Source organism: Geotrypetes seraphini, chromosome 3, assembly GCF_902459505.1.
Source record: "Geotrypetes seraphini chromosome 3, aGeoSer1.1, whole genome shotgun sequence".
NCBI lineage: Eukaryota > Metazoa > Chordata > Amphibia > Gymnophiona > Dermophiidae > Geotrypetes > Geotrypetes seraphini.
In genome coordinates, this window is record NC_047086.1 from 92,734,716 (window position 1) to 93,023,073 (window position 288,358).

The 288,358-nt window shown below is 43.3% G+C and overlaps 1 protein-coding gene across 2 annotated transcripts; it reads left to right on the forward strand.

Annotated features, from left to right (window-relative positions):
* The first annotated feature begins 2,876 nt into the window (after window positions 1-2,876).
* Window positions 2,877-228,538, forward strand: LPIN1 (lipin 1). 2 transcript variants are annotated; one of them, XM_033937853.1, is made up of 21 exons: window positions 2,877-3,089; window positions 99,561-99,761; window positions 104,486-104,581; window positions 108,758-109,086; window positions 116,798-116,917; window positions 124,461-124,568; window positions 132,067-132,196; window positions 137,556-137,871; window positions 161,624-161,717; window positions 166,709-166,896; window positions 169,843-169,936; window positions 171,573-171,642; window positions 178,568-178,660; window positions 179,329-179,408; window positions 184,644-184,788; window positions 192,777-192,925; window positions 209,655-209,741; window positions 211,521-211,673; window positions 213,706-213,820; window positions 216,808-216,911; window positions 227,179-228,538. In XM_033937853.1, exons 1-21 carry the CDS (start codon window positions 3,000-3,002, stop codon window positions 227,336-227,338), a joined length of 2,922 nt encoding a protein of 973 aa, XP_033793744.1. In that variant the 5' UTR covers window positions 2,877-2,999; the 3' UTR covers window positions 227,339-228,538. The 2 variants fall into 2 exon arrangements, with proteins under 2 accessions (XP_033793744.1, XP_033793745.1); XM_033937854.1 differs by lacking the exon at window positions 124,461-124,568.
* Window positions 228,539-288,358: the final 59,820 nt, after the last annotated feature.

A 288,358-nucleotide genomic window follows, 5' to 3' on the forward strand; every position in this document is an offset into this window, starting at 1 on the left:
CCACTTCTCTCAGGATTGAGTCTCCCACTACAATAGCAGATTTCCCCTTCCTCAACTGTCTCTCTGCTCTCAGGTCTGTGTCAGTGGCGCAGTCTGCTAGTCCTTCCTCTTGGCTCTTTTGGGTCTCCGTCTCATCTGCCTGTCCAGATTCTCTGCAAGGTCCTCCTCCTATGGCGTCTGGTTCTCTCCTGATGTGCTAGTGGTCCTGTGCCTCCACCATCCTGCAGGCCTCCTCGATGAATTTCTCCAGCTCTCTAACTTGTTCTGTGATGTGGTTTTCTCTGGTGGTGTCTTCAATTGACCAGCACTGTCCCTCTATGGTGCAGAGTCCCTCCAGCTCCTGGACTCTAACCTGCAGTCTCCCGACCTCCTTCTTCAGGCTCTCCAGTTCCGGGCATCGACTGCATATGTATGCCTGTCTCCCAGAGGGGAGGTAGTCATACATGTGACACTCGATGCAGTATACTGGGTAGCACTGCTGGGTTCCTACCGCCTCCATTGCTGTTCTCTTGTTCCTATGTCCCACGGTGTGTATGGGTGTTTCCTGGCGCGCAGCTAGCTGAAAGAGTGGAGAGAGAAAAGAGAATGAGTAGAGAGAAGTGCCTGTGGCTTTTTTTTTTTTAAGAAGTTAGAATTTGCTGCTGGGCTGCCTGGGCACCTGGTTCCTTCTCAAGGCTCCTTCGCAAAGGCGTTCTCGCTAAGGCGAGCGCCTTTGCCGCGCGCCGAACGGCTGCGCGCCATTGGCTCGCCCCCTTTTATGGGCGAGATCGGCTGTGATGTCGGGAGGTGGGCGGAGTTACAACCCGCCTCTTCCCCTCTCCGTGTCCTGAATCTGCTGTGGTTCCTCTGCTCCCCTTAATGCAGTCCTCTGCCTTTAAAGCAGTTCTCTGCCCTTTATGCAGTCCTCTGCCTCTCTGTCCCGTTCACCTCCGCTCCTCTGCCTCTCTGTCCTGTTCACCTCCGCTCCTCTGCCTCTCTGTCCCGGTCACCTCCGCTCCTTTGTCTCACTGTCCGGGTCCCCTCCGCTCCTCTGTCTCACTGTCCGGGTCCCCTCCGCTCCTCTGTCTCACTGTCCGGGTCCCCTCCGCTCCTCTGTCTCACTGTCCGGGTCCCTCCGCTCCTCTGACCCGGTCACCTCCGCTCCTCTGCCTTACTGACTACGATCCTCTCTCCCACTGCTTCCACCTCTCTGTGCCCTTGCTTCTACTCCAGCCCGCTTCTCTCCTCTATCCTGCAAGCAGTCACGCTCCACTCGCCACGTGCTTGCCTGCAATCTCCCTCGGCTGGCCTAGAGCTTCTCTCCCTCGGCTGGCCTAGAGCTTGTATATGTTTCCTGAATACTTGAAATATTGTTCTGATTAATATGTTGTGTTATTTGGGTGCACTATATTAATTTTTGGCACATAATTCCTGGAGTGTATTCAGTGTGCATATTACAGAGGCCGTGGCGTAGCAAGGGTGAGAGTGCCCCTCCCCCACCCTCTTCTCTACCCCTACCCCATCCACTCCTTCCTCACCCCCTCCTGCTGTGTGCACACCCCCCTCCCCCTTTACCTCTTTAACGTTCCCTGCGGGAGCAGCAATGCCGACCTGCTGCTCACGCTAGCATTTGCTCTTCCTCTGATTTCACTTTCTAGGCACAGGCCCAGGAAGTGATGGAGGAGGAAGAGCCGATGCCAGTGCGAGCAGCAGGTTGGGGTTGCTGCTTGTGTCAGGAACATTAAAGAGATACGGGGAAGGGAGGGGGGCACGCGCGTGTGGTAGTGGGGGGGGGGTGGAAAGGAGCAGGGGGAGGAGAGGAGGACGGGTGCCAGAGCCCCCTCCAACTCTTTTTTTCCACTGTTCAAAAGTGTTCTACTATCCTTTTACTGCTAACGTAGGTGTTACCCCCCCCCAGCTCCAAGGATTTTTCTGTTCCACTCTGCCCCACATCCTGACCATAGCCCCACCCTATAATCTCACTTAGCCCCATCCACTTTAGCCTCTCCAAACATAGGGTTACCAGATGTCCAGGAACTGTCCAGGTGCCCAGAGGGGCCATGTTGGATGTTCTCTGTGCATGCACGGATGTTGACGTGATGATATCACATGTATGCGCACACGCAGGTGACATCTTTGTGTAGATGTCTACGCATGCACAGAGGATATCCAGACACAGCTCTGAGCTCGGGGAAGGAGACATGCAGTTTGTGTGGAGCTGGGGCTGAAGGTGGGGCGGGGCTGGGGGCAGAATGGGGTGGGGCCAGGTGTCCTCTTGTTTTTAAAGAGGAAATCTGGCAACCCTACCTAAACCGCTGAGTCATCCACCAGCTATGCCTTCCTCTGAAGGGACAAATGACAAATATTTTTGGCTTCACATGGCCACATTAGATATCAGTGTAAATTCAGCATACTGTATATGTAGAACTAATGTTTTTGTTGACAGTTCCATGTATACCTAGCATTCTAACCAACACTAACATGTATAGATAAAAGTTGGTGCTGTTTTTGCTATGCATATTTTCAGGGCAGAGAAAAATGTATTTTATAAAAAGCTTTGCATGTGTTTCGCCATCTAGATTACCTATACAAAAGTATCCTCCCCACATAATGAGACATCTTGTTGCACCAATTACACTTTGCATGTGTATCCCATTATTGTTGAAATTATTTGGTAAGTCAGGCCCTTTAAGCTATGGGGAAACAAGTTTCTGTTCCCGTGACATGAGTATTTTGGGCACAGATTCCGAAGACATGCTGCTGGATGGCACATTGTCACCGAGGAGTCAGTTGTAAGGAAAGAGTGATCTGGCTTATATAGCTCATGTTTCTGCTTGGCTGCCATTCCAAGAAATGACGCAGGTAAAATTAGCAACCATACATGATCACTGCAAGTACATTTTCCCAGGATCTTCATTGTACAAGGGAAATCTATTCCCTGCAAGTGGAATATTGGATTATGATTAAAAAAAATCTAGTCAGATTTTAGCACATTGGGACTACGGGTTTCTGCCTGAGGGATGGATGAAATCCACGAAGTGAAGTTAGCTGAAGACAAGCCACAAGATAGCAGACTTATTGAGGACCCCACGGAGTCTCCTTGGTCATGGGTAATGTTCCCAGGTTTATGCTAAACTATAATCTGCAAAGCTGTGTGCTTGATATATACAAATGTTAATCAGACTGTTAAAAAGAAGCCTATACTTTGCATACCAAAGAGCAGGTGTCTTCAGGGCTTCTTCCCATTTTATGTCTAAGGGGATAATGTTCAGACTGTTTGGTTTTAAGGATTTTCACTTTTGTTCAATGTACTTGACATAACCTGTGAAAAAGGCAGCTTTGGTCTTACCTTTCAGAATTTATAGTTATGCATATGAATAATTTGCTTTTAACGGAGCACTTATACTTTTCTTTGATGATTTCCCCAGAAGTGTGCTTGGTATTTTCTTTAAAGTAACGGGATTATCGGCTACAATTAAGTACTCTGAATTGTCAGCCTTTCCTATCACTGTGAAGCAGAATTCACAGAGCACTGGATTGTTCACCCACTAATCAAGACAGATCTCTAACTTCAGTATAAGGATTGGCTCTAAGGGCCGGGTCAGCTGGGTGCTTGCTTCAGTTAGCAAGATGCAGATCCTGGGGCAGTGTTGACTGGGCATGAGCTAGGTCCTTCTCGTGGATTAGCCCAGCTACAGCAGGTATCCCCCCCTCCCCCCTGGTGGGTGGGAGGGCTGGCTTTGAGTCTCAGCAGGTACCTAACAGCTGACCTAGAGCTGATGCAGACCTGGTGAATCCATCTGTTTAATTAAAACAAAGCATTTCAAAGTGGGAGTAAAGGCAATGTAATTTTGCCTGGTATTCTGAATGTTGATGTGAAAAAAATTCAATGAAGTGTGGGATCCAAATATCTTGTCATCAAATTAGTGAAAGAAAGAGAAACCCCTGCTAGTTAGATTGAGAACTACTGCACAAATAAGTCTGTAGCTTATTTTATACTAAACTATTAGGCTGAGGGCTTTCTCCTTGAATGTGTGATTTTAATTTAGAATGCCATCCCCTTCAGTCAAACCTAAAATAATAAATAATAGTAAAATAAAGGACAGAAAAAATTCTGAGTACCTGTATAGCTTTACTCTGAAAAGCATTTACAGCAAAACCTTGGATTGCAAGTGACTTTGAATGCAAGTGTTTAAACATTTTATTACATTTTAACTTGATATACAAGCAAGGTCTTGCAATACAAGTACATACAGTACAGTGTACACACATCACATCATCACAATTGCGCCAATGGTTTTCTCTCTCTCTCTCTCTGACACTGCAGGAGTGTAGTGACTGTTCTAAACAAGCAAGATCTTGCGATACGAGTACATACAGTATTTTGTATTAAAGTTTTTGGGGTTGTGGAGTTTCCATTATTTCTTATGGGGAAATCTGCTTTGATATACGAGTGTTTTGGATTACAAGCACGTTTTCGGAACAAATTATGCTCGCAAAGGTTTTACTGTACTTAATGATATGATAGAGACCTTCAAGATCATGAGAGGCATAGAGAGGGTGGATAGGGACAGATTCTTCAGACTGAAGGGGACAGCAAATACGAGGGGGCATTCTGAGAAACTGAAGGGAGACAGGTTCAAAACAAATGCAAGGAAGTTTTTTTTCACCCAAAGGGTCGTGGACACTTGGAATGCGCTACCGGAGGAAGTGATCAGGCAGAGTACAGTACAAGGATTTAAACAGGGATTGGATGGATTCCTGAGGGATAAAGGGATGTGGGATACTGAGGGAGGAGCTGGGATGTAACACAAGTATAGGAAGTTAACCAGGTAATGAGTATAAACCAACCTGGTCGTGCATGTGCAAGACCGGAGGGCTAGGACTTCGATAGGAAGGCAGGACTTAAATGAGAAACCAAGGTGGCAAGGGAGCCCCTTCTGATGATTCAGACAAGTCTTGACCTGTTTTTGGGCCACCGCGGGAGCGGACTGCTGGGCAGGATGGACCTGTGGTCTGACCCGGCAGAGGCACTGCTTATGTTCTTATGTTCTTAACTCGTAGAAAATTTAGCTAATAGACAGCAACAACACAGTGGCGTACCTAGGGTATGTGGCACCCGGGGCCCATCATTTTTTGACACCCCCCCCATGTAAAAAAATATTTTTTGTAATGACCATGAAACGGAATAAATGGTCAGAATAGAAACAGGCAGTGAAAATTTTCTTATATTCCAAACATAACATAACCTAAATTATGTCTGAATTGTCATGACATCAGAAGTACATATGGAGTAGTTGCAGGTGATGCTTGGGACAGTTCTGATTGTGTTAGTTCGGTTTTATGTGTTTTTTGAATAGAAGGGTTTTTATTTCTTTTTGAAGGTTTTGTAGTTTGTGGTCGAGGTCAATAGGTTGTAGAGTTGGGGGTCGAGTGTTGCAGCTCGAATGGCTAGGAGGTTGTCGAACAGTTTTTTTCTTTTGACGTTTTTGGTTGGAGGGTGTGTGAAAGGTGCGTGAGTTCTCCTATGTCTGTTTGAAGTGGATTGAATTATTTAGCTGAAGAAATTAGTTACCCCCTCATCCCACACACATTAATTCTCTTCCATTTTTGTTCCCATTATAAAAAACACTGATAAGTTCCCAGAAAAAAAATACATTAAAATAAGAAGTGAAAACAAAGGCCCCTACAGATGAGAACATAACATAAGAATAGCCTAACTGGGTCAGACCAATGGTCCATCATGCCCAGTAGCCCATTCTCATGGTAGCCAATCCAGGACACTAATACCTGGTCAAAACCCAAAGAGTAGCAACATTCCATGCTAACGATCCAGGGCAAGCAGACACTTCCCCCATGTCTTAATAACAGATTATGGACTTTTCCTCCAGGAATTTGTCCAAATCTTTCTTAAAACCAGCTACACTATCTGCTTTTACCATAACTTCTGGCCACTTCATTTTTAAGTTTAGATCTTTCCTTTCAAACAGAGACCTTGCTAGATGTCAAATACAGCACAAGGTAACTTCACATGGACTTAGCTGTGCAGGAAATGTGAATCTCCTCATACACCCACCATATAGTGCAAAAATGTGCAAAGGTCTGTTTTTTTCTTTCGATCACTACATAGCCTAATGTCACACAAGCAGCGCTGTTACAAACATATTCTGTAGGTCAATGCTAAGGATAACAAAGTTTCCTTCCTTGGACCAGAAGGAGATACTGATAAACCACTGGAAGAGATCCCAACACAACACCCAATGACCCACTCAGTGTGTGAACCAGTTGAGTGGAGTGGACTAACTGGGGGGTGGAAATGGGCCCGGAGTTTGCTCAGCAGAATTTCCCAGACCACCTCTTCCTCTCAACACATTGACACGCTGCCACCACCACCACTAGAAACACCTCACTGGGTAGGCCAGCTATGATATAAACTTTATAAAACACATTATTATATTTTCTTATAAAGCACATATTTTAACTGAACTCTCTGACATCCTCAGCCTTTCCATTCACAAAAATAGAAGGAAGAAAAGTTCCCATTTCCTGCTGTTTCATGTCCCCGGCCTATACAATATTTTTTTTCTGCAGACCCTTCAAAGGTCTGACCAAATCCTCGTTTCACTTGCATTATAAAGTACTGAGGATGCCATCTCTCCCCAATCCCAGGTCCTAAAGTCTAAGACAGTAGCGCAAACTAATGCTGCCAGATTCAGGAAAAAAAATTTCGATTCGATTCAGCCTATTGAATTGGTTTTTCAATTCGATTTTCCTGCCCAGTTGGGTGATTTTTTTCAAAACTCCTGGTGGGTTTTATAGCTTTTTCACCCCCTTTGGCTTCTCCTAACCACACTGGCGCTGTGGTGTAAATAAAATAAAGAAACAAAAAGGACTTTTCCTCTCTCTGTTAAATCCTAGCTCACGTTTGCAGTCCAACACCAGCTCTGTCAGGATATACATTTCAAATCTGACATATTATAATCACAAAACAGAAAATAAAATTAATTTTTCTACCTTTTGTTGTCTGGTTATATTTCAAATCTTGTTGGTCCAAGGCTCTGGTTTTCTTCTGATAACTTGCTTGCCAGGGTCTCCTTCTTTCTTCTTTCTGCGTGCTAACCATTCATCTGCCAACTCTGTCCTCCCTTTCCATTTCCCTTCCCTCCTCAGGAAGTCTGGTATCTTTCCTTTTTTTCATCTCCCTCCACAGATCCACCTTTTCTTAACTACCCTTTCATCCGGCATCTCTCCCTCCTTCCCCACCACCCCAGAGTCCACCATCTCTCCCTTTCTTTTCCCAATTACCCTCCTATCCAGTATCTCTATCCCTCCTCCACACCATCCCTTATGTCCAATTTCTCTCCCTTTCAGTTTCTTCCCTCCCTAAATCCCATGGTCCATCATTTCTCTCCCTCTCCTCTATTTTCAGACCCATTATTTCTTCATCCCCCCCCCAAAGTTTGGCATATGCACGTCTCTTTGAACACCCCCTTCCCTCTGTGTACGTCTAAACCAGGGTCCCCCCCAAAGGCCTGTCCCCCCTTAAAGGTCTGCCTGTCCCCCCTTGAAGGCCTGCACCCCCCTTGAAGGCATGTCCCACCCCCTTGTAGGCCTGTCCCCCCCCTTGAAGGCCTGTCCCTCCCCCTTGTAGGCCTGTCCCCCCACCTTGAAGACCTGCCTGCCTGTCCCCCCCTTGAAGGCCTGTCCCCCCCTTGAAGGTCTGCACCCCCCTGAAGGCCTGTCCCCCCCTTGAAGGCCTGTCCCACCCCCTTGTAGGCCTGTCTCCCCCCTTGTAGGCCTGTCCCCCCCTTGAAGGCCTGTCCCCCCCGAAGTCCTGCACCACCCCTGAAGGCCTGCAACCCCCTGAAGGCCTGTCCCACCCCCTTGTAGGCCTGCCCACCCCCTTGAAGACCTGTCCCTCCCCCTTGTAGGCCTGTCCCCCCACCTTGAAGACCTGCCTGCCTGTCCCCCCCTTGAAGGCCTGTCCCCCCCCTTGAAGGTCTGCACCCCCCGAAGGCCTGTCCCCCCCTGAAGGCCTGTCCCCCCTTGAAGGCCTGTCCCCCCCCTTGAAGGTCTGCACCCCCCGAAGGCCTGCACCCCCCTGAAGGCCTGTCCCCCCTTGAAGGCCTGTCCCACCCCCTTGAAGGCCTGTCCACCCCCTTGAAGGCCTGTCCCCCCCCTTGAAGGCCTGCCTGCCTGTCCCCCCTTGAAGGCCTGTCCCCCCCCTTGAAGGCCTGCACCCCCCCGAAGTCCTGCACCCCCCTGAAGGCCTGCACCCCCCCTGAAGGCCTGTCCCACCCCCTTGGAGGCCTGCCCACCCCCTTGTAGGCCTGTCCCCCCTTGTAGGCCTGTCCCCCCCTTGAAGGCCTGTCCCCCCCGAAGTCCTGCACCCCCCCTGAAGGCCTGCACCCCCCCTGAAGGCCTGTCCCACCCCCTTGTAGGCCTGCCCACCCCCTTGAAGGCCTGTCCCCCCCCTTGTAGGCCTGTCCCCCCCCTTGAAGGCCTGCCTGCCTGTCCCCCCCTTGAAGGCCTGTCTCCCCTTGAAGGCCTGTCCTCCCCTTGAAGGCCTGCACCCCCCCCCCCGAAGTCCTGCACCCCCCCTGAAGGCCTGCACCCCCCCTGAAGGCCTGTCCTACTTCCTTGTAGGCCTGCCCACCCCCTTGTAGGCCTGTCCCCCCTTGTAGACCTGTCCCCCCTTGAAGGCCTGCCTGCCCCCCCTTGAAGGCCTGTCCCTCCCCCTTGAAGGTCTGCACCCCCCCCCCGAAGGCCTGTCTCCCCCCTTGAAGGCCTGCCTGCCTGTCACCCCCCTCCCCCTTGAATGCCTGCCTGCCTGCCCACCCGCACCACCCCGAAGGACCGCTCGCCCCCCTGGCCTCCCCGCACCACCTATGAAGCAGCACTACCTATGCTCCCGGCCTTGCCGTTCAGTCCCCACCACCACCACCCCCCCCGAAGGACCGCTCGCCCCACTGACCTTCCTGCACCACCTATGAAGCAGCCGCTGCAGGATCGCGACGTCAGCTATCCCTGCGCTGCTTCCTGCGCCGCGTTCCCGCCCCTCCTCTGACATCAGAGGAGGGGCGGGACTGCGGCGCAGGAAGCAGCGCCCAAGCAGCTTAGGGATAGCTAACCTCGCGATCCTGCTGCTTGCTGCTTCACAGGTGGTGCAGGAAGGTCAGGGGGGCGAGCGGTCCTTCGGGGGTGTGGGGGGACTGAACGGCAAGGCCGGGAGCACCCCTTCAGGGCTGGCACCCGGGGCGGACCGCCCCTCCCGCCCCCCCCTTGGTACGCCACTGCAACAACATAAACCTAGTAAACATAAACTGAAGAACTAAACTAAACTAAAGCTTAACTTTGTATACCGAGTCATCATTCTGAGAAAGCTCGACTCAGTTTACAGCAATTAAATACACAGGGAATGATAATAAACAGGGAAGATAATAGCAAAATTTCAAAAGAATTAATTTTCAAAATGTTTGGCAAATAGAATAGTTTTTAAAGATTTACAGAAAAATTGAAATGAACTGGAACTCCTTAAAAAAAGGGGAGATCATTCCAGAGTTGAGAGAGTTTAAAGGCCAAAGATTGACTGAAGATCTTGACTCCTTTAATCCCTTTTTTAGAAGGAAGGGAGAATTTAGATTGTTGGACACCTCCAAAATAAAGATTAAAGATACCATGTAGAATTTTAAAAGAAATACAAGCGCATTTAAATTGAATTCTAAAAAGAGAAACCAGAAGGACGTGTATGGATTGAGAGAGTCTATATTTCAAATGTTGTATTTTCGGACTCTCCTATTCTAAACTAACTCTTCCTTTGTGAGAGCTCATCACATTCCTGCTCACTTTTATTAAAAACTAGTCTACAATGTTGCATTTGCTCTACATTACTGCAGTGCAAAATTGAGAGCCAGTAACACTTTTTCACAAGCAGAGGTTTCTGCAGAACAAACCAAACCAAATGTATATATTTTTATTTTGCAGTATGATAAAATAATGCATCATGTTGAATAACTTCAGATATTCAGCCATGCATAAAAATACTAGTTTTGTCTGTATCTCCTGCCTGCAACTGGTACCGTGTTCAGGCAGGCACTTTAGGAGACAGACGGTGACATCATCGGGGTCCGTCTCCTCCAGCTGAAAAGAGATGCTGCGTGCAGCCACAGGGTGCGGCCAAGGGGCGTGCTCTAAGGGGCATGCTTAGCCCCTTGGAGCCATGAGGAGTCATGAGGACTGTGGGAAATTTTTTGAGCTCGGGTAAGAACTATGATCCTATGGACCACCATCTGATTTCATTACCACCAGTTTCTGTGACTCAGGACTCAGTATCTACATCAGAGGCATTGTTGAGTCCCCTCGACAGAACTCCACCAATTTCCAGTGCTATGGGACCTAATTTGGAACCTATAGCTGCTTCAGATGGATCTCCAAAATTGCCCAGGGCCTCATAATTACAATTTACATTATTGCCTAAAGTTATTTCTGTATTGGATGGTAGTAGTGGTGATCAGAGTCCAACTGAAGAACCTAAGGACATTACTCTGAAGGATTTATGGCGAGTATATATGAGGATGGAGGGATTATTAAGATCAAATATGAGGATGGAGGGATTATTAAGATCAGCAATTAAACAATCCTCAGATTTCTTATCAGAAGCTGTTAAAAAATTTGAGAATGTTGATTCTTTTTTTTTTTTTGAATATATGTTTATTAAAGGAACAAAGCATAAGAGAAATATACAGCAATCAAGCCAGGAGCACTACAAAAAGGAAAAAACAACAGTACAAATGAACAATGTCATCAGGCAAAAAGACAATCTGCTTGGTGTCACAGGACCCCTAGTTGAGGCTGGCATTGCCGAGCCCTCGCGACGCTTTGTCCTGATCGCTCTGGTGCTTACCAAAAAGCTTATATGGCAAACATAAGTGGGTGAGGTGCGACCTACGATCCAGCAGTGGCAGGCTTCTATGTCCCAGATGGCCAATTGGGAGCGCCAGCGCAAGAGGGGTGCCACTAGATGGCAGACGGTGGCTTATCTGGACTGTTGGAGTTCTTTCTGATGTGGGTCATTTCCTAGGATGCAGGGGGAGGGGCTGAGGGATGGGGGAGGTGGGCATTGGGGAGGTGGGGTATGGGAGGGGGGCTTTCTGTACCTCTGTGTTTTTGTAAAAATTGATTCTAATTTAATGTTATTGGATAACAGAATAATGACAATGGAGTCACAGGTTTCTACACTGCAATAAGTTTCTGTGTCTGCATTAAAGATTCATGTGTTATCTATTCAAAATTTGAACAAATGGAAAATATAGCTCGATCAAAAATCTCCGCTTTGTTAATTTTCCTAAGACCCATTTAATGTCAGCTGAAATTTTGCTTAGAAAATATCTTAAAGAAATATTAGGATTAACAAATGCAGAGTCTTTACAAATTTTGAATTGTTATTATATACCTCAGAAAAAGAAGGTAACAACTGATCAGGGGTCTGACCTATTAGTATCTACAGAGTTTGATTTAACAAATTTTTGGGAGGATTCCCAAGATACTATATTAACTAGGTCTACTCTCTTGATCACTTGTTTAACTGAATTGGATAAAAACTTGATAATGAGATTATGTTTTAAGAATAGAACTATGAAATTTTGTGTTGATCTCGTATCAATATTTCCTGATGTTGCTAGAATAACACAATATCGAAGAAAATAATTTCTTAAGTTAAAATCTCAGGTATTAGTTTTGAAGGCTGTATTTTTCTTAAAGTATCCCTGCAAGTGCATTATTAAATTGCAAGAACAAGAATTTATATTTTGGGACCCTTTGCACTTGCAACAATTTTTAAGTAAACAGGAACAAAGTAAGGATAAGGAGGTTGAAAAATGAATGCTGATCTTTATTAGGAGTTAAAGTAAATGCAGCACTAAAAATGCTTTAGTTCAGGTTTATTCTGATAAATATTTCCTTTGTAATAATATGTAAAATGTTTAGTAACTCCTCCATTATAGTGGGCTAGAAAGATTATGTTTATGTTTATTTATGTTTATTTATTCATTTGATGAATCGCTTATCTATAATTTACTAAGCGATTTACAATAAGATACATAAGCATTATAAAACAAGATACTAATATTATATACAAACTAAAATCAAAACTCATAAGCAGACAAACACTTGAACATTTTAAAACAAACTTAATCCTTTTAAAAGACATATTAATAGTATCCAGTACTCCTTTTACGAAGGTGCGCTAGGGCGGTGTTCTTCAGCCACCGATCCATGGACCAGTGCCGGTCCATAGAAATTTCCTGCTGGTCCACAGGGCCAGTAGGTGCATCAGGCCTAAAACAGTGTTCTTCAACCACCTGGCCACAGTGTGATTGATGCGGCGTTATCTTCGAGCCAGCTCCCTCTTCCTTACTAATTCAGTGCACAAAGCCATGGGCAGTGGCTCCTACGGGCATCCTGCACCTGAACCAGAAGCCTTCTCTCCGACGTTGCAACATCAGAGGGAAGGCTTCCAGATGAGGCACGGGACGCGCAAGGTGTAATTGGTACTATTATGGGGGTGGGGTCTGGGGTGGAGATTGGGTAGAGATGGGCAGGGGTGGTCCACGACTTAGCCCAGTGTTCTTCAACCACCAGTCCATGGATCGATGCCGGTCCACAGAATAATTTAATTTAATTCTTACATACCGCTAATAACCGTGAGGTTTCTAAGCGGTTTACAAAACTGAATGCATTAAAAGATACAATAAATAAGATAGGTACTTGGAAATTCTCTAACTGTCCCAAAGGCTCACAATCTAACTAAAGTACCTGAAGAGACAATTTATGAAAAATAAAGATAAAATATAAAGACAGAGATAGAGATAGAGATAGAAATGAATAGTCCACCAAGTAATGAATAAATAAATTTAAAGATAGAATTAAAAATAAATAAGTAAAATAAATAAAAAATAGAGATAAAAAATAAGTATCAAGAGAAATAAAAAATATATATTTAAAGTATTCTCCCCTGCTGGATCGGGGGAGGGGTGTAACTGTGACCAGATGCCCTGCTGGAGAGGGGCTCCCGATACTGCTGCTGGTCTCGGTGAGCCGTTGGCACCGCTTCTTTAAAATGAAATAATTTTGCTATGATTTGCCAGTGCAAGCAACATCTCCAGCCTGTTGCTCACGTCGGCCTGGCTCTCCTCTGAAATCACTTCCTGGTCATGGGGCCAGGAAGTAACGTCAGAGGGAAAGCTAACGCTGTGCGAGCAGCAAGTCGGAGAAGTTGCTCTTGCTGGTGAATATTTAAAGAGGTACTGGGGGGAAGGGAGGGCGCATGTGTGGTGTGGGGGGTGGGAAAGGGGAAAGGAGGGCACGGGAGATGCCACAGCCCCAGATGCCTCCTACCCTCACTATACCAATGGACTCCCAAATACAGTAACTCCCAGATATTTGGACCACATTATAAGAAAATTCATATTATATCAGTCTATAATATGTAATAGCAAAAAACAAACAAACCAACACCAGGATCCAGCCCTTCACCATATTATAAGCAATCCCATATTATATCGTCACATTTCCTGATTTACATCCATGGTTAATTTCTTCCATCATTGCTATGTCGATTTGCTCAGACTGTCCCAGGGGTCGATAATAGAGGCCAATTTTTGTGACAAAAAGAAGCAGACACAAAAATTGGCCTGTATTATCGACCCCCGGAACAGTCTGAGCAAATCGACATAGCAATGATGGAAGAAATTAACCATGGATGTAAATCAGGAAATGTGACGATCATGGGGGACTTCAACTTTCCGGGGATAAACTGGAAACTGGGAATGTCAACCTGCGTCAGAGAGACAAAATTCCTCGAACTGATAGGAGATTGCTTCCTTGAGCAAATGGTAGGAGAACCGACTAGAGGTAGCGCAATCCTGGACTTGGTTATAAATGGCATTACTAGAAGGACAGCAGATGTAGAGGTAACAGCCCCGTTGGGGACAAGCGATCACAATATGATCAATTTTACCATTTGCATCGGTAAGGGGAAACCAATCAGGACTAAAGCCACAACCTTTAATTTCAAAAAAGGAAATTACGACAGTATGAGAACCATGGTTAGAAAACGGCTGAAGAAGGGAAAAACAGAAATCCAGACAGTAGATCAAGCATGGTCTCTGCTGAAAAAAACCATTACAGAAGCACAGAATCTTTACATACCAAGGATAACCAAAGGAAGGCGAAAAAAGAAAAAAGATGAATCTGCTTGGTTATCCAAAGAGGTGAAGGATGCAGTGAGGGAAAAGAGGAACTCGTTTAAAAAATGGAAACGGGAAAAAATGACGGAGGCCTGGAACTGTCACAAAACCGACCAGAAAAAATGTCATAAAGTGGTAAGAGAAGCAAAAAAAGTCTATGAAGAAAAGATAGCCCAGGAAGCAAAAAACTTCAAACCCTTCTTTAGATATGTGAAGGGAAAGAAACCAGCAAGAGAAGCAGTGAGCCCTCTCAACAACCAAGGAAGAAAAGGGACAATTAAAGAAGACAAACAGGTAGCCGATAGGCTAAATTCATTCTTTGCTTCTGTCTTCACGAACGAGGACACAACAACAATGCCAGACACAGGGATTATATTCACCGGCGACATTGAGGAAAGCCTAACAACAGTAAATGTGGAGTTGGACATGGTATACGTCCCCTGGACCGGATGGAATTCACCCGAGAGGAACTTAAGGTAGAAATTGGGGAACTATTACAATCCTTGGCTAACATGTCAATAAAAACCGGGCAAATACCAGATGACTGGAAGATAGCAAATGTCATCCCAATTTTCAAAAAAGGAACAAGAGGGGAACCAGGAAATTACAGACCTGTGAGTCTCACCTCAGTTCCTGGAAAGATAATTGAAGCACTAATTAAAGATACCATCGTACAACACTTGGAGGATCACAACCTGATAAGAGATAGTCAACACGGCTTCAGGAAAGGGAAGTCATGTTTGACAAATTTACTACAATTCTTTGACAAGGTGAGCAAACCAATGGATAGGGGGGATCCAGTGGACATAATTTACTTGGCTTTCCAGAAGGCATTTGACAAGGTCTCACATGCAAGGCTCATGACTAAATTACAAAGCCATGGAATAGGAGGAGAAGTGCACAGATGGATCAGCACATGGTTAGAAAACAGAATACAGAGGGTGTGCATAAATGGGAAATTTTCGGACTGGGAGAAAGTGACTAGCGGCGTGCCTCAGGGCTCGGTTCTTGGGCCTATCTTGTTCAATATTTTTATAAATGACCTGGAAGAGGAAACAACATGCAATATAATCAAGTTTGCAGATGATACAAAATTATGTCGGGCGGTTGGCACTCTAAGAGACTGCGAGAAACTGCAGAAGGATCTCAACCAGCTGGAGACGTGGGCGAAAAAGTGGCAGATGAATTTTAACTTAGACAAATGCAAGGTGATGCATTTGGGAAAGAAAAACAAAGAACATGAATATAGAATGTTGGGGGTGAGTTTAACCAAATGCGAACAAGAAAAGGATCTGGGGGTAATGATTGATAGAACCCTTAAACCTTCGGCTCAATGTGCGGTGGCGGCGAAAAAAGCAAACAGGATGTTGGGTATGATTAAGAAGGGGATCACGAGTAGATCAGAAGAAGTTATAATGCCACTTTATAGAGCTATGGTTAGACCACACTTAGAAAACTGTGTCCAACACTGGTCTCCATACCTTAAGAAGGATATAACTCTACTGGAGAGGGTGCAGAGGCGAGCCACGAAACTAGTCAAAGGTATGGAGAATTTGAGCTACAGAGAACGCCTCAAGAAACTGGGACTGTTCACCCTCGAGAAGAGAAGACTGCGAGGAGATATGATAGAGACTTTTAAAATATTAAAAGGATTTGACAAAATAGATCAGGAACCAGCATTACTAACATTTTCAGATGTGACACGGACAAGAGGTCAGAGCCTGAAACTGAGCGGCAGCAGATTCAGGACTAATGTCGGAAAGTTCTGTTTCGTACAACGAGTGGTGGGCACTTGGAATGCTCTCCCGGAAGAGGTTGTGATGGAGACTACTGTTCTGGGTTTCAAACGCAAGTTGGATGCATACCTTCTTGCTAATCATATTGAGGATACGGGAAAACCGGGTCTCCATAAAGGAGTACCTAAATGGGCCTCCGCGTGTGCGGATCGCCGGACTAGATGGACCTAGGTCTGATCCGGAGAAGGCATTTCTTATGTTCTTATGTTCTTATATTGCATCATGTCCACAATGGATATGAAATAATTCACTATTTTGTTTGATTATTTTCTTTCTTTTTTTTCCTTTATTCTCTCCTTTCAAAGATTAACTCCCCCTTTTACAAAACTGTAGTGCGTTTTTTAGCGCTGGCTGCGGCGGTAACAGCTTCAACATTCATAGAATTCCTATGAGTGTCGGAGCTGTTACCGCTGCAGCCGGTGCTAAAAAGTGCACTACAGTTTTGTAAAAGGGGGGGGGGGGGGTTAAATCAGAAAAATGCTCTAAATTAAAACACTGATTAGCACTTAGACCCTCACTAATCTTTAATTGTTGGCCGGCCGGACAGGTCTTGCTACCATCCGTCCAGCAGGCCCATCTCGTCGAAATGAGGCGGGCCCGCCCCTTTCCGGCCCATCCCTGATAAGCCTAAAGCCTGATTGGCCAATCGGGATACACGTTTTTTTAGGAGCCTAGGCCAATCAGGCCTTAGGCTTAGTGGGTATGGGTGGGGTTGGGCAGACCTGATTGGCCCAGGCTCCTTAAAAACATATGTCCCGATTGGCTGATTAGACAGCTGTAGGACACCTACAGCTGCCTAAAATCGGAACGCACTTTGCATAATCTGCGCCTTACTATGTGTCAATCAAACTAAGGTGCCTTTTATAGAATCATACTCAACAGGTGTAATAATGTTAGGTGCTAATATATTATGGAAAACCAGGAAAAAAACTGCAGGATACAAAGATGCAGGGTATGTTTCTCGTGCTAGTATATTATGCCATTGTGCATAGGCATGGTTTAGTGTGGTGGGGCGGAGAAGTGCTGGCATCCCCACTGACAAGGCACCCGGGGCAGTCCACTCCCTCTGCCCCTCCCTTACTATTCCACTGGCTCCTAGCCCCCACCTCAAGTAGTTCTCCCAATCTAGCAATCCATTCAACTCTCTCCAGTAAGCCTGTCAGTTGCCAGTCCATATCCCTGCCCTAGTCAGCCAGCTTCGCCTTTCTCCACCAGCACCCTCCACCGATCCTATCCCTGTTCTTTGCAGAGTAAGAACTTCCTCCTCTGCCATGGCCACCTTAACATAAGATCTTTCATAAGCACTTTAACTAGGAATTACAATCACAGAAACATGACGGCAGATAAAGGCCAAATGGACCATCCAGTCTGCCCCTCCACAGAATCCGCTAACTCAGATCCTATGTGTCTGTTCCACACTTTCTTAAATTCAGACACACTCTTTGTCTCCGCCCCCTCTACTGAGACTATTGCACGCATCTACCACCCTTTCTGTAAAAAGGTATTTCCTTATAGAACCCCAATATAAAATGATCTCCTAAATGTATGGTTTATTTTGTTAAGTATTTTGGAAGGGGTAGATATGCTCCAGGAAGTTTTAGGATTTCAAAATACTATGGTTTAAATGACTGAATTTGCCGACCCGATGTACAATACGGCTTTCTGTGTGTTTGTACATTCTCCGACTCTAGCATGCAAATGACCTCATTACTATTAAAATGAGGTCATTAATATTAAAATGAGCCATACAATCGATTGCCTAACATTGCAAAGCCATAAGTGATCGCTAATACCGAACTGAAAAAACCAAAATATCCCTGCCGGTAATTGTTGTATGAAAAAAAAAGGGATTTTTCTTGGATAATAAAAATGTTTCTTGAAATATTTTAATATAAACCAATGTAACCGATTCATATACACATCATCACTCATATAAATGACATCCTGCTCAAGCTGTTAGCACAGCCACCCAATTCATGAGAACTTTCCCAAGTAATGCATAAACTAGGAGGTAGAAGTATCAAACAAAGGCAAAAGCTTCGGTGCATAGAACCTCTTATGACGTATATGTCATTTCAAGTCCTTATTCTGCATTGATTAGTGCCATATAATTAATCAGTCTTGATGGTATTCAGCTAAGTACTTCTCCTTAATGGTTATAGTTTTTCAATGACATTTTAACATCAGCACATTACACTTTAATGTTTCTCATAAAGACTTTTGATGAATTTTTCATAAATTTTTGATACTGGGAGGTTAAAACGTTATGAATTCTTTTTTTCAACTGGTTTGATTTTATGCCAGTGGTTTATGGATTTTTGCATTAATAAATTTAAAATATTGGACATAATGATGTATGGGGCAGGTCTTATTTAGACCTTGAGTCTGGTACTTGTCACCTATGAGATCTTGCCGGGACTAAATCTTGCTCTTAGTAGTGAGCTTTGCCCGTTCTGATGTCCCATTATTATTGTCTAAGATACTTTTTCTAGTATTTATTTGAGTCTTACATTCTGGCATATTCTCACCAAGTGAAAAAAAGTTTGTTACCAATTGTGAGTCTTAAGTCTGTCCCTGGAAAGATGGTTGAGGCACTGATTAAGGATAGTCCGGCACTTGGATACACATGACCTGATGAGAGACAGTCAACATGGCTTCAGGAAAGGGAAATCATGTTTGAAGAATTTACTTTAATTTTTTGTGACCCTGAACAAAGAAATTGATAGTGGAGAACCGATGGACATAATATACTTGGACTTCCAGAAAGCGTTCGACAAGGTTCCACATGAGAGACTTCTCAGAAAACTACAAAGCCATGGAATAGAGGGAGATATACTAAGATGGATAGGGAAATGGCTGGAGAACAGAAAGCAGAGAGTGGGCATAAATGGGAAGTTCTCAGACTGGGAGACAGTGACTAATGGTGTACCCCAGGACTCGGCACTTGGGCCCAATATTATTTAATATTTTCATCAATAACCTAGAAGAAGCAACATCCAGTGAGATCATCAAGTTTGCAGACGACACAAAGCTATGCCAGGCAATCAGATTGCAGAAGGATAGCGAGGGCGAGGAACTCCAGAGTAACAGAGTCAGAGAAATGGGCGGAGAAATGGCAGATGAGGTTTAATGTGGAAAAGTGCAAGGTAATGCATTTAGGCAGAAAGAACAAGGAACACGAGTATAGAATGTCAGGTGCAACTTTGGGTAAGTGCGAACAAGAAAAGCACCTGGGTGTACTGATAGATAGGGCTCTGAAGCCGTCGGCATAATGCGCGACAGCGGCAAAGAAAGCAAATAGAATGTTAGGCATGATCAGAGAAAGTTATAATGCCGCTTTATAGGGCAATGGTCAGACCACACTTGGAATACTGTGTCCAACATTGGATATAAAACTGCTGGAGAAGGATATAAAACTGCTGGAGAGGGTGCAGAGACGAGCAACGAAGCTAATAAAGGGAATGGAGAACTTGGAATACGAGGAATGACTTAAGAGACTGGGATTGTTCTCCCTTGAGAAAAGGAGACTGCGAGGGGATATGATTGAGACTTTCAAAATACTGAAAGGAATCGACAAAATAGAGCAGAAAAAAAATTATTTACAATGTCCAATGTGACACGGACAAGGGGATATGGACTGAAGCTAAGGGGGAACAAGTCCAGGACAAATATCAGGAAGTTCTGCTTCATGCAACAAGTGGTGGATACCTGGAATGCCTCCATGAGGAGGTTGTTGCGGAATCAACCGTTCTAGGATTTAAAAGCAAACTAGATGCACATCTCCTTATGAGAGGCATAAAGGGATATGGGTGACTAAAAATACGCCAGATGTACACCTGGTGGCTGGGCCACCGCTTGTGCGGATCGCTGGACTTGATGGACCAAAGGTCTGATCCGGAGATGGCAGTTCTTATGTTGTGTTTTGGATATTATGACAGGTCTGCCATGTTTTTTCATTTTTTTTTCTATGGGCACAGATGTTGTGAGTATGTGTAACACATTCACAATATCTTCCCCATAAAAAAAAAGTTGAGCTGCCCCCCCAACGACCCCCTTAATAAAACTAGAGGCAGGATGGATGCCCACTCCCTCCTGCCACCGCAATCCCCCAATGCCATGAATCACCTCCCCTTCTACAGCCCCGTTGAAAAAAAATTGGCAGCCCTCGTAGAACCAACCACCCCATGCCATGATCCCCCTTCACCATTCCCTGTACTTTGCAAAAAATTGGCAAGATGGATGGCCACTCTCTTCTGCCAAAAGATGCCCCCTAACACCTTGTTTCTTTATGTGAAGAAGCTAAGGCCCCTCCCAGGGGCTCAGATACCCCCTGGGAGGGGCCTTAAGTGTCTGAGCCAATCTGGGCCTTAGGCCCTCTGCCTGGCACATCCTGGGATACACAGGGAGGAGTCAAAGGCTCTGATTGGCTCAGACACCCAAGGCCCCCCCTCCTGGGAGTGAATATGATTTCTACTTGTGAATCATAATTGTGAACAACAACTGAGATATAAATTTGATACTTCATAATAACAAGACTCCTGATGCAGGCCATTATGCTGAAACATGTTTTTGTTGAGTCTTTTATTTGAAGAATTAAAGTACTTTAGCATCATTGGTCGCCTTCACGTTGTTGTATTTTTTCCGATTCTCCCCTTGAGGAAGAGATTTTTCCTATTTTGTTATATTTTATCTCTCCCCCATTGTCAATGCTTGTTCATACTGTCTCTTCTTTTGTGGAGTTTTAAAGTTGAAATTATAGTTTATGCCTTAACACAATTCTGCATGTATAGAGGAAGGCTAAGGTTACTGCCTGGACATGCACTCTCAGCCTTGCAATATATAGAATTTAGTCCTATATGACAAGGAATCTGCAAAGATGACTGTTCATAATTTGAATTTTAGGCTAATGATGGCTAGGAGGGGCATTTTCGATAGGACATTTAAGTCTAATTTGGATGTTTTGAAAAAAATGTCCAGAAATCCAGTAGAGAAAATATCCATTTTCAAAACAGCTAGACATTTATCTTATTTTTGAAAATGACCTACGTAGACATTTTGGTTCTTAGTATGTCTATCTTTTTTGGCCATTTTCAAAAACAAAAACGTCCACATGAAAAATGCACAAAAACAAGTTTTGCAGATGAACCTAACTACCTTGTCTGATCGCAGCAGGGAATCCCCATCACCTAATCTGGTTTTGGGAATTCCTGCTGGCTCAGCTGATGGGGATTCCCCCTGCCAGGAGATTCCTCTCTCCTTCCCTCCCTCACAGACACTTATCCTCTCCAGTACACATCCAAACTAACCAAATAAAAAATGAGCTGCTGAACCCTCCCCCCAACATTCCCCCAACATCCCTGGACCCCTGACATCAACCAACATCCTTGGCCACCCACTGACATCCCCAGATCCCCCCAAATCCCCTCCACATCCCCCAACCTCCCAATATCCCCCCACATCCCCCAATGTTCCTGGACCTCCCCGACATCCCCTGACACCCCCATGTCGGATGACAAATCATCAGGAGTGAATCCCACTCCCTCCTGCCTATATGGCCAGCGGCATGTCAAAAGCGCGTTGGTTATTCATGAGCCGACACCTGTACACAGGACAAAAGCACGCTGCCAGTTCTGTCGTTTTTACACCTTACCTTTAGCGTTCTGAGGGGTGTGTGTGTTCCCATTGGGTGTGTGTGTGTGTGGGAACTCCCCCATTACACTTAAAACTTCCGAACAGCGAGAGAACAGAAGTTTTCAGTGTACTGGGGGATTCCCCCTCCCAACCCCCCATGGGAGCTAGAGCAGTTATAAGTGTACTGGGAGGGGGGTCTTCCCCCACCTCCCCTTAGAATGCTAACAGTAAGGCGTAAAAGCAGCGGAACCAGTGGCATGCTTTAGTCCTGTGCGCAGGAGTCGGCGCGCAATTGTCGGCACGCCAATATCCTGTGCGCTTTCATCGGTGTCCCATAGGGCTGCGTGCTCAGAATGAAGGGTCTTTCCCCCTCCTAATGCATCTTGGGATGTAGCGAGAGGTAACTAAGGCCCTGATTGGCTCAAAATCGTCCAGTGTGGCAAATGCCACAAAGCCCATAGAAATTGAATGGGCTTAATTGCATTTGCTGCACCAATACTTGCTACTGCGGCTTTGTAAAAGGGTCATTAACAAGGAACCACTGACTTATCGGGGGGGGGAGGGGAGTCCATCCCGAGTACAGATCATAAGGGGGTGCTCCTGTGGTCGGTGTTGGCGTCATGGTCCGGGAACTTCACTGAGGCATGAGGAAGTAGTGCTGCCCAATTCAATGATTCACTTTGGTAAACTGATTCAAATCAATTCACTTAAAAAAAAATTTAGTGAGTCCTTCAGTCTCCTGGCATGTCCGGATCTTGTCCAGGTCCCCTAAAACAGCTGCAGCGGTGGTGGAGGCTAGCAGGCAGAAACAGGTGGTGAACAGGCTGCTCCTGGCCTGCCCTGCAAGGGGCTTTCTTCTGCCGCATCACTGATGACATCACTGATGATGCAGCAGAAGGAAGCCCTGGTGGGCAGGCCATGAACAGCCTGTTCACTGCCTGTCTCTGCCCAACCACCAGTCTCTGCTACCACTGCTTTAGTAGGATCGAAAGTTGAAGTCTCACAGGGGGGGAGGCTAGTTAGATCAGGAAGTGCTATTCATGACGGATGGGAGAGAGGGATGGAATGGAAATCTGCTGCATTGAGGGACGGATGGATGGAAAGCGGATATACAAGGGGATGGGAGGAAAGGAGGGATTGAAAGCTTCTGTACAGGGGTATAGGAGGAAGGGATGGAAACTGCTGCACAAGGGGGGAGAGAGGAGAAAGGAAGAATTGTTGGGCATGGGGTGAAGGAGATGAAGGGAGATATGCAACAAAGAGGTAGAAATAGGTGAGAGGGAAAAAAATTCTGCATACGGGGGGAGGGGAGGGAGACATGAATGGAGAGGAGAGAAGAAGAAATGCTGGACATAGAATGGAGGGCAGGGAGAGTGATGCATGGGGAGAGAGAAAGAAATGTTGCACATGATAATGGAGGTGAGGAAGGGAGAGATGCTGCATGGAGGGGAATAGAGAGGTCTGACCCAGGGCACAAGGCAGAGAGAAAGATGGTAGACAGTGAGAAAGAAATGTTGGATATGGCAGTGGAAGGAAAGGTACAGAGATGCAAGATAGATGGTGAGCACAGAGAAAAAACAACAAATGGGCAGGAGACCCTGGTGAGCGAGTTAACAGAAGACAAACAGAAACCAGAGCCTGGGACCAACATGATAATAAAATGACCAGACAATAAGAGGTAGAAAAAATAATTTTATTTTGTGATCTCAGTATGTCAGATTTGAAATGTGCATCCTGCCAGAGCAGGTGTTAGTCAGCAAGCATGAGCTAGTATTTTTTGTTTATTTTGTTTACACCACAGTGCTGTTGTGGGGCTGGAGAGGTTGTAACCCTATGTAATGTTATATTGTAAAACGGTAAATGTTAAATTGTAACCTGTTCTGAGCTCTCTGGGGAGGACAGGATATAAAAAAATAAATAAATATTTTTATAGGGGGGAAGGGAAATTAAAAATGTATTGGCCCCGGGTGTCACATACTCTAGGTCCGACACTGCTAGGAACAGTAAAAGTGTGTCTGGTGAAGGATTCAACTCCTGAACACTTATATGATCTCAGGAAGATATGGAGATTACCATGGAGTTGAAAAGAATCTAAAGAGCCTGGAAACCAGAGGTAGCCAAGAGAGAACGTGGACGGATGCAGGGCCATCTGCAGAGAGACAGACGGACTGTGGGGCCTCATTTCTATAAGTCAGTAAGGGCTGAAAAATAGGACAACGTGCAAAAAAAGCAGAGCTGCTCAACGCATGCATGATTTTCTTATACTTCTTAACTGTGCTACATGCTCTGATAACACAATCTCAGAACTTTGAGGAAAAGAATGTGAATGTGCTTCATGCAATATCTAAGCAAGTGTGACACCTAGTGGTATAGTACGTGCTGGAAGCCAAGAGCTAACAGTTTAAACTGCTAATTTTTTTTTTTTTGTAAACATGAAATATAAAGCAGACCAAGTTTGGGTAGTAAGGGGCAGAAGGCAGTAAGAGATGGTCCAGGAGAAGAAAAAGTGCTACAACATGATTCCTTATTTTCTTTTTTCATATCATATAATTTTCTGTCTTACTCCTCATTGATATGGACTCAAAGTTTCTTACTTGTTTTTTTCATTTTTAAATTCAAAATAAAAACTTTTATAAAAAAAAAAAAAAAAGAATGAGAGAAGATAATAAATATAAAGGAGATTTTTTTTTTTTTTTTTGCTAAAGTGTATTAAATTTACAGTTAAAGCTTAATGTGTGATTTCCTGTGTGTTAACTGCAAATCTATATGACACTTTTTAACATTTTACCTTCCCCCTTTTACAAAGCCACTTTAGGCTTTTTTATCGTCGGCTGCAGCAGTATTAGCTCCGACGCTCATAGAGTTCCTGTGACCATCAGAGCTAATACTGACGTGGCCGGCGATAAGCCTAACACGGCTGTGGCTTCGTAAAAAGGGAGGGGGAGGGGCTCTATTAAGCTTCTCCAATACAAAATCATGCAGAATAATAATTTTTTTTAAAAAAAGGAAAAGGGTTTGCAGGCCTGTTTCCTCAGAAAAACTTACTACCACTTAAGACATGTGATTTATTTTCTCAAGTGCTACCAGGGAAAAATTCCCTTAACACACTGGTAACCTGCAAAAATTAAAGGGCTCAAAAATATTTCTTGCTTTGGCAGCCCATGGAAATTTTGATGCAAAATTTAGCTGTTTGTATCTCCTAGATACATTTCAATTACACAAAAGAGCTAGATACACTAAGGGCTCCTTTTACTAAGCTGCGATAGCATTTCTAGCGCATGCAGCATTTTAGTGAGCGCTAAACCCACGCTACGTGGCTAGAACTAACACCAGCTCAATGCTGGTGTTAGTATCTAGCATGCATGGCAAGTCGGCACACGCTAAGCGCGCGCTAAAGCCACTATCGCAGCTTTGTAAAAGGAGCCCTAAATTATTCACTATATCATAAATATGATCATACCAATTAAATATTTTATTTAACAATTCATATATAATTCTTACACATCTCACACAATAATTTCTCATATACACCCAGAGCCACCCAAGTTCATATAAATGTTAAAATAATTAATCCAAAATTTTTAGCTGCTCTTGTTATGTTCTTGTTTTTGCGCCTTTTGCGCATATGTTTCTTCTGTATCCAGTGTGTTCCCTTGGGTGACTTTAATAAAAATGATTTGCAAAAAAAAAAAAAAAATTGTTTTCACCATCTAGATACTATAAATAGCAAAAAACACCATAAAATATGCTTGGACTTAGAGTTATCATACACAAAAAAGTTCATAAATCACTCCATTTGCATACATGCAGTTGTTCTCTTAATGGTAAATAGTATCCACTTCATACACACATAGAAATCTTCTCATCCAGATCGACTCGAGTCCGTGTTTTGCCACCAGGCGTCTTCAGGAGCTTATACTGGTCACTGGTCACATTTCAGAGAAGCAGGTATTAACTTGTGAACATTTTTGTAGGCATTAAAGGAAGTAATTTTATTTTGCAAATCATGTGATAATAGTGTCATTAGCACATGGTACCTTGATAGAGTTAATGCAGGAGAACAATGTGCTAGCTAGCTACTGTGTCCACATCCATTCTACAGCCACCCCCTCCCATAAAATATTTGAAAATTCACTAACACTTTAGTATGTTTGTGTGGTAGTGTTTCTTCACTACCACACAAAAATCATGTTAAAGACTTAATGCTCTTTAGAAGGGCCCCAAAGGGGCACTTTGCAAAAGTGAAATTCATGAAAAAAAAAAAAAAATTAGTGCAAAAGACCTGGAAACGTGCAAAAATGGCATAGTGCAGTTATTTTCTTTAACTATTTTTGGGGTGAAGTGTTACTTTGCAAAGTCACTTCACATAATACTGCACATTTTGATGTAGTACACTTGTGCAAACCACACTTCACATGAATGTTTATTTAAATTTTGCATTAATAAGTGCCCTTATACGGGTTTTTCTCAAGCACTAAGGCCGTTTTTACTGCAGCAACCATTAGCACACAGCCATTAAAAGAAAAATACTAACACCTATTTTGTAGGCAGTAAGGACTTTTTGCATAGTAATCCTGTGCTAATCAGTTAGCACATGGTAATGTAGCTGCACCAATTGATCAGTGCAGAATTGTCAACTAGAGAGTTGTGCGGGGACAGAAATCCCCACCAAAATCACACCCTTCTCCACCCGTCCCCGCGAGGAATCCCTCCATCCCCATGAGGAATCCCTCCGTCCCCACCTGTCCCCACGAGAAATCCCCTCCGTCCCCACCTGTCCCTATAAACTTCAGAAATAGTTATTTTATTTAATTATGCTACTGAATTAAAGGCTCTGGTAGAGACCCATTTACAAATAAGCGAAGACACTTTATCAATTTGGAAATATTAACTGGGAAGAATATATACTTTGTAAACAGGTTTCTACCAGAGCCTCTAATGTAAAGCAGTCAGCTGAGGACTTCCTTTGCAGTTGGCCGGGGGTCCCATTTGCCAAGCTTGGCAGGCAGCAGTAGCGTCCCTGAGTCACAGATGCTGGCACCTCAGTGGCTCATTGATGCTGCCAGCGACTGCTGCGCTTGGTGGAGGGGAGTTCTGGCCGTCTCTAGAGGAGGTCCTCTGCTGGCGGTGCTTGGGGGATCCCCACCAGTCACAACAAGAGTCAGCAAGTGCTTCAACACTGTAGAAATAAAACCAGAAATGCATTTCCTTTTCTTTTGAACAACAATACAAAGACATCTGCTATATACATTTCCCAAAGCTAACATATTTTAGTCAATAAATTCTGTTTTTTACCTTTGTTGTCTGGACACTTATTTTTCCATCAAGTTGGTCCCAGTTTTTTTTTTCCGCTTTTTTGGAAATCTAGATATATGATGTCTATGGGGTCTCCTCTGTTCATCTGACGTCCTGCATTTCACATCCATAGCTGCCTCAGTGGTGTCTTGCTGCTTCACAAAACATAGAGTTTGCCTATGCTCACTTTTTCTAGTACAGAGCAGACAGGGAGGGTAGTGGGGAGAGATGGCGGAGGATTTTGCTGTTCTGGAAGCTGGTTGCTCTTCTGACTCTGTCTTCAGCTAGCAGGATCTGGGGATCTCGCCCCAGATCTCGCTTGGTTCAGTGGTTCCTCCTTCAGTTTTTGTAGTGTAGCATTTTGCTACCCCATCCTCCTCAATTTCTTATATTTCGTGACCTCCTGGTTATATAATGGCATATAATGGCAGAGCTGTCCCTGTGATCAATTCACACAACGAGGAAGTCATGAGGACAGGATGTCAATAGATCAGTCAAGGGCGTATTGTTCAAAAAATCATTGGCAGTGTTTCGGCGCTTGAGCCTTTATCAAGAGTCTGGCTTGAATGTAGCACTACCAGTGATCTTGAGTTTCGCTCCTGACACTAGTTTTCATTTTTGCTCTTACCGACATCTCTACAGCACATCTACCCATGTGCATGTATGCACTGTGCTACATTCAAGCCAGACTCTTGATAAAGGCACAGACTCCGAAACATTGCCAGTGTCGAGTCTATTGAGCTATTGCGGCTTATTCATCAATAAAGTGATTTTTTTAACAAAGAGAAATGTATGCTGTAGAAATTCCACTTTGTGTAAAACTGACATCCTACTAATTAAGCAGCATCTGTGAAACACAAAGTTGAAAGAGTCTCTGGGCACAGATGAAAAGTAATATGCTGCAGTTAAGCTCTATCTCTAAATGCATGTTTTCACCATAGCTCTTGGATTTCCTCTATAAAATTAACAACTTCTAACATACTGAAAAGAATACATACTTTATATAAAAGGTAGTGTTACACACTCCATTTCTTACCAGGCAAAATCAAGTCCAGTGTAATTGTTAGGCAAACTAAGCAGTGACCTAGGGAGGCAGCCTCTGGGGGGCAGTAAAGAACACTTCTATTCAAAGTACAGGCAGCCACACAATCTCAAAGAACTATCAGTGTGCAGTTTTACTCATGGGGGTGTTGGGAAATTTTTATAGTGCTTATTCATCTGCATAAATCACTGTTATATTTGCATTTATTATGTATATGTGTATATCTAGATAGATATAGATCTACATTATAGTTGTTGTTCAATAAAAAATGTTAATCACTATTGCTTAGTATCTTTGTATAGAATACTAATTATTTCTATGTTATGTATTAAAATTTTCAATAAAAACCATTTGAACTTAAAAAAAAAAATGTTAATCACTCAAATATTTTGATTGCTGTTAATAACTTTTTAAATCATGGTCCCGGACAGTACAATAATACAGTTAATCAGATAGTGGAGATGTTAGCTAACAGAGTAGCAGGCTGAATTTTTTAGAGGTGGGCTGGGGGTTAGTTAAGCCCTAGACCCTTTTTCCAACAACCCTCCAAGGATACCCACCCCTTCGCAAAGTCCCCCCAGAGCATCTACCTTCTCCCACAGAACCCCTCAAGAGCATCTTCCCTACAGAAGTACTCCCTCAAAAGCATCCATTCTTTCCACACGACACTCTCCCTCCAGAGGCCTATGCTATGGATGCCCTGATATATATAACAGGTTTATTACACTTAATATACCGCCTTGTTACCAAATTGCAAATTCAGCAGTGTACAATCAAAACCAAGTACAAAGAGGCAGAAGAGAACTCCATTATCATAGGACAATATCCCAACCAAATGCTATCCCCCAGAAACATTTTAGTAAGGCACCCCATAGGGCATCTATGTATATCATATACAATTTTTGTTGTCATTGCATTTTGCAACTTCTAATGCTGTTACAAGCAGACAGAACAGGCTTTGATTATATATTAGTAAAGGCTGTTACTTAAGGCAGATTAGAGTTTACTAGGGACCATTACAGAAGGACTTCTGGGGCAGCTAGACTGCAAGCTTGGGAGAAGCCTAAGGCCTAGTGCTGAGACTTTAAGACTTGGCCCAGAAGTGGACTGATCCACATGAAAAAGATACTATTGCAAGTAGTTTCTGAATTGATCCTAAAGCAATATTTATATCCTGGCTTGAAGGAATTAAAAGAATAGCTTATAAAGAAAGGGTCTATTACATTAGGTGAGGTATATGAGTCTCTGAGTATTTTGAAGCAATAGCAGGAAAGCCTTCTCCTTTTGAGGAAGTTGACCAGATCCCTAGAGAATCCCAAGCCTTTGAAAAGAATCAGGAGCAAACACATGATTAAGGATCACAGGCATTTAAAGATATAGAATTTCTTTATCAAGACTCTACAACCCAAATAATTAGACTACTGTATCACCAAAATGTTCAGACACATTTACTCATAGAAACTTGAATTCAGATACAGTTTTCATTCCTACCACCTCCATCAGGATGCCATTCCACAAATTTACTACACTTTACATAAATAAATATTTCCTCAGGTTACTTGTAAGTCTATCCCTTGCACATTTATTCTGTGCTTACTCATTCTAGAGTTTCCTTCCAAATGAGACTCGCCTCCTGAAAGCTACATAGGTATTTAAATGTCTCTATCATATTTTCCCTCTTCTGTCTTTGTTCCAAAGTATACATATTGAGATCTTTAAGTCTGTCCCACTATGCTTTATGAGAAAGACCACTAAACATTATAGTAGACTGATTCCACCCTATTTATATCTTTTTGAAGATGTGATACCCAGAATTGTACTTAGACAAACCAGGAGAAAGATCTCCACAATCCAAGTAGAAATGAACAAACCAGAGTGGAGATGCGTAGTAATATTGGTGTGCAGTTGCAGTTTATTCCTCCGCTCTTGTTCTTACATTGTTAACATGAATGGCACCTCATCCTCCCCATGGAAACCGAATTTCAGAGTCCCACAAGGCTCTCCATTATCTCCTATCCTTTTCAATATCTATATGTCCTCCCTAAAACTCCTCCACCTATCCCCCCTTGAAACAATTTACACTTATGCAGATGACATCCTCGTCCTCCTCGAGACCGACTCGAACCTCACCAACCTGTCTAAGAACATATCCTCTTGTATAATGAATCTACAATCCTGGGCCCACACTGTGCAAATGAAATTGAATGAGTCCAAAACAAGACTCCTTTGGATTGGCCCAAAACTAGACCACCTACCCACCTCCATCCCACTACCCTCTGGCTCCTCTCTGCTGCTTGAGTTCTCGAGCAAGATCTTGGGCGTCATCATTGATTCCACATTGTCCTTTAATGACCAAATCCAATCCTTGGTAAAAAAAATGCTTTTTCAACCTTCACATGCTGAGGAAAGTTAGATCCTGCTTCCATCAAAAACATTTTACCCTCCTTGTCCAATCCATCATCCTTTCCAGATTGGACTATTGCAACTCTATCTTCTTAAGCCTAACTAAGAAAAACCTCCACAGACTCCAATGGATTCAGAATGCCGCAGCCAAGCTCATCTTCGCTAAAAGTAAATTTGACCATGTCTCCCCGCTCCTGGCCAAGCTCCACTGGCTTCCGATAATCGCCAGGGTCCACTATAAATGTGCCTGTTTAGCTTTCAAAATCCTACACGGTATCCTCCCTCCCTTTATCCCTCTTTCTTGGAATTCCTCAAACCCTAATACCACCAGATCCTCCCACAAATTAAAACTATCCTTCCCCTCACTAAAAGGCATTTCCCACAAAGGAAAGCTAGGGACCTCCCTCCACTTCAAAATCACTGAGCTTTGGAACAACCTTACCTCCCCTCTTCGGAACTTGAGCTCTCTCCAAGTTTTCCGCAAGCATCTGAAAACCTGGCTTTTCTCAAAAATGTAAGTCTCCCTCCAAATTAGGAATCAAGGAAACTCTTTTATCTTGGCATCCCAAGTCCTCTAAATTTTCTTCATACTTCTACCTCTAACCCTCTGTTGTAGTTCCTTCCTATTTCTTCTACTGTAAACTGTGCCGAGCTCTACAAACGTGGAGATGATGCAGTATACAAACCTAATGATTAGATTAGATAAAAGTATGCACGGTGCCTCGACACGCATTTGTTTCAGTCAATGTGGCTTGCCTCAGGAACCTTTCTGAGAATGATCAATTACTTGGGTAAATCACCTCATCCAAGTAGTCTAAGTTCGATTGAAGACACCGTACTGGTCTCTGTGCACAGAAAGGCTCCTGAGGCAGGCTACTTTGGCTGAAACACGTGCGTATTGAGCCACCGTACAGACTTTTATGATTTATGAATAAACTGCAACTGCACACCAACATTACTACGCATCTCCACTGTGGTTTGTTCATTCCCCAGAATCTACTATAATAAAATGCTAAGCGCGCATGCGCACTCTTACTGCCGTGTTCCCTGATCCCTGATCTGTAGTTCTGTGATCGGCAGAGTGCGCATGCGCGCTTACCACACATCTCTCTCTCTCTCGCAGCGGGCTTGCCGGCTCCGGAACACTTGCAATTACCTGACAAAGTTCATTTTTTAGCTCAAAGTCGCAGCGGCGGCTCCTCTCTCGAACCACACCAGCATCGGAGAAGACTTCCGACTCAGGTGGGGATCGAGAGAGGAGCTGCGGCGTCGGCTTTGAACTACAAAATACAATTCACAAAACAACTAAGTTCGTCTTCGTCGGCATTGTCTTCGCCCCCTCCTACCTTCACCGGCACACCTGAACCCCCGTTCAGCCTCCCATTCGACCCTCCCACCGCTGTCTGACCCTCCCATCCGACCCTCCCTTCTTGCGGTTTGACCGGCTCCCTTATTCCCTTGCCGCCGTCCCCTTCCCTTCCTGCGGTCCCGACAAACCTCCCAACTCCAGCAGCGGCTGCAGTACTGTAAACACGCTGCTTTGCGGCCTTCTACTGCCCTGATTTGCTCTGCCCGTCTCTGATGATGTCATCAGGGACACGGCAGAGCAAATCAGGGCAGTAGAAGGCCGCAAAGCAGCGTATTTACAGTGCTGCGGCCGCTACTGGAGTCGGGAGGTTTATTGGGACCGTGGGAAGGGAAGGGCAGCAAGAGACTAAGGGAGCCGGCCAGACCATGGCGGGGATGGCAAGTGGCAGCTTCAACAGCTGTTTGAACAGGAGTTTGAACAGGTAGTGGCAATTTTGCTGGAGTTTGAGCGGTGGTGGCAGTTTCGCTCAGAGGAACGGCTGGAGGGTATCGTGCCAGTGCTGCAGGTGTCCCATGCAGGTAAAAATTTCCAAAGGAGGGGGAGAGGGAAAGGGGGCTGCTTTGGGGGAGGGGGAGAGGGAAAGGGGGCTACTTTGGGGGAGGGGTGTGCTGGGAGGCAGACAGCTTTGCTTGGGGGGAAAGACAGAAGGGGGCCACGGAGAGACAGTCAGGGAGGAACTGGAGGGGGAGAGGGAAAGGAGGCTGCTTTGTGGGGAGGGATGTGCTGGGAGGCAGACAGCTTTGCTTGGGGGAGGGGAGACAGAAGGGGGCCATGGAGAGACAGGGAGGAAGTGGAGGGAGAGGGGGAAAGGGGACTGCTTTGGGGGAGGGCTTTGCTGGTAGGGTAGACAGAAGGGGGCCACGGAGAGACAATCAGGTAGGAACTGGAGGGGAAGAGGGACCCGTTAATGTAACGGGCTTAAACACTAGTTGTACATAATATTCTAAATGAAGTCTCACCAGTCTTACACAGGAGCATCATCACCTCCTTTTTCCTACTGGTCATTCAATTCCTCTCCCTATGCATCGAAGCTTTCATAGTCAACTTTTCTACACACCCAAGTCCTACTCCTCTTTTGTGCACAAAAGTTCTTTACCCCCCCCCAAAAAAAAAAAAAAACGGTACCATTTCCTCAGGTTTTTGCAGCCTAAATGCATGACCCCGCAATTTTGCATTGAATCTCAACTGCAAAATTCATCCTTTAAGCTTTGCTAGGTCTTTCCACATGTTATCTACACCAGAACAGAACACAAATATTTTTTAAGCAATTCTGCCTTATCTTTATCAGCTTCTACATTTTCCTACCCTTCACATTTGAATCTCACAATGCCATTTCCTCCTACCACTAACATATCTAAAAAAAAAAAAAAAAGGCTTGTACCACCATTTTACCATATTGGCTATTTTTTTTCTTACATTTGCATCTTTGCTTTCCTGATTACTCTACCATTTTCTCTTAGCTTTTCCAGATATTGTTGTCCATCTTCCTCTTTCTGAAATCATTTGTAGCTTATGAAGGCTAATTTCTTTTTCCTTACCTTTGCAGCTACTACTTTTGAGAACCAAAGTGGCTTTCTTTTCTTTTTATTACTTTCCTTACAAAAAGATTTGTTGTCCTTCCAATACCTCCTTTAGTTTTGCCCACTATAACTTATATCCCAGTCATCTTTCTCTGACTGCCACTAAATCAAAATCAGTCTCTAGATCCAGAACCGTATTTCCCATACTACAGGCATTAGTCTAAACTGCTTTCCAAATGTTGTCCTTTTTCCCCCATTTGTGTATTTAATGCTTCACTTACCCATGAGCTTATACTCATCTCAGGGCTTTGTTCACCCTGCCACAGTGATTCTAGTTTAAAGCCTTTTGAATATTCAAAGTAGGGAAGTATGATAGTTGTGGGCAGTCTAGGAACAACGATGTGACAATGATGGTTCTGTGGCATTTTAGTTATTGGTCAGAGCACATCATATTATATTTTAAAATGTTTGGGTTTTTTTGAAAGAATAATTTTGTTTTGGGCTTGTGAATATTGAATTCATAATTATTTATACTCCTAGTTTTGGTGGTATGTATATTCATTAGGGATATCCTGAAAAACATGAATGGCTGGGGATCCCTCAGGACAGAGTTGACAGGCCAAAGTGAGGTAAGTGTGACGAATACGGCCTTACAGTGTGCAAAATAAGTGGGGACACCAAAAGTGGACACTGTCCATTACCTCTCCTGTTTTGTTGTGACATTACGGGAGTGCTTGGAAGTGTGTCACACAGATCATGTTTCCAGCTCCTGCAAGGGAATGATGTCTCCCGTTGTTTGTTAAGATCTGAGCAATGGTTTATTTTTACCTGGTATACTCTAGTCCCGGAGGTTTTGAATGTGGAGTAGGGGAAGTATGGCCCTGGGTTTGGTCAGTCTTGATCTCTGTGAGGAGCAAGGAACAATGGAGGCAATGCTTGCATATTCATTTTGGATATCCTGAAAACCCGATTTGTTAGGTGTGCCACAAGGAATGATTTTAATATGCACACCAAGTACTAAATTCCCATATTAGTAATTCCACAATTTAAACCAGCCTGTTTCTATTCCAGATCAATATGAAGCCTGAACCAGTTAAGCTCTGATTATCTGAACTTTTGGGGGGTTTGTATGGAATTTAAATGATTGTATTCCTCATTTTAATAGTGTATGGCTAATGCATTAGTAGAAGGAATACAGACAGGCAGGCATTCATTTCATCTTGCCTACTGATGGTGCATAGCATATTGGCACAGCCTATACATTTCTCACCATTGCAAAATTCCTAATAAGGAAATTTCTCTGTATCCCCTCTGGATATGAATGTCTATAACTGCACATTTCATGTATTATAGAAAAAACTTTTTTTTTTTTGTAGCTTTCCCTGCTTGCATCCATCTTTGTTTTCACATGTGTCTTTTTCTCATCTCTTTCTCTTGTGTCAATCTCACCTGTTATTCTTTGTCTTCTTGCTCTCTCTCTCTCTCTAGTTTCAGAAATGGGCTGCTTTCTCTCATACTCACTGTCACATGCATATCTGTCACGTACATGAAAACCACAAACACTGTATCTCACACCTACAGGTCTATCATTCTGCTTACCCACTCCCTCCCCATTCTCTTGCTATCTCTTATTTTTATCTCTTTTGCTTTGAGTCTTGCTTTTTGTGTCGGCCATTATTTTACATGATTAATTACTGTGTCTCTAGTTTTATGTCTTGTACTCTTTCTGGCTTCTTCTCCTCCAGGTTTCCCCCCTCTCTGTCGCTCTCTCGCACTTTACTTTCTGCTTACTTTTTTTTTTTTTTCATTTATTTATATTTTTTTACAAATTGTTAAACAACAATTTAGTGGAAATAAACAATTGAAATAAGAAACAAAAGAACAAATTATAAAATAATTCCACATTAATGACTAATTCAAAGTCCACAAACTGAAGAGAGGGAATCCATCACCTCCAAGGGAAGTTGGTTTTCAGGAATGGTTCATAACTAAATCACATTACAGAGTGCAGATGGATTTAAACTGCCTGGTTGAGAGACTCCATGGCGGCCTCTGAAGTTCTTCCAGCTGCCTTACCCTCAAGAAAAAAGTTCAACTGATCGGGGTCATAAAATATATATCCAATACTCTGATAGGTAACGCAGCATTTACAAGGAAAACGTAACTGAAAAGTTGCTCCCATACTCAGAGTTAACTGACATTAAGCCAGGGATTTCTTCCATCTTGCTTGCGTCCATTTCGAAGCCATGAAAAATATTGAAATTTTGAAGCCATGAAATTCCACATTATCAGTCTTATAGAATAGTCTTATCCTGGAGAAAAACGAAAGTTACCAATAAGGTTGCTCTAGTGACTATTTCTTCTTGTTGAAATGTTTCCAACATACCAGTGAGATCCAAATCTCCTGGTACAATTCCTTTGCCTTTATCTTCTTTAGGAATATTCAAATAATATAGCTTTTGTAACGGTGGCATATTATTTTCAGGAAATTTCAATACCAATTTTAAGAAGGAGTGAAATAAGTCTCTCGATGTTTGAAATTTGGATACCGGAAAATTTAAAAATCTAAGATTCAAACTTCTATTGGCATTTTCCAAATTTTCCATTTTCCTAATAAACGGGCACTTTTCTTTCAATTGTGAATTAATGGAGACCTTCACTTCTGCCATTGATTTTACTAAACTGTTCATTCTGTCACACTGTTTTTGAAATTTCTCTTCAAAGGTTTTTAATTGAATGTTAGTATTCTGTACTGAGGAAATAAATTGAGAGCATACCTTATGTAGAGATTCCAGTCCACTCCAAATCGCTTCCATGTCGATCACCTCAGGTCTTATTAAAAGAGCAGGTATTGATATTCCAGGAACTGCCCCAATGGTTTCCACCTCCTCCTTTCCTTCTTCAATGCAAGCCTCAGTTCCTCCGTCCTCTGGTGTCGGCTGCAAGGGAGTCGACAAGCTGTGAACTGCTTCCGGGGTCAGGGGTCAAATCTTCAGCGCCAAAGGAGACATCAACTCCGGTGCCTCCTGCGCTGCTGAAGGCATCCCCGACATCCTCCTGGGGCACGGAGGAACTCCAGGCCCCAATGAGCTGAGCGACACCTTGCCCTCCAAGATCGAGGTCTGCTTACTTTTATCTAATTTATAGTTGGTTTAAAAAAAAAAAAAATCTCATTTAGGACCCTATTTATTAAACACTTTTTCCGTAAACACAAAGGGCACCAATATAAAAATAAAATCATCTAAATGCCTTTATAAGTGATAAATGTCCAAGATACACAGCCAAAACTGCCACTTTAACACATGTGTAGGGGCTGGACGTCCAAAGTCGACAGCAAGAAAATGCCCATTTTTGAAAGGCAAATCACCATATGTCTAGAATTATTATTATTTTTTAATCCTGTATGTTGGCGTCCAGGCCTTTGGGATGGCCAGACCTTCAGGACATCTATCTTTATACCACATTTTTGAACAAAATTTCATCCAAGTCTCAAATAGCCAGAACAAGACCATTTGGATGTGGGAGGGGCCAGTCCTGTAATGGACTGGTCACCCAGACATGGCAACAGAGCAGTGGGGCACCTCAGTGGGTACCTCTGTAACTTCACAAAAAAGATGCCAGATAAACATCTCACCAGAACTCCCTTATAGTTTATGGTGAGCCCCCCAAAACCTACTATACCAACCTATCTACAACCCCAGTAGCCTTTATGGCTGCAGGTGGCACCTATATGGCAGTAGAGTAGGGTTTTGGTGGGTGCACATTTTCTACCATAAATGTAGTGGTTAGAGTGGCTTAAAGGCCTGAGTCCTCATTTCTTTGGTTCACTAGCCCACCCACCAGGCTACTTAAGATACCTGTGTACAGCTCTACTAAGATGCTCCATGTTTTAGAGATGCTGCTGTTTTAGAGACAGGTATGTACCTTTTTGTTCTCATTTTTGTGTGGTGGAAGGGGGGTCAGTGAGCTCTGGGGAAGAGTGGGGGTGTCTTTACCTTTATGCATGCAGTGGCCATCTGGTCAGTTTAGGCACATTTGTGGCACTTAGATGCTTCTAAAACAAATCTAGTTCCAAACATATAAGTTCTGCTTAGGATGTGTTGCAAAATGTTTATCACTGCAAGATGTCCATGTATAACCCACCCTTGACACTGCCCAAAGCACACCCATAACATGCCTCCTCCATGCCCATCTTCTGCTCTGAACATACAGAGGTTGGAATACCTTGCTAGATGTACAAAAAGACAATTTCGATTATCAACACTCGGACGTCCTAGCAATTAGGACATCTAAGTGCTGATTTAGGATGCTTTTTGGACGTTTTGTGTCTTTTGATTACGCCCCCTCCCCCCCATAATCTAGAAATATGAAAGAGACTTTTGGCTTGGCATAAAACAATATTTGAATGCTATACTGCACAGTAGGTTCCTGCTGAGAGACAATATTCAATTATTTTCTATTCTTATTGTACTGAACCTACGCAAAAGTGCTAATGCCTTACTTAAAAGGGCATTTGTATAAGCTCATAAGTGCATCTAATTACATTGGAGGAGTCTGGGGGTACCTACAGTGATAGAGTGGAAGAAGTTGTTACAACTTGAATGATTGTAGGTGCATCATGGTATATTATCAAAAGTGGCCCCCTGTGTAGGAGGGACTTCCTCACAGAGCTTAAAGCTTGTTGCTAAACTTATGAACACTAGGAGGTGAGGGTAGTAGGAGTCAACAGAAATATTATATTTTCTGTTCTCTCTCTCCAGGACAGCTAAGAAGGAACAATACAAGCAGAACCAGAGAGGGAATAAGTTTATGGGACTGGGTTTTTGAGGTTAGGAAGGGAATGGGAGTACTCTTTACTTTATGACCACATAATGGAAGAATTCTGTTGGAAGTTATTGTTTGAATATTATACCATATCATACCAACTAGAGGTAAGCCAAGAGGATGTCCTCAGGCAGATAGACAGGCTAAAGAGTGACAAATCACCAGGTCCAGACGGCTTTCACCCAAGGGTACTCAAGGAACTGAGGAACGAAATAGCAGAGCCACTTCGACAAATATGCAACCTATCCTTAAAAACTGGAGAGATCCCAGAAGACTGGAAAATAGCAAATGTCACGCCAATCTTCAAGAAAGGTTCGAGGGGCGACCCGGGAAACTACAGGCTGGTGAGCTTGACCTCGGTCCCGGGAAAGATGATGGAAGCGCTGATCAAGGACAGCATCTGTGAACACATCGAAGCCAATGGACAACTTAAATCAAGTCAGCATGGCTTCTGCAAGGGTAGGTCATGCCTCACTAACCTATTACACTTCTTTGAAGGGGTGAACAGACAGGCGGATAAAGGGGAATCCATAGATATCATTTACCTTGACTTCCAAAAGGCCTTCGACAAGGTACCACACGAAAGACTGCTTAAGAAACTATGGAACCACGGGGTACAAGGGGAGGTCCACCGATGGATCAAAAACTGGCTGGCAGGCAGAAAACAGAGGGTTGGAGTGAAGGGTCACTATTCAGATTGGAAATGGGTCATGAGCGGGGTGCCGCAGGGGTCGGTGTTGGGACCGCTCCTTTTCAATATATTTATAAATGACCTGGAGGCGGGAACAAAATGCGAGGTCATTAAATTTACAGACGACACCAAACTATACAGCAGGGCTGAAACAACGGAAGACTGTGAAAATCTCCAAAAGGATCTGACGACACTGGAAGAGTGGGCCAATAAGTGGCAAATGAGTTTTAACATAGGGAAGTGTAAGGTCATGCATGTAGGAAAAAAGAACCCGATGTTCAGCTACAAAATGGGGGGATCACTGCTGGGGGTAAGTAACCTTGAAAGAGACCTGGGAGTAATGGTGGATACAACACTGAAGGCATCGGCACAAGGAAAGCCTCAAGGAAAGCAAACAAAATGCTCGGAATCATTAAGAAGGGCATCACAGCCAATACAAAGGAAGTCATCCTGCCACTTTATCGCGCAATGGTGCGCCCACATCTGGAGTACTATGTCCAGTATTGGTCATCGCACCTCAAGAAAGACATGGCAGTACTCGAGGGAGTCCAGAGAAGAGCAACTAAACTGATAAAACTGAGGAAAATTGGAAAAAGCACAGGAAGCACCAAAAAGAATGCCACCGCGTAGTCAGAACAGCAAAGAGAGAATATGAAGAGAAACTTGCAAAGGAGGCACGGAACTTTAAACCTTTCTTTCGATATGTGAAAGGGAAACAGCCGGCGAGGGAGGAAGTGGGACCCCTGGATGAGGGGGATAGGAAAGGAGTGGTAAAGGAGGAAAAGGAAGTGGCGGACAGACTAAACACGTTCTTCTCGTCGGTCTTCACAAAAGAGGACACATCCAATGTTCCGGAACCGGAAAAATTCTTCAAGGGGGACCAAGAGGAAAAATTATCATGCATGGAGGTAAGCCTCGAAGACGTACTCAAACAGATAGATAGGCTAAAAACTGACAAATCGCCAGGCCCGGACGGAATTCACCCAAGAATACTAAGAGAGCTTAGAAACGAAATAGCGGAGTTACTGCAGCAGATTTGTAACCTATCCCTGAAAACAGGGGTAATACCGGAAGACTGGAGGATAGCAAATGTTACACCTATCTTCAAGAAAGGAACCAGAGGCGACCCGGGGAATTATAGACCGGTCAGCTTGACCTCAGTTCCGGGGAAGATGGCCGAATCATTGATCAAGAACAGTATCAGTGAGCACATAGAAAAAAATAAGCTGATGAGAACAAGCCAGCATGGTTTCTGTACTGGAAGATCCTGCCAAACAAACCTACTGCACTTCTTCGAGGGGATAAGCGGACATTTGGACAAAGGTGACCCCATAGATATAGTATACCTAGACTTCCAGAAAGCCTTCGACAAGGTACCTCATGAGCGCCTTCTAAGGAAACTGTGGAACCACGGGGTGGAAGGGGACATACACAGATGGATCAAAAACTGGTTGGCAAACAGGAAACAGAGGGTAGGAGTAAAGGGACACTATTCTGACTGGAAAGGGGTCACAAGTGGCGTACCACAAGGGTCAGTGCTGGGACCGCTGCTATTCAATATATTTATTAATGACTTGGAAACAGGGACAAAGTGTGAAGTTATAAAATTTGCGGATGACACAAAACTCTCCGGTAAGGTTAGATCTGTAGAGGAATGTAAAAAACTCCAAAGGGATCTGGACAAACTGAGTGAGTGGGCAGATAAATGGCAGATGAGTTTTAATGTGGAGAAATGTAAAGTTATGCACATAGGGAAAGGGAACCTGATGTACAACTACATGATGGGGGGGATGACATTGGGAAAAGGCAACCTAGAAAAGGACTTGGGGGTTTTGGTGGATAAAACAATGAAACCGGCAGCACAATGCGCAGCGGCCTCAAAAAAGGCGAACAGAATGTTGGGCATTATCAAAAAAGGTATCACTACCAGAACCAAGGAAGTTATCCTCCCGCTGTACAGGGCAATGGTGCGACCGCATCTGGAGTACTGCGTCCAGTACTGGTCGCCGTACCTAAAGAAAGATATGGCGATACTCGAGAGGGTCCAGAGAAGAGCGACAAAAATGATAAAGGGCATGGAAAACCTCTCGTATGCTGAGAGGCTGGAGAAGTTGGGGCTCTTTTCCCTAGAAAAGAGGAGACTTAGAGGGGATATGATAGAAACTTATAAGATCATGAAGGGTATAGTGAAGGTAGAGAGAGACAGATTTTTCAGACTGGCGGGGGCAACAAGAACTAGAGGACACTCAAAAAAATTGAAGGGAGATAGTTTTAGAACAAATGCTAGGAAGTTCTTCTTTACCCAGAGGGTGGTGGACACCTGGAATGCGCTTCCAGAGGGGGTGGTTGAGCAGAGTATGGTTTTGGGTTTCAAAAAGGGATTGGACGAATTCCTGAGGAGTAAGGGAATCCAGGGGTACAATTAGAGGGTTACTATACAAGACAAAATGCTCTTGAGTAATAGATCACTACAGGTCATTGATCTGGGGGGCCGCCGCGGGAGCGGACTGCTGGGCATGATGGACCTATGGTCTGACTCGGCAGAGGCCATGCTTATGTGCTTATGTGCTTATGATAAAGGGTATGGAAAACCTCTCATATACTGACAGGCTAAAAAAGCTGGGGCTATTCTCCCTTGAGAAGCGGAGACTTAGAGGAGACATGATAGAAACCTTCAAGATCCTGAAGGGCATAGAAAAAGTGGACAGGGACAGATTTTTCAGATTATGGGGAAGCACAAGTACAAGGGGGCACTCAGAGAAATTGAAAGGGGACAGGTTTAGAACAAACGCTAGGAAGTACTTTTTCACCCAGAGGGTGGTGGATATGTGGAACGCACTTCCAGAAGCTGTGATAGGCCAGAACAAGTTACATGGCTTCAAAGAAGGTTTGGATAGGTTCCTAGAGAATAAGGGAATTGAAGGGTACAGATAAGAATTAAGGATAGGGATAGGAGTAGAGATAGATTAGAAAAATAGTCTAGGACCACTGCTCAGGCAATGGGCCTGATGGGCCGCCGCGGGAGTGGACCGCTGGGCGCGATAGACCTCTGGTCTGACTCAGCGGAGGCAACTTCTTATGTTCTTATGTTCATATAGATGACTTGTGTTTTGACTATTGTTGTTTAATAAAATGTATTCGTATTACAAAAAAAAAAGGATGCTGTAATGCCCCCTAGCAGCACAAATCGTTTTGCATAAATTGACACTTGATAATAATAACTTTATTCTTCTATACCGCCACAATCTTGCGACTTCTAGGCGGTTTGCAGTAAGGAGAGCTGGATACACAGCGACATACAGGAGAGCTGGATATATAGTGAAATACAATATGCAGATATACAGAGGAAATACAGAGAGTAGAGACCTTAAGAGGCAATAGTACAGAAATGCAATTTGCTGAGCAAAATATAAGATATATATTTTGATCTAAGGCAGATGTAAATATCTGTATACGTGTTCTTTGCATCTACATGTACATTTTATAAAATATTGCAGACATCATAACTCAAGCCTGAGCTCCAACCAATTTACACTTCTGGGAATGCCCACACAGTTTCTGAACAGTATGTAAGATCTGGTAGCATGCCTACTTTTTACATGGTTCAGGAACCAACAAAAGGGAAACAATTCTAGAGGTGGAGGGCCATTTTCGATAGAACGTCTAAGTCCAACTTTGGACATATCATGCAAGACATTCAAAAATCGGGACGGGAATAAGTCCATATTCAAAACCACTAGACATTTTTTTTTTGGGGGGGGAATGACATATTTAGACATCTTGGCACTTAGGATATATAACTTTTTGGCCATTTTCAAATACAAAAATATCCAAGTTCAAAACATCCAAATCAAGCCCATTTAGACATAGCAGAGACCAGCATCTTAATGAACTGGCCACACAGGGCAGTGAGGCACCTTAGGAGGCATTGCTGTGAGCTTCACATAAAGGTGCCAGGTATATATATATTTTTTTACCAGAACCACCTTTTAGTATATGGTGAGCCCTCTTAAACTCCTCCAAACCTACTATACTCACCTGTCTATCATTCCAGTAGCCCTTATGGATGCAGGTGTCACCTATAACTTATATGGCAGTATAGTAGGTTTTGGGTGCATTTTGCTGGCCTCACACTTTCTACCACAAATGTAGTGGGTAAGATGGGATATGAGCCTGGATCTCCCTCTCTGTGGTTCACTACACCACCCACCAGGCTACTTCAGACACCTGGTTGCTGCTCTACTAGGACTGGTCATATCACCTAAAGCTGTCATACAAGCACGTATGTACTGTTTCATTCACATCTTTGGGGGATGGGAGGGGTCAGTGACCACGGAGGGTGGGAAGGCCATGTTTTCATCCCTCCAGTGGTCATCTGGTCAGTTTGGGTAGCTTTGTGGCACTTAGAGGCTTTTAAAACAGGTCTAGCTCAGGACATCTAAATGGCATACTGGACTTCTTGGAAAACAGTTTGATTTTCCCTACAAGATGTCCAAGTGTTAAGCCCACCCAAATCCTGCCCAAAACACGCCTTTTTCATGTCCCTACATTTAGTCGCCCTGGAGGATAATTGTCCTGCAAGACATCTATGAACTTGTTTCACAAATCGGTACTTGGATGTGTTAGCAATTAAAACGTCCACGTGCAGATTTATACTGTTTTTTGGAAGGCTTCATTTTTTTTTTAATACTTTATTGATTTTTAATCAAAAACAGTGTCATACAAATGAAAGAACAAAAGATATTCCACATATTCCACTATTATCTATCCAGGTAACATAAATATAATTCAATAATTTCATTTGTTGAAAATGAACCCTTTAGTCATTAGTGGAGTTCATGATTTGGTACAGGAGATAATAGTGCTGGGGCTGCTTGATAACACTGGTCATAACTTGATCAGATTTGATTTAATAACTGGGTTAAGTACACACAGGAAATCCAATGTGTTGGCATTTAACATTCAAAGGAGACTACGGGTATAATAAAATGAGGAGAATGATAAAAAAGAAAAAGAACAAATACCATATTTTCACTCCATAAGATGCACCTGACCATACGACGCACCCTAGATTTGGAGGAGGAAAACAAGAAAAAATACATTCTGAACCAAATTCTCCCTGCCAGGCTCTGCACCCAACCCCCCTCTAGTGTCAGGCTTTGCACCCTGTCCCCCCATCCTGCAAGGCTCTGTACCCTGTCCCCCATCTGGTGGTCTAGTGTTAGGCCTGGACAGGGCACAGGGCAGGCGGGCCTAGTGGCTGACAGGCAGGCCTAGTGGCAGGCAGGCAGGCCCCCTACCCCCCAGGTACCCCCGTACCTTAAATCATCCCCCCCATGTACCCCCAGTACCTTATCCCCCATCCCCCCCGTACACCCCAGTACCTTTTTTAACCATACCCCCCATACCTTTAAAAATCCCTCCCTCCCTCGCTAGATGGCTGTCTTGGTAGTTTAAACATCCCCCCACCCCCAGTACCTTTGTAAATCCCTCCCTCCCTAGACAGCTGTATTGGTATTTTAAACATTCACACCTCCCGGTACCTTTTAAAATCCCTCCCTAGACGGTTGTTTTGGTATTTTAAACATCCTCCCACCCCCCGGTACCTTTAAAAATCCCTCCCTCCCTCGCTAGATGGCTGTCTTGGTAGTTTAAACATCCCCCCACCCCCAGTACCTTTGAAAATCCCTCCCTCCCTAGACAGCTGTATTGGTATTTTAAACATTCACACCTCCCGGTACCTTTTAAAATCCCTCCCTAGACGGTTGTTTTGGTATTTTAAACATCCTCCCACCCCCCGGTACCTTTGAAAATCCCTTCCTCTCTCGCTAGCTGTCTCTTATTTCCCAACCAGTTGCGCACAGGTCAGAAGAGTGCAGAGGTCAGGAGCAAAGCTTTCCTTGCTCCTGCTTGGGCCTGTGCTGCTTTCTGAATGGCTGTGGTCAGTTCTCATAAGTCCTGTGAGAACTGACCACAGCCATTCAGAAAGCAGTGCGGGCCCAAGCAGGAGCGTGGAAAGCTTTGCTCCTGACCTCCGCACTCTTTTGACCTGTGCGCTGCTGGCTGGGAAATAGGAGGAGACAGCTAACGAGGAAAGGATCACGCTGGACCATCAGGTTATTTGTAACAAGGTACCACGGCGGACAGTGGGGGGATTTTAGGTTTTAAAAAGGTAAGGCAGCAGTGGGCGTGCAGGGGTTGAGGGATTTTACAAAGGTGCAGTGGGCGTGTGGCGGACGGGGAGTTTTAAACGGTACGGGGGAGGGGGGGGTAAATTTTTTGTTCCTTCGCTATATAAGATGCACCGAGATTTCCACCCACTTTTAGGTGGGAAAAAAGTGTGTCTTATGGAGTGAAAAATACGGTACTTAGAGAAACAGCTGCAAAGGTCATGTATTTGAAAAGAAATCAGGCATGGTTAACAAGTGAAGTGAAGGAAGCTATTTGAGTTAAAACAAAATGGAAGACAAATCTGACTGGAAAAAAAATAGGAAACAGCATAAGAAATAGCAAGTCAAATGCAAAATGCTGATAAGGAAGACTAAGAGAGACTTTGAAAAGAATGCCTTTCATGTAAGCAGGTACAAAGTAATGCATATGGGAAAGAGGAAGCCAAACTATAGCTTTGCGATGCTAGGTTCCAAATTAAGAGTCACTGCCCAGGAAAAGGATCTAGGTGCTATCGTTGATGAGTGTGTAGCTGTAGCTAAAAAGGCAAATAGAATGTTAGGAATTATAGGAAAGGAATGAAAAACCCCAAAATAAGAATGTCATAATGCCTTCGCAGTGCTCCATGATGCAACCACACCTCAGATACTGTATGCAGTTCTGGTCACCGCATCTCAAAAGGATGTGGAGAAGCTTTTTTTTTTTTTTTCCAATTCTTTATTCATTTTCAAATTACAATAAGTGCAACAATATATTCAAACAAATTAACAATAATTATGTCACTTAACAATCTTCAATGTTAAACCAATTAAAGCAATTAACTTAGGCAGCAGTAGGACAACTACCACTACCTAACTTATGGCGCCATTTTTAGAACCTGGGCCATAATGCCTATTGTGCTGATCCTGCTAGGAATGGTTGAGACTACCTTCGAATACCAATCTCCCCACATCTGGAACCAACTACCAATACAACCTATCACATTCCCTGACTTCATGAAAAAACTAAAGACATCTCCTATAACCTCTTTCTTATCCTCACCCTTTCCTCCCGACAACTACCCCCACTCTAATAATGTAACTTCCATTGGGTTATGAGTCCATATATGTGAACCGAACCAAGAAGAATTAGGGAGTATATGGGTAGACAGCAATATGGAAGATCTCAATATGCATGGTTTACTGTCCAATTTTTAGATTATTTATTATTTATCATGTATATGTTGTTTCTGTCCATTTTTTAGTTTGCTTGGTATGTGTACAGGCCTAAAATGTTAGGATTCTGCAGCTAAATCATAATTGTGAACTGATTTGATTGGTTTGTACTAAAAAGGCAGTATATCAAACAACACAAATAAATAAAACCTGTCCGGGTTCACGTGGTCAGTGGCAAAACAACTAACTAAAGACCTATCATGTTCATAACAACTAAACTTCTGTCATTAGCTTTATCCATAAAAGAGCTATGTCTATGTTTAGTCCTCCCCCAACCGGTTATTGCAATGTTCTGGCTGAGTATTGCATTTCATTAAATACGATTAAACCCCCCCCAAAAAAACAAACAAACAAACAAACAATGAACTATAAAAGGACTTCAGTTTGTTTCCAGTGCTGAAAGAGCATATGACCTTCAACTCTCTATTGGGGCATCAGCTAATGTGAAAACAATTTGTCCTTAAGCTGTTGGCTAGGATCCCAGATTACCATGTGAGTGTGAAGTCAATAGAAGCATTTTGTATGCTCGCAGTTGGCTTTTGTTTTAAAGTTTGCCGTCAGCGGTTGTTCCATTATTTGAATCAGATCTGAGAACTACCTTTGAAATATCAGCTGACTTTACGTCAACATCCTCTTGGTTCTCACTACAGTTGTAAACAGTTTGTACTTTATGCAGCAAGGGATTCCTGCTCTTCCCGGACTGTATTTAGCACGCTTATAGTTTTTTTCAGAGTGACAGTGATAGCTAGCTCTGTTCACCATGCAATTATTAAAAAGAATGCATTAAATGTTTAATTATGGTTATTTTAACCGGTGTTCAAAGGGCTCAGTGAATTTTGTAAGACCCGGAACTCACTGTCCACAGAATCATACTGTCTTATTCTCTGTCATACTTATTGTAGAAAATTTTCACATAGTTAATGTACTTGTGTGGTATAGTAGTTAGGGCTGGACTCTCAATACAGGAGATGCGGGTTTGATTCCCACTGTAGGTTATTTTGGTTATTGTTCTGGAATGTGAGCATAATGCTGGGTAGATGTTTACAGTCCATGTCTGCAAATAACAAGATGGTTCAGGGGTCTGTGTGCTGCAAATGACAAGATGGTTTGGATAGGTAGAGCAGTGTATCGCAAACTGTGTGCTACGACACACTGGCGAGGAGGAGAGTCGTCCACGCCGGCTGATTGCCTACAGGACGCCGGAAGTTAGCCGGCGCAGATGTCTCTCCTCCTTTCCCCACACCTCCTGGATCCAGGATTCAGGTCACGACCAGATGGGCCTCTGTGCATGAGCGGACGTCGACGCAATGATGTTTGCACATTTCCAGGTGCCTTCTCGCTGGGGCACTAGATTTAGTGTTCCACCGGCAAGAAAGTTTGTGAGACACTGGGCTAGAGTGAGCTTTGATTGCAATGCCAGTAGTTGGAATCTAAGGAAATGTCAGGCAGACCTCTATGGACTATGTTCCAGGAATGCCACAGAAAGACAATGGTCAAGTATTTTATGTCACATTCATTGTTGGTTCAATCATTAATTGATAATTGTGCCTGTTGGGCAGACTGGATGGCCCATTCAGGTCTTTTGTCTGCTGTAATTTACTATGTTACTATGAAGAAAACCTGGGAAACTGGATTCGATTACCACTGCAGCTCCTCGTGGCCCTGGGCAAGTCACTTAACCCTCCCTTGCCGCAGGTACAGAGCTTAGATTGTAAACTCACTCAGGACAGAATAAAGTACCTGCATATAGAATATACAGTATGTAAACCACTTTGATTATCTCCACTGAAAGGTGGTACATCAACTCCACTACCTTTACCCCCTTAAAAAATATATATATATTTTTCATTCCTCAGGGCTAGGGGGAATGGTGCCTCTCTCTGATGGAGGTAAGCTTGACATCTAACGTACACCAGTTCTGACAGGCTGGGTCAGTCCTGAGCACTCATCATTGCATGTATGGACTTGCTCTAACACAGTTGTTCTCGGCCTAGTCCTCTGGACATACTCAGATGGTCAAGTTTTCAGCATCCCCAGAATGAATATGGATAAATAGATCTGCATACAGTGGGAGGTAGTATGTACACATTTATCTCATGCCTATTCATCGTGGATATCTTAAAAACCAGATTGGTTTGCTGTGACCCAAGAACTGACTTCAGAACCCCTGGGCTAATACAAGCAAGACTTCAAGTTTATGGATACAAGAATGCAAAACCAGAATAGCAAAGCCCGTCAGTCTGGTACCAACAGATGGCTTCTTGCTTCCTTTGTGCTGAAATTTCTAATATAAATGATTACGCAAAAGGATGTGAGTGTGCAGCCTTGGCATCATCATAGACTCCTCTCTCTCCTTCAATGACCACCTCAACTTCTTGGTAAAAAAATGCTTCTTTAGTCTTCATATGCTGAGGAAAGTGAGATCGTACTTTCATCATTCTCACTTCGTCGTCCTTGTTCAATCCACCATCCTCTCTAGACTGGATTATTGCAACTCCATCTATTTAAGCCTAACTAAAAAAAACTCCATAGACTTCAGCTAATCCAGAACGCCGCGGCCAAGCTTATTTTCGCTAAAGGCAAGTTCGACCACGTCTCCCCACTCCTGTCCAAACTTCACTGGCTCCCAGTTCACTCCAGAGTCCTCTTTAAATGTGCCTATTTCTCATTCTTCTTCCCCCCCCCCCCCTGTTTCGTTTTCAAGATCCAAATGGCATCCTCCCTCCCGTTATTCCACTCTTCTGGAACTCCTCTAACCCTAATTCCACTAGATCCTCCCAAAAACTGAAACTATCATTCCCCTCTGCAAAAGGTATATCCCGCGTAGGAAAACTAGGAACATCCCTCCCCTTTAGAACCACAGAACTTTGGAACAACCTCACATCCCCGCTCAGAATTTCAAGCTCCCTCCAATCCTTCCGCAAACACCTGAAAACTTGGCTCTTTTCAAAAATCTAACACCTCCCGCACTTTGGTACCCTGTCCCTCTTTACTTCCTAGCTCCTTTCCTATAACCCTTCATTGTAGCTCCTTTTCAACCTAACCCTGTAAACCGTGCCGAGGTCTACGCTTGTGGAGATGGTGCGGTATACAAACCTAAGGTATTCCTAGCTATATTCTGCAACATATCAATTTCTTCCTTGGCACTGCTGCTTCTTTTAGCTGTATTCTTAGGTCTCTTTTTTTTCTTGGCAGTGCGCTATTCTAGGTCACATTGTGATGTGTGGAAGAGCAGGCAGGGGAATAACTTTTCTTTGAAAATGAATAATGATAACAAGGATGGAAAAAATAGTGCTTATCAGCATCTCCTGGATGAAATATATTTATACTATTACACAGCAGCTCTAACAAGAATTCTGGTGATAGGACTACACTGGACAACAACTTTTTCCAAAAATTTTGCTTCCTTAAAACAAACTGGTGATTATGATAGACCCCCTTCAAAATAAACACAAATATAATTTTCCACTGACTGTATCACGTAGGAATTTTGAGAAACATGATGGTATCTTTAATTGATTATTAACATGTTGTTTTAATGCACAAAGTTTCTGATATGCTGTGATAGTTCACTGTGGCTAAAGTGTTTTCCTGCTGATTTTCGTTTGTACTGTGTCCAGTGCATCTTGTTGCAGTGTCCAACAATAGTCAGCCAGCATTGATAGAGTCCAGTTGCCCTGATATCTTTTTTCCATAGTGGCAATGTCCTGGTGAAACCTTTTGCCATGTTCATCACCAAGATTTGAGGGGAACAAGTCCAAGTATGAATGTAGAAAGTGCAGCTTCAGTGACATGTTGCACTTCATGGTTTTGTATGTTCTAAGAAATTTGTTAACCAGTTGAATATATTTTGGTGCTCTGTAACTGCCAAGAAAATTCTCAATGGCATCCTTGAATGCTTTCCAGGCGATTTTCTCTGGCCCGACTAACAGATCTTCAAATCTCTTATCATTGATGATGTGTCTGATCTGTGGACAGACAAAAATGCCTTCCTTAATCTTGGCGTCAGTTATTTATTATTAATTGCATTAGCCTGAAAGTATAACAAGAAATTGTAAAAATTTACTTTTTTGTTAAAATGGAATTTGAGATCTATAAACCGAGAAGAGAGCTTAGAGATGTAAACGGCATGAAATTAGGTTTGGAGGGTAGAATGTTGACTATGCATGCTAGGTTCGGAGCATCAGTGATATCTGTGGTTGGCGTAGAACTATGGAATGCTTTGCCTGGTATCCTGCGGTTTTGTATGGGGGGGGGGATGAATTTTAAGAAAATTCTTAAAACTCAATTATTTGCTAATGCCTTTTTATAATCGCCTTTTAGAATTTCTTTTGACAGCAATGTATGATTTAAAGCTTGCCTGTACTTTTGAATTGATTGAATTTGCGCTCTATTTGCACTCTAGCATTTGCTAAAACAGCTACCGCAGCTTAGTAAAAGGACCCCAATATTAGGTACATGTGCTGGAATTATTATTTGTATGGTCGTTGGTAATATTGAGAGGTTGATGATATAAGGAGCAGACTTATGGTAACCTATATAAGACACCGCTGGGTGAATCTGACAGAAGTTACGGGTCCCCCCAATACTGAATATCCTCTCAAAAAGAAAAAAAAAATGCAGTAAAGATATATGAAATTGCTTTATAACAGGGACGATTAATGATGTTGTTTAGACATGTCTATGTCATATGTGATAATCGTAGGGAAACAAGATTTTATGTATGTGATATGGAAACCGCATAGTTGTATGCGGTATATACATTTTTAATAAATAAATAAATAAATTTTCATGATCAGCAGCCAAAAATCTGTAAGACACACCTGAAAGTGTTGAAGAAGCAAAATCTTTGTTGTCCAGTAACCCTAGAAAGTCTATACGATCCTAGATTGAAAACAGATCATAGAACTTTCTTCCATGCAGAGCATAATTAAGTTGTAGTAGTCAAGGTGGCTAGCACAACTGGATTTAAAAAGATGACTGAACAAGTTCCTGAATTAATAATGTCCATAGAATATGAATTAGCTGGGTACAATTGGGAGGTCTAACTGGAAATGAGTGATGAGAATTAGAGGGACCTGTTGGGTTCTGCTTGGTACTTTGATCTGGACTGGCCACTGTTGGACACAGGATGCTGGCTTGATTAATTTTGACGTCACTTCGAAAACTTGTAGAACATACTACTCACTTCCAAAAAATAGGCTGATTCTGAAAAAAGCCGAGTTTGTTTCACAGAGGCTGGCATTTTGGACAGGGTTAATAAGTATTAACCTCTCTGGTCCTGATGAAGCTCTCCTGCTATTGTTGAGAGCTAAACGGAGATCTTCCGTCGCTGCGTTCAGAGGGCTGGGTGCAAAAATACATACCCGAGCTAAGTATCATTAAGGCTATATTATAAAATTGAAATAAGGACCAAGAATGAAGTTAAGAAGTTGAATTATAAATAATGATTTGATAAATAAATGGTGCAAAAAAAAGAAAAAATATTTCCATATATATTAAATTGAATAACAAAAAGACGTATTGACCAATGATAGCTCACAAAATAGTTATGAGCCAAGACAAGTTCTATTAGCTCTTAACTGCGTACACTTGAGATCCTAAAGCGTTAATTCAATTTAATTTGATATAAATATATGAACTTTTGATTAACTTTGACTCAATATAGCTTTTCTTATATTTTTATAGTGGTAGGAAGCTGCTGTGCAGATGTACACCCCCTACTGATGAGGATTAGGCATATGGGAGAATGTAGCATGCTAGAGCAGCAACTTGGGAGCTGAAATGCCTTGGAAGGCTGTGGGAATGCGAAAAGCTGTGATGTGAATGTGTATGTATGTGTAGGGGGGGGAGAAGAATGAGAAATAGAAAGAGAGATAGCGAGCCATGAGGAAGGAAATGGAGATAGAGAAAAAATGCCTTCTGCTTGTGAAAGTCAATATGCTCTGTCAGATAGTACTGTGGATGTTCACGCCTCAAGCATTAAGATAAGTGAAAGGCTTATGTGGGATGTAAAAATATCTTGGAATTATGCACAGTCATTTTTGAAAAAAAGAAGTTTCTGGAACTCTGTAATGATAAAGTCTTTTTGACTGACTCTTCTGTTAATGTAGTCCTTTTACTAAGTTGTGGTAGCCGTTTCAGCGCATGCTAAATATTAGCGTGCGCTAAATGCTAATGCGTGCCAATGCATCCATAGGATATAATGGACGTGTTAGCATACGTTAGCGTTTAGCGCGCGCTAATTTTTAGCATTTGCTAAAACAGCTACCGCAGCTTAGTAAAAGGACCCCAATATTAGGTACATGTGCTGGAATTATTATTTGTATGGTCGTTGGTAATATTGAGAGGTTGATGATATAAGGAGCAGACTTATGGTAACCTATATAAGACACCGCTGGGTGAATCTGACAGAAGTTATGGGTCCCCCCAATACTGAATATCCTCTCAAAAAGAAAAAAAAATGCATTAAAGATATATGAAATTGCTTTTCTTGATTTTTAGAAGTTGCAAATAAAGGGTGGTTTTTTTTTATTATTATTAACATACATTAAGTCATAGTTTAACATGTGTTAAACTGATTTAGTGTATCCTAAATTTTTAGACATTCTAATGCATACTAACAAATGTATATCCTTAGTACAGTAGATATGCATGAGAATTAAATGATTGGAAAACACTATTATGATATATTGTATTTACAATACATTTTGTATTTTTGGCACAGCAGTCTCCACCTTCGGCTTTGAGATTCCAACTCAGTTGGTCCTGACTGCTACCAGACATCAGAGGCCAAAAACATTCATTTTCAACTATCAGGGATTTCCCCCTATTTTTATAACCTTCTTTAGTCTGACAATTTCAACAATGCTCCTTGATTGAGAGCCCTGTAAGCTGTAATTCTCTCTAGAAGTTAATATGTCTGCACTTTAATTACAATATTACAATAACCCCACAATCAGAACGCTGATATTTGAAAGCTACAGAATGTATATACTGTACTGGGGAACTACAGAACAGGGGCTAGACCCAGAACCCAAACACAATCCTTTAGTAATTTATGATTTATAATTTACAAGGGAACCCTCAGTGTGGGACTGTGAGCTCAAAAGAACCGATTACAAAAAAAGCAGCTCTAATGCTCAGACATTTTCCAAGGCAGAGCCTCCAATAGATTCAAACCACACGCCTTTATCGGGTACGCCCTTGTGTGAAATATAATCGTGCAAGCAGTGAATAACGGTGATTTGCAAATAATAATAACAAGCAAAAAAAATATATATCAGTTCAAGGAAGAAGCCCCCAATCTGTAGCCAAAATGGAATGACAGTAAAGCACAGTTACTTACCATAACAGTTGTTATTCAGGGACAGCAGGCAGATATTCCCACACTTGGGTGACGTCACCAACGGAGCCACGCAGCGGACAGCCTCAAAAGCAAACTTGCTTGAAGATCTCGAGCTTTTGAGTGCTGCATCGCGCATTTGTGCGTGCCTTCCCGCCCGAACTAGGGGGCGCATCTCCTGTGAGGATCCTCAGTTCAGATACCAAGCTAAGAAGCCAACCAGGGGAGGTGGGCGGGTTGTGGGAATATCTGCCTGCTGTCCCTGGATAACAACTGTTACGGTAAGTAACTGTGCTTTATCCCAGGACAAGCAGGCAGCATATTCCCACACATGGGTGACCTCCAAGCTAAATAAAAAGGGAGGAGGGAAGTTGGCAATTTACGAAAAAAGATTTTGCAAAACAGATTGGCCAAAATGGCCATCCCTCCTGGATAAAGTATCCAGACAGTAATGAGAGGTGAAAGTATGAACCGAGGACCAAGTGGCAGCCTTGCAAATTTCCTCAATAGGTGTTGATCTGAGGAAAGCGACAGATGCCGCCATAGCTCTAACTTTGTGGCCCGTCACTCGACCCTGCAGAGGAAGACCAGCCTGAGCATAGCAGAAAGAAATGCAAGCAGCCATCCAGTTGGAGATGGTACGCTTAGAGACAGGACGCCCCAACCTATTCGGATCAAAAGAGATGAAAAGTTGAGGAGATGATCTGTGAGGTTGAATACGTTGAAGGTAAAACACTAATGCACATTTACAGTCCAAAGTATGCAGTGACGCCTCACCGGGATGAGAATGCGGCTTAGGAAAAACACTGGTAGTACAATAGATCGATTGATATGAAAATCTGATACTACTTTAGGTAAGAATTTTGGATGTGTACGGAGAACAACCTTATCATGGTGAAAAACTGTAAAAGGAGGATCCGCGACCAACGCTTGCAACTCACTGACTCGACGGGCAGAAGTGAGGGCAATCAAGAATACAGTTTTCCAAGTTAAATATTTAAAATGAGCCAAGTCAATAGGTTCAAATGGAGGTTTCATCAGTTGAGCCAGAACAAAATTAAGATCCCATACAACAGGAGGCGGTTTGATAGGTGGATGGAGATTAAAAAGGCCTTTCATAAAACGAGCAACCAAGGGATGTGCCGAGAGCGATTTTCCATCCAGAGGTTGATGAAAAGCAGCAATCGCACTAAGATGAACTCTAATAGATGTGGATTGAAGGCCTGACTGAGATAAATGAAGCAAATAATCCAGAACTGAAGTCAAAGAGGATGATTTCGGCTGAAGACGATGACCGGAACACCAAGTCGAGAATCTGGTCCACTTCTGACCATAACATTGACGAGTGGACGGCTTCCTGGAAGCCAGCAAAACATCTTGAACAGATTGAGAAAAAAGCGAAGAATCTGTTATGCAGAAAGGAACCATGCTGTCAAGTGAAGAGACTGCAGGTTGGGATGAAGTAAAGACCCCTGACTCTGAGTGAGCAGAGAAGGAAAAGCCAGGTAATAGAAGAGGTTCCCTGATGCTGAGTTGAAGAAGAAGAGAGAACCAAGGTTGTCGGGGCCACCAAGGCGCTATGAGAATCATTGTGGCATGGTCTGACTTTAGTTTGACAAGAGTTTTGAGAATCAGAGGGAACGGAGGGAAGGCGTAAAGAAATTGACCCTTCCAGTCCAGAAGAAAAGCATCCGCCTCGAGACGAAGAGGCAAGAAAATGCGGGAGCAAAACAGAGGTAGTTTGAAGTTGTTGGGTGACGCAAAGAGGTCCACCCGAGGAGTTCCCCAGCGAAGAAATACTTGACGAAGTGTAGGGGAGTTGAGCGTCTATTCGTGAGGTTGAAGCAGATGACTCAATTTGTCTGCAAGACAATTCTGTTGACCCTGAATATAGACAGCACGAAGGAGGATGTTGTGAGAAATCGCCCAATGCCACAACCTCAGAGCTTCCTGACAAAGGGAATGGGATCCCGTTCCGCCCTGTTTGTTGACATAATACATGGCTACTTGATTGTCCGTCCAGACCAGGACTACTTGGTCGTGAAGGAGGTGAAGAAACGCTTTGAGAGCAAGAAAAATCGCTCTGAGTTCCAACAGATTGATGTGACATCGACGATCTGCGGCTGTCCACAACCCTTGTGTACGGAGACCGTCTACATGGGCTCCCCAGGCGTATTCGGACAAATCTGTTGTGAGCACTTTCCGATGAGGGAGATGGTGAAACTGCAAACCTCTGGAAAGATTGGAAGAGAGCATCCACCAGCGGAGAGACTTCTTCAATAAAGGAGTCACTGTTATATGACGAGAAGGCGGATCTAGGGCCTGTTGCCACTGAGACGCCAGGGTCCATTGAGGAATGCGAAGATGGAGTCTTGCAAAGGGAGTTACATGAACCGTAGATGCCATATGCCCGAGGAGGACCATCATTCGGCGAGCCATGAGAGTCGACAGGGAAGCTACGTGATGACAAAGGCGTAAGAGAGTTTCTTGACGATTGAGAGGAAGGAAAGCTCTCATGTGAACAGAGTCCAGCATGGCGCCAATAAATTGGATCGATTGAGTAGGAACCAACTGAGATTTTGGAAAGTTGATGTGGAACCCCAGACTTTGAAGAAAAGAAATAGTCTGAAGGGTTGCTTGAGTAACCCCTGGAAGAGAAGGGGCTTTGATAAGCCAATCGTCGAGGTAAGGAAAAACCTGAAGACCCCGAGCACGGAGGGCTGCCGCCACCACGACTAGACACTTGGTGAAGACCCTTGGAGAGGTCGCCAAGCCAAATGGAAGAACCCTGTATTGAAGATGAAGGTTCCCCACCTTGAACCGGAGGAATTTGCGAAAATTCGGATGGACAGGAATGTGAGTATAAGCCTCCTTGAGGTCCAGTGAGCACATCCAATCTCCTTGATCCATGAGGGAGTACAAGATAGGAAGAGAGAGCATGCAAAATTTCTCTTTGACTAGAAATTTGTTGAGAGCTCGGAGATCCAGAATAGGTCGCAATCCCCCGTCTTCTTTGGAACCAGGAAGTATCTGGAGTAAAACCCCAGATTGTGTTCGGAAGGAGGAATCTCCTCCACTGCTCGAATGCGAAGAAGTGCTTGAGCCTCCTGAAGAAGAAGGGGGAGTTGCGAGAAACTGGAAAGACACTCTCTTGGAGGATGATCTGGAGGCATCTGAAGTAGACGCAGAGAGTATCCCTCGCGGATAACTGTGAGAACCTAGAGGTCCGATGTAATGGTTTCCCATACAGATGTAAAAAGGGAAAGGCGACCTCCGATAGGTAGGGAGGAGTTCGGATGCATGGAGGTTGGAATGCTCACCACTGGACCGTCAAAAAGACGGAGCGGGCTTGGTTGGAGCAGGCGTCTGGGATTTCTGAGGACGTTGCTGCTGAGGCCGTCTAGGCGGAGGCCTAGAGAAAGCTGGCGTGGACTTCATAGGGTAGCGACGAGCAGGAGGCTTGTAAGCTCTAGTCGCAGAAGGTTTTGGTTTAGGACGAAGAAGAGAGGCAAAGGAGCGTTCATGCTCGAAGAGCTGTTTTGTAGCCGCCTCGATCGAGTCATCAAAGAGCTCAGAACCCTGGCACGGCAGGTTCGCCAAACGATCCTGTAAGTTGGGATCCATGTCCACTATTCTGAGCCATGCGAGACGGCGCATGGCCACTGCAAATGCCGAGACCCTAGAAGAAAGCTCAAATGCATCATAAGATGCCTGCAACATGAATAGACGCAATTGAGAGAGAGATTGAAGAATTTGTTTGTATTCAGAAAGTCGTTCTCTGGGCCAGTCTGGGCAAAAGGATGACAATTGCTTCAAAAAGTAATTAAAATAAGAAGTAAAGACATAGTTGTAATTCAAAATTCTATTAGTCATCATTGAATTTTGATATAGTCTGCGCCCAAACTTGTCCATAGTGCGACCTTCGCGCCCCGGGGGGACTGTTGCAGACACCTTAGAAGGATGAGCCTTCTTCAGGGACGATTCCACCACTAAAGACTGGTGAGAAAGTTGTGATTTCTCAAAACCTTTGCAAGGAACGGTGCGATACCGAGACTCCAACTTAGACAGGATTGCCGTCACAGAATAAGGAGTTTCCATATTCCGCAGGAAAGTCTGCTTCAGCACCGGTGTCATGGGCAGACGCAAAGTTTCCTTTGGAGGATGGGAAAGCTCCATATCCGCCAAATATTCAGGTGTGTACTTTGAATCAGAATGCTAGTCGATGTTAAGAGCTTGGCCCATATCGAAAACAAACTTCGCAAAGGAAGAAGACTTCGACGTGGAGGCTTCCTGAGGGGAGGCAGAACGAGAACGAGGCGCCACTGAAAATGATGGGGAAGCCTCACGTGAATACTGTGAAACTGACTCCGAATCGAGGCGCAAGGTGATGGAGGATGCTGCACTACCAGTCAGAGGAGGAGTGGTGGAATGTTTCCGCTTAAGACTCCGAGACGGAGAATTGTGCGGAGTGCGAGGTTTTGCAATAGGAGACAGATCCCGAGGCAAAAGTCTCGAAGGTGGAGTCCTCGACCTGGAATGCCTCGAGGAAACAGAGGAGGCAACAGTACTCTGAGAGCGAGGCACATGTTTCGAAGGGAGATCCGAAGGCCTCAAGCTCCTCGAGGAAGGGATCTTCGAAGACTTGGATCGGTGCTTCGATCGAGGTAAAGACCTCTTAGAAGCTCGGTCAGGTGAAGAGTCCGATGAAGAGACCCGAGACCGAGACCTGTGATGAGGAGACCCCCGACGAGGCAGAGACTGCTGCTCAGGCTGGACTTGTGAAGACAGGGTCGAGGTCGGGACCAACTGAGCCACAATTGAGGAAATCTGCGTCGTCAAAATTGACTTAAGCATGTCCTCAAACATGGGGACAGAGACCAAAGGACTCGGAGTCACAGGAGGTCTAGTGCGTTCCAATGAGGGTGACCTCGGAGGAGAGTATTCCCTTGATTTGGAAGCACGCTTGGAAGACGGTCTAGAAGACGGAGTCGAACCTGGAGCCCCAGGTTGCGAGGTACTAGACTCCGTTGGCTTCTTAGGAATGGCACCTGAAAAGGAAGCAGGAGCCTTACCCCCCAATCCAGGCTTCGAGGACACCGAGGACCCAGAGGTCTTCGAGGCCGAGGCCTGCAGAGGAGGCGAAGTTGAGGTCTTCGTACTCGAAGCTTGCCCCGAAGCGGAGGGTTTCGCAGATGCCTCGGCTGAGGCCACCGCTTTATCAGGCTCCATTCGAGGGAAAAGCTCGAAGAACCTGTCGCAGCGGCGCTTAAAGGCATGAGGTTGAAGAGTGAAGCAGCGAAGACAATCTTCCGGACGATGGGTCGTCCCCAAGCAGAGCATACACCGGCTATGGGGGTCGGTTATGGAGATAGTCCTGCCGCACTGATAACACCGTTTAAACCCGGTAACAGGCCGGGACATAGAAAGAACAAAGTCCGTGTCGAGAACGAGGAAGAGAGAGCTAGGCCTCAATCTCCCAACCCGACGAAAGAAATACAAAAAAAAAAACCCGTAAACTTTTTTTTTTTTTTTCCAGAAACAAACAAACAAACACAGCGACCGAAAAGAAATAAAAACTAGTCAGCCGCGGTGAAGAGAAGGCACAACGCTACGGGAACTAAGTCGACAAGTCTTCTCAGCTCTGCGGAAAACGTTGAACTGAGGATCCTCACAGGAGATGCGCCCCCTAGTTCGGGCGGCAAGGCACGCGTGCATGCGCGATGCAGCACTCGAAAGCTCGAGATCTTCAAGCAAGTTTGCTTTCGAGGCTGTCCGCTGCGGGGCTCCGTTGGTGACGTCACCCATGTGTGGGAATATGCTGCCTGCTTGTCCTGGGATAATAGCTAATTTTAAAGCCACAATAAAGAAAATGGATGAAAATCAGACAGGGTAAAACTAAAAAATGTCATTGTGATTCGAAAGATTATTCCACGGGCACTGTATTTGCATGGATGCAGAAACGAGACCCCAATCAACAGACCGCTATTTTGGGTGCCACATTTACGGACGGGACCACATCAGAGAGTGATTCTGGGAGCCTCTCAAATCGGTCTAGATCCCCACATTTTTTAGCCTGAGGAGCTCGGGGAGGGCAACAACGGTGTGGCAGGGGCAACAGATGCTCCAATCAGTTACCAACAGGGGCCATACCGTCCCAACACTCAAGCATGGAACCAGGGGACTCATTTCCCCAAGACATCTCAATAATGGAATAATGGCCTATAGACTTCCCTTTTAGGAATTTATCCAAACCTTATTTAAACCTCGCTAAGCTAACTGATTTCACCACATTCTCTGGCAATTAATTCCAGAGTTTAATTATATGTTATGTGAAGAAATATTTTGTCTGGTTTGTTTTACATCCACTACTTAGTAGCTTCATCGCATGCCCCCTAGTCCTAGTATTTTGGGAAAGAGTAAACAAGCAATTCACATCTACCCTTTCCACTCCACTCAGTATTTTATCATTCATGAGCCATCTCTTCTCCAAGCTGAAGAGCCCTAGCCACTTTAGCCTTTCTTCATAGGGAAGTCATCCCATTCCTTTTATCATTTTCGTTGCCCTTCTCTGTACCTTTTCTAATTATGCTATATCTTTCTTGAGATGCAGTGACCAGAACAGTTTGGGTACCTTTTTGGCCCTTATTCACTTTTAAAACAGGTCTAACTCCGGACATTTAAATGACACCCTGGATGTCTTAAAAAAGCTTTGATTATCCCTCCAAGATGTCCAAATGCTAAGCCCACCCAAATCCCACCCAAACTACACCTGTTACATGCCCCCTAACATTTAGATGTCCTGGAGGGTGAATGCCTTGCAATACATCTAAAAAATTAGTTTTAGCAATTAAAACATCCAAATGCCAGTTTGGGGATGTTTTTCTTTTGTGAAAATGAGCCCTATGGGCTGCAAAAACTCACGGGAACAGTAGTTTAGGGGGTGAAGAACTTTTGTGCACAAAAGAGGAGTGGGACTTGGGTGTGATAACAGATGAAGTTTAATGTGGAAAAATGCAAAGTGATGCATTTAGGCAGAAAGAACACAAGTATAGTATGTCAGGTGTAACTCTGGGAAAGACCGAACAGGAAAAGGAACTGGGTGTACTGATAGATAGGACCCTGAAACCGTCAGCGCAATGTGCGGCGGGGCGGCGAAGAAAGCAAATAGAATGCTAGGCATGATAAAGAAGGGAATTACTAGTAGATCAGAGAAAGTTATAATACCGCTCTACAGAGCCATGGTCAGACCGCACCTGGAATACTGCGTCCAGCATTGGTCTTCCTACCTGAAGAAGGATATAAAACTGCTAGAGAGGGTGCAGAGATGAGCAACGAAGCTAGTGAAAAGTATGGAGAACCTGGACTATGAGGAACGACTTAGGAGACTGGGGTTGTTCTCCCTTGAGAAGAGGAGACTGCGAGGAGATCTGATCGAGACTTTCAAAATACTGAAAGGATTCGACAAAATAGAGCAGGGGAAGCAGTTATTTACAATGTCTGATGTGACAAGGACAAGAGGACATAAACTGAAGCTGAGGGGGGACAGGTCCAGGACGAATATCAGGAAGTTCTGTTTCACGCAGCGAGTGGGGGACACCTGGAATGCTCTCCCAGAGGAAGTAATTGCAGAATCCACCGTTCTAGGATGTAAGGGTAAACTAGATGCACATCTCCTAAGAGTGACATAGAGTGATACGGGTAAGGGTAAATTAGATGCACATCTCCCTTGAGAAGCATACGGTGATATGGGGGACTAACACTAGGCCAAGGTACCTGGTGGGGCCTCCGCGTGTGCGGATCACCGGACTTGATGGACCCAGGGTCTTATCCGGAGATGGCAATTCTTATGTTCTTATGTGATCTTAAGGTTGCCAAACAGGTTGAAAAGGCGGCGGGGAAAGCTAGAATGATTCTAGGGTGCATATGGAGAGGTATGGCCAGTAGTAAAAGGGAGGTATTGATATCCCGATATAAGACTCTGATGAGACCTCATTTAGAATATTGTGTACAATTCTGGAGACTTTCAAAAAGATAGACAGGAAGGAGTCAGTCCAGAGGAAGGCTACTAAAGAAGAAGGTATATGATAGAGAAGTTTAAATACCTACATGGCATCATAAATGCACATAAGGTGAGTCTCTTTCATTTGAAAGGAAACTCTGGAATGAGAGGACATAGGATCAAGTGACTGGCTCAGGAGTAATGTAAGGAAATACTTTTTACAGAAAGGGCGGTAGTTTCCTGGTAGAGGTGGTGGAGACAAAGACTGTCTGAATTCAAGAAAGCATGGGAGGAGGAGACAGTGGATGCTGTGGATGGGCAGACTGGATGGGCCATTTATCCTTTATCTGCCATCATGTTTCTAATTACAATGCCCTGTGCTCTGAACTGTGACAAGAACTTTCCATGCTTCAGATAAGCTTTTGATTTATACTATTTGGATTCTTGTTTCTGACAACACTATTGTTTTTGTGGACTTTGATATATTTGTTTGATATATTTTTTTTGATTTTTGACTAGTTTTTCACTTGGGGATGGGTTTTTGAACCGTCTTCTTTTTCCCTTTCAGTATTGATTGAAGTTTTTCACTGGCTGTTTGTATGCATTTCGCACAGAACTAGATGATTACGGGGCAGGACTTATTTAGGTTTATTAACCTGGTGCTGGTCACCTATGAGTTTCCTGCCTGGGGCTAAAAAAGTTCTATGTATTTATTTATTATTCAACTTTTTTTGGCCCGTACTAATTTGTCCTTTTATTAAGCATTAAATTATGATTTTCTAATTCATTGCCTTGTTGGTTTTGAAAGGGGATTTGAGGTTTTTTTGTACTGCAAATTTGTACTGCAAATTTTTGTTTTGCAGTACATACTGTATAATACAGGATAAGTTAACATTACTTCCCCAAGTTTCTCTTAAATGTTTAGTAGCCTAAGTCAGCTGAAGTAGTCTTAGAACAGAACTGTCTTCAGTTTTTTTCTTGAATTTGCCAATGTCCGTTTCTGTTCTTAGTTCTTTTGGTAGGGCATTCCACCACTCTGGGGCCATCACTGAGAGCTTTCTCACCCTGATGCGCTCATTTTTGAAGTCCCTGAAGAGAGGGTACTTCCAATGCTCTTATTGACTGCAGCGCAGGGACCGTGGTGGTGCATGTTTGTGTAATCTGTTTTAACAGGTATTGTGGTTCAGATATGTGCAGGATCTTGAATTTTACTCTGCTCTCGATTGGTAGCCAGTGTAGCTCCTTCAATAATGAGGTGGCACTAGTCTGCTGGGCTTTACTAGCAGAAATCTGGCCACAACATTTTGCACTGTTTGTATTTGTCTGATCATGTATTTTGGTAGTCCTAGCAAGACAGCATTGCTGTAGTCAAAAATAGAGAGCACAAGTGAAACGACTACATTGATCATTTTCTGCGAGGTAAAGTACAATTTCCATGAGGGAAATTTTTAGGCCAGTCCTGGATTTCTCCCAACCATATCCTGAAGCATTATGGGATCTGTAACATTAATTTCAATGGGTAAAACCAGGGACTACAACTATCACACTGCTCTGAAATGTTAAAACCAAAACTAGCCATAAAGTCTCCCTCCTGGAACTGAGTGAATTGACAGCTCTAAGAATACAGAAATCAGAGCTTGGGTCTACATAATTAGAAAATAAAATAACTAGGAAAATAGAGGTAGAAAAAGTAATTGTATTTTCTATTTTGTGATTAAGAATATAATGTCCATTTCAAAATCTTTGCTGATTGGAACTGAAGGTACTCGGCTGAAATTTACTTCACAGGAGACACCTAATTTGAAGAAGCTGAAAAATACTGCTCTAGCAATCAAAATCTGCCTCTGAGGCGGCTGCCAGCAGTCAACCAGAGAGAGGCTTGGAACACACTGACAAAGGCTACTGGAGCACCAACATGAGGCTTGAGTAATATTAAGGGACGCTATTGGAGCACCAGCGTGAGGCTGGGCTGCACAGAGACACGACGGGGATTGGAACAATCGCTGAATAACACCTCAAAACTGCACACACAGCAAGAAAGTAGCCCAAAAAATCCGCAATCGCAAAAAAAAAAAATCGCCACCAGTCGGAATTCAAAAGTAGCCCAAGTAAGCAAGACAGGGAAAGCATTACTATCGCATCCCCCTCCCCCCCAGCCCACCGTCACCCATATTTCCTACTGGAAAACCGCATGGAACCGAGCTGAGCAGAGGCGGCCTCCTGATTGGCTAGTGGGGTCGCCTCAGTTCTCCACCTCCTCGGTGTAAGGTCATGAGGGGGCAAAATCCATCCCTTCCATCAGCAGACACAACATTCTGTGTGACGTCAAGGGGCTTCTCTAAGGGAGGGAGGGGACGGAACCCTGAAGAACAGTAATAGACGTGTTAGGTCGCCCGAGCCGTCTCGCTCTGTGGAGCGTTCCTGCCAGCTCCAAGTCCGGTTCCAGTCGGTCGACAAGAGTGACGCGAAAGGTGTGTAATTTAAATGTAGGGTCTGACCTTGCAAAATAATAATAATGATTATAATAGTAAAAGGAAATGACTAAGAAGGGGAGTAACTTGAGTAGACAGATGACTGTTCCCTCAGGTGATCATAACTAGTGTGCAAAGCAGCCCTTTGGGAAGCACATAGAGGCGAATGGTGACTGTTTGTGATCCATCAGTGGCTTGGCTTTCAGAACCTCCCTAAATTGCGACAGTCTGGTCCGGTGCTAGTTTTAGGCTGACCTCCCGTAGAGGTAAGAAAGGAGTTGGGCCTGTGGGGAGAAATTGGGGAGGGGGGTGTAATAGTCCCAGGGTGATATGCTGAGCTGTGGCGATGCAGCAGCTCTTGCAAGGACGAATCCAGGTGCTCCAACTCAGCTGGTCACAGCCATTTCGGCTCCTCTTTTTAAAAATTGCCCCGGATAAGTCAGTGAGGCTCTTGTCTGTACCTGCGCACCTGTCTTATGTTTTTCGGATTGTAGGTGAGTCTAATTTTTTTTTTTCCCTGGGCAGGCTGCGGGTGTGGCAAGTTATTATTATTGTGTTGTTTATGGTTTTGGAGCTTTGTGGGCTGTGCGCATTTAAGGTTGCCAGATACTTCTCAGATTGTATGCCACATATGTTATCTATGTAATACTATGCTCCTGTAGCATGCTTTGTGTAGGTAAATTTAAGAGAACGGTGATAGAACACAAGAGTTGTATAGATAGAGCCATATTGACCACACCATTAGTCAAACACTGTCTTTCAGAATAAAACTGGAGAGATGGTGATACTCACAAATGATTGTTAAGAGAGGAACAGTGCTACATTTGTGAATTAAATATGAGTCCAGTAGGTTTAAATTTGGACTTAAGATTTTAGACCTTTCTTATAGGCAGCTCATTGGTTTCCTCTTAGTTTGAAGATCAGATATGTGGCGGTTTTCTTCTCTCGCTTTTTCTGCCTTATTTTTTCTTCTGTATTCTTTTAGCTCCCCATTCCCCTCTTCGTTTCCTCCTCCCTTTCCACATTCCCTTCTTCGCACCTCTTCTCCGTTTTACTCTACATATATACTTTCCTTTTTAATAGGTACTGTGTCTACTGCTGCTCACATACCCCTTAGAATACCCCTACTCTAATATATCTTCATAGTGCAAGAATGCCTATTGGTTGTTTTTAATACATGGGATTTCAATAGAAGTATATAATTCTAGTACACAAAAAACTTTGCCCAAGCTGCTAAAAAAGAAACACACTCAGTCTAACAGTTAAGCATAGCAGAAGGTATGCTTGTAGCTTAACTGTTAGACTGAGCATGTTTCTTTTTCACATGTTTGGGCAAATATTTTTCATTTTGTTTTCAGTATTTTGATCTTTTATTCTGATTTAGAGACTTTCTGACCCCTAACACAGGCAGAGACATGTTGGGTCCATCATTGAAGTACAATGATCCAGAACTTGAAAGCCCTTTGTGCTTCTTTGTGATTTGTACTCTTCTCTTCTATCTATAATAATAAAACCCTAAGCGCGCATGTGCACTCCTACTTGCGGGTTCGTTTTCCGTGACAGTAGGTCCCTGGCAGGTAGTAGTGCGCATGCGCGCTTAGGGTTCTGTTTCCGTGTAAGCACACTCGCGGACCTCAAGGTGATGTTGTTCGGTCTGGCTTGCTCCCTTTGTGCCTTGCTGTAGTGTATTTTTAAGTTCAAAGATGCGGCAGCGGCTCCTCTCACGATCCCCACCTGCGTCGGAAGTCCAACTCAGGCGGGGATCGTGAGAGGAGCCGCCGCGGCAACTTTAAACTTACAAATAATTCTGCCAGAGTCGGCCAGACAGCAGGAGATGAAGGGCGAGGGTGTAGGGGATTCTTAGAGGGCTGGAGACATGTAATGGGGGAAGTTAAAATGAGAGGGAGGGCCATGACAAAAACAGAGAGGGGTGGGAATTTGAATTAACATCGGGGAGGCGGCAAAGGGGGTCCAGGAAATCAGAAAGTTCAGGGTAGGAGGGAAAGAAGGAAGGAGAGGGTCCGGTTAGTTCCTCGGCCTGGAGGAGGGAAGTAGATGATAAGTGGCGTTGTATCAGGATTGGAAAGGGAAGGAGGAAGGCCTGGTTTGAGAATTGTGGAGGTGCAAAGACCAAGCTTATTCTTTCTCTAGGAAGGGATGCTGCTGCTAGAAAGGGGGGAGATAAAAGTAAGGGAGAAGAGCTGCTAGCATCCGTTAATGTAACGGGCTAAAAAAACTAGTGTTTTATAATTCTAGTGCACCATCAATATGTAGCAGCACTGTTTGCTTTCAATACTTGATTTTTAATGCTACTAATATTTATTATTTCTAAAGCGCTGAAAGGCGTACACAGCGCTGTACATTTTAACATACAGTAGACGGTATATAACCCTATTACATAAGCATACTGTCCTGTTGTTGCTTACAATACCCCCTAAAACATCCACTAGAATATTCTTACTATGCAGCAGTGCTGTTGGCTTCCAATACAAGTATAATCCTTTTACACAGACATATTGTTTATGTGGCTGCTCACAATACCTCCTCACAGATTTTTGAATGGAAAGCTTTTTAACATCTTATTTTAGCTTTTCCTCAGTTATCACTCTCACCTCCCTAATGTTCTTTCCATTCATGTTCTCCTATATTTTAAAAAATTGAATTGTAGTTCTGCCCTTTCTTACCTTATGTATCTATTAGTCTGTAAGTCCGTCAGTCTAACCTATTATATTTAATAATTACATGGTATATGCTTATACTTTTTATTAAAGTTGTAATTCGCTTAGTAAATGAAATAAGCGATTCATTAAACCAAAATAAAACTTGAAACTTGATATCAGTGTTTTTATCAATGCAAGGCCTGGGGGCACATGGCAGCCTTTGGAGACCTCTAAGGTGATCCTCATTATTATTCTGGCTTTTTTTCTACTTCTCTGCCTCTCTATCCAAGTTCATGACAGAAAGGGAGAAGTGGATGAGAGGAAGAGCCACATGCTTGAAAGACAAGGCATTTCTCAACAGGTGAAGAGAATGTATTTAGAAATGTTAACCTACTTGAAGATATGCCCAATAAACAGTTTGAAGGTGGGCTGGGAGGGTAGATATCATTGAAACACACTATAAATAAATAAAGTCTAGATATCAAGGTTCAATTTATCTTTTGGCCTCAGACCCACCACTCCACCGCCTAATAAAAATATTTTAGTGGGGAGAATTACATGGCTCTTCATCAATGGCCCATCAAATCATTTTTGATCCCTTAACTTTTACTTCATCTTAATTAATTAATTTATTTATAGTCAATAATTTAGCTAATAATTTAATTGGTAATACTGTATAATGCTTCTAAAAACTTAGCTCAATATGCGTGACCCAGGAGGGAATGACCCGACATGTTTCGCACTATTGTGCTTCATCAAGGTTCCCCCTCGGCCACTGTTGTCATCCAACTCATACATAAATGAGGAATTAAACCCTATTGAGATATGCTGCTCAGAGGGTGGTCTGATATCCCACTGGCACTTAGACAAAATTGTTTTGTCTATACTGGACTGTGTATTGTGGAGTGTGTCTACTGAATAAGATAACAAAGATAGTATAGAGAATGGCTCCAATAATGAAGACCAAAGTCTCTTATAATAAGAAATCAAAAAGGTAGGAAAAAACTTATCTTCAACAATGTTCTGTCCTCTAGGCGTGATCCAAATCTGAGTAGTCCACACTCTTCTCCAAGTGCCGTTATCACTTTGAATGCACAGGAAGAAACATTCGTAGGACTCTCGACAGGCCCTGTTTCACACTTATACGCTGCATCAGGGGAGGTTATTGTAACTTCGAGCTACCGCTTCCACGATTCTCTTGTAAGGAATGGTTCGACTGGACCTGGGGGGCAGAGGGAGAGGGAGAAGTGCTGCTGAACCTGGGGGACAGAGGAGGGAGAGGGAGAGGGGAAGGTGTATAGGAGAGGGCATAAGAGGGAGAAAGAGAAGTGCTGTTGGACCTGAGTGGTGGTAGGAGGTGATAGGGGGAGGTTCTGCTGGAGTGGGGGCAGAGGAGCTGCTAAACTTGGGGGGAGGGCAAAAGGAAAGGAGAGAGATTGGATCGGGGAAAGGGGGAACACTGGACTCGGGGAGGTAGAGACGCAGACCTCAAAGGAGGAAAACATGAAATAGGGAGGAAGACATGCAAGCCACAGGGTGGGGTGTGTGGTCAGAAAAGAATAGAGGTAATGCACAAAGAGATTCTAGGCATGGAGGGAGGATACTGACAGAGACAGGAAGAATGCTTAATGGAGAGAGATGGGGATACAAAAGGGCAATATTGATCACAGGGGAACAAAAGGATGACAGAGAGTAGATGCTGGTCAGGATAGATAGAGATGGAGAGGGAAGATTGAAGGGAGATATGTCGCATGGACAGACACCCTGCAAAACTAGAAGGAAAACCAAAGACAACCAAAGTAAATGGAAAAATTAAGTACTCGGACAATGGCAGAAAAAAAGTATTTCATTCTGAATTAATTGGAATGTTTCTGTGTAGAAATTGTGCAGTAGTCCTATTGTTCTGTTTTCTCATTAGATGTTGCTTTAGTGTTTTAGTACCTTGTGGAATAGTTACAGTTATTTTTTCACACATAAGAGTGTTGCTCTTTGAGTCCTGGAATTTAGTGCTGTTATGATATGGTAAAGTTTCAACTCCTCTTTTTGCAAAAGTTTGTGCATACTGTTTTGCAGATCACTTTGGCCACGCCCATGGGACTGCCCGAGAATGTCTGGGGGAGTGGGTTCTAGTAGGAGGGACTGGGCATCCGGGGGGGGGGAGGGGGAATTGGGCACTCCTGCTGCGGACATTTTGTGTGTGTGTGTGTGGGGGGGCTTCTGGCAGGAGGAATTGGGCATCCGTCCTGCTGGTCGTCTTTGCGGGGGTGGGGGGGAACGGGTTCCCTGCCGCTGCTGCTAAACTGATTGCGGCAGGAAGATTCCCTTGCTGCAATCAGCTCAGCGACCGTGTCTATTTGAAATGTAGACCAGCATTTTGCTGACCTACATTTCAGGTGCCTATCGCAGCTCTACAGAGATTCCTAAGCTCGCCTAAGGACACTTCCCTGCGAAACCACCCCTAGCCTTGGGTGAGCTTAGGCGGTCCTATGTGGCTCCCTAGGTTCGCAAAAATGCCTACAATGTAGGCGACCCTTCTTGGAGTGTTTAAAAACAAACAAACAAACAAAAAAAGTGTGTCGCTGATTGGCTGGTTAGACAGCGGTAGGACGCCTACCATTCCCTATAATCGGGACACCATTTCTAAAATTTGCTGCATATGGAATAGGGCATAGGACAGACCTGCGCTTTTTTCTAATTACTGCCAATTAAGTGCTGGTTAAAACTAATAATTATCATCTACAGTAATTAGCTAATTGGTTTTCATGCGGGTCTGTGCTCTTCATTCAAAATTGTATGCCCAGCTTTGGGCTACCTATACAGAATCTGGCAGAATATTTCCATGGTTTTTCTCTCTGCTCACAATAGCCTCTAGTATACCTTTTGGCTGCAATACATAGGAGTATACCCACACCCTTGCTGTTCTTCAGTGTGAAAGTAAAGAAGAGCTCTTAATAAGTATAGGTGCAGTCAGGTATTTTTTCACTTTTTTTTAGTGTATACTGCAAAAAATGTGACTGTAAGAGCTCAGCAAGTCCCCTTTCCCTGTTGCCTGTTTGTTTCTTAATTCTTTTTTACTGATGACATTCTTAATATCAGAGCTCTGGTGGTTGCTCACAGAACCCCTTTAATTAACCCTTTCTGGAAGCCAGGACTGTCAAGGCATGCCTTGATGTCCTAAACTGCAAAGCAAAACAAAACTACCACTAATGGGTGAGCTTGGTGAGACTCTTAGCTATATTAATATATTTCTTTGTTTTTTAAGGGGGAGGTTTTCAAAGGTTAAAAAATAGAGGTCTGTTTCTTTTTGAATACAATCTTTGATTTTTTTTTTAGTTTGCTATTATGAATGAGGTAAGAAAGATTATGTACCTTTCTTTTTAAAAATACTTACTGCAGTATAGGGAACATTACATTTTACATAAAACATTATTTGAACTATTTTTCTGCAGTAGTTTTGGCAGTTCTGGTCACAACTATTACAACTCCAGTTTGAAAATTTCACTTGTATCTGTACCCTCTGCTTGCCCATGTTTTCCTTACTGTAGCTGAGCCTAACCCTTTTTAAAAAAAAATTCTGGACAGGCTCTGGATGTGGCAGTTTATATGTTTTTGGTTTGGGGGCTGTTGGTATTTTTAAAGTTACCTGATTTTTGCCAGATAAGTCTGGGCATTTGTTAATCCAAAGGGGATGGGATTGGGGGAACCCATTTCCTACACTGTGGCAGCAAAATTGTAGTAACATAGTAGGCTATCCAGTTTTGCCAGTAAGGCAGTCAGTGTTGTGCCTGCTGATCCCCTCTATGCCCAGTTTAACATGTGAAGATCATTTAATTTTGCTTTGATTTCATGCTCTTTCTATTTAGAGATTCACTGCTTTCATCCCATGCGTGTCTAAATTTAGTCACTGTGTTTGTCCCCTCTGCCTTCCTTATTTCCAAATGTGCATACTGGGTGGAAGCATTCTGCAGGCAGGGCTGGAGTTACATGGGTGCAACCAGGGTACTTGCCTGGGTTCCCAAACCTGTCCAAAGCTAAAAGTTTGCAGAGTCTGCTACCAGATTTGAATTTCTTTCCTGAGTCACAAAATATTTAACACTGGTCCTGTCTGTAGGCCATTCTGTGACCACAAGTTAATAAAAAGATATCAATACAAAAATTACACCAGTCGCTTTGAACAGCAAAACACCTCCAGTTGAGAAAATAGAATAAGCAAGGTAGCTACAAATCTCTACACAGAAATTATACATGAATATCTTACATCTGTTGCAAGCAGACTATGGACAGACTCATCAAATTCAGAATAAGAGATTTCACCATTACCCACAATTCCATCCCTATTATCACCAACAAGTGGTCTACAAACAAAATGAAAACCAGACCAGACATTTTCATACTAGAATCTGCTCTAACCTAAGATATGTTCAAATTACTTACCATCAAGAAAAAGAAAGTAATACCATGTTTGTGCCTTGAGATCAGTAGCCAACAAACTATTCCTATTAAGTGACCTGATTACCACCATTGATTAGGCCTTGCCTTCTATGAAACCTGGCTTAAAGATTCGATTTGTCTGGAATTTTCCCACCTCTGCCCACCAGTATATAGTATCATACATAAGAATATAAGAATAGCCTTACTGGGTTAGACCAATGGTCCATCAAGCCCAGTAGCCCATTCTCTTGGTGACCAATCCAGGTCAATAGTACCTGGCCAAAACCCAAGGAGTTGCAATATTCTATGCTACTAATCCAGGACAAGCAATGGCTTCCCCCATGTCTTTCTCAATAACAGACTTTATGGACTTTTACTTAGCAACAGCAGCAGATGAATCCAGAGACCAATGGGATAGCACACATCTACCAGCAGGCGGAGATAGAGAAACTGATTAACAGGTGGTCCTATTGGCTGGCACTCCTCCTGTATCTCCAGTATGCTCTATCTCCCAGCAGGTGATGGTCGCTATTCAACTAGCTCCTGAATTCTGGCTGTGAATGGAAAATTATTTTCTCCTGTTGAGGTTTCTCTTCAGTGAGATGGCAATTTTATTTCTCCTGTTGAGGTTTCTCTTCAGTGAGACAGGGGTGTCCGGTTGAATGGTGCCGGCTTTAGGGGTTACACTGGGCCCCCCCAGGTCCCTGCCTCACCCTCCCTCCAATGATAGAGGGTCTGACTGGGTCTCCATTTTTTCTTCTTTCCCTTCTCTGTTTTAAAAAAAAACCAAAAACCCAGGGAGACCACAGTTGCTACATTCTGCCCTGTTAGTGCTGCACAGCCAGCTCTTACTGGCTTCAACCAGCCCTAACAACAAGCTTGTGAGTATGTATGTGTTTTTTTACTGTTGTTTGAACTTCCGGTTCTGTTTGGGAGTCTTAGAACTGTGGGTTCGGTCAACGTACGTTTAAGGAATGGATATTTTATTAAGGCTAAGTTTTATGACTAGAAATCAGTTGAGGGAGCCGGGACTTTCCCGACCTTTGCATGCACGCACTTGGTTTCCTTGTTGGTTACAGCGCAGCAGTAGCGGTGCGATTTCATGCTCACACTTGTTCTCCTCGTTGGGTTTCAGTGCAGCATTAGTAGCCCTGTTTATTCCGAGGCTCTCTTTCGTCGGTGTTTGTCGCGGCCATGTGCAGCTGATTGTGCAGGTACCAGTTTATAGCAGCATGCATGAGATGGGACATGTTTTTTCCGGCGCTGTGGGAAGCACTGCACCGTTCTTCTAGTTATTCTCTGAGTCTGATTTTCTTTCTATGCAGGCTGCGGCAGGGTAAATTTTGCGGGGCTTGAATCCGACTATGTTTCTAGGAGCGTTGATGCAGCGGCCACGTGTCGGTGAGAATCAGGCGCGCACGTGGGTCTCCGGCGATGGCGGGAGAGCTGCAGCGTTCCGGTAGTTTATTTTCAGCTGCCTTTGGTCAGGGTATGCTGCGGCTTCTCTCCTTTCCAGTTCAGACAAGTTGTACATGTTTCACCAGCTTTGGGACAAGCTTGGGCAGATTTATATGTCTATGTCTGTGTTCCTGCTGTATTCACTTGAAGGAAGCTGCTAATTTAATCGGACTCTGGGGTTAGCATTCAAGGGGATTACCAGAGAGATTCTAACCTGTGCTAGGTCACCCAGTCTCGGTTTGTCTCCGGACTGGGTCGGCATACGGCAAATCACGGCACAGTGAGATCAGCAGTAAGATAGTGCCCTGTATTTCACACGGGTATCTCATTGTCTCTCTTGGGGTCCCTGCAGATTAAGCCTTTGTCTGTTGGTAACTGTCCTTCTTATTTGGGCCTCTGTGCTGCGCTGCATGTGTCTAGTAGTGGCATAGGATATAAATGCCTAAAGGTAGTACAAACAGTTTCCAAGTTCGGGCTGTCTCTATGGGCATAATGACACTTCGCATCTTCCTGCGGCTAGGACTTTCTTTCTCTATTTCTGAGGGGGCCTGGACTTCAGATTTCCATGCTTATCACGTTGGTTTCTCCTGTCGCCATTTTCTCATGGCACATGCTAGACGGACCCCCGACCAGACAGGAAGGGCTGTACAGCTCCTTCTAACCAGGAACCAGTAGGTATTCTATCAAACCCGCAGAGGAGCACGCGCTATGTGGCTGTTGGCCTCATCCCTGAAGCTCTCATTAGCGATGTGAGCTTTGTCTGATACCTGTTAGGATGCTGTTGTTTTCCACGGGGCGGTAGATGCAGCATCTTGATTGCATCTAGTACGTATTCACTTTAATGGACATATGTATTTCGCTGTCGTTGGATGGAGTTAGTACTGTTTTCATGGTTCCAGTATACTCCTCTTTACATTGCGAAACTTGATTTTTCCTAGGAGAATTTCTTTCTTCTTTCAGATCCTACAGTTCTCATCCTGCCATTCCCTGACCTTCTGCACTTCATTCCGAGGGGATCTTGACTTCTTCCAATGACTCTTCAGGCTTTCTCATGAGGGGGAAGACGCTATAATGTCAGGTCAGGGGGCTGTGAACATTTTTCAGGATGCTTGCAACTTTGCATCCTCCTCAGGTTTCCGGTTCGTTCTTGGAGTCTCTATGTTTTGTGTTTCCCTTTTAAATGTTACTGGTCCTCAGGGCAGTTCTTGTAGTTCTTCAGGAACTAAGGGATGTTGTTCCACTTACTGCATGGTGCCCAAGACGGGGGCATTGGGCAAGCTGGATCCCATTCTGCTGAATTAGTTTCTCAGGGTTCCACATTTCTGCAGAAAAACTGGGAGAATATTTACATTTTCACTATGGACTCCGAATTGGCACTAGGTTTGCTTGCCTCTCTTGGAGCAGCGCTTTTGGTTTTGGTGCATGCCATTTTGTCTACCCAAGGCTTCACGAACATTTTAGAAAATATGGGCAGTGGTACCGTTTTGTCACTACCAGGTGATTCACTTACTTTCTTCTTGACTGACTGCTTGATTCGGATGTCTTCCAGTCGGGCCATTTGACTGACACGAAAAGGGTGGGTTTTTTTTCCTCAGTTCTTTGGACGTGAGTCTTTTTTCCTGTACTATTTATAGGTATATCGGGGAGATGTTTTTATTCATATAGGAGAGAAATGTGTTTCTTCCCAGAGACTAGGGCGATGGGTCGCAGTCTCAGGTTTGCATTCTTCTTCGGTCACCATGACCAAGAGTATGGGATTCTGTACAGGTTCTAGGATCCATGTTGCTGACTCCACTGGGAACTTCGACTTGCTTTCCCATTATAATGCTACAGCAGTCGCTTTTGTTCCGGTGGTTCCCAGTATCTCAGGGCTCCAATTATTTGGTAAGCTCCTCAAGCATCGCTCTGTATGAATTGGTGGCTCAGCGAGATTTCTCTTTTCAAAGGCATGCCTTGGTCTTTGCTAGACTAGCTCATGGTCACCAAACATCCCAGGCTATCGGGTTGGGGGGCTTGGTGCCTTCCATCCTCAGCTCCAGGAGTCTGGTCTTAAGAGGCAACTCAGTACTTGTTCATTCTTCTACTCTGGAGCATGGTCAGGCTACCTTTCTGGAGCTTCAGACCATTCTTCCGGAATGAAGCTGAAGGTCTTTGCAGTCAGTATTATGATGGGGGTATTTCTCTACAGCCTGGGCGGTAGGTAATGTACTCAGTTGGCGGATAAAGTTGTGGTTCTACTTCAATGGGTGGACCCTCATCTTCCTCTTCTGTTGGCAGATCATTTTATGAGTCAGGAAAAGAGTTTGGATAGACTTTCTCTCTGCGAAATCTGAGCATGGCCCATTTATTGTATGTAACAGTGTACAGCGCTGTGTACGCTCTAGAAAGTGTAAATGTTAGTAATAGTGAAATCTTCTACATCCTGGATATCAAGAATTTTGGCTCAGGCGTTCCAGCTCTTTTTATGGAAGTGAGATCTCCTGGAACTAGACCTCATGGCCTCATCTTGAAATTCTAAGCTTCCTAGCTTCTTCGGCGGGCACAGGGAGTGGGAGTCAGAGGGGTAGCAGCGTGGCTTCTTTCTCGCCTCTGGTTTTCTCTTCAGTGTTTTCCCCTGGCTGATGATGGCTTGGATTTGCCATCTCAAGCTCGCTTTCAGGGCACAGTATTTGTAGAATCTCTGAATTGGCTGCGCCATCCTTGCTATGTGGATCTGATGAATCTTTCAACAACCAGACTGTTGAGTTTCCTGGTATCTCCGTATTTACTCACCTAGGGTCCAATCAACATGGATATTCGTACTACTTTGGTATTACGACCTAGCTTTTGAAAAGTCATGGCTGATATGTAAGGGTTATGCGAAGCAGGTTGTTTCTTCTCTTATCCAGGCAATACAGACGTCTTCACCTGTAGTTTCTGCTTCCTTTTGGAGGTTTTTCCTTTCTTGGGTACTTCTCAACATTTGCACCCTTCCAGAGTTCTTTTTTGGCACAAGTGTATTGCCAAGGGCTTAACGTTCAATTCCCTTCAACTTCAAGTGCCATTCTTAGCTTGTTACAAGGGCTAGGTATATCGCTCTTCGCTTACTTCTCAGCTTCATGTAGTTCAGTTTCTAAACAGAGTACGGTATATTCGTACACCTCTTAGAAAGCCCTATGTGGAGTACAGTCTTAAGGTACTTCTTCGCAGTTTACCGAAGGCTTAAGAACATAAGAAATGCCTCCGCTGGGTCAAACCGGAGATCCATCGCGTCCAGCAATCCGCTCACGCGGTGGCCCAACAGGTCCAGGAGCTGTGCAGTAAATTTCTATCTATACCCCTCTATCCCCTTTCATCCTTGTCTTTTGAGACTCTAAAGGGCTGTGCTATTGAATACGAGGTTTCTTGTGGACATGGCTTCAGCTCGGCGGTTTTCTGAGTTGTAGGCCTTGTTCGGGGGTGTCAGTTCGGACGGTACCACAATTTCTTTCTAAGAAGGTGTCATCCTTTCTTTTATGACATTCTCACTTTTCCTTCCTTCTTCCTAGGAGGAGAAATGGGGAGCCGTGCTTTTATTCACTGCATTTTTTGAAAGTGCGTAGCGTTCGCCGCGAGCTAGGCCTCAGTTGAGCTGCGGGATGGGGGCTGTACAGTGCCATTTTGGGGGGAAACACCTGGCTCTCAGGTCCTTTCCCCCCTCCCCCCTTGAAGAACCTGGCTACCTAAGTTCCATAAGCTACTTGTTCTGTGGGCGCGGGGCTATAGAAGTCACCATTCTCTTTGGAGAGGTGCCGGTGGGATGAGTTTGTTACTACTTTGTCGCATAGGACAGCCGAGGCTGCTTCAGCTGTAGTCGCGCACGGGCAGCAACAGGCCCTGAGGGCGGTCGGCCAAGGCCCTTCCCTCCCACCACGAAAGAGGGGGGTGTCACTGCAGTTGCCGGTGCCACCGCTGTCAGTCTTTCTCCTCTTGGAGAAGGGATACCGCCTCCGGCAGTGATTCCTTTGCCCTCACTATTCAGCAGGCCCTAGTTGAGGTTGGCCTTGGCTGGGGCACCATTTCACTGGCAGCCTAGTGTACCTTGCTTAATCCCGGCCGGCTGACAGCTGGGGCTAAGCTAGTTGTGGGCTAGCTGCGGTCCTTCGGGTGGGGGTACGAGCGGTCCTTCGGGGTGGGGGTGCGAGGGTCCTTCGGGTGGGGGTGCGAGCGGTCCTTCGGAAAGGAGAGTCGGGGCGGGTGAAAGGAGAGTCGGGGGGCGAACGGAGTCGGGGCGGCATGCGCGGTATATGCGTGTGCACGCTATATTAAAATTTTTTTACATAAATTTCTGTTCCCCGCGCGCTATACCCGTGTGCGCGTTTTACACGGGTGTGCAGTATATGGGTGAAAATACGGTAAATATTTCTATAGCGTTCTCAGATGTACGCAGCGCTGCAGAGTCACAAAGAGGGAAAAGCACAGCCAAGTCTGGCCCTGGACTCTTTTTTTCCCCCTTTCTGGAGGACCTACTGCTATTAAATATTTCTATAGGTCTACTAGACAACGCAGGCTGCACAGAGTTAAAAGTAATAAAATAGTCTCTGCTCCAAAGAGCTTACAACTATTTTTCTCTCCAAAAATACCCTGTTGAAAGCACAGAGGGAAGTTAGAACCATCAACCTAACCCACCCAAAACTTTCTGCCTGGTCACTCAGCACCAGCGGGAAACAAAAGTTCGGTCGTTGAAGGGGCGGACCTTTGGAGCATGGGCGAAAATGTTTTAATAGGTCGATGTTAAAACACTACGCAAATTACCCTTCCCTGCTCACGGTGAAGGAGTAGGGGCAGGGAAGGGGTAATTTGCATAGCGTGCTAAGGCGATGGGACCAATCGAAATACAACCCCTTGGCGCGCTATGCAAATTACCCCTTCCCCGCCCATACTCCACCGTGATTCGTGGAAAATCCTTTGGTCGCTAATGCTGGTTCTTCTGCTCATGCTCAGTTAGACCTGATCTGAGCTTGGAAGAACAGGCATTATCCGAAGTTTGCGTGCTGAATTAAATGCTGCTGAAGTTGTGGTTCAGGCAGGAAAGGTATGTTCACCTTCAAGTACGGGGTGCAGGCAAACCGGAAGAAGCAGGCGCTTGACAGTTCATGCGCGAACCATCGCCGAGTCGCGAGTCCGATGTCAGATCCCGGAACCGGTCCTGCGCGGTCTCTGCAGCTGCAAAATGGCAGCCGGGCGCTCACTTAAAGTAGCTGGGCGATGCGCCCGGCTGGAACACGCTAGGGAGAACACTGGACTTCTACTGCCAACTTTTTGGGGTGCCATGGCACCTGGTTCTCCCTCCCCCCCCCCTCCCATTTTGACGCCTATGCTCTCCAGTATAAGTAAGCAGACGGTGATTGAACTGATGGTTAAGCCTGTTAGATTGGTCCTTAACTATGTTACACATTAGGTTATGATTATATCTGGGGTTGGAACCAATTTAACTTCTTCTGCTTGAATTGTCACCACAAGGAATAAAAAAACAAACAAAACAAAAAACCTTAACCTACGAGATGAATCAGGAAATGGCTTGATCTCAAGTGAAGAAATTGATGTGTTAGCACTCCTTGTTGTCACACAGTTTGTCAAGGGTCAAATTTGATTGAAATTACCAATGTTATGAAATAGCTGTATGTGAAGGACCCCCCCCCCCCCACACACACACACCTTTCAGTGATTATCTATCACTAGATTTTAACCAGTACCTCCATATGATTTTCAAATGTTCAGTTTTCTATATGATTTGCTTTGGTTGTCTTTAATGATACAAGGGGTAAGGATAGGCAAGATGATCTTGGAAACATTCCAGATGGTGTTTCAGATTCTGAGTCACATGCATTGGGCATTTTGCCAACAGGTGTGGTGAGCACTTAGCCTCTGATATCACATTTGTTGCCCAGGTGTATGGTTATGTTTCATTTCCTTTGTTATCAAATAAGTATTTATCTCTTTCCTGTTTCAAATTGACTCTTTCTGAATGAGCTGTGGTTACATTAGCCTTCGGTATGAGCAATGTTAAGTTCATAGTACTTAAAAGATGACAAAACCGAAACATGCAGGATTTTATTTTTGCTGTTTATGATCTCATTTGTACACAAATGGTATAATTTGATGTCTCCTAATCTTAGCATGCACTCCTAGTGAAATCAAATCTTATTAAAAAACAGCATGGAGTTTTCCATTTTCATTTTACTTTCACAGTGCATGTTATGATTCATTTTCATTTGACCACAGATAGATAGTTTGGTAGAAGGAACTAAAAGCAGTTTGCCCTTCAAATTCAATATGTTAAATCATGTGGCTCAGAAAGCTCCAAAATTATGGCCCCCTTGAAGAAGAGTGGTAAAAGCCAGGACAGGGCGGACAGACTGTTTATTGAATTTTCTGTCTCTTTGCAGTGGTATACTAAATCCTTAGAATGCTTCATGCACCTCTGGGTTACACCAACAGATCATTGGTGGGGTTAAAAATATTGGGAGATGACACACCTCTTTTCGCTGGCTCTCTAGAGAGGAGGTATGTGGGGAAGTATAATCAAGTTGTTGGGTTTGCACAGGGTAGGAGGAAGGGCAGATTAAACAGCTTTTAAAATTTGGGTTGGATAATGTGGTAGAATGGGAATTTAAGGAAAACACTGGAATTTGACCCATGGTTTTTGACAGGCTATCCATGATAATCTTTAAAAATAGCAGACTCGGTAAATAGACCTCTTAATCTCCTATGCTCTGAGCTGATCTCTTTTTTTCATATTATAAGTGGGGAGGGCACTCTGAAAAGGGATTACGTCTGCTGGACCGTACTCCTGTGAGAGAAGGTGTGCTGCCTGAAAGTTTGCTCTCTTTCCATTCTAAACTGCCTGACTTGTCCAACTGCTCCCTCCCCACCAAGTTAACGCTTGCCATGCCCACCGGTGATGTCACCGGTGGCGTGAAGGACAAAAGTGGGGAAGGCATGCTGGAGGCACTTTGCGCTGGAGGGGCTGCGTCGACACAGTTGCGTTGACGAAGGAGCGCGACAAAGGAGCTCCGTTGTTCACTCCTTCATTCGGGCCTGGGTAAGAGCTATATTGTGGCCTGTTTTTTTAGCCTTTGTCATTGGCCTAATTCCTGTTGTCATTGGCCAGGGTCGGTATGGTGACTTGGGAAGGGAAAAAAGTGAGGTCAGGCAAAGATTTGATAGATTTTTGGTCAAAGTCCCATGTGTTGAAATTGGGGAAGTTATTATGTGGCGGATGGGATTGATCAATGTGCGGTCCTTAGGCTCAAAAACGGCAGTTGTGTATGACTTAATTGAGCAGGGTGGAATGGATGTGTTATGTGTGACTGTATCGTGGTTTGAGGAGTCCGATGTGATTGTGGTGAATGCGTGTTGCCCTGATTTGTATGCCTGGAATTGGGTGTGTCAGGGGTATCGTAAGGGAGGAGTAGTTTTGTTTTATAAAAGTTCCCTTGCATTAACCGTTGTTTATCAGGGTTCAGTAGATGAGATGGATGTGTTGATATGAAGAATGAATCTTTTGCAATATGTATGGTCTACTCTCCTCTGGGAGTGTTGGCTCAGTACAGCTCTGGATTTCTGAGCCTATTGCTGGGGCTTGGATTGAACATAAGAACATAAATGCCTTCACCGAATCAGACCTTTGGTCCATCTAGTCCGACGACCCGCACACGCGGAGGCCAATCTAGGTGTTCCCTGATGAAGACCTTATTTACCCATATCCCTCAATGTGATTTGCAAGGAGGTGTGCATCCAACTTGCACTTGAATCCCATAATGGAGGTTTCCGTCATAACCTCCTCCGGGAGAGCATTCCAAGTGTGAAACAGAACTTCCTGACATTTGTCCTGGGCCTGTCGCCCCTCAATTTCAGTCCATGACCTCTTGTCCGAGTCACATTTGACAACGTGAATAACGATGCTTCTTGCTCTATTTTGTCGAAACCTTTTAGTATTTTAAAAGTCTCTTATCATATCCCCTCGCAGTCTTCTCTTCTCAAGGGTGAACAAGCTCAGTTTTCCGAGGCGTTCTTTGTAGCTCAAATTTCCCATACCTTTTACTAGTTTCGTGGCTCGCCTCTGCACCCTCTCCAGCAGGGTTATATCCTTCTTTAGGTAAGGAGACCAGTGTTGGATACAGTACTCCAGGTGTGGTCTGACCAGAAATTGGCAGGGTTAAAATAGGGTATGTTTGAGGCATTAGATGCATTAGGTTTGAAGCAGTGGGTCAATAGGTCGACCCATTTGGCTGGAAATATCTTAGACCTGAGGTTTTTTTTCTCCACTTTGAAAATTTTTGTTTGAGCTTTGGCTTTCTGTTCCTGTTGGATAGGATTGGGAGAGGGGTTCCAGTGAATATATAGAGGATGTGTGGTTAATTATTCAGTTCCTCAAGGTTCCCCATTATCTCCTATGTTGTTCAATTTATATCTCATCTCCTTTGGTAATATTTTAGATAAGCAGGGGGTATCTTTTTAGAGTTATGCAGATGATAACACCCTCCTTCTGATAGCCTTTTCAATCGATGATAATGTTGGGATTTTTGACTTAATAGAGATTTGGATGTCTCAACATAAGTTACAACTTAATACTGATAAAACGAGGTTGCTATTGATGGAGAGGAATATGTTGCCAACAGCACTGCGTATGTCTGGTAGTGTTTTAGAAATAACAGTAGTAGTAGTAGTAGTAGTAACTACAACTGGTGCAAACGTTAAGAATGTGGTATATCCTTTAATGTCCACCCTCTTTTTATTAGATACGATTGTAGATAGGCGCTGTACTGTTCAAGTCAGGTTAACAAGGTGGTTCACAAATCTTTTTTGCTTTTGTGCAGTTTACGCTGTGTCCGTAAATATTTTAGAGAGGCATAATTTTTGCCTTTTGGTATAAGCCTCAATTCTGGGGATATTAGTAATATCTTATATTTGTTTATTCCAGTAAATGTGATAAAACAACTACAGACAGTTCAAAATACCACTTTGCGGTTAATTTTTTTCATTGAAATAATACGATCATATTTCTATTTATTATGTTAGGGTGCATTGGCTTCCCGTTCAAGCACAAATTTTATTTACATTGTATTATATACTTTATAAAAAGTGCTATTTGGTTTAGCCCCTTCTTACCTGGTTGCTCAGATTTTATGGAACCTACCAGGTACCAGAAGGTTTGGAGGCTTTTGGCCTACCCCCGTATTAGTGGTATTAGAAGACTGCAACTCTTGGGAGGGCTTGCTGGCCTTTCAGGCAGCAAGGGTTGATAGAGTTTCTTCAGTTACTACTTAGGGTACTAAGTTATAGAGCTTTTCAGAGGAATCTTAAAATGCTATTGTTTAATAAATATTTAGGTCAATCGGTTTAACCAATATGTTGTATTGCTGTGTTTTTACTGTAATTCCTGGAGTTGTCCGGTCTCTCTTTCTATAGTGCTGTGATTCACCTAGAACTGTGAGATTAAGGAGGACTATAAGTTAATAAATGTAACGTAACTGGTTCACGACTGGTATAAAGACAGAAAATTAGAGAATAGAGAAATAACAGATGGAAAAGAAAAAGAAGTGTATAAATCTGAAATGCAAAACAAAATAAATTTTACTCCAAGGGGCCCTTTCACCAAATTGCTGTAAAAAGTGACATTTGTATGTCCTTATGCGGGTCATTCCCACATGCTAAGGCCATTTTTACAAGGGTAAAATAGTTGATTTTCCTGTATTCCTTACTAATGGTCATGCACTAGTATTCCCATTAGTATGTGGCCATAAGCATGTGAACCCCTAACGCCGTTGTTTTGTAGGTGGTAAGTACTAAAGTGCTAAGTACTAATCGGCATCCAACAATGTAGCTGAACTAACCGAATAGTATAGAATATGCCCACTCTCTGCTCCCAGACCTGCCCCGATCCCAAAATTGCCAAGAGATACCTGAGCATGCCCCAAGGTAAAGTATTTTTTTGCTGTGGTAAGTGTGCATTAGTGCTTACACTGTTTGGTAAAAAGGCTTCTAAATGTTTTGAAGAGAAGATATTTAGATTTCAGAAACAAAAATAAGTTTTATATACAAACACCAGATGGGTGTCAAGAATGATAAACATATGAAAAAGCCAGCATCATCTAAATAAAGCTTAGCCGTTATTTGAAAAGGCATGATTTTTGTTTTGTTCTTATTTCATTTATAACCTGCGGTTCACAACAAAACATACACAATATTTAAAACATATATATATATATATATCCACAAACAATACATATTTAAAACAAAAACAAATCAACGGCCAGCGCTTACACCATTATCATAACTCAATTCCCATATTCATATTGCAGAACAAGTGTCTCTTCAAAAACCTAGAAACATGACGGCAGATAAAGGCCAAATGGTCCATCTAGTCTTAAAGGTTACCAAATTTTCCTGCTGTCATGTATACATGGGTACTCGGTTCCACTCCTGGGGGCCTATGCAAGAAAATATACTTGTTCTCGACATCTTCAATCTCAAGAATTTAACAGAAATAATATAGTAAATGATGGCAGATAAAGATCCGAATGGTCCATCCAGTCTGCCCAACCTAATTTTTTTCTTCTTCTTAGCTATTTCTAGGCAAGAATCCAAAGCTCTGTCCGGTACTGTGCTTAGGTTCCAACTACTGAAGTCTCCGTCAAAGCTCCAGCCCATCTACTCTATCCCAGCCATTGAAGCCCTCCCCAGCCCATCCTCAACCAAGCAGCCATATACAGCAGGAACAAACAAATCTGCTTGATGGACAGAACACATCTTCGATAATGGGACATAAGGAAGAATAGTACCCATCAAGCCTTCTGGTGCTAGGCCATGCACACACAAATAGACCATCACCAACAATCTATATCATATGTGATCCTCCAATTTTAACCAGTATAACTTTACTTAATACTCTGTCATATGTTCAGTCCTCCCAAACCAAAATAACGTCCTGACAACCAAATTTTGCACAACCTGCAAAGTACTCAATGTGGTTGCTGGCAAGCTCAAGAGAACAAGATTGCAGTAGTCAAGGCATGCTGACACCATAGACTGTAGAATGATCTTAAATATACCATCCTGCAAATATGATCTAAGTTTACCAAAGAGGCGCAACCTGAAAAAAGCTTTGTGTATCAGCTCCTGAACATGGCCTTTAAATATCAATCACAAATCCACCAGCACACCCAAATACTTAACTTCCTCAGAAAGCCTTATGGGGGTATCCAGAAGTTGAAATGAGTCAGATTAAGTTGGGGGTGTCATTCACCTGCGTCTTCAAAAACACTTTATTTTTGTTTTTTGGACATTCAACTTCAGCCGGCTACCCTCCATCCAGTCTTTCACCCCCACCATCACCACCTGCAACCATTCTACCGCCTCCCCCAAACTTCCTTCAGCAAGGAGCAAAAGCTGGATATCGTCTGCATAAAGGCAATAGGAAACCTTAAAACCTACACAACTTTACACAAAGGGAGAAGGTACAGATCGTCTGCATAAAGGTACAGATCGTCTGCATAAAGGCAATAGGAAACCTTAAAACCCACACAACTTTACACAAAGGGAGAAAGTACAGATTGTCTGCATAAAGGTACAGATCGTCTGCATAAAGGCAATAGGAAACCTTAAAACCCACACAACTTTACACAAAGGGAGAAGGTACAGATTGAATAGCGTGGCTGAAAATGCAGAACCCTGCGGAACACTAGCCATTAATTTACTACAGTGAGAAACCTCACCATTCATGGCCACCTCCTGTCGTCAATTCAACAGGAATGACTCAAACCATGCCAGAACTATCCCAGCGATGCCTCAGGCTTCCAAACGATGTAACAGTATCCTGTGATCTAATGTATCAAATGTGGCCGAGATGTCAAGAAAGATGGCCTGATACTGGCCACCGCTGTCTAATCCATTCTGCAGTTCATCCAGCACCAACACTAATTAAGTCTCAGTGCTGTGATGCTGATGGAAGGCATGCTGCTTATCATGCTGCTTATCATCAAGTATACAATGATCCTGAAGAAACTGATCAAGCTGTCTATAGACTAATTTTTCAAGGATTTTTGCCAATAACATTAGCGAATCTATTGGTAGGAAATTACCCATTTCACTGACACCCAACTTCTTATCTTTAATGGCTGGTCTAACTGTCGCGCTCTTTAACATATCCGGAACAAACCCCCATTCCAATGAAAGATTCATCAATACTCTAATTTTTGGAACTATTTACTTGCCTAGGGACTTCAAAACTTCCAAGGGGCATATGTCCGCTGTTGATGCAGTTGGTCTACAAGAATTCAAAGCAATAGCTACATCAGATTCCTCAACTTGTTCAAATGAGTCCCACTTTGCACCAACCTCAAAAGTAACATTAGGGCCAATGGCCCCACCCGGAATACTCTGAATAATGAGAGCAACTTTTGAAATAAAAAAAAGGTTAAACTCATTAGCAGAGAAAGGACAAAGCCTCATTACTGCTCCACCTTCTCACAAGCTGAAATAACTCACGCGGTCGGCCCACCATCCCAAGAATCTTACTTCGATAATAATCCGTTCTTGTTTCCTGGACCTTTGCATTTTTATATATATATTCCTTTGCGTTTTTATATATATATTCCAAAGCTCTAAATAATTCACTTTAGAGCTCCATACTTTTCTTTCGCCAATCATGTTCCGCCTTTCTCAGTTGCTTACAATACCCCAACAGCTCCTCAGTCATCCACAACTTCATTTCATTCTCTCTTCGAACTGCCTTCTCCTGTCTAGGAGCTACCTCATTGAGGGCCCTCTGCAGTGAGGACTGCCATCCACAGAAGGCAGCATCAGGGTCCACCATCTCAATAGACTCAAGCATTGGTCCCCATCCCTTCTATAAAGTGGCCTCATCGATCCTGGATCATACTTTTTTGATGTTACATCTCATCTTCCTGAACCTACCTGTGGCTCCCTTAATCGTCATTACTCCCCAAACAAGGGCGTGGTCGGTCCATGGTTTAAACTCGACTGCCAGTTCATAAACCTCCACACACTCATTTGGGGTAAAAATCAATCAGTCTCATGGGTTAAAAAAAACCCGCCACTTTGTCACATATTAAATAGTCAAAAAGAAACTACAATGTTCTGTTTATAAGTCCCAAGATATTACCCCTCAAGAAGAGAATCGGTTCCACTCTGATATTCATACACAGTTCTATTCAACACATAATGTTCAGTTCCCAATTCATAATCACTAGCAAGGATCAAAGTAGAAAAACAGGGGACACTTAGCTGCAAACTTTAAAGCTCATGCTCATACAGTGAGAGATTAGACAAACTGGGCCTCTTCTCCCTTGAAAAGAGGAGACTGAGAGGGGACATGATTGAAACATTCAAAATACTGAAGATAAAGACAGGTTGTTCACCCTCTCCAAGGTAGGGAGAACGAGAGGGCACTCTCTAAAGTTAAAAGGGGATAGATTCCGTACAAACGTAAGGAAGTTCTTCTTCACCTAGAGAGTGGTGGAAAACTGGAATGCTCTTCCAGAGTCTGTTGTAGGGGAAAACACCCTCCAGGGATTCAAGACAAAATTAGACAAGTTCCTGCTGAACCAGAATGTACGCAGGTAAGGCTAGACTCGAATAGGTGATTAAATTTGCAGAGGACCCTAAACTGTTCAAAGTTGTTAAAACGCATGTAGATTGTGAAAAATTGCAGGCAGACCTTAGGAAATTGGAAGACTGGATGTCCAAGTGGCAGATGAAATGTAATTTAATGGACTCATTAAGAGCACTGGTCTTTGACCTAGGGGCCGCCGCGTGAGCGGACTGCTGGGCACGATGGACCACTGGTCTGACCCAGCTGCAGCAATTCTTATGTTGTTATCTTCTCTGGTGTGCTGCCGTGTCCCACCACCCAACAGATAATCCCCATTTCACCAAAAAGCTGCGTCAGGGATTCGTCCTCTTCCTTGCAGTTTGGAATATCTCTGTGCAAACATGGCAGTGGTGGTATCTTGAGGAACCCCTCAAGGGTTAGCCCAGCTTGAAGAAACCTTCCCTGCAGCCTTAACCCTATATTGTCCCGTACTTCCCTCTGCCCCTGCCAGTAGATTACCGGTAACCATTTTCCTTAACTTAAACCACCTAGTGGTAGGCCGGACAGGAGGGATCCCTCCCATCTCCTGCCCCAGCCGACACTAACAATTACCACCCTCCCTCCTTCGCGTATCTGTTTGTTCCCTGGTGGTCCAGCATGTATCCCACACTGAAATCCTTCAGAAGATTGTAAAGGTAAGTAGCCAGTGGCGCACCCAGGCCGGCATGCAGCAGCGAGATTTTCGTGTTGCTGGCCATCACTGCACCGCTCCTTGATAGGCTGCCATAAGTTCTTGCGGGATTCACAGTTTTCGCGGCAGCCTATCAAGGAGCGGTGCAGGGCCGGCCGGCAGCACGAAAAGCTCGCTGCTGCGTGCCAACCTGGGTGTGCTGCTGGCTACTTACCTTTACAATCTTCTGGGAGCAGGAGAATCTTATCTGGGGGAAAAGAGAGTGTGCTGTAGTGGCTACCCCCGTGCCTCCCGCAACAGCGGCGTTTCTTTTGTTGGTGGTGAGCTGCAGGCATCGACCGAGACGGACCCTTGACATCACCGGGTCCGTCTCGAATTGGATTTAAAGCGTGCTGCTGCCGCTGCGGACAGACCGGGAGCAGGAGAATCTTATCTGGGGGAAAAGAGAGTGTGCTGTAGTGGCTACCCCCGTGCCTCCCGCAACAGCAGCGTTTCTTTTGTTGGTGGCGAGCTGTAGGCATCGACTGAGATGGACCCTTGACATCACCGGATCTGTCTCAAATTGGATTTAAAGCGTGCCCCTTGGGAGCCCCTTGGAGCCACGAGGTGCCAGGGAGCCGGATCAGAACGTTTATGGTAACTTTATATATGTTAAGGTTGTGTCAGCATGGGGAAAAGGAAAATTAAACCAAAGAGTTCAACTCCAGCTATTTCTGGCCCCATGGATCGGCATTTAACATTAGCGACTGGAAACTCTGCTATAGTACCAATTAACATGAACTCTTCTTTGTCTGGTGCTTCTATGAGCCGTCTTGAACGATCTCTTCCCCTTCATCCAGTATCCGGTGATAGCAGGAATTTATTCCCTGCTATATCCTCCGAACAGGTGGTAACCTCCACTCAGACTAATAAGTTGGTTTTTTCAGATATACCTAAAGTTCTGGATTGTTCTGGTCTAGTGGAGGAACAATCGCCTATGGCGGAAGCACAAGATATTACACTTAAAGATTTGTGGTTAGGCATTACTAGGGTTAAAGGGTTTCTTAGGTCAACGATGAAACAAATGGGGGATTTTTCACAATCTGTATCTTGTAAATTTGAAAATGTGGATTCCAATTTAAGTTGCTTGGACAAATGTTTAAATGCTACGGAAGCTCAATGTAGTACATTACAAGCTGTCTCAGTCTCCGCTGTTAAAGATTCTACTGTGTTACATGCTAAAATAGAATCTATGGAAAATATGAATAGAGCGAGAAATCTCTGCTTGGTCAATTTCCCTGTAACTCATTTATTATCACCTGAAATCTTGTTAAAAATTTTTTTTAAAGAAATACTGGGGTTGCCCAATGTGGAGAATTTCCCAATAAATAATTATTATTATGTACCTCAAAAAAAAAAAAAAAAGAATCTGCCCAAGAGGTGGATCATCTGGTCACTACAGAAATTAATTTAACTGAATTTTTGGAAGATACTCAAGATGTGATTCAGAGTTGATCCACCCTGGTCATAACATGCATGAGTGAGATAGATAAAATGTTAATCATGAAACTTTACTTTAAAAATAGGTTAACTAAATTTTGTGGTGACTTAGTCAGGATTTTTCTTGATGTTTCTAGAGCTACTCAATTTAGAAGGAAAGAGTTTTTGAAGTTAAAGCTTAGAGTTTTGGCCCTAGAGGCATCTTTTTATTTAAAATTTCCTTGTAAATATTTAGTTAAGTTACATGACGTTGAATATGTTTTTTGGGATCCCATTCATTTGCAACAATTTTTAGTTGCACTTGAGCAGAAATAGTATTATTTTCTTTTTTCTGTATTGTTCCATCCCGAAGATTTTGAGGAGGCATGTATCCCTATAACAGTAAGGATTGATACAAGGTTCGCGAAGGTCGAGTTGAGAATCCTTCCTTTATCTTTTCTTTTACTTTTCTTTTACTTTTCTTTTACTTTTCTTTTACTTTTCTTGTTTTAGGTGAACTGAGAATCTTTCCTTTATCTTTTCTTTTACTTTGTCTTGTTGTATTAGTACCCCGCCCCCCTGTTTTGTGGGCTTAAAAAGGATTTATGTATGATGAAATCATGTACTATGATTGTAGATTTCTCTTTTTTTCCTGTTATTAATGGATAATGTATTATTCAAATTATAATAAAAAAAACTTATTGAACTAAAAAAAAAAAAGAACAATCTTCTGGAGGATTTCAGCAGGGGATACACGCTGGACCACCAGGGAACAAACAGATACGCGAGGAAGGGAAGGAGGGAGGGTGGTAATTGTTAGTGTCGGCCGGGGCAGGAGACGGGAGGGATCCCTCCTGTCCTGGCCTAAGGCAGGCCTGCAGGAAGTCCGGGAGGATTTCGGGTGGTCACTGGGGGACAACCCGAATATAAACTGGGACCCCTATTTTGGGGCCAATTTTTGGAGAGAGAAAGAAAGAAGGGAGCAGGGTGAAAGAAAGAAAGAAATGGGGCACGGAGAGAGAGAAAAACAGACATACAGAAAGAAAGGGGGTATGGAGAGAGAGAAAAAGAAAGAAGGGGGCAGGGTGAAACAAAGAAAAAGTTTGGGGAGGGAATGAGGTCTGGAGGAGAGAAAGCATACAGGAGGCTGAAAGAAGGGAAGAAATATTGGATGCACAGTCAGAAGAATAAAGTGCAACCAAAGACTGATGAAATTACCAAAGGTAGGAAAAATGATTTTATTTTCAATTTAGTGATCAAAATGTGTCCGTTTTGAGAATTTATATATGCTGTCTATATTTTGCACTATGGCCCCCTTTTTACTAAACCGCAATAGCGTTTTTTAGCGCAGGGAGCCTATGAGTGTTGAGAGCAGCATGGGGCATTCAGCGCAGCTCCCTGCGCTAAAAACCGCTATCGCGGTTTAATAAAAAGGGAGGGGGAATATTTGTCTATTTTTGTATAGTTGTTACTGAGGTGACATTGCATAAAGTCATCTGCCTTGACCTCTTTGAAAACCCGCGGAATATAAATGATAATTAACATTTTCTCTGCGTACAGCGTGCTTTGTGTTTTAAAAATTTTATTGTTGGTAGATCATTTTGACTTGGCCACAAAGGTAAGGGGGAGGGAGGGAGGGGAGCTGCTGAAAGACATCTAGTAATCCTTGCAGGCTTGACTGCAGGGAATTATTTTTGTAAAATCATATTTTGTTATGTGACTGGCATTATTTAGACTTTAATTTCTATGAATGAATAGAATGAAAATGATATAAAATTACTTGCTTGTTTTTATGTGCGTGCACTGAAGGAAAGTGGAGAGAGAGTGGACTGAGGATGCTGAAGGGAAACGGGGAAAAGAGAGTGGGGAGAAGACGCTGATTTATAAATTGACAATTGTACAGAATATTGTTTCTTTTTATACTTTAATATAAACAATTCAAGGCTTGTGTGGATGGATGGAATCAGGTGGTTTGCGGGAATGGGGACCGAGCTTACGGGGATTAGTCCAATAAAATGGTATTTTTTAATTTCTCATTATTTGTTTTATTTTTATTTGTTAATTTGTAAAGTGTTGATTGTTATGTATCATTATTTTCAAATTTACATCTATCTTTATATTTTGCACTGTATTAGAGGACATGTGTTACTGTTTTTGTGGTGTTTCATTGTATCCAGGGTCTGGTTTCTTGGCGGTTCAGTTTAACTTTTGTCTACATATTTCTATTTTTAGTTTGTGATTATTCCATATTGGGCGAGGGTGTATCTCTGTTCTGTGTGTATGAAAAGAACATAGTTTTCAGTTGGCATTGACTGTGCGGGATCTGGCTTGTTTAGTTTTACAATGTATGTGTTGGTGTTCTAGTGCTCAATGCAGTGTTTAAGATGCTGCCTTTTCCTAGGTACACTCTTGTTATGCGATATGTGGATTGTTACTAAAAATCATATTTTTCATATAGATGGGGGGGGGTGTGTGTGTCAAAAAATGATGGGCCCCGGGTGCCACATACCCTAGGTACGACACTGGACAAATCTTCCATCCTGAAATATAACTTCAGGGACGATTCCAACAGCCATATATCCAATGCCACCCTGTGGGATTGGAGGAATATGAAACTTATCCGTGGGGAGAAGCAATTGTATATCCTTTCTTACCAGTTTGGGGGTGCCTATCGCATGCCATGAGAAGATGGCAACCTGAGAATCCTATTCAATAGGCTCAGAAACCTGTAGACCCTGCTACCCTAAAAATAGAGAAAGACAGGTTTGCTCACAGGAGAAAAGATGACTAGGCATTATATCCATAGAGACTGCTCCGTTCTTTCAGGAATTATTTCTATAGCGCTACCAGCCACACGCAGCACTTCACAGAGAGACCAATAAGTAGAAACAACCAAATATACTTAGCCTCACTCTTTAGGGACCTTGAGAGAGATGAGGAGATACTCGTATGATGGAGAAGAGAATCATTTATGTAGAAATTGTCCAACTTTGATCTCAAAAAAATGATCAGGCTTGTTCAGATATTGCTTTTACCTATCGACACAGTGATTTTAAGAGTTCAGCTGCAAAGGAGTAGTGACAGGGATCTAGATTATTGCAACTCTACTTGGAGGCTTTTAGGGCTAAAAAAAACCCCAACAGTTATTCTGTGCACTTTTGCACAGGTCCGAGATTAAGGCATCCTTGAAAGTTTTATCAGAATTGCAAATGTGCTCAACCTTTGCTTGTGCTGTCTGTGCCATCAGAGAGACTCTGGTTTGATTTGTAGCACTGACTTTCACCTTACTGCATCTGTGCAGCTGCTTGTTGCCTTTCCAGTGCAAATAGACTAGTGCTTCACACCAACATATATCTTAGTTTTGCTATCAACAAGTTCAACTCTTTATACAAAATAGCTCTGACTTTGTGGGCTTATACTCTAGTATCCTTTACTTATTTAAGGAGTGCCTTTACGAGGGGGTGTTGAAAAGTTCTCAGCTCAACCAAGAAAGGAATGACATGGAGCCATGAAACTTACTTACAAGTTATTCCACATATTCACCCCTAAGTTCAACACGCTTGGCACAATATGTCTGAAGTTTCAGTAATCCTTCCAAAAAATACTCTGATGTCTGGTCACTGCTGCTGCAGTCACCTCCAAATCACTTGAAAATTGGCACCCTTTCAATCTCTTTTTAAGGTTTGGAAACAAGAACTAGTCAGAAGGAGCAAGATCTGGTGAGTATAGTGGACGGTCTATGCACTGAAACTTCACCTGCGTCAAAACATCCATCTTTTTGCCAACCTTGTGAGCAGATGCATTGTCTTACGAAAAGAGAACTCCTTTTTTTCAGCTTCCTCTCCTTTTTTTCTTTGTGCCTCCTGTAGTCGACACAGCAAGTTACAGTAGTATTCTGCACTAGCTGTTTGGCCTCTTGGAAGATGGTTGGTCATAATTGCTATCTGAGCTCTCAGGGTTGAATGTTGGCAATTTCCTAACTCCCCGGTAAGCCTTTCCTCGAGTGACCAGGACATAGTTGAGGATCAGTCTACTCAAAGGGACCAGAGATTTCCATAGTGACCCAAAGTTACAGAAGTGACCTGAGGGATTCAAGTGTCTGGAGGACAACCCATTGACAACATGTTAGAAAATAATTGTATTTACATGCCCAACTGTTGCGTTTAGGTGCCACCATTTAGACCAGCCATAGAATGGCATAATTGGTTGTGTCTAAAATTTGGCGTGTAATCCAGATTTATACTGGTATTCTATAACAGGCTGGAACTGAATTTTGCTTCTTCCTTCCCCCCAAAGACACCCCACCATTCCATGAGCCCTCTAGAGCCTACTTCTTGCAATCGCTGGTAGGTTGAGGTTTGAGAAAGGAGCTATCCCAAATTGCTCCTGCTGGGTTTGGTTTAAAAATGATGTTGGTGACCCTTAGAGGCAGCCTTGCAGGTCCTCCACTATGGGTTAAGCTGCCATATAAAGACAAGTGGTATCTCTCTTAGGGAAAGGAGGAGATATCACTTGTCTATGCTATGGATAGGCCTTTATCTGCCGTCATATTTCTATTTGTCTATGTGACTTTTCTGTTAAGAAATTACCCAGACCTTTTTTAAACCCTGCTAAGCTAACTACTTTCACCACATTCTCTGGCAATAAATTTCAGAGTTTAATTACATGTTGTCATTTCATTGGCTTCCCATCTGTTTCTGAATACAATTCGAATTCTTCTTACTGACCACTTACTCATCTGCTCCTCCCTATCTCTCTTCACTTATTTCTTCCTATGACACCCTCTCCCCCTGTGAGCTCCACTCAGCTGGTAAGTCCCTCCTATCTGTGCCCTTCTCTTCAACTACCAACTGCAGACTCCGTCCCTTCTGCCTTGCTGCGCCGTATGCTTAGAACAAGCTGCCCGAATCCCTACAGTGGGCAGTGTTCAAGGCCCAGTTAAAAGCCCACCTTTTTGAGAGTGCATTTGACTCCTAACTCCTCTCATATTGGGTTCTTCATCCCGAATCCTATGTGTCATGTCTGTTTGTCCAAGTTAGATTATAAGCTCTTCCAAGCAGGGACCATCTATAAATGTGAAAATGTACAGCGCTAAGTACGCCTTAAGTGATAAGTAGTAGTAGTAGTGAGTGAAAAAAATATTTTCTGGTTTGTTTTAAATTTACTATTTAGTAGTTTCATTGCATTCCCCATGGTCATAATATTTTTGGAAAGAGCAAACATTCCATTTCACTCAGTGTTTTATAGACCTCTATCATATCTCCCCTGAGCCATCTTCTCTTGAAGTAGAAGAGCTCTAGCCACTTTAGCCTTACCTCATAGAAAAGTTGTCCCAACCCCTTTTATCTTTTTTTTTTTTTTTGCTCAAGTAGAATCAGTTATCTCAAATCTATGTAAATCTTGGGTTGCTTTAAATCTGTCAGTCCTAATGTGTTCCATATCAATAATCACTTTAAAAAAAGATTTTGTTTGTTCTACAAGGGTGAACAGACACCAAAAGCAATCATTAACTCAAGAGAACCAACTTTTCTGGCTGATTGATCATGTTTGTCGATGGAGAAAACAGGCTAACGGAAGTGCCTCTACAGGGGTGCATTGCACAGAAATAAATCCTGCACAGACATGCTCAAATTTTTTTTTGCTATTTATTGGCTTTGAGAGGGCTAGCTATCCAGCACCATCAGGTTAACAATACCCACTTGCATGGTTGATTTTATCCTGCTGTTTATGAAAAACCCTGTTTCAGCTAAGCAGCTTTGTTTTTCATGCGTGGAGATGGTCTCTCCAGAATAGAAATTTGACACATTGGCAGAGCGCTGCGAGGGAGTTGCATTGTTACTGCTTCTGATACGTGAACTGAGACTTAGCTGCCATACTGCCAGTAATAAAATCTATCTTGAGAAACAAAGTTCAGTGTTTCACACCCTCCTCTAAACATCACATAAAAATAAAGCACATTTGGCTTCCATAAGATTACTAAAGCCCTTTAGCATTGTTGTTAGCAGTAGGAGTTCACTTAACCTTCAGCTTTCTGTGAATTTCCTTTCTGTGTGGACTCTGCTGTGACAATATGTAAAGTTTAGACTTCTTCTCTGTGAGAAGTTCTTTGAAGTGTGAAATTTTTCTCATGTTGTTGTTTCAGAGGCTGGTAATGCTGTTTGTAAAATGGTTTATTTGAATAAACAAAACATGAATAGTTGACAAGTTTACCCACCATACTTAACTAGCCAAGGCAAAACTGTGGTTTTCAAATAGACACACTCCTTGCTATTAGTCTAGAAGAAAATGAATGTAAACAGACATTTTATGCAGATGCAATCTACTTTATTCCTTTATTCCCAAATTTTATACATGGCGCCTTACATTGTGCATGAAAATTGGTGCACACAGCTAGTTTGCATGCACAACTTACCGTATCTTTTGCTCCATAGGACGCACTACCCCCCAAAATGGGTGGAAATAAGGGTGCGTCTTATGGAGCGAACCCTCCAACCCCCCCCCCTCTCCCCCCCAGCGTCAGAGTGGTGCAAAAAGTACAGCTCCAGTTGTCAAAAAGGGGAGGAAGGAGCCTCTCGGATTCCCTGAGGAACAGCACTGACCAGCAGCCAGCGGAGTCCATTGCGAGGCTCACCCAGCCCGATTCTCATCGCTTGTGACCCACGACCCCTCCCCCCACCTCCATCTACCTCCACTTGGCATGCGTACCGGCTCGCGGGCGGCCACTGGGAGAGGCTTCTGCAGCCAACGCTGGCCCCGCGCTAGCCTTCGCGACTTTCTTGCTCGGCCCATGAGGAGGAAGACGAGGTGGTGGTAGTGGGGGGTATGGCGCCTCTATAATGAAGTTTAAGTTTAACCAGCCTCGGACTTACAACCGGGAAGGCTTCAAGAAACAGGCGGTTTGCCTGTGTTTCAGGAATGAGCTAGAGGATGAGATGAGCGCAGTTTAAAAAGGGGGCTGGGGCACAGCCGTCGTCCGGGAGTAGGGGTAGCGAATCTTGCCAGAGACACCGGCTGAACTAGGCTGTTGACTCCCCATGGGGGCTTTTATCTCCATGTTTCCAAGATTATTTATAAGTAATGAATATGACTTTCCAGAGATGTCTTACTGATTTAGGATTAACTGCTCTGCTCTCAACCAAAGGAGTGTGTTTACCCTATTTTGAGGCATGCAGGAGAAATCGATTTAGCATAATCCCATGTTAGTCTTTGATTTTTTACAAACCATAAAAGGGCGGGACCGCTGGAGGAACTAAAATAAGATTGGGGTGGGGCTGCCTGCTTGCCTCGGGGTGTGGCGCCCTGCTGGGGGGTGAGGGACCCTGCCTGCCTGCCTTGGGGTGGGGGGGCCCTGCCTGCCATTAGGCTTGTCTGCCCTGCCTGCCCTGTGCAGTGTCCCAGCCTAGAAACATAGAAATAGACGGCAGATAAGGGCCACGGCCCATCTAGTCTGCCCACCCTAATGTCCCTCCCCTACCTTTGCCCTGTGAATAGATCCCACTAGACCACCAGAGGGGGGACAGGGTACAGAGCCTGGCAGGAAGGGGGACTGGCTGCAGAGCCTGGCAAGGAGTGTGGGGTGGGGTGCAGAGCCTGGCAGGGAGAATTTGGTTCAGAATTTTTTTTTTTTCTTGTCTTCCTCCTCTTATGGTCAGGTGTGTCTTATGGAGCGAAAAATATGGTAATTGTTTAACAAGCTTAATTGGCGCTGCTAATTGGCAATTAACACTTCATAATTGACACTAATTTGCATTAATTAAGAGTTGCTTGTACAACTTGGTTGGTGTATTCTGTAAAAGTTAGGCACACTGTGTTAGGTGCAGGTATTTAGGCTGATTTTCCTTAGCCTAAAAGTTATGTGACACACTGGTAGTTAGTGCGATTCTATTAGCTGCTGCACCATTTATAGGATCATACACTGTTCTAGCTGGCGCCAATTTTTATTTTCACCGTATGTAGAATTTGCCTCTCTATATCATGCATAAACATTTGTAATTCAAATCTCTATTAGCGATTCACTCACTTTAGCAACGATGAGTCAAATCTTGTGGTTCTTTTTCCCTCTGTGTTGCTAAACCACAGAGGAAGACAAAAGAAGAAAAACAAACTTGCAAATCTAATGCTCAAACATTGTAAAGAAATATCAGCTCATACAATGAATGTGTTCAGCTACTAACTATGTAGAAATCAGTGAATGGAAACGAATGAGCATACGGCACAACGATATTAAAAACATTAACACATGGGCATTGTGCCCTCCCTCATCGGTTACTTTTCTATTAAGCCAAGATGCTGTTTATAAAATACTAGTATAAACTTACATTTATACTAGTATAAACTTACAATGTTTAAATATAGCCACAAAGAATAGATGGACTGTGCTTGAGTTACAGTTGAACAACCACTCTGGTGAATCCTCTGTTGTTGGAGAAGGGATACCTCAAGTGCCTGCGGCTATTTATGACGTTAGAACTAAGTCTGGTCAATATAACCTTAATGCAAGCTATCATTGGTCCCTTTAAACAGTGCATTTCAAAAACTCACTTTCTGAACCCTATCGTACTAATAATAATAATAATAATAACTTTATTCTTGTATACCGCATTACCATGGAAGTTCTATGCGGTTAACAGATGAAGAGACTGTACATTTACAGCGAAGTTACATTTTTGGCGACGCTGCATTTACAGTGAAGTTAATTTTTACGGCTAGGTTACATTTGCAATGAAGTTACATTTGCTGTAAGTTACATACATCGATATTACATACAGCAGTGATACATACTACAGTGTTCGATAAGGCAAAGCAGAGGTATTTAGAATGGGGAGTAATGAAGAAGGGATAATTAGTTAGATTGAGTGATCCGTTTTGTTAGGTCATTTGGTGTCTGACAGGATTGGAGGAGTTGGAGAGTCTGGAAGTAAGTAGGAATTCTGGTATTCCGCAATGTTCTATATTATCTCCTCTACTGTTTAATATTTACCTGGCTCCTCTCCTAACTCTTTGTCAATCTATCGGGTTTACAGTATATGCTTACGAAGATGACCTTCAACTTCTGCACACTATTGATCCTATAAGTCCACATGACATTTCTAACATCAACCAAAAACTAGCCAAAATTCACAATTGGCTAAGTATCAACATGCTTTCTTTAAGCATCTCTAAAACTAACACTGTGCTTTTCCCAGGGAAAGAAGGGGTACAGCTAATTGCCCCAGTCTCAATTGGTAATATGCCTCTTAAATTAACTAATACCATCAAAATTCTAGGTGTGCTTATAGACAACAAACTTACGTTTTGTTCACACATCAGTGCGTTGGTTAAAAACTGTTTCAATAAGTTGAGGATGATTTGATCACTGGTTCCCCTTCTCGACGATAATTCCCTTAACGTATTAGTCCATTCTCTAGTAATATCTAAATTGGATTATTGCAATTCTTTATTAAAGGGGGCATACCTAAAAGACATAAAACGTCTCCAACTTATTCAAAACACAGCAATTAAGATAATTTCAGGCTCTAAAAAATTTGACCACATCACCCCATTGCTACAAAAAGCTCATTGGTTGCCTGTTATACATAGGATAACATATAAAATTGCTCTTCTTGTTTTCAAGACTATACAAACCAACGCCCCAGCATTCATAGATAGACCTTTGATTCCGTATGACCCCCCCGAGAGCTCTTAGATCTACTTCACAGTTCACCCTTAACGTCCCTTCCCTGAAAATAATCGGAACTCGTCGTGCTCTTATTTTCTCTGTAACAGCTCCAATGACTTGGAATTCTCTTCCCCTATATTTAAGAACTGAACGAAATCTGCAGAAGTTTAAAAAGTTTAAAGTGCTTTCTTTTTAAAAGATGCCTTTAACTGATAATACAATGCCTTTAACTGAAAATACAATACATATCATTTTTAGCAGTTTCTAAAATTGATAATTTTAGCAGTCTCCAAAATTGACATATCTTTGCCAGCAATCCTTCTCTTCCCACCCCCTTATGTATTTACCTTCTATGTACTTTTTCTCAAAAATTGTAGTTCTCCCTCTTTTTCCTACTGTTTCTTGTGGCTGTCCCATAATGAATCATGTACATTTAATCTCTTAAAATGTTAATGTCCTTATTATTTTTTTAATCTTTGTACAACGCTTAGTACCTTCAGATAAGCGTTTAATCAAAAAACATGAATAAACTTGAAACTTTATTTCCTATTGTTTATATAGGAAATAAAACTTTATTTCCTATTGTTTATATAGGAAATAAAATTGTTTAAATAGGAAATAAAGAAGAAAGGAGAGTTTAAAGGGACCAATGATAGCTTGCATCAAGGCGTGGTTGTTGAACAGTAACTTTTAGAAAGAGGATTACTCTCAAGAACAGTCCATCTATTCTTTTGGGTAATTAGTCGAAGACATTTTTTGGGCAGAGTGTAAAATAGCCACAGCCATTTATACCAGCTCAATGGTAAATGTAAATGGATACATCTCATGGAGCATTTAACTTACAGTATTCCATAAGCTTCATATGTAAGTTGGAGACATCTTTAGCCTGCCCAACTTGCAGTTATGCCCTTAGGCACCATCTTATGGAATAACACCTAGTATGCTTACTGCACACGCATAACTGCCAATGTTGGTGCCTCTGATGCACATAAGTGAAGACACAAGGTTAAAGAATTGCCTTTCACGTTTGTATCTGAGGCAATAGCAGGCAAGTGACTTGCCTAAGAGCATAAGGAGCCACAGTGAGAATTGAACCAGTGTTCCTTGGTTCCCAGTCTAGTCCTCTAACCCAGTGGTTCCCAACCCTGTCCTGGAGGACCACCAGGCCAATCGGGTTTTCAGGCTAGCCCTAATGAATATGCATGAGAGAGATTTGCATATAACGGAAGTTGCATATTCATTAGGGCTAGCCTGAAAACCCGATTGGTCTGGTGGTCTTCCAGGACAGGGTTAGGAACCACTGCTCTAACCAGTAAGAGCAGTGTTCCACTCTCAGGTTTCATGAGATCTGCTAGGAAAAACAAAATCTTTTAAATTTTTTACCTTTATGTATTTAGAAAAAAAAAACCCCCACCTAACTTTTGGGTCTTTTTACTAAGATACGCTATACGTCACACCTATGGGCTGCATGATACGTAATGCACACTAATTTGTTAGCTTGCACTCCATTAGCGCAACTTAAGAAAGGGACCCCCTTTGTGTTCTTTTCATATTACTGCTTTGCTTGATCACCCTCAAAATGTTTGCATTGATTTTTCCATCCGATATAAATACTGGCACATATCTTTTTTTCAGACTCAAACCATGAATTACGTGGGGCAGCTAGCAGGCCAAATGTTTGTTACAGTGAAGGAACTCTACAGAGGACTGAATCCTGCCACCCTGTCTGGCTGCATTGATGTTATTGTTGTTCGTCAGCCAAATGGCAATCTCCAGTGTTCACCTTTTCATGTTCGCTTTGGAAAAATGGGAGTGCTTCGCTCCAGGGAGAAAGTGGTAAGGATATATTATATGGACTTTGGTCTTTTTGGGCATATTTTATTTCATACACTGTTAAAAATGAATATGCATATATTCAAATAATCACCCACGGAAGCTTTTGATTGCTTGATGCATTGCAGAATGCAGCCTCAAATGCAAATCATATTATATATATATTTTTTTAGGTGTGTTCTATTGATTAGCATTATCTGTTCTACTGTATATACTCGAATATAAGTCGGTCTGAGTATAATATGAGGTACCCTTTTCCCTCAAAAAAGGAGGAAAAAAGGTTGACTAAATCCAGTTTCAGGACAGTAGCACAATCTGTTCTTCTACTACTACTACTACTACTACTTCTACTAAATATTTCTATAGCACTACCAGGTGCACGCAGGCTGCACAGAGTCACAAAGAATAAGAAAACAGTCCCTGCTTGAAAGAGCTTACAATCTAAACAGGCAAGTCAGACAAATACCATACCTAGATTATTGCAGCTCATTATATTTATGTATTTCGATTTCTATCCCGTCCTCCCAGTAGCTCAGAATGGGTTACAAGCCAACATTAACAATGGAAAACATTTTGGACAGTACAAGACTATACAGCAACTTAAGAACATTTAAGTATATTGTGCCATTACTAATGCCAGAGACTGCAACTGCTACAAAACACAGCTGCAAGACTAATTCTAGAAAGGAGCCAATACGAGGGGGCAAGTCCACTATTAGAGCAGCTACATTGGCTACCGATGATAAAAAAGGATCCATTTCAAGATAGCCTGCATGGTCCATAAAGCGATCTATAACGAGAACTCAAGAGGCACTAGCTAGCTGCTAGAATTAAAGTTCCACATTCCTCCTTCAACTCATGTACTACACAACACTACAAGCTGTACTCCCCATCTCTTCAACAAGTACGTCTTTTGAACGCTGATTGCAAAGTTAATACGTATTTTAAAATGAAATGAAGCTTCACCAGCACGTTATGAAGTCTGGTAGCAGTATTATAATCCTGCTGCAGCACCTTAGAGGCTGATAATTACTAACCAGATCTACTGATTAACAGGTTTATTCAAAAAATGTAACCATTAACTTGGCTATACCTGATTAACTTTAAGAGAGGTATTTTTCAAGGCCAAACTCAACAGGTTAACTTTAATCAGACGGTGCTGAGTTTTACTGCACTCCAGGCATGACACTTCCCATATGTTGTTGAATTTTTTTTTTTTTTTTTGTTCCAATCATTTTCATTAAATTTTCAAACATACAAACAAGGCCAGAACAATGCACCGATATAATAAGAGGAATACAATGATAGTATTGTGACAGGAAAAGCAACAGAAGTTCCAGCTAAATATCCCTAAGGTTACAGGCTGCATCATAAGAGCATAACAAAAAGGCAGATCAAAAGACCAGATTAGAAAGAAAAAACAAGGAAGACCATTCCACATTGAACCATATCCAGAAAGAATCACCAGGACCCAGACACCAGCCAAACATACAAAGTGTGCAGCAGCACTAGGCATAACAATGCTGGAGAAAGGGATCCCAGATCCGTTGGTGTTTAGATAGCCTGGAATGGACTTCAGCCAGACGACGTTCCATCCGGGCAGTGCTGGACCATATGTTGTTGATTAACTTTTACTAGGTTCCCACTAATATATTTTTAGATGGTTTTATGGGGGCTGACATTTCAAATTATTTAGGCTGCTAAACACAATAGAAATTATAAGTAATAGTAATAATACAAATGACCCTTCCCAGATACAGTGTAAGAGCTTGTTCAGCATCCACTGGCACCCACAGAGCTGGCACCTATAGACTTATTTAAACCTACAAGAAAATACCTTATTTACTGCATAGTATGCTATTTTTAGCGTGTGCAAAATATTAATGTGTTAAGATTTTTGCATAGACCCTAATGTCTGAATGGTTTTTTCTTTTGCATAGAGTTTTTTGGACCCCTGTTCGTTTACAAAAATTAGATAGCTCTAAGTCTAATAAATGTTGGCACTGTCATCTTGAGGCTGGGACATTAGATCATCTTTTATTCTATTGTCCATATATATTATTATTTTGGAAATCAATTTGGCCTCAAATAAATAGGATGATGGACAATCCAGTAGCCTTGACTTATGATACTATTTTATTTGGTACAACAATGAGAGCAAAAAGTCAAATTTCATCACATAATAATAAATTTTTATTCATATTAACTGGAGTAGCAATTCAACAAATAACATGTAACTGGAAAAATTATGACAGATTAAGTTATAACTTTTGGTGGAATTCGGTATGCCATATATATAAAATGGAGCGCACAATAGCAACACAAAGGTTATTTTGGTAAATTTCTGAAGATTTGGAGACCATTAGCAGATTTTTGTAATGATTAATAACATTTTCCCATAATAAGAGATTTGTTAAGTGGGGATGTGGGTGGGTATTATTTTATTTACCTTACAATATGTATGAATTAATTAATGCATTTTGAAGTATTAGGTTACAGTTTCTGAAATAGGAAGGGAGGGCTTGGGGGGGCTTTTTTTATTTTATTTATATTTGTCATACATATTAAATGATTTACATATTATCTAAAACATTATAAAAATATGAATATAAATATGATATATTGTACTTAAGGTATTCATGAAGGAAAATCAAGTGTGTGTTTATAAGATTATATGTATTTTTCTGATACACTTGTTGTAATATGAAAAAATGAATAAAGAAATTAAACTAGGAGTAGTGGCAGTAGGGAAGCCAAGGTTCAAATTCTGTTTTTCTGACCGACAACGCTTGAGACCTTGGGCAAGTTACTTCCCCCCCTCCCCCCAACTGCCTGGGTACAAACTAATGGCTCTGTTTTCTAGAGTATTTGATTGGATAGCAGCAATGGGTCTTTTTTTTTGTTTGTTTCAATATACAGATGGGGGAGGAAATTCTATAAACGGCACGAAAGCATGGGTCCTGAAAATTTCAGCACTAGGCACAAGCGGAATAGAAATCACTAATGTAATGTAATGTAATTTTATAAAGGGCATGTATCTTATATAGGATAGCATTTTAGCGCAGAGCCCATGCCTAAATTTTGGGTGCTGGATTTGCGTCTGCTGGAACCTGGTATAAATGCCAACACCCAAGTTAACGCGGTTAGGCAGTATTCTGTAATTCTGTGTGCAACTTTTCAGAATGTCCCTGACATACCTGCTGTGCCTAATGGAATAGCATGTGCATATTTTAATGAGTGCCAATTAACATCAATAATTGGTTCTTAGCATCCAATTATTGATGGTTTGGAACTCACCCAATTTGTTTGTGTGCGCATCTCAGAAGTATACAACTTTGGGTGCCAAATAGAGAACCTGGGGGATAGTACCACTGAATATCATTAGTGATGTGGACACAGATAATACTTCCAGTCCCCATTCTATCCAGATATTCATTGCTGTCTACTTTCTACTGTATATCCTGATGCTGAATAACATAATTTTTTTTAACCACAACTGCTGACTTTTTTTTTTTTTTTAAAGCTTACTGTGGCAACTCAATATTGGCTGTAAACATTTTTCCCATAAATAAAATGGGAGAAAATCTTCAGTAAATAGGCCTCTGAAGAAGTAATTTTTTAACAGGTCACCTCTATGTGAAGGCCACCTAGGCAGGCGCTTCTAGTCTATTTTTATAAAGACACATAGATACCTATGGGTCATGTTAAAATACCAGAGGTAAACCAGCAGTAAATTCAGATTGAAGCTGCGGGCATTATTCCTGTTCAAGAGGAGGTGTAAATGTTGGTATGTGAAGTACATGTGCATATTGTAAATTATGCATAGAAACATGATGGCAGACAAAGATCAAATGGCCTATCCAGTCTGCTCATCCACAGCATCCACTCTTTCCTCCTCTCCCTAAGAGTTCCCACGTGCCTATCCCACGCTTTCTTGAATTCAGACACAGTATTTGTCCCCATCACCTCTACCTGGAGACTATTCCATGCATCTACCACCCTTTCTGTAAAAAAGTATTTTCTTAGATTACTCCTGAGCCTATCACCTCAACTTCATCCTATGTCCTCTCATTCTGGAACTTCCTTTCAAATGAAACAGACTTTATGCCACTTGGGTACTTAAATGTCTCTATCATATCTCCCCTCTCCCACCTTTCCTCCAAAGTATAGAACACATTGAGATCTTTAAGTCTGTCCCCATACGCCTTATTATGCTCCACCCAGATTCTTTCTCAGAGCACATTTACACAAGTCATTTAGCAGTTTGAGCCTTCTTGGAACTGTACATAACCTGCGGGGTAACTATTTTTTATAGAAGTCCTTATATATTGTGGGAACAGTTTATAAAATTACCCCCCTTTGATTATAAGCCTGCTGGGACAGGGGGGAACTATCTGTTTTATTTGAAAATTAATTCTCCTTGTGCTGCAAGTAATCAATTTTATATCAATCAATGAGCTGGCTTCCTAAGTTGTTTGATGGCACAGTATGTTGTACTACACACATTATTATAGTATAGTATGCGTTGCTTAGATGTATGATTATAGTATCTATCGGTGGCTGTTTGATTTTTATGAAAACTCTTTAAACCTTTTCTAGACCAGTTATATAGTCTTACTGTCATGTTCCTAATGAGATTGCTGGCTATGTTGTGGAATGACTGACTGACTGCTTTTTGTCTTGCTTAATGACATTTTAATGTAAATATTTCAAACTTATTTTTCTAGGTGGACATTGAGATAAATGGAGAAAGTGTAGACTTGCACATGAAACTCGGAGATAACGGAGAAGCATTTTTTGTTCAAGAAGCAGAGAAAGATCAGGTGGGATTTCTAATATATGTCATGCTGCTGCTGCTGACATGACATAATAGTAGGCTATGTCTTGACTTACAGTTTGGTAAGTGCAGCTGTTTACTACTATAGGCCCTGTGATGAATTTCATAGGTAATAACATGTGGCACATCTGTTTGATGCTCTAGAACAGTGGTTCCCAACCCTGTCCTGGAGGACCACCAGGCCAGTAGGGTTTTCAGGATAGCCCTAATGAATATGCATGAGAGAGATCTGCATGCAAAACTGCTCCATTCATATTCATTAGGGCTATCCTGAAAACCCGACCAGTCTGGGGGGGTCCTCCAGGACAGGGTTGGGAACCACTGCTCTAGAGCACACAGGTCATGAGGGAACAGCAAAAGCATATTCTTAAGGATTTTTAAACTTATGGAACTTTCTGCTCCCAAGTTGTATATTTTATTAATGCCACCTTTTTAATTATTATTTTTAAAACTTGTAGACTGCTCAAGGGCTCCTTTTACGAAGCCGTGGTAGCGGCTTTAACGTGCGCGACTTTTAATCGCACGCTAACCCCCGCACTAGCTGAAAAACTACCGCCTGCTCAAGAGGAGGCAGTAGCGGCTAGCGCGAACGGCGGTTTAGCGTGTGCTATTGCGTGTGTTAAACCGCTACCGTGCCTTCGTAAAAGGAGTCCTAAGTCTAAGCGGGGTGCAGTCATACACAAATGATAAAACTCAAACAAGCTAGCTATGTTGTCATCGGCCATGTACTGCTGAGCGTTTCAGAAGGGTGCATTTGAGAAATGCACATGACATACAAAATCTTTCCACAGTCAGTTTAAGATGTTATTGCCAGTTTTGATTTGATTTGCTTTATTAACCTGTCCCATCACTCTTTAATTTTATAGACCTGAATTCCCTTTCTGTGTGTGTTATAATTTGGTTTCTAATGGCCCATAATTGACAAAGAGAGTATATGTATGTGTGAAGAAATTGAAGGAAGAGAAAGAGAGCGAGAGGCAAGGGGTTGAAGCCTGTCTTTTATAGTATTTTCCAGTATCTTTTCTTTGTCACAATTTGGTATTGGTTTGATCTAATGGCCCTCAATTGACAAGGAGGTGTGACCCTTTTGAAGACCTGGTACATGGAGCCAGGCTGTCTGGGTTCCTTTGTTATACCCAAGCACCTGCATTTACCATATTTTTTGAAAGTCCAGGGCTTGAAGGAGCATTGGGTTTAAAATATGTAGATTGTGGCTAAATGGGCAAGAGCCATTCAGTCTATCTGCAGACATTTTCAAGAAAGTACTTCAAAAAATGCAATAGTCTTTAACAAGGGTTTTATAGAAACTAATGGAAAATGAGGACTTAAAACCTCATCTACTTCATTCACTGCCTACCAAGTTTCAACCTTTACATTGAGTTCCTCACATCCTTCAGGGACAAATTCAAAACGAATGCTGGGAAGTTCTTCTTTACCCAACGTGTGGTGGACACCTGGAATGCGCTTCCAGAAAGCGTAATAGGGCATAGTACGGTACTGGGGTTCAAGAAAGGATTGGACAATTTCCTGCTGGAAAAGGGAATAGAGGGGTATAGATAGAAGATTACTGCACAGGTCCTGGACCTGTTGGGCCGCCGCGTGAGCGGGCTTCTGGGCACGATGGACCCCAGGTCTGACCCAGCGGAGGCATTGCTTATGTTCTTATGTTCAGATTCTCATGTTTCTTGAGTTCTGTTTCTGTTTTTATCGTACAACTCGTGTTGGGAGACAATTCCGTGTATCTGCCTTCCCCTATTAATGAATAGTTTAAGTTCCTTATCCTTCCTTCTTTGAACCTCCATATCAAGACCTCTTGTACTAGAATTTCTTCCCCTGGAAATGCTTGATGCATATTCATTTCTTTCTTCTTATTAAGGACAAATGGAAACAAACCATCCTCCCCTTTTACAAAAGCTTAGAAGAGGTTTTTAGTACTGGCCAGTGCGTTGAATGCTCTGCTGCTCAGACGCTCATAGGAACTCTGACCGTCGGAGCAACACAGAACGTTCAGTGTACTGGACGGTGCTAAAAAAACCTCTTTTTGCGCTTTTGTAAAAGGGGGGGTATATGACAAAATCTATTCAAAATTAAATTTGTTTATGACTTATTTCCAAGTGAGAATTATGTGTGTTATTTTCTAAATTAATATCTATGGGTATTTCAGGTTCATTTCTAACAACGGTTCATTTCATTCCTTACCAAAACAAAATACCACATTTTCTTCTTTGGTTGATTTTGTGTTGCAAGGGTTAGTTCTGTCCTCGCTTCGTTTTAACCTCTTTCTAAGCCAGGGGTGTCCAATGTCGGTCCTCGAGGGCCGCAATCCAGTCGGGTTTTCAAGATTTCCCCAATGAATATGCATGAGATCTATGTGCATGCACTTCTTTCAATGCATATTCATTAGGGAAATCCTGAAAACCCGACTGGATTGCGGCCCTCGAGGACCGACATTGGACATCCCTGTTCTAAGCCCATTTGCTACTCTAATTCAAGATCACAACATCAAGGCTTTCATTTATTTTCGATCCCGTTCTCCCCAATGAGCTCAGAACAAATTGCAGGTTATTTAGATGATATCTTACTAGCTTTTCCAGTATCCCCATTTAATATAGATTTAATTCCTCTTCAACAATGCATTGCGAATCAGTTTCAAATTAGCTTAAAAATCATGGAATGGTTTTTAATCTATCAAAGATGACTGTGTGCTGGATCACAGGTATACTTTCCCCTCCAATATACACTGTAATATAAGATTATTTGACACTAATTTAACACTGTAAAGTCTTTTCATTACCTGGGAGTTGTGTTTGATCCAACACTATCTTCACAGTCATTTAAAGGATTTTTTTTGATTGCGGTGTTTTAGATCAATCAGTTCTATCTTAGATTTCTAATCCTTTTCTTCATGCATTTGTCCTTTAAAGAACTGACTATTGCAATTCAGTGTATTGTGGAATTTCATCTGGCAACTTACATCATCTCTAAACACTTCAGAATTCTGCAGCACAATTTTTGTATAAAGCTAAACTTCTCGATCATGTAACTCCATTATTGATACATTTACGCTGGTTAGCAGTTTAGATGCCAATTTAAAATCCTTTGTCTAACGTTTAAAACACAAAGCAAAACCAAGAAGAACAAAAATCTTTGCGAACAAAACTGAGAAACAAACGGCAGAAATGACTGTCCGCTGATGGCAGAAAGGATATTTGAGGAAACCAAATGTTCAATGTAAAAGTCTTTATTTGATAAATGACTTTCTGCTATCAGTAGATAGTTGTCTCTACTGTTTGTTTTTGATGTTTAAAGTAGAGAATGACACGGTGGCAAAATTCATCACCGTTCCCGTCCCCGTGGGAAATAATCCCATGTCATTTTCTAGTGTCTATTTCAATCTCAATCCTTCTACACTAGCATTCTTCAAAGCAAAGCTTGTGGGTCAGTGGTTGTGGCCATTCATACTCTGATTCTTATCTCTCTCCTTAAAGAATGACATGAAGATGGTTTCCCGCGGTTATCCGCAGGGACGGGGACGGTGATGAATTTTGTCACCGTGTCATTCTCTAGTTTAAAGTACTCCAAGATAGTCAACCCCCTTATCTAGTTTCTGTAACTATTCCATACACGCCATCTCGTTCATTATGATCCCTCGACGCCAGTAGGGTAGTTCTTCAACCTGCTAAGTTAACTCATTATGACTCTCCCTGATCAGCAGCATATTTTTTTCATTTCACCGTTTTTATGGAATAATCTTTTTCCTCCTATCAGCTGAACAATCATTTGCAAGGTTTAAAATACTTCTGAAGACTATTTTTTTTCTATGAAAGCTTTCAGTAATTCCCTGGGATAGTAGTACTTTAGAGTCAGATTTGGGTTTCTGCTATGAGAGTTGCATTCAAAGTTTTTAAGTTTTTTGGGTAGTTTTTATTTGTTTTATTGTTGATAACTTTTTATAACTTTTATAGAATATTTTAATTTGTGACTTGTATGAATAATGTCTTTGTTTGATTGTATTATCTTTACTTTTACTGTTGATGTTCCTTTCCTTATTTGTTAATTATTTTGTAAGCTGCTTTGACCTATTACATTAGCAGAATATCAAGAATACAACAAATATAAACATAATATGAAGACTCTGAATTTTTCTGTTTTGTTTCCTTAGGAATTCATTCCTTCACATCTGGCCACTTCTCCCATTCTTTTAGAGGGAGCTACTCTAATGGAGTTGCACCAGAAAAAGAATGGTGTAGACCGTTTGAGAAATGGGGACCCTGATAGGTCCTCACAGATACCAATTACAATTCATGGGTCTCCAAATGTACTGGAAATTCCAACAGTCTGCGTTTCTGGAAAGAAACGAAGGAAAAGACGTAGGAAAACAAAACTGGACAGCTTAAAAAGAGAGGACAATGGAGATACCTCGGAAGATGAAGACATGTTTCCTATAGAGATGAGCTCAGAAGAAGAAAATGAATCATTGGACAACTCAAGGTACTTATTTATTATACAATACAGATATCACATTGCAAACCATTTTAATCCTATAATAATGTCACTTACATTATAAGTGAAAGCATAGCTTGTCTTACACAGTGTACTCCTATGCCAGTGTATAGCATTAACACTTTTCATTGTTCTAGAATTTCTTTGAACACAAAAGATTTACCATAGTCACATGCATGAATCACAGTGATCAGTGTTAGATATTTACAGAGCTTTGTGGGAGTAATATAAAAATTTTCTTTATGTATGGTAGAGGCCATGTTGCCATGGCTTCATAGTTTCCCTTGGTTCAATTTTGTCTCTTGCAAAAGACGGATATGTCTTTTTACTTAAGAACATAAGAATATCCTTACTGGGTCAGACCAATGGTCCATCAAATTCAGTAGCCCATTGTCACGGTGGCCAATCCAGGTCACTAGTACCTGGCCAAAACCCAAGGAGTAGCAACATTCCATGCTACCAATCCAGGGCAAGCAGTGGCTGCCCCATGTCTTTTTCAATAACAGACTATGGACTTTTCCATAAGGCTATTCCAGTAAGGCTATTCTTATGTTCTCTTACCACAACCTGATGGCATCAGCTGAGAAGGCAAAGGTAAAACATTTTTACAATCAAAGAGGCGAACTGGAAAGCACAAGGATGCATTGATTCAACCCTGGCCGGAAGAGAGGCTTCTATTTGTGTTTCCCCTGTGGCCCATGGTGTGCCAGGTTATCCGCAGAATCATGACTCATCCGGGACTTGTGATCTTGGTAGCCACAGACTGGCTTCACCGACCTTAGGTTGGTGCATCTCCAACGAGACATGCCTCAAACTACCAATTCATGCAGGGTTCCCATGGAGAACCCAGATCACTTTGATCTTACAAAATGGATAATGAGCTCACAGCCTTGACCCACAACGGTTATTCAGAAGTAATCATTGCTTCTCTTCGAGCTAAGAAACCATCAACATTTGCAGTCTATGCTAAGACCTGGAAGGCTTTCCAGCTATGGTGTGCCAAAGATCAGGTTGAGCCTCTCACAACACCAATTCATGTGATCCTGGCATTCCTTCAAGCCGGATTAGAAAAGGGGCCTAGCAGCGGAGTCTCTCTAGGTCCAGGTGACAGGCCTCTCATGCTTACAACTCGAGGGAGAAACAATTCCTGGCATCTCACTCTGATGTGACCTGGTTCTCGAAGGGAGTGCTCGGGTTGAGGCCTCCTGTATGCCAGCCTTTTCCATTCAGGAATCTTAACATTCTGAAGGACCTATTCAAGCCTCCATATGAGCATCTCCAAGATGTGTCTCTTCTAGACCTCATGGTGATGATGATGTACCTGATAGCAATAGTCTCCGCGAGCTTAGTGTGTTCACTTTCAGATTGAAAAAAGTTGCAGATAATATTGGTGGAAAAGTTCTAATATTTTACTCTCTTCACATATTACATGGATTAACTAGAGGTAGGTCTTGCCCGACAAATCTGATCAACTTCTTTGACTCAGTGACCAGAGAAATTGGATAGAGGATGTGCGCTAGATGTGATGTATTTAGATTTTAGCAAAGACTTTGACAGTGTTCCACAAAGACGTCTGATAAATAAACTGAGTGCCCTTGGGATGGGTCCCAAAGTGACGGACTGGGTCAGGAACTGGTTGAGTGGAAGGCGACAGAGGGTAGTGATAAATGGAGATCGCTCTGAGGAAAGGGGTGTCACTAGTGGTGTGCCTCAAGGTTCTGTTCTTGGGCCTGTTCTTTTTAACATTTTTATAAATTATATTCCTGAAGGGTTGTTGGGTAAGATTTGCCTCTTTCTGGATGATGCCAAAATCTGCAATAGAGTAGACACACTGAATGGTGTGAATAACATGAAGGAAGATCTGGTGAAGCTTGAAGAATGGTCTGAAATTTGGCAGCTAAAATTTAATAAGAAATGCAAGGTCATGCATTTGGGCTGCAAAAACCAGAGAGAACGGTACAGTTTAGCGGGTGAAGAACTTCTGTGCATGACGGAAGAGCGGAACTTGGGTGTGATTATATATGATGATCTTAAGGTGGCCAAACAGGTTGAAAATAGAAGGATGCTAGGTTGCATAGGAAGAGATATGGCCAGTAGGAAAAAGGAGGTATTAATGCTTCTGTATAAGACTCTGGTGAGACCTCATTTAGAATATTGTGTACAATTCTGGAGGCTGCATCTTCAAAAAGATATAAAAACAATGGAGTTGGTCCAGAGGAAGGCTACTAAAATGGTGTATGGTCCTCATGATAAGGCACATGGGGACAGACTTAAAGATCTCAATCTGTATACTTTGGAGGAAAGGCGGGAGAGGGGAGATATGATAGTCTTTTAAATACCTACATAATATAAATGTGCATGAGTCGAATCTCTTTCATTTGAAAGGAAACTCTGCAATGAGAGGGCATATGATGAGGTGATAGGCTCCAGAGTAATCTGAGGAAATACTTTTTTACGGAAAGGGTGGTAGATGCGTGGAACAGTCTCCCGAAAGAGGTGGTGGAAACAGAGACTCTGAATTCAAGAGGGCCTGGGATAGGCGCTTGGGATTTCTCGGAGAGAGAAAGAGATAATGGTTACTGTGGATGGGCAGACAAGATGGGCCATTTGGCTTTATCTGCCAACATGTTTCTATGTTTCTATTACCTCCTGTGAATTTTTCAGTAATTGAATATTTATATACCTGGGTTTGATCCATGTATGGTTCCTGGAATAACATTTTGTATTTTCTGCTGTATTTCTGTATTCTTTAAAAAGGCTTTTCTCTTGCTTTACATATGCAATTCGTTCCATTCCTGTGTGTATAAGTGGATTCTTACTCATTCGTTCTGTTTGCGGGAATGCCTATCCAAGTTTAATGAGAGAAATGGATTCTGGATGCTTACTTCCATACTTCAACACAGCCTTTGGTATACACTGATTCTCACAGACTACCTTTTAAGCATGGAGGAGTCTTGTACATATATCCAAGTTTTCAAGGTATGTAGAAGACTAGTGAACAATTTGACAGCTAGATGAGAATACAGAAATCGTAAGCTGATTGATGGCTTGTGAATTATATTGGAATGCTTTTCAGTAATAGTTTTAATCTCCTGAAATACTCTTTTCTCACAGTACTTTACATTGGGTTTTTACTCCTTATTTGACTTCTAGATATTTATATACGCCTTCCTGTTTGCTTTATGGTGTTTGATGTTGTGCCTGTGCAAATTGATTCTTTTCTTTAGCATCTGGATGTCTCCCCAATATAGCATCCTTCACATTTCATGTATTGACTGATTTATGGTATATATTTGAGGAAGAGCATGAGTAGGATCTCTTGATGTTTAATGTTTTTCCATGTAGGTAACTGGGGTCCTTTTGCTATGTGATGGCATAATTTGCAGCTTGGCATATGCATTGCAGGGATTCATGACAGGCTGTCTATCTCCACATTTAGAAGCATTTAGGTTCTGAAATTTAGCAACAACCTTCAGGGATTTCAGAATTAATAAGCAGACAGATTGAGTCAGTATTTAGAGCCTCACAAATGTCACTAAAGAAATTGAAGTACAATGACTATTTTGAAATGGGAACATTATACGTAGGCCTATTTACTTCCAGCCAAAACAGCAAGATTCCAGATTTTGTTTCTTGCTGAGAATAGCCAGAAGCAGAATAGCATCTACAGCTATAGCTATAGTGCAAGTGAGGGTTGGGGTCAGTCTATGAAACAGCCAGACACAGTCATGGAAAGTGCGCAGACAAAAGAACTCTTTATTAATTCAAAGCCCTGCGTCACAGGACTAGGCACAACAGGAAAACATCTTTTACTTTAAAAGCAAAAAGTCTTGATGGGCCTGGAAGTAACCATGCCACCTACTATCCCCTCCTCTCTTTTGGCAATGAGTCAGACATCCATGGCCTGTGACTGCCACTTCCCAAACATAGTCTGCAAAAGTGTTTCTCAAGTTAAGTGGCATGGTTTGGTCTCAGCCAGACTTCAGAACAGGCTTATATGTATTCAGCAAAAAGAAGTTTTAGCTTACCTCAGCCAAACAGAATATCTAGATGCCATAGTCAAGGCATATAGTATACTCGGGTTACTTCTCCTCCTCCTCACGTGGGTCTCCTTAACCCAGCTCTGGTCCGGTCTGCCAGCTTTCCTGGCTCCACTCTTCTCTTGTCACTTTCCCCTAGGGAAGAGACCTAGGTTCAGGTGGCTTTGACACTGTGAGGGAATATCCAGTAGGGGGAGTGGTAACGTCGTATATACCGCATTTCTCTGCATATAGGCTGCACCCATGTATAGGCCGCAGAAATTGGCGGCCTATGTTTACAAACTGGAAGAAAAGCTGCACAATGGTATTAGCCGAGGCTTATCTTCCGGTACCTCCCCTGCCTTTTACATTCATCCCCCCCACCCCCCCGGTACCTTTTTAGGAAGCCCCCTCGCTGGCACACGGTTCGGATCTCCAGCGGTGCAGGGCAGCCGCGATCTCTTCGGCATCCGGCCTGCCCCTGCACCGCCCGCTGAATCGCCAACGTCAGTTCTTGCGGGACTCGCAAGAACTGACCTCAGCCACTCAGTAGGCGGTGTGGGGGCAGGCCGGATGCCGAAGAGATCGCGGCTGCCCTGCACTGCTGGAGACCTTGAGCTGCGCGCCAGCGAGGGGGCTTCCTAATAAGGTACCGGGGTGGGGGGGATGATTTAAAAGTTTTATATAAGCCACCCCATATAATTAGGCCGCACCCCATACACAGGTTTGTAAAACCCATGTATAAGCTGCAACCTATATATGGGGAAATACGGTACTCCCTCACAGAGGATTAAACATTCTATGAAACTGGGAGCTCATGTATGCCTGTCTTCCTGTTTTACTCATTTCCAAGAAATTGTATAAGTTCAGAAGGGGAGTGAGTCTCTAGGATCCTTATAGCCCTCTACTGGACCAGACAAATCTGGTTATCACTACTGTTAGAATTCTCCATTTGAGATCCAGTCAGACTGAATTTTTACAGATCTTATAATTCAACCAAAGTGTTTATTTCACATGATCTGAACAGTATCCAGAAGAGTGCTTTCTAACGGGATAGTTGACACTACTTTTGTGCTGTAAGCAACCAGGACTTAACCTGCAAGATAAACCAAGACTCATCAATGTTATGTTAGTGATTTGTATCCCGCTATATCCCTACAACACAGATTCCAAGCAGATCTCATTTATTTATTTATTCAATTTTCTATACTGTTCTCTCAGTGGAGCTCAGAACGGTTTACATGAATTTATTCAGGTACTCAAGCATTTTTCTCTATTTGTCCTGGCAGGCTCACAATCTATCTAATGTACCTGGGGCAATGGGGGGATTAAGTGACTTGCCCAGGGTCACAAGGAGCAGCGTGGGTTTGCACCCACAACCTCGGGGTGCTGAGGCTGTAGCTTTAACCACTGTGCCACATAAGTTAAAAATTATTAAATTCCAATCAAATCAAGGCAGTGCCAAATCTCAATCCCTGATAAGAATTCATGAAAAAGTCAAATTTTATTTTTATGGAAAATGCCATAAGAAATAGATGAATATCTGAAGGTAGTGAATTCCACACCTCCACTATATAATAGTAACTAGTCTTTAAGCCCTTTACATTAACGGGTGCTAGAATAGATGTGTCTGTCTGTCTGTGTTTCTTTCTCTCTCTCTCCTTGGCCACTGTCTGTGTCCTATCTTCCCCCCTCCCGAGCAAAGCTGTCTGCCCCCAGCACACCCCTCCCCCCAAAGTAACCCCCTTTCCCTCTCCCTGACTGTCTCTCCGTGGCCCCCTTCTGTATTCACCCTAGAGCAAAGCTGTTTGCCCCAGCACACACCTCCCCCCAAAGCAGCCCCCTTTCCCTCTCCCTAACTGTCTCTCCATGGCCCCTTCTGTCTTCCCCCCACAGCAAAGCTGTCTGTCCCCATCACACTTCCCCCCCCCCCGGCCAAAGCAGCCCCCTTTCCCTCTCCCTGTCTCTCCATGGCCCCTTCTGTCTGTCCCAAGCACACTTCCCCCCCAAAGCAGCCCCCTTTCCCTCTCCCTATCTCGCCATGGCCCCTTCTGTCTTCCCCCCCACAGCAAAGCTGTGTGTCCCCAGCACACTTCCCCCCCAAAAGCAGCCCCCTTTCCCTCTCCCTATCTCGCCATGGCCCCTTCTGTCTTCCCCCCCACAGCAAAGCTGTGTGTCCCCAGCACACTTCCCCCCCAAAAGCAGCCCCCTTTCCCTCTCCGTCTCTCCATGGCCCCTTCTGTCTTCCTCCCCCCCCCCCGAGCACAGCTGTTTGTCGCAAGCACACCCCTCCCCCCAAAGCAGCCTCCTTTCCCTTTCCCCCTGCCCCCCCCCTGTATTGGCCCCATTCTTACCCTCCCTCCATCCCGGTGTCTTCTGGCCTGCTCCTCTTCAAAGCAGCCTGCGATCGTGGTGGCTGGCTTTAGCGAACCTCGCAGGCCGCTCTCCAACTCGGTAGCATGTTCCCTCTGACGCGATCCCGTGCGTCAGAGGGAACTGCTACTGAGTTTGGAGAGCGGCCTGCGCGGTTCGCTAAAGCCGGCCATGATCTTAGGCTGCTTTGGAAGAGGAGGAGAAATGGCGGTGGCGGTTGGTGAGTTGAAGCTCCAGTGTGTTCCCTGCCGCAGACGCGGGCAGGGAGAGAGCTTGCCTGCGCTTCGGATTGGTGAGTGAGGGCGGGAGGAGGGGGAGTCGCCAGAGTGATCCCTGCAGCCGGGTTCTAAAATGGAATACGGCCACGGATCACACACCACAGCGGCAGGGATCACGCTTTTTTAAAAGCGCATGCGCCGCTAAGGTTTTATTATATAGGCTAAGATTTTTGATGTACCTGTTTGCTTTTTACACCCTTAGCTGATGGAACAGCCATCAGCATCTGTAGTTATTTATTTATTTCTTTAAAATGATTTATAACCCACCTATCCACAAATCTAAGCAGGGAACAATAATCATATACAAAATCACACTAAGAGAGACAAACAAATGCAACACAACAAAAAACACAGCATAAAAAAATAACTGCATATTCAAACTGTCGCATGCCTTGCACCAAAAAAGTGCAAGTTTTAACCCCTATTCTAAAATGCCAGAGTATATTCAATTGGTGCAATGACAGAGGTAAGGCATTCCACAGTGCAGAATTAGCCTTTAAAGAGGAAATCTGCAAGGAGGCTCCATGCCCCTCTATACATTCTTTCATTTGTTTAGAGAATGCATCCAGAAAGCATAGGATTCTAGTCAGTCTTATGAGTCAGAAGTGTGGGAATGCATTAATTGGATTAATGAGATTACATTTCACAGGTTTTTGTTTATTTGAAGACAGTGGAGGCATATAAGGACACACAGCTGTAGACTGGTACAGTATAATGGAATAACTGAAGCTTTAAAATGCATATTCTGGTGCCACCTAGTGATGATGCCAGAGAACTGTAACCATTTTTTATATACCCTGGAAATTATGTACTATTTTTATAAACAACTTATGAATGTAGATGTGTCGGACTTGAGCTGCAAGCACAGTTGTAACAATACAACATCACGAGAAGGCTTGTAGAAGTAGCATGTTTGGTGTACAGTAATATTAAATAATTTGGATATATAAAATTGTATGAAATAGTTATGACACTTTTGACAAAGTGCTTATGTGTGTTAATATTGTTTTGTGCCGTTTCTAATTTTAGGCCCTCATTTCGAAATACTTACATTGATGAAGTGCCAGAAAGAAATACTTCAGCGGCCATCTCATTCCCTCAGTCTGCATCCTATCCTTTTTCCGATGGAGAGTGGTCACCCATTCAAAGGTGTGTCATGTGTTTATGTAACAAGATATATAATTTTCCTATGTTGACAATGGCCAAAAGACTTTTGCTTCCAGACTATAGCATCACATCTTATTCAGAAGGACAAGAAGTCAGCTTATGACTTGGACATTATATTTGGTTTTAGCCATAAGGTTGACTTTGCCAGCTACTAAAGATTCTACTATTTCTGTGGGTTAATGTGGCTTTTCATTTTTTAGTCCATTTTCGTGGTTTTTCATTTTTTAGATAATTTTTAGGTTACAGTAACCTTGTTTTTTCTCAGATTCCTTTGTTATCTTCATAGACATATTGACAAAATATTAGGGCTGTATATCAATTAAAAGCTTTAATTATACAATTATGATTAAAATTTTTAATCAACAATTAATCACATGTAAAAGAGATGTAATTTATTTAGCATGTATAGCTATTTACATTTTTTTTTTTTGTTCCTAAATATTCAACAAATAGCATGCACTCTTCTTAAAGGTTGTACAGAGAAATACCAGAAGAGGAAGAATCCAGGCATTAGTCTGTCCTAAGGCTGAGAAGTTGCCAGATGGGAAGTCACTGAGCACAGATGCACTTAGAAATGAAAGCAACTCTCCCATCTGTGCCTGTCACCGTAGGCGCCAACTCTGTGGGTGCCTGAGCATCCCCAGTAATTTTGGGACCTCACGTTACCAGGGCCTGTGTGCAGCTGGGCATCTCTTCCCCTTCTGTCCATCTCCCTCCCTCCCTTCCCGGTCTCCTTTCAAAATCAAAAGGGGCTCCGGCGTGGCAGCCATTCTCACAGGCTACCAGTGCTGCCTTGAAGCTTTCTCAGTGCACCAATCCAGCAATCCAGAATATGCAACCCAGCCCCCCTATTCCCTCTCTCCCCATATGAAGCAGCCAATTAAACATTTATATAGAGCTTAGGGTCCATAGTTGAAATGCTTTTCATCTCCGATCAAGTAGTGGAATCTTATTATACATAAATGCAGTCATGCAATACATCTCATACCAATTAATCAGTTTTTCCACTATCTGTTCTACTGGGGGGAGGGGAGAGAGGGTGCGCTCAATGACTGCCTCCAAAAAGCTGCCAAAGTCAGCCATGCAGCTGCCATTGTCAAACGCAGCAAGAAGTCCTCACTTTAATTCATTCCAGGTACAGAAATATTCAAAAGCTCCACCTTCGGCAAAAGAACAACTTGCTGCTATAATATCTGAGAGACAAAGCAAAAAGTCCCCTCCCAAAAGGGACATGCCAAGGGACATCCCTACCACTTAGAAACATAGAAACATAGAGTATGACGGCAGAAGAGGGCCGGTGGCCCAACAAGTCTGCCCACTCAAGAACCCTCCCTCCCTGGATTACCCATCTTTTATGCATAACTCTGTAGCGCCCCCCACCTGTTTATCCCATTGACTTTTGAAGTCGAGCACACTACTAGCCTCGACTACTTGGTGTGGAAATTTATTCCATCGATCAATCACCCGTTCGGTGAAGAAATATTTCCTGGTGTCACCATGAAATCTTCCCCCCTTAAATTTTAGCAGATACCCTCTTGTTGCTGTGGGACCCGTAATAAAAAAATATTTCTTCTTCCACTTCAATGGGACCGTGATGTATTTAAATGTTTCTATCATGTCCCCTTTTTCTCTGCACTCCTCGAGAGAATATAAGCGCAGTCTGGTCAGACGTTCTTCATAAGGGATATCTTTAAGGCCCGAGACCATCCTAGTGGCCATTCTCTGGATCGACTCCATTCTCTTCACATCCTTTTGATAATGTGGCCTCCAAAACTGGACACAGTACTCCAGGTGAGGTCTCACCATGGATCTATATAACGGCAGTATGATCTCAGGCTTTCGGCTGATAAAGCTCCTTCTGATGCAACCCAGCATCTGTCTTGCCTTTGCTGAAGCTTTCTCCACCTGATTGGCAGCTTTCATATCTTCCCGGATGAGAACTCCCAAGTCCCTTTCTGCAGTGGTTCTTGCTAAGTTTTCACCGTTTAAGGTGTATGTTCTGCATGGGTTGCCGCTCCCAAGGTGCATTACTTTACATTTTTTGGCATTAAAGTTTAGTTGCCATGTACTGGACCATTGCTCCAATAAAAGTAGGTCCTTCTCCATAGTGCTGGGCCCGGTTACGGCATCAGGTTCTGTTGCTTTGCCCACAGTGTTGCATAGTTTAGCATCATCAGCAAATAATGTAATTTTGCCTCGAAGTCCCTGAGTTAGATCACTAATAAAGATATTAAATAGCATCGGGCCCAAGACCGAACCCTGCAGCACTCCGCTGGTCAGTTTTTACGTTTTTGAGGGGATACCATTTACTCTTTGAAGTCTGCCGCTAAGCCAGTCTTGTACCCATGCTGTCAGTGTTTTTCCTAGTCCTAACGAGTTCATCTTGTTCAATAACCTACTTTATGGAACACTATCAAAAGCCTTGCTAAAGTCTAAGTACACGATATCCAGGGACTCACCCTCATCCAGTTTTTTTTGTTACCCAGTCAAAGAAGCTTATCAGGTTGGATTGACAAGCCATGCTGGTTGGGATCCCTTAATCTTTCCTCATACAGAAATATGTCCAATCTGTTATTGATCAACTTCTCCATGAGTTTGCTCACTATTGATGTGAGACTCACCGGTCTATAATTTTCAGCCTCTGACTTGCATCCCTTTTTGTGGAGCGGAATAACATTCGCAGTTTTCCAGTCCAGGGGAACTTTTCCCTCGCTTAGGGAAAGATTGAAGAGCACAGCTAAAGGCTCTGCCAGGACATCCCTCAGTTCTCAAAGTACTCTAGGGTGTAGATCGTCCGGGCCCATAGCTTTGTTTACTTTTAGTTTTGATAATTCTTGGTAGACTTCGCTCACAGTAAATTCCATGTCCCGGAATGGGTCCTCCAAATTCCCCTTTGTCTGCAACTGAGGATTGGATCTTGGTGCTTCACAGGTGAAGACTGAACAGAAGTAGTTGTTGAGTATTTCAGCTTTGTCTGTGTCCGAGTCTGTAAAGTTGCCGTCGGATTTCTTTAGGCGCCCAATACCACTTGTGTTCTTCTTCCTATTGCTAACATTTAAAAAATGAATTCTCCCCTTTCTTTACCTGCCTAGCTATGTTTGCTTCCATCCAGAGTTTGGCCTCTCTGACTGTCTTTTTAACTTTTCTGGATTTGGCCAGATAGGTTTCTTTAGCTTCTGGTCATTGTGATTGCTTATAGTTTACGAAAGATTTTTTCTTTTGCCTTATTAGTTCTGAGATCTCCGCGGAGAACCACTGTGGTCTATTTTTTCTGCATCGTTTGCTCTCGGTTTTGATGTATATGTTGGTTACTCCTTGCAGGGTAGATTTTAGAGTTGACCATAGTTCCTCTACCTTGTCTGTTGTGCTTTGGTTTTGTAGCACTTTGTAGACGTAGTCCCTCATGCCCTGGAAGTTAGTTCCTTTAAAATTTAGGACCTTAGTCGATGTGTTTGGCCTAGTGGATCCTTTCTTGAGGTGGAACCAGACCATGTTGTGGTCGCTGGATGTCAAGGTGTCCCCCACCGATACCTCTGCAACACTGTCTCAGTTGGTGAGCAACAGGTCCAGGATTGCCTGGTCCCTGTTGGGTTCCAATACCATGTTCTTCAGGTGTGCTCCTTGCATGGAGGCAAGTAGCCTCTTGCTGCCGCTGGTTGTAGTGCAAGGTTTGTTCCAGTCCACATCGGGCATATTGAAGTCACCCACCAGCACTGTATCTCCACGTAGTGTGATGGTCTCTATGTCATCCATTAGTTCATCGTCTGCATCCTCCTTATGTCTTGGTGGTCTGTATACAACACCAAGATATAGGCATTTGTGATTGCCCCTGGCAAGGTTCACCCAGAGGGATTCTCCCGTATACTTGATGTCTGTGATTTTAGTTATTTTGATGTCATCTCTAATGTATAGAGCTACCCCTCCGCCTGATTTGCCCTCTCTGTCTCGACGGAGTAAGTTATATCCTGGTATGACCATATCCCATCAGTGGGAGTCCGAGAACCATGTTTCTGATATCGCCACTACATTAAGGTCGGCGTTTCTTATTTCCATTTCTAGTTTCAGTATTTTGTTGCCCAAGTTACGGGCATTAGCATACATGGCTGACCATTCTATCTTTTTGCATGGAGTGTTTTCTGACTGAGATAGTTGGTTCCCTTCATTCTCGCCTTTGTCCCCCTCAATCTTGCCTTTGTCATCCGTACTATTGCCTCTGTCTCCATCAGTGTCCATGTGATTTCTCCCCTCTGACCCCCTGTTCATGCAATTTTTTTTTTTTTTTTCCTCCCTGGCCTCAAGATAGAGTCTCCATTTCTCCCTCTGTTTCCCACTCTACCGACATGATTGCTTACCTCTAAGTCTGTGTCTTCCACTCTATCTCCCTCCCTCCCTCTGTCCCCTTCAGTATTTGCGCGATTACTTACCCAACTTGAGTGAGAGTGGATCCCATCCCCCGGCTCACCTAGTTTAAAGCCTTCCGTAGCAAGTGAGCGAGGCGTCGTCCCAGGACGTTCTTCCCTCTTCCCTCTTTTGCATTTGAGAATTGCTATACTGGGCCAGACCAAAGGTCTATCATGCCCAGTATCCTATTTTCATTGGTGGCCAACCCAGGTTCCAAGCACCTAGCTAGATCCCAAGTAGCAAAACAGATTCTATGCTGCTTATCCTAAGAATAAGCAGTGGATTTCCCCAAGCCATCTCATTAGTGGCCTATGGACTTCCCTTTTAGGAATTTATCCAAAGCTTTTTTAAACCCTGCTAAGCTAACTTATTTTTTACCACATTCTCCGGAAACAAATTCCAGTTTAATTAACACATTGTGTGAAGAAATATTTTCTCTGGTTTGTTTTAAATCTACTACTTAGTAGCTTCATCGCATGCCCCCCTAGTCCTAGTATTTTTGGAAAGAGTAAACAAGTGATCCACTTCTACCCTTTCTACTCCACTCAGTATTTTATAAACCTCTATTATATCACTCCCAAGCCATCTCTTTTCCAAGCTGAAGAGCCCTAGTCAAACGTTCCACACCCCCTGCAGCACAGCCCATTCCCTCTCCCTCGTACCTTATATAAAACTTTATGAGTGTCATATACCATCTCAGCAGGACTTTATACCCATTTTCCATTTTAACTGTAGCCATCCTCAGTGATTTTAAACACCCTTAAATCTTTTCTCGCATCTCCCTAGTGAAAGTTTTTCCCAAGTCTGATTCCCAGCCCTGCATGTACTTGAGAGAAGATCCTCTCATCATATTAAGATGGCATGTTATCTTTGCTGTCACCCCTCTTTATAAGGTTGGGCCCATTAGCTATTCAAAGGCAGATTTCCCCCTAGAGAGATCTCGCAGAATCCTCTTGCTTTGCAAATAATGTTTAAGTTACAGGTACATAAATCTATCCCTGGAGGGTGGCCCAAATTTCAGTCGCAGCTCTGGAAAAGCCAGCATCTGTTTACATACGGGTCCCACACAAACTAGCACTTGCTGTTCCCACTGTCGAAAACCATCCTGCTCTCTTCTTGGATGAAGCTCAGCATTAAACTGAAGCAGTGTGTACCAAGAGTACTGCTTCCCCTCTTAACAACCAACATTTTAGAGCAGTTCAAATGGACATCGTAAAATTTCTAATGGACTCTCTTATGGTCTAAATGGCCTCTTATTAAATACAAACTGGCATAAAAGCACGCTCTTGGAAATGATGGTCTGTGGTTTGCTAGTGGGCTGGCCCAAGGGTGGAATTTGGGCAGTGTGTAGGCAGAACACTCAACCAAAAAGGAGATGATCACTGCACAACTAGCCACAAGGGCCAATAGAAAAGAGCAGAGTGCACCTGGTCTTCAAAACCCACTTTAATAGCAATCAAACATGCTACATGTTTTTATGATCGACAAGACTATTATATGATTTGTCTTTATGTTTGATTGCTAATAAAGTGGGTTTTGAAGACCAGGCACATTCTGCTCTTTTCTGTTGGACCTGAGAGAACTCAAGTACACATGTAGATTACAAATCCTATAATTTGCATGTGTGCCTACTGACAAATAATGGCTGCAAATACAAATCCTTTCTGGACAGGACTTTCAAGTTCCAAGCAGGCAGACAGCAGTCCTGGCTGGACAACTACATAAACAGAGCCAGTTTGACGTACGGCGCATTTGAAAATCAATCAAAACCATTCTGTTTGACAAATTCATCTCCTAAACAGAAGCCTCCAAATGATATATTCTCCCTCTCTCTACCTCGATGTAATTTCGCTGTTTTTTGCTTTTCCTTTACCTAATTCTTATGTAACCCTCTCTTCTTACATCCTGTATTTCGCTGATTGTCCAGCGTTCTTCGAATGTGAACCGCCTAGAAGTCTTTCGACTATGGCAGTATAGAAGAATAAAGTTATTATTATTATTATTATGTGTCTTATAAAATTATCTTCACATAGATGACCTTAAATGGACATTTAACCAGGTGTCCTTTTATAACATTACCCTCATAAAGGCCTTTTTACTAAGCCGTGATAGCAAAATTGACGTCGGGGGTAAGGCTTCTGAGCCGGCGGCGTGCAATCGCTGCACCTGCCTGGCCCTTCCCAGCAATTCATTCCATGCCGAATCCACGCTCGTCCCTCAACCTACTGCTGAGCCAGTTTCATTGACGTATCCTCACAGTGGCAGCAGTGGGAGGTAATTAAATTCAGCAGGCGGGCAAGCTTGGGAGGTAGTGGAAGAGGACAAAGGCTGGAAGGCAGTGAGGGAAACATAGGAGGGATAGAAGAAAGGACAATTGTTGGACCTGAGTGGAGGGGGGGGGGAGGAAGAGGACAAAGGCTGGAAGGCAGTGAGGGAAGGAAGGAGGAAGGGACAATTGTTGGACCTGAGGAAGGAGAGAAAGAAATTACCAGACAACCGGGGGGGGGGGGGAAAGAAGAGGACGAAGGCTAGAAGGCATTGAGGGGGAGGAGTCATAGGAAGGAAGGAGGGAGGGAGGAAGGGACAATTGTTGGGCCTGAGGAATGAAAGAAAGAAATTACCAGAAAATCAAAGGTAGGAAAAATGATTTTATTTTCAATTTAGTGATCAAAATGTGTCAGTTTTGAGAATTTATATCTGCTGTCTATATTTTGCACTATATTTGTCTATTTTTCTATAGTTGTTACTGAGGTGACATTACATATTTTAAAAAATCATATGCCTTGACATCTGTGCCCTGTCCCTGCCTACCACTAGACCACCAGACGGGACAGAGTACAAAGCCTGGCAGGGAGGGGGAACAGGGTACAGAGCCTGGCAAGGAGTGTGGGGTTGGGTGCAGAGCCTGGCAGGGAGAATTTGGTTTAGAATGTTTTTTTTCTTGTTTTCCTCCTCTAAATTTAGAGTGCGTCTTATGGAGCGAAAAATACAGTATTTTTTTCTGTTTTGTTATATTGAATCATTAATGTTTTTAATGCTGATTAATGCCCAAATGATTCTAATTCATTCAAAATATTGGATTCATAACCATCTTTTTTTCTTTTTCTAATATACTCGTATTTAGTAAGGCTATAGAATGCAAAAGGTCCTCTTCCCATCTTACTGTTCCAGCTGATGGAGGTCTATCTAATTCTTGTCCTCAGCAATCTTCTTTTCTCCCCACTTCAGACAGGTATAGGAGATTCTTTTTCCTCCTTGAATATACAGTTCCTTTATATATGAACATGTTCACCTCTGAAGCTACTTACTAACCTATATCTTTAAATAGGTTTGTACTAAATTTTCATTTGCTACTATTGAGATGCTTAACATTGTTTTCATTAATTCTAGAATTCTGTGGAGATGGTTGTTGGAGGCGTATAAATACACTACTTTATTAATTTCCTTGCCACATTTCACCCAAGTTGCCATTCTTGGTACTCTCCCGTATTTTTGGATAGGATAGAATAGAAATAATCATAGCACAATGTTATGCAGCAACGTAATTGCAAAATTTGCAAATATGCATACAATGGCATGGGTTTGAAGCTATTTCTCAAATTTTCATCTACCTTTGGAAGATAAATTGAGGAGAGCACTAGATAATGGCATGCTAAGAAAACCACAGCAATAATAAAGGCATAAACTCTAGTGCTTTATGTATGTATTAGCAGCACTATTGCTTTATGTTTTGTTTCTTTTTCAGAAAAACAATTTAAACTCATTTAACTAGCATATTTATATTTCAGACAAAGATTTAGAACAGGGGTGTCAAAGTCCCTCCTCAAGGGCCGCAATCCAGTCAGGTTTTCAGGATTTCCCCAATGAATTTGCATGAGATCTATTAGCATACAATGAAAGTAGTGCATGCAAATAGTTCTCATGCATATTCATTGCAGAAATCCTGAAAACCTGACTGGATTGCGGACCTCGAGGAGGGACTTTGACACCCCTGATTTAGAACAACTGCAAGAAAGATGGGCATGGTCATGGTTTGTAAGAGTGCCAAACTTTATACTGCTCCTGGAGTGAGAGGAATAGAGATGAGAGGGAACTGTCAGAATTCTCCCACCCATTTGCCCAAATGCTGTAGGAGAAAGAAGAGTTTGGGGTGGTGTGGTGGTATTGAGAAAGAGAAGAGGTTGATAAGAGCTTTCAGAACATCTAGCAACATATTTTTAATGCAGCAGGATGGAAGGAAAAGGTATGGCCAGATTTAGGCTTCCTTTAGCAATGTCTAGATTTCTTTGCCCATAGATGGCACAAAGGGATGGACCACAGAAACCTTGACTCCACCAGTATTTTGCATACACAGAATTAGTAACTCCTAGTCCCCAGCCTAGCCCCCTGCTCTAGGCTGTGGCTTTATAATGACATTGAGCCTAGCAGCTGTTCCTAGGTGATCTGGCCCCTGGACTGGACCTAGTTGAGCACTCAGCTTGACTCCACTGCCCCCAGTCGTGGCTTTTAGTATTCACTGGGTGAGGCATTGACTCAGCCCTGTGGGCCCCTGCTTGAGGAGATGCAAGTCCCTATCCCTTATAACCCATACATTCTGTTTGAGTGTTTTTTCCTGGGTTCCCCCTGCATCTCCCATGTACAAAAAAAAAAAATCTACTTTGGTCTGCCCTGTTTAGATTTGTTTCTTTGTTTGGGGAATAAAGTTAAGCGAGTAAAAAAAAACAACCAAGACCTATTGTGCAGCCTTTAAAAAAAATAACCCAAAACAAAGAAGAGCACACCTGGAGTTAACAGGGGCATGAGAGAGACACCAGAGTGTTGAACTGAAGTTGGCTCCAGCACTCAAGCAGGCCTATATGCACTGGCCATGTGGCTAGGCATACCTGCTGGCAGAGATGCTGTTTTACTTCAAGAGCCAGCAGCTTGTTACAGCTGTCACTTCTGTCTTCCCCGTCCTGTGACTTCAAAAATGGGCTTGGGAGGTAGTGGGGAGAGGGGGGAGCAACAGAGCCTTGTCTCAGTTTTCCTGCACGAAGGCATCAGAACCTGTGGACATTTTTCTTTTTCTTTTTCTCCTGCTGCAGTTGCTGTGCAGCAAAAGAGCTCACAGCATCCATTGAAACTTGGAGGTGTTTTTTTTTTTTTATTTTCCTCGTTTACCCACCTTAGGTCTGCCTGCAGTTGGATGGGAGTCCTGGGAGATTTTTAGCTGTAGAGCTTAACTCACGTGATTAAACAAGCTTGCAGGTTGAAGCTGGTTCCTTGACCATTAGTGGGTCCCAGCCAGGACTCCAGTCCAGGTGCTAAATGCCACAGATGGGACCAGGAGGCTCCTGAAGCCTCAGTTGGTTCTGGGTGGTCGTTGGAGGCTCCAAAGTAACTCTTGAACCCTCCATCCACTTTGAATTTGGAAGAGGAGTTGTCCTATGTGATCTAGCTCTCATCTGAGGCCTTTAGGCTTCTGCTGACCTTTCAGAGGGGGGGGAAACCTCTGCTAGAGGGCTTGGTGAGGTCCCCAAAGCATTTTTCACCTGATAAAGCCCTCATCTGCATGGTAGTGGTGGAGTGAGAGTCCTCAGATGAAGCTCTTTACAGAGTTAAGGCCTTGGACCTTCTATAAACCTTTGTCCCTAAAGTGGTATCCCCCCCCCAGGTGGATGCTCTGGTCTCTGCAGTCACTAACTATTACTACTATTAATTATTTCTAGAGTGCTACCAGAAATATGCAGCACTGTACAGAGTCACTAAGGAGACAGTCCCTGCTCAAATTAGCTTACAATCTAAACAATCAAGACAGAGAAACAAGACACCAGGGTAGAGGTTACAGTTAGAGGGGATGGTTAAACTGCTGGCTAAGATGGTGAACAGAGGGTAGAGGGGAGTAGGGTTATGAGTTGAAGGCTGTCTCAAAAAGGTGGGTTTACAGCCTACTTTTAATCAGGGGGCAGGGGCATGGCGGACGGACTTAGGTAGTTTATTCCAAGCATAAGGGGCGGCAAGATGAAGGAACAAATTGGAAGTGGAGAAGAAGGGTACAGATAAGAGCAATCTGTCTGAGGAATGGAGTTCTTGGGGAGGTGTATAAGGAGAGATGAGAAAAGAGATACTGAGGAGTTACAGAATGAACACATGTGTAGGTTAGTAATAGAAGTTTGAATTGTAAGTAAAGGCGGATGGGGTGCCAGTGTAGTGATTTGAGGAGAGAGGTGAGGTGAGTGTAGCGAGGCTGGCAGAAGATAAGCCATGCAAGAGTTTTGTACTGATTGTAGGGGGGAGAGGTGGTTTAGCAGGAGACCTGTTAGAAGTAGATTGCAGTAGTCTAAGCATGAGGTTATAAGAGTGCGGACAAATGTCCGGGTAGTGGGCTCAGAGAGGAAGGAGCAAATGCTGGTGATGTAGAGATAGAAGCAACAGACTTTATCAGCAAAGTAGACAGGAACAATAACAGAAACGGAGAATGGAGGGAGAGGAGCAGAGGGTTTAAGAGGAAAGAGAAGCAGTTCACTCTAAGATGACTGCCTTTCCCTTTGGATCATCTGGGGTTCAGAGCACCATCTGTGGCATGTGCTATGTTGCACTGGCTGCCAGACTGTCCAGAGGTCTCTTGTCTGGAGTCTGAGGCAGCTTTCCTGGTGGATGTTCTTTATGATTTTGGTGTGGTTCTTCTCCCAGTTGGTAACCTTTCTGGTTAGTCACCACTGGCTGTGGTTGTGCCATTGTGCTGTGGATGCGGCTTCTAAGAGTCTCCTCAGTCAGTTGCTCCTTTGGTGGCACTTAATCTTTGGGGAAGACCTGGAAAGGTTATTGAAATTTATTTATTTATTTTTTGGGAGGGGGGCCTTTGGGCCTCTTCAGCTACCCGAAACAACAGGTTCCCAGTGTTTCTCCATGTCTTGAGGGTGGTCCAAGGCCATTTTTGGTCAGCCTGGCATTTGCCATCCCAGGCTTTAGGCACATGTAGGCCCCCTTAGGCAGGTTCCCTTTCTTGATTGCTTCCCCCCCCAAAAAAAAAAAAAAATAGATAGATCCAGTGACTCAGGCTTCTCCAATGGGGCTGGAGCTGTCAGGCCTGCACAGTGAGGATGTGCTAGTCCCTTCAGACTTTGTCTCTGTTCTATCATGAGTGGGCCTGCATCACCTCAGATCAGTGTGTTCTGAAGGTAGTAGAGAAAGGGTATCCCCTAGAACTTGCCCACCCAGTTCTCAACACCTTTTCAGTGTCTAAAACTGCAGCATCTTCTCAAGCTGAGGATGTTAGAACCAGCCATGAAAATGGAAAAGTGGCTAGGGCAATATTCCATTTATTTTATGCTCCCAAGGAAGGAAAGCAACAAGTTCAGCACTTTTGCCAGGAAACTTTGTGCCATCATTTTCAGTTTCAGGCCCTTCTTTCAGTTGGCCACGGTGTCGAATACCTTTTCCAAGGTGTTGACGGTGGTGGCAGGACATTGAGTGCACCCATACATGAATGGCCAATTCAAGTCAACTTGGAGGTAGAGGCCAGGGGGGGTCACTTCTCTGGTTGATTCACTCATGGAGGGCATGGGCTGCATGGTGAATTGTTTGAAGAAGAACCTTCTTCCTACCTGAGTCCTAGAACAATATGGGAGTCCATTTTAACATGGCTCAGGGGATGGTTTTCCTCTCAGAGGACTGGGAGATGAAGCTGTAAGCTCAGAAATGCAGGCTGTGTGAGCTGCTGATATCCAGGTTTTGGGAATGTCTGCAGCTCTTGGGCTTCATGGCAAAGCAACTCTTGATGTAGGGTCTTGGGCACGAGCACACATGTGGTTTCTGCAGTCAGCTCTCTTGACCAGGAGGATCCTGGTTTCTCAGGATTTCCAATGCCTTCTACCTCTCTCTACCAAAGCGAGAACCAGTCTGGACTGGTAGGACAGTCCTGTTGACCTCTTCTGGGGCAGAGAGGCATCTTCAGGTTCTGTCAGCGGATCATATTATGGGCAAGGAAAATGTTCAGATGGGTTTTCTCATCCACTTTCCAGTTGGATCCTGGGGAGTGGGAGCTGGAGCTAGCAGCCTTTCAGCTCATTCAGCACCAGTGGGGGACCACTTTTGTTTGACCTGATGGTTGTGATATCCAGTTCTGGTCATCCACCAGATGGGAGGCAGCCTTGTAGGGTATAGATTCCTTGGCCCAAGGAGCCCCTGTATGTCTTCTCTCTGTGGCCTCTGATAGGCTGGCTCTTGTGCACAGCATCCTCATCTCATCCTTCTGGTGGTATTTAGCGAGGTGTGTTTTCTTTGTTCATGATTGTCTCTATCCTGCTGAAGTCTTTCACAATGATGGCTTAAGTGCGGGTCTGGAAGGTTTTCAAGACTTGGTATGCCGAGTGGGTATTGTTTCCCTGGAAGGCACAGATTCTCAATGTTTTGGCTTCTTTACAGCATGGTCTAGAATCAAGGCTAGTGTTGAGTTCCTTAAAGTTGCAGGTGGCTGCCTTTTCCAGTTTTGGGCAGTGTATGGGAAGGTGGCTCGATTTTTCAAAGGGGATTGTTCATTTATGACCTCCGATGCACTCCTCCTTTCCTTCCTGGGACCTGAATTTGGTCTTCTGTGTGTTTTCCAGGGCTCCTTTTCAGTCCTTACTGTGTGCCTTGATCAAGACATTTCCTTGCAGGAATCACTATAGCTTGGAGTTTGAATTGCAAGCATTATTTCTTTGGGACCCATACCTATTTGAATACGCGTTTAATCAAAAACTGGAAACTTGAAACCTATACTTATAGGAAGACTTATATCATTGGCACTGCTCTTCCGTTCTACCCAAGATGGTTTCTCCATTTTATGTGAACCAGGAGGTTTGCTTCCCTTCCTTTCCGGAGGGTTCCGATCCTTTGGTCCTGAGACTACATAAGCTAGACATCTGTAGGACATTGCTGCACGATTTGGAGCAGACAAATGAATTTCTCTCTACCTCCATCTGCTTGTAGGAGGGGATACAACCACTTGTTCAGAATGGTGCAACTGACTAAAGTAAAGAAAATTTATCAGGTAAGGTGTAATTACACTTTCCATTGTCCCAGTCCACATTAAGGAGCTGATATTGCTAACTACATTTCTTCCCCAACCTGACTCTGCTTTGATACCCAACTCCAAATCTGATGGCTTAATGAAATCTAGGTATCAAGTTATAGCCAGTTCGTGTGGTCACTTTTTGGAGACTTATTTAGCCAGTTAGATCCCTTTGCATATTGTTGTCTTGTAGGGGAAGTCTGTTAGTTTTGTAAACAAAGATTTTGGAATGTTTCTCCAAGCCAGTGATTTAATTTGCTGATAATTGATACTAGCAGCTAGGCTTAATTAGATGGGGAGCTTTTTCTTCAACTTTGTGGTAGAATCGCTGATATGGTGCAAGTTGTTTGAAAGTCTAGACCCTCAATTATAGAACTTGACAGCAAAAATGTAGAGAGCTACAGAAAAAAAAAAATCCTCTCAATCTGAAAAATGATGCTTTACCTTTGTAGATGTCTTGGTACACTCCAGCTACAGATCTTCAGTTTCTTTTTGTTTCCACTTGTTCCACTTATCCACTTAATACATATCTGGCTTTATACCAGTTAATAATTGTTTTTGTGTTTTCTGCATGCTAAATGCCTCCATAAGCTTACCCTAATACTTTACAATGAGATGTACATAACGGGAGTAATTTTGTAAATAAAGCTCCAACATTTAGGACTCATCCAGGCCAGGACATTTAAGCTGTGGTTACATAACTGAGGATTCCATTATTGTGGAAAAAGGCCTGAGATCAGACTGGAGTTCACTAGGTCCAAGATGATAGGGGAGGTGGAGGACCAGCATTTCCTCAAAAGTCAGGCAGGAGCTCCATTCAGTGGAAATCTAAGTCTAATCAAGTTTGAGATTCTGTAGACCTACCGTATTTCCCCATAGATAGGCCGCCCCATTCTATAGGCTGCAGCAAATGCTGATTAATGTTTTAAAACTGGTAGATAAGCCGCCCCATGGTATTAGCCACGGCTTATCTTACCGGTACCTTTTTAAATCATCCCCCCCCCCCCCCCCCTTAAATACCTCCCTCACTGGACGGCTTCCGGCTGCCTCCTCCAATCTCATGCCAAACTGTCAAGGCTGGAGCGATCTTTTCGCTCTCCCAGCACACAAACCTACTTGGACTGCTGCAGTCATACGGGACATTACCTGCTGGACGGCTGCCTCTTCCAATCTCACTGCCAGCGGTGCAGGACATGAGCGATCTTTTCTATCTCCAGCCTGGCCCCGTGCCGCTTCCTGAATGGCTGCTGTCAGTTCTCGCAAGATTACTAATCCAGTAGCCATCTTGTAATCTTCTGGATATGACCAGAATCTCCTCTTATTATAATCCGCCTAGAACCGCAAGGTATTGGCGGAATAAAAAATACCTATGTAATGTAATACCATTTGAATACTGCATGGTATTGACTGACAAACATGAAAAAATACATTTTATAATGCGTAAAGGTCCCATCTGTGCATAAAACAGATTGAGTTTTAACACTGGAAGGCCTTGTCTAGAATTCAGTAATATACAGAAGAAAACGTCATGGGAACATACATTTTTGCAACATAGATTTTGCTCTATATCCGTTTCCGCTACTCATATGTTGGCTAACAGAATTCCTGTATTGCATGTCTCATTAAACCTTATACTGCACTTATTCCTTGTTTATCAGTCATTGCTTTCATCTCGGTAAGTACTTGTCCTATTTAGTCCCCCAGGATCTCGCCCACAAACTCCAAAAAGTGATTCAGAGTTAGTCAGTAAAACTTCAGAAAGAGGACTGCTGAAGAATAATCCGCAGATGCACTGGGCATGGGGGGAACTCCCACAGGCTACAAAGGTAATGAACAAATTTCCACTCTTTTTGCATCTTTTTGCATTTGTTGTTTAGCAAACAACTATAAATATATATATGCTCTTTTCATAATTTTCCAAGGAACATATGGAAAAGCTTAATTTTAACTTTAGAATTTTCATACATGTATCCCAGCATTATGTTCAAGAGCCTATGGTTCAGATTGCAATGTAATAACCATAATTAATCATTTAGGCCCAGATTCTCAATACCCTGCTGATCACGTGTCAATTACGTGATAGTGCCCTACGGAGAATTGTGCCTCTGCAAAAGATAGGCACTGGAAATGTAGGCCAGGGTTTTCTGGGCCTACATTTCTGGCGCCTATCTTTATCATGAATCGTGCCCACATAGATGCTTTAGGCCACTTCCAGCATTAGCTACACCCAATAGTGGCATTCAGCGGCCTAAAGCACCTACGTAGGCTCGATTCCAGCACATATTATTTAGGCGCCGGTAATTGCTTTAACAGTGCCGTTTTTTGCCATTTAAATGGTGTTTGCTACTTAACTTAGGTGCTGGCAGAGCACCTGCCAGTGCCTAAATTTAGGTGTCATTTCTAGAATTTCCCCCTTAGTGATTAGCAAGAAGTGATTTATTGATTGATTACGGTGATTAATGACATACACTGAAATTTCAACTAGAAATGCCAGTCAAGACAGTTTAAGATCTAAGGTACAATCCAACAAAGTAATAAAAACAGGCCATCAATTGGAGTCATCCAACCATTCACATAGCCAGTCTCATCACACTTTGGCCATTAACACTGACTGAAATGCTTATTGAAAGAAAAAAGTTAAAGGTGCTTCTTGAATCCTAAGTAAAGAAGTGAAATAAATGTTGACGCACTATATTGAGCCTTCGGGACAGTAAGGGAATTTTTCAAGTACCTTTCTTATTTCTAATCTTAATGTATATTTTCTGTAAACCGCTTAGAACCTAACAGATGTAGCGGTATATAAGAAATAAATTACATTACATTACATATATATACTTCCCCCTCCGCATTCGCAGTGATAGGGGAACAGCAAGGCAGCGAATAGAGAGAAATTGTGAATAACTTTTCATATGTTATTCGTGGTTTTTCTGTAAAAAAACAAACAAACAAAAAACCCCCAACCAAAACCGCAAATAACCTGACCTGTTCCAGTGAAGAAAGTGCAGCTGGGAGCAACAATTTTCTCTGTGCAATGACGGGAGCAGCGATTTCCTGTGATGTAAATTTGGGGGCAGGGCCTTTGAGCGAAAAACCGCGAATAACCAAAACCGCGGACCGCAAAACCGCAAATGTGGAGGGGTAAGTGCATACTCTGTAGCTGATCACAAAGCAAATGCATTTCTATGTGGTTAAATGGTCACCTTAAACTAGTAGGAAGAAACTAGGGCAAGGCTTGTTCAGCAGGTTTGGTCTTTGCTTTCTTTCAGAAAGCAATTAAAAGGTCCCCCTTATTTTCAGTGAATTGTTCTTCAGACTATTTTAGGGTAAGAGCTTGCTGTCTACTTTTTTATGATATTTGCACATTATTGTTAATGTCCTCTTTTATAAGCTATCTAGAATCTCAGTGTGGGATATAAATTTTTTAAATAAAAATAAATAATCGCTTTGGCTCAGTGCAGTTGTTCTTGGCTGTGGAGGGGTGAAGCCTAGCGGATAGAGCATTAAGCTTTAAATCAGAGAAGCCAGCGTTCAAATATTGCTTCTCAACTCATACTTACTTGACATTGGGCAGTCCACTTCACCCTCCATTGCATCCTTTAGGAACCCAGAGCTAGGTTATTTTACACAAACCCTATTAGTGTCGATGAGGCCTGTTTACTAAGGCCCAAATTCTACTGTATATATGGCACCCAAGAAATTGGCACCGATGAACAAGGCGCTTAGTGCAATTCTATTAAAAGCTCCTGTACATGGCATAACATTTAGACGCACCTATTTAAGCCTGGGAAAACCAGGCCTTAAATGTCTGCGCTTAGATTGTGTGAGGATCAGACCTATTCTATAACAGTGTGCCTAAGTTTTAGGAATGCCCATAATCTGCTCATGCTCTTCCCATGTCCCCTTTTGAGATTTTGTGTACTAGAAATGATGTGCACCACTTTATAGAATGCGCCTGTCAAATTAGAAACATAGAAACATAGAAATTGACGGCAGAAAAGGGCTATAGCCCATCGAGTCTGCCCATACCAATGACCCACTCCCTGATTCTTACTCTCCTAGAGATCCCACATGAATATCCCATTTTCTCTTGAAATCTAACACGCTGCTGGCCTCAATCACCCTCTGAGGCAGCTCGTTCCAATGATCTACCACCCTTTCAGTGAAGAAGTACTTCCTCGCATCACCCTGAAATTTCCCTCCCCTGATTTTCAGCGAGTGTCCTCTGGTTACTGAGGGCCCTGTAAGACTGAAGATATCATCTTTCACCTCTATACGCCCAGTAATATACTTAAAGGTCTCAATCATGTCCCCTCTCTCTCTTCGCTCCTCCAGTGAGTACATCCTCAGTTTTTTTAACCTTTCTTCATACGTGAGTTCCCTGAGCCCCAAAACCAAAAAATTGTGCACGTAACTTCTAATTAGTGCCTATTAGCATCAATTATTTGCTGTTAATTGTCAATTTCCACTGATTGGTTTGTTAATTAAGTTGTGTGCACAAATTGGGGATCATTGTATGAAGGTTTTCCTTCAAGCAAGGCTTTTTTTCATATATATAAAATACCTTTTATGAAATTTCCCAGCAGAATAGGCATGCATAGCATTGTGCCCTGACAAGGCAGCAAGTACTCAAATGCATGCTGACTGTAAACCATCCTGGGGATGTAGTTAGGATGGAATAGGAGCAAAGATGATAAACCTGCATGTTTTATAAAATGCAAGTCCACATGTAAACTATATGCACACATTTTCATTTGCTTTGGAGAGTTAAACAGGTTGACCCATCTACCGTATATACTCGAATATAAGTCGATCTGAATATAAGTCGAGACCCCCTTTTTCTCCCCAAAAAGGAGAAAAAATGGTTGACTTGAATATGTCAGGCGGCTTCAAGTATCCTGCCCTGTCAGGCTCTGCGCCCAGCACACTTCTTCCTCCCATCCCCTGTCAGGCTCTGCACCCAGCTCCTTTCCTTCCTCCCCTCCCCTGTCAGGCTCTGCAACCCAGCACCATTCCTTCCTCCCCTTCCCTGCCAGGCTCTGCGCCCAGCACCCCTCCTTCCTCCCCTTCTCTGTCAGGCTCTGCGCCCAGCACCATTCCTTCCTCCACTTCCCTATCAGGCTCTGCGCTCAGCACCCTTCCTTCCTCCCCTTCCCTGTCGGGCTCTGTGCCCAGCACCCTTCCTTCCTCCCCTTCCCTGTCGGGCTCTGTGCCCAGCACCCTTCCTTCCTCCCCTTCCCTGTCGGGCTCTGTGCCCAGCACCCTTCCTTCCTCCCCTTCCCTGTCAGGCTCTGCGCCCAGCACCCTTCCTTCCTCCCCTTCCCTGTCAGGCTCTGCGCCCAGCACCCTTCCTTCCTCCCCTTCCCTTTCAGGCTCTGCACCCTTCCTTCCTTCCCCTGTCAGGCTCTGCACTTTCCCTCACAAACTCTGCCATCTTTCCCCCTCTCCCTGCCCTGTCTTCATACCTCTGCCGATCTGGTGGAGGTGCAGCGGGCAGGAGCAAGCTTTCCAAACTCCTGCCTCTCTGCTAACCGGCTGCGGGATCCAACTTCGCCATCTGAGCTGCACGAGCAGCAGTGCGATTTGGCGCTGCTTCCTTACTGGCTCCATGGCAAATCTTACCTGACGGCACTTCAGCTATATTGTTTATAAAAATAACAGGCCCAAGAATAGAACCTTGAGACACACCACTGGTAACATCCCTTTCCTCATGGACATTCAAGGTAATGCCTCCACACTGATGACTTGTAGCCCAGAACTTTCCAAATTTTCAAGCAAAGTTGCATTTTATTTATTTATTTTTTTATAATAAGGAGCTACTTTGCATCTCATTATTATAAAACATGTGTTGTGAAAAGCAAAACTCATGCATTCTTGGCAAATAACGCACATTATTGCCTTAACTTAGTAAATAGACCTGCACAGTAAGGGCTCCTTTTACTAAGCTCCGTTAGGGCATTAACGCGCGGAATAGCAGGCGCTGAATTGCTGTGCGTGCTAGACCTTAATGCCAGCATTGAGCTGGCGTTAGTTCTAGCTGTGTAGCGCGCAGTGATATCCTGCGTGCGCAAAAAATGCTAGCGCACCATAGTAAAAGGAGCCCTAAGTTTGTATTTGAGGAGATGAAGAGTGAAGTGACTTTCCCAAGGTTAAAAGAAGCTCATTGTGAGAAGTAGATTTTAACCCTGGCTTTCCTGGTTTTCAGCCCAGTGCTGTAACCGCTAGACTGTTCTATGCAACTTGTTTTTTTTTCTGTTTGTCATCCTTTCTCGCACATTGCTGACTTTTCTTTATCCCTTCTCCTACTCTACCCCTCCAAAACATTTTTCTTCTTCCTCATCACTTATTTCAGTCTTTTCAAATCCCCTTCTCCCCAAATCTTTTCTATTTGCTCTTGTCTTGTATCATCTCTCTTTATCTTATTTGGTTATTATTCAATTTTTTAGCCCGTTCTCCCCCAAAATGCCCAGAACATTCTAATTCCAACAAAGTTTAAAATTATAACAAAATGGCCTGGACATTCCAGTTCTTCAAATTCAAAATTAAAATAAATGTTTTACAGCCTTGTGGAATGCCAACAAGTCAATCAATAACTTTACATCAAGAGGAACCTGATTCTACAATTTTGTTATATAATAAGAATATGCACAACTACGAGTAGTCTTTAACAGGAAAAGATCAGGCTGAGGGCACAAAAAAACACCTTTTACTTTGGAAATGCTAGGAATGTGAATGAACATAAATTGGTAGTTTTTCTAAGCTATATCTTGGGATCACTCCTTGGAATACTTTAAACATCAACATCAATGCTTTAAAAAGACAGCATTTCCTAATTGGGAGCCAATGTACGGAAGCTAAGGCAGGTGAAACATGATCTCAAATACCTTCATTTTTCAAGAGTCGAACAACTGCATTCTGCACATGTTGATATCATTAAACTTTTTGCAGGTAGCCCTATAAACAACACATTACAATAATTCATACATGATAACACATATGCATAAAGTGACTATGGATTTCCTTCTACTTATTTCCATTTTGAACAGGTAAAATTTGGTTGTAAGCATCAGCTGAAGCTGTTTTTATATAGCATTTTTTATAAAACTAATTATAATGTTAGCAATGCGCTGATTAAAATGATTTTATATTAGCCATATTGACTTTCTGTTTTGTAAACTTCTTTCATAGCATTTGCCCCATAAGACAAAAGAATCCAATGTGATGAATATCGATCTTTCAGAAAACACTTATTTCAGAGTTATTCACGGTGATGTATCTTCAGAGCATAGTGAATCTTTGCCCACTTCAGCAACCCAGAACCAACCAAAATCTGTGATATCAGAAGAAGCTGAGCCTGAATATGAGCCAGTATCTGAACATGAGATGAACACTGAGACTCTGGGAGCAGCAGGACCTCCTGCCCCAGAAGATGAAGAAACAAACCAAATTATGGTTTGTGTAAGCCAACCAGAGAACAAAACAGATTCTCCAGCCAAAAAAAAAGGTAAAAATATCTGCTGTCTTCAGTATTGTATCTTGACTTAGTAGATTGCAGTAAATAATTAAATCATTCTGTAAGGTGTTTTTTTTCCCCACTTATTACCCTGCCCCTTTTGGGCTTTCAGCTCAGTTGTAACTGAATTGTACTGAGAAAAAAACCAGGAAGAAACTTTCATACTATATGTGCAATGCCAGATAAGTGGAATTATTCAGAAAGGAGCAAGAACAATCAGAAAAATATTATCAAAGGAATCTTTATTGTGGAGATAATCCAGCTTGGTTAGGTTTCAGCATAAATGTCTGCATCAGAGATCTAAAACATTACAAATAAAAAAATCTATTTAAAACAAAAACTTAAAAAACATATAAACAATTTATCTTCCATGTTAAGGTACAGCACTGCGTGCGTCTGATAGCACTTTAATAATGATAAGTAGTAGTAGAACAAACAAGGGAAACAAAAGGCCCCAGATTCTGTAACAAAATGCACATAAATTGACACATGGAAGGGCATTTTCAGTAAATTGTCAAACGGGGATATTTTGCTCATATGTCCAAAAAACATCCATATTGGAACCATTTTTGAATAGGTACAAGTCTGGGTTTCCATTTCGTAAATGGCCCAAAGATGGACATTTTTGCACAGAAGATGTCTAAAAAGAGACCTTTTCCAAATTAACACATCCAGCTTATAAAAGCCAAAAAATCAAGCATAAGAACATTATCTATTTTTTTTTTTTTAATTTATATACAGGTCCTCATCGACTTACGACCTATGACAACTTACGGTGGTTCGACTTTACAATGCGTTTCCCTCATCTCCCATCCCAGCCCATACTATTTTTTACCCCTCCCCACATACCTTTTCCCTGGTGATCCAGCGGTGTATCCCGCACTGAGCCCCTTCTGCTGATGTCAGCGGTCAGAAGCCAACAGCGCACCTGGACTGGCATGCACAGGAGTGAGCTTTTGGAACTCCCCGCCCCGTCATGCGCCGCTCATTGAAACACTGCCGCCAGTTCTCACGGGACTTGCGGTTCTCACGGCAGCCATTCAGAAAGCTGCTTAGGGCCGGGCAGGAACTCCAAAAGCTTGTTCCTGCGCGTGCTGGTCTGGGTGCACTACTGGCTTCTGACCGCTGACATCGGCAGGAGGGGCTCAGTGCAAGATACACCGCTGGACCACCAGGGAAAGGAGGGGTAAAAAATAGTTAATATAGTTAGTTTTATAAATTATTTAACTCCACCAATCCTTCACAATACTAAGTTAGTTTGATAAAAAGAGGGTATCACCTTATTTTTGTGCGGGATACACATACTATATTAACGTTAATAGGCCGACTTATGTCCAGATCATCTTGCGACCTGTCAGTCAGAACCAATTGCAGTCGTAAGTCAACGAGGACCTGTACCACTTATATTCGAAGTGGTTTTACATTCAGGTACTTCATCATATTTCCTTGTCTGTCCCAGCGGCTCAAACTCTATCTAGTGTACCTGGGGCAATGGGGGGATTAAGTGACTTGCTCAGGGTCACAAGGAGCAGCGAGGGATTTGAACCCACAACTTCAGGGTGCTGAGGCTGGTAGCTCTAACCACTGCGCCACACACTATCTGGCATCATTTCGAGAGAAATAGCCACACAGATCAGAGTGGCAGCATAGTGGTCAATGCAGTGGACTTTTTTAATGGCACCTGAGTACAGTGCCCATCTTGACTCCTTTATTTTGTATTGCGAGTCATCCGGGAACAGAATAAAACCTACTGTGTGTAACTGTACAGCAGTACAATTGCCTTCCACATTGCAGGTATCTCTTATATTTAGGTACGGTGAGTAATTTGGTGGTTTTGGAGGGCTCAAAATTTATATGTAAATATACTAGAAAGAGTGGGATTTGGGCCTGGATTCCCTTTTTAACAGTTTACTGCCCACTAGGCTACTCCTAGGAGCTGCTTGCTGATCTGTTGGTTAAGTCTATTATCCCAGGACAAGCAGGCAGCTATTCTTGACTGATGGGTGACGGCACCGACGGAGCCCCGGTACGGACAATTTTAGAGTGATTGCACTCTAAGAACTTGGAAAGTTCTGGCATGCCGCACCGCGCACGCGCGAGTGCCTTCCCGCCCGACAGAGGCGCGCGGTCCCCAGTTTCTTAGTTTCCGCGGAGCTAAGAAGACGCGTTTTTTCAACGGCTGTTGAAAATTTTTTGAACTTGCCTTCCCGCTCGCGTAAACCTTTTTGGCTTTTGCCTCTTTCTTTTTCTTTCATTATTTAAAAAAAAAAAAAAAAAAAAACTTTAATTTTTTCATTCAATTTGGCTTTTCCCCTGCGGGGCCTTCTGCCACCATCGAAGCCTCGGCCTTCGATTTGGCTGAAGCGGTGTTCACGTTCATGCCCCCTCAGCCAGGTTTTAAAAAGTGCCAGCGGTGTGCTCGGCCCATATCTCTCACGGACCCACACAACTGGTGCTTACAGTGTTTGGGTCCTGAGCATCAGGCCTCCACCTGCACCCGCTGTGCCACACTGAAAAAGAGAACATTAAAAAATCGCCAAATACAACAGCGATTACTTTTCGGTGCCGAGATGTCCGATCCCGTTCCATCGACTCCGACTTCGGCACCGATTCAGTCGGCACCCTCTTCTTCGACGCCGCGAGATTTCGCACCAGCGTTCCAACATGCAGGTAAGCCGGCTAAGAAGCCTTCCCCGCTGGAACGTCCTCCGGTCTCGAGTGCAGTGAGTCCAATCCTGCCGACTGTGAGGCGCCAGCGGAAGCGCTCCGCCCCTATTGAGGTGAGTCCCTCGACATCGGGCTCCTCATCTCCGGGGCGTCGAGCGGCACCGCAGGTACCGCAGAAGAAAAAAGCGGTACCGGTGCCATCCCTTGATGACCGTATTACGGCCATTCTCCAGGAACAGTTCAAGCAGCAATTGCAACAGCTCCTTCCATCGATCCTGGCACCGAACCTTCCGGTGCCGGTCCGCACTGAGCCGGTACCGATAGTGGAGCAACCTATATTGTCGGTATCCACTCCCTCGGTACCGATTCACTCCACCTCATCGACATCGATGCCAGTCCTTGCGCCGGAGCCGAGAGCTCAGCATCAATCAGTGCAGACTTCGGCTCCGGTGCAACCGATTACATCGCCTGGGTCGATGTCGATGAGATCGGGTAAGTCGGTGCGCAAGACCCGGCATGCAGACCCAACTACCCCGGAGTCTCGAGATCGTTCTCCCCATGTCAGGGATCCGGATCTGTGGGGAGATTCAGAAGAGCCTTTTCTCTCTGAAGGAGAATGTTCCTCAGATGAGGAGGAGTCTGCTGTACATGACCCGTCCTCTAAGCATGACACTTCATCTTTCTCCAGTTTCCTGAAAGATATGTGTGATTCTCTGTCTATTCCTTTGGAGGCTGAGTCCAAAAAGTCTAAAGCTTTTTTGGACGCCCTGGACTTTGACCAACCTCCAAAGGAGTATTTGAAGCTCCCTCTTCATGACATCTTGAGGGAGACTTTTTACAAGAATTTAGAGACTCCCTTAACGGTCCCAGGGGCCCCACGTAAGTTAGACTCTCTGTACAAAGTAATTCCCATTCCTGGGTTCGACAAACCACAACTTCCTCATGAATCTTTACTTGTCGAATCCACCCTTAAAAAATCTGCAGGAGCCAGTGTATATGCTTCTGTTCCTCCTGGCAGAGAGGGTAAAGCCATGGACAAATTTGGTAAGAGGCTCTACCAAAATGCAATGTTGGCAAATAGAGCTGGAAATTATGGCTTTCATTTTTCTTTCTATCTGAAACATCTCCTTACCACCATGGCTTCCTTTGAGAAATACCTTCCTCAACGGAAACAACAATCTTTCCACCATTGCTTGTCTTCTCTGTTTCAGTTACGTAAGTTCATGGTTAGATCCATTTATGACACCTTCGAACTTACATCCAGAGCGACAGCAATGTCTGTGGCAATGCGTCGCCTGGCCTGGCTTCGGGTATCCGAACTTAATGTTAATCATCAAGATCGGTTAGCCAACACCCCATGCCTAGGGGATGAGCTTTTCGGAGAATCCATGGATTCGACTACTCAAAAGCTGTCGGCTCATGAAACACGTTGGGATACCCTTCTTAAAAATAAGAAAAAGCCTCCCCCAACAAGGCCTTTTAGACAACAGTCAGCCTATCAACGCCGTTTCACAGCTCGGCCATTGCCAACAACTGCTCAGCAACCCAGGCGTCAACGGCAGCAACAGCGTCAGCCTCCCAGGCAACAACAGCAACAGCAACCTGTTAAGCCAACTCCACAGCAGAAGACACAACCCTTTTGACTTACTTCTCCAAAGTATAGCCAGTACTCCTATATCTGCTCTCCTGCCTCAGCCTATAGGAGGTCGTCTCTCTCTATTCCTCAGCCGGTGGGAAGTTATCACTTCGGACCAATGGGTCCTCAACATCATCCGCCACGGCTACTCTCTCAACTTTCAGACTCTTCCATCCCAAAACCTGCCAAAAGAGTCTGCTTTGAACAGTCCTCAATCTGCCCTCCTTATTCAGGAAGTTCAATCCCTCCTTCTTCTAAACGCTATAGAAGAAGTGCCTCTAGATCAAAAGGGTCAGGGATTCTACTCCCGTTATTTTCTAGTCCCCAAAAAAACAGGAGATCTCAGACCAATTCTAGATCTTCGCGATCTCAACAAACATCTGGTAAAGGAAAAATTCAAGATGCTTTCCTTAGCCATTCTTTATCCTCTTCTCAACCAAGACGACTGGCTATGCTCTCTCGATCTCAAAGAAGCATACACTCACATTCCAATCAATGTAACTTCAAGACAGTATCTCCGTTTCATGATCAATCAGTGTCATTACCAGTACAAGGTGCTGCCCTTCGGTCTTGCTTCCTCTCCAAGGGTGTTCACCAAATGTCTCATCGTGGTAGCTGCTTTTATCCCAGGACAAGCAGGCAGGTATTCTCACTAGTGGGTGATGTCATCAGACAGAGCCCCGGTACGGACGTCTCACAAGCACGTGTTGCTTGTAGAAACTTAAAAGTTTCTAGATGCCCGCACCGCGCATGCGCCGGTGCCTTCCCGCCCGGAGGTCCGGGCGTGTCTCCTCAGTTCTTTTCTTTCCGCGGAGCTGAGAAGTTCAACTTCATCATGCGCTAGCTGAATTCAGTTAAATTTGCCTTCCTTGTCCGCGTTTTCGCTTTCTTTTAATTACAGTTAACAGTACTTTTCTTTTTCAGTAAAAAAAAAAAAAAAAGAAGATTATTTCCTCCGGCGGGTCGAACGGGCCGGCCACGTGGCTCAGGCCCACTGGCTTCGACCTCGCGGCGGAGATTTTCCGGCCTATGTCCCGGCCAATCACCGGGTTTAAAAAGTGCAGCAAGTGCCAACGCGCGATTTCACTCACGGACCCTCACCGGCGCTGTTTGCAGTGTTTGGGCCCTGACCACATTCCGAAATCGTGCAGGCCTTGCTCTACCCTTACGGCACGCTCATTCAAGCGGCGTTGCCTATTGTGGGAATCGATGTTCAAGATGGACGCAGCTAAGGATCCCTCAGCCTCCACTTCATCTGATACCTCCCCGGTTCGGGCGAAACCGGTATCGACCCCTCCTGCATCGAGTGTGGTGAAACCGGCATCGTTCATCCCGACACCATCCACGAGCTCGACGTCGGTGCCTGCCCCGGTCTCCTCGGTTCAGGTACCTCTTCCTTCCACAGTGCCACCAGTGGTCATCAAAGTGCCGAAAGCTACTAAGCAGAAGCACTCGGCCTCGAAGGAGCGCGATGACCGTGCAGGAGGACCCCCTTTCGGTGCGGATCCCTCCTTATCGGCTTCGCTACGGTCCGTGCTGGAAGCTCAATTCGTTGAGCTCATGCAGACCATCGGACCCGGGCTCATCGCTGCCATACAGGGTGACCTCCCGGTACCGGTCCAAAGGGGCGGTCCGCCCCCTCCCCCTCCTCCACGCCGTTCGACCTCGAAAACCGACGAGGACGAACGGGGGAGGGCGGCGATGCCCATGCGGCAAGCCTCGCTTACCGATATGCCGCCATTAGAACCCATTACGCCTCCGCGCCAACATGGGACCAGACCTCCGATCGATACTCGAAGCCCTGGGCATAGTCAGGAAGAGTTCTTCCGTACTCCTTACCAGACTTGGGTAGCATCGCAAGAATCCGCATCGCAACCCCAGTTGCGATCCACCGCTTCCAGCCCTATCCACCACTTGGGGGCCTCGGGAGACCATGCTATGCACAGACGATCCCGATCCCCGTCCCGCCACCGAGACGGGCACCGATCAAGACACTCATCCTGGCACTCTTCACGCCATTCGGAGGTGTCACCGCAGAAAAAACTGCAACGTAGGGGATACTCCTCATCAGAGGTGTCCCCTCCGGAGGGCCCGGAGTACGAGGAGACATCGGTGCCCGATTCTCCTTGTCACTCCCCGATGTCCATGGACCCGGAGGCCTCCTCCTCCTCCAGCCCGTCCCACAGACCGACGCTGGCGGATCAATTGTCCTTCTCATCATTCCTCCGACAAATGGCGGATGATCTGGATGTGACCCTTGACACGGGCTCCCGATACTCCAAAGAGTATCTGGACACCACGTCCGATCCACTATCCAAACACATCTTAGTCACACCTGCTCTTCGGCAGTCTCTACTTTGGTGGATGACCTCTTCGAATCTATCCAGAGGTTTGCTGATGCACTCTCCCCCCCATCAGAAAGTTCTCACAACCGATTCGTCGAATTATGCATGGGGGGCCCACCTGGATGGTCTCCGCACCCAAGGATTCTGGACCAGTGCGGAAAGACTACACCAAATCAATCTACTGGAACTCAGAGCCATCTTCAATGCGCTCCAAGCTTTCCAACACCTACTTCACGACATGGTAATCCTCATTCGCACAGACAATCAGGCCGCCATGTATTATATCAACAAGCAAGGAGGCACGGGCTCGGCCCTCCTTTGCCAGGAAGCTCTACGAGTCTGGGACTGGGCGGTGCGCCACAACGCCTTCCTCAGAGCAGTCTACATTCAGGGGGAGAACAACGTCTTAGCAGACAAACTGAGTCGTCTACTACAACCGCACGAATGGACTCTCCATTCCAGCCCCCTTCACCAAATCTTCACACAGTGGGGGACGCCTCAGATAGACCTCTTTGCGACTCCCCACAACTCCAAACTGCCTCAGTTTTGCTCCAGGATCTACACCCCTCATCGCCTCGAGGCAGATGCTTTTCTACTGAACTGGGGGAAACGATTTCTATATGCGTTCCCACCATTCCCGCTGATCCAGAAGACTCTGGTCAAGCTGAAACTCGAACAGGCCACCATGATCCTAATAGCTCCTCGGTGGCCCAGACAACCTTGGTTCTCCCTCCTACTTCAACTCAGCAGCAGGGAACCAGTACCACTTCCAGTGTTTCCTTCACTACTTACTCAACATCAAGGATCACTGCTTCATCCCAACCTGCAGTCTCTCCACCTGACAGCTTGGTTCCTCTCAACGTAACCCCTCACCACTTCTCTCAAGAAGTGAGGGAGGTCTTGGAAGCTTCCAGGAAGCCCGCCACTCGACAATGCTACTCCCAGAAATGGACTAGATTCTCCTCATGGTGTATTTCTAAATCAAAGGAACCTCAGCGAGCTTCCTTATCCTCCGTGCTGGACTATCTCCTACACCTATCTCAATCCGGGCTCAAGTCTACATCCATACGAGTCCACCTGAGCGCTATTGCGGCGTTCCACCAGCCCCTACAAGGGAAACCCCTCTCGGCCCATCCGGTGGTCGCCAGATTTATGAAAGGACTCTTCCATGTTAACCCTCCTCTCAAACCACCCCCAGTAGTTTGGGACCTCAATGTAGTCCTTTCCCGTCTCATGAAGCCCCCGTTTGAACCACTCAACAGGGCCCCTCTTAAGTATCTCACCTGGAAAGTGCTTTTCCTGGTAGCCCTTACGTCCGCTCGCAGAGTCAGCGAACTCCAGGCACTGATGGCGGATCCACCATTCACAGTATTCCATCATGACAAGGTGGTCCTCCGCACTCACCCGAAATTCCTGCCTAAGGTGGTCTCAGAATTTCATCTCAACCAATCCATTGTACTTCCAGTATTCTTCCCTAAGCCCCATTCTCACCACGGAGAATCGGCCCTTCACACTCTAGACTGTAAACGTGCGCTGGCTTTCTACCTGGATCGCACCAAGCCACACAGAACCACTCCTCAACTTTTTGTCTCCTTCGACCCTAATAAGTTGGGAAGACCCGTATCAAAGCGCACCATCTCTAATTGGATGGCGGCTTGTATCTCTTTCTGCTATGCCCAGGCTGGATTATCACTTCCTTGTAAGGTCACAGCCCATAAGGTCAGAGCAATGGCAGCCTCAGTAGCATTCCTCAGATCAACACCAATCGAGGAAATTTGTAAGGCTGCCACCTGGTCCTCGGTTCACACATTCACCTCACATTATTGTCTGGATACTCTCTCCAGACGGGATGGACAGTTTGGCCAAACAGTATTGAAAAATTTATTCTCTTAAGTCGCCAACTCCCCCTCCATCCCACTGAGGTTAGCTTGGAGGTCACCCACTAGTGAGAATACCTGCCTACTTGTCCTGGGATAAAGCAATGTTACTTACCGTAACAGTTGTTATCCAGGGACAGCAGGCAGCTATTCTCACGTCCCACCCACCTCCCCTGGGTTGGCTTCTCAGGCTAGCTACCTGAACTGAGGAGACACGCCCGGACCTCCGGGCGGGAAGGCACCGGCGCATGCGCGGTGCGGGCATCTAGAAACTTTTAAGTTTCTACAAGCAACACGTGCTTGTGAGACGTCCGTACCGGGGCTCTGTCTGATGACATCACCCACTAGTGAGAATAGCTGCCTGCTGTCCCTGGATAACAACTGTTACGGTAAGTAACATTGCTTTCTGCGCTCTCACCACCTTCAGGTATTTCCTTACCTGGACGACTGGTTAATCAAGGCCACATCCGCTCCAGCAGTTCTCCTGGCCACCAACCAGACCATCCAGTTTCTTCAAATATTAGGATTCGAGATCAATCTACCCAAGTCTCATCTCATTCCCACTCAAAGACTCCAATTCATTGGAGCGATATTGGACACACTCCTCATGAGAGCATTTCTACCATCCAACCGTCTTCAGACTCTTCAGTCTCTATGTCAGCAGGTACTTCCACAACATTCCATCTCTGCCAAACAAATGATGATACTCTTGGGTCACATGGCATCCACAGTTCATGTCGCACCCCTCGTACGTCTTCACCTGCGAACTCCTCAATGGACCCTTGCTACTCAGTGGTCCCAAGCGACGGATCCTTGCTCACGACACATCTCTGTGACATCATCTCTTCGTCAATCTCTACAATGGTGGTTGGTATCCTCAAATCTATCCAGAGGTCTTCTGTTCCATCAGCCTCCTCATCAACTAGTCATCACCACCGACGCCTCCCCTTATGCATGGGGAGCTCATTTGAACGAGTTCCAGACTCAAGGTCTTTGGACAGCCCAGGAAAAGAAGCATCACATCAATTTCCTGGAACTCAGAGCGATGTTTTATGCCCTCAAGGCCTTCCAACATCTTCTCTTTCCTCAGGTCCTTCTGCTGTGCACAGACAATCAAGTGGCCATGTACTACATCAACAAGCAAGGGGGGACAGGCTCTCGCCTCTTGTGCCAGGAAGCACAGAAGATCTGGACTTGGGCCATAGATCACCATCTCTTCCTGAAAGCTATCTACATTCAGGGAGAACAGAATTCCTTAGCGGACAAGCTCAGCAGAATTCTCCAACCTCACGAGTGGACACTCGATCCTGTAACTCTACAGTCTATCTTCGCTCAATGGGGCACTCCTCAGATAGACCTCTTTGCAGCTCCTCACAATCACCAGCTGCCCCTATTCTGCTCCAAACTCTCCTCTCCTCACCGTCTGGCAGCGGATGCATTTCTCCTCGATTGGTCAAATCTGTTCCTGTACGCTTTCCCTCCTCTGCCTCTCATGTTGAGAACCTTATTCAAGCTCAAGAGGGAACGAGCCACCATGATTCTGATTGCTCCGAGGTGGCCCAGACAACATTGGTTCTCCCTTCTACTTCAACTCAGTTCCAGGGAACCTTTTCTTCTTCCACTGTATCCTTCTCTACTTACACAGCATCAGGAGACCCTTCTACATCCCAACCTCCAGTCTCTGCACCTGACAGCTTGGTATCTCTCGGGCTGACTTCTCATGATACGCTTTTGTCTCAGCCCGTTCGTTCCATTCTAGATGCCTCCAGGAAGCCAGCCACTCTGCAATGTTACCATCAGAAGTGGACGAGATTTTCTTCCTGGTGTCTTCTTCATCATCTTGATCCAACTTCCCTGGCAGTGGAGACGTTGTTGGATTATTTGCTTTCTTTGTCTGACTCTGGCCTTAAGTCTTCTTCCATCAGAGTCCACCTCAGTGCCATTGCTGCTTTTCATGAGCCGATCCATGGAAAACTTCTATCAGCTCATCCCCTGGTGTCCAGGTTCATGCGGGGTCTTTTTAATGTGAAACCACCTCTTAAGGCCCCTCCTGTTATCTGGGATCTCAATGTGGTTCTTTCCGCCTTGATGAAGCCTCCATTTGAACCTTTGGCTACCGCCTCTTTCAAGTTTCTCACTTGGAAGGTACTTTTTCTTATTGCTCTTACTTCTGCCAGGAGAGTCGGTGAGCTTCATGCCCTGGTTGCAGATCCACTTTTTACGGTCTTTCACCATGACAAGGTGGTTCTGCGTACGCATCCAAAGTTTCTCCCTAAGGTTGTCTCTGAATTCCATCTCAACCAATCCATTGTTTTGCCTGTTTTCTTTCCAAAACCTCATTCTCATTCTGGGGAACAAGCTCTGCATACTTTGGATTGTAAGAGGGCTCTAGCTTACTATCTAGAGCGTACGAAACCCCACAGATCAGTTCCCCAACTCTTTCTGTCCTTTGATCCGAATAAATTGGGACGTCCTGTCTCTAAACGTACGTTGTCTCATTGGCTGGCAGCGTGCATTTCATTTTGTTATGCTCAGACCGGACTGACACTGGAAGGTTCTGTCACGGCCCATAAAGTCCGAGCTATGGCAGCATCTGTAGCTTTCCTCCGTTCCACTCCTATTGAGGAAATCTGCAAGGCTGCTACTTGGTCCTCAGTTCATACTTTTACATCTCATTATTGTCTGGATGTTTTCTCCAGACGGGATGGACACTTCGGCCAATCTGTTTTGCAAAATTTGTTTTCATAATGGCCAACCTTCCCTCCATCCCTCTTTTTGTTAGCTTGGAGGTCACCCATCAGTCAAGAATAGCTGCCTGCTTGTCCTGGGATAAAGCACAGTTACTTACCGTAACAGGTGTTATCCAGGGACAGCAGGCAGATATTCTTGCGTCCCTCCCACCTCCCCGGGTTGGCTTCTTAGCTGGCTTATCTTAACTGGGGACCGCGCGCCTCTGTCGGGCGGGAAGGCACTCGCGCGTGCGCGGTGCGGCATGCCAGAACTTTCCAAGTTCTTAGAGTGCAATCACTCTAAAATTGTCCGTACCGGGGCTCCGTCGGTGCCGTCACCCATCAGTCAAGAATATCTGCCTGCTGTCCCTGGATAACACCTGTTACGGTAAGTAACTGTGCTTAATACCTGATGCTGTTATAGTACCTGGTATCCCTTTCAGCTTCAATAACTTGGACATGATTGAAACAGATCTAGATAAAAATGTACTTCTTTTTCAACTTGGCTATTTCTTGACTTTTTTTCTCTTCTGGAGTGGTGGTGGTTTTTTTTTGGGGTTTTTTTTCTAGCTTCATCACTAATTACGGTTTTGATGCCATTCCATAACTCTTCGGGCTCTCTGTCTCCTGTATCAAGGCAGGCAAATCTGTTATTTGATTTTATCCAATAGTCTGATGGAATATTTTCAATGTCATAGTTTGGGAGGCCTCTAATGATCTTATTCTTGTGAAGCTTTACATTGATCTTGCATGTCAAAAGCTCATGGTCACTTCCATAATAAGTTCTTGGTTTAGTCCTTGCAGTCAAAACTGCAGATTTCCATCTCTGTACTATGCAGAAATAATCAATTTGATTTCGATAACATGCCATTTAGAGAGGCTCATGTGTACTGACGATGTTTGTGGTGTTGAAAATGCGTATTCATGATTGATATTTCATTGTGCAAAACGATACTAAGTTATCACCAGCTTTATTTCTTTCTCCTGTGCCGTGCTTTCCAACCACTGCATCTTCAGGTGTACTTCTTACTTTTACATTGAAATCCCCCATAATGATCAGTAGATCTTGTTTTGGTGTTTGATCTATTTCATTTTGAAGTTGTTCGTAGAACAGCTCTATATCCTCATCTTCAACATTTGCTGTCGGAGCATATACTTGGATCAAGGTCACATTGATCGCCTTTCCCTGTAGACAGATTGACATGACTATCACTGATAACATTGTACTTTAATACTGTCTTTGAAAGCTTATTGTTGAGGATAAATGTCATGTCATTTTTCCTTTGTGTTTCATGACCAGAGTAGCAGATCCAATGGCAATTTGATTGAAAATAGCCCTCTCCTGTCCATTTGAGTTCACTGATTCCTATCACATTTGATCTTTAACAATTTCCAATTTTCCTTGGTTCATGCTTCATATGTTCTATGTTCCTATGTCTATACAGCTTCTGATCTCCCTTTCCTGTCCAGCAACATCAGCATCAGAATGTCCTGGCTGGTTCTGTCAGTTTCACAAACACTGGTCATACTTTGGGTGACAATCAGCTCATCCCTAAAAGCATAGTGAGTGCCTTCCGACCTAGGGGACCATCTTCTAGCACTCTACGTCAATTCTTTATGTCTTATCGTCATCGAGTTTTCTTGGCAGAATAGAGAAGTAGATAGCCGGGCCTTTCTTCTGCACAGTATAAATTCGTAGTTGTCACCGTTGTCGGATCAAACGCAATCCTCTGCCGCCAACACTGCCCATCTGCTGCTACCCAGATGGGTGGTACATCATTAGTCTGGCATCTCCACTGAAACCTGTCTGCCTCGGGAGACCCTGCTGGTAGTAAAATTACCAACTGGCAAAGCTTTCAGCTTTTCAGATGTGTGCAAGCTCCAGTGGCATGACAAGGCCATATACCATGATTGGAGACGTTTGGGGTTAGACCTGTTTTAACAATGAATAAGCTCCAAAAAGCTGCCGAAACTGATTAGATGACCACTGGAGTGATGAAGGCATGACCACCCAAAAGATTTTAAATGAAACAGTACATACTTGCTTCAGATGTTATCGCCAGTCATGGTAGAGCAGAATGCAGGTTCCTGGAGTAGCCTACTGGGCAGTGTAGTATAGAGATGGGGACTAAGGCCCATATCTCACTCTTGACTACTAGTTATGGTGGAATATGTGAGCCTTTCAAAACTCACCCAAATCTCACTGTATCTACATATAGGTGGCGCCTGCAGGCATAAGGGCTATTGGTGTGGTGTACAGTTGGGTCCAGAAATTTTTGGATGGGTTTTGTACAGACACTGCGTACATCTGGTAGCACTATAGAAATAATAGTAGTAGTTTTGGAGGGTTCACCATACACTATTAAGAGGAGTTATAGTGAGATGTGTACCTGGCTTTTTAATGTGAAGTTCACTGCAGTTCCCCTCTAGGGAGCCACACTGCTTTACTGGGATGTCTGTGTGGCCAGTCTTCTACATCCCAATGACTTGTTTATGTGCATTTTTCTTTTGAACATGTTTTATTCAAAAGTGGTTGAAAAAGACACACTGAGGACAATCGCATCTGAGAAATGGCCATTTTCGAAACAAAACAAAAAGATAGATGTTTTTCTGTTTCAAAAATGGTCATGCTCACTACTGGCTTTTTGGGCATATTCCGTTATACATCCAAACATCGTATTAAAAATGCCCCTCTATATATCTTGAGTATATGATAAATGATGCCACTTTGAGTGAGCTTACTTTATAACATCTACCCTAAAAAGAAAACAATTTTTAGATGATTCTGTATATTGTAGTTCTAGTTTCATTACTTAATAATAATAACTTTATTTTGTATACTGCCATACCCAGAGAGTTCTAGGCGGTTCACAGCAATTAATTAAGATTACAAATGATGAGATTCAGAATGCCGCGGCCAAGCTCATCTTCACTAAAAGTAAATTTGACCATGTCTCCCCGCTCCTGGCCAAGCTCCTCTGGCTTCCGATAATCGCCAGGGTCCACTATAAATGCGCCTGTTTAACTTTCAAAATCCTATATGGTATCCTCCCTCCATTTATCCCTCTTTCTTGGAATTCCTCAAACCCCAATACCACCAGATCTTCCCACAAATTAAAACTATCCTTCCCCTCGCTAAAAGGCATTTCCCACACAGGAAAGCTAGGGACCTCCCTCCACTTCAAAATCACTGAGCTCTGGAACAACCTTACCTCCCCTCTTCGGAACTTGAGCTCTCTCCAAGTTTTCCGCAAACATCTGAAAACCTGGCTTTTCTCAAAAAATGTAAGTCTCCCTCCAACTTAGGAATCAAGGAAACTTATATCTTGGCATCCCAAGTCCTCTAAATTTTCTTCACACTTCTACCTCTAACCCTCTGTTGTAGTTCCTTCCTATTTCTCCTACTGTAAACCGCGTCGAGCTCTACGAACGTGGAGATGATGCGGTATACAAACCTAAGGATTAGATTAGATTAGATCATTGGAATTAACATTTTAGGAATGTAGAGGTCATTGAAGTTGATAGGAATATACAAGAATGTACAAGGAGTATACAAGAATGTACAGGAATATACAAGAATGTACAAAGAATATACAAGAATATACAGGAATATATAAAAATGTACAATAGGAAGTTAATAGGTTTGGAGGGTAGGATAAGAGAGAAGGAGGTGGTTCACCTGTATTGATGTGAGATGAAGAGGTGTGAGGGTGTGTTAAGGGTTCTGTCCGTGGAATAAGTGAGTTTTGAGTTTTTTTCTGAAGTCAAGGTAGGTGGGGGCGTCGAATACAATTTGGGCTAGCCATAAGTTCAATTCCCACTTATAGACTGTTGAGAGTTGTAACCACATAAAATATTAGTTAGCTCCTGTTTATTTTTATTTATTTATTTAATTCATTTTCTATCCCACTGTCCCCAAAGGGCCCAGTATAGGTTAAACATACATGATATACAGTTCACAGGTTACAGTTTGACATAATTACAGTACAAGTTTGCAATAAGGTTGTATCCCAACTTGATACAAACTAGGGGGGTCTAATACCAATAAACATAATATAGGGCTCCTTTTACTAAGCTGCGATAGCGGTTTTAGCGCACGCAGAATTGCCGCGCGTGCTAGACACTAACGCCAGCATTGAGTTGGTGTTAGTTTTTCCGCGTAGCACGGGGGGGAGGTTTGCGCGCGCTAAAAATGCTAGCGCACCTTAGTAAAAGGAGCCCAAAGAGTTTATGGGTTTACAAAGGTGCGCTAGCGTCTTTAGCGCACGCACCGGATTAGCACGCGCTACCCGAAAAACTACCGCCTGCTCAAGAGGAGGGGGTAGCGGCTAGCGCGTGTGGCATTTTAGCACGTGGCATTTTAGTGCGCGGTATTCTGCACGTTAAGGCCCTAACGCACCTTTGTAAAAGGAGCCCATAGTTTTCCTTAGCAGTGGAAGTTTTTCAATAGAAGATTTTATCCGTATATGACCTATACTGGGAACTAGTACCAATACACCTCTCTCGGTAATCCATTGGTCATGGGCAGGTAATAGCTGCTATTCCTCCTCCTCTTTTGTGTGTATGGGAGCATGCTAAGGGATGTATCATACCTAGTTTAACTTCATCATTATCTTTAGGCCAGGTTTCTTTTTTTTTTTTTTAATTCTTTATTCATTTTTATAACTGACATCAAGTGCATCAAAAAGTAACAACATTTTTACTTAAATACATCACTTGAAATTCTACATTTCTTCATATTAAATTGAATTTATCCCTTTCCCTCCCATCCTTTCAATATCTCATAACACATATACCATATAATGGCATCCCCCCACCCTATTCTTTCATTTGTACAAATCAGGGAAAATAATACCTATTCATTGCAATAATTTCTTAATGGCCTCCACACATAGCTAATGTTCTTTCCATTTTATAAATATGACACACTGAATTCCTCCAATTCCAGGTTTCAGTAATCAGGATTATCCCAGGACAAGCAGGCAGCATATTCTTGACTGATGGGTGACGGCACCGACGGAGCCCCGGTACGGACAATTTTAGAGTGATTGCACTCTAAGAACTTTGAAAGTTCTAGTAGGCCGCACCGCGCACGCGCGAGTGCCTTCCCGCCCGACAGAGGCGCGCGGTCCCCAGTTTCTTAGTTTCCGCGGAGCTAAGAAGACGCATGTTCCAACTGCTGTTGGAAAATTTTTTCAAATTTTTCTCGCCTTCCCGCTCGCGCGTTATTTTCTTGTCGTGATTTATTCACCTTATCGTTTCTTTCTTTTATTTTAAAAAAAAAAAAAAAGTCAATTTTTTTCGACTTTTTTCCGGTCAGCCCCGGCGGGGCCTGTTGGCACCATCGAAGCCTCGGGCTTCGATTTTGCTACGGCCGTTTTTCCCTTCATGCCCCCTTCACCGGGTTTTAAGAAGTATCAGCGGTGTGCACGTCCTATTTCCCTTTCCGACCCGCACAAGTGGTGCCTTCAGTGTCTGGGTCCGGACCATAGGGCAGAAACTTGCACCCGCTGCAGTTCTCTCCAAAAGAGAACTCTAAAGAATCGCCAATTCAAAAGCGAATTCTTTTCGGTGCCGCCATGGAAGTTCCCCCGGCATCGACACCGTCATCTTCCTCCAAATTGGCACCGGTGACTTCGACACCGCAAGATCCATCATCGGTGTCGCACCCTGTAGGTATGCCGGCTAAGAAGCCATCCCCTACTGTCCTTAGCCCGCCAGTCGAACAAGCAGTGAGCCAAGCCCTGCAGACTGCGCGCCGGCCTCGCAAACGCTCCGCTCCTATTGAAGTCACTGCCTCTTCATCGGCATCGACTTCGCCTGAGCGTCGAGCTGCACCGCAGGTACCGAGCAAGAAAAAAGCGGTACCGGTGCCATCGGGACCGTCTCTGGATGAGAGAATAGCATCCATCCTTCAGGTCCAGCTTAAGGAGCAGTTACAACACTTGCTCCCGGCTCTGCTGACTCTGAGCCTTCCAGTGTCGGTACCTACTGAACATTCAGTGCCGATCGTCAAACAGCCTGTTATGTCGGCATCGACGTTGTCGGCACCGCAAAAATCTGTTTCTATGCCTGTTCTCTCGGCGGAACCGAAGTCTCTTCGACGCACTGCTTACTCGACTTCAGAGCCGGTGCCGTTCTCTGACACCCGTACTGCTGTACAGTCACCCGGTACGGTGTCCATGAGGTCTGGTAAATCGGTACGCAAAACCAAGCATACCGAACCTTCTACCCCACTTTCTCAGGGCCGTCTGTCATCGGTACGGGACCCTGATTTGTGGGATGATTCTGATGACCCCCTCGGTACCGAGGCAGATTATTCCTCGGAGGAGGATGTTACATCGGTGCAGGATCCTGCTGGTAAGCCAGAGCACTCGTCCTTCACCAAGTTTCTTAAGGAGATGTCGGACACCCTTTCCATCCCTCTAGAGTCTGACTCTAAAAAATCCAAAGCATTTCTTGATGCTTTGGATTTTGACCAGCCTCCGGAAGAATTTTTAAAGTTACCTCTCCATGACATCTTGAGGGAAACTTTTTACAAAAATTTAGAAACTCCTCTCACCGTTCCAGGAGCCCCTAGGAAGCTGGAATCGCTTTACAAGGTGATTCCTATTCCAGGATTTGACAAACCCCAGCTGCCCCATGAATCTCTGCTGGTGGAGTCCACCCTCAAAAAATCGGCAGGCTCTAGTGTATATGCCTCTGTCCCTCCTGGCAGAGAGGGCAAGGCCATGGATAAATTTGGTAAAAGACTTTACCAAAATGCAATGCTGGCCAACCGTTCAGGTAATTATGCGTTTCACTTCTCTTTTTACCTGAAACATTTGATTCAGCAAGTCTCTTCTTTTCAAAAGTATCTTCCTGACCGTAAGCTTCCTGCATTCCAACAATGCACTTCCAGTCTCCTACAACTCAGGAAGTTCATGGTCCGGTCCATCTATGATACTTTTGAACTCACATCCCGAGCCACGGCTATGTCTGTAGTGATGAGACGATTGGCATGGCTCCGAGTCTCCGACCTTGATGTGAACCACCAGGACCGCCTTGCCAATGCTCCCTGCCTGGGTGATGAGCTCTTTGGAGAATCTATGGATACCACCACTCAAAAGCTCTCTGCCCATGAGACGAGGTGGGATACTTTGCTGAAAAATAAAAAGAAGCCTCCTCCTCCTCATCCATTTAGACAGCAGCCATCATATCAGAGGCGGTTTTCTGCTCGGCCAGTTCAGCCTCAACCTCCACAACCTCGGAGGCAGCGGCAACAGCACCAACAAGCACGTCAGCAACAGCCGCCTACCACAAAACCTGTCACTCAGACTAAGCCGACTCAGCCCTTTTGACTCCCTTCTCCTGGGCATTGCCAGTCTCCCTCCCTCCTGTACTCTTCCACAGCCCATAGGAGGTCGATTAACCATTTTTCATTCTCGATGGGAGGTAATCACCACCGACCAGTGGGTGCTCTCGATCATAGCCCATGGCTACTCCCTCAATTTTCAGACTCCCCCGCCGTTAGGCCTGCCAAAAGAGTCTGCTTCCAACAAGTCTCAGTCCCTCCTTCTCGCTCAAGAGGTTCAATCCCTCCTTTTTCTCAATGCCATCGAAGAATTTCCTCAAGATCAGCGAGGTCAGGGTTTTTACTCCCGGTACTTTCTAGTTCCCAAAAAGACCGGAGACCTCAGACCCATCTTAGATTTCAGAGATCTCAACAAATGTTTGGTCAAGGAGAAGTTCAAAATGCTCTCTCTTGCCACCCTCTACCCTCTTCTCGCTCAGGGCGACTGGCTATGCTCCCTCGATCTCAAAGAGGCTTACACACATATTCCTATCCATCTGACGTCCAGGCAATATCTGCGCTTTCTCATCAATCAACATCATTATCAGTACAAAGTGCTACCCTTCGGCCTGGCCTCCTCTCCCAGGGTATTCACCAAATGTCTGATTGTGGTAGCGGCCTATCTCCGCTCTCACAACTTTCAAGTCTTCCCTTATCTGGACGACTGGTTGATCAAAGCTCATTCCCCTCAGGCGGTTCTGCTTGTCACCAATCAGACTATTCACTTCCTTCGACTATTAGGGTTCGAAATCAATCTACCCAAGTCTCATTCCGACCCAGCGACTTCAATTTATTGGAGCCGTTCTGGACACTGTTCTGATGAGGGCGTTTCTTCCATCCAACCGCCTTCACGCCATCCTCCATCTCTGTCAGCAGGTGTTTCAACAGATTGCCATTTCTGCGAATCACATGATGGTGCTATTGGGGCACATGGCTTCGACAGTACATGTCACACCCTTCGCACGTCTCCACCTGCGTACTCCTCAATGGACCTTAGCGAACCAATGGTCCCAAGCGACGGATCCTTGTTCACAACACATATCTGTGACCTCGTCTCTTCGACAGTCGCTTCTTTGGTGGTTGACATCTTCAAATCTATCCAGAGGTCTGCTGCTCCATCTACCTCCTCATCAACTAGTCATCACCACAGATTCCTCCCCCTACGCCTGGGGAGCTCACTTGAACGAATTCCAAACTCAGGGATTTTGGACTGCCCAGGAAAAGAAACACCACATCAATTTCCTGGAACTCCGAGCGATGTTCTATGCCCTCAAGGCGTTTCAACATCTTCTCTTTCCTCAAGTACTACTCATTTGCACAGACAATCAAGTTGCAATGTACTACATCAACAAACAGGGAGGAATGGGCTCTCGCCTGTTGTGTCAGGAAGCCCAACGGATTTGGTCTTGGGCGACAGCTCGTCACTTATTCCTGAAGGCTGTCTACATTCAAGGGGAACAGAATTCCTTAGCGGACAATCTCAGCAGAATTCTCCAACCTCACGAATGGACTCTCGATCCCTCGACTCTTCAGTCCATTTTTGCTCAATGGGGCACTCCTCAAGTGGACCTTTTTGCAGCTCCCCACAACCATCAGCTGCCCCTGTTTTGCTCCAGACTCTACTCTCCTCACCGTCTGGCGCCCGATGCATTTCTCCTGGATTGGACCAGTCTCTTCCTATATGCTTTTCCCCCTCTACCGCTCATGCTGCGAACACTGTTCAAGCTCAAGAGGGAACAAGCCACCATGATTCTCATCGCTCCATGGTGGCCCAGGCAACATTGGTTCTCCCTTCTACTTCAACTCAGTTCCAGGGAACCCATACCTCTTCCACTGTTTCCTTCTCTGCTTTCTCAGCATCAGCAGACCCTACTGCATCCCAACCTACAGTCTCTGCACCTGACAGCTTGGTATCTCTCGGGCTGACTTCGGCTCACTCACTTCTTTCTCAGCCTGTCCGCTCTATCATTGATGCTTCCAGGAAACCGGCCACGCTCCAATGTTATCAACAGAAGTGGTCTTGGTTTTCTTCCTGGTGCCTCTTACATCACCATGATCCCATGTCTCTAGCAGTGGGACTGGTGTTGGATTATCTTCTTTCCTTGTCTGACTCTGGTCTTAAATCTACTTCTATCAGAGTTCACCTTAGTGCCATTGCTGCCTTTCATGAGCCAATTCATGGAAAACCCCTCTCGGCTCATCCTTTGGTTTCTCGGTTCATGAGGGGCCTTTTCAATGTGAAACCACCTCTCAAGCCTCCTCCTGTGGTCTGGGATCTCAATGTGGTTCTTTCCGCTTTAATGAAGCCTCCTTTTGAACCTTTGGCCACAGCGCATTTCAAATTTCTTACCTGGAAAGTGGTCTTCCTTATAGCTCTCACTTCTGCCAGGAGGGTCAGTGAACTGCATGCACTAGTGGCCGATCCACCTTTCACTGTTTTTCACCATGATAAGATGGTTCTCCTTACACACCCCAAATTTCTTCCTAAGGTTGTGTCTGACTTTCATCTTAACCAGTCCATAGTCCTGCCTGTATTTTTTCCAAAGCCTCATTCTCATCCAGGTGAACAGGCTTTGCATACCTTGGACTGTAAACGTGCTCTGGCTTACTATCTTGAACGTACTAAGCCCCACAGATCATCTCCTCAACTATTTTTGTCCTTTGATCCTAACAAGTTGGGTCATCCTGTATCTAAACGCACTCTCTCCAATTGGCTTGCTGCTTGCGTTTCTTTCTGTTATGCTCAGTCGGGCCTGACACTGGAAGGTTCTGTCACGGGCCACAAAGTTAGAGCTATGGCAGCGTCTGTAGCTTTCCTCCGATCTACTTCCATTGAGGAAATCTGCAAGGCTGCTACTTGGTCCTCAGTTCATACTTTTACATCACATTATTGGCTGGATGCATTCTCCAGACGGGATGGACACTTCGGCCAATCTGTTTTACAAAATTTATTTTCCTAATGGCCAATCTTCCCTCCATCCCTCTTTTTGTTAGCTTGGAGGTCACCCATCAGTCAAGAATATGCTGCCTGCTTGTCCTGGGATAAAGCACAGTTACTTACCGTAACAGGTGTTATCCAGGGACAGCAGGCAGATATTCTTGCGTCCCTCCCACCTCCCCGGGTTGGCTTCTTAGCTGGCTTATCCTAACTGGGGACCGCGCGCCTCTGTCGGGCGGGAAGGCACGTGCGCGGTGCGGCCTACTAGAACTTTCAAAGTTCTTAGAGTGCAATCACTCTAAAATTGTCCGTACCGGGGCTCCGTCGGTGCCGTCACCCATCAGTCAAGAATATCTGCCTGCTGTCCCTGGATAACACCTGTTACGGTAAGTAACTGTGCTATATGAAACATAGAAACATAGAGTATGTCCCAGTTTTTATCTGTGAGGAGGTCATTTAGTATGATGTCATCGTTATTTACTGATATGGTATTTGAGGGCAATTGTTAGGTTTTTTTTGTTGTTGTTGTGAGGGTGTGTGAGGAAGTGGGAATTGAACTTAGATTGTGGGAGCTGTGTTGTTGGGGGGGGCGAGGAAGTGGGAATTGAACTTAGATTGTGAGAGCTGTGTTGTGGGGGGTGGGGGTGAGGAAGGGGGAATTGAACTTAGATTGTGGGAGCTGTGTTGGGAGGGATTTTTCTAAGGGGAGTTTTTTGGGGTCAGCATATCGGCCCTGGTTGATGATGACTGGAATAGGAAAGCACATGATGGGTAAGATAATTTTAAGGTATAGCATTTGAGCTGTTGAATTATATTTTTAATGTTGTTAATTTTATTCAGTTTAGGTTGGGGTGCTTTTACCAAAGCTTAGTGTGCACTAATTGCCATGTGGCCTATAGGTGTAAAATAGGATGCTCAGCATTTAGTGCTTGTGAAGCGCTAGTAAAAGAGGTTCCTCTTTATGATCTGTGGTACTTCATTATTTTATATTTGTATTGTAATCCACCAAGAGAAAACTTATTTTGGACTAGAGGAATATATATTTAACAAAATAACTAAATGAAAAAACTGCTTGATTTTTTCATAGTTGCAACATAAATATGGTCTTAATAAATCACAAAGTTTTAGATGGTTGCAACTGAAGCAGGCTATTCAGGAGGGGTTCCCTGAGTGGAAAAATCTCAATAATCAGTATAGTCTGGAGTTCTTATGCTTTCAGGCGGATTTCTTGGGACACCAGGCCGCACAGTGGTATAAATTGATATCTGGATTTATGAATAAAAAACCAAGGACTGGACTTAGAGACATTTGGAGCATTGAGATTAAGCATCAAATTTCTGCGCCTCAATGGCCACGAATTTGGTCTTGGAGAATGAGATGCACAGTGTCCGCATCTATGAGACAAACTTGGTTCTTTTTGTTACATAGAGCACTTTGGACCCCAGTTCGATGACAAAAGTTAGATAGCTCTAAGTCTAATAGATGCTGGCATTGTAATCTCGAAGCCATTGTAGATCATTTAATATTTTATTGTCTGTGTATCATGGCCTTTTGGAAATCAATTTGGTCTCAAATAAATTGTTTATTAGAAAACCATGTAGCATTATCATATGATACAATTCTGTTTGATATATCAATGAGAACAAAAAGTCAAATTTCATCAAGTAATAATAAACTTCTATTGATTATGACAGGAGTCGCCATGCAACATATCACCAGTAACTGGAAAAATTACAATAATCTTAGCTATACAATCTGGTGGAATTCGTTGTGCCACATTTACAAAATGGAAAGAACAATTGCTATACAGAAAGGGAATTATAATAATTTTAAAAAGATTTGGGGGCCATTGACAAATTATTGTAATGATTAGACATCATTTTCCACTGACATAGGACATTTATACATAGGGGGGAGGGGAATGGTATAAAGTTTTATTAAAGGTTTAATCAATAGATAAGAATACAATATTTATACAATATTTTTGTGGAAAGGGTGGGTGGAGAGGGAATAAATTTATGTATTTACGATGACAATAGAAAGAAATTCAAGTGTTGTGTAAAAGTTTTAAATGATGTAATATTGTGTACTTGATGTAAGATGAAAAATGAATAAAGAATTTGAAAAACAAAACAAAACATTGTCATTCAGATTTTGTTTTTAAGTTAGAAAGGAAGATCATTGTTTTTCTTTTTCTTTTCACTTCTATGGTTTGTAGATAAACGAAGCAGGCATCTTGGAGCTGATGGTGTCTATTTGGATGATCTCACTTGCATGGATCCTGAAGTTGCAGCAATGTATTTTCCCAAAAGGTATGACATTTTTTTTGACATTTTTTCTTCTGTGTACAATGATGATTACCAGTATTAAATTTCACCCAAAGATTGATTTGGTAGCTCAAGAGTAAATTCATATGGAAAATAAAGTTCCAAAAAGAAAATTTTGAGAGCAAGGTACTAAGGGGGATAAATTTGCAAAAACAGCTTGCACTAAAATGGAAATTCTGTTATGTTCCTTCCGGATTCCATATGTTAGGTGTTCATTCCCAATCCACAATCCAGGAGTTGCAGAAATTCAACACTTTTCTGAGCACATGCTCCACCCCCTTAGCCTAAGAGCTAGAAAACATCCAGTTACAATTTCTGCAAGCAACCCATGCAGAAGTCTTTTGCAGTTGCTCTGCTTCTTTTTCTTCCTTTTTTTCGCTTAAAGTTTGCTTTCTCGGTGGCTTCAGTGCCTTGAGACCCCTTTTCAGAGGTCCCCTGCTTCACAGAAAAACTCTGGTGGATTTGTGGAGCCAGCCTGCTGTGTGCCACCCTTCCTAAACTCGGGGTCTATTCCCCTCGGAGTTTGCTTGCCCACTGACCGTGTCACAGGTTTTAAGCGCAGGCTGTATGCATCTGGAGGGAAACCCACCCGGATTTCAAGGCACAGGCTGCCTTTCCCGCCCCTGACTACGTGGTGAGGATTAGTGGGAGCAGAGGTCATAGTCATTGTCTGGCTGACTAGCAGTCCGAAGATCTTCATCTCTGGCCATATGGAATAGTTTCTGAGGCAGAAAAGCCTTTCTCTCCATTTAGCTGCTGTTAAAAATGCAGACAGGCAAGGCACTGCAGAACTTCCTATGGGAACTTCGGGGGTAGCTTGTGGAATGATTTAAAAGTCATTTTTCAGTTTCTGTGAGTAGAGTTCAGGCCTCCCCTACCTCCCCAGGCTCCAAATCGCTTTTTATTTTGGGGTTTTATTTATTTTTGCCGTTTTGGGCACAAATTCGCTGGTGGAGTTCTATGTCTGTTGATTTAGAACTGCCTAGGTGTTAGGTGCAATGTACAAATTTATGTTATAAATATGCAAAACTATATTTGCAAAGTGTGTCTCCTTTGCACATAGTAAAACTTGTACATACTTTTTTTAAAATTATTTATCATCATTTCAGATAATTACATACACTACTGTACAGGGAATACTGAAATATTTCTTCAATTCGTCAGATAACAAATGAATACAGAACATAAAGAAAAAAGAGAAATATATTCTTTAATATAGTCCACCTATAGGGGGAGAAAAAGCATCAAGAAACCACCTTGTAGGAATCAAGGTTTACTAACTAAATATCAAATAAAAGGAAAAAGAGACTCGAGCAATACATCATGCCTAATATTACATGACCACATTTATACTGTTTTGCTCTGGACCGCGGTAGGAACTCCTTTAACCTTCCAAAAAGAAACCCAAATGGGCAGGTTCAAAGAAAATATACTTGTTCTTTTGATAGGAAACAAAATACTTACAAGGAAATCTTAATTTGGAAACCTGCCCCCAAAGAAATCACTCTTGTACGGTATGTAAGAAATTCTTTCCTGCAAGATTGTGTCCATTTAGAAACATCTGGAAAAATATTCACCTTTTCACCTAAATAGGAGACCTGTTTCATTTTAAAGTATAATTTCAGTAACATTTTGTAAAAACACAAGCAAAACTAACAATGTGGCACGGCCTAACATCTCTATCTCAGAAGATTCCAAAAGTGCGGATACATCTAACTCAGTCTTCTCCCCTTGAGTATCATCTGAAATCTTTTTTAAATAGTAATTTTTTTGTATAGGGGGTAGGTTAGAGTCCGGAACTTTTAACACCGTTACCAGAAAGTTCTTAAAGAGTTCTACAAGAGACATGAATTTAGCAATATGTACTGTTTCGGTCAGATCTTTTGTGGGTAGGAGGGGGGGTCTGTGACCGCTGAGGGAGTGGGGGTGGGGCATGCCTTCATCCCTCCTGTGGTCATCTGGTCAGTTTGGGCAACTTTTTGACCCTTATTCATTTTTAAAACAGGTCTAGCCCCGGATGTCCAAATTGTGCTCTGGACATTTTGTAAAAAATTTGATTATTGTTGCAAAATGTTCAAATGCTAAGTCCACCCAAATTCCACCCACAACACACCCTTTGAAATTTATTTGCACTGCGAAGCCTAGTAAAACGTCTAGAAAGTTGGTTTTGAAAATGGCAGCGTGGACATTTTGTCGAGAAACACATCCAAATGCCACTTTATGCCATTTTTTGGACCTCTTTCTGTTCTGAAAGTGAGTCTTTTAACGTCTAAATACTTTAGTGTGTAACTACAATGGGGGTACGCTTATGGGTGGATAAGGGGCATGTCTTGCAGTTGCACGCCTAAGTTATAGAACATAAGAGATGCCTCCGCTGGGTCAGACCTGAGGTCCATCGCGCCCAGCAGTCCGCTCACGCGGCGGCCCAACAGGTCCAGGACCTGTGCAGTAAATTTCTATCTATACCCCTCTATCCCCCCTTTTCCAGCAGGAATTTGTCCAATCCTTTCTTAAACCCCAGTACCGTACTCTGCCCTATAACGTCCTCTGGAATTGCATTCCAGGTGTCCAACACACGCTGTGTAAAGAAGAACTTCCTAGCATTTGTTTTGAATTTGTCCTCTCTCAATTTTTCCGAATGCCCTCTTGTTTTTTTATTTTCTGAAAGTTTGAAGAATCTATCCTTCTCTACTCTCTCTATGCCCTTCATGATCTTGTAAGTCTCTATCATATCCCCTCTTAATCTTCTCTTTTCCAGGGAAAAGAGTCCCAGTTTTTCCAATCTCTCAGCGTATGAAAGGCTTTCCATCCCTTTAATCAGTCGTGTCGCTCTCCTCTGAACTCTCTTGAGTAATATTACCAACTTTAGGCGCGACCATTTACAACATCCTTTGACATTGTGCGAGTGCTCAAGCCTGAAGTTAGGCGCCTACGTTGACTTATGTACTATTCTATAATGGTAATTTTATACAACAACAAAATTTATATACTGTCAGTACTAAGAGCTCACAAACCGTGTACAAGAATCAAATCTTAGATGCAATGAGTAAAAGTAATATTCTAGCACAACAGGAGGTATGTTTGTGTATTTAAGATTTGATATACCGCTCCTGCATTTTACTGATCTAAGCGGTTTGCAAAGTATCAAACTAAAATGAAATTAGGTACTTAAGAAAAACTACCTTATCTGTCCTGAAGGCTCACAATCTAGCTAAGGTACAGTGTCATTTTCAAGTACCTATCAAATAACCACAATTTCAAAAGTTTCTAAAGTCTCAGACAGTTTTTCTCACAATTGATGTTATAAATTGAAACTTTAGCATGCATATTCTTTGTTCCTAATTTTTGTGCGCATTTTTTAATCTAACCCTTAGTGCAGACCACATGTTAAAACCAGCCAAAGTGGTAAAAAACCTGCATTACCTGTTTTTAAGGTAAACCTGACTAAACGTAACATGCCAATGTAACTTCAAAAGTTCTCTGTAATGTCGCTGTCTGTATACAGCCTCTTCCCTTGTAAACCGCTTAGAACTGTTTGTGGTATGGCGGTACATAAAAATAAAGTTGTTGTTATTATTACATGAAGTGAAGGTGTAGTTGGTTGTGAGAACGCATAGATAGATGCTATATGTTGGTTGTCATAACAAGGCCAAGTACTGGGCAGACTTCTATGGTCTGTGTCCTGTACACAGCAAAGACGAATCAAGATCAAGTATGCATAATATCACATCATACCATATACTATGAGTTTATCTTGTTAGAGAGACAGGATGGACTATACAGGACTTTATCTGTGTTACTACTGCTATTAATTACTATTGTTACTGTGTATGGCTACACAATATCATGGCTGCTCTTACTGGCAAATAAAAATGAAGACACAGTGACGGAGGTTCTCTCCTGGTCCCCAAAGGCAGAAGTTCTCTCCCATTTTGGTTTCCCCGCACCCCAACAAACCTTATCTGCTATGCAGATCATGAGTATCTCTCCCCCCCCCCTTCCTGGGATTCACGCAAGGGTTCCCAGTAGTGTAATTGGATGGGTCAAGATCAATCTCTCTCTGCTCTCTCTCCCCACCCCCAGTCTGGCTCTGGGTATCAAAATGGCACCAATAAGCCCTAGTGGTAGTTTTTCCATTATTAACACTAGGAGTGTTTGCCCTTATATGAAAGGATGATCCTTAATGTTAGTAGTTCAACACTACTGCTAGGAGTTATCAGCACTGTTTTAACACCAAAGGCCAGATGTGGTGGAGTGGAGCAGAATCACCTTTATTCTGTCCTGCTAGACTACCAAGGATCCCTGAGTGAGTTCAGAGAAGGACCGGGGTCTGCTTGACAGGTAGGATTTGTTGAGGTGCTGGCAAGCACAATGAGGGATTACTTGTGCCAAAGGAATCCAAGGTGGTGAATTGCTGTTGCTGCCACAGCCCAACGCTGCCCACCCATTCCTTACGTGAGAATGAATATGGCAGGAGGGATGCCAACTCCCTCCTGCCATCGCAAACCCCCCACCGCCATCAGCCAGGCCGGGCCCACCCCTCTCCCCGTACCTTTAAAAAGTTGGGAGCAAGAGCGGTGCTCAGTCCCTCCTGCATTTTCTTGTTTCAAAAGCAGGCTGGAGCTAGAGTCCCATTTGTTAGGATGTGATATCTTGCTTGGTCCCTTGGAAAACCAAGTTGCTTTCTTTAGACAGCAAGATACAAGTCCTCACATACTGTATGTGCTCACCTTTTCTGGGAGTTGTTTTCTAAATATGCATTTACAAAAACTGGGAAAGATCATGTGTAATGGTACGGAATTGGAAGTTGTACACATGTGCAGTTGGGCCTTAAAGACTTCTTGAACTTTTTGTTAGCTGGAAAGTCTCTTAACTTTATGGGCTTTGCTGTATGAGGTCACACATTTGTGAAAAACTGTATATTGATGTACACCTGGTTTTGCCTGTACAAAAGAGTAATGGACTATTCTTTTCAGTGGTGATATTATATCTGGGAAGAACGCAAGTGATGGTGGAGCCAGGTCAGCTAATCAGTCTCCACAATCTGTAGGAAGTTCAGGCATTGACAGTGGTGTTGAGAGCATCTCAGAATGTACCAGAGACTTACCATCCATTGCTATTTCCCTTTGTGGAGGTCTTACAGACAACAAAGAAATAACAAAAGGTAAGGCATTGTATGGATTGGATTGGATTTATTGCATTTGATATACGTTGATATGCATTTTGAGTTCCATTATAGAAGTGTGATTGTCGGAACATGTTTAGGTTTATTTTCAACTTTCTCTCCCCTGGTATCTTTTCCAAGAAAAGTCAAAGGTACAACCTTTTAACAGTAAGTCACAAGTTTCAAAAAGGGCTTAACATGGTGATTCTCTTATAATTAAACTGCCCTCAGAACTTGTTCCCTTTTTTTTTTGGCTGTTGGTTCTTCCTTGTTACATGTTTCAAACCTTTTTCCAGCTTTGAAAATGCAGAATTGGATTTCCCTTCTGCATGCAAAGCTTAATTGTTATCCTGATGACTAGTAACTTTTATTCATTTCTGTTATAAAGAGACTGACACTTTTCCAATTACTAAAGTTAAACCTCATCAAATTGGAGCCACTGCAGTTGCCATAAATCTCTTGAATTCTGCTTCACTGGACATATATGGATGATTTTATAAATGACTTATATGTAAAAACTTTTTTGTGCACAAAAATAGCCTCTTATAAAATTGCCTCATGGGCTACGTATATGAAAGCACACCCTAGAATTAGAAAGCACCCACTTTTACATGTCCAACATGTAGATTTATTTTGTAGCTATAGTTTGGGTGGACCACAGGAGATGTGGCAAAACAATTCCACATCTGTATATAGACTTCAACTGTGTACATTTTACATTTGTTTCCATGTGGATGTAAATACAGTGGTACCTCGGAATCCGAATGCCCCAGAACTCGAACGCTTTGGAATCTGAACTTTTTTTTGTAGTAAATTTTGCCCCAGAATCTGAACTCTGCTTTGGAATCCGAACACCCTGCACATTGTATCTGTGTGTTTCTGCCCCAGAATCTGAATGCTGTTTTGGAATATTTGTTAATATTTTACCTTAAAATCCAGTGTATTTACTGTTAAAATTTGAGTTTGTGGGACCCAGGAATGGATTAATCCAGTTTCTATTATTTTAATGGGAAAAATTGTCTTGGAACTCGAATGCTTTGGAACTCGAACGGGGTTCTGGAATGGATTAAGTTCGGATTCCAAGGCATCACCGTATAGCAAAGTTGGTTACCTGTAAGAGGTGTTCTCCATAGACAGCAGGGGAGTACAGCCATATTTGCTGGTGAAGTCCCTGACTGAGAATAATCATACATACACAGTACAAATATATCATTCTAAACACAAAACACAATATATACCCTAGAGGAAAGGAGGGACAGGGGAGATATGATTCAGACGTTCATATATTTGAAAGATATTAACATAGAATAAAATTTTTTCCAGAGAAAGGAAAATGGTAAATTCAGAGGACATGATTTGAGGTTGAGGGGTGGTAGACTCAAGAGTAATGTGAGGAAATTCTTCTTTACGGAGAGGGAAGTTGATGCCTGGAATGCGCTCCTGAGGGAGGTGGTGGAGAGGATACGGTGACAAGAGTTTAATAAAGCGTGGGATGAACACAGACGATCTCGAATCAGAAAATAAAGGTATATATTGAAGAATTAAAGCCAGTACTGGGCAGACTTGCATGGTCTGTGTCTGTATATGGCCTTTTGGTTGAGGGGCTGGGGAGGGCTTTGATGGCAGGGATGTTTTAGATGAGCAAGAATGAGCTTTGATGGAGAATTCAATAGAAGGAACCTAAGCACAGTACCGGGCAGAGCTTTGGGTTCTGGCCCAGAAATAGCTAAGAAGGAAAATGCAGTATAATACAACCAGGGAACTCATAATCTTACACAATGGCTGCAAATACAAATTAAATAACATTGCTGAGGATCCCTGAAGGACACATGTCTATAACTGCTTACATGAAGAAACCTCTTTATTGAAACTAACAATTTGCTTGCAATATTCTAAGTGACTGGTGGTGACCACAAGAGACCCGAGTGACTGGAAGAGACATGAGTGACTGGTGGTGACTGGAAGAGACATGAGTGACTGATGGTGATTGGAAGTGACCGGTGATGGCTGGAATAGACCCAAGTGACCAATAGTGACTGGGAGAGTTCAGCGAGAGACCAGAGACACCTGAGTGACTAGTTGGCAGTCTCTGCAAACAGCATCTAAGTGATCACCCATCAAGGAACAATTTATTTATATACCACTTATATCCTAAGTGGTTTACATTCAGGTACTTTATCATATTTCCCTATCTGTCCCAAGTGGGCTCAAACTCTATCTAGTGTACCTGGGGCAATGAGGGGATTAAGTGACTTGCCCAGGGTCACAAGGAGCAGCGAGGGATTTGAACCCACAACCTCAGGGTGCTAAGGCTGTAGCTCTAATCACTGCGCCACACACTCCCATCCCAACAATGATGTGATGAGAGTCCTTTTTCATTGAGGTACTGTCTTTTTTTTATTATTATTATGGGAAAGCATAAGACGAAGATTAAGGTCTCCACTCCTGTTGTTTCTGGTCGTTTGGCCATACTGTGGCCACATGCCGCAGTGGCATCGGATTTTTCAATAGGAGATTCGGGCCCTCTATGAAATCACCAGGGCATCCTCTCCAGTGCCAGAATGATATTGGCAGGCTCCAAGACAGACAATCTACAGATGAAACACAACTGATTCTGTGCAGAAGAGACCCTTTTTTGATCCCTTTGAACTTGAAGCAGCATTTTCTCAGCTTTGTAGTGGTTGGAAAGGTAATTCAGATTGTATTTGTGAGCACAACACCTGTATTCACTCCAGTTATAGTCTACACCCAATTGCTGAGTATACTTACTGAATTAAATACTGTGCCACAGAAAATTACCTACCCCCATTGTGTTGTAGTGCTGAATTTATATTCTTTCTTTTTTTTTCAACAGCAGTAGTGAGCACTGTTTCTGAGAGTTTAGTGCTTTAGATATACTTATACCATGCATTAATTCCTTTTACTTCTATATTTTTGTTTCAACAGAGCAATTTTTAGAACAAGTCATTACGTATCAGCAGTTTGTGGAGAATCCTGCTGTCATTGATGATCCTAACCTTGTTGTGAAGATTGGAAACAAGTACGTAGCAGTAAATCAATAACATTTGTTCTATATAGTTTACTTATGAATACAGATAATTAAACCTCCTGGGTTGTCTGTTAGTAGAATATGCTGTGCTCATAAAAATAGTAATATAGTAACATAGTAGATGACGGCAGATAAAGACCTGAATGGTCCATCCAGTCTGCCCAACCTGATTCAATTTAAATTTTTAAAATTTTTTCTTCTTAGCTATTTCTGGGCAGGAATCCAAAGCTCTACCCGGTACTGTGTTTGGGTTCGTCAAAACCTACTCCATCCCATCTACACCCTCCCAGCCATTGAAGCCCTCCCCAGCCCATCTTCCCCCAAATGGCCATATGCAGACACAGACCGTGCAAGTCTGCCCAGTACGGGCCTTAGTTCAATATTTAATTTTATTGTCTGATTCTAGATTCTCTGTGTTCATCCCACGCTTCTTTGAACTCCATCACCGTTTTCCTCTTCACCACCTCTCTCGGGAGTGCATTCCAGGCATCCACCACCCTAACATTGCTCTTGAATCTACCACCCTCAACCTCAAATTATGTCCTCTGGTTTTACCATTTTACTTTTTCTTGAAAAGATTTTGTTCTACATTAATACCTTTCAAGTATTTGAACATCTGAATCATATCTCCCCTGTCCCTCCTTTCCTCTAGGGTATACATATTCAGGGCTTCCAGTCTCTCCTCATACGTCTTCTGGCGCAAGCCTCCTATCATTTTCGTCGACCTCTTCTGGACTGCGTCAAGTCTTCTTACGTCCGTCGCCAGATACGGACTCCAAAACTGAACATAATACTCCAAGTGGGGTCTCGCCAACGACCTGTACAGGGACATCAACACTTTCTTTCTTCTACTGGCTACACCTCTCTTTATACAACCCAGCAACTGCCACTGCCTTGTCACACAGTTTTTTCACCTTTTAGATCTTCAGACACTATCACCCCAAGGTCCCTCTCCTCTTCCATGCATATCAGCTTCTCACCTCCCAGCATATACGATTCCTTCCGATTATTAATCCCCAAATGCATTACTCTGCATTTCTTTGCATTGAATTTTAGTTGCCAGGCATTAGACCATTACTCTAACTTTTGCAGATCCTTTTTCATATTTTCCACTCCCTCATTTTTTCAAAAAACATTATTTTATAAATGTACATACAGCTCCTTTTACAAAGGTGCGCTGCCAAGCCACGCATTCTATTCCTACTACTAATTATTTCTATAGCGCTACCAGATGCATGCAGCGTTGTACAGAGTCACAAAGAGTAAGAAAACAGTCCCTGCTCGAAATAGCTTACAATCTAAACAGGCAAGACAGACAAAACAAGATGTCATGGATACAGTTAAGGGGAACGGTTAATCAGCTGGCTGGGTTGGAGGGCAGAGGATTGAAAGCTATGGGTAATTTGCATTTAGTGTGCACTGCTCGGCGGCGCACCTTTGTAAATGCCTACCATAAGCAGCTGTGTTACCTCAATAAAATACTCCAAAACAAACCAGTCAGGAAAAGGAAAACAGTAGCCCCAAGCAATCCAGTTGCTATAAGCAATAAAGTATGAATCTGTTACTAATAAGCCAAAATTATTTGTGCGATATATGTAATTATTTAAAACCTTTTTCACTTTATTAGATACTACAATTGGCCGACAGCTGCTCCTCTTTTATTAGCAATGCAGGCATTCCAGAAACCATTGCCAAAGGTGAGTTTGCAGATCCTAATAGGAGGGAAACTTCATTGTGAAATGTAATTTCTTATTATGAAATTCCATATTTCTGTAGAATAATCATCTAAGGGCCTATATTCAGACTGCGGTATGCTGCCCAGCTGATTCCCAAGGCCAGCACTGACTGTGGATATTCAATGTCGGGCCATTTCCAGTGACCGGCATTGAATATCCTTTTTTTTTAAAAAAAAATCCGGCTGGCGTAAACTTAACCGGCAAAGTCAATGTCGAGTGCTGGTCAGTTAATAGCAGGCAAAGATAGACATGATATTTAGGTGACCCGATTCGGCCACTAAACTTGGCTGATCAGTGCTCATTATTGGCGGTTATCACATAATATAGCTGTTTAAGTTTTATCTAATCTAATCTAAGACTTGGGTTTATATACCGGGTCATCACCAAAAGGAGCTCGACTTGGTTAACAAAAGTCAAAAGAGTAACAAAAAAGTCTTTTAGTTAAAAAAATGCAAAAGAAGATGACTAACTGCAGATATTCGGCAGAGATAGCCAGCTATCTCCCACTGAATATTAGTGGTTAACCGGCCGAACGCTATTTAACTAGCCAGGAGCTGTTCCTGGCTGCTTAAATAGCACTGAATATTGGCCTGATAGTTCATTTTGTATGCATCTTTTCATAGTGGCTATTAGAACTGCATAGAGCTTTGTGATTTTTCTTTTTTTTTTTTTTTTTTTATAACTTGCCTGATATCTAGCTGCCATGGTCAGTGTTTGATTTAAGCATTGATTATGTGCGTTTTAAGGTTTTGTTTTTTTAATACTCAGATATTCATCACTGGCATCTTGATATCTTTGCTGACAGTTATCTGTATGTTGGCAATTTCAGTCGTTTTTATCTGTGTGTATGGTATGTGTCTGTGTATATATGTGTGTAATAACTGGAGAAGTTTGCTGTCCTAACTTTACCCAGTTATCAGATTGAATATCAGTGCTAATTGGGTAACTGGAAACTCTGCTCAGACTCTACCACCAGACTTTCACAGTACTACAAAAATAGATAGTACTAAGGCGGTCAGGAAGGATTTTCAGCAGTATTATCCAGATTGTTAGGTGCCATTGATTCGTGTTTGAGTCAAAATGGTTTGGTGACCATTATCAAGTTTTCGTGGCAGAATACAGAAATAGATTGCCAGGCCTTTCTTCTGCACAGTATAAAGATGTCGCCGTTGTCGCATCAAACGTGATCCTCCATCTCTAACACTGCCCATCTGCTGCTGCCCAGATGGATGGTACATCGTTAGTCTGACATTTACACTGAAACCTGTCCGCCTTGGGAGGCTCTGCTGGTGGTGAAACTACCGACAGCATAGCTTTCAGCTTCTCAGATGCACGTAAGCCCCAGTAGCATGACAAACCCATGTGCCATGACTGGAGATTATCCGGATTATGCCACTGAAAATGCAGGTAAGGCCCCCATGAGTGGGACTACCTGGACAAGTCTGTCTAAATACCAGGCCCTACATTTAACTATCAGATGTGTTTAGTCTGATATATTGATAGTTTTATTATTGATCAGTCTGACTAGTCCTGAACAAAAAAGGGATAGAAGGGTATAGATAGAGATCACTATACAGGTCCTGGACCTGATGGGCCGCCGTGTGAGCGGACTGCTGGCCTAGATGGACCACTGGTCTGACCCAGCAGAGGCACTGCTTATGTTCTTATGTTAGACAAATCTACAGAAAAGTTATATTTATTTATTTATTCATTCAATTTTCTATACCGTTCTCCAAGGGGAGCTCAGAACGGTTTACATGCATTTATTCAGGTACTCAAGCAGTTTTTCCCTGTCTGTCCCGGTGGGTTCACAATCTAGCTAATGTACCTGGGGCAATGGGGGGATAAAGTGACTAGCCCAGCGTCACAAGGAGCAGCGTGGGTTTGAACCCACAACCCCAGGGTGCTGAGCTGTAGCTTTAACCCCTGCGCCACACTCTCCCCAGTGCTTGCACAGTTCATGCCACACAAGACAACCATAACTTGGGAGAGTTATGCCAACACAATGGTCATTTTGTAGGAGTCAATCAAGGAGAAAAGATGAGGAAAATTCACAGCAGGTGTGCTGCTTCTTCACAACAATGCACTGATGCACGTCACAACAATTACAGGCTGCCATCTGAGAATGTAGGTTTCAGCAGCTGAACCATCTATCCTACATTCCTGACTTGGCTCCCTTGGACTATTTCCTGTTCGGAGTTTTGAAGAAATCTCTCTGTGGACAGTAGTTTTCAAGTGATGAAGATGCCAAAGTTTACACGGCTGTTTTTCTGTGCAGGCAAAATTGAGTCAAAAGCACAAGTGGGTGGTGGTATCGTACATTGCCGGGAATAGCTATCCCAAATCTCAGAACTTAGTACATAGTTTGGAGCATGCATTGAGGAGAGTGTGGCATAGTGGTTAGTGCTACAGCCTCAGCACCCTGAGATTGTGGGCTCAAACTCCGCACTGCTCTTTATGATCCTAGGCAAGTCACTTAGTCCTCCACTGCTCCAGGCACAATAGTTGGATTGTGAGCCCACTGGGACAGATGGGGAAAATGCTTGAAGTACCAGTATGTAAACCGCTTTGAGTTTGGGTGTAAAACTACAAAAACAGGCGGTATACAAGTCGTAATCCCTGTGCACTGCAGTCCCAGCTTCTCAGTTTGGTTCTTCTGTTCTGCTGAATGAAAGCAAAAAAACAAAGCTCTCCCATTTATTTGAGAGGTTTTTTTACTTCTGTATTTTTTCCAGTGTTATACTTTTGTTTTTTTAATTTTATTTCTTTAATAAAATGTGCACAAAACTTCTGGAATGTAGACCCTGTCCTGTCTTATCACTCTGCTTGTACAACCACCATTTCCCCTTCCTCTTCATTTTTAATAGGATCTGTCTTGTTGAACTCCAGAGATATTGAAATTAATTCAAGGAGGTACTTGTAGATTGTAGATTGTACAGAGATAGGCTGACTCAGCTCTTTTGTCGACCTTCCTCTTCTAGACCATCCATTCACCTTCCTATACAGTAGTCTACAAAGTTTGGCCTTGCTGGAGCAAAGTTTAATGCCACTTAAACAGTATCTGAGCCTCAAAGCTTTGCAAGCCAGAAATGCTTTCCTTCATTTTGACCTGAAGCTGAGGTATCCCAGTGCAGACAATATATCGCAGTAACAGCACTGAGGTTTAGAACAGCTTTCTTTCTGCACTACAGAGGCAAAGTCTTCTGTACAACTTCTTTGCACAGACAGCAACTCGGGGCCCTTTCAGCACCATGCTTTGAATGGAGCCTTCTGCTCATCTTTCTTTCTGTGAAACTGGTAGTTTATCCACACTGTGCAGTAATCTTGTTCTTCTCTCAATGGAGAGGACCAATTTATATCATGTAGGGGTTCCTCAAATGCTATAATATGGGAAATAAATAAAGATCCCAGCTTCAAATACAATAATACCATACAATGATAGCTTCTTCATCATTGTACGATGATGATGATGTATGGGGTTCCTTCCACAGTTTTTGTTCAGATTGCTTCTATTTTTATTTGTCAGTGTACATTTTGCTTTCTGGTGTTTTTCCCAAATGGACTCTGTAAAGCAGTTCTGGCCTGGCATAATTTCTCTAAATCCACTGACATTTCAGTTCAGTCATATGCTTTGTCCCCACCATGACTGAACTGTTCAAAAAAACTATTGCAAAGCTGAAATCCCGTTGTTTTATAGAACATAGAAACTGGAATTGAGATGTAAAGGTTGGGGGCATGCTTGGTTTCAGTGGTATTTTAGTAAAAGGCACTGCTGACTCCCATCCTTTTCTAAAATACTTACAGGAGTGCAGGATCTTTCTGAGCACCTCCAAGGTCTCTAAGATTTCCCCCAAGAGTACGCCATACCACATCTTCTCCGAAAGAAATCAATGTTAAACCTACCAACGAAACTTCTCAGGAGTATTCCCTACACCGTGGAATGCAATCCCATAAAGGCTTCTCGTAATGCAAGACTATTTCTGCATAAGGAACTAGGTGAAAGCTTAGCTCTTCTCCTCCATATGTAAAATTGAAAAATCATAAAAACATAATAAGAATCTTAAATATATAATAGAAGTACAGACAATAAATAATAAATAATAAATAAATAAATAATAAAATAAATAAAAAAAAAGCAAACATCATTAATCTAAATGGATATGAACCTATGGGAAATCAAGATGCAATAAAAGGCTAATTTATACTGCACCTTGCTGAATTTCCCTCTGTTTTCATGTATAGGTAAAATTACTTTATACAATTGTTTCCAATTGTACTTATACTGTAGCTGCTTTCAGTACTGGATTTTGTGTGCTGCTTTGTGGTTTGCAAATTTAAAACAGCTATCATTATTTTACAAGATGCTATTTAACATAAGAACATAAGAAATGCCTGTGCTAGGTCAGACCAGTGGTCCATCGTGCCCAGCAGTCCACTCACGCAGCAGCCCTCTGGTCAAAGACCAGCGCCCTAACTGAGACTAGCCCTACCAGCGCACGTTCTTGTTCAGCAGGAACTTGTCTAACTTTGTCTTGAATCCCTGGAGGGTGTTTTCCCCTGTGACAGACTCCAGAAGAGTGTATCTGTTTTCCACCACTCTCTGGGTGAAGAAGAACTTCCTTACGTTTGTACGGAATCTGTCCCCTTCCAACTTTAGAGAGTGCCCTCTCGTTTTCCCTACCTTGGAGAGGGTGAACAGCCTGTCCTTATCTACTAAGTCTATCTCCTTTAGCACCTTGAAAGTTTTGATTAATTAAATTTAACATTGTTGTCATTGATGAATTATTAAACTGTATTATCTGCCAGAGCCCTGCGCTCCAAGAACATGTCTGTTGCATGTCCCATCATACCATTTGAGATAATATCTTCTCCGTGGCAGTTCTCACCTTATGGAATGCATTACCTGTTGAGCTACATCTCATGACTAATATACTCAATTTTTGAACTTTCTTAAAAAGAAAAAAAACAACCATACAGTGCAATCAAGTGAACACAAACGAAAAGAACACCTCGGAGCATGAGGGCTATTTGTAGATACGCAGCAACTTAGCCCAAAATCAATAAGTCAGGAGTTGCAGTTCAGAAAACATATTAAAACAGATCCTTTTTCAACAGGACATTTTTCCACAATTTGGGTGGGGATGGGGGGTTAGTAGTATAATTACATTATTGCAGGAGGAAGAGATGAGAGGGAGGGGTTTGAAATTTGATAATGGAAGATTGGCTGAAATGTTCAAAACATTGAATTGTGTTAAGTGACAATTTGTATTGCTGATTTTTTTTTTTTTTTTTTAATAAAAGTTGGGAAAATTAAAAAAAAGAAAAATATTGGAAATGACCCCCAACAGAAAGTAGAAATTTTGTAACTACCACTTGCTAGTTTGGGTTGTTAACCCAAGATAACTAAACAGGGATCTGCTTTCTCAAAGGTAAAAATATGTATGCTTTTGAAGGGGGATCCAGTGCTTTCTCAAGATAAGCAAATTAAAGCTATTTCAAGTATTGCTAGCAGCATAACAGTTCAACCTTATCAAAATGTTTAGATCCTCAGAAACACCACTCTGTTCAATAGATTTTCATTACACAGAGCTTTATGTGTTCTGTCGTCATAGGAATCCTTATCTATTTATTTTTATTCAGTATTTCTTTAGGTTAAATGTAACTTTTGGCCATACTAGTTCATTTCATAAATATTAATAAGTTATTGCTTGTACTTAGCTTTTTATTGTGGTCAGAATCAGGGACAAATTGTCACCAACATGTTTCACGTGACCATGCTTTTTCAAGGTGAAGTCCCTAATAATATTGTCGCCATCCTCTTTGACCACCTTATCATTTTATTTTCTCTCGATGCTATAACTAAAGGATTTTCACCTTAAAACATTTACTACAAAACAGTTATTCTGCTGCATAACAGTTCAAAGAAATGAGTAACTGTGATTGCTCTTTTGTAGTACCAGCAGCTTTGTGCAACACTAACAGTTTTCAGCCTAAAATCTGTTTGCGATTGCAAATTTTTGTCTGCTGGTTTGAAAAATTTATGGTGAAGGATTTTTATGCCTATTATAGATGGTGTGAAGCAAAGCTAGAGGATCTCAGCTCACTTCATTAGACACATTAGAAATGGGCTTTTTTTCTTTCACCTAGGTCAGGAGTAGGCAATTCCGGTCCTCGAGAGCCGGAGCCAGGTCAGGTTTTCAGGATATCCACAATGACTATGTATGAGATAGATTTGCATGCACTGCCTCCTTGAGATGCAAATCTATCTCATGCATATTTATTGTGGATATCCTGAAAACCTGACCTGGCTCCGGCTCTCGAGGACCGGAATTGCCTACCCCTGACCTAGGTTTTTTAAAAAATTATTAGTACATATATACCAGTTTACTGAAGTGCGGTTTATTGTGTCTTACAGTTGTATGTACCTCCAGTCCTTCCTTTGTTTATATCTTGTTTGTGATCCCTGTGTATACTTATACCCACAGATTGCTGGGCAATTTTCAGACAGCCCATTTACCTAGGTAAATAAATACAGAAAGTAAATGGCTTTTGAAAATTGCTACCCCATGCTTCAGTATTGAAATTGACTAATGCTCATAGATTATATGCAACTTGTAAATAATAACAAGGTTGTTTTTTTTTCTGATTTCTTTTTTTATATCTCTCAGTATTCCTGCTTAAGTTATTTTTGTGCTGCTGTGGATACCATAAAATTTTGTTTTTCTAAACTTTGTGGTGAAGAGACAGTATGTTTTGCTTTCCTTATCTTGTCTTGTGTTCCACGTTTTTCAGTTTGCATGTGCCAGGTCAAAATGCTTTTTTTGGGTTTGTTTATTTTTTTGTTCTTTTTTGTTCTGTTATTTATGTCACCATGCATTTATCACAGGTAACTGTAGAAACACTAATGAGAGACAAAATGCCAAAAAAGGGAGGACGGTGGTGGTTTTCCTGGCGAGGAAGAAATGCAGCAATCAAAGTGGTGAGTTTCGAAATCATACCGCTCTGTGCAAAAGTTTAAGCAACCTTGATTAAATGGTAACTTTCAATGAATCCCTGAGTGAGCAGAAGCTGACACAGCTTCTACACGACTCAAAACTAAACACACAAACTGTTCTCATGAGAGATTTTGTTCTAAGGGAATAATTTTATAAAGAGCTTTTTATGCATATAAAAAAACTGTTCCTAAATTTCTGTTGGATTAAATGCTTAAAATGCATTGTGTGAAGAAGACATGCACTTGTATGTGACCGGCATATAAGTATGTTCAGTGGTAGAATCTGGGCAGAATATCATTGGGAATTGCATTTTATTTGCATTACTGGGTACATACATATAAGGGGTGTTCAATAATTTATCTACCTCAGTAGGAAAGAAGATTTAATGCATTAAAAAATATAAATGACATTGGGCTCCTTTTACAAAGCTGAGGTTGTAGCTGCTGCTGTGATAATCATTCTGACGCCCTTAGGGATTTAATGGCATCAGAGTGTTTGCCGCACAGCAGCCGCTACCGTGGTTTTGTGAAAGGGAAGGCTAATAACTAAAATATTGTGAAATGTAATAATAGAACTTTAGAATTTTCTGCAGGAATTTACTCTTTTGTATTTTTTCAATCTATTCCTTGTTTTTTTATTGTTTTATTTGTAGGAGCCAAAACCAGAGCCAGGCTTGTCTGGAAAGGGACCCACAATAGGAGAACAGTCATTGCAAATGGCTATAGGAAACAGGTAAGCAGAGAGATTTAATAGGAAAGTACCATTGTTTTTCCTTTTTTTGGAAATTGTTTACCTGAAGCATTTGGTATGAAATAATCTAAATTTGGATCCATGAGATTCAGCATCCTAATTGCTCATATCTTTATCATGACAGTCTATGAGACGATATTTCTTAGGATGATGTAATAGCATTTCCTTTAAAGATAACTATATTTATTAGTTACTTGATATACCTTTCATGGGTGAACACACAAAGTGGTTTACAAATGAAATCAGAAATAAAGGAATTTCATTATCTAATAAGACAGCAAAGAAAAGAGAGGAATAATAATAATAAAAAAAAATCAACAATTAATAATTGCACACTTACACGATTGCTGATCTGGAAAGGGCCTCGGCAAAAATATTTTGATAAAGATATGTTTTCAGAATGAATTTAAATCCTAAGAGGGATCATTCCAAACAAAGAATTGGATTCTATAACAGATGAGAAGCCAATGATGATGAATTTATAATGGAGTGAGATCAAATCTTTTGGCATAAGAGTATATTCGAATTGGATAATTCTGAACTGATTGCAGTTGTTTATCAAGCTGCGGTAGGGGTTTAATGCGTGTAATACAGCGCGTTAAACCGCCTGCCGCACTAGCCTCTAATGCCTGCATTGAGCAGGCGTTAGTTGGGTTAGCGTGTGATGAAATGTCTGACGTGCTAACACGGCTTGATAAAAGGACCCCTAAGTTGTCATTTACATTCTCTTAGAGGGTATTATAGAAGTCTAATTTCAAAATGACCAAGGTATATTGAATAGTCATACAAGTTGATGCATCCAAAAATTTATTAATAGCTCAAAATTAATGGAGGATAATTAAGCTAGATTTAGTAATGGTGGAGACTTGGTATTTGAAACCTAATTGTGGCATCTCTCAAAAAGTAAAGAGAATGAGCAATCATATTCTTACCAAACTAGAAATGGAAAGAAAGGCAATTCATAATTTTATAACTGTCCTAAAGGTATTTATGTATTATTTTAAAATATTTTATTCTGCTTAAAACCTAAGGTATGTGTATATTTTTCACTTCATGGACTTCTCAAAGAAAAAGTATTTGTACATTTTCAATTTTATAATTATCCTAGAAAAAGTATCTGATTGTCTCCTAATTCATGGTGATGCATTTTTCAAAGTGAAATAAATACAAACTTGAAAATTTCAAAAAATACGTGACCATCTCTGAGAAAAGGTGACTAGAGTGATAATCCAAAATGTTGAGAATGGCTGACTATATCTATCTATCTATATCATGGATCCATAAGTGTGGGGTTTGGACTACAGTGATACCTTGGAATCCAAACTTAATCTGTTCCAGAACCCTGTTCGAGTTCCAAGACAAATTTTCCCATTTAAAATAATAGAAACTGGATTAATCTATTCCTGGGTCCAACAAACTAAAATTTTAAGAGTAAATACTCTGGATTTTAAGATAAAATAGTAACTAATAATATAGTACAGTGTTTTCCTCACTACACTACACAAAGGTGAAAATAACACAAGATGCTTTCACTACAGCTTCTGACAATTAACTGAAATGATGTATGGGTGGCCCGAGAACTGGGGAAACGTATGCACAAATACACACGAACAACTTGCAGGGCGTTCAGATTCCAAAGCAGTGTTCAGATTCCGGGGCAGAAACACACACAAACAAATGTGCAGGACGTTCGGGTTCCAAAGTAGCATTCGGATTCCGGGGCAAAATTTGCTTGACTTTTTTGTTCGGATTCCAAATTGTTCAAATACTGGGGCGTTTGGATTCCAAGGTATTACTGTATTGTATTACAATTTGGTTGCTCTTTTTTTTTTTTTTTTGGGGGGGGGGGGGTTTCTGATGACTTTAGTCACCTTTTCAAAGAGATGGAGTATTATGATTTTTGTTTCTTGCTGTGATTTTGGCTGCATTATCAATAAAAATCATTAAAAAAAAAATTAAAGAGATGGTGATGTACTGTATGTGCATTGTTCCAATCTCTGCCCTAGGAATTCTTCCCCTGACTGTGGGTAAAACTATGCATTACATTTACCAATGCATAGGGCAGACAGTTTTTTAAATCCCATTTCTGTGGATTAAACACTGCTTTATTTATAGAAATTTTCTGTACATAACTGGTCTTTTTAGGTGCCAGTAGGCACCTTTAAACTCAGTTAAAAACGTCTAATCACTAAGAGAGTGTACCTAGGGACTCTTGTATTGTGGGATGGCATGACAAGTAGGGCTGTACTGAATATTCGTATTTGATTTGGACCCAAATACATTATTTGCATTCTGCTGAACAGCAATTTAATTTCAAGGAGCTCTATGGTGCTAAATCCTACTGAAATAAACACTTGATCTCTGATTTCACATTGTTTCTTTAATTATTTGTTATATTAAATATCAATGCCCATTATTCATATTCAGTATTTGGCCATGTAATAAAGTATGTTATTCAGTACAGCTCTAAACAAGTACTGGAAAATTTAGCCTTTCTGAATGAATCAGTCATAGCCATTTTTTTAACAAGAAAATCTGGCTTTGGATCTAATTGGAAGGGGTGAAAGAAAAGTCAGTCATTTAGCAGGGACATTAAGGTTGAGGCTGACTGCAACATGGCTGGATCTACCAGAGAAGTCAGTTGGCCAGGCCAAAACAGAAAAGTTACGAAGAATGGTACTCTCTGAGGACAAACAGGATGTGATATTCTGACTGATGGGTGATGTCACCGATGGAGTCCCAGAATGGACTCACATCCTAGTGTTAGAAGCAGCTACTGTACATGTGCATGTCTTCCTGCCCACCATTATCACTTGGGACCAGGTCAGCTTTTAATTTTCTATGAGGATGCTTCTCATTGTCTCATCTCAGTTCAAGAATCCGACAATTCACCTTATAATTTGTTTTTGTTTTTTAAATTTTCTCCCCTACTTGTGTAAGTGTTGTGCGGGACCAGTACCTTCTTTCCCCCTTTTCTTTCCTTAGCCAGGTGTTTTCCAGCCCTCTTAGGACCAGAGCTCCTTGGTTGGCATTTTTTTTTTTTCCACAATCAAGCCATTTGAATCCACTTATTTTTTTTTTTCTAGATATGCTTTTTAAAACTCCTAGGGACCTAAGGTATCTGATCTAATCAGGGCCTTAGGCCCTCCCCATGCATCACATGATGCACCAAGGAGGGGAAGGCATATCATTTTGGACTGGCAGGCCTCGGAGCCGGAGGGACTGAGCATACCTCTCCTTCTTTCAACTTCTACAAAGGTAAGGGGGGAATTGGGGAGCATCCGGTTGCAGGAGGGAATGGGCAACCCTCCTGACAATTTTGGCTGGCACAGTGGTTTTTCATGGTGGGAGGAGGGAGTGGGCATCTCTCCTATCTCTCTGTTGGAGGGGGTCATTGGGGGGGACTCAGCTCACATTTTTTTTTTATTGAGGCAGATATTGTGCATGTGTAACACACACACAGATTCTGTGCCCATTAAAAAGCAGGGATGAGAGCAGCAGAGAGCACAGGACTGCAGAAGGAGAGGGTCTGAGAGCAGGCAGACCAAGAGCACCAGCAGACCAAGGCACCAGCAGAAGCTGCCTACTAAAACTGAACCAGCAGCCTGGGATAGGCAGGAGCAAATCCCCGAAGAAGCATTTTTTGCAAAACAGGGGGCCCTGTTGGATGTTTTGGAAGAATATTTAGCTTGGATGATTGGTAGCTTTTCTTCCATGGAGCAGTTTCTCCTGCTTTCTTAACCCCAGGACTACACTTGAATACCAATACTCAGATAAGTGGCTTCTATTTTGAAAACAACTGTTCTCAATGTAAGAGACTAATTTTGAAAACAAGAAGAAAATTTGAAAATTATAAGAAAACTATAAGAAAAATTAAGAATAGAATTTCACATGTGATTTGGAAGTTTTTTTGACCAAGAATGTGTCTGCTAGGATTAAATGCTGTTTAAAACTAGCCTGTCTATGTGGGAAGCCTATAAAGCCCCTATTAGACACTGAGGTCTTTTCTCCCTTTTTTTGGAAAGAAAGGTGATTTTTTGTCCTGTATTGTTGGAGGGTGCAATATTTTTGTGATGTATGTTATAAATATATGCATATATTGACCAGTTGCTTTTTTTGAATCGCTAAAAGTGATCACATTTTTTGTGCATCAGGAAGCAATGTTAGTGCATCATTCACTTGACTAGTTTGCATGTTGTTTTAATATTAAAGAGCTTATTTTCAAGGCTGAGTCTAGTAGTTAGGAAATCCCATCAATCATAATACTTCATCTTGCTTGTCCTCAGAGATAGAAAATTTACTCACCTATAGCAAGTATTCTGTAAGGATAGAAGGGTGCTTATTCTGACTGCCCTGTCCATCTTCCCATGGAGTTGCATTCTCTCAGCTATTATATTTGACTGACCTGGTCCTGTGTAACAGTGGCATTCAGGAAGGTGCACATAAGCATAGCATCTGTTTCTAAAGACATCTAGAAAATAGAAGTCCATGAAGTCCATGAGAGCATCTCCAAACTGGAGTTTCGTTAATGATGTTACCCATCAGTCAGAATAAGTATCCGGTTGTCCTCAGAACACCAGCTACAGGTGAGTAACTTTGATTTTTTTTTTGGCTAATAAAACTGATCAAGGTCTTCAGGAACAAGAAAGAGGTGCAAATATATTAAAACTCAAAATAAGCTCTTGAGTGATTTTTCAGAATTTTCAAGGACCCTTGAAATGTAAAATTTTTATTACCTAAACAGACTTCTTTCCTCTCTCTCACTCCCCTCAGGCCCCATCATCCTCATTCTCTCTCCCCAGCTGGCTCCCAGCAGTCTGTCTTCCACAACCAGTTTCCAGCAGTCTCACTCTGTCTTCCTCCCTGTTTTAGTATCTCTTTCTCTCCTCAGCTACTGATGATGCTGTGTTCTTGCTTCTGGTCTCTACAATTGCCTCTAATATTATCCATATCTTATGTTTAAGCTTTTGCATTATGACTGCTATGTAAACAAATGAATTACTGAAAGAAACAAAGTGCATAATGGATATGTGCATGAATGAAAATTCAGCAATGATAATTCATTAATATGTTTCAAGCTATGCCTTAATTGGTTCCCCAAGAGAGATTATTTGAAGTGGAGGAGCAATTAACTTAGTGAGTCATTACTAATGTATTTTTAATGGATAGCCAAATGCTTTTATTGAGTGATCACATTATTCTTACATGATATTCCAGAATAAAAGATGAATCTTCATCAAGTGATGAAGATCCTAGGGCAACCAAACAGAACATAAGTTCACTTCAGGCAAACCAAAGCCATCTTGCATCATCATCTGGAATAACTTACAAAAAGACTCTGCGGCTTACCTCTGACCAACTTGTGAGTTTTTTTTTTCCATTTTCATTCTACTGAGTTAGTTCTTATCTATTGGATACATTAATATCTTTCATTGTACCAACAGCTGATTCATCCCTTCTGGGGGCTTTCAAAAAATTTCCAACAAACTATTTGACATCTTCAATGAATAAGGGGCTCATTTTCAAAAAAGAAAAATGTCCAAAAAGTGGCATAAAGAAGCAGATGGATATTGTTCTTGCCAAACCCTTCCAATTTGCTGTTTTCAAAACCCATTTTCTATACTGTTCATCTGCAGTGCGTCTAAATCTCAAGGGGGCATGTTAGAGGTGTGGTCTTGGCGGGACTAGAGCAAGCTTATTATCTGGACATTCTTCTGCAATAAATGAACATTTTAGAATATGTGCAGGACACAATTTGGATGATTGAGGGTAAATCTGTTTTAACAATGAATAAGTGCCAAAAAGGTGTTCAGACTTACCAGATGACCACTGAAGGAATGCAAGCATGATCCCCTACAATCATCCAGTGATTACTGACAGCCTACCACTCTAAAGGATGTGAATGAAAGAGTACATACCTGCCTGTATGAACGCTTCAGATTTTATGGCCAGTCCTATTAGAGCAGCAGACAGGTTCCTGAAGTAGCCTAGTGGGCGGTGTAGTGAACCTTAGAGATGGGGGACTTAGGCCCATACCCTCCTCTAACTAATACACTTATGGAAAAATATATGAGCCTCCCAAACCCTGCCCTAATCCCACTGTACCTACATATAGGCAACACCTTCAGGCATAATGGCTATTGGTATGGTGTATAGTTGGGTCCAGTAGGTTTTGGGTGGGTTTGGAGGGTTATGGTTTTGGTTATGGTGAGATGTGTACCTGGGACTTTAAATGTGAAGTTCACTGCAGTGCCCCACTGATTGCTGGGATGTCTCTATGGCTAGCCTCCTAAAAATGCCGGCTCCTCCTATATCCCAATGGTGTTGTATGATTTTCTTTTGGACTTTTTTTTTTTTTCCGATAATGGTTCAAAAAGATAAGACACACTGAGGACAAACATATCTGAGAAATGGCCATTTTCGAAACAAAACAATGGACATTTTCTTGTTTTGAAAATGGTCATGTTCACTTTTGGGTTATTATACATGTTCTGCAAAATCTCCAAACTCAGATTCAGATGTCATATTGAAAATGCCCCTCCATATGTAATTAGATTTGGATTTTGAAAAGTTAAAGGGTCATAGGTTTGATATATCATTTTTCTGTGGTACAACCAAAGTGATTTTCCACTTATAATAATAATAATAATAATAACTTTATTTTTGTATACCGCAGTACCACAAACAGTTCAGAGCGGTTTACAATGTAAGAGACTGTACATACACAGCGAAGATACAGTGCAAGGGAATGTGCTATGCAGTTGAGCGCAGTTTACAATGCAGGGGACTGTACATATTCGGCATGGGTGATTATATAGCGAAGATACAATGCAGGTTTATATGCATATGCTTTCTCTGTCCCTAGTGGGCTCATGATCTAAGTTTTTATACCATGGACAATAGTAGGTTAACCCACCTTTTTATCAAACTGTGCTAGAAGTTTTTTGCGTGGACCTACGAGGTAAGTGCTCAGACGCTCATAGGAATTCTATGAGTGTTGCTGGCTCTTGTTAAAAATCTCTAGCACAACTTGATAAAAGGGGCCCTAAGTGATTTACCCAAGCATGATTAAATCCTGAATAACCTTCCTTTAATCTGGGTTTTAGACCAGTCTCTGTTGTCTGATGTATAATGCTGTGTCCATTATTATTATTATTAGGACAATTTTCAAAGACACATATGTTTGTAAAAACCTGTTTATGCAAGTAGAAACCCAGTTTCAAATATTGTTTCAAACATTCCACCCCTAACAGTGGTCAAAACTACACTTCACTATTTCACTTTTTCACTTGTGTATCTACCAGGTTTTCCACATGGAAAAATGTGATAGGCTCAGGAGTAATCTAAGGAAATACTTTTTTTACTGAAAGGGTGTTAGATGCGTGGAACAGTCTCCTGGAAGAGGTGGTGGAGACAGAGACTGTGTCTGAAATCAAGAAAGCGTGAGATAGCCACGTGGGATCTCTTAAAGAGAGGAAAAGATAGCAAAGTTGCTTACCTGCAATAGGTGTTTTCTGTAGACAGCAGGGGAATGCAGCCACACTTGTTGGTGAAGTCCTCTGACTGAGCCTGAGTGCTGGTGCTCTCCCCTAGCTAGGTAAGCTTTGAGTTTACTGGGCATGTGCAGGAATACTTACATCTAGAGCCCCTCCCCTTCTCAGTTTTGTCTTTAGCAAGGAAAGGAATTGAGTTAAGGGGATAGAGGGCAGGCAAGTGCGGCTGTATTCCCCTGCTGTCTACGGATAACACCTGTTAACAGGTGAGCAACTTTGCGTTCTCCAGAGACAAGCAGGGGATTTGCAGGCACACTTGTTGGTGAGGAGTCCCATGCTTGAAGAAGGAGATGGGTGGAGGTAAAAATAGTCACAGTGCAAACAAGTTTTATAAGACTGATTGACATCCTGTGCTAAGTTCTGATCTAGACAATAGTGCTTCATAAAAGTATGGACTGAGGACCAAGTTGCAATCCTGCAGATATCTTGAATGGGATTTAATTTTAAATTTGCTATTGAAGAAGTTGTAGCTCGTGTTTTATGAGCTCCAATTGATCCAGGCAGTTGTAGGTGCGCTCTTGTGTAGCAATAATTGATGGATTGTGCTATCCAAGATGAGAGAGCTCTTTTTGATGCCAGTTTTCTTCAGGTAGCTGAATTGTAGGAAATGAAGAGCTGGTTTGTCTGGTGTAACTGAGTAGTTGCCTTGAGATAAAGTAATGCTCTTCTGCAGTCTAATGTATGGAGACTTTGCTCTGCTGGAGAAGAATGCAGAAGAGGAAACAATTATGGCAAAGTTATAATTTGGTTCAGATGAAAGTCCGTAACAACTTTAGGAAGAAATTTGGGATGAGTACGTAATTATACTCTATTGGGGAAAAATTGTAGATAAGGATAATACGTGACTAGTACTTGAAGTTCACTAACTCTTCTGGATGAAGTTAAAGCTGTGAGAAAGACTGCCTTCCATATAAGGAACGTAAGAGAAGCAGATCCAAATGGCTCAAAAAGGAGCTTGCATTAATTGATCCAATACCAAATTCAGGACCCACGCTGGAGGAGGGTCTCATAGTAGAGGCCGAAGATTAGTGAGAAACGAGAGGATGATGTAAAATAGGTTTACTGTGCACAAAAGTATAGATAGGCCAAGATAGCTGCTAGATGAAATCTGACAGAGTTTGATTTGAGACCAGAATTTGATAAATGTAGAAGATATGATAAAATATAGTCAACTGGACAATAAAGAGAATCCTGTTGGTGATCGTGTGCCCAGATGGAAAATCATTTCCATTTAGATTGATATGACTTTCTAGTGGAAGGGTGCCTTGCTGCAAGAAGAATTGTCTTCACAGGTTGAGAAAGTGGAAAATGAGTTAGGAGCGAATTTTCAATTTCCAAGCCGTCAAACTGAGACTGTGGAGATTGGGATGCAGTAATTGACCATTCTGCTGGGAGAGAAGAGAGGGATGAACCCCCCCCCCCCCCCCCCGAGGGAATTGGGGGAGCATACAGAAGGTCTAGCAGGAGTGGATACAAGATTTGTCTGGGCCTGTGAGGAGCAATGAGTATGATGTGAGCATTGTCTCTGGTAACTTTCTGAAGTGAGTGAAATGAGAGGAAATGGCGGGAAGGCAAAGAAAAGGTTGTGCCCCCAATGAATGGAGAAAGCATCCCTTGCTTGAAGAGCTGGACGAAGAGAGCAAAAAGTGTTGCAGTTGGCATTTTCTGGAGAAGCAAAGAAATCCACTGTGGGTGTTCCCCAGTGTAGAAATATTTGCTGCAGAATGGAAAGATTGAGAGTCCACTGGTGAGGGGTTGAGTTTCCTGCTGAGGGAGTCCGCGAGGATATTGTATTCTCCTGGAATATATACTGCTTGTAGATGGACCCAAAGTGTCAGAGCATAGCTCCACAGGCGATATTCCTCTCTGCAGAGTAGGAGAGATCCCAAACCTGGTTGATGTAGAACATTTGTTGTAAATCCAAGGATGGAAGGCTTGCAGAGCATAACACGCTGCAAGCAGTTCCAAGTGGTTGATATGTAGGGATCATTCATTTGTTTCTCATTGAGCTGTTGAAGGTCGTGACCAGGTGCTTTTTGGAACTTATATTTCATTTCCAAACGCTTGGAAGCTGTGGACACTGATAAGGGGTTTTTGCCAATTAGCTAACTAGAGGTCCTGTAGAACTTGATGTACTGGAAGAGCAACCAGTTCCTTTATTGGAGTCTTACAGGATTGAAGTATAGCTTGGAAATCCTTGCTGCCTGTAGGTGTCGTCGCTTCACTAAGACTAAGTAGAGAAGATACCTTCTGCAAAAATTTTGGATAAGAGTATTCTTCTGTTGGATCTGGCTGCATAAAGTGTAACAGTTGAGGAGGTTGATCAGAATCCGAATTAGGAACTGCATCCGGATCTGACCAGCCTGGAAGGGAACATAAGAATAGCCTTAGTTCAGTGGTCTCAAACCCAAACCCTTTGCAGGGCCATATTTTGGATTTGTAGGTACTTGGAGGGCCTCAGAAAAAATAATTAATGTCTTATTAAAGAAATGACAATTTTGCATGAGGTAAAACTCTATATAGTTCATAAATCTTTCCTTTTGGCTATAGCTAAAGAGATATATGATCAAGAAACTTTTATTTTACTTTTGTGATTAATAAACATAAGGGCTGCATGTGGCCACTGGGCCGTGAGTTTGAGACCACTGCCTTAGTGGGTCAGACAAATGGTCCATCATGCCCAGTAACCCATTCTCACGGTAACCAATCCAGGTCACTAGAACCTGGTCAATGCCCAAAGAGTAGCAACATTCCATGTTACCGATCCTGGGCAAACAGTGGCTTTCCCCATGTCTTTCTCAATAACAGACTATGCACTTTTTCTCCAGGAAACTGTCCACACCTTTCTTAAAACCAGCTATGCTATCTTCTCTTACCACAACCTCTGGCAATGTGTTCCAGAGCTTAACTATTCTCCTTTTGGTTTTAAAAGTATTTCCCTGTAACTTCATCAAGTGTTCCTTAGTCTTTGTAATTTTTGACAGAATGAAGCATCGATCCACTTGTATCTGTTCTACTCCATTCAGGATTTTATAAACTTCAATTAGCCATCTCTTTTCCAAGCTGAAGAGCCCTAACCTTTTTAGTCTTTTCTCATACGAGAGGAGTTCCATCCCCTTTATCATCTTGATTGCTCTTCTTTGAACCTTTTCTAATGCCGCTATACCTTTCTTGATAAGGAGATAGCACAAGAAGATGTATGACAGCCTACTAGCAACGCAAGCAGCAAAACTAGATCACAACCTCTCCAACATACTGACAACTAGGACTGACTAGGTTCCGAAAGGAAATTAATTTCTGAAATTTTCGACTAATTTCCAAAAGGAAATTAAAACCCTGCTATTCAGAAAATTTATCAAAACAAACTAATACATCTCCTTAATTATTCCCAATCTTGTAAATTTCCCAGCAAAGTCTCAACCGTGTAATTAGCACCCCAACCTGTAACTTTCCTGGAAATGTCCAGTTATCCTCTTTTGTAATATAATCTGCCTAGAACTGCAAGGTATTGGTGGAATAGAAGTCACTAATGTAATGTAATTGAACGCAAGGAGCACTTTCTGTTGGAGAGAAGCAGACGGGAGTGCAAGGACTGCAGGTCATGTCTGGAGGTGGTACTAAAGAACCTGACATCATATGGTCCTCTGAAGGAATTTGTTCCAAACAGGCTGAGCATTGCTGGGCCTCCAAAACTGAAAGAGTAGGAGGAGACTGCCAAAGCAAAGCGACCACTGTCCTGCATAAACCGTTGTAAAAGAAGGAAAAATTTTTGAAACAGACTGAATGGACTCTGAGTCTTGAAAAGGAAGAAATGGCGCAAGACTGGAGAGAGATTCTTAGAAGAAACATTGTCTTGAAGGGGAGGTGTTGGAGAAGCCCCAGTTGTTGACTTAGAGTTGCATTTAGTGTGTTTTGAAATAGTTCCTGAAGTAGAGGATAAAGTTTTCTGATTCAAGCCAGGAGAGGACTGCAAGGCTGAGACTGAGCCCATGGGAGCCTTCACTGAAACCTCAGGAATTAGTGTAGCTGCTTCCAAGTCATGAGTTGAGATCTGTGCTGTTGATTCTGCTGGCAGTGAAGGACTAGTGCAATGGTCCAGCACTGGGAGCTTTTTTCATTGGCCTCCTGAGTCTTCCATTTTTTTGTTCTCTGACCGCTTCAGTGGCAAATGACTTCCCTCCCTTTGCGGTACTGAGACAAGGCCCTGAGGGCCCTGAGGGCAAGCAGCACATTGGGCAGCTTCGATGCCTTCTTGGAAGTTCTGGTGCGAAGAGCCGCTTTCCGAGAACCGCCGTCCATTGCGGTATTTCTGATGGGGAAAAAGCGGCCTCAAGGTCCTAGTACGAGCCAATAAAAACCGGCACTGTTGTCGAGTAGTGTTCGCTGCTTTTCAATCTCTTTTATTTATTTTATGATGGGAACAATTAGATTGATTAATATGGTACATCGTTAGAACATATCACATAATGTGTTTTATCTCCTTTTCTTGAACTTATGTCTTCTCTCCTGTTTATTTTATTTCTGATGCATTTAATCATTTGTGATTCTTGTTTAATTATGGACGCACTTCACATTTGTTAATGATATTGTTATACTGTGTTCCTTGTTGGAGCACCCATATTGTTGGCTTTGTATTTCATCTTTTATAAAATCAATAAAACTATTTGAACTAAAAAAAAAACTCCAACGTTAAAGTATTTCTCTTGTCTCCTCTCCGGTCTTTTTTTTTTTTTTAAGGAAAAAGATTATTCTCCTGTTTGTTCGGTTAGTTCCTGTTCCTCCTGTTGTTGTTTTTTTTCCCTAACGACCCTCCCCCCCCCTTTTACTAAACTGCGATAGCAGTTATTAGTGCAGGGAGCCACGCGTAGCATTCAGCATGGCTCCTTGCACTAATAACTGCTATCGTGGTTTAGTAAAAGGGGGAAGGTAAGAACGAACCTAATATTAAATTGAATATGTCTTTTTTTTTTTTTCTTGTGGGGAAGAGAGGGGAGAGCTGCGACCTGTCAGGAGCGGCTGAAGAAAAAACTGACAAGGGGAGAGGCTTTAGGTATAGGGACCCCTGCACATGCCCAGTAAGCTCAAAACTTACTTAGTAGCTAGGGGAGAGCACCAGCACCCAGGCTCAGTCAGAGGATTTCACCAAGTGTGCCTGCATATCCCCTGCTTGCCTCCGGAGAAAATGGTTACTGTGGATAAGCAGACTGAATTTGGCCTTTATCTGCCATCATGTTTCTTTGTTTCTAAAATAACCTCTTCAGTCTATGAATATTATTTTCTGATCCTCTATCCTCTCCTTCCCAACTCAACAAAGACATATGATTGTGTGTGTTATTGCTTGTACCCTTCCTAGAATGCTTGAGATAGAGCGGGCTATAAATTTTTTAAATAAATAAATATGCCAGAAAGTACGAGCTTCGTGAAACAGTGTATATACCTGGATAAATACCTTTGAAAATGTCCTCATAATCCTATTATTTTCTTTAAATAACTGATTTGCATGACATTCTTAGCATGTCTTTTCATGGCATGTGCATGTGTTTATAGAATTATTATACATACTTTTTATTTTATTTGGTGTTTTTCAGCTGTGACACTGAGGAAAGTTTTTCAAGATGTTTTGATTTGTATCCCAGTAAAGGCACTTTTTTGAGGTTTATAGTAGGAGGTGAGGATGGTAAAGACTCTGTTGGCATATTTTAAGTAACTGATTTGACAGTTTGTGCTGCTTATTTGCTGTTTCAAATAGGCAGTAATATACTTTATTAATTGTAATTTATGATATATTTCTTTGCAGAGAAGTCTTAAACTGAAGAATGGCCCTAATGATGTTGTCTATAGTGTTACAACACAGTACCAAGGTACATGCCGGTGTGAAGGAACCATTTACCTATGGAACTGGGATGACAAAATTATTATTTCTGATATTGATGGAACTATCACTCGGTATGTACTCCTTAAATTAATGATTTCTTTTAAGGTACCTTTTTTTTATTGCTTAAAGCATTATTTATCCAGTGAATAGTTTTATAGTACTATACTGTGCACTCATTTTAATGATGGATACACGGCTAAATGGTCAAAGTCAGGCAAAAAGAAGTCTGTAAATAGTTCTTCTTTAGCACTCTCCAGACCAGTAGAGGTTAACTTTACGAATGGGTATATATCTAATCATGACCAGCAGGTGGAGACTGAAAACAAAACTTTGGGACAGTATATACTATCCTCCCTTCTCTATTTCCCTCAGTCTTCTTTCAGTCTCCAGCAGGTGTTGAGTGATCTGTACCCATCTCCCTTGGTAGGGCTGTTGGAATTTGTTTAGGGGGTTTATTGTCCCTGTTTTTGGCCGGACGGAGCTTGGGCGGACTCTGTTTGGGGGTTCGTCCGACCTCGGGGGTGTCAAACCCAGCGGGTCTCGAGCGGGGTCCCTCCCCCCACTTCCTCCACCTCCCCACATTTTTTTAGAGGAGCCTCAGCAGTAAGCCTTGCCCCCTAAATCAAGCAAGGCATATTGCTTCGAGAGCCTGTGGAGTCTGTTCTGTAAAAAAAAAAAAAAATCCTGAGGTAGTGCTGGTCTGGAGGGTTGTTTCCCTTTAAGAAAACTGTATTTTACTGTATTTTTTCAACTAACCGGCACTTTTTTACAGCTAGGTCGCGTATGGAGCAATGAGCACTTCTAAAGGGAAAAAGTGCTCATTGTGCTCCAGACGCGAGGCACTCGCGGCCGGCCTGTGCAAGCGGTGTTCAGGCCGGTGCGGTGGAGGAGCTCCGTCGGCAGCGGCTGCAGGCGCCCAGAGCTCCCCGCCGATGGTGCCTCGCGAGTCGGCAGGGAACGGTGGGGAAGCCCGGTCTTCTCCGTCCGCCCACGGAGGGATTCCCCGAGCCGCCGACGGTCGGGTTTTAGAGGATTCCCTCTCAGCTGATTTTTTGACAGCTGATGCCGGCTTGCCTGCTTTAGCGGCTGAGACTGTTCAGGTTTCTCAGCCGCTTCAGGCTATGGAGGGAGCTTTTTTGGCGGGAAAACCGCCATCTTCTCTGTCTGGCCCCTCCATTTTATCTTCCACCTCAGGTGACCTTCCCCCTGTTTTGACTATGCAGGGGCAGGTTTCTGCTGGGTCCCCTGCTGTGGCAGGGAGTCCCTTGGGACCCTCGGGGGTTTTTTCTCCTGATTTTTTCTTTTCTTTATGCAGAGCCTATTTTCAGGCGGCTGGGGGTCCCGGTTGCGCCCAGGGGGTTTCGGGGGGTGGGGTTTCCTCCGCGCTCCCTGCGGCTTTGCCTCTCTCGTCTGACGTGACGTCCCCTCCGCCGCCTCCCTTGTCCAAGCGTCCGCGGGTGTCGTGGGACGAGGATTTGTGGTCGGAGGAATGTGTCGGTCTGGAGGAGGACCTGGACCCTTCTGAGGAATTCCAGGACCCTCTGGAGGGGACGGAGGCTGGCGGCGGGTTGTCGGGTTTCCCGTTCTCCGGTGAAGAGGCGTCTGTGGTGCGCCTTTTTCAGAGAGATGAGCTGCCTGACCTTATTCAACAGGTTTCTTTGGTTTTGCGTTTTGAGGACGCGCCGCCGGAGACTCCGCGTGTGGGGGACCCTCTGTTACGGGGGATCCGTTCCGTTTCCCGCTCTTTTCCTATGCATCAGGATATTCGGGATATTATTCTGGAGCAGTGGAAAACGCCGGAGACGCCGTTTCGGCTGGCGCGCAGCATGGCTCGCCTGTATCCCATTCCAGAAGGGGATCGGGCTACGTTAGCTTCGCCAGTCGTTGATGCGGTGGTCTCGGCAATTTCTAAGCGGCATACCGTGCCTGTTGAGGGCGGTTCTGCCTTGCGGGACTCCGAGGAGCGCAAGTTGGAGAACATTCTTAAGCAAAATTTTCAGGTTTCTGCTTTTGGGGTCCAGGCGGCTATTTGTGGGGGACTGGTCGCTCGCGCCGTGTTTCGGTGGATCGGGAGTCTGATGACTGGTCTCTGGTGGATCAGGAGGTAGCGAAGATTGAGATGGCTGCCTCATTCCTCTCAGATGCTCTATATGACTTGGTGCGGATCTCGGCTAAGTCTATGGCTTTTGGCGTGGCCGCAAGGCGTGTGTTGTGGCTGCGCGCTTGGGCGGCGGATGCTGCGTCCAAAGCTAAGCTTACTAAATTTCCCTTTCGGGGGTCGTTTTTATTTGGAGAGGACTTGGATAAGTTGATTCAGACTCTGTCGGACTCGAAAGTTCCCCGTCTGCCGGAGGACCGTGCCCGCCCTGCGTCTCGGGGTGGTGCGGCCCGGGGGCGTTTGCGGGAATTTCGCAAGTATCGCCCTGGGCGTGGGGCTGCTTCTTTCCAGTCTCCGGGGTCGGTTCTTCCAGCGCATGCAGCCCTTTCGGGGGGCAGGGAATCCCTCCGCCGGTTTCCCCGCTTCCCGTCCTGCACAATGACGCCTTGCCGGCGCCCCCGTTGGTTCCGGTGGGGGCCCGGCTGCGCGACTTTTTCCCCAAATGGGCCGAGATCACGTCCGATCAGTGGGTCCTGGAGGTGGTGCGAGACGGTTATGCCCTGGAGTTCGCCCGCTCTCTGCCGGACTTTTTCCTCGCTTCTCCATGTCAGACTCCTGGGAAGACGCAGGCTTTTCGCCAGACCCTTCAGCGCTTGCTAGATCTCAGGGCAGTTGTTCCAGTGCCCCCTCCGGAGTGGGGCACGGGCAGGTACAGACCTCCAAGACAACCGGAAAACATGGACGCAGAATTAATTGAAGACATAGAGAATATAACTCTACGGGGTGACACTGTGCTGCTAGGGGACTTCAACATGCCTGATGCAGACTGGAAGACATTTTCAGCAGCAACCAGCAGCAGCAGGAGGCTTCTGAACTCCATAAAAGGAGTACATCTCAGACAGATGGTAACGGAGCCCACTAGGGCCCAGACGATCCTAGACCTGGTACTCACAAACGGGGAAAGCATCTCAGAGGTCTCGGTAGGAGATACGCTAGCCTCCAGCGACCATAACATGGTATGGTTCAACATTGGGAAAGGATCCCCTAAATCAATTACAAAAACAAAGGTGCTCAAATTTCGGGGCGCCGATTTCGCACGTATGGGAGATCACGTTCATCAGACGCTACAGGACCAAGCAGAGACCGGCAATGTGGAAACTATGTGGTCGTACCTGAAATCATCCATACACGAAGCAACTAATCGCTACATAAAATCAGTAGATAAACGGCAAAGAAACAACAAACCCCAATGGTTCACTGAAGAGATCTCACTCCTCATTAAGGAGAAGAAAAAAGCATTTCTTTCCTACAAACGCACCCAGAGAAGAGAAACTAAAGTAGAATATAAGACCAGATCTGCAGCGGTCAAAACAGCAGTTAGGGAGGCCAAACGTCGAGTGGAAGAAACTCTGGCAAAAAACATTAAAAAAGGGGACAAATCCTTCTTTAGGTATATCAGCGATAGGAAAAGGAACACAGATGGTATAGTACGCCTTAGACAACCGGACGGAAACTACGCGGTGGCGGATTCAGAAAAAGCAGAACTACTAAATGAATATTTCTGCTCAGTCTTCACCTGCGAAGCACCGGGACACTGACCACAGTTGATGATAATACAAGACGTGGATGACCCGTTCCAGAATTTTGAGTTCACTCCTGGGGACGTCTACAACGAACTGGCAAGGCTAAAGGTAAACAAGGCCATGGGACCGGACAATTTACACCCAAGAGTGCTCAGAGAATTGAGAGATGTCCTGGCAGAACCGTTGGCGGTGCTCTTCAATCTCTCACTAAGTACGGGGAAAGTTCCGTTGGACTGGAAAACAGCCAACGTCGTTCCTCTACATAAAAAGGGTTGCAAGGCTGAGGCTGCGAACTATAGACCGGTAAGCCTCACCTCAATAGTGTGCAAACTCATGGAAACACTAATTAAGTACAAATTAGATACGATCCTGAACGAGGGTAATCTCCGGGATCCCAGCCAACATGGATTCACCAAGGGTAGGTCATGCCAGTCCAATCTAATAAGCTTCTTTGACTGGGTAACAAGAAGACTAGACTCAGGAGAGTCCTTGGACGTCGTGTACCTGGACTTCAGCAAAGCGTTTGACAGCGTCCCACACCACAGGCTGCTGAACAAGATGAAATCTATGGGATTAGGAGAGACTCTAACTGCATGGGTTAAAGATTGGCTTAGTGGCAGACTTCAGAGGGTGGTGGTCAACGGTACCCTTTCTAAAATGTCGGAGGTGACCAGCGGAGTGCCACAGGGTTCGGTCCTGGGCCCACTCCTCTTCAACATATTCATTAGGGATCTGACTCAAGGGCTCCAAGGCAAGGTAACCTTATTCGCTGATGACGCCAAACTATGCAATGTAGTAAACGGCTGTAATCTTCAGGATGCTATGGAGCAAGACCTGCGTACTTTAGAAAGTTGGTCCTTGATCTGGCAGCTGGGCTTCAACGCCAAGAAATGTAAGGTCATGCATCTCGGCAACGGAAATCCTTGCAGAACTTACACCCTGAATGGAGAAACTTTAGCCAGGACTACGGCAGAACGAGACTTAGGAGTAATCATCAGTGCTGACATGAAAGCAGCCACTCAAGTGGAGAAGGCTTCATCTAAAGCACGGCAAATGATAGGTTGTATCAAGAGAAGCTTCGTCAACAGGAAACCTGAAGTCATGATGCCACTGTACAGAGCCATGGTGAGACCGCATCTGGAATACTGTGTTCAATTCTGGAGGCCACATTACCGTAAGGATGTGCTCAGAGTTGAATCGGTTCAGCGGATGGCCACCAGGATGGTCTCGGGGCTAAAGGGTCTCCCGTACGAAGAAAGACTGAGCAAATTGCAGCTCTACACTCTCGAGGAGCGTAGGGAGAGGGGAGACATGATTGAGACATTTAAGTACATCACGGGACGGGTAGAGGTGGAAGATGATATCTTTCTTCTCAGGGGACCCTCGACCACAAGAAGACATCCGCTCAAGCTCAGGGGAGAGAAGTTTCGTGGAGACACCAGGAAATACTTCTTCACGGAGAGAGTGATTGAGCATTGGAACGAGCTTCCAGTGCAGGTGGTCGAGGCACGCAGCATCTCAGACTTCAAGAACAAATGGGATACCTATGTGGGATCCCTACGAGGTCATGCCAAGGGATAGGGTCACTAGGACTGAATGAGCGGGTCAGTAGAGTGACAGTATAATTACAATTATTCTTTAGGGGATCAGTAGACTTAAGAGGGTGGGTAAATGGTGTGGGCAGACTTGATGGGCTATGGCCCTTATCTGCCGTCATCTTTCTATGTTTCTATGTACTCCATTTACTTTGTGGTGCCCAAGAAGGAGGGGACCTTTCGGCCCATCCTCGATTTGAAAGGGGTCAACAGGGCTCTCAAGATTCCCTCTTTCCGTATGGAAACTCTGCGGTCGGTCATTCTGGCGGTTCAGCCGGGGGAGTTTCTCACTTCTCTCGATCTGACGGAGGCCTACTTGCATGTTCCCATTCGGGCCTCTCATCAGCGTTTCCTGCGCTTTGCGATCTTGGATCAGCACTATCAGTTCTGTGCGCTTCCCTTTGGGCTGGCCACGGCTCCCCGGACGTTCACCAAGGTGATGGTGGTCGTCGCGGCAGCCTTGCGGTCGGAGGGCATCCTGGTACACCCCTACCTGGACGACTGGTTAATTCGGGCAAAGTCGTTGCAGGAAAGCTCCCGGGTTACTGCTCGGGTGGTGGAGTTTCTCCGGTCGCTGGGCTGGGTGGTCAACCTTTCCAAGAGTCGGTTGGTCCCGGCTCAGCGTCTGGAGTACCTAGGGGTGCTGTTCGACACCTCCTTGGGGAAGGTCTTCCTCCCAGAGGCCCGGGTGAGCAAATTGCAATCTCAGATTCGCCTGCTTTTGGCGTCCCGGTGTCCTCGGGCGCGAGATTTCCTCCAGGTCTTGGGGTCGATGGCGGCGTCCCTGGACGTGGTGAGGTGGGCGCGGGCCCACATGCGTCCTCTCCAGTATGCTCTGCTCCGGAGGTGGTCTCCCCAGAGGCACGGGATGGATGTTCCGGTTCCCCTGCGAGGCTTGGCGCGCTGCAGTCTGCGTTGGTGGCTCCAGACCCCTCACCTAGTTCAGGGGGTGGGTCTGGATCTCCCGCAGTGGACGGTGCTCCTGACGGATGCGAGTCTCCTGGGTTGGGGGGCTCAGTGTTTGGGTCACTCAGCGCAGGGCACCTGGTCCGCGGAGGAGACCGCCTGGTCGATCAACGTGTTGGAGACCAGAGCGGTCCGTCTGGCGCTGTTGGCTTTCCACTCCCTGTTGCTGGGCAAGTCGGTCAGAGTGCTGTCGGACAATGCCACGGCGGTGGCTTATGTCAATCGTCAGGGGGGCACCAAGAGCACTCAGGTGGCGCAGGAGGCGGCTCTGCTCATGGTTTGGGCGGAGTCCCATCTGCTGGACCTCTCGGCCTCTCATATAGCCGGAGTAGAAAATGTTCAGGCAGACTTCCTCAGTCGTCACTTCCTAGATCCAGGAGAGTGGTGTCTCGGCGCCGGGGCGTTTCAGTTGATAGTGCAGGCTTGGGGGCAGCCCCTGATGGACCTGATGGCCACGGGTGGCAACGCCAAAGTGCCCCGCTTCTTCAGTCGTTCTCAGGGACGGTCTGGCCGAGGGTCTGGATGCTCTGGTCCAGCCGTGGCCAACGGAGGGGCTATTGTATGTGTTCCCTCCTTGGCCGCTGGTGGGCAGAGTGCTTCTTCGCATTGTTCACCATCCGGGTTTGGTGGTGCTGGTGGCGCCGGATTGGCCTCGACGTCCGTGGTATGCGGATCTGGTGAGGCACCTGGTGGCGGATCCTCTTCCTCTGCCTCTCTCGGACGACCTTCTGATGCAGGGTCCCATTCCCATGTTCGACCCGTCTCCCTTCTGTCTTACGGCGTGGCTCTTGAAAGGGGTCGCCTTAGCAAGAAGGGATATTCAGACAAGGTGATCTCTACACTGTTGGGGTCCCGGAGGCTTTCTACCTCTCGGGCTTATGTGCGGGTTTGGCGTCTCTTTGAGGAATGGTGTCGGGCGCGGGGAGTGACCTCTTTTCGCGCTTCTCTGCCTAACATTCTAGAGTTCTTGCAGGATGGCCTGGATAGAGGCCTGGCTTGGTCTTCTCTCCGGGTTCATCTTGCGGCCCTGTCGGCCTTTCGAGGGTTGGTGTCAGGTCAGCGTTTTTCGGCTCTTCCTGATGTGATTCGGTTTTTGCGGGCGGCCAAGTTGCTTAGGCCTCCCCTACGGCCCTCGGTTCCCTCTTGGGATCTTAATCTGGTTCTCTCTGTTTTGGTGCGTCCGCCTTTCGAGCCCTTGGACGACTGTTCTTTGAAGGACCTTACTTTGAAGGCGGTCTTTTTGGTGGCCATTACTTCTGCTAGGCGTGTTTCTGAGCTGCAGGCTTTCTCTTGTAGGGCTCCCTTCTTGGAGTTTTCTAGGGAGCGGGTCGTCTTGCGGCCTGTTCCTTCCTTTCTGCCGAAGGTTGTTTCTCCTTTTCATGTCAATCAATCGGTGGTTCTCCCGGTCTTGGGTGGTCGGGAGGGCTCTTCTGAGCAACGGCAGCTGCGCAAGTTGGATGTCGGTCGGGTCCTTCGCTCTTATGTGCAGCGGACCCAGGAATTCCGGAAGTCCGATCATCTCTTTGTCCTCCTGGCGGGTCCTCGTCGGGGAGCTGGCGCTTCTAAGGCTACTATTGCGCGCTGGATCAAGGAGACGATTGCTTCCGCTTATCTTCTGAAACAGCAGCCTGTTCCGGAGTTTCTCAAGGCTCATTCCACTCGGGGTCAGGCGGCTTCTTGGGCTGAGTCGTCGCTCGTGCCTCCAGTGGATATTTGTAAGGCTGCGGTTTGGTCCTCCTTGCATTCCTTTGTTCGTCATTATCGGGTTGATGTGCAGGCGCGTCGGGACGCAGTGTTCGGTGAGCGTGTACTGGTATCGGCCCTTCGGGGGTCCCGCCCATGAGAGGGACTGCTTTGGTACGTCCCATTCGTAAAGTTAACCTCTACTGGTCTGGAGAGTGCTAAAGAAGGAGAAATTAGGTTCTTACCTGCTAATTTACTTTCTTTTAGCTTCTCCAGACCAGTAGAGGTCCCCACCCTGTCTGTTGTTGTTGTTGTTGGGGCTGTTTCGCGGGCAGTTTTTGTTTTTTGCTGCGGGTTCTAGTATTTTTCTAGGGCCGGGGAGAATTAAAGAACAGCGGCTGTGGCTCGGCTGGCTTAGCTGGCGAGCTGTGGGGACATTTTCCTTCGGGTATTTCTCCTCTGCATTTTCCAACAGCATTTGGATATGTTATTTGTTACTCCTGTTCGGAGTATTGTTTTCTTCCTGTTTTCCAGTTCTTGGTTCTGCTTGGCTATTCGGCAGACTGAGGGAAATAGAGAAGGGAGGATAGTATATACTGTCCCAAAGTTTTGTTTTCAGTCTCCACCTGCTGGTCATGATTAGATATATACCCATTCGTAAAGTTAACCTCTACTGGTCTGGAGAAGCTAAAAGAAAGTAAATTAGCAGGTAAGAACCTAATTTCTCCTTTCTTAGCATTAAGAGGAGTGCCTAATTTTAGATACCAAAAAGGCACATACATTGAGCCTATTTTATAAAGCAAAGTAGGCACCTATTTCCGTTTATAGAATAGTAGTGTAACAGGTCAAATATACATCAGCCATAGGGGTAAATGCTTGCAAATAGAATGCTAAAAAGCATGCAGAAATTTATAATCTGTAATTTACAGATATAACTGACATTCCACCCATGTGCAAGCACACTGCCAAAGTACAACAACTTATTATTTCTAGCTCTACCAGACGCACGCAGCACTGTACATTAATCACGCAAGAGACAGCCCCTGTCCGATAGAGCGTACAATGTAATTATGAAAGACACACAGGACAAAATGGTGAAGCTATATACGCTGCTTAAGTAGGGAATTAGAAGGGGAATGATAAGGCAGATAGGGTGGGGGATTATGGAGGCTCCTTCTGCTCCTGTTATGATTTCTGGATTGCTGCCAGGGTTTTTTTGCCCTGATTTTGTGTTAGACATGTGCAAGGCTTATTTACACGCAACTTTGGGTCCTGCTTCAGTTCCAGGAGTTGTCTGGGGGTTTTTTTCCTTTCACGACCACCCCTGTTCAGTCTCCTGCTACAGTTGCCTCTGTCCAGCCCCCTTAGCCATCGTCCAAGCAGCCACGGGTGTCTTGGGATGAGGATTCTTTTCTGCTAATCTGTTTTCTCCGGATGAGAACTTGGATCTTAGGGAAGTCCTTCCAGACCCGTTAGGGGAACCTGATGCTTTGAATGGAGACTTTTCAGAGGAGCCGGTTGGCGAGGATGCATCAGTTGTGCATATTTTTCATCGGGAAGAGTTGCAAGAGCTCATTCTTCAGGTGTCTTCAATTTTATTGAAGAAGAAGCTAAGGATCCCCCTAGGGTCTTATTAGAGGGATCCGGTCAGCATCTCGCTCTTTCCCTATGCATCAAGATGTTTGGGATGTAATGCATGCTCAATGGAAAGTTCTGAATGCACATTTTTGCTTGTCGTCCATAGCCAGACTCCTACCCCATTCCCAATGGGGCTAGAGATACCTTTAAGTCTCCTATGATCGATGCGGTGGTTTTGGCTATTGCATGCAGACATACCGTGTTGGTGGAAGGTGGCTCAGCCCTGAGAGACTCTCAGGACCATAAAATGGAGGCTCTGCTTAACTGAAATTTTGATGTGGCTGCCCTGGATGTCCAGTTGGCGATTTGTAGCAGTCTTGTAACCCGGCTTGTTTCCAGTTCTTGACCACGAGTTGGCTGACTGGTCCTTAGTGGATCAGGAAGTGGCTAAGCTGTGAGCTTCTTATTTCTCTGATACCATGTATGATCTGTTGCGTGCCTCGGCCAAATCCATAGCTCTCAGTGTAGCAACCCGCCGTACCCTGTGGCTTCGGGGTTGGTCGACGGGTGCGGCATCTAAGGCTAAGCTCAGCAAGTTTCCTTTTTGGGGCTCCTTTCTCTCTTTGAGGAGGAGTTAGATAAGTGTGTTCAGGCCTTGAGTGATTCTAAGATGCCTCAGTTACCGGAGGACTGACCTCGCTAGGCTTCACAAGGTGGTTCTGCCCAGGGTTGTTTGAGTGACTTTTGTAGGTACCACCCTGGCCAGGGTGCGACCTCTTTTCCTTCCAGAGGACGTGTCTTCCAGTGCATGCAGTCCTTTCGGGGGCCCACCGGGGGGTGTCATGACTCCTCCACCTGTCTGGCCCAATGAATCATTGCGAGTACTTCCCCCGGTTCCAGTGAGAGCCCGGTTGTGGGAGTTTTACTGGGGATGAGCCGAGATCACAACGGATCAGTGGGTCCTGGAGGTGATTTGGGATGGTTATGCTCTGGAGTTTTCATGACCTTTGTGGAATTGTCCCAATCAGAATGGTGTGCACCAAACAAAAGTGTCCTTCAACTCATCTGATAAATCCAATTGCCTTTATTCATCCAAAGCCACATAAATTTGTCCAATGACTCAATGACCCGACATGCACATGTTTCGGCCTAACCGGCCTGCCTCAGGAGTCTACAAGTACATACACAGTTACAAACAAATTAAAATCATGCATTATTAATTAAAAAAAGATATAGTAAAAAAGGTATACATATATATGAATGTACATGTAACAACAATTAATGTACACTTCTCCCTCCAGATTCGCGGGGGATAGGGGCAGAGTCGGACCGCGAATGGTGAAATACCGTGAATATCTTCTGGTCCGGCTCTGACCCACCCCCGCATCCTTCCTGCCTTCCTACCGGCACCACCTGGTGGTCTAGGGGGCTTTTGGGGCAGGAGCGATCTTCCTTCGCTCCTGCCCCGTGCAGATCACCAATAGGAAATAGCTGCCGTGAATTCCCGTAGTCTCTCGAGACTACGACGGGAACTCCCCACAGCCATAAATAAATAAAGAATGCACATAAATACATGCAAATGCAATAGAAACTCAAAGCTAAGGGTTCATCATAGATACCAATGAACCACATACAAATTAATAAAATCCAGATTAGCAAATTTATCAACACATTCAATATATAATAGTTTAAATTAATAAATACTTAAATATACAATTCATGTTTAATAAAAACATCAACCATACTCAATATATAATAGTTAAAAAATACTCGAATATACAATTCATTTTTGATAAAAAAATATCACCCTTATGGAAGCTTTAAAACCATGCAGCATCACAGTTTATGTTAAATATTTAATAAGTAACACTGCACAACAAAGTTTTTGCTTCCTGAACACTGCTGGGTGTTTCTTATAGAATTTTGGGTGCTGATCATGAATATTACATCAAAAATTACCCATCACGTACCATTTCAGAGAAATCTTCAATTTTGTCGTGATTTTTTCTTATATTTGGATGCAAACAATTTTTTCTCCCATAAGTGTCTTATCAACAACGGTTTGTGCCGCCTGGGTATGTCCATGCATAAAATCTAGCCAGGTTGGAAGCTGTTTTATGGAAGATGACATCCTGGGCATGTCTGGGCAGGTCTGAACGAGCTTGCGCTGTCTCACCATGCTATAATGGTGGCTTCCATACACCGATCCTGCTCATTTGGTTAATATAGATAGTCCGTGTGTGTATATAGTATCAGTATAGTAAAGTATAGTAGTATAGTAGCTGTAGCAATATAACAGTAAGTAAGCTTGATGCTATAGACGTTTTGGTGTCGGGCAATATGTCTCGTCGGTGTCGTAACAGCCGCGACACATTCTGCTATATCTGTGGGGAATATACACTTACGCCTCAGAGACGTTCGATGACTGCCCTTGTAAAGAAAGCCTATCATCTGTATTTTGGCTGCAAAATAGGTGATCAAGACAAGCAATGGGCGCCTCACATTTGCTGTGCGACATGTGCTGTTAGTCTGAGAGCCTGGCTCAGAGGTACTCGAAAGACGATGCCATTTGCTGTTCCGATGATATGGCGAGAACAGAAAGACCATGTGACGGACTGTTATTTCTGTTTGACTAATGTGTCTGGTTTCTCTGCCAAAAACAAGAAGTCAATTGAATATCCTAATCTGCCTTCAGCAATGAGACCCATGCCACATGATGACAGTCTTCCAGTTCCGAAACCACCAGAGGATTGGACCTTAGACGAACCAGATGAAGAAACTGCAGTGCAGGGTTCTAACAGTGACATTGACCCGGATTTTGAACCATCCTCATCAGGCGATCCACATCTGATAACACAGTCCGAATTGAACGATTTGGTCAGAGATTTGGGTCTGTCAAAAGCAAAAGCTGAGCTGCTAGGTTCGAGACTGCAGGAATGGTGTTTGCTATCACCAGGTACGAAAATTTCTGTGTTTCGAGACCGGCATCATGATATAACCAAATTTTTTGCACAAGTCGACAGTCTCTGTTTCTGTTGTGACATTGAAGGATTGTTCTCGGTCTTTGGTTGTGATCACAACCCGGAAGAGTGGCGTCTTTTCATTGATTCGTCAATGTTAAGCCTGAAAGCTGTTCTGTTGCACAATGGCAACGTTTATCCTTCAGTACCTGTTGGCTATGCAGCACATATGAAAGAAACATATGAGAATATGGAAATGTTACTAAAGTATGTCCAGTATACCAGGTATAACTGGAATATCTGTGGAGACCTCAAAGTCGTTGCTCTGTTACTAGGACTGCAGCTTGGCTATACAAAGTACTGCTGTTTCATCTGCGAATGGGACAGCCGAGACAGAGAGTCGCACTATTCTAGAAAGAACTGGCCACTCCGTAAAAAGTTAGTTCCAGGACAGAAAAATGTAGCACATGAATCGCTTGTTGACCCGACAAAGATATTTTTGCCTCCTCTTCACATTAAACTGGGACTCATGAAGAATTTTGTGAAAGCAATGAACAAGGAAGGGGAAGGTTTTCGTTATTTAAGACAGATGTTCCCAAGAATAACTGATGCCAAGATCAAAGAGGGTATTTTTGTTGGCCCCCAGATCAGACATGTTATGAGTGACAAGCGATTTGAAGATCTGTTAGTTGGGCCGGAAAAAATTGGCTGGAAAGCCTTGAAAGACGTTGTTGACAATTTTCTGGGCAATTACAGAGCCCCAAACTACATTCAGCTGGTAGACAAACTTCTCAAAGCATACAAGAGAATGAAGTGCAATATGTCACTCAAGATTCATTTCCTCCATTCACACTTGGACTTCTTCCCCGCAAATCTCGGTGCTGTGAGTGACGAGCACGGTGAAAGGTTTCATCAAGACATAGCTACGATGGAGAAACGATACCAGGGCAATTGGAATCCGTCAATGCTTGCCGACTATTGTTGGATGCTACAACGTGATGCACCAGACACTGAATATAAAAGAAACTCGGGAGCAAAACACTTTTAATTCTGTTTCATTTAGTCGCTTGTGCGAAACGTAAACTTGACTATATATTTTATTGTCAGTAAACATTAAAATGTCTATTTCTCATAGTTCTTACGTGATGCAGTAAAACCAAAACCATATTTGAGCATACCAAGTTGGTACCTGTCATAATCACCAAAAACTTTTCAGGAATCAAGACTTAACCAAAAAATTGTTGTGCAGTGTAATCATTAACCTCCTAACATTTTTAAATTCATACAATAATAAGAAAATAAACGAAGTAAGGCTACAGGAAAACTTTAAAATCCAAACAATGCAAAAAATATATATATAAATGGGATGTCCATATAATCAGGCAGTAAACTATATACTAAGTAGAGAGAAAAAAAAAAAAAAAGCAGAGGAAGTGTGAGTTATTGAGTACAAATCAAAGAGAAGAGATTCCTATTTTTAATATCTCAGACATTTGTTTAACTAAGGATCAGGAAAGTGTTTTGCGTAAAGGTTTATCATTTGTTCCATCTGCTTCATATGACCCACTCCAAACTAAAATAGATTTATTTAAGTTCCAAAGGAAGCTTCAAATCACACACTTTTTTTCAAATAGTCCATCTCAAGTAGATTTGTCGATTTTAAAACCAGAGTAAGTGGATTCCTCTGGGGCCTATTGATCCACTTATTGAAGCCTTTCATCAATGTGTATCACATGATATTGCAATCTTAGAAAGAGATCATAAAAAGAGACTGTTCTATAATCTTTCTAAGGGTGAAATTCTGCAGTTAAAGATCTTAGAGCTAATACAGATAAAGTAATTAAACCGGCGGATAAAGGGGGTGGTATCGTTGTGATGTACCGGTCATTTTAAGTTGCAGAAGTAGAGAGACAGGTGTTTGATCAAACATATTATGTTCAATTGATTGATGATCCTACAGTACATCTTAAAGCTGAAATTGATTCTTTGGTTACAATAGCAAGGGGTACAGGTTATATTACTATGAAAGAAAGTGTATTTTTGACTGTTTGTCATCCCATCATTCTCACCATTTATGTACTTCCAAAGGTACACAAATCGCTGACAAATCCACTTGGTCGTCCAATTATTTCAGGGAATGGTTCTATTTTGGAACCATTGTCTAAATTTGTGGATTTTTTTCTTAGACCTTTTGTCCACGTATCAAATCATATATCAGAGATTCATCTTACAAGATTAATATCATTGAACAATATGAAGGGGTACGCTCCGATATTATTTTGGTCACTATGGACATCAAGTCATTGTATACTAATATCCCTCAATTATCCGCATTAGGGGTTATAGAAAGAACATTAAAAGGGAGGGAGACTTTCACCGCTTAGTTCAAACATCAAAACTTATACTACTGTATAGATAATCTCTTGACAGAAAAAGGCAAATAGTAACATAGTAGATGACGGCAGATAAGACCCAAATGGTCCATCCAGTCTGCCAAACCTGATTCAATTTAAATTTTTTTTCTTCTTAGCTATTTCTGGGCAAGAATCCAAAGCTCTACCCGGTACTGTGCTTGGGTTCCAACTGCCGAAATCTTCGTTAAAACCTACTCCAGCCCATCTACACCCTCCCAGCCATTGAAGCCCTCCCCAGCCCATCCTCCACCAAACGGCCATATACAGATACAGACCGTGCAAGTCTGCCCAGAACTGGCCTTAGTTCAATTTTTTAGTATTATTTTCTGATTTTAGATCCTCTGTATTCATCCCACGCTTCTTTGAACTCAGTCACAGTTTTACTCTCTCGGGAGCGCATTCCAGGCATCCACCACCCTCTCTGAAATAGAATTTCCTAACATTGCCTTTGGATCTACCACCCCTCAACCTCAAATTATGTCCTCTGGTTTTACCATTTTCTTTTCTCTGGAAAAGATTTTGTTTCCACGTTAATACTCTTCAAGTATTTGAACGTCTGAATCATATTTCCCCTGTCTCTCCTTTCTTCTAGGGTATACATATTCAGGGCTTCCAGTCTCTCCTTATACATCTTCTGGTGCAAGCCTCCTATCATTTTCGTCACCCTCCTCTGGACCGCTTCAAGTCTTCTTATGTCCTTCGCCAGATACGGTCTTCAAAACTGAACACAATACTCCAAGTGGGGTCTTCTTCCTTCTACTGGCTACGTCTCTCTTTATACAGTCCAGCATCCTTCTGGCAGCAGCCACCGCCTATCACACTGTTTTTTCGCCTTTAGATCTTCAGACACTATCACCCCTAGGTCCCTCTCCCCGTCCGTGCATATCAGCTTCTCACCTCCCAGCATATACGGTTCCTTCTGATTATTAATCCCCAAATGCATTGCTCTGCATTTCTTTGCATTGAATTTTAGTCGTCAAGCATTAGACCATTCCTCTAACTTTTGCAGATCCTTTTTCATATTTTCCACTCTCTCTTCGGTGTCTACTCTGTTACAAATTTTGGTATCATCTGCAAAAAGGCACACTTTTCCTTCTAACCCTTCAGCAATGTCACTCACAAACATATTGAACAGGATTGGCCCCAAAACCGAACCCTGAGGGACTCTACTACTCACCTTTCCTTCCTCCCGGTGACTTCCATTAATCACTACCCTCTGGCGTCTGTCCGACAGTTTCTAACCCAGTTCACCATTTTGGGTCCTAACTTCAGCCCTTCAAGTTTGTTCAACAGCCTCCTATGAGGAACTGTATCAAAGGCTTTGCTGAAATCTAAGTAAATTACATCTAGCATATGTCCTCAATCCAGCTCTCTGGTCACTCAATCAAAAAATTAAATCAGGTTCGTTTGGCACGATTTACTTTTTGTAAAGCCATGTTGCCTCGGATCCTGTAACCCATTAGATTCAACGAAGTACACTATCCTTTCTTTCAGCAGCACTTCCATTATTTTTCCAACAACTGAAGTGAGGCTCCACCGGCCTGTAGTTTCCTGCTTCATCTCTGTGACCACTTTTATGAATAGGGACCACATCCACTCTCCTCATTTTGTTTCTACAGCTCTAATAGAATTATGTGAAAATTTAGGCTTGGTAAATTCTACATTGGTCATAGCAAGACCTATTTCTAATAGCACTACTATTCACCACTGTTTACATTGAATTTAATCTCACAGCATTTTTCTATGTCTATCCTATACAATTAAAGCAGAATCTATAAGTCTTACTTTAATAATTTGATGCTACATTCTTTGTTAATTTTACATTCATTACCAGTACAGTTATTTGAAGTATTGCATTTAAAACTTTCTTCTCTTTTTTTTCTGTTTTGCACATCTTTATTTTGGTGTCTTAATTTTATGCAGGTCAGATACTTTGGGACATATTTTACCCACCTTTGGAAAGGACTGGACTCACCAGGGAATTGCAAAGTTGTATCACAAAGTTAGCCAGTAAGTAATCAAAATAACACAGAATTTATCTGATCATGAACTATATGCTTTATTATTACTCGTGGCAGAATTCCGCAAAAAAGTTTTGAAAATTGTGCAGTTTATTTTGTTGTATTTTGCATAAAATTCCCCCATAATAAGACCAGAAATGCCTTCCTGTCTTTTCCTTTCTCAGGCTCCAGCCGCCTCAATTCCCTCTTTCACTCCAACTGTAGTACTGTCTCCCTCTAAATCTCAACATGACCCATAATTCCATCTGCTCCTAAAGTCTTCTCCTATGTGCAATACCCCAGTCTCTTATTCCGTCTCCTCACCTTCCCGGCTGCCACGGTATCTTTACTTCCCTCAACTATAGCAAGCCTTCAGCTTGCTGCTCCCCCAAGGCATATTTACCCCATGACTCTGCGCCTCCCCCATGTCCTTGAGGGCAGACAAAATTTACTCTGCCCCCCCCCCAGCCTTGAGGGCAGACAAAATAGGTGAATGTGCTGATTTATCACTTTTAAATGCCCCAACTCCTCCCATAGCATATTTATCCCTTTACTCTGCCCATGATTCAACCCTTTTGTCTGCCCCCAACCCTCCATGACACATTCACATCTTTATTCTGCCTCCAGGTCCCCCCCTTGGCAATTTTCACCCCTTTATTTTGTCCCCAGTTCCTCTCCCGCACATTGCTCTTTCTTTACTCTGCCCTCAATCCCTCATTGCATCTTTACATAAATAAGTTAAAACCGGATTCCAGCTGCGACACTTTTAAAGTCGAAAGCATAGGATTCAGGGGATTCAGAAGATCCTGTTTCCTTTTTTTCTCCATGCTCAGTTCACCTTTGGTTGTTCTCAAGGTTAAGATTTGATTTGTACCACATCACTTTCTCTATCTCTGCCCTACTGCATTAGGGTTACCAGACACATCCTCTTAACCTGCACCCCAGGGAAAAGGGATAGCTATGGCTAAACTGAGCATGGAGAAGAAAAGAAAGCCAGATCTCCTGGATCCCTTGCTTACTTTAAAGGTGCTGCAGTTGCAATCCAGAGGATCCAGTTCAGCTCTGGTGGCTTTTAAGATGGGAAGCGTTGGATCTAAACTCATCTTTATTCTTTTCAGCCCATCAGCAGCAGTTCTTTTCCTTTTTCTTCCCCTCCAGGACTAAGCTCTTGTGGCAAGAAGAGGAAGAAGTGAATTACTGCACAGTTGGTCACTTCTTCTTCCATCATGGTTCATATAAACAGTCAAATCTAAATTGGCACAGGAAGAGGAAGTGATCCGCTGTGCAGCAGTTCACTTCATCCTTCTCTTGCTGCACCCTTGAGGGGAAGAGAGGGGAGCAGTGCAGCTGCTGCCCTTGTTTGCACAGAATTCTGCATGGATGTGGAATTATTTGCTGCATAATTGCGCAGAAATTGACCAAGAGTATATTATTCATGTTTAATGCCTCATTGATTACATTGTGAAGGCAAGAGAGTGCTTGAATGTAAGCTAGTGATACTCTTTTGAGAAATGGATTTTCAAGAGTACTCTTAGAAGGACATGGCTTGCTAAGTTAAAATTGTTTTCTTCTCTGTAGAAATAGTTTTACTGAATGCTGCTAGGAAACATTCTGTTCCTAATTCTTATGACTTAGTTTTGGATTCTGATGATCTTAATGAACATGAGTAATAGAGGTGTTCAAGTGGAAGGGGTACTGTTTGTAGATTAGAATATAGTATATACCGTGGAAGTAAATTATATAATGATACAAATTATGCCAATAATGGTTTTCTTTTTGTTTTTTGTAGAAATGGCTATAAAATTTTATACTGCTCAGCACGTGCAATTGGAATGGCAGACATGACTAGAGGATACCTTCACTGGGTTAATGAACGGGGAACTGTGCTTCCTCAAGGACCAGTGTTGCTTAGTCCAAGCAGTTTATTCTCAGCTTTACACAGGTAGGAATTTCAGGAAGGGCTCTAGGAGGGTGGGGTCCACCTCAGAAGACATGGGATTAATTGTAAATGGGCTGCCTCTTTTGGCTCCACCCTGCACAACAGGGGCAAGTTGAACACAATTTATGCTAGTATAATTTTATTTAAAATAAGTGACTTCTTAACACAGCATAATGTTTAGATGACCAGCTTGAAGGGTTTTTTTTAATTCTTAAATAAATTTTTGTCTGCATTATTTTTCTTTGAAAGGCACCCAGTAAATTAAAGGGTAGATTGAAAATAAGTTCATGTTTAAGGAGTATTTTTATTTTATTTATTTAGAGTATTTTGATAGATTGCATTATCACACTAGGATCAAGGCAGTTTATATTAGAGAGTTGCGCGGGGACAGAAATCCCACCCGTCCCCGCCAAAGTCCCACCCGTCTCCACGAGGAATCCCACCCGTCCCTGTGAGGAATCCCTCCGTCCCCACCCGTCCCCGCGAGGAATCCCCTACCCGTCCCTATAAACTACAGAAATAGTTATTTCATTTAATTATGCTACTGAATTAAAGGCTCTGGTAGAAATCCATTTAAAAATAAGCAAAAAGACTTTATTAATTTGGAAATATTAATTGGGAAGAATGCATACTTTGTAAACGGGTTTCTACCAGAGCCTCTAATGTTTATAAATTTTTATCAACACAACTAATATACTACTTTATCCTAAAGCAAAAAAAAGAAATAGAATTTTTTTCCTACTTTTGTTGCCTGGTTTCTGCTTTCCTCATGTTCTCATTCAGTTCCTTCCATCCACTGTCTCTCTTCTCTCTGCGTCTTCCATTTGCTCTGTTACTGTGCCTCTCCCTTTCTCCCCCCTTCCAAATTGGCCTGGCACCCATCTTCTTCCCTCTGCTCCCCCATAGTCTGGCATCTCTGTCTTCTTCCCTGCCACCGTCTTCTCCCCACTCTCTCTTCCCCATTTCCTTTCAGCGTCTTTCTCCCCCCATCTTCCCCATGTCCTGTCAGCGTCCTTCTCCCCCTCTGTCTTCCCCATGTGCTTTCAGTGTCCTTCTCCCCCCTCTGTCTTCCCCATGTCCTTTCAGCATCCTTCTTCACCCCCCCCCCGTCTTCCCCATGTGCTTTCAGCGTCCTTCTCCCCCCCTTTGTCTTCCTCATGTGCTTTCAGCGTCCTTCTCCCCCCTCTGTCTTCCCCATGTGCTTTCAGCGTCCTTCTGCCCCCTCCGTCTTCCCCATGTCCTTTCAGCGTCCTTCTCCCCCCCTTTGCTTCCCCATGTCCTTTCAGCGTCCTTCTCCCCCCCTTTGCCTTCCCCATGTCCTTTCAGCGTCCTTCTCCCCCCCTTTGTCTTCCCCATGTCCTTTCAGCGTCCTTCTCCCCCCCATCTTCCCCATGTCCTTTCAGCGTCCTTCTCCACCCCTTTGTCTTCCCCAGTGCTTTCAGCATCCTTCTCCCCCCTCAGTTTTACTTTAAGCGTCTTTTTCTCTCCACTCCACCTTTCCTCCCTTTCTCCCTCCCTGCCCCTTACCTTTCTGGCGCTTCCCTGCCCGACTGACAACAGAACAGGCCCGGTCCGACAAACCTCCCTTCCCTGTAGCCACGAATCTAAATTACCTTCTTACAGCAGCTGAAGTATTGAAGCTGCTGTAAGAAAGTAATTTAGATTCGCAGCTACAGGGCAGGGAGGTTTGTCGGACCGGGCCTGTTGTCGGTCGGTCGGGGGAAGCGCCACATAGGTAAGGGGAACTGGCCAGCTGTGCTGCATCCGAGGCGGACCGCCCTCCCCACCTTGGTACGCCACTGCCTTTTCCCTACCTGCCCTGCCACAGCACACAGCTGACCAGAAGTCTTCCCGATGTCAGCGCTGATGTCAGAGGGAGGGAGGGCTATAAAAACTATGCATACTTTTAGCCACATTTCAAGATGGCAGTTTTCTTTTGGGCTAAATGCAGCCTACCTTTACCAAAAGGGTCCTCTATAGGATTGAAATTATCTAAAAAAAAAAAATTATATCATTATACTGTGTTTTTTTTCAGGGAAGTGATAGAAAAGAAGCCAGAAAAATTTAAAATTCAGTGTTTAACAGACATCAAAAATTTGTTTTATCCCAACCTGGAGCCATTTTATGCTGCTTTTGGAAACCGACATACTGTAAGTATTTATTTAAACACTGTCTATAAAACAATACTAGTCAAAATATATTTTAAGCAGATCACAATTATTATCAAGCCTTTTTTAATACATATAACTATATATAGCAGAATGGAGACTTAAGACAGATTTGCACAAGGGAGATATCTTAGATCTTTCCAGGACCATATATTGATCATATCTTATTTTTATAGAGCTCATTGGGTGGCACTTGCACCACTGCTCTAAAAGAAACAAACTTTAAGAAGTTTAAAATTTAGTTAAAATGTATTTTTTCCAACAAGCTTTTGAGGTGCATTTGATTGGGTAGGGCCCATGCTGTAATCAATCCAGGGGAACTTGATTTTCCGTCTTTGTATTCTCACAATCCATAAGTGATTTAAAAACTTAGAATGGGTTTTTGTCATTTTCAGATCTAATCATCACACCTTCCTCATTTTAGACATCTGGCCATTTAACCCTATTCTGTCATCTATCTCTCAACCAATTCCTAATCCATAACACTGTTCCCTCCCACATAGTAGCCCACATCACATGTAATACTCTCTTCCATTACAATAGGCGAGACATTTTAGACATGTGGATTATCTCCCAATGGCCACATGCCATATGCAGTAGGTATCCAATCCAGATTTTTTTCTGTGACTCATCTATTTCACTGAGATCTCTAGCACCACCAGCAGTTTATTCCCTTCTGCATGTGTGTCTGAAGAAATGTTTCTGTTTGGCTCTCCCTTTTTCTTATTTTATTCAGTGTTTTTGTCCCCTTTTCGGGATCTCTTTGTACTCAGAGCATTTCTTCAGCTCTGCCTATTTAGAGAAGAAGCAGATTCCAATCTGCAGATGGCAGGCTAATTCCTGGTGGCACCTGTTGGCCAGCCTATGTTTGTTTCTTTGGAGCTTGGGGCCGTCCCCACTTTTTCCTCACCTTCTGCTTAGCAGTGGTTCGAGCGCAGGCTGTTAGGCATCCTTTGGAGGCTCAGTGTTGACTTGCAGGGCACAGGCTGCATTTTTGCCTCCACCCATCACTTAGTGCATCTGTCATTCCACGGGGGTGGAGGTACGGTCAGGTACCGTGTCTTTCTGGCAGCCTGAAGATCAGTGTCAATGAGACATTCCCAGCATGAGGCAGTGATTTCTTCTATTTCAGCTAGTGCAGGCTGCAGCACATTTCCAGCACAGGTCACAGTGAGTAAGGCTGTCACAGCCTATGAGGTGAATCGGGAGGGGAGGGGTGTGTGTCTGAATTTTGAAGTTTTCAGGGTTTCTGCATGTCCCCCTGTGTTCCCCCACCTAAAAATCCTAAAATCACCATTTTTGAACTTTCCTAAGGATGAAAAATAATCACAATTTTGATGTAAATTCTTAGTGGTGGCCATCTTGGATTTGTATCAATCTTTTTTTTCCAAGAGCTCCTTGCACTTCCAAATCTGCAAATTTTGCCTCAAAACTTGTTGGGATGGAGTTCTACTGTGGATACTTCCAAGGATTGTGCAAATTTAGCGCCTCAGGAGCATCCTTGCGCCATGTGGCAAAGCCGTGAGAGGCAGCAGTGCAAAGCTTAGCCTCTCCCATGACTAAGCAGGTATTCAAACACTTGGCTAGCCTTTTGGGGTGACCTTCCTTATTTTTGGTGTTCGGCACGGCTGAAAGTTCTGTGCACAAGGCTGCAGAACCGCCACAGCCCCCGAAGTGCAAGGTGTATCACAGGGTAACTCTACACCCCAGAGTCTGGAGGCCTTTACAGAACTTATGTAACATTTGTGGAATACATTTCAGAATAGCCATGCTTCCCCTGTATAGTCCCGCCTCAGACTGGTCTATCAGTGGTTTTGCCTCTTTAGGCACATCCTCTTCTCAGTCTTCCGCTGTTCCTGAGTTAGCTGACCCTGATCTGGGTGATGTTTATGATAATGATTAGCTTGCGGACCCCTTGTTTTCCGGGGACACTCTCCCAATGCAGGGGACTCGGGACAGTATCCTGGATCTTCGGCTACTTTTCTGGCATTAGAACTGATTTCTCCAGTAGAGGAGGCTCGTACATATGAATGAAACTTGAATTTTTGAGACACCACCACTTTGCTAAGTGCTCTATTTGGTTCCCTGAGGCAAGATCGAAACGGGCCCCGTCGGAACCTTTGATCAAGCTAAGTAATTGCTTGTGACTGCTCAAAGTATAAGAACTTTTTCTGTGCTAGTTTGCAGCAAATAATTTTGTTTTCCACTGGAATTTACAATATGCAATGATTGGGTGGTGAGGCAATTTTCTCTTGAGGCTGCGGCTCCATGTTGTTGCCTTCGTGTCTCTGAGCATATTTTTGAATTCTAAGCGTGTATTCTAGAAGTATTAATTTCACTATTACACCTATTGAGTGATTTTTTGACTTCTGTATGTTTCCCTTTAATCACTCTTCTTACCAGTTTTTTGGTTTTCCCCATATATAATTGAACTTAGTCAGCAACAAACACTTCAATCCACAAGACTTGTCATTATTGGTTTAAAATCTAATCTACTTTTACTGTACAAGCCATCTCGCTATCACTCCCATTCTCCCAAGAAGCTAGACATACCTTGAAACGACCAATATGTTATTTTATCCTCAGGGAGGGTGAGATAAATGACTTATAAAAATTATCCGCATTAGGTAAGTATGTATATAATAAAATATGATGTCCATTTTGCTCAGCATTATTCTGGGAAGAGTAATCATGGTTGTTGAATATAATTATTAAAATCTTGTGGAGAAGGGCTCCAGACTTGATAGCTAACTGGTGGGAAGGAGCGGCGCAAACCTGAAGGTTTTCTTGGGGTACCTAAATACCCTTGCACTGGTACTAAAGAGAAGCACTGAGCTGTGTCAACATTCCAAGTAATTAGTAATCAAATAGCAACCTTGTTATTTAGAACAAATGATATCTGCAAAGATATATAATTGTGCAAAAAAGCAAGAAATCAGGTTTACTTTTGCTTGTTTTCTTTCTTATAGGATGTTTATTCTTACAAAGAAGTAGGTGTTTCTTTAAATAGAATATTTACAGTAAATCCAAAAGGAGAACTTATACAGGAACATGCAAAGACTAACATTTCATCGTGAGTAACTATTTCATTCTTGTACTTTATCAAATTTTTAAATAAAGTTGTATCAAAAATACTGTCTTATGAACATAAAAACATTAGGGTCATTATTTAGCCCTTGGCAGTCTTTTTTCAAACTCTAACCACCTAAGTTAAAATTACACTGGATAAGCCAGAGTTCAGGTACAGGCCCAATGCTGAATATCCAAGAATCAGCTCTGACCAGCTAGTGCTAATATTCAGACCACTGACTGGATAGCTAACAGAATAAAGTTAGGGCAGCATCTATTCTCATTGTCCCTGTTACTATCCCCCATGTCCAGCATCCCTATCCTCCCCTTCCATTCAACATTGTACTATGTGTCCCTATCCTCCCCCTTGTGATCAACAATGCCCCTTGGTGTTCCCATCCCATCTCTTTTCCTCCATTGTGGTGTCCTTGTCTCTATTCTTACTCTATGCCCAGCATTTTTTGTCTGTGCCCTATTCCTCCCCTTTCTCCCATATTCTAAGTCCAGCATATCACTTTCTCTCTCATCTGGCCCTCCTCGTGGTTTGGCATAACACCCTCTCTCTGTCTATGGGCTCAGCATCTCTCCCCTCTTTGTGTTCACTTTCCCAGCAGGTCCAGCACCTCTCTCCCCTCTCCTGTTCCCCATCCTGGCAGGTCCAGCATATCTCCAGTTCTCTGTCCAGCCTTCCCCTCTCACCCCAAGTATAGCACGTCTACCTCCAGCCCCCCTCCCCTCCCACTACAGGGTCCAGCAATCTCAACCTCTCTCCAGCCCCCTCCCATCCCAGGGTCCAGCAATCTCAACCTCTCTCCAGCCCCCCTCCCATCCCGGGGTCCAGCAATAACCACCTCCTTCCTTCCCTCTCCCACTCCAGAGTCTAGCAATCTCTGTCTTCTTCCAGCTTCCATCCCACCCCAGGGTCCAGCAATCTCTGTCTTCTTCCAGCTCCCCTTTCCAGCTCCCCTCTCACTCCAGGGTCCAGCAATCTCTGTCTTCTTCCAGCTCCCCTCCCACCCCAGGGTCCAGCACATTTCTCTCCCTCTCCACACCGCACAGGAATTGAGGGTCATCTGTCACCCTCAACCCAGAAAACTCACCTTTCATCTTCTGCAGTTGCAGTCTTCACAACTCGTTGAGCTGGCCAGCTTTGGGCCTTCCTCTTCTGGGTCCTGCCTTTGCAGAAACAAGAAGTAGGTGGGACCGTTAGAGAGGAAGGCCTCGTCCTGGCCTGTGTAGTGAGGTTGTAAAAACTGCTGCTCCAACGATGTAAAGCAAGTTTTCTGATGCAAATTCTGTTTCTGCCTGGCCAGATCTTCTCGACATCCCCTGCAAAGGGAAATGACCGTGGTGGAGAGAAAGGGTTCCTGGACCATGGTGTTCCCTGGCCAAGGGCTGCTGCCCTGTTTGCCCCCACCTAATGCCAACCCTGAGTATTACCTTTGCTCTTTTAAAGCAAGGGGCAGAATCAGGAATCACAGTCTGATATGCTGCAATGCTGAAAGTGCAGGTAGGTTGTAGAACCACTGAGTCAGCTAGGATAGAGTAACAGAAAAAGGAAGCAATGGGAATCTGTAGCATAAATATATGCCTCCACAGGGTAGGTGATGCCTTCCTCCTTAACTGGAAGACTCTTTGAATCAAAAGCAACATCAAGGGACCATGATTCCTTTATCCTCTATAATAAAACCCTTACCCGCACATGCGCAGTTGAAACGGCATGATCCCTGCCTCCATGGCCGTGTTCCATTTGCGGCCCGTGCGGATGTTTGTGGCGTGCAGCGTACGCAGCAGTTTCAGCGGCGGTTTGTCTCCTGCGGGTGCTGCGAGACATCCGGTGTAAAGGAAGCGGAAAAATGCTGCTACTGCTGCACAGGGAAGTTGAGGGGGAGAGGGAAAGGGGGCTGCTTTTGGGGGAGGGGTGTGCTGGGGGGAAGACAGAAATCTTAGTTTGCTCGGGGGGGAGGAAAAGTAGGGGGCTATGGAGAGACAGGCAGGCATGGTGCAACAGAGAGAGACAGGCAGGCAGGGGGCCAGGAAGAGAGAGACAAAGAGACAGAAAGACAGACAGACAGGGGGCCAGAGAGACAGTCAGACAGCCAGGGACAAAAGAGAGAGACAAAGAAAAAAAAACCCAGACAGACAGCGGCCAAGGAGAGAGAGAGAAAGAAAGACAGACAGGGGGCCAGGGAGAGACACAGACAGAAAGAATGACAGCGGCCAAGGAAAGAGAGAGAGAAAGAAAGACAGACAGACACATCTATTCTAGCACCCGTTAATGTAACAGGCTTAAAGACTAGTAATAATAATAATAATAAACAAATAAACTTTATTCTTATATACCGCCCTGCCATAAGTTCTGAGCGATTTACATAAGAAGAGCACTGTACATTCAGTGATGCCTACAAACAGTTGAAAAATCCATCAAGTTTCACAATTTTTCAAATAATTTAGTTTTTAATAGCTTCCTAAAAGAATAGTAGGATTCGGCTAGGGGAATAAGAGAGCTCAGCCAAGCGTTCATTTTGCCTGCTTGGAAAGCAAACATTCTTTCATGAAATCTCTTATATTGAACGGATTTTAAAGATGGATACATAAACATGTTGTTATTTCAAGTATTCCTGTTAGAATTGTATACTTTAAACAGAGGAAAGATATTCAGGAGCTAAGCCAAATAATGCCTTGAAAATATTTAAACAAAATTCTCGCCTCGAAAGGCAACCAATGTAGCTTTTGATAAAAAGGACTCACATGGTCAAACTTTATTAGACCAAATGCTTTAACACGTATTGCAGTAAGCCTTTTTTCTAGGGTTGCAGATTTAGCATATTAAAAGAGACTTGGAAGACAGCCGAAATAGAGAAAGAAGGAATAATTTAAGGATCATCGGGATTCCGGAAGGGGTAGAAAAAAATGACCCTATAACATTCCTGGAACAATTTCTACCTAAAATACTACCTTTAAAATTCAAATCTGCATTAGAAATAGAAAGAGCACACAGAATACCAACACAAAATAAAAACCTTCAATCAAGACCAAGAACTTTAATATTTAAACTTTTGAGACACCAACAAGCAGTAGAAATCTGCCAGCTAGCAAAGGAAAACAAAAACCTAAAATGTCAGGATGCAAGAATCCACATTGTTCCTGACTTTGCAAAAGAGACTGCACTACGAAGAAAACAATTCCTGGACATGAGACCCCAACTGCGAGCTCTAGGGGCTAGATATGGCCTTCTGTATCCAGCAGTAATGAAAATTACCATTGCTAACAAGACTCAAAATTTTTCAGATCCTACAAAACTTCAAGAGTTCCTCGATCAATGTGAACAGCCAATGTCCTCTTAAATAAGAACTTATTATCGAATAATATATTTGTGTTTATATTTATAATTATGTTTAAAATAATAAAACATGAAGATTAAATATGGAATACAAATGTAAAGTTCGATTCAGAAACAGATCTTTCAAATCCAACTGAAAGGAAATAGAAGAACATAGAACTGTGATTTAAACTACAGGAATATTCTAAACAACGAAATTGATTCCATGTCAAAAGGATCCAACATGCAGTCTTGCCATGCTGATGAGAGATAAGATATGAACGAACATGAGACAAACAAAGGATTAGATCAAAGACAAAGAAATGAAATGAATATAGATTGAAAATTGACTGAAATAGCAATGGACATGAAAAACTTGAGACGCAAAATAAGACAGGAGGTTTATGAAAACTGAGAATAATTTCCTGATATTACCGGAATGTCATTTGTTTGTTAAACCCTTTTTACAAAACCAAGATACGATTTGTGGCGACGACCAAGACAGTAACAGACACTCAGAGATGTTATTACCACAGCTTGCTCTGAAAAGAAAAGAAAAGGAATGCTCTTCTGGACATAATAGTTTCCTACTCTTTGATTTGATATTCTAAAATGTAACTAATAACTATTTTGAAGGGAAAAAGTTAAAGGTAATCTCCTAAAGGTTGGACTGAGGAGAAATCTGTTCATCCTTTGTGACTGCCTTCAAACATATACCTAAGCCTTAAAAATATAAGTTATAATATTTCAATTATAATTATATATCATTTTGAATTAATTCATATATAACTGAATAAGTGATATACATTGTTGTCATATGCAATAATTTCCTTAAAGAAAAGGGAAATAATATAATTTATACTTATTATTTAAAAATGAAAACATTTTTTGACACCACTTAGAACTTACTGTTAGAAAACAATTACTTTATTATACAATACAAACCAAAACATAATAATAAAAAACTCAAAAAATAAATTATACATTGGGAATTTATAATGGAATAAAATAAATTAAAACATCTCTAAATGGAGAAATATAATTAAAAAAAATAAAATAAAATAAAATAAAATAAATAATAATAGTAGTAAATAAAGTTATATATTTTAATAGCTTGTAGGAGTTATATACACCTAACCTCAAAATGCGTATCCAAGTGGTCATATTAAAATGGGGAGGGAAGGGAGGGAAGGGAGGGAAGGGAATGGGAAAATATAATGGAGAATGGGAAAAAAAAGAAAAAGTGTACATTCAAAAATATTTTAAATACTGGGGGAAAAAATTAAGAAAAACAATTCATATAATTTTAAGGAAAATATATCAAAAATACATAAATGGATCTTAAAATAATATCCTTAAATGTTAATGGTCTAAATCATATGATAAAAAGGAAAAAAGCTCTATTATTTTTAAAAAGGCAAAATGCGGATTTATGCTTTATACAAGAGACCCACCTCTCAAATATTGAATCTAGTAAACTACAAGGAGGTTGGGTCAAACATTGTTTTTTCTCACCAGCTACAAGGAAAAAAGCAGGTGTTGCTATTCTGGTAAATAAAAAATGTACTGCTACATTCAAATTAAAGGCAACAGATATTAATGGAAGATGGATAATTGTGGAAATGAATCTGGGAAATACTACCATGACGTTGATTAATATATACGCCCCTAATTCGAACCAAAATGAATTTTTTAAAACTCTTCAACAACTGATATTGCCACTGGCTACTTCAAATCTAATAGTAGCTGGGGATTTTAATGCTGTTATGGATCCTCTATTGGACAAAAACCCAAGTAGATATATGAAATCAATGGGATTAGATAATTTAATACAAACTTGTGATTTAATAGATATTTGGCGAATACTTCATTTTAATGGACGGGAATTTTCATTCTGTTCTCATGTTCACAATTCCTTTTCAAGAATAGATTATATTTTTATATCAAAACACCTAGCACATCAAGTAACAAAAGCTGCCATTGATCCAATTATTTTATCTGATCATGGTGGGGTATGGATTGAAATTAAGATCACAGATCAAAATACAAATAGACCAATATGGAAGTTTGATAATACATTGCTTGCTGATCCAATATTTTGTGAAAATTTTCAAATAAAAATGAAAGATTTTTTTCAAGTAAATGATAAAGATGAGATCTCTAGAGAAATATTATGGGATGCATTTAAAGCATCAATAAGAGGACAAATCATTTCTTATTCGGCTTATCTTAACAAACAAAATAAAAAACAATACTCTAATTTAGAAAAAGAAATTAAAAATTTAGAATTAAAACTAATAAAAAAATGGGAATATTCTATACAACAAGAACTGTTAAAACTCAAATGTAAATACAATGAAATATCATCAAAAATGATAAGAAAAGATTTATTTGCACAGCAGGCACTGTATTATGGAAACTCAAATAAGTCGGGAAGAATACTGGCAAATTATCTAAAAGTGAAAAAAAAGAAAACAAAAATAATTGCTATAAAAGATGAAAATGGTGAAACACTTACACAAATTGATCCAATCTTAAAACAATTTCTAAAATTCTATAAATCTCTTTATTCTTCCGAGACTTATTTAAATAAAGAAAAGGAAGGTTTAGAATTCTTAAATTTATTAGAGGGTCCAAAAGTTCCTGAACATATAAAACGAAGTATGGAAGAACCAATATCACTAAAAGAATTAGAAACAGCTTTGAAATCCCTTAGAGTTGGATCCGCTCCAGGTGGTGATGGTTATACAGTTGAATTTTATAAAACATTTCAAAACTTTTTATTACCCTATTTATTAAATCTTATTCAATATCAACTTAATAAAGGTTGTACAAATGGCACTATGGCAGAATCATTAACAATAGTTTTGCCAAAGCCAAATAAAGATCCCACTTTGGTATCAAACTATAGACCAATCTCTTTAATAAATGTAGATGGAAAATTATTAGCAAAAATCCTTGCGTTAAGATTGGCTAAAGCTCTCCCACATATTATAAGTATGTCTCAAACAGGATTTGTTGCTCAAAGACATTCATCTCATAACACTAGACTAGCATTCCATATGTTATACTTAACAAAGAAAATGAACGAGCCCACTTTTGCTGTATCTTTAGATGCAGAAAAGGCTTTTGATAGAATAGAATGGACATTTATGTATCAAGCAATGGAATGGTTTGGTATAGGTCCTGGATTCACACAAATGATACAAACATTATATAGCTCCCCTTCTGCTAGATTATACATTAATAATATGTTTTCAGAAAAATTAAATCTACAAAGAGGAGTTAGACAAGGTTGTCCTTTGTCTCCTTTACTGTTTGATATAGTTTTAGAACCCTTAATATTAGCAATCCAACAAATAAAGGAGATACAAGGTATACCTCATTCAGATAAAGAATATAAAATATCAGCTTATGCTGATGATTTATTATTATATTTGAGGAACCCAGAATCTACCATTCCACATTTACTTGAACTAATTGAAAAATTTGGAAAATTTTCAGGATATAAAATAAACTGGAACAAATCAGAAGTACTTCCATTAAATATACATTGTACAAAAGGTTTATTTAAATCATTCTCTTTTGTTTGGAAGGAGGATGCTATTAAATATCTTGGAATTTGGATTACAAAAAATATAGACGACACAATGAAAATTAATGAAAAAAATTTATTACAAAAAATAACAGAGATGTGTGAGCAATGGAACCCTTTACACTTATCTTGGTGGGGAAGAATACAAACTGTTAAAATGATGATATTACCTGTAGTCTGTTACCAAATGGGAATGATACCAATTTTCTTCCAAAATTCTTTTTATAAAAAATTAAATAAAATATTGACAAAGTTTATTTGGCTTGGGAAAAACCCCAGAGTTGCTTTAGTGTCATTACAAAGACCAATTGCGGAGGGAGGGGTAAATTTTCCCAACTTCTATAGGTATCATCAAGCCTATATTTTACGTCAAGGTATGTATTGGATCCTCCCAGAGCCCACTGTAAATATCCCAGAATGGTTTTGGCTAGAATGGAGACTTATGTTTCCATTACGTCTTAGTCATGTAGTTAGTATCAAAATGCCAAGGCTATACAAAGAACATAAAATATTCATGGATACATGGAAAACTTTAAGATATATAAGTAATCTAACTCCTATTCCAATTAGTAAATCAACAACTCAAACAATTTGGTTAAACCCCAAGATCAAAATAGGCGGTTTCAAAATAATCTGGAAAAACTGGATGACAGCAGGTATTCGTATTCTAGACGACATAATAAAAAATGGTAAAATGCTGGAGTTTTCACAATTGCAACATAAATTTGATCTTAATAAAACACAATATTTTAGATGGTTGCAATTGAAGCAATCCATTCAAGAAGGGTTCCCTGAATGGAAAAATCTTACTAATTATCACAGCTTGGAATTCTTGTGTTTCCAGATAAATTCAATAGGACATGAAGCTGCACAGTGGTATAAATTAATATCTGGATATATAAATAAAAAACCAAAAAATGGTCTTAGAGACATTTGGAGCATTGAGATAAAGCACCAAATTAGTGCATCTCAATGGCCACGACTTTGGTCTTGGAGGTTAAAATGTACGGTGTCAGCATCTATGAGACAAACTTGGTTTTTTCTTTTACATAGAGCTTTATGGACCCCTACACGTTTACATAGAATTGATAGCTCTAAATCTAATAGATGCTGGCACTGTCATATTGAAATTGGGACATTAGACCATCTTCTATTCTTTTGTCCATTCATCTTAACATTCTGGAAATCAATTTGGCCTCAAATTAATAGGATGTTAGAAAACCCAGTAGCCTTGACATATGATACTATATTATTTGGAACAACAATGAGAACAAAAAGTCAAATAACATCAAATAATAACAAATTATTATACATTTTAACTGGAATAGCAGTACAACAAATCACATTGAATTGGAAAAATCATGACAGATTAAATTACACTTTCTGGTGGAATTCTGTTTGTCATATATATAAAATGGAACTTACCATAGCAACACAAAAAGGATATATTAATAAATTTCAAAAGATATGGAGACCATTAACAGAATTTTGTAATGAATAATTAACTTTTCCCAAGATAAAAATTGATTAGAGGGAAATGAGATGGGATTTTATTTCTGATTTACACACTATATCAATGTTGAATGAATTTATAATAAAGTTGTTTTGAAATATTAATGATTGAATGGGAGGGAGGGAGGGAGGGGGAATACTACATTCGAAAGAAATTATATAAATCTAGATTTACTGCATAATATTATAAAATTTGTATAAAATTAATTTTCTAAAAAATGTTAAACTTGAAGATGATAAGTATGTATATCAAGTGTATATATTTAAGTATCTAATAAGTTTATATGAAACACTTGTTGTAACAAAAGAAAATGAATAAAGATTATAAAACAAACAATGTAATTAGTGTTAACTATTTAAAGTTTCTTAAATAAAATACCCAGTCTTCTGCTCCTGTGTTGGAGCCACTGCTCTCTGGATCTGAAAGTGGCTGCAGCATCAGTGTGTGTGTGTTGCCACTGTTTCTGCCTTGTCCAGAAATGAAGTTACACCAAACTCTAGTATACCTTCTGTTACTGGGTCAGACAGAATCAGCAGCAACATGCACATACCAATTCTGCAGTCACTTTCAGACCTGGAGACGCAGCGGATCCAACACTAGAGCAAAAGACTAAATGATTGCATTAATCGCTGGACTTAGGGGTGGGGGGGTGCAAGGACGGAGAGAGTTGCTGCATTGGTGAGGTGCAAGGAGGGAGTGAGATAGTGTACTGAGGGAGGGGCATGGAGAGAGAGATGTACTACATGGGGGTGCAAGCAGAAGGAAAGAAGCACTGAAATCAGGGGTCAAGGAACAAGAGAATCTAATGCAGTGAAGCCAGTTCCATCCCTGAAAAGGAAACAAGGCTTCTACTCCAGGTACTCCTAATCTCCAAGAAGACAGGAAGCTTATATGCACTCATTCAAAAAATCTGTCTCTAATGCTACAAGGATGAACACACTTACTCAGGTCTTTCCTGCGCAGTAAGACCACTTGTGCCACAGCTGGAAAATGACATGTTTTCCCATTTTCTGAATTAATGGCCACCCACTAATTTTGCCATTAGCGTGTAGCCATTAAAAAAATCACTGTGTGAGACTCTACTAACACCTATTTTGTCAATTAGCATGTGGCAATGACTTGCGCACTGATTAGCTCTGTCATGCTCATTCTCCACCCCCTAACATAACCCCTTAGAGGAAAATACAAACATTTTTTTTAGCACGTACTATAGGCAGACATGCAAATTTACCGTGGGATGCCAGCAAACATCCCTCAGTAAGCCTTTTTACATGTGGTAAGTGCATCCTAGCACTTACCACATGTAAGCCAGACTGACCTACGTCGCCTTTAGAAAAAACATAAAAACTGCCTTATTCGACAAATATATCACCTAAGCTTCAACTACACCATTCACTATTTCCTTTTCTTTTTCCTAATATGTCCCCCCTGAAAAAATTCTACACAAACTGTACTATGAATTTCTAAACAAACTGTATATTGTAATTGCTGCTTTTCCATGATTCTGGATACTGTAATTTCATTAATTATCTGCTTATTGTAACTCGCTGATTGTCCAGCTCTCTTCAGTTGTAAACCACCTAGAAGTCGCACGATTGTGGCGGTATAGAAGAATAAAGTTGTTATTATTATTTCTGCCCCAGCACAAGTGATGACAGTACCCACTTGTGTGCCTGATCAGTCCTGCTGCATTTGGAAATACAATGTGTTACAAGTCTGCCGCAATGCTGAATCCCCCTAGGAATAAGCCATACATTAAGCAACACAACTTTTATTTAGGCAAAAAGTAAATATCCAGTACCCTTTGAAATTTTAATGGACAAAATCTTTTTCTTTGTCAGTTACATCAGGCTTTGTGAAGTGGTGGATCATGTATTTCCTTTGCTGAAAAGAAGCCATTCCTCTGATTTTCCATGTGCTGATACCTACAGCCAGTTCACATACTGGAGAGAGCCGCTTCTGCCATTTGAAAGCGAAGATTTCAGTTCTGCCTCATCTTGAAAAATGCAATCTGTTCTGCAGACTGTTGTACATCAAGAATCTTGGAAACACATCTAGGAATTTATTTTTGGAGGTTTCAGCTGAATTGTGATATTTGTAAACATTATTCATCCATGTAATGGCTGATTCAAAAATGTTTTCCATAGTGGCATGTCATTTCTGTATGACATGAGGTAAATATGAACAAAAAGTGCAACACTTCCAGTACTAAGGAAATGTGCAGTTGTAAGTGAAAACGCATTGAAGTTTAGATACAAATCAAACACGCAAAAACTTGTTAGGATTACAGCAATTTTTCTTTAGTTCATGTTTTTTCTTCAAAAAAAATGTGGACCTTATTATTCACTTGTAAGCGAGCTGTGATAATTCACATACCCCACTCCCCCTTTTCCAAAGTTGTGTGGCCATAGCCCTGAAGCCCTTTAAATCCCTATTGGCTTTGGAGCAGTTACTGAAGCGGCCTGTGCTAAATGGCTTCGTAAAAGAGGCCCTTAATTTTTTTATGAGGTTGCTATATAATAGATGTACTTTAGAATACAGGTCAGGATTCACCTTATAGTATATTTAGATTTCAAAAAGGCACCTATTTTTATGTCATAGTAATCTTTTGAGGGTAATGCAGGGTTCCTTTACACTCACAAACCCAGGAAAAAAAATCTATATTTTTACATATTGTGTATTTTTTCATCTCCTGGAATTTTGGGGTTTTAGCCACTTTTGCTAGCTGCAGTTGTGAGAAGGTTTCAGCACTAAACAGTAATGACAGTTAATAAGGCAGTACTGGAATAGTTTATTTGTTCTTTGTCATATATTGTGTATTGAACTTCAGATGTTAACATGATTGTATTCTGGGTCAAGTGCAACTTTACACTTTCTTTTCTAAAGAAGACCGTTTTCAATTAAGGTATAATGGTTGTAAGTATTAAATGAAGTGTTTATAGCAGAAGTTTTCTCCTGCTTTTAGCAACTTAAACAGTATCAGAATTAGGAGGATAGGAAATAAATTCTTATTTTTCCTTATTTTTTCATTTGCCAAAGTAAACCACTAGACATTGAGATCCAGTTACAGAAGTATCTGGACTTTCTGAAAATGCTGAGCAGTGGGCTGCAGTCTGTCTCCCTCTCCCTTTCAGCTGCTCCTCAGTCTTCCTCAAAAGCTTAGGCCTTTGAAAGTGCCATTCAACTAATTTAAAAAAAAAAAAAACTAAGAGGAATGCAGTGGTCTATAGGCTAATATTTATTTGGAGCTGATATAATAATCTAATTCAACTCCCGTTTTAGAATAATTTTTAAAAACTGGGAAAATGTATCCATTCATTCACCATCCCCCTACCTCGTAGTTGCAGCATATGAATTATGCACAGATAAATAGTGCTGCTTTAGGACATTAATATAGCACTTGTAATTGATTTTTATATTGGTTTCTGATCTTAATATGAAAACAAATATTTTGCTTCTGAGCTATGAACACATTACCAAATCTTGTCTATTCAAGTTTGAAAGGTACGTATAGTAATTCAAGTTATTACCAAGATTGACCTTTTTTCTGTCTCTGGTTTAGCAAACAATCCTACAGGTTTGTTTGTTTTTTTCCTGAATGTCTTTCTTAGAATTTAAAGAGCACAAGGGAGAATTTAGGAAGGATGTTTAAGCGTAAAAGTTTTTTTTTTTTTTACACACATAAAATGAGCTTTTATAAAATTATCCCAGAGGTTATGAGCTTAAGTGTACCTGGTCACAAGAAGGTAAGAATTTTACTTGCTGCAGATATAGGCATAGAGGCAGAGCTGGGTGGAGTCACGGTTTGTGTGCATTGTTTGTAAATTGTGCACATATATGTTACATATGAACATTTATGCTTGCTCCCAAGCAAACATAAATGTCTGCTGCTTTAATATAAGTGCAATTTCTGCTGCTTTCTCCCTAATATTTTTTTAAAGACATTTAAGGATCCTTTTACTAAGCTGTGTTAGGCACTAATGAATGCTTAGCGCAGCTAAAAATGAAGTACCATGGGGAGTGCAGAGAACTGTGGACTCCTAAATAAATGTGAGCTAACTGCCCGCTGAAAGATATTTCTAATTTTATTTTGAGAATGAATATCAAGGGTGGAATGTGAGCATTTGTGCTAACATGTAGATGTGCTGTCTGGTTCCCACCTACAAAATGGGTGGCAGTAATTGCTCATGCAGTAATTTCTAAAAATGACCACTTACTAATGGCCCAAAACAAAAGGCGCTCTGGAAACTGATGTTCCTGATGTCGACTTTAATGGTTGCTCAGCAAGATAAACCACTATGTGATAAATGAGGAAGACCCAATACAGTCCATGTTTCGACCACAATGTCTTGCTCAGGGGTCCTATGGGTAATAATGTGAGTGTAAGTATGTATAATGCGGTGTGACCTGATGAGCAAGTGACATATTATGAATAAATGATGCTGTGTATAGATGATTGGAAATAAGTATAGTGTACATGTAAGATGGTATGGATTAATCTGATCAGTAATATGCATATCGCTGATCACATTGGTCCATCTTCACATATGCACTATACTTATTTCCCATCACCTATACACAACATCATTCATGCATAATATGCCACTTATTCATCAGATCACACTGCATTTTGGTCGAAGCATGGACTATGTTGGGTCCTCTTCATTTATCACATTGTGGATTATCTTGCTGAACAACCAATAAAGTTGACGTTAGGAACATCAGTTTCCACAATGTCTTTTGGATTGTTCGTCTTTCTGTGGATATATTGAGTTAATCTCCATGGTTGTCTCCACTCTCTAATGGCAACATTAGTGCATGATCATCATAATACCTTCCTCATACCACAAAAAGCTTTCTTTGAAAATAGTTTAATATTTACAAACCATCAGAATGTGAGTGCCATCTAATATCTCTTTGACAGCGCTCATCCAGCTCCTCATAAGTCCTCTTTTTAAAAACTTTTTCCACTTTTTAGAATCTAAATTTTTATAACTTCATTTCTCTAATATACAGTAGTCCAAAGCAGTTTCCAACAATAAATAGCTTATTTGAAATCACTTCATCACTTTTCTTAATATTTCTTCTTCACATATTCTCATCTCATCAAGTAAATTGTAGCAGGCCCACTTGTCCAATGTCCAATTCTTGTCTCATTGGAGAAACTGTAATAGGCTCACTTATTAAGTACCCAACATAGTATTATTCTTCGCCATCTTGCTGCATCAGGGTATAGCTTCAATAAGTGAGAAGAGTCAATAAACAATCCTGGTCCTACTATATATAATTAAAAAGTAATTACTGTATTTTTCGCTCCATAAGACACTTATTTTCCACCCAAAAGTTGGTGAAAATCTCAGTGTGTCTTATGGAGCGAAGGTACAAATTTTAACCCCCCCTTGCTGTTTTAAAACTTGCTGCCACAGCACCTTTAAAAACATTCACTCATCTACCCGCCTGCCGTCGCCGCACCTTTAAAAACGTCGTCCTGCATACCTGCTGCCACTGCTGCCCCTTTAAAAACACCCACCTGCCCGCCACCGCTGTCCTTGTACCTGGTGGTCTAGTGTGTATCCCTCCCTCACTAGCGGCACACAGTTCAGGAGCGCAGATGTCGGAGCAAGATTCCACGCTCCCGCTTGGGCCTGCGCCGCTTTCTGAATGGCCGGCATCAGTTCTTGCGAGGGGGTGAAGAACCTGTAAAGCTGATGTAAGCGATCACTCCATCTGTACTGGCGTTGGAATTCAAAGGTGTCATTTAACAGTACTGGGGGTGGGGGAAGGGGGGTAATATAAAAGAACTGGCGGGGGGGGGGGTAGTGTGATTTAAAAGTATACCAGCAAATATACAAAAGAGGTAGAGTTGTGCTTTTGGCCAGAAATTGTGACCACAGGCTCCAATCTCTTTTTGGGATCCTTTGGTGAACAACAGAGGTGGCAGTGAGGCAAACAATTAAATTTAATCATGAATGGACTAGGCACAGAGGATCCTTAGTCATAGAAAATAATGTAAAATCTGAGATGATTTAATATAGGCCACATTTCTGTAAAAAAATCCAAAATGGATAACAGCAGAGTAAAATATAATTAAACAGGTGCTGCAGTAGGTAGGGAAATGTGCAGACAGATGAATCTAATCCTGTCCCTGACTGTCCTGTGCCTTGTCCTGGCCTACCACTAGACCACCAGAGGGGGAACAGGGTACAGAGCCTGGCAGGGAGGAGGGAAAGGATGCAGAGCTTGGCAAGAAGTGTGGAGTTGGGTGCAGAGCCTGGCAGGGAGAAATTGGTTCAGAAAGGTTTTTTTTCTTGTTTTCCTCCTCTAAATCTAGGGTGCGACTTATGGTCAGGTGCGTCTTATGGAACGAAAAATATGGTATATATCAAAATACAGTGACTTACTACTGTTGTCAGAATTCTCCACCACATCACCATGGTTTTCAAAATGGTCGTGGCATCTACACTTATGTTAATTTACATATCAGCTCCTACCACATGATCAATTGCAACCAATAATATGCCAATGACATCCATTCAAGTTCTTTATTGAGCCCTAGAGTTTAAAATGTTTTCAAAATTAAAATTGATTCTTCTCATTTACTGAAGCTATACCCTTGATGCAGCAAGACAGCGAAACATATTGGGTATTTTATAAGTGAAACTACCACAGTTTATCTGACAAGATAAGAATATGAGGGATTGGACAAGTGGGACTACTACAGTTTATGAGATGAGAATATGTGAAGAAGAAATATTAAGACAAGTGCTGAAGTGATTTCAAATAAGCTATTTATTGTTGGAGAAATATGAGAAGAACTGCTTTGGACTATATTAGAGATGTGAAGTTACAAAAATTTTGATTCTAAAGAGTGGGAAACATGAAAAAAAAGGACTAATGATCTGAATGAACGTGGTCATAAAGAGAGATTAGATGGCATTCACGTTCTGATGGTCCATAAAAAAATAATTTTTTAAAGGAAACATTTTATAGTATGAGGAAAGTATTATGATGATGGTGTGATAGGACCTTTCTTATAAGAAGCAGTTTTAACAGAAATTGGTGCTACAAACATTAGTGCATGGCCTTTAATTAAAACGGCTGCAGTAAAAATGGCCTTAGTGTATGGGAAAGGCCCGTGTAAGGATGCTCCCTTTTTTTCCACACCTTAGAAGAAGGATCCTTTAAGCATTGACCTTCATGTGTAAACTACTTGTTATAAAATTACCTTCTAAATGGATGAATAGCTTCCTTTACCAAGTTTATGCATAACAGTATAATTTCATTATATCTAAAATGTGAAGTGATGTGTCAAATTTACAAATGTAGAAGTATTTGCATTAGCAGGCAAAAGGACTTTTCATTGTTATAAGTTGTATAAGAATACCTTGTATTAAGCTAAAGAATGTGTGTTAGGGAAAGGAGATTTTGCTTTACTTATTTATTGCCTATTATACGAGGGCAAATCAAAAATTAAAGGCAATTATTAAATTATGCAATAACCGGAACAGAGCTAGCGAAATGCAACATATGTACTCTTGCATTGCCTGTTCAGTGCTCAGCCTTTAGTCGTGTGGCAGCCACGAGGTCAGAAACATGGACGCTCCATTGCAAGATTGCACCATAGAAGAACAATGTACAGTAATGCGCTTTTTTGGACAGAGGGAGTGAAACCTGTGGAAATTCACCATCGGATATTGACTCGGTATGGATCGTGAATCATTGAAAGATTTATGAGTGGGTAAAAAGATTTAAAGGAGGAAAAACAGGAGCACCAGAATGAAGGTCATTCTGATCGCCCATCAATATTGCACACACAAGAGCACATTGACAGGACAGATGCCTTGATTAGAGAAGACAGCTAATGGTGTCTGAATTGGCTGCATATTTGGATGTCAGCTATGGATCTGCATTTGCCATAATGCATGATGACTCGGGATACAGGAAAGTCTATGCACAATAGGTTCCCAAACAGCTTACTGACCTGTACAAGCAGCAGCGTATGGAGGTTGCAACTCAGTTCTTCACTGCAACCTGGGGAGTAAAAGACAAAGCAAGATGAAGTCAAGGAAGCGGTGCTCACCTGACTTTGGGAGCAGCCAAAAAAGGTCTTCTCTGCAGGAACGCAGAAGATAGTTGCATTCTACTAAAAATGTGTCATCTTTCATGGGTACTATATGGAAAAGTGATATGTTCAGTTGTTCACAGTTACTTCTATTAAAGCCGTTAAATGTATTTTGCCTTTACTTTTTGATTTACCCTCATAGATTTTTAAAGTTATGTTCTGCTTTGGTTATGCAATCATTTGTATGTATGGCCATTTAAAGTTTATTTTTTCATTATGAACAAAATGCAATGTTTTAATGAAATTAAGTTCTTTCCATGAAAGAAAAATAGTATATTTTGCTTACATAGTAATGCTGTATTGTTACAAACAAAACCTTTTGCTAACATGGTGTGTGAGTATGTGCCACACTATGAAATGGTTCCGTACTTCTCAAACATTACAAAAACAAGCGTTTTAATTGTAAAATGAGTATGAAGATATGCAAAAAATCAGTGCACCATTTGGATAAAAGTTTGGCATTGGTTGTGATTACTTAATGCAGGCTAATAAAGTAATGTAATGCATCAAACTAAGTTTGCAGTCTTAATGCATTTTTATATGAAATGGGTTAACATACTAGTTATAAAAATAAAAAAGCACTGGAAAAATTGTCGTCATGTTTTTATTGTTTTACTTTTCCTTAAAAAAACAGAGGGGCCCTTTTACAAAGCTGTAGCAAGCACTAATGTGTGCTTAGCGCTGGTAAAATCCACTACCACGGGCTACGCTTAGGTATCCTGTGGTAGTTGTAGCATCTGCATGTGCTTCCCATGTGCTTAAAAAAAATACTTTTTATTAGTGCTGGGGGGGGGGGTGTTTGAGGAACAGCAAATAGAGGCAATAGTGAAGTCACTACCAGTGAAGGAAAATGATAGCTTTATTGATTTGAAGTCTTTAAAATGAAGTCCCAACTAGGATCCAGTTTCGGCGACTATGTCACCTTCTTCAGGGGACAGTATTAATCTATAAAATACAACAAATTATTGTTGTATTTTATAATTAGTAATTTATTGTATTTTGTAGATTACCCTGTAGAAGGCGAAGTAGTCGCCAAAACTGGGTCCTAGTTGGGACTTCATTTTAAAGACTTCAAATCAATAAAGCTATCATTTTCCCTCGCTGGTTGTGATGTCTCCATTGCCTCTATTTGCTGTTGTTCATAGTGTCTTGAGGCTTGGTTCTTTTTTGTTTCTAGGGGGTGTGTTTGGGGTCAGAGAGTAGGCATCGGTTAGCACTGCTACATCACCATGACAGTTTTACAACCATGCTAAAAGTGGCCTCGGTGCGCAGGAAACCCATATGCCAGTCATAGCACAGGTCACAGTTTAGAGCAACTTAATAAAAGGACCCCAAAGTATGGCAAGCAGCAAAACATGCAGTTTCTTATAGCATTCTGGCACACATTTCATGCTGGAATATCCCAGTTTTTAAAAAATCTGGTTCACCAACTATTAAGAGCTTGCTGAGCAGACTTCGTTTTCAGCATGATTGAACCACTTGAACAGTGTGTGATTTTATTTTTTATTTTTTGCACTTCTGGTCCGAAGCGAAAATAAAAATAATGGAATAAATGTTAATGATTAGTGTGTGCTAAAAGCTAAGACACCCATAAGAATATAATGGGCAACTTAGCATGATCCCCCCCCTTTTTTAGAGGGCAATAATAGAAGTGAAAGGTTTATTTTATTTTTTGGCAAGGATCACTCCAATAATCAAAGCAAAAATGCCCAAGTACTTTGGCAATAAATTTCTACCCAATATAGTTTGTACCAGCTTTTCCCCAGACTAGTTCACCAGCAAATTGAATTCTAAACATATTGTCACTCATTTTAACTTATGCCTGCTTCTGGGAATGCCTCTGCTCTGAATACCACTCTGAGGCCTTATCTTGCCTTAATTGACTTATCCAGGTGAAAATGATTCCTTTGCTGCCAGTACTATTGCTGGCTAGAAACATTGTACTGCATCCTATTAGAGAAGGAAGAAAATCTAAGCTGGAGAAAGATATACAGCAGGAGTGTCAAAGTCCCTCCTCGAGGGCTGCAATCCAGTCAGGTTTTCAGGATTTCCTTAATGAATATGCATGAGATCTATTAGCATACAATGATAGCAGTGCATGCAAATAGATCTCATGCATATTCATTGAGGAAATCCTGAAAATCCGACTGGATTACGGCCCTCGAGGAAGGACTTTAACACCCCTGATGTACAGTATTTAACTTTCTTTCATTGCCATGTTTGTTAGATTTTTATAAGGCTTTAATGCTTTTATTTGCATGTTTTTTTAAATTAAATTCTGATCAATATTCAGCCAGCAGTGATCAGTTTTTGGTTTTTTTTAAAAATTCTGACAGCTGCAAAGAGAATTAGGTCCTAATTTTAAATGCTGGTTATGTCCAGCCACCATTTCTGCATACTGAAGTATAACTGTCCAAAAATGTGCTGTCCCAGTTTATATGGGTCCTTGTGACAGGGTGACATTCCCTGTCACTGGCAGGCCACCAAAGCTAGACTGAGCAGCTAAATGAAGGATCCTAGCTGATTTGTATAAGAGCTGCAAGTGCTGCTAGGAGCTGTCTACTCACCCTGAGTGGATTGTGGTGCTGAAAAGAGCAGCTTCCAGTACAGAGAGCTCAAAAGGCAAGGAGCTCCTTTGGGAGCTGGGCAACCCTTGGGAGGAGGAATGCTGGCCTCTGGCCCTGAAGGCCACTGCTGACAGGGGGCCCAGTGCAGCAGAGTAGAGAGGCCAGGTTGACCAGTCCTGACAGGGAAGACTGGTGCAGCAGTGAGATTTGAGAGAGAGATCTGGCCCTATAGGAAGGAAGTCTGGTGGTGGGATGGTTCGTGGGAACCTATACACTGATGGAGAGGGTCTGGAAAACAAAGTAACTGAATGACCCGGTACAGCTGGAATTCAGGCAGAACTCGGGCTTGATGACCAGCAGTGGGACTAGTGAAGAACCCAAGACCCATGGGGACCCAGGAGGCTAGGGAGAAGGGAACTGGTGGGGGCCCCACAAGCAGCTGGAAGAGCTGTGAATGAGCAGAGTGGAGGCCCAGGGCTGATGGGGAAAGGGTTGCCAGCTGACCAGCAGAGGAACGAGCTGGGATTGTGACTGGCAGAGAGACCGGTAATGGCACCAGGAGCTGCTTTGATGACTGAAGGGCCAATGAGGACCCAGATAAAGATCCAGAGGGCCAATGAGGAACACAGAGTCCAGGGAGGACCCAGAGAATGACCAGAGGGTGTTGGGAAGGCCTGGGTTACATGGTTTAAGGAGTATTTGAGAGTATGTTTAACCCTGTTATGTTTGTCATAATAGCAAAGCTGGAGACTGGAAGATCAGAGAGTACCTGGGAGTGGAGATATATGACAGGTAATACCGCTCGGCCTAGCCACATGATCACAGTCCTATCTGATATTCAGTTGGGGACTGCATAAGGCACTGTGCCAGTCTGAATACTCCCCGATCCTCTTACCATAAGCTCCCTCTGATACCCAACCCTCCTCTCCAATTCAATGCAATGCCCCACCCCCCACCCAAAATCCCCAACTCTTGTAATTTGTCTTTAAATCAGAAGCCCTTCCACAGTCTAGGGGCACTGCCATAATCACAATACCAATACACGTTCTCCAAAAATGTAACTGCTATAGATACTTCAAAAGACACACCACTAAATCTGATGCACAAGCAGAAAAGGAACCGCTACAACCCATCCCACTAAACATGAGAGAGCACTAAGGGGGGGGGGGTGTTCTTTGGTGGTCTGGAAAGGAGGAGGGCTGAAGTTTTAGATTTTAGAGAAGGGGGGGGGGAGCGGCATTGTAACTAAAGGGAACATTGATGAGCAGTGCAGAGCATTTGCATAGACAAGGTGGGGACATCGGCTTGGCAACCTGAAAGTTATATGAACACCAGCAGTTATCTAGCTTTACTTTGTGGGCACCAGCATTGACACCTGCATAATTCTCAGCTCCTTCCTGATTCGGCTTCCAGAATGCTCCTCTCCTGCCCAATTTTGAGTAGGTCAATTAGTGTTGATGTTCAGTGGCACTGCCTGGTTATGTGTCACTGAATATAAGCAGCTAGTCTCCTTCCCATTTGAATCTCTTTGAATATTAGGCTCTCATATTTGGGAAATGCAACTCTGTTGGTTACACGCAATCAAGAAATATTTTCTTTTGAAACATTTAAATTCTTCATAGTCCTGAATATACTCATAAGGAAGTTCTTCTTCACTCAGAGAGTGGGGGAAAACACCCTCCAGGGATTCAAGACAAAGTTAGACAAGTTCCTGCTGAACCAGAATGTATGCAGGTAGGGCTAGTCTCAGGGCGCTGGTCATTGACCAGAGGGCCGCCGCGTGAGCAGACCGCTGGGCACGATGGACCACGGGTCTGACCCAGCAGCGGTAATTCTTATGTTCTTATTCATTTTTCACACTGAGTTGTCTAAAAAATACAATTCAAAACAATACATGAAAGCGGCAGTTTATTTCACTGATTAACACAAAATATGTTGTCAATGTGAAAGCCAATTATAGAAACATTCAAAAATGCTTAAGAAATGAAAACCAAAAGATATGACCAGCCCAAAGATATGTGATGCTCTAGGACTAGGTGAAGAAAGGAAAAGGGGATGGGATTTGATGTAATGCCTTTCTGCGATTACAATCAAAGCAGTTAAAATATTATATATAGTTACTTATTTTGTACCTGGAATAATGGAGGGTTAAGTGACTTGCCCAGAGTCACCAGGAGCTGCAATGAGAATAAAATCCAGTTCCCCTAGTTCTCAGGCTAATGCATATTAACCTTTAGGCTATTCCTCAACTTTATCTGCATGCTCCATCCCCTTCCCTATCCTCCCTTAGCTGTTCAGTATATATCCCCCCCCCCCCCCCACCCCTTGTTTCAGCATGTCTAGCAGTCCAGCATCTCCTTTTTTTTTCTCCTTGCATTTGTTGCTTTTGGTGCACTGTCACTGCCAAGTTTGCACCTGCATGCTGATGCAGGGCCTTGAGCATCTGTTCTTGCTGAAGGCCTGCTGCATTTGACCCCCTCCAAACTTCCTCTTTGAAAAATCAAAAGGTACTTACCTCGTTGTTAATGACTTGAGCATGAAGTCAGGGTCACAATAATATCACAGTTGCCACGGTTAAAAGTTATGAATAAGGTTCTTTGATGCCAAAGTTCAAAGGTTAGGTAATCCCAACTCCCCAATGTGATGAAAAAAAAAAATCAATTAAAAAATTCACTTGTTCTTAAATATTTTTTAAACAGTTCAATGCAGAAAAAATCACCATGAAAGGAGTTTTTCTTCCTTTTGGCAAATTCTCGCTAAGCATCTCTTCAGGATAAGATATCTAATAACTGGAGGAAGTACACCTAAATAACAGAGAATCCGCTAAATTACAAGGGCAATGAGTACACAATTGTTTTTCACCAGCTATTAATAAAAGAAAATGAGGAGGTGTAGCTATTTTACTTATAACTGGGCCGAAAAGGAAAAACCCCCCAGAAAGAGCAGACCACTACAAGAAATAGTCTTTGTCTTCTTTAAAAGTTTCCAGGTGTTTTAGAATGTAAAAACATAAGAGTTGCCATACTAAGACAGATCGAAGGTCCATCAAACCCAGTATCCTGTTTCCAACAGTGGCCAACCCAGGTCCCAAGTACCTAGCTAGTTCCCAATGAGTAAAACATTTGTTATGCTGCTTATCCTAGGAATAAGTAGTGGATTTCTCCACTTTTTAATTTTTTTTTTTGAAATCATGTTTATTAAGACAGAAGGCATACAGAACAGCGAACATCATCCCAATACAGTATAGCATAGGCAAAAAGAAGCAGATGATCCGACCGAAACTAAGTATTGATACCAGCAAGACATCAGGGAAACCCATGCAAAGAAATCCCCCAGAGCATAAGTGACCATTTAGAGTAGACAGAGTAAAGGCCAGAAATGCTCCTGTCCAGCAGCCTTCGTCCGATTTTTAAATCTCAGACAGAATCCCCAAACGATTCATCGCACACAGTCACCTCACATACCCGAGGTGCGTAGTCAAAGAATCACACCTCCTCACACCAACAACCACACTCACACGTACACATACATACATGGAGCACATAGAGGTAAGTAAGGAGGATGTCCTCAAACAGATAGACAGGTTAAAATGCGGTAAATCACCGGGCCCGGACGGGATCCACCCAAGGGTTCTGAAGGAACTAAGACAAGAAATAGCGGGCACAATCCAGCATGTTTGCAACCTATCCTTGAAAACTGGTGAGGTACCAGAGGACTGGAAATTGGCGAATGTCACACCTATCTTCAAGAAGGGATCGAGGGGTGACCCCGGGAACTACAGGCCGGTGAGCCTGACTTCAATTATAGGGAAGATGGTGGAAGCTATGATCAAGGACAGCATTTGCGAGCACATCGAGAGGAATGGCCTACTGAGAACAAGCCAGCACGGATTCTGTAAGGGAAGGTCGTGCCTAATGAACCTTCTGTACTTCTTTGAGGGAATAAGCAGTCAGGTGGACAAAGGGGAACCCATAGACATCATTTACCTCGATTTTCAAAAGGCTTTCGACAAGGTGCCACATGAAAGGCTGCTTAGGAAGCTGTGGAACCACGGGGTGGGAGGGGATGTGCACAGATGGATCAAGCACTGGTTGTCGGGTAGACTGCAGAGGGTCGGAGTGAAGGGCCAATATTCTGACTGGCGAGGAGTCACAAGCGGTGTGCCACAGGGATCGGTGCTGGGGCCGTTACTCTTCAACATATTTATCAATGACCTGGAAAAGGAGGCAAAGTGCGAGGTTATAAAATTTGCAGACGATACCAAACTGTGCGGCAGAGTTAGGTCCAGGGAGGAGTGTGAGAACCTGCAAAGGGACCTGGGCAAGCTGGAAGACTGGGCAAACAAATGGCAAATGCGCTTTAACGTGGGAAAAATGCAAGGTCATGCATATAGGGAAAAAGAACCCGTTGTTCAACTACAAATTGGGGGGGGGGCATTGTTGGGAGACAGCAGACTTGAGAGAGACTTGGGTGTGCTGGTGGATGCATCACTGAAGCCATCTGCACAGTGCGCAGCAACCTCGAAAAAAGCCAACAGGATGCTGGGCATCATAAAGAGGGGCATAACAACCAGGACGCGGGAAGTCATCATGCCATTGTATCGAGCGATGGTGCGTCCACATCTGGAATACTGCGTTCAGTATTGGTCGCCGCACCTCAAGAAGGACATGGCGGTACTTGAGAGAGTCCAAAGGAGAGCAACGAAACTGGTAAAAGGGCTGGAACACTGCCCATACGCCGAGAGGTTGGATAGGCTGGGGCTCTTCTCTCTGGAAAAAAGGAGGCTCAGGGGAGATATGATAGAGACCTTCAAGATCATGAGGGGCATAGAGAGGGTGGATAGGGACAGATTCTTCAGACTGAAGGGGACAACAAGTACAAGGGGGCATTCGGAGAAACTGAAGGGAGATAGGTTCAAAACAAATGCAAGGAAGTTTTTTTTCACCCAAAGGGTCGTGGACACTTGGAATGCGCTACCGGAGGAAGAGATCAGGCAGAGTACGGTACAGGGATTCAAACAGGGATTGGATGGATTCCTGAGGGATAAAGGGATCGTGGGATACTGAGGGAGGAGCTGGGATGTAACACAAGTATAGAAAGCTAACCAGGTAATAAGTATAGAAACCCAACCAGGTTGTGCATGTGCAAGACCGGAGGGTTAGGACTTCGATGGGAAGATAGGACTTCAATGAGAAACCAAGGTGGCAAGGGAGCCCCTTCTGGTGATTCAGACAGGTCGTGTTTGGGCCGCCGCCGCGGGAGCGGACTGCCGGGCAGGATGGACCTATGGTCTGACCCGGCGGAGGCACTGCTTATGTTCTTATGTTCTTATGCTCCCACTCTGCAGAGGGACAGTACCCACTCCAAAGGTTGAAAACTACACAAAAAAAAAAAATTAAGAAAGAAAAGAAAAAGTGTATACAATCAAGCAATCAAGCAACATAGGCCAACAATTGCTGCCATAACATGCAGTAGGCTGTCCAATGTTCCTGTGGCCGTGACAAATATGTATCCAACTCATAACGGGCTTGCTGAGTCATCAAGGCATGCCACATGTGGTAGGAGGGAGCGTTCTCTGAGGTCCATTGTTTCAGAATAAGTTTTTTGCCCACAAGAATGGCATGCAGAATAAATTTCTGAGAGGACAGAAGTAGGCCCTGTTGTTGAAACTCCTGGACGTCCCCCAACAATAGTGCAGTCGTGTTCCAAGGCATGGCGCTCTGCATGCCGCACACATCGTCGCACAGAGACCCAGAAAGTCAATTTTGGACACTCAAAAAAGGAATGCAGAAAAGTGCCCCTCTGAGTTTTGCATTTAATACAGACATCATCAGGCCACAGACCCATGATGTGCCCCCTGGCACGGGTAATATAAAACCGGTGCAACAATTTGAACTGAGTCTCCTACAGAGTAGCCACTTTCACATAAAGGAAAAGTGTCTGAAAGAGAATATGAATATCAGGGATAGTAACTTCGAGCCCCAACTCGGAAGACCAATCCCATACCAGGGGAGCCAAACACCCCTCCCCCAAGCAGGCTCTCCCCTCCCCATACCAAGTGGAAATTTTGTTACCCTGAGTAGGAGTGGAAAGGAAAACCAAATCCAATTTACCGTACTCCCACCGGTCCCCATGCGTGCGTACCAAGGTATGATAATAGTGATGGATTTGGAGATAGGTGAAAGTGTGAGCAGGAGAGAGGTGCCAGGACGCCCTCACTTGCGCTAAAGAGGGGAACTGACCCCCGCCCAAAGAGAGGGCCCCACCCAATGTAACGTCTCGCCCCGAGCACCCTTGCAGGCCCGCTAACCCGCCCATGCCAGGGACAAAGTCAGGGTTATGGAGAAGGGAAAGAAAGGGAGAGACAGAGGGTAGCCGCCCCTGCAGTCGTCGCCACCAACGCCATGCTCTGCGAAGGGGCCCTAGAAATGGAAGGAACTCAGGGCAAAGCCCCCCCCTCCCCTCCCCAAGCTTGTGAATAACGGAGGCGAAGGACCAGGGAAAGCAACCGTCATCAATCAACTCTGGGGGAGAGTATTGACGGGAGGACACCAAATGTTCGTGTATCCACCGTAAGAGTGCGGCTGCGTTGTAAAGACGGAGATCTGGCAGAGCGAGACCCCCCTGGTCCTTGCTCTGGGACAATTTAAGAGCGCTAATACGGGCCCCTCGGCCTCCCCAGATAAAAGACCGTATAATGGCCTGATACAAACGCTCATCCGCACGCGATATCCAGACCGGAATAGTCTGCAAAGGATACAGCAGTTTCGGAAATAATACCATTTTAACCAGAGCCACCCTGCCCATTAAAGAAAGGGGAAGCGAGCACCATTTAAAGACTTAATTTTCCCGATAGTAGCAGTAATATTAGCAGCGTACATCTTACTCGGGTCCCGATAGAGTAAAATACCGAGATATTTCAACTTCCCACACCCAGCCCTGTGCACCAGGGTTCCGCGGCAGGTGAACCAAGCAAGAGAGCCTCTGTCTTATCAAAGTTAATTTTTAGACCCGAAAATTTGCCGTAAGACCGAATAAGTTCCATCAAGATGGGTACCGTTTGATCAGCATGGCGAACATAGAGAAGCATATCATCAGCAAACATGCTGATACGAAATTCTTGCCCGCCAACATGAAGACCTTCCAAGGCCGGATCTAAACGAATACGTATGGCCAAAGGCTCTAGGGAAAGAAGAAAAAGAAGCGGAGAAAGAGGGCATCCCTGCCGCGTACCCCTCCCCAGCGGGAAAGGCTCAGACACCCCACCATTCACCAATAATTGTGATTGAGGATTATGATATAAAGCCATTATCCAGTGGACGAAGTCTCCCCGTATACCAAAACGCTCCAAAGTGCCGAAAAGTTGGGGCCAGGAGACCATGTCGAAAGCTTTCTCGACATCCAAGCTAGTAATAAGCGCTCTATCGGCGACGGCATGCGGTGATTGCAGTACCGCAAGAACTTTTAATAGGTTCATGGAGGCATGGCGCCCCGGCACAAAACCCACCTGGTCTTCGTAAATAAGAATGGGAAGGTAGACGTTAAGACGTGATGCGAGGATGCTAGCTAAGAGTTTAATATCCTGATTCAGGAGAGATATGGGCCGATAAGAACCAAGCGCATCAAGTGGACGACCCGGTTTAGGAAGGATAATGACATGGGCTCTATTGTGCACGTCCCCCAGGGGAGTACCAGTACGCAAGCCGGTAAAATAAGCTTGCAGAGGGAGCAAGGCCATAGGGTCCAAAAGTTTGTAGAACTCTGGGCCAAGGCCATCAGGACCTGGTGCCTTAGCCAGAGTCAGGCGCTTAATAGCCGTCTGTATCTCCTCACCGGTAATGGGTCCGTTAAGTACTTCACACTGGCTTTCAGATAGTTGAGGAAGCGGAAGGTCGCGAAAAAATTCCCCACTGGCGTCCGCATCGAAGGGCTGAGCAGCGTACAGGGTCTTGTAGAAGTCCACAAACTGTTGAGAAATGGCTCGGTGAGTAGAGTGCAGGGCGCCTGTAGAGTCCCTAATGGAGGTAATAAGATGTCTCACCCTATGGGGACGGACCAAATTAGCCAGAAGTCGTCCCGTTCTATCACCCCATCGATGCAATCTATACTTATAACAATAGATATTGCGGCTAGCTCTTTGATCTAATAAAGCATTGATTTTCGATTTGAGCTGTCCCAAGGCTGCCTTAGTGGGCTCATCAAGTCGGGAGATGTGAATGGACCGCAGAGAAGCAAGTTCCTGCGAAAGAGAAAGAAGTTCCCCATCTCTACGTTTTTTCAGCGAGGCAGAATAAGCCAGTATATGGCCCCGCATAACCGCTTTAGCGGCTTCCCAGTAAATGATTGGACCCACGTCTTCCTCCGGCCCATTTCTGACGAAAATAAGCAGGAAAAGAAGGATCCGAGTAAAGATGGGGAGACATTCTCCAGGTTCTATCCCCCGACTGAGAGCCAAAGTGCAAAATTAATCCCAAAAGCGCATGATCAGAGATTAGGGGGGCAGCGATAGAGGCGGCAGACAGATGAGGGAAAAGAGAGGGAGAGATAAAGATGTAGTCAATTCGCGAGTAAGTGGAATGGGGGTGAAAGTAGAAAGAAAAATCAAGGTCATTGGGGTGGAGAGTATGCCACGTGTCTAAGAGGCCCAATTCTTTCATAAGAAAATTGACCCCTCTAGTGAAATGACCCTTCAGGACAGGCTTGGCGGGTTTATTATCCCATTGGGGATGAGCTACCAGATTGAAATCACCCCCCAATATGAGCGGTAGAGGGGATTGTGGAGCCAGGTGACCCACCAATGTGGAGAAAAAAGCATGGGAGTATAGATTGGGAGCGTATACATTGCACAAAACTAAGGGTTGGCCCCAGAGTTCCCCAATGAGCACTAAGAAACGCCCATTAGGATCCACAATTTGTCTATGAATATGAAAGGGGATGTTTTTATGGATAAGTATAGCCACCCCACATTTGCGGGCTGTGAAGGAAGCATAAGCTACCTGCTCTACCCAATCCCTGCGGAGTTTGGAGTGTTCAACAGGTGTCAACTGGGTTTCTTGCAGGAAGGCAATATCCGCGCGCTCCCTTTTGAGGTACGCTAAAAGTTTGGTTCGCTTGATGGGAGAGTGAATCCCATCAACATTAAGTGATTTTACATTCAGTTGCGTCATAACATATAAACAGCATCATAGGAAAGAAGCAAGACAGGATCAATTGAGTCAATAAGGTGGGTGGGACGTCCCAGCCAAATCCCACCCAGGAGAACACACCTATCAACCATTTGGAGAACAGCAGTATAGCCATACTCTATGCAGAGAAAACCCCCTGCCAGAGAGGAGCCCACACACACATCCAAGCATAACACCCCATACACACAAAACAATCATTCTACCTCCCACCCCCCTAACAATCCCCAATTCTCTGTATAGCATGGAAGACCCAGCTAAACCCAAACCCCCCAAAAGAAAAACAAGAGAAGAATAGTGGAGCAGCCCCAAGCCCCACCAGGACAAGAATCCCCCCATCTAAGAAGGTAAAACTAAAGCATATGAAAGATCCACACATAGAGAAAGAAAAACTGCAGAACATATGGCACAAGAAACGTAGAACAGATGGTGCCAAACTATTGGGAGAGGGGTCAGTCTCAAGCAATGTCCCAACCCTGTCGATGACAAAGAGCAAGTATCCAGGAGCCGGTCTGCTCCAGCACCGCCCGTGGAATCACACACCAGCATGAGCAGGCCAGCCGGCCAGGAAACGTTGGTCTGCGCTGATCCAGTGCCACAAGGGTCAAGGAAGCAAAGGAGTCATCCCCCAGCAGAAGCCGGCAGCTCACCCAAAACCATAGTGAAGATACGATCAGGGTGTACAATGGTCTCCAGGAACCACAGCAGGTAGAGTATTAAGGAACCCCTCCAGCTCAGCCGGCGTGTTATAGTAGGTGGTGGTATTATTGTAGGTCACTCGAGCACGAGCTGGATACAAGAGAAAAAAGCGGATGTTGCACTTGAACAGTTCACTGCAGTGGGGCGCCATGGCTCGACGACGCGAGGAGACCTGTGGTGAGAAATCCTGGAAGATGAGCACCTTATGACCGTCCACATGTAGGTTAAGGTTTGTACCCCGGCGATACTGAGGCAATATGCGCTCCTTTAGGGCAAAATTAAGAAATCTGGCGATGACTGGCCTGGGTCGCGGATCTTCATCGTGGCGAATCCCCAAACGGTGTGCACGCTCGATGGAAAAAGGTGCCAAGGGGTCAGGTAGTGCCACCGCCTTAGGAAGCCATCCCTCTAACCACTGGCGGAGGTCAACATCCCTGATGGAGTTTGGGATCCCCACAAAGCGGAGGTTGTTGCGCCATGCTCTGTTCTCCTGATCCTCGAGGCGGTCTGCCATGGATTTAGCAGCCGATTCCAGGGTTCTGATACGTTCTTCAAAATTAGCAGCAGCATCCTCACGCTGAGCGATCCGGTCCTCGGCTCTCTGAAGTCTGCCGGCCTGAGAGTCCAGGCTCTCTTTAATACCTTCCATGAATGTATGAATTATGGTCAATTTGTCCTCCATGACCAGGGTCAGTGATCTGGTGAGTTCCTGGACCGCAGCCACCTCCAGCGTGAAGACCGGGGCCTCGTGCGCTTCCGCCATCTTGGTCTCCTGGCCCCGCGGTCTGTCCTTTGCAGTGCGAGCGGGCTTAGCGGCCATGAATGCGGTCCGGTCGGCTGAAAATCGGCACGAGGGTGCAGCAGTACAAGGGCGAACAGGATCCCGAAATAGAAAGCGTCGCCGTCGGGTTTATTGCAGGTTTTTAACAGCGGAAGTGCCGTCGAGGCTCGGAGCTACCCAGAGGCACGTCCGTTCAGCTTCCCGGCATCACGTGCCCCCTTTAATTTTATTTTTTATTGAAATTATTAATTTTATAGCCTAGTATCCCTTTGCACAGCAATGTGAACAAAACATGGAAAAGGAAGTATTAATAATAATTTCTAATAAAAAGAAACATCAGTACTCAGTCTTTAATAGAGATTCTATGTACAAAATCTAAAGGGAAAAGGGAATTAACAAACCTGCAAGCACCTAGCTTGTTAGTAGGAGGTCTAAACTAGAGATCAGTCAACCACAGGCATAGGCAAGGAGGTTCTATCCCTTCCCTCCATTACCCCCTCAATAGAAATAAAGATGGATAACTAAATGCAATCAAAGAAAACATACTAATGAGATCTATATTTCACTGCACATTTGCAGGGACCTTAAAAAAAATCAAAACTCCCTTGTGTAATACAGCAGGAGTAATCTAAGGAAATGCTTTTATACAGAAATGGTGGTCTATGCCGTGAATAGTCTCCCAGTAGAAGTGGTGGAGGCAAAGACTGTCTGAATTCAGGCACATGGGATCTCTTATTTCTTAGGGAGAGGAGGAGATAGTGGATGGGTCATTTGGCCTTTATCTGCCTTCATGTTTCTTTAACAAAATTGTCTTCTCTTTTTTTTTATGTCTCTCTTGATGCATCTGGATAAATTCAGGTTTTATAATTCTCTCAAATATTTAATATATAAACACAAAATCCAATTTTTATCTGAGACCAATGCAAAAGCGGCTAATAAAATAGCTGGCTGAGCAGATTCAGATGTATTACATAATGCATATACATCTACTGTAAAGGATTCAATTCCTGAACTAGTTCTAAATGAAAACCAAAGTCACTTCTCCTTTGAGATGGTAAATTTTCCCAATAGGTGGAAAGTTTTCAGATGGAATATTCAATATTTCCTTTAAATATTTAACAATCATCTCTTTCACCGAAATTGTGGGTAGTCATGGAAAATTCAAAATTCTTAAATTGCAATTTCTAACTGCATTTTCTAGAGTCTTCACTTTTGATTTTAGCCAAGAGTTATCCTTCACCAAAGCATTTTTCAGCATTTTCACTCTGCTTGTGGTGTCTTCCAATTTCCCCATCCTATAAACAAGTTAGTACGCTGGCTGATTGAAAAGTAATGACTGCCTCTGTTTTGTTTTGGTTTTTTCCAAGAAGTAGACATGGCAACGCTGTGCTGGTTATTTTGGAAGCTTATACATTGATGTTTCTGAACCTGCAGTTGAACTACTGTAGTCTTCATTGTTGGGTCATAGCAAGAGGAAGAACTTCATACTTTTCATCATGGCAGATGAGGAGGATGTGTCTGTGAGAGTACACCAGAGGTGTGTGATTGAATTTTGTGTTAAACTTGGAAAGAGTGGTAATGAAACTCTTGAAATGTTATGGCAACATATGGAACTGTGCGGAAAAAAGGTCTCCTCAGATGACAAAGTGAGAAACGCCACAGCCGCAGAGCTAAAAGTGTGGTTGCAAAACAGCCTACTGCACGCCTATGAATCGTTTTTGAGATGCTGCAAAAATATATATCGAATGTGAACGCCGCTACTTTGAAAAAGAAAAAAATGTGCAGATCCTGTGATTCTGAATTTTTTAAAAAAGTCTTAATACTTTTCAATCAGTCCTCGTACATTGTGAAGTTAAAGTCTTTACCTAAATCTGAAATTGCTTTCCAGATAGAATCTAAGATAAAGGATTCAGACTGAGGGAATTCAAATATGTGAGGTAATTCAAAATTCAAAGGCTGTTGTAAAATTATGGAGCCCTGTTGCTTACTTGCTTCCAGGAATTAACAATACAATATTTTAAGTGTGTGTGAAAAAGAATTGTTGAACTTCATATATGCTTGGAATAAAAGCTCCGTTGTAAGGCTCACACATTTAATCATCCCATATGACTTATGATTTCCTTTTTTATTTTTTATCTTTTTGCTTTTATAACTTGTATAAAGTAGACAGTGAAAAAGAAATGATCTCAAATGGTGGGTTTAATGTGGGATCTCTTGGAGAGAGAAAGAGATAATGGTTACTGTAGATGGGCCATTTGGCCTTTATCTGCTGTCATATTTCTATGTCTCCAACAGGTTATTTTATTCTGAGCATATGTGAAGATCAACAATTAAGAACATAAGAAGTTGCCTCCTCCGGGATCAGACCAGAGGTCCATCGCGCCCAGCGGTCCGCACCCGCGGTGGCCCATCAGGTCCATGATCTGTCAAGTGTTCCCTGCCCTAAAAAAAAACCTATCCTTACTTCTATCCGTATCCCTCAATCCCCTTATCCTTCAGGAATGTATCCAAACCTTCTTTGAATCTCTGTAGTGTCTTCTGCCCTACCACAACCTCCGGGAGTGCGTTCCATGTGTCCACCATTCTTTGGGTGAAGAAGAACTTCCTGGCATTGGTTCTAAACCTATCCCCTTTCAGTTTCTCCGAGTGCCCCCTTGTACTTGTTGTTCCCCACAGTCTGAAGAATCTGTCCCTGTCTACCTTATCTATGCCTTTCAGGATCTTGAAAGTTTGTATCATGTCTCCTCTAAGTCTCCTCTTTTCTAGAGAGAACAGCCCCAGCTGTTCTAGCCTGTCGGCATACGAAAGGTTTTCCATACCTCTTATCATTTTCGTCGCTCTTCTCTGGACCACCTCAAGCATTGCTATGTCCTTCTTGAGGTACGGCGACCAATACTGGACACAGTACTCCAGATGCGGGCGCACCATTGCACGATACAGTGGCATGATGACTTCCTTTGTCCTGGTCGTGATACCCTTCTTGATGATACCCAGCATTCTGTTTGCTTTCTTTGAGGTTGTCGCGCATTGTGCCAATGCTTTCATTGTTGTATCCACCAGCACACCCAGGTCTCTTTCAAGGGTACTTACCTCTAGCAATGTTCCCCCCATTGTATAGCTGAACATCGGGTTCTTTTTCCCAACATGCATGACCTTGCATTTCTCTATATTAAAACGCATCTGCCACTTTTTGGCCCACTCTTCCAGCTTTGTTAGGTCCCTTTGCAGGTCTTCACAGTCTTCCGTGGTTCTAACCCTGCTGCAGAGTTTAGTGTCATCAGCAAATTTGATAACCTCACATTTCGTCCCTGTGTCCAAATCGTTTATAAATATATTGAACAGGAGCGGTCCCAACACCGACCCCTGCGGAACTCCGCTCATGACCCGTTGCCAGTCTGAGTATTTGCCCTTCACTCCAACCCTCTGTTTTCTGCCCGCCAACCAGTGTTTAATCCATCGGTATACATCCCCCTCCACTCCGTGGTTCCACAGCTTCTTAAGCAGCCATTCGTGGGGTACTTTGTCGAAAGCTTTTTGGAAGTCGAGGTAAATGATGTCTATGGGTTCTCCTTTGTCTATCTGGCTGTTTATTCCCTCAAAGAAGTGTAGTAAGTTTGTGAGGCAAGACCTTCCCTTGCAGAAGCCATGTTGGCTCGCCCTCAGCTGCCCATTTTTTTCTATGTGCTCGCAGATGCTGTCCTTAATCAGTGCTTCCATCATCTTACCTGGAACCGAAGTCAAGCTCACCGGCCTGTAGTTTCCCGGGTCACCTCTTGATCCTTTCTTAAAGATAGGCATGACATTTGCTATTTTCCAGCCCTCCGGGATCTCCCCAGTTTTCAATGATAGATTACATATTTGCCGGAGTGTTTCCGCTATTTCCTTTCTCAGTTCTTTTAGTACCCTTGGGTGGATTCCATCCAGGCCCGGTGATTTGTCGCTTTTCAATCTATCTATCTGTTGTAGGACGTCCTCATGGCTTACCTCTATTCGCTCCAGCTTTTCATCTAGATCCCCACTTATGATCTCCTCAGGTTCTGGTACATTGTATGTGTCCTCGCTCGTGAAGACCGACGAGAAGAACTTGTTTAACCTGTCTGCTACCTCTTTTTCCTCCCTTACCACTCCCTTTCTGTTTCCATCATCCAACGGTCCAACTTCCTCCCTCGCCAGTTGCCTCCCCTTCATGTACCTAAGGAACGGTTTGAAGTTTCTCGCCTCCCCAGCCAGCTTCTCTTCGTATTCTCTTTATGCTTTCCTAACCACTCGGTGGCACTCTTTCTGGTGTTTTTTGTGTTCCTTCCGGTTTTCCTCAGTTTGGTCCTTTTTCCATTTTCTGAATGATGATTTCTTGTCGCTTATCGCCTTCTTCACTTCCTTTGTTATCCACACCTTGTTTTTTGTTTGATTCTGTTTGCGCCCTTTCCTAAACCTGGGGATGTACATGTTTTGTGCTTTTTGCACCATGTTCTTGAGTAGGGACCAGGCTTTCTCTACGGTCTCCATCTTCCGTGAGCTGTTTCTGAGTTTATTTCTCACCATTTTCCTCATAGCTTCGTAGTTCCCTTTTCTGAAGTTGAGTGCCGTCGCTGTGGTTCTCTTCACTTTTGATGTTCCCATTTCTAGTTTGTACTGGATCATGTTGTGATCACTGTTTCCTAGTGGCCCTACTACTACCACCTCCTTTGCGGGTCCCTCTAGTCCGTTGAGGATTAGGTCAAGAGTGGTATCTCCTCGTGTCGGTTCCTTGACCAGCTGCTCCAAGAAGCAATCCCTCATAGCCTCCAGGAACTTAGTTTCCCTCGCGCTGCTGGAGTGTCCAATGCTCCAATCTATCCCAGGGTGGTTGAAATCTCCCATAACCGTCACCCTTCCGCTTTTGCATTCCTGCCTCAATTCTGCTTCTAGGTCACTGTCACTTGTTTCATACACACTTAAAATGTTGTATTGTTAATTTAAGGAAAGACTATCAATGAATATTTTATAGCAATTGTCTTCTTTGCATTTTTGAATACTATACCCTGATTTCATTTTTTGTACTTGCTTCCAGGGGCAAATGAAGGGGAGCTAGAGTTCTGACAGAAGATGCAGTGTTATTCTAGCTGCAGGAAGAATATCACTGCCATTTGTGAAGTGCCTGCTCCTCTTCAGGGCACACCACCTCCTTCAGAAGCCCCAATGTGTCAGGCCAGCAAGCTCTTCAGGAAATGGCTGCAGTGGAGGAGATGGAGAAGCAGCAAAACTAGAGGACATAGTATTAGGTTGCAGGGTAGTAGATTTAGGAACAACATCAGGAAATACATTTTCATAGAGAAGGGTGGTAGATGCCTGGCATACCCTCCCGGTGGACGTGGCGGAGACAAAAACATTGACGGAGTTCATAAATGCATTGCAAACTCAATTGTTAGCGCATTCATGTGTTAAGTTTCTTTTTTTCTTTTTATGAGAGTTGTTTGCAACTGTCTTTGTAAATCGTATAGTTAATATATGATATATAACTTTTTAAAGAAATAAAACAAAGGATCCCTAAATAGAAAGAAGATGGTCTCGAAACATAACTTGAGAGATCAACAGACACTAGGAGTGGTGTTTAAATGGCAGCTAAAGCAGTAGGAAAGTGAAACCGATGTCGGACGGACTTCTATGGTCTGTGTCCCATTTATGGCAAGACAGATTAGGATAGGCAACTACAGTAGCTGGGAAATAGGATCAATGCAGGGCAGACTTGGTTGTTTTTTTTTACATAGAAACAGAAAAATGAAGGCAGATAAAGACCATAGAGCCTATCAAGTCTGCCTAACCATTCCGTCTACTATCTCTTCCTCTCCCTTAGAGCTTCAACATACTTGTCTCAAGCTTTCTTTACAATTTGAGCTCTGAAAATGGCAAGGGAGGGATCAGGAGCAAGTATTTGTCTTATACTGCCGGCTGCCTGAAACTTTTCCTCTGCTCTGACGTAACTTCCTGTTTCCGGTTGCGTTAGAGGAGAAGTTTCAGGCAGCCAGCCAGCCACACGCGACTTCAGGAAATGCTCCGGCTGCTTGTTAAGAGGAAAATCGCCAGCGAAGGTAAAGGCAAGGGAGGGAGATGCATGGACAGCGCAATCAGATTTTTGAAGTATTTTGTGCACGTTCCCTCAATTGACTGCGGGGACAAGGCCATTCACTGCCCCGTGGAGCGGTGAATGGCCTTGTCCCCGTACCCACAGCGACCAGGTTTTTTTTCATCCATGTTTCAGTGGGTTACCCGCGGCTAGCCGCTGGCAGCAGTCACCGTGTCATTCTCTACTATATATCTCAGTGGAGGAGGGGAAGGCATCTTGTAGTAGAACTTATCAAGTAAAATGTAATGCTATTATTAGATTATTGATTCAGTATTGTCTTGATAATAAATGTGAGTGCTGGACAGACGGGATGGATCATGCGGGTCTTTATCTGTCATTTACTATGTTACTGTGCTCTGAGAATATTCCACATCTGGACTTCCAGCCAGTTCTCCTGTCTCTGGCTGTCCCTCTTGCGTGACTACAACAGAGCCAGCTTCTCCCTGGCTAAGGTGCAACACAAAATGATCTATTGTTGCTCCAGGCGGCAAGGTAGGGCGCTTCGAAGAGTAAACCCTAACCTTGCTTCCCCTTTACATCTTATCAGCTCTATAGGGGACATAAATAAATGAGAGCATCTTAGCAAGCACTCAGTGTGACAGCTATCCTGGAATCTCTGCAAATCTCTTTTTCTCAGGATTGATTACTTTTTAATCTCGAAAGATCTGATGGCTCAGGCGAAGGCAGCTTGTTTAGGTGGTTCCTTGGTTTCTGACCATGCTGGGGTCTAGTTAACTCCCAGGGGAACATTAGATGAGCATATGAAACCAGTGTGGTGATGTTATAATATACTGTTACTGGCTTGGCAATTTCCTAGCTCTATTGCACAACAGATCACTGAATACATTAACGACTTATAGTGCTACCAGATGCACACAGCACTGTCTCGTATATTAACATGGACGAGACAGTCCCTGCTTGAAAGAGCTTGCAATCTAGTTGTGACAGCCTAAACTAAAGCTTGAATTTATAGACCATGGAGTAGAACGGGTACAAGTGGATTGATTTTTCACTCCATCAAAAATTACAAAGACTAGGGGACACTTGATGAAGTTATAGGGAAATACTTTTAAAACCAATAGGAGGAAATTAGTTAAGCTCTGGAACGCGTTGCCAGAGGATGTGGTAAGAGTGGATAGCGTAGCTGGCTTTAAGAAAGGTTTGGACAAGTACCTGGAGGAAAAATCCATAGTCTATTATTGAGAAAGACACGGGGGAAGCCACTGCTTGCCCTGTATCAGTAGCATGGAATATTGCTACACCTTGGGTTTGGGCCAGGTACTGGTGACCTGGATTGGCCATCGTGGGAACGGGCTACTGAGCTTGATGGACCATTGGTCTGACCCAGTGAGGCTATTCTTATGTTCTTATAAGAATAAGGCTGTACTCAGTTTACAGTATGAAATGTTAGGAAAGAGACAATAAAAAGGAAAAATTTACAGTTTGGTGAATAACCAAGTTTTTAAATGTTTACGGAAGATTTGAAGAGAGCCTAATTCTCTCAGGTAGAAAGGGATATCATTCCATAGTTCAGTTAGTTTGAAGAAAAGAGACTTCCCCAGTTTACCAGTAGAAACTATGCCTTTCAGAGATGGAAAAGATAATTTAAGTTTTTGCATAGTTCTAACCAGCCAATATTTTTGGGAGCTCCAAGACAGAGGAATTAGAAGAAGACAGACAGACAAACAGGACAAAAGGGTGAATCCATACATGCTGCAAAGAAAGTACGACTCCTATAATATCTGAGACACCTTTAAAGGCACCATTAGAGGGACAATAAAAGCCTATGTTTCAAAAATAAATAAATAAACAAAGGCAGAGCAAACGATTGTCTAGAATGTGAAATCAAGAACCTTGACCTCAAGTTTCAGAGAAAACAGAATAATATTACTCTTCAAAAATTGGTGCAGTTTAAATGTCAATATAATTGCACTGCTAGCTCCTAAGTGAGAAAAGAATTATATATCCAACAAGCCTCCTATTATACTATCAACAATAGGGCAGAGAAAGTGCTTGCAAGATATTTGAAAGGGAGGAAACAAAGAGAAATGCTAGATTCTATTGGGGATTCGCAAGAAAACAAATTATATCATACTAGTTTTTAAGCCCGTTACATTAACGGGTGCCAGCAGCCCTTCTTCCTTACTTTTTTCTCTCCCCTGTCCAGCAACACCCCCCCTTCCCTGCTCCCCCTGTCCAGCATTAGCACTTCTCCCTAACTTTTACCTCTCCCCTGTTCAACAGCACCCCTTCCCTGATTTTGTGGTGAGAATACTGAAAGAGAACTGTAAGACAATCCAAGAGCATAAAACCTTTGAAATCAAATTGATAAGGTATTATGACACCTGCCAGACAGAGATCTGGGCTTAACAGAGATCTGGGCTTAACAGAGATCTGGGCTTTCTTTCCCACTATAAGACATTTAAAACTGCTCTGCCACCTTTCTCTCTCCTGCCCACCCACTAGAGAGCTGTACGGGAACGGGGACGACAGGAATCCCGCGGGACCCGCGGGCATCCCACGGGTTCCCCCTTCGGGTCACGGGGATCCCGTGGGGATGCCCCTAGGGTCGCGGGGATCCCGTGGGGACGCCCCCTAGGGTCGCGGGGATCCCATGGGGACGCCTCCGAGGGTCGCGGGGCTCCTGCGGGGCTGGATGTACTCAGTCGCGTGGCTCTTCTTCTCCCTACCTTCTCTGCTTGCAGCACAGAGCCGAACGGAAGTCTTCCCGACGTCAGCGCTGACTTCGGAGGGGAGGGAGGGCTTAAACAAAGCTTAAACAAAGCCCACCCTCCCTCCGACGTCAGCGCTGACGTCGGGAAGACTTCCGTTCAGCTCTGTGCTGCAGGCAGGGCAGGTAAGGAGAAGGAGAGTAGCCTCGCGGTTCGAGTGGCTACCAAGGGAGGGGGGCGGTCCGCCCCGCCCCGCCCCAGTTGCAGCACAGCCGGCCAGGTCCCCTTACTTTTGTGGCACTTCCCCAACCGACCGATAACAGCCCGGGTCCGACAATCCTCCCTGCCCTGTAGCCGCGAATCTAAATTACCTTCTTACAGCAGCTGTAAGAAGGTAATTTAGATTTGCGGTTAAGGGCAGGGAGGTTTGTCGGACCGGGGCTGTTGTCGGTCGGTCGGGGAAGTGCCACAAAAGTAAGGGGAGCTGGCCGGCTGTGCTGCACCCGGGGCGGTAGAGAAGGAGGGGGGGGGGGGGGAGAAGGACGCTGAAAGGCCATGGTGAAGACAGGAGGGGGGGAAGGACTCTGAAAGCACTTGAAGACAGAGGAGGGAGAAGGACGCTGAAAGCACATGGGGGAATACAAAGGGGTGGAGAAGGGCGGGGGAAGGACTCTGAAAGCACTTGTGGAAGACAGAGGGGGGAGAAGGATGCTGAAAGCACATGGGGAAGACAAAGGGGTGGAGAAGGACGCTGAAAGGCCATGGGGAAGACAGAGAGGGAGAAGGACGCTGAAAGGACATGGGGAAGATGGGGGGGAGAAGGACACTGAAAGGAAATGAGGAAGAGAGAGTAGGGAGAAGACGCTGGCAGGGAAGAAGACAGATGCCAGACTATGGGGGGAGGGGAGAGAAGAAGATGGGTGCCAGACCAATTTGGAAGGGGGAAGAAAGGGAGAGGCACAGTAACAGAGCAAATGGAAGATGCAGAAGGAAGAGAGACAGTGGATGGAAGGAATTGAATGAGAACATGAGGAAACCATGTAACCAGGCAACAAAGGTAGGAAAAGAATTCTATTTCTTTTTTTTTTTTTTTGCTTCAGGATAAAGTAGTATATTAGTTGTGTTGATAAAAATTTATAAACATTAGAGGCTCTGGTAGAAACCCGTTTACAAAGTATGTATTCTTCACAATTAATATTTTCAAATTAATAAAGTCTTTTTGCTTATTTGTAAATGGGTTTCTACCAGAGCCTTTAATTCAGTAGCATAATTAAATGAAATAACTATTTCTGAAGTTTATAGGGACGGGCGGGGAAGGAGGGGATTGCTCGCGGGGACTGGTGGGGACGGAGGGATTCCTCACGGGGACGGGTGCGGACGGGTGGGATTCCTCGCGGGGACGGGTGGGACTTTGGTGGGGACGGGTGGAATTTCTGTCCCCGCGCAACTCTCTACCACCCACCCCTCCCTCTTACTATCGCTGAAATGCTTTCATGTTTCCCTTATATATACTGATAGTTGTCAACATTTGCTTACTTTTGATCTGAAGGAGAAGGGTTACCTTCGAAAGCTCATCATAAAATGCATTGAGTTAGTCCAATAAAAAGATATCGCCTTAAAAAAAAGCTTTGGAGACTCCTATAACTATGAAAGAAGTATGTGAAGTGATTAGTTCTTTTAAAAGCAATAAAATACTGGATGTGGACAGCTTTTAATAGCGCTATAGAAATGATAAGTAGTAGCTTCAATTCGTCAAAGCTTTTCAAACTCTGCAGCTCTCTAGGTTGCTAAAGTTAACTTAAACATTTTGGCCCTGATTCTGCAAAGTGCTTCTGATTATAGGCAGCTGTAGGCATCCTAGAGCTGTCTAATTAGCCAATCGGGAGGCAATTTTTCTAAAAAAAAAAAAATGCTCCCCAGGCAGGCCGCCTATATTGAAGGTGCCTCTAGGGAGCCTAGAGAGGCCCGCAAGCTCACCTAAGGCTAGGCGGAAGCCTTAAGCGAACCTAGGTGGCCCTATGCGTCACCCTAGCAGAATGGGAGATGCATACAATGTAGGCTAGTAAAATGCTGGCCTACATGGTAAGTAGACGCAACCGCTGTACCTAATCGTGGCAAGAATCTCCCTGCCGTGATTAGTATAGCGACCGCGGCTACAGCCACAAGTCTCCCCTCCCCCAGTGATCGTGGCCGGAGGGTGCCCAGCCCCTCCTGCTGACAGAACCCGCCCCCCGACGATCGGCGGTAGGAAGGTGCTCAACCCTTCCTGCCGACAGAACCCGCCCCCCCAATGATTGTGGCAGGAGGATACCCAACCCCTCCTGCTGACCCCCCCAATGGCCCTCCCGAAGATCGTGGCAGCAGGGTACCCAACCCCTCCTGCTGACCCCCCCCAACGGCCCTCCTGAAGATCACTGGCAGGAGGGTGCCCAACCCCTCCTGCCGGACCTCCCCCCAATGAACCCCCCCACCCCTCAACCCCCCCTTGGTCTTACCTTCAATTTGGACCAGACGGCTCCTTGCACGTCCGGCCAGCAGGCCCACCTCCGTCCAAATGAGGCAGGCCCGCCCCTCTCCTGCCCAACCCACAGGATCCTAGGGCCTGATTGGTCCAGGCGCATAAGGCCCCTCCCGCTATAGGAGGGCACTAAAAGAGTGTTTTTGAAATCTATCAACCCAGAAAATGTTTGAGATCTGAAAATGGTATGAAGTTGAATTTGGAGGGTGAGATGATAGTCTGTCATGTTAAGATCGGGGCAACAATGCTGTCGGTGGCATGTGCCAAGCTTTGGAAAGCACTGCCTGGTATTCTGCAATTCTGTGATGGGAGACTGAACTTTAAGAAAATTTTGAAAACGCAACTATTTGTCAATGCCTTCATGTGCTAATGCTATTTTGTGTTAATGCTTTCCCGTCCTGTAAATGTTTTTATGGGATTTTGTCTGTCCATCTTGTAGGATGAATTTAAAAGAAGGTTTTAATGCTGATATCGTTAATTAATGTTTTATTGTGTTTGTCTTGTTTAAACATGTTTAGCATTTTTAATTTGTCTGCATGTAATTTTTTAAACCGCATAGTTTTTATGCGGTATATAATTTTATTTATTTATTAAAAAATTTATATACCGCATAAAAACTATGCGGTTTACAAAATTACATGCAGACAAATTAAAAATGCTAAACATGTTTAAACAAGATTTACAGGACGGTAAGGCTTCAGCAGCAAATAGCATTGACACATGGAGGCATTAACAAATAATTGTGTTTTCAACATTTTCTTAAAATTCAGTCTCCCATCACAAAATCGCAGAATACCAGGCAGCGCATTCCAAAGCTTGGCACCTGCTACAGAAAGCATTTTTGCCCCAATCTTAACATGAGAGACTAACATCTTACCCTCCAAATTCAACTTCATACCATTTTCAGATCTCAAACATTTTCTGGGTTGATAGATTTCAAAACACTCCTTTAGTGCTGTTGGGGGAAACGTGATATAAGATTTGCTGTATGATTGAGAGAATCTTAAACTGTCCTCTCTGCTGCATAGGTAAACAGTGCAGTTCTTTCAACACTGGGGTTGTATGAGTCTTTCTTGAAACCCCAGTAATCAATCTTGCAGAAGATGGCACAGTGGTTGGATCTACAGCCTCAGCACCCTGGGGCTGTGTGTTCAAACCCCGTGTTGCTCCTTGTGACCCTGGGCAAGTCACTCAGTCCTCCATAGCCCCAGGTTCGTTAGATAGATTGTGAGCCCTCTGGGACAGATAGGGAAAATGCTTGAGTACCTGATTGTAAAAACTGCTTATATATCCTTGATAGGCAGTATATAAAATCCTAATAAACCTGGAACTTGTGCTTTTGGGATCTGTAGTATGTTTGTAACGAGGCTTTATGCCAGTATGAAATAATTGCAGTGCTTTATTTGTAGCCCTGTTTTATGTTTGTGTTTTAATTGTATTACAATGGTTCCAAGGCTTCCTGATGAAAAGACACTACTGAGTGTTACAAATGGAGCCTTCTCCGACTACTGGTCCCCACCATGCAGAGTACCCCAAGCATCTTCCATCGCCTCACCATTAAATAACATCTTCATGACAACATTGAACTTGATAAACCTCAGACTAGGGGAATGGCTCTTCTCATACACAGATGATAGTTTTCTACTAATTTGTGTAAGTCAGAACCAAGCAAGCATGACTACAATATTGTCCAGAATGCTAGCTAAAGTGCAAGAATGGGCGGGGAGATACCATCTCAAACTAAACACTGAAAAAAACCCCACCAGAGGAAGGCTACTAAAATGGTATGTGGTCTTCATCATAAGGCATATGGGGACAGGCCTATAGATCTCAATCTGTATACTATGGAGGCCAAGTGGTGGTATTGAAAAACCATTTAATTAGCCAAGTGGTGGTATTGTTCTAGAGAGACGTTTACATACCTATGTAATGTAAATGCACATGAGTCGAGTCTCTTTAATTTGAAAGGAAACTCTGCAATGAGAGAGCATAGGATGAAGTTAAGAGGTGATAGGCTCCGGAGTAATCTGAGGAAATACTTTTTTATGGAAAGGGTGGTAGATGCATGGAACAGTCTCCCGGAAGAGGTGGTGGAAACAGAGACTGTGTCTGAATTTAAGAGGGCCTGGGATAGGCACGTGGGATCTCTCGGAAAGAGAAAGAGATAATGGTTACTGTGGATGGGCAGACTAAATGGGCTATTTGGCCTTTATCTTCCGTTATGTTTCTATGAACTCGGCATCATTAAATTAAGTAAGAACCCTTCTTACATTCTCAGTAGCAAAGAAAAACTTTTTTTTTTTTGTTGACCAGTGTTATGGTATAAATGTCTGTATTGAAAATGCATCTCAGAAAATGCTAACTCTGTATTGTAACCTTTATAAAAGCTAATGTAAATCGCTCTGAATTGACTTCCCAGTCGTTAAGCTTACTCCCCAGTATAGAAGCTTACAATAAACAACAATACTTAAAAAAAAAAAAAAAAAAATTTTTTATTGAGAGTGGCACAGAGAACACATTCACAAATACAGCACAATAGAGTAACAATGGAAATCAGTACATGCTGTATATACTTTGCTGTTCAGATATCTCCCCGTTTGGGCGGATTGTTGGCCTGTACTGATTTCCATTGTTACAATAAATGGACCTTTTTCTGTCCATGGCAAAAGTGGCCTTAGAGCACTGTTACTACAAGTCTTGACCACTTTTGTTGCAGCTTTAGTAAAAGCTGCCTCCTCCCCAAGTGTCCTCTTGGAAAATTGGTCGGCACTTAATTCAATAATCTTCCCATACAGGTTTGTATGGTTTCATTTTTCTTATCAAAGAATAAGTAAACTGTTCTAGCTCAGCAATGTCTAACCTTTTCCTTAAGTTCCACAGAATTTTTCTTTATTGACAATTTTTATAGCTATTACTCTCTGAAAGTTCAGTATATTATAAATTGAAAGAATAAGGCCAAGATCCAACTAAGCCATACATAATATCCATGGAGAATGTGGTTATGGCAAAAAAATGTCGTTGGGTTATGGTAATTGGCAGCTTAAAAGGTCTGTAAGCCACGTACTAATCTTTGAGAACTTTGTGAAAACAGAGAATGTCCAAAATGCAAATTGAAAATGAGGCACATTGAAGCAAATATATTTTTCCACCCTGGTATTTGAGAAGCACAGATAATGTTATGTCTTGTACTGTATGTTCTGGGTTGGTTTCATGTAATGTTGGCACTCCAAAAGAACATTTAATTTAATCTAAATATAAACTGAAAGAAAGCCTTTACTAATCATACAAACTTGATTAGCAAAATACTGAGGTCAGATACTTCTATGAGATGACTAATCAGACTAAAACTGAGAGTCAAAAGGTATGAAATGAGATATACTTCACTTTTGAGCTTTGACATTCAAGGCAGCTTTGTCAAGTACACTGGTAAAGCTAATCAATTGATCGGTTTTGTGATTAACTAAATTTTCTGAGGACAAGCAGGATAGCAATTCCTCATAGCACGGATAGCATTATCAGTGAAGCCCATAAGGAAAGCTTCTCCAAATTAATAAGTATTAGAAGCTTTTTACTCATTTCACCACAAATGTACCACTTCTAACTGCTGCTTTTGCACAGGATAATCTGTCTTTGTCTTTCTGTGGCGCTGGTTGGACATGCATCAATGAAGCTCATCCCAAGACAGGGTTTTTATTTCTAAGGATGATTTAATTTTGTTTCTTCCTGGACAAGCAGGATAGCAAGTTCTCACAGCATGGGTGATGTCATCAGTGCAGCCTGGGTGAGAAGGCTTCTACAGTTTAGTATGTTCTGGAAGATTCTGAGTGGATTCACCATGCATATGTACCACTTCTCACCTGCCACGGTCACTCAGGACCACCTCAGTTTTCATCTTTCTATGGTGCCAGTCAGATACCAATAACTGAAGCTCACCTCAAGACATCATTTTCTTCATCTAACTTATATTTTTAAGTTTTCTTGAGGATTATCACTGTCATGCATCAATAGAAGTTCATTCAGCTGTTTTAACAACTAACAATTGAATTGACTTATTGCAGTAGAAGTCATCATTTTCCACTACTACATAAAAGTGGAAGTATTTATGCATAATATAATTGTTGAGTTTCTAGAACAGGGGTGGGCAACTCCAGTCCTCAAGGGCTGGAATCCAGTCAGGTTTTCAGGATTTCCCCAATAATATGCATTGAAAGCAGTGCATGCAAATAGATCTCATGCATATTCATTCGGGAAATCCTAAAAACCCGACTGGATTCCGGCCCTCGAGGACTGGAGTTGCCCACCCCTGTTCTAGAAGCATCTGGAACATACCTGGGATTACATGCTGTACATCTGCATTAGTGCCAGTGGCTACTGTATTTATTTATTATTTTTATTGACTTTTATGATCTATTTTATGTCACTAATAAACCTATGCAGCTTCCAGTTCATCTACTCCACTTTGCCATTTTTTAAAATGTTTTATGCAGTATTTTTTCCTCATTAGCATCTTAGTTAGGTTTCTGGTTGTCTTCGTTTCCATTTTCACATAGCCCCAGCCTAAGCTTTGTTGAAGACCTTTGGCTCCTGTTCAGGATACTACTGTTTAGAATTCAGTCATTTGTTTTTGCAGCAGCTATTTATCTAGGTCAGGGGTGGGGAACTCTGGTCCTCAAGAGCCGTATTCCAGTCAGGTGTTCAGGATTTCCCCAATGAGATCTATTTGCATGCACTGCTTTCAATGCATATTCATTGGGGAAATCCTGAAAACCCAACTAGACTACGGCTCTCGAGGACCGGAATTCCCTATCCCTGATCTAGGTGAAATGTCCCACCACATGCCCTAGTGCAGGGGTGTCCAATGTCGGTCCTCGAGGGCCGCAATCCAGTCGGGTTTTCAGGATTTCCCCAATGAATATGCATGAGATCTATTTGCATGCACTGCTTTCAATGCATATTCATTGGGGAAATCCTGAAAACCCGACTGGATTGCGGCCCTCGAGGACCGACATTGGACACCCCTGCCCTAGTGAATTTAAGAAGTGCACCTAGTGCAACCGGACAATATCCATTAGGGATACACATATTTGATGCCTGTAATGCCTGGGTCCTGACCATGATCTTTCTCACTATAAATTATATTCACAGATGTCCATGACAGCTCTTTGTGGCTATGAAAAGTACTGAAAACATTTTTTATGCCAGAAGTCCAGTCAATCAACTTTAGCTATGGTCTCTATGAATCCTAGAACTGCATCAAGTGCATGGAGAATCCACAGTTCACCCTCAATGTCATGTATTTAATAGAGGCCATTAGGATTGGTCATTATCCAAGCCCCACCTGAAAATAAGGAAGGACTTATTTTAAGCTTCAATGCCGAAGGCTTGTGATGTCAAGTGCCAGATGGAGACTGGAGTGCAGGGATATTATATATCCTTTGACAGTAGCACTAACCGCATAAGTTTGGACATTTTACCCGGCGAAACGTACAAGCGACCATAATCAAAAGTCGGCCAGCTGCACGTCCTACGCCGCAAAATGTCTAACGTAAGTCGTATAACATGGGGGCGTTCTGGGGGTGTTCCGAGGGGGGTTTAGGCCCCAAACGTACAAATACGATAACCAAAGCTAAATCAGTTTGCTCTGTGCGTTCTAAGTAGCGTTTCCAGTTAGACCTACTTCCACAGCATCTAAGCTGTTCCTGAGTGTGTGCCGTCTTCTGTACAAGTAATAGAAGGGTATGTAATTTCGTATGTGTACCCCCTCACTCTGACCATCTCTATCTGAACCTCCCTACTTATTTTCTCACTGCCGTTTGTCTCCCCACGTTTCACTGACCTCTGCAAAAACCCCTCTCATCCCACTTACCTCCTATCAGCATCACCAGCTCTTTCTCCTCCATCTATTTCATCTTACTCATTCACTGTGGTCTCTATCGTGTGGCAGGAGCTTCACAGGAGTGAGTGCTGTGTTTCACCACCTGGCTTAATTCCTGGGAGGAGGGTGGATGTCGGGTGACTGCCTGGCTGGGGCCTGTTTAGACTCTAATGAGCTCTGCTTTCTTTGGCAGGTGGTAGTGGCCTGCACCTCTGTGGGCAATGGAAAGGCTCAATGTGTTGGTTGCAGCAGAAATCCTTCTGCATGAAGAGGAGCGGGAGCATGACAGGCGCCATCACCGAGCCCATCGCAGAAGGGTCTTTAGACCTTGCTCCTGCTTCCTTGAGCTGACAGACCAGCAGTGGCTGGAGCAATTCCGCTTCGACAAGGCCACCATACAGGATTTCTGCTTCCAATTGCACCCCCTGTTACAGGCCCGCACTCGGCGTAATTACCCAATCCCAGTGCATTTAAAAATAACAGCAGCCCTCACTTTCCTGGCAACTGGGAGCTTCCAGTCTGTTCTGGCAGCCAACACTGGGCTCACTCAGCCTGCCATTTCAAACTGCCTCACCCAATTTCTTCATGCCTTCCTAACCCACACCCATGACTACATCTCCCTCCCCACCACTCCCCAGGCCCTACAGAGCAGTATGAGGCAGTTCTACAATGTGGCACAATTACCCTCCGTCAGGCTAATGTCAGCTTCAGTGTAGATAAGCTGAAGCTGGTAAACAGCACAGACAATAGGTTCTTTTAAAGAAACACCCTTATTTTCCCACATTTTGTGCAAAACACCACCCCTACATACACACATCCTCACCAAACCCACCCCCACCCACATACACGAACAACACAAGTCCCTTACCTACCTCCCCTCCCCTTCCCTCGCCCACGTGGTCTCCCACAGCCCCTGACAGCCCTCCCAGCCCCACCTCTAGGTAGAGATGAAGCTTCTGGACCAACTGGGGCCACATCAGTGTCTGAGCTGGCACTATCACTGCTGGAGTTAGTGTTCTGCTGTCCAAAAGCTGGCTATGTTACTTGAGTGGAGGAAGGCAGGCGTGGAACAGGCCCCAACATATGGGGGTGGTTTATTTTCTCCATGACTTTGCGTCCTGTTGCCACTGAGCCAGTGCTGGAGGGTGGTGCAGGCACCTGATTAGTGTGCTGGCTTGTGGAGGGCGTACGGTCTCTAGCTCTGAGCTCACTGTGGAGGCCTTCCAGCTTTGCAACGATGCCAGTGTTGGCATGCAAAAGCTGCCTCGGAAGTTCATTGGTTTCCCGTTGGGCCTCCAGTGACTGCTGTTTTGCCTCCACACCCTGTCTCAGCAGCTGGAGCTTCTGCTGCCGATATTCCTCCAGGCTCAGATTGTGCCCCAGTAGCTTCTGCACCAGTCTAAGTAGGTTGCGACGCTGGCGACTGGGTGCCCTCCAGCGGCCAGGCTGTGCTCCCTCACTGCCCTCCTCATTATCCGCAACCACTTTGGCAAACTGCTCAGGCAGTAGGAGAATTAGCAGGTCCTCATCCCCATTGGCCTGTGTTTGGGTGTCCTGGGACTTGTCAGGCTCCTGCTGGCTGAGTGTTGCAGCTGCCTGCACATCTGCCTCATCCTGCTGTCCCTGCACAGTTAGTGTGTCAATGGCACTACATCCGGGCTGATCCTCTTCAGAGCTAACATCTGCATAGGGGAAAGGTACATATGGATGTCACAGCATACTACAGGTGCGCTACCTGTGTCTAGGTGAGATGAGTTGGCAGTAACATGCATCCCAAAGGTGTGTGACTACATACCCAGCTACCATAGGGCGGTGTGTTGGTGACATTATGAAGGGGATGAAAGCAGTGTATGTGTAGACACCTTGCGTGAGCACACCTGCTGATCATAGCAAATGTTCCAAACTGTCAGTATAAGGGTGTAAGAATCTAATTCCATGCTCTGGCACCAGCACATGGAGCCAAACAGCACATGGAGAACAAACAGGTGTTATGTAAAGGTTTGAAGAGCAGGTGTACTCACTGCCCCATTAGAGGAGTAGGAGAAGGAGGATGAAAGAGAGGTCTCTCAGAATATGGGACATAGCTGTGAGACTGGGGATTAAGACAAGTACATACCAGAAGGCTGTGCAGGTGCGGCAGTTGATGTGTCCTGTGTGCCCACACCATAGGTGAAGGTTGCTGACATAAGGTGAGCACCAGCTGCTCCATGGGGCTGAGATCAGCCATGCCAGTATCTGGAGGCTGGTTGCCCACCTTAGCTCGGACCTCCCTTTTAATGGCTCTCCATTTTTTCTTGCAGTCCTCCACATCTCGCTTATGGTAGTGGACTGCATTTAGGCTCTGAGCTATTCCCGTCCAGACTTTGCTCTTGGAATATGCCCTAAGTCTTTCTCCTTGGGGTGAGAACAGCTCTTGGTGGTGTGTGTGCACCTCCTGCACCAGCATTTCTGTCTCAGCTGGGAGAAATTTGACTTTCAGGACAGAGGTTTGACTGGTTTGGGAGCCATGGTGTCAAAGTACCCACATATTTGATAATATAAGGTTAGACGTTTTTATTGACAATTAAGCACGTCCAAGAAGTCGTCCGCTGGACGACTTTACGTAATACATCCATCTGGTCGATTATGGACAAATCAGAAAGACGTCTAGGCCACTTTCTCCCGTCTAAGCCACATTTTGGGTTGATTTATTGGTACGTTTAAATCCAGGGGGGTGGGATATGTCTACATCAGCACTAACTTCCGTCTCCTATCTGTTCTGAGACACCTTCCTATCTACTGATGCATTCCTAACTCGTTTGCTGGCTCTTACAGATTACATGGTCTGCCTTTTCAAGCCTGTTGCTGTATTCAGGTAAGCAACTATTCCTGCTTCATCTGTGATGTTTTAAATGCTTATAGAAATGTCTGGGCCTCAGGTTGCTGGTTACCCTCTGAAAAGCCTTTTTGAAACAGCGTTTAGAAGAACAGGGGGTGGGGGGAAGCATTCTGTATAGGGGCCATAACTGGGTAAGGGCAAAGACTGCGAGAGGTTCCTGGAAGAAAAGCACTGTGTCCGCAGTTCACAGTCATGAGGGTAAACCACTGTGTTTCCTGGATAGGCAGCATGGAATGATGCTACCATTGCATTTTTTGCCTGGTACCTATCACTTCTATTAACTTCTGTGATAATAGCATACAGGGGTACATGGCCAATTGCTGTGATCCACTGTTGTTAAGGGGCTCTTGTACTGTGTAGATCCCTCTCTCTCATACACACCCTGTAATATTGCATATGCAGCTGTAAGATGTCTCAGCAACTGAAAACCTCCTTCCTCTTTTTCAGGACCTGGCTATTGCATTGCAGATACTACAGACATTTGCTACAGAGGAACACCTGTATATCATTCCTAGGGAACACACCTCTTCACTCTCCCCGTCCTCCATCCCTGCCTATGGGGGGGGGGGGGCTCCTTATCCCACAATGCCACCTCCTTCCTCCAATGATTGCCTCATCTTACACCCCTCCCCCACACCCTTGATCCTGGCCACATGTGTATGTGTGGCCTTGTTGGCTCGGCTGTTACAGCTTTTTTATTTCATGGGGGGGGGGGGATACCCTCTCAGTTGACACTGGTCTGCTTCCTAGTGCCTCACCTTGCATATGGGATCTAACTGATTGCATATGATAGGCAGCATTGCACAGCAGTCACCAGCTCTCCTTTACATGAGTCCTCAATCATATGTCCCTTCAGTCTAGGGTTAGCAGAGGGCTCTAGAAAGAGGAAGAGCTATTCAGACAGTCAGGTGTTACATCCATTGCAAATCATGGAACTCACAAGCCCTCATGTCTACATCTCTCCCCTTTTTCTTGAACTGTGACTAACACAACCTCTGTCTCAGGTCCTGCATGCGACATGGTCCTGTTCTCAACCAGAGCTTACTTACAAGATGGCCACCTTCCCACTTTCAGTTGGCTGCCTGCCCTTTTGTTAGGTGCAGGTCAGTGACATGACATCAAGGAATCAAACATGACACCCAGTTTAGAGATAGATATCTGGTATTTATTTTGTTCTTTTTTGTAGTCAAGATTCAAATATAAATGCATACACCTTTGCTGAGGTAGACATGAATGGTAGAACGCCTGGTCACAAAAGACTGTCATAGAACAATAGCCATACAAATATGTACTCATTATGAGAAAATACAATGTCATACTTATGGTAACACAAAATAGAACCCAAAAATGTATAGGGAGGAAAAATATATAACTGCTGCCAAACCTCCCCAACCCCAAGAAAACCAACTGACAAGGGGGAGAGACAAGAAGAAACCTCAATCTAAATTAATCAGCAAATTGCACATGGTGTGAAACAGGAGAACCCTCAGTAACACAGCCACCCACTAAGGGAAAGGCTGTCACCGGCTGACACTCAGAAAGAGTGTAAACTGTGAAACATCCCCGGGTTCTTCCTGTGAGTGAGAATAAATCAAGTGCACCCCCAAAAAGTGCTACGTGTGAAAAAAGATTCTAGAAATCAAAAAAACACACTATGAGGTTAAGAAATTCTTGTCTCTACTCCTTGCCAGGGGGGCCAAACAAGGAAGGAAAGTGTACAGAAAATCGGTTGAAGTTAATAACTATCTCAGTTACACCAGTTGTCATCCTACAAAACTAAAACAGTCCTTACCGGTCAGCCAGTTCCTCCGTGTCCGTAGGATTTGTTCTGACACCAAAGAGTTCCGCTTTCAAGCGAGGAAACTTTACGCCAGATTCAAGGAGAGAGGGTACCCTCATAACGTTCTACAGAACGCTTATACTAGGGCCCTTTTCGCTAATAGGGAACTCCTCCTTTCAACGATTTCTACTCAAGAAGCGGAGGGCACCACATGCATATTGACTTTTTCTAATCATGCTGCCCGTGTTGCCCAGAGCATCCGGAAACATTGGTCTATTCTTCAGCTTCACCCGGTCTTCCAGGATTTTCCCCGCATAGCGTATTCCCGGGCAAAGAACTTAGGAGACTACCTGGTTCATTCTAGGTATAGCAAGAAGAGGGGCTTTACTATGCGGGAAGGCCGTCATTCCAGATGCAGTGACACTTGTGACATTTGTCATACTACCATTCAGGGCAATCAGTGGCAACATCCTAATACTGGCAGATTATACACTTTAAAGTCAGACACCACTTGTAAATCCATGTGGGCTATTTATGTTATCATCTGCCCCTGCACTATGATCTATGTGGGTTGCACACAGAGAACTGTCAGAACCCGATTGATAGAACATCGGTCACGGATCAACACTCAATCATTGAATTCTCCTATGGTCCCCCATTGTATCCAATATGGCCATACTTTCCGAGACTTACGCTGGTTCATTATTGAACATCTGTTTGCTGACTATCTGGGTAACAAAACCAAGTGGTTACAGAGAAGAGAACAATACTGGATATTTGAATTACAGACCCTTATTCCTAACGGACATAACGAGTATATAGAATGGCAACTTACATACTAGCCTTTTTTGCGAACTGACTTTTGCCTAATTTCCTTTTTTTCGTACACACAGTATAATCCCATTTGCATTTTTTGTGGGACTTACTTCAGTTGATACGCTGTGATTTTTTACTCTTTTTTGGTATTCAGGGAATTTCCACCTCTTCCCTCAAGAAATTGGTCATCTGACTTTTTCATCCAATAATACTAGTGGCTGCAGTTTAAATCTGGAGGCGTTTCCCTCTGTTAGGTGCCATTTTCTGCCTTACTTTCCAAGCCACGCCGGAGGAATCACCAGTCTTATTACAGTCCAGTTGTTCCTGAGGAAGGGGGTGTGCACCCCCGAAACGGAGTCCCGTTGGACGGATGATGTTACACATCGGCTGGCTGTTCTACAGTCTAAAGAAGCTAAGTACTTCCATTTATTGACTGGCTTGGTTCTGATTTGGACAGATTTGGACACTTTCCTTCCTTGTTTGGCCCCCCTGGCAAGGAGTAGAGACAAGAATTTCTTAACCTCATAGTGTGTTTTTTTGATTTCTAGAATCTTTTTTCACACGTAGCACTTTTTGGGGGTGCACTTGATTTATTCTCACTCACAGGAAGAACCCGGGGATGTTTCACAGTTTACACTCTTTCTGAGTGTCAGCCGGTGACAGCCTTTCCCTTAGTGGGTGGCTGTGTTACTGAGGGTTCTCCTGTTTCACACCATGTGCAATTTGCTGATTAATTTAGATTGAGGTTTCTTCTTGTCTCTCCCCCTTGTCAGTTGGTTTTCTTGGGGTTGGGGAGGTTTGGCAGCAGATACTTATGGTAACAACATGGCACACGCCTGTCCAATTGCCCCAACATGCCTAACACTGCTCCAACCTGTGCAAAGTAAGCGAGCAGTTCTGAGCCTCACATACTTTTTCATTTCTAAGGGTCAGCAAATTTCTGTGAGGGCTGTCCTGCTCCAGCTGCCTCTGTCTCCAGAGGTTGTGCAATCAACTGCATTTTCAAGGAGGCATACCTGAACAAAGGAAATATGCCTCCGAAACAGCAGGCCTGACATTGGTCTGGAGCTATGAAGGTGAGCTCCAGACCAACATCTGGCCGGCAGCTTCTGAGGCGTATTTCCCTTTTCAGTTATGCCTCCTTGACAATGCAGTTGATTGCAAATAAGGGGTTCAGAGAATGAGCACTCAATATGCTACCAGCGCCGATGTCAACTGGAGAGATATTCATTGATCTGAAGATTACCTCCCGTTCCTCCATTATAGCTTTTTAACATCTGATAGTCACTACACGTTTCAGGGTTTCTGGTATGTCTTACAAGGCAGCTTCCATACCTGTGCTACTGACTGTGTTGGGGTGGGGGTGGGGGGGCTGCCACTTACGTCCAGCTCTGAGGCAGTGTCTGGTGCGCCGGATGAGGCCTGGATTATCCTGGTTGACCCTGCGCCACCTGCACCTCAGGGACTTGAGGTCACGGTACACACCATAACGCCTGCAAGAAGAATATGGTGGAGAATGGGGTCAGGTGACAGTCCTTTGCATCCCCCTTTTCAAACATATGCAGGGTATGAGGGCACTGAGCACATCACATCTGTCATGTATATTCTGATGAGGTAGGGACATATCCAGAAATGAAACATCTGCCTGCTATGATATTGTTATCCTTCTTTATCTATCTATCTATGTTTCCTTTATATCTGTGATATATATATATGTATGTATTTATAGAACACACAATAAGCAAGAAGTTCCTTGAAAGAAGATGTGGGGGCAATAGGTGACAGGTTTAGAGACTAGGACACACTGGCTACATAGTGATAGGTACTGGATGATTTTCACCTATGCAGGGTTTCATGTATTCTTGAGCAGGCCCTCATCGCAACGTTGCGGGGTGGTCTTCTGCCATTGAGGCCAAACACCCTGGCCTCATACTGGAGGCACAGCTCCACCAGGGACTCTGTCTCCCCTAGGGAGTAGTTTGGTTCCCTTCTTTCCACCATCATACCCCACCCACTCACATAAGCTCGCACATACACACTCACACACCCTCTCACACACTCACCCTGGTGGCCACACACTCTTCCTAGCACACCCTTTCTCACTACACAATCTCTCACTCCCACAATCACTCACACTGTCTCCCCTGTCTGTCACCCTTACACTCTCTCTCACTTGCTCATACACACACACTCACGGAATCAATCTCCAATCACTCAATCCCACTCAGAAATCGAAATAACTAAACTCTCCACCAACTAACTCCTACAACCCTATTAACTCCTCACACAACACCCACTACACCCACAAGGGTTGCACTTCCACGTGGAGGTTTATATATGGGCATGCAGGACGTTATTGGGGACAGTGTGACATCAGTAGGACATGTGCCAGGACAAATAATAGATAAAGATCACTATACGACTAGCAAGTCGGCCAGCAGATAGCGGCAAAAATAGTTGTACGTCTTGTTTGGATGATCGCCATTTTAGTCGGTAAATTTAGACGCTTCTGTATACCGCATGTGGACGTGTTTATGTTGGACGTCTTTCGTGCCGATAATCAAATGACTTAGACATCTTTCCATTATCGGCATATTTACCTGGATGTCTTACGCCGCCAACGCACAGATCTTTTATACGACCTATTGATTATGCCCCTCTAAGTGTCTAACTTAATTTTCTTAATCTGCGCTAATTTTCTTAATCTGCGCTAATTGAAAATTTGACAGTGAATCTTTTCGGTTACTGGTTCAATCTATTGTATTATCAGCGTTAGACTATTGTAATATAATTTATTTGGGGTTACCTAAAAAGATTGGTGCAAAATACTGCAGGTCGCCTGATTTTTAATCTTAAAAAGTATGATCATGTTAGCCCTTTTTATACCAAGTTGCATTGGTTGCCTTTTGGGGCCAGAGTGCTTTTTAAGTTCGGATGAATTTGTTATAAGGTGCTTTTGGGATTATCTCCCTCATATTTGTCCCCCTATCTGAAACTTTCTTATTCAACAAAAAGAATTAGAAATTCTGGAAAGTTCATCTTCCCTACTCCAAAGGCCTGTCGATTTAAGACCTTTTTAGACAGGCCTTTGGAGTATCAAGCTGGGAAGATGAACTCCTGGCTAAGTCCGATGATTGTTCAATCTAATTCTTACTTCACATTTAGGAGAAGATTTCAAATACAAGTCCAATGCAATATGTATACGGAACAGTAGCTTGTAAACATAGTCATCACCAGAGAATACATGAAAAATCCAATTACATAGAAGCAGCCCCAAATGTGCCGCCGTGAGCATTGCTGCTCTGGAATTATCTGTTCACACATTTCTAAAGGTTACTTTTACAGTTTTCAGCCTCCAGCAAAATCAGATGTTCAGTGCAAGACCAATCTTTTGTTTGTTGATGGATGCAGGAAATCCATTTTGCCTTACATTGCTTTTAATACATTTTGTAACAAAGTAGTCCCTTCCTGTGACTCATGCTGTGTTTTCTGAACCAGAGATTGTGGATTTAAATTTCACATTGGAAAGCAACCACCGTGTCTGCTTTTCCTTTGGCTGCTGAAATCATTTAGAGGATATTTTGCTTTCCAATGGAGACATTGAGATGTGGTGGAACCACTGAGGCTGCTTTATGACCTTTAATCGCATCCTCTCCGAGACAGTTCAACTCATCAAACATAAGGCTGAAATTGCACTTAGCACACATGCATATTTTGATCTGATTTAGACTGCAAGCAAAGCATTTTCATTGGAGCTGACTCCTCTTTGTTCTCAGTCTTAATGAGATTCCATAAGCTGTGTTTTAGCTCAGGGTTAGAAAAAAGTAGATATAAGTTTAAGCTGGCCTCAGAGATAAAAATACTGTACAATAAAATTTTCTGAATATAGTCACTCAAATGGTTTTATTTTAAAACAAAATATGTAAAAACAACAACAAAAAATTTGAGTCAAATTTCAGAAGCCCTTATTATGCTGCGGTATGCACTAATACATGCTTAACGCAGCAATAAATGGTTTACTGTGGGGTGGGATGTGCTGAGGCATCCTACAGTAATTTGGGGATGTTTGTGCTAAAATATGGCATTTAATTTTTAGTGCGGGGGGTGGGGGGGATCAAGTCTGGGGATGAAGATTGGGTTTGCCCAGGAATTCCCAAACTTTGTCCTGGAGGAACCCCAGCCAGTCAGGCTCTCAGGATATCCACAATGAATATTCATGAGAGAGATTTGCATGCACTGCCTCCACTGGATGTCCTAAAAACTTGACTGGCTTATGTGTCTCCAGGACCAGGTTTGGGAACCACTGGGTTATCCACTGGGCATTGCTGTGCCCTATCTAATTAGTGCAGTTTTAGCGTGTGAGTTTGTACAAAATAGGTGGTCACAGGGACTCATGCACTAACAGGAAAATTAGTGCATGGCCATTTTATCCCATGCATGCTCCATCCACCCCCGACATCGACCACTGAAGCTCCACCTTAAAAGGGGAGGGGCCAACAGAGCAGAGTTGATCTGAGTAGGAGAGAGCAGGAGGAAAGCAGCTACAGAGAGAGGCAGAGGGAGAGAGAAGCCAAAGGGGGAAAAAAGCAGATAAAAGAGCAGAAGCAGAGGCAGGAGACCAAGAGGTGAATCAGCGAGAGTTAGCTCCACCCCCCCCAACGTCGACCACTAAAGCTCCGCCTTAAAAGGGGATGGGCCAACGGAGCAGAGTTGATCAGAGCAGGAGAAAAGTAGCTACAGAGAGAGGCAGAGGGAGAGAAAAGCCAAAGGGGGAAAAAAGCAGATAAAAGAGCAGGCGCAACCACAGCAGACACGAAGGCATCCACAACAGACTGGCAAGCAGGCAGCAATGGAAGCAGCAGGTGGAAGCAAGATGTTGAGCTACCCAGTTTTCTGCATCGTCTGCCATATGTATGACTACCTCCCCTCTGGGAGGCGGTCTTACATATGCACTCGATGCGGAGAACTGGAGAGCCTGAAGAAACAAGTCAGACTCCTAGAGCAGTGTTTTTCAACCTTTTTTGGGCAAAGGCACACTTGTTTCATGAAAAAAAATCACGAGGCACACCACCATTAGAAAATGTTAAAAAATTTAACTCTGTGCCTATATTGACTATATATAAAGTAATTCTCTTGAATAGGAATCAAATAAACACAAAGAAAGTATTTTATAATTACTTTATTATGAAATATTAAGTAAACAGAATAGTGAAAAATTATAAAATACTTTATTCAGTGCGAAACCTGGGCCTGTTTGGCTGAACACAAAGCTGATATTGTTGCTGGAATCGAAGAAAGACACACACGTAGCTCTTCGTCAACAGCCGTTCCCTTCACCGCCCCGTCACCGTCACCGCCATCCCTTTCACCGCCCCGTCACCGCCACTGCCATCCCATTCACCGCCCCGTCACCGTCCCCGCTGCATCCATATAAGCCTTAGTACTGTAATATTTAGCTTATTCCTTTCTTATAAATCAAAGTTCCTGCTGCTGAACTAGAGAAAGAGATGTTCAGCTGGCAGGGCTTTGTTTATAAATTTTTATCAACACAACTAATACAGTATACTATTTTATCCTAAAGCAAAAAATAAATAAATAAATATAATTTTTTTTTCTACCTTTGTTGTCTGGTTTCTGCTTTACACATCTTCTCATTCAATTCCTTCCATCCACTGTGTGTCTTCTCTCTACGTCTTCCATTTGCTGTTACTGTGCCTCTCCCTTCACCCCCCCCCCCCAATTGGTCTAGCACCCATCTTCTTCCCTCCGCTCCCCCATAGTCTGGCATCTGTCTTCTTCCCACTCTGTCTTCCACATTTCCCTTCGGGGTCTGTTCCTCTCCACCCTCCTTCAATGTCTGTCCTATTCCTTTCCACCACCACCCTTCCCTCCCTCCTTTACCATCTGTTCCTTTCTACTACCCTTCAGCTCCTCTCACGTGGCTTATCTATCTACCTTCCTCCCTCTTATTTTCATGGCACGTTACAATGTAATTTGTGCAAGCCACTGGAGCCTGGGAGCTCGGTCCCTGTCCCATCCCCACAAACCATCTCGCTTCTGTGCTCCTATTTTCTCCATTTCTAATATCTCCCCTATGTATCTGTCATTGCCCCCCCCCCCTGTGTCCATAAACCATCCCCATGGCATGTCCCCTTTATGCCTCTGTCCCTATGCCCCATGCACATAATTTCCCCTCTTTCTGTTACCTTCCTGTGTCCAGATTTCCCCTATCTTCCTCTTCCATACCAGTGTGTCTCTTCTTTTCAACCCCATCTAGCTTTTTTCCCTCTTTCTTCCCCCCCCCCTGCTTCTAGCATCTGGCTCACCTGCCTGTCCTTCCCTTTCTTTCCTGCTGTGGGTTTTTCTTTCCGTCTTCATCCCCTTGGCCCAGATTCCTTTTCCCTTTCACTCCCTCCTTCCAATTTGAGCCGGGAACACGAGCGATCGCACGGTCCCCGCAGCCACCACTCGCCTGCCCAATCGATCCTACAGTTTAGCCAGCTCTCTCCCTTCGCCTCACCTTAGTTTGTAGGTTTTGTTTTTCGGCGACATGCACGCTTTCCCAAAGAGCCGCGCACGCGCGGCTGCTCAGTGTTCAATCTTCTGCTCTGCTGCAACTTCCTGTTTCCGGTTGCGTCAGAGCAGAAGATCAAAACTGAACAGCAGCGGGGACCGGGGGAGTCTCATGGGAGCGCGTGCGGGACCTGGCCTGAGGCCTAATCAGTGTCTGCACCGTACGGCACACCAGGCAACATCTCGTGGCACACTAGTGTGCCGCGGAACAGCGGTTGAAAAACACTGTCCTAGAGGGTAGAATACTGGAACTGGAGGCACTTAAAGCAGCGGAGGAGGGAGACAGAGATGCAGAGAACATCCAGACAGAGGAAGCAGAGAGCAAGACAGAGGACACCATCGAGAAAGAAGTCCGAGAGCTGGAGAAGTTCACAGAGGGGGACATACAGGGAGGCCGTGGAAAATCATCAGCAACAGTGGAACTGCCGAAAGACACCTACAGAGAGTGTGGACCACCTGACGGACAACCACCAGGAAGAAATGGGTGACAGACCAGTGAGAACGAAGGACACGGACCTGCGACAGGAGAGATAGACATACACCAGGGACACGGACCTGCGGCTGGAGAATCAGGAGAAGATAGAGAGGACAGCAATCGTCGTAGGGGCCTTCATTATCAGACAAGTTGACAGCCACATAGCGGGAGGAAGACTTGATCGGCTGGTGACCTGCCTACCGGGAGCCAAGGTAGAAGACATAGTGAGCCGCATCAACAGGATCCTCAACAGTGTGGAAGAAGAAGATACGGCGGTGCTGATCCATGTGGGGATGAACAATGCGAGCAACAGGAACTACAACAGGGAAGTACTGAAGGACCAGTTCTGAATGCTAGGAAAGAAGCTGAAGACCAGAACGCACAGGATAGCATTCTCAGAGATCCTGCCAGTACCCAGGGCAGATGAGAAGAGGCAGATGGAGCTGCAAACAGTCAACACGTGGATGAGGCGCTGGTGTGAGGAAGAAGGATTCCACTTCGTGCGTAACTGGACGACGTTCTGGGGGGAAGAGCAAGCTCTACAGGAAGGATGGACTCCACCTCAGCAGAGACGGAATGAGGCTACTTGCAAGCAACATCAAGAGAGAAGTGGACAAGTTTTTAAACTACGAAGAAGGGGAAAGCTGACAGTCGACCGAGAGAGAGTCGATGGTTCGGGAACCGGTATACCAGGAGGATACCGTGCAAGAAGATAGAGGGAAAGACTCATCGGATTACAGGCACGACAGATCAAAATGGACACAAGAGGGAAGGAAATGCAAGAAAGAAACAGGCCACAAACTCAAGTGTATGTACACGAACGCAAGGAGTCTTAGAAATAAGATGGGTGAATTAGAAGCCATGGCACAAAAAGATAACGTTGACATCATAGGCATCACAGAAATAGTAGACTGAGAAAAACGTCTGGGACACTGTGCTACCATGATACAAACTATACCACAGAGACAGAGTGGCTCAAAAAGATGAGGGCGTTGCCATATAGGTCAAAGAGGAAATTGAATCTACTGGAGAGAACACGCCATAACTGACGGATAAGTTAAAGTCTCTATGGGTCAAAATTCCAAGAACAAATGGCCTGGAAACGAAGATCGGCATCTCCTATCGACCCCCAGGGCAGTCCGAAGAAATTGACGGAGAAATGACAGACGAGATTAAACGCAACTGCAAGGGAGGCAACACAGTTATCATAGGTGATTTCAACTATCTGGGAATTGACTGGAACCTAGGCATCTCCGGCTGCATTAGAGAGACCAAGTTCTTGGATGCTGTAGGCAAGCTTCCTGGAACAACTTGTCAAGGAATATAATAGAGGAAATGCAATTCTGGACTTAATTCTAAATGGTCTGCGAGGACCGGCACATGATGTAGAAGTAGAAGGAACGCTGGGAAGCAGCGATCACAATATGATTTACTTTGATCTGGACACAGGGGAGAAACATCGGTCCAAAACGACAGCCACGGCACTGAACTTCTGAAAAGGGAATTAAGAAGGGATGAGACTCATGGTAGGGAAGAAGATTAAGAAGAGGATAAGCACTGTAAAAACGCTAGAGCAAGCTTGGTCCCTTTTTAAGGACATAGTCACCGAGGTGCAAAATCTATATATACCGCGTATCAACAAGGGATCCAAGAGGAAAAAGAACATGGCTCACTGTAGAGGTGAAGGAAGCGATCAGAGACAAGAAAACTTCATTTAAGGAAAGGAAAAGGTCACAAATGGACGAAAACCGGAACAAGCACAAACAAACATCAACGCAGGTGCCATAAGGCAGTAAAAGGGGCCAAAAGAGACTACGAGGAAAAAAAAGCTAAGGAGGCGAAGAACTTCAAGCCGTTCTTTCGATATATTAAGGGACCTGTGAAGGAAGCAGTGGGACCGTTGGATGACCATGGAATAAAGGGAGCGCTAAAAGAGGACAAAGCAATTGCCAACAAAATGAACACATTTTTTGCATCTGTATTTACCAAAGAAGATGTACACAGTATACCGGAACCCATCAGGCTATATGCTGGAAACAAAGATGGAAAGCTGACAGGATTGACGGTCAGTCTAGAGGAGGTGTGTAGGCAGATTGATAGGCTTAAGAGCGATAAATCCATTACATTACATTACATTAGAGGCTTCTATTCCGCCTGTACCTTGCAGTTCTAAGCGGATTACAATTGAAGATGGCTGGACATTTCCAGGAAGATACAAATTTTAGGGAAAGATACATAGAGAGGCTAAGATAAGAGATAGGGTTAGATACATAGTGGAGGCTAAGAGGGTAAATTTAAGGAAGGGGGGGACATTTGAGGAAACTTGAAGGGAGGACGGAGATTAGGGTTGGTTATATGGTGGAGGGGGATGTTACGGAGGAGGGGGGATAAGCGGACAGGATGGTTTCTTTGAATAATAGAGTTTTGATTTCTTTTCAAAAAGATTTAAAGTCACAAATGGTTGTCAACAGAATAGAGATGGAGGGGTTTAGCTTCGCCGCCTGTGTTGCTAGGAGGTCGTCATACATCTTCTTGCGTTGAATGCCCTTGAGTGGTGGGTAGGAGAATGGGATCTGTGTTCTCCTTAGTCTGGATGTGAAGTTTCGGTTTAGGCAGTTGTTCAGGTAGGTGGGTGCAATTCCATTTATTGCCTTGAATAATAAACAGTAGAATTTGAATTGAATTCGGGCTCGTATTGGTAGCCAGTGTGAGTCTAGGAAGGCATTGGTGATATGGTCAAATTTTCCAAGTGAATAGATCAATCTAAGGGCTGTATTTTGGATGGTCTGTAGCTGCTTTATCAAGTTTAAGGGACATGGTAAGTAGAGGATGTTGCAATAGTCCACTAGATCTAGGATAAGGGATTGGACTATGATCTTGTAGTGGTCTTTGTCAAAAATTTTCTGATTTTACGCATGTTGCGCATGGTGAAAAAAACATTTTGGGTGATTTTGTTGATTTGGACTTGCATTATACAGCATCTGTCTATCGATACTTCAAGGATTTTTAGGGATGGCTGTATGGTGTATTTGGTGGTGTTTACCTCAAATTCTGTTATGGAAGGCCCAGAACCGCATCTGAGGGTCATCAAGGAACTGAAAGGGAGCATAGCTGAACTGATTCAACTAAAAGCCAATCTGTCAATCTAACCCAGAAAGATTCCGTAAGGCTGGAAGGTGGCGAATGTTACGCCAATCTTCCAAGAAAGGTTCAAGGGGAGATCCGGGAAACTACAGACTTGTGAGTCTGACCTCGGTACTGGGAAAGATGGTAGAGTCACTGATAAAGGACAGCATCATTGATCACCTTGACAGAAATAGGCTGATGAGGACCAGTCAGCATGGTTTTAGCAAAGGCAGATCGTGTTTGACAAACTTGCTGCACTTCTTTGAGGGAGTAAACAGATAGATAGACAAGGGCGATCCGGTCGACATTGTATATCTGGTTTTCAGAAAGTGTTCGACAAACTTCCGCATAAACGACTACTTTGGAAAGTTGCGAGCCAAGGAATCAAGGGTGAAATACTCATGTGGATTAAAAACTGGCTGGAGCATAGGAAACAGAGAGTGGGGGTAAATGGACAATACTCAGACTGGAAGAGAGTCACCAGTGGGGTGCCACAGGGCTCGGTGCTTGGACCCGTGCTCTTTAACATCTTTATAAACAATCTGGACATAGGTACGACGAATGAGGTGATAAAATTTACGGATGACACAAAGTTATTCAGAGTAGTGAAGATGCAGGGGGATTGCGAAGATCTACAACGTGACATAACCAGGCTCGACGAATGGGCTTCGACATGGCAGATGACGTTCCACATGGATAAGTGTAAAGTGATGCATGTCGGTAATAAAAATCTCATGCACGAATACAGGATGTCCGGGGCGGTACTTGGAGAGACCTCCCAGGAAAGGGACTTGGGAGTTCTGATCGACAAGTCGATGAAGCCGTTTACGCAATGTGCGGTGGTGGCAAAAAGAGCAAACAGAATGCTAGGAATGATAAAGAAGGGGATCACGAACATATCAGAGAAGGTTATCATGCCGCTGTACCGGGCCATGGTGCGCCCTCACCTGGAGTACTGCATCCAGCACTGGTCGCCGTACATGATGAAGGACACGGTACAACTCGAAAGGGTTCAGAGAAGAGCAGCTAAGATGGTTAAGGGGTTGGACATAAGAACATAAGCAATGCCTCTGCTGGGTCAGACATGAGGTCCATTGTGCCCAGCAGTCCACTCATGCAGCGGCCCAACAGGTCCAGGACCTTTGCAGTAATCCTCTATCTATACCCCTCTATCCCCTTTTCCAACAGGAAATTGTCCAATCCTTTCTTGAACCCCAGTACCGTACTCTGCCCTATTACGTTCTCTGGAAGCACATTCCAGGTGTCCACCACACGTTGGGTAAAGAAGAACTTCCTAGCATTCGTTTTGAATCTGTCCCATTTCAACTTTTCTGAATGCCCTCTTGTTCTTTTATTATTCGAAAGTTTGAAGAATGTCTCTCTCTACTCTCTCTCTACCTTTCATGATCTTGTAAGTCTCTATCATATCCCCTCTAAGTCCCCTCTTCTCCAGGGAAAAGAGACCCAGTTTCTCCGATCTCTCAGTGTATGAAAGGTTTTCCATCCCCTTTATCAGACGCGTCGCTCTCCTCTGAACCCTCTCAAGTAACGCCATATCCTTCTTAAGGTACGGCGACTAATATTGGACGCAGTACTCCAGATGCGGATGCACCATCGCCCGATACAATGGCAGGATAACTTATTTCGTTCTGGTTGTAATACCTTTCTTGATTATGCCTAGCATTCTGTTTGCCTTCTTAGCAGCCGCTGCGAACTGTGCAGTCGGCTTCATTGTCATGTCCACCATTACCCCCAAGTCCTTTTCTTGGGTACTCTCATTTAATAACATCCCTCCCATCGTATAGTTGTACCTCGGGTTTCTGTTTCCCACATGTAATGGAGGAGCTGCCATACAGCGAAAGATTAGAGAAACTGGGCCTCTTCTCCCTCGAACAGAGGAGATTGAGAGGGGACATGAAGGGGATAGACTTAGTAGATAAGGAAAGAATGTTCACCCTCTCCAAGGTAGGGAGAACGAGAGGGCACTCTCTAAAGTTTAAAGGGGATAGATTCTGTACAAACGTAAGGAAATTTTTCTTCACCCAGAGAGTGGTAGAAAACTGGAACGCTCTTCCGGAGTCTGTTATAGGGGAAAACACCCTCCAGGGATTGAAGACAAAGTTAGACAAGTTCCTGCTGGTAGGGCTAGTCTTGATTAGGGTGCTGGTCTTTGACCAGAGGGCCACTGCGTGAGCAGACTGCTGGGCATGATGGACCACTGGTCTGACCCAGCAGCAGCAATTCTTATGTTCTTATGGCCTTAATGCACAAGAATGACCTGAAGAAGTGTGCTCTGAGTTTGGTAAAAGGGTCTTTTAGTTGAATCAGCACTGCTCTTGTACGCTCCGGATAGATACAAGGGTGTAACATGGGTGGAATCAGCAGTTATCTGGTTAAAGATGATATTCAGATTGCTAGCCAGATAACAAAATACAATTAGGACAGAAAAATTGAAGCTAGTCAGCAGTTTGAATTAGAGAGTGACATGGTAACTATTACTGTGCTAATGGGGAAAATTTTTAAAGAATTACCTGGGAATACTGGTAAGAGTAGCTTGTTCTGTGGTAGTGCCACTAGAACAGGGACTGATGCTGTGGGTAATCCTGCATTAATGGGGAAAGCAGCCAGGCCACTTCCTGTGTCTTAGTTGGCCCTCCGATAGCCTACCTTAAGAAAGGTTTGGACAAGTTCCTGGAGGAAAAGTCCATAGTCTGTTATGGAGAAAGACATAGGGGAAGCCACTGCTTACCCTGGATTGGTAGCATGGAATATTGCTACTCCTTGGGTTTCGGCCAGGGGAGGGCTGGAAAGAACCACACTCTTTTCTGCCCCTTGCTGCTGCTATACTTACCGCCAATGCTTCTTCAAAATGGCTGCCGAGATTTCAGGCATCAGCCTTGCAAGACTCATGGAAGTGTTGCGAGTCTGCTGTTCATGCCAGCGAATAGTTAGACGTACCATGCACAACTATTCTATATAATTTTAAGGTGATTATTCAATCAATATCGACTTTAAACTTGATAGTATTCTTAACTACCAGTTTTATACCACCTTTTCACTATAGAGTTTTTCAGGAACCTCAGCGCCACCACTCAGAGCTCAAACTCGTTCATTGCTCTAAGCTTTATGTGTTAGCTCCTCATCGGATCCTTTTTTATTTTAAACTCTTTTTTGCTTTTGTAATGTGTATTATATTTTTACCATTTAATCGGTTTAACCCTTAAGCTTGAAATATTAAGTTTTGCTTAGCTTTATTTCTTGTGGTCTTTGGCTAGGGGAAACATCTTGCTTAAGATGTTTCCCCTAGCCAAATGTTTCCCCTAGCAAGATGTTTCCCCTAGCCAAAGACCACAAGAAATAAAGCTAAGTAAAACTTAATATTTCAAGCTTAAGGGTTAAACCGATTAAATGGTAAAAATATAATACACATTACAAAAGCAAAAAAGAGTTTAAAATAAAAAAGGATCCGATGAGGAGCTAACACATAAAGCTTAGAGCAATGAACGAGTTTGAGCTCTGAGTGGTGGCGCTGAGGTTCCTGAAAAACTCTATAGTGAAAAGGTGGTATAAAACTGGTAGTTAAGAATACTATCAAGTTTAAAGTCGATATTGAGCGAATAGTTAGAGGCACGATGTGTGTGGGGGGAGGAAGAAGTGAAGGTGTGCACATGGCAGGGGAGGGATGGAGGGTAGAGAAGTGCTGGCAACCCAACAAGATGGTGCCCGGGGTGGCCTGCCCCCCACCACTCCCCTTACTATGGCACCACCCGGGAGAGCCACCCGTGGCAGCAGCGATGTGCTCAGGACCTGGATTGGTGAAGACCAAGTCCCAAGAGAGCAGCTGATCTACAGAGGGCCAGAGAATAGGCCTGGCAGGTGCTTGTGAGAGCATGCTTGGAAGAAAGGCCAGGCTGGGAAGTGCAAAAGAGTGTCCCAGGAGAGCTGCAAAAGTGGCATTTGCTCCTTGGGGCCTGGCCAGGGGAGGGCAAGGTCCCAAAGAGGTTCAAGAAAGCCTAAGAAGGTTGCAGGTGCCACACGTGCATGACTAGTCAGCAGAGGGAGAGAGAGGAGAATCAGAGAGTGCCTCTGCAGGGCCTGCAGGGCCCAGATGACTAGAGGTGCAAAAATTGTGTCTTCTGATTGGTCAACCTGCCCTGCAACAATATGGGGGGACAGCCCACAACAAGTTCAGGTAGCTCTTGTGCTCTGGGCATGAGGAGGCAGTCACAGTCACAACATGGCTGTGGCTTAATTGTTTAAGTTCCCTGGGCAGAGCAGGTAGAGTTGCTGCTTGAGTATGTGAGTTGTGCATGTGTGTGAAAGTGTGTGTGTAAGTGGAGTACCTAGGGTATTTGACTCCCGGGGCTGATATTGTGCGTGCACACGCACAATATCTGTCTCATTTAAAAAAAAAAAAAAAAGAGAACCTCCCCCCGCCGATGATGGCTTTCCCTGACGAACCGTCACATGAACCGCCCCCTCCAGCAAAAACGGCAAGAGGAATGCCCACTTCCTCTTGCCACGCTGAATCCACCCCCTTGCAAAAGAAAATTGGCAGGAGGAATGTCCACTCCCTCCTGCCATGCCGAGTACCCTCTTCCCTCAGCAGAAAAATGGCAGGAGGGATAACCAGCCCCTCCTGCCACCAAAGGCTCACTCCCATGCCAAGTGCCTCCCCAACTACCCCTACCTCTTCTCCCCCCACCCCCCCAAAAAAGGCAAGAGGGATGTCCACTTCTTTCTGCCACGGGAGGAGCTTTAAACAACTTGGGCCATTCAGAGCCTCATGCCCCTTCTTGGATGCACCAGGAAGGGGCCTAAGGCTCTGATTGGCCCCGATTCCCCCTAGGAGGGGGTCTTAAGCATCCTGGCCTATCAGATCTTTAGGCTCCTTCCTGGTGCATCCAGGGAGGGGCTTGAAGCTCTGATTAGCACAGGTTTTATGAAGCCCCTCCCATGGGAGGAACCTTAAATAACTTGGGCCAATAAGAGATAGGAAGGGGATTATGGTCTCCAAAAGTATTAAAAAATATTAGAATTAGTACAATAAAAAGATTGCCTTATTTCCATTTTCTATTTATAAATGTTTATCAATGCAGCTACAATACTACTTTATTCTAAAGTAACAAAAAAAATTTCTTCTTTTTGTCATATCTGGTTTCTGCTTATCTCATCTTTTCTTCACTCTCCATTTCATCCAGCACCTGCCCTCTTTCTCTGTCCCTTTCATTTTTTTTCTGTTTCCACTCCCTCTTCCATGCTCTGGCATCTCTCTCCTCTCCATTCCTTCCTTCCTTCCCACCCCCAACTCACCCCATGGTCAGGCATCTGTTTCCCTTTCCCTAAGCTCTGGGATCTCTCTCATCTCTACTCCTTCTATTTGTCTCTCCTTCCATGCTCTGGTATTTCCTCTCTTTCCTTTCCCTCCCTCCCTCCCTCCCTCCTTTCTCCCTTGTCTAGCATCTCTGTCTCTTTCCCTTCCCTCCCCCAACATGCCCTGTCATCTCTCTTCTCTCCTTCCCTTCCATCTATCCCTCTCCCTCCATGCTCTGGTATTTCCTCTTTCCTTTCCCTCCCTCCCTCCCTCCTTTCTCCATGATCTAGCATCTGTGTCTCCTTCCCTCCCCTCCCCCAACATGCCCTGGTATCTCTTCCTTCTCTTCCATGGTCTGGCATCTCCTTTCCTTCCTTTCTCTCTCTCCATTCCTTCCCCATGGTCTGGCATCTCTCTTATCTCCCTTCCCTGGTCTTCCTTCTCCTTCCCTCCGTTCCTCTCCACAATCAGGTGCAGCATTTCTCTCCCTCTCCCCTCCCTCTCTTTGTCACTCCCAAGTCAGCAGCACAACATTCAAAACTCTCTGCTCTTGCCAGCATTGGGCCTTCCTCTCTTCTGGGTCCTGCCTGCTTCCTGTTTCTACCAAGGCAGGAGCCTGCAGAGAGGAAGGCCTGATGCTAGCTGCTAGATGAAGTTCATGATGCTGGCCCTCAGAGCCCCCAGCCCCCCCCCCCCTTCTTGGCACGCTACTGCTCTAGCTTTATTGTTCTGATTGAATTGAAAGCCTGAAGGAGCAAAAAAATGAGATCCATGTCCCACTCCCTCAAAAATAGCAACTGAAGCATAAGGGGTTCAGAATCCCAGTATAGGAAGAGATGGCTAGAAATACAAAGGCACCAAAAGGGAATATACAAAATAATGTTAATAAAGAAAGGTAGCAAACACATTTTTTTTTTACAAATGCTAGTTAAAGAAGTGCAAGTCTCAATGCTGTCCTTGGACTAAACTCACATTATCCCCTTTAGAGACTCTCCCTATGGACCAGGGGTGTCAAAGTCCCTCCTCGAGGGCCGCAATCCAGTCATGTTTCCAGGATTTCCCCAATGAATATGCATGAGATCTATTAGTATACAATGAAAGCAGTGCATGCAAATAGATCTCATTCATATTCATTGGAGAAATCCCGAAAACCTGACTGGATTGTGGCCCTCGAGAAAGGACTTTGACACCCCTGCTATGGACTGATGAGTTTTTATTCTTGCAGCAAGAAAACCAAACCAGAAAATATATAGGGTAGGTTAGAAATGTAATTTTTTTTTGTATGAATAATATGCATGGTTTTATAATCAAGAACCAGAGATTTTCTGAATAAAACACACTTCCTTTGAGTGGGTTTATGGTCATCAGGGACAGTCTGATCTGATCCAGGATTTAGTCCATAGCATCTGTGAATTTGTACTTTTAAACATCCTTTTCCACTCTCATGTCTGTGAAAAACAAGACTCCATCATCACGCAGCCCTGTAACTGTCTTCATATTGTTTATTTTAAGTTAAGGTTGTCTTTGGCAATGGGATGACACAACGGAGGAAAATGCACAACACAAATTATCTGGTGATCCAAAGGTAAAGCTGTTTAATTTATACTCTTCAAAATGCACACCTTTACACCTCCTTTTACGAAACTGTAGCGCGGTTTGCAGCGTCAGCCAGGGCAGTAACAGCTCCAATGCTCATTTAATTCCTATGAGCATCGGAGCTGTTACTGATGCAGCTGACGCTAAAAACCGCACTACGATTTTGTAAAAGGGGAGGGGGAGGGGGGGTTTAATCATTTTTATTTGTTTTCCTTTTATTTTTTTATATATTTAAAAGACTTATAGTCTGCCTAAAAACTAAGCGGATTACAACCATACTTTTATAAAATACTAGCTGATGCCCCGGCGTTGCACGGGTATTTAATTATAGCAATAACACTGTAAATGGATTCAAATAAAGATACTTTATAGTGGTGAATGAAATTATTTTTTACAGCTTAATAAAAAGTACAATATTCAAATGATAATGTGAAATATTTGACAAAATGAATACAATACAACTAACGCAAAACGTGATTATAAACAACAATTTTAGTTTCACCTCCTGGAGCAAGAACATATAAATTATTGGGTGAACCCAGCCTTTGTGCAAGCAACATAGAGTTGTGGGCCGCGAGACCCCCAGAACATATCACCCCAGGTAGTGAGGGATCTGCATACCAAGTTTAGTTCAAATCGGTCAAGCCGTTTTTGAATTACTGTGAGAATGGCAGCTTTTTACATTTTTCCATTGACATGAATGGGTGAAATCTGATTTTCTGTTTGTAGCTCCGCCCATGTGTGCAGGTGGGCCGCGAGACCCCCAGAACATATCACCCCAGGTAGTGAGGGATCTGCAAACCAAGTTTCGTTCAAATCGGTCAAGCCGTTTTTGAATTACAGTGAGAATGGCAGCTTTTTACATTTCTTCCATTGACATGAATGGGTGAAATATGATTTTCTGTTTGTAGCTCCGCCCACGTGTGCAGGTGGGCCACGAGACCCCCAGAATATATCACCCCAGGTAGTGAGGGATCTGCATACCAAGTTGCGTTCAAATCGGTCAAGCCGTTTTTGAATTACTGTGAGAATGGCAGCTTTTTACATTTTTTCCATTGACATGAATGGGTGAAATCTGATTTTCTGTTTGTAGCTCCGCCCACGTGTGCAGGTGGGCCGCGAGACCCCCAGAACATATCACCCCAGGTAGTGAGGGATCTGCATACCAAGTTTCGTTCAAATCGGTCAAGCCGTTTTTGAATTACTGTGAGAATGGCAGCTTTTTACATTTTTTCCATTGACATGAATGGGTGAAATCTGATTTTATGTTTGTAGCTCCGCCCACGTGTGCAGGTGGGCCGCGAGACCCCCAGAACATATCATCCCAGGTAGTGAGGGATCTGCATACCAAGTTTCGTTCAAATCGGTCAAGCCGTTTTTGAATTACAGTGAGAATGGCAGCTTTTTACATTTCTTCCATTGACATGAATGGGTGAAATATGATTTTCTGTTTGTAGCTCCGCCCACGTGTGCAGGTGGGCCACGAGACCCCCAGAATATATCACCCCAGGTAGTGAGGGATCTGCATACCAAGTTGCGTTCAAATCGGTCAAGCCGTTTTTGAATTACTGTGAGAATGGCAGCTTTTTACATTTTTTCCATTGACATGAATGGGTGAAATCTGATTTTCTGTTTGTAGCTCCGCCCACGTGTGCAGGTGGGCCGCGAGACCCCCAGAACATATCACCCCAGGTAGTGAGGGATCTGCATACCAAGTTTCGTTCAAATCGGTCAAGCCGTTTTTGAATTACTGTGAGAATGGCAGCTTTTTACATTTTTTCCATTGACATGAATGGGTGAAATCTGATTTTATGTTTGTAGCTCCGCCCACGTGTGCAGGTGGGCCGCGAGACCCCCAGAACATATCATCCCAGGTAGTGAGGGATCTGCATACCAAGTTTCGTTCAAATCGGTCAAGCCGTTTTTGCGTGATCGCGGCACATA

Bases quoted from the DNA above. Each gene is read 5' to 3' on its own strand.
- LPIN1 (XM_033937853.1), top strand. From the start codon at position 3,000: ATGGATGAAATCCACGAAGTGAAGTTAGCTGAAGACAAGCCACAAGAT. The intron at 116,918-124,460 runs GTGTGTCATGTG...ACTCGTATTTAG, and splicing joins GAGTGGTCACCCATTCAAAG to TAAGGCTATAGAATGCAAAA. The intron at 178,661-179,328 runs GTGAGTTTCGAA...TTTTATTTGTAG, and splicing joins GAAATGCAGCAATCAAAGTG to GAGCCAAAACCAGAGCCAGG.